We start from the raw sequence: 279,975 nt of genomic DNA on the forward strand, positions 1-279,975 counted from the left end.
GGTCATAGAAACAGGGCTTGAAATTTTCCTGACATGGCAGGGGGCAAGCAGTGCCAAGAGCAGTAAGAGCTCCACATGGAGACCCCAGAGCTGGACCTATGCCTCTGGGTGTCTCTGAGCCTCAGCTTACACACCTGTTAAATAGGAACACATCCAGCCCCCAGAGTGAGTGCTTAGATCCTGCACGTGAAATGCTGAACATGGTGGCTGAGGATGGAACGTGGTGGCTCTTAGTACAAGCCGAAGGGACTCCAGGAGGAGGAGCCAGGGTGGGCAGAAGCTCAGACACATGAGAGGACCACTCCCCCACTCAGCTCTGGAGGGCAGGATCCAGGGGTCTGCACACCCCAGATCTGAGCGCCTGATACAGGGCTAGGCTGGGCTTGGGAAGGTGGCAGGGGCTGGGAGAAGGTCTGCTTAAAGGATGAATGAGAGGGTGAGTGAATGAACGAGTGTTCGCACACCAGCCCACCCGCCCTTCGGCGCTGCAGCCCCGTCCTCTCCTCTGCGCGTCACGGGGGAGCAGATGGCGAGATCGCAGGGTGCGAATTGTGTCTGTCGCTCCCCCACCTGGGGAAGGTGCCACTGCCATCACACCGCACTCTGTGGGGTGCTACCCGGAGACTCGTGGGCCTTCCAGAGAGGAGTCTCCAGGGACTTCCCCCGCTAGTCCTTGGCTCAGCGTCCTGGAGACCCTGGCAGAGGTGACCCTGCCCCCACCCCCCAAGACTCTGGAAGGATCCACCAGGCAGGGAGGCAAGATGAGAGAACTGGGGACGTCCCCGTGCAAAAGCTGGAGGCTTCCCCTGCCAACCCGGAGACTGGAGCCCTCTCCTCTCAAAAGCCGGCATGCTCTCCGGCATCCTGTCTCCACCCACATTCAGCACCAGGGAGAGCTCCACCACACGGGGTGGAGTTGTGCAGGGATCTGGGAGGCCCTGACGAGACATGAACCCATTGTCCAGGGCAGGATATCAAAGTGGACAGAGGGCAAGCATCGCGTGCAGGGTTTTGCCTGGACCACTGACCACAGCCCTGCCCAAACTCGGGACCTGCTGGGGATGCTGGTCAGGGAGGGGCGCTCCAGGGAGGGCAGAGGCTCTGGCCTTTGCTCCTTGGCTAGGGAACAATATTGTTCCAAGAATCCGCTGGGGACAGTGTGTAGAGGTGAATAAAATATTCATCGTCCGGGCAAACTCACATGGTCACTTGATGAATAATGGAATTTATAGACCTGCAGAGGCACACCCGGCCACGCGGGGCACGCAGGCCTGGACACCCTCTTTGAGCCCCCAGAGGCCAGCTCCTGCAGGCGACAAAGGTGTGCAGGACAGAGCAGGAGGCATAGTCCATGAGAGGGGAACGGGGTGGAAGGGAGGTCTTTAAAACTGTTACTTCTGGAGAATCAACTCGATGATGGGAAAAAGAGGACTGAACTTGGAGTCCAGCGTGGCTGGGGTGCAACCTGGCTGCTGTTCTGTGCCCGGGGCGTGACACCTGGTCACCAGGTGACAGTGCCTGGCGCCTCGGTCCTGGCACACACAGTGCTGGGTCAGGCTGACAGGCTGGACCCTGAGAGCCCCCCTTTCCAGCTGTCACACCCCTCTGAGCCCAGGAGAAGTCTGAGAGGCAGAGGAAGGCATGGCCACAGGAGCAGAGAAGCTTCTAGTCCTCGGGACTGGGTTTGATGTCAAAAACATGCAAAAAACCTGGCTGGGGAGAGACGGACACAGGCACTTCCTAGCCCCATGCCCCCCACCTCACTCTCTCCCAGAGAGTCTGCTTGGCTGCGCCCTGGGTGAGGGTACTTTATTTAGTTTTTTAAATATTTCTTTCTTTATTTGACTGTGCTGGGTCTTAGTTGCAGCATGTGGAATCTAGTTCCATGACCAGGGATTGAACCCGGGCTTTCTGCACTGGGAGAGGGGAGTCTTAGCCACTGAGGAGACCACCAGGGAAATCCAAGGGAACACTCTTAAAAAGCTTCCCAGGAGCTTCCAAGAGTGAGCACTCTAACTCTTAGAGCTCTCAGAGCTCCACAGAGGAAGGTCTGGTCTGGGAAACTGAGTTTGGGCCGGGGCCAGAGGAATTGGATGATATCCCTGCCCAGGGTGGGAGAGTGCTCCCTGCCCCTGGTCCCCTTGGGCTGTGGTCTCCCCCTTGGGGCAAGCTGCTGGCTGGCTGGGGCATCAGGGGCCCCGCCCCCACTCCAGGCCCGCTTCCTGAGTGACAGCTGTGGCAGCTGGCGGGAGACAGGCACGAGGCCCGCTCCTAATTGCTCTGGGCTCCCGGATCCCTGCCTCAGTCTGCTGCCTCTGATGAGACGCTCGACCAATCTGCCCAGGGCGGCCGCTCCTCTGGAAGAGACCTCACGTCTGGCCGGCCTGGGCACCAGCCTGGGGGTGGGAGAAAGGAGGGAGGGGGAGGCTGCCCCTCCTTGCAGGGTATGGCCACCTCTGGACAGGGCAAGGTCCTTTCCGCTTTTCTCATTGTGACATAAAAGAGCTTGTGTGTCAACTTCCATTTGGACGAGGGTCTGTTCAAACAGTGTGAAATGGCAGACATCGTGGGTGGGCTCTGTGGCCTCACTTGGCATACCCTGCCCCTGCCAGGGGACCATAACCTGTCCTCTGGGATCAGATGCGAGAGAGAGAGAGAGAGAGATGAAGTGACCTTGCTCCAGCTGTTGGAAATAAGGGCAGCTGCATCCCAGAACGAACCCCGAAGGAGGATGGCGTGGACGGCACTGAGCTGGGGCCTGGGGCCGAGCGCACGGTTCGCTCTTACCTCTCCGCTGGTGTCTCAGAGCGGTCCTTGTGATGCTGGGGACCAGCAGCGTTTAGCATAGCCCCCGGCTGAGTTCTCAGGCTGGCGCCTGCCTCCCTACCTCCAGCTACCCAGGCCCTTTCACCGCCGCCCCACCCCAGCTCCTGCCCCTTCCTGTTGCCGAAACAGTTCCAGAGCAACGGCTGGACATCAGAAGACTGAGGCCTCTGGTCCCTCCACGGGCGTTCTCAGATCTTGACATCTCAAATCTTTCTCAGGAGAACCAGAATCATTCCCCGACTTCAGTCATCCAGCCCAGCGTTTACGCTTCTCCATGTGTGAGCTGGCGGCTTCCCCAGTGGCTCAGCTGGTAAAGAAGCCGCCTGCCAATGCTGGAGAGGCAAGAGACAAGGGTTCGATTCCTGGGTCGGGAAGATATCCTGGTGGAGGGCATGGCAACCCACTCCAGGATTCTTGCCTGGGAAATCCCATGGACAGAGGAGCCTTGTGGGCTACAGTCTATGGAGTCGCAAAGAATCGGACACGACTAAGCTCACATGCCACGCCATGCATGTGTGAGCTGCTGCCTCCACCTGCCACCACGCGGCCTGGGTGCAGTCTGTGCTTGCATACCTCCAGGGACGGGGAGCTCACTCCACCCCTACCCCCAGGCAGGGCCAACACTTGCCTGTTCCGTGGGCTCTGACTTTGTGCTCCAACATCTCCCCTGTGCTGAGACAAGACACTGAGGCCCCCGCCAAAAGGAGCACCTGCTTGTCACTTGGGAGATGGGCTGTCCTGATCTGTGAGCAGCTCATCAGATAGCACGGACATGGTGTAAGGACGGTACCTCAAGGCTGGGGGCAGAGGGCACTGTGGAAGCAGAGAGAGGGAGCCGGGGTTGTGGGCCCAGGTTTCATAGGAGTGCTTCTAACCCTTCGTCCTAGGACTCAGCTGTGCAGGCTGGCCTGGCCCTGAGATGCTGGGCTGTGAAACAGTGAGTTTCACGAGGGGAACGTGGGGGAATGCCCAGGCCGGAGGCGCTGCCCAGAAAGAGGCTGGTTTTGCCGAAGTCCCGCCTCCCCTGGCCTCTTCCAGTTCCGTCGGGAACTGGGCTGCGATCTTTTTGGAGTCCCCAGTGTTGGGGGACAGGACTGGGGCAGTCACGAGGATGCTGGGGGCAGTGGGTGGCAGGACTTCCTTCTGAGCTGCTGAGTTAGGCCTGCAGCCCTGGCCCCGGCCAGCACCCTGCTCGAGGGCCCGCTAATGGGCCTCTGTGGCCCGAAGTGCCCCGGTCGTGTCGAGCCTAAGTGATGATAAAATCGACAGCAGTTTAATTGGTAATTTTAATCCTGGACAGAGGAGTAATGGCGTTACTAATTGGATCGTTAGAGATTTGTGCTTTATGGCTATGTAATTAGAGGAGCTATGGGGGGTCGAGGTGAACTGGGGTGCCATGCAGGGCCAGGGGCAGGGAGCAGCCGGCAGGGCTCCGTCCCTGGCTGGGGCTCGGTCACCACTGATACCTCTTGCTCTTCTTTGGCTCGTCCTGAGCAGGGCTCCTGGGGCAGCTGAGTGGGGTTGGGGGTGCCACTCAAGGTCTGTGCGTGCCCCTCCCAGACCTGGGGTTCCACAGAGTCTAGTGGAGAGGAGGACCCTCTGAGCTCAAAGCTCAGTTCCCTGTAGATGGGGTGGAGCGACTCCATCAAGCCCAGGCCGTCCCTGGGCTCCCAGGGCTCTGGGCTGGGGAGAGAATCACAAAGTGTCTGCAATTTAGACTAGAAAGAGGTTGTCGGTCCGCTGGCCCTGCTTAGTTCACAGGTGGGGAAACTGAGGCCCAGGGAGGGGAGGAGACAGCCTCGTGTGTGCATCTGAGACTCACCGGCCCTGGACACCAGCACTCGGTGGCTTTTGTCACCCTGCATCTGTGTGAAGAGACAGGTGGGCTGACAACTGGAGCATGGAGGGGGGCCGAGGGGGGGTCCAGCCCCACCCCAGGCACTCGGGGCAGACACTGTGAGGTGCCTTCTGATGGGTGTGGGCAGAGGGGAGTGTCCTTTGGATTGAGTTAATGAGAGGCTCCATCTATTTCTGGCCTGCAAAAAATATTTGCTGGATTAATTAATGAAGGAAAGAAAAAGGAAAAAAGAAAAAGGAGGGAAGGAGGACAGGTAGACCACAGACAGAGGGCCTCTGCCGGATGCCCCTCCCGCTGGTCCCCTAAGCAAGCCCGGGCCACCCTCCTGACCTAGGCGTGGTTCCCTGCCAGCCTTCCAGCGGCGTCCACCAACTCCCAAAGGAGCCTAGTGGACCTCTCTGCACCCCTCTGCCCTCCACTCTCCCCCTTGCTCACCTGCTTCTGCTGCCTCAGGGCCTTTGCGCTTGCTCTGTTGTCTGCCTGAAAGGCTCTCTCCCTAGACACCTTCACTGCTCACTCCTTCAGGTCTTTACTCAAAGGTCACCTCCCTGATGGGCTTTCCTTGGCCACATCCTTGCTTAAAAGGAAGACACACAAAGACAAGCCACACCTGTTCTCCCACCGTCCTGCTTTGCCGTCCTGGCCTGCCCCTGAACCACAGCCCAACACGCCGTGGACTTGCTGTCCGTGCCTGTTGCAGGATTTGTCGGCAGCCGCGTCCCAGTGCTGTGACACAGAGCAGATGCTCCTACAGGGCTGTTGAACGAATGAATCTGTGAATGAATGAGGGCCTGAATGAATGCAGAACTGGAGGCTCCCTGCAGAGGTAGCCCTGGGAGGTGAGGGCAGGTGTGGGCGTGTGTGGGTTGAGGCGGGCAGGAGGCGGACGTGGGGTTGGGTGGTAACTGAGGACCCCTCCCCCCGGCCAGTGTGAGCCTTCCGCCTGCCCTGCTCCAGCACTGCTCCATCAGGAGCCGCGACCTACACCAGCCAATGACTCGGCAGGTGGGGCCGGGGAGGCAAGAATCTTTCTCCTCGTGCCAAGTGCCCTCCGCCTGCGGGCTGTCAGCCGACCCGCACTCCCCTTCGGGTCACCCCATGGCCCACAGCTGCCTCTTGTGTCTGGCCCCACACAGGGAGTGGCTATCTCCTGGGGTGGGCTTTGGGACTCCAAGGAGACCCCTCCTCTGCTGGCCCCAGCTCCCTGTTCACAGGCAGGAGTCCGTGCCTGAAATCCCACCTTCAGCCCCAGGGTGGGTCCCGCCGGGGAGGGCGCCGGCCCACCCGCCTGGCCGGGCTGCCTCAGGCTTCATTGTCGTTGTTGGGTGATGTATGGCCCGCTGGCCCTGCCAGGAAGTGACAGCGGATGGATGGGCAGTGCCGGGGGGTGGGCTTGGAGCCAGGAGCGGGAGCGGGAGTGGGGAGGAGCCTGGCGCTGGAGAAAGCTGTTCCCGGAACACCGCCCTCCCTGACCGCTGGCAGGGCAGGGAGCAGTCTCCCGCCCCGCTCCCACACTGTGGCCCTCGGGGAGGCCAAGAGCAGGGACCCGGGGTGGGGGCTCTAGGCTCCCTGTGGCGTCTCTCCAGGCCTCAGTTTCCCCATCTGTGAAAGGGCAATGAAGCGCCCACTGGGAGGGGGCCGGATGGCTTGAGAGAATGCGTACCACACACATACCCCGGTGTGTTCCAGCCCCGAAGTGTCTTGGGCCTGGTGCTGGGCCAGGGAGGGCCGTCCCCACCATTATCTGCTTCCTCTTCCCTGTTTCTCCCCTAACCACCCCTCTCCCACCCTTTGGGAGACTCGCCCAGCCAGAGCCGGGCAACACCTTGGGAGATTTCTAGTCCAACCTCCCTCTCAATTTTCCAGATGGGAAAACGGAGGTCTTGAGGGAGGCAGGACTGGCCCAAGGTCAGGTGGGAAGGCTTGGGAGACCCCTCGTGGTGATTCCTGAAAGAAGCCACCTCTCCACCCCAGGAGGGTGGGGTATGAGGGCATTGGCACGGCTGCCCTGCAGGTGGGGGAGGACGGCAGGACAGCGCTGGACACGGGGAAGGGGCCTGTCGGCCAGCGTGGTGGCTGCGGCCGAGTCAGGATGCGCCAGACGCCTCCGTGGGATCTGTCTGCGTCCAAGGAGACCAGGACAGCGGGCGGGCGGACGGCGTGTCCTTGCTGGCTGGGCCTGGAGGAGGGCTGCGGAGTGGGGGGGTCATTCTGGGAATCAGGCTGCCTGTGGGGCCGGGCGGCCTCTCCCAGCATCTGTTCACCTGCCCTGCTCCCCAGAGGAGCCCAGACTCCACGTGGGGCTCCTGATGGCTGTGGGCGCGGGACACAGATGTACGTGGACGGGGCTGGTGGGCGCCTGAGGGGTGGGCGAGGGCGTGTGCAGCCGTGGCCAAGTGTGTGCACATGTGTGTGGGGGGGTGGATAGGTCTGAGCACCTGGGACCCCAGAGCCCAGGGCTGGGCCCATATCCCATCCGTCTGGGTGTGCAGTGCGCTTGGCCCATGTGGGGAGGCGTGGATGAGACGTGGGCATGCACAGGTGGGCGTGGGGAGAGACAGGCGCTCAGTCAGTACCCACCAGGCCCCACGTGGCGCGGCCTCAGCTTTGGTCCAGAGGACCTGCTGTCAAATGGGGAAACCAAGGGCAGCAGCCTGCCTCAGCCTGTCCCCCCACCCTGGGGGGCTCCTGCCTGTAAATCCAGGAGAACCAGCCCTGCCCCATCCTTCTCACAACATGGGTCTCAAACAAGTGCCCCCCCGCCCCCCCAAGGAGAGAGACAAGGGTGGGCCCTGGGGAAAGGTGCTGTGACAGACCACGGCAGCGTTCTGGAATAGAGTCTTAGAGCCTTGCTGTGGCCTTGTTCTTCTGAGCACGGGCAGGGCACAGCCGTGGAATTCTGCAGTCGGATGTGGGCTTCGAGATCACCCAGGGAGCCCCGGCCACTAGGTTGGGGTAGGGGCCCTTGCAGAGGAGGGAGCCCCAACTGGAGGGTCTCGTCCCCTCTCCAAGCCTCTGTTTCCTTCCCTGTAGCACAGAGAGGCCCCCCTTCTCCCCGGGCCCCGCTGGAGGGCTGGAGACCCAAGGTCATCTCAGGGACGAGGCAGTGGTCCCACCACACTCTCCTGGCGGACTGGGAGAGCGTGGATGCGCCGGGGGCTGGGGAGGAGGGGGCTGAGTGATCTGAGGCAGGGAGGCAGGCCTTCCAGTTCAGTTAGCGAAGGGATTTGTCATTTTAATGACGTGATATTTCTTGCCCGGCTCCTGTCCGCGGCAGCACCAAGGGGCCAGCTGCCTCCCTGAGTGGAGTGGCAGCAGAGGCTGCTCTCGGACTCCCTCGCCCGGCCAGGCTGGGGCCGGGGTCAAGGTCACCAGGGCTGGCAGGGAGGGGGTCCAGCGGCTCCCATGCAACATTGCGCCGCACCCAGCCCTGCCCTGCCGCTCCATCTGTGTGACCTGGGCTAGCGCTGCCTGGTCTGCAAGGCTTGGTTTCCTCATCTATAAAGCGGGGCTCAGACCCTCGCCCCCTGCCCCCGGCTTCTGCCGCTGACCCACTGTCGGCTCTAAGAATCTTTCACTCCCTCCCCCTCGTGGCCCCCTCCAGTCCCACCGGCCAGGGCCATGTCTGCACCCCTCATTTTTGCAGACCCTGGGCAGGCCGCCCTCCCCCTGGCAGCAGTGGGGTCTTTTTATTTTTCAGCTGGAAGATAATCGCGTTACAATGTTGTGTGGGTTTCTGCTGCACGACAACGTGAATCAGCCCTCAGTATATACCTATCCGCTCCCTCTTAGGCCTTCCCCCTGCACCCCGCCCACCCAGGTCATCACAGAGCCCTGGGCTGAGGTCCCTGTGCTGCTCAGCAGCTTCCCGTTAGCTTCTGCTTCACACATGGGCGTCTATATATATATACGTCAACGCCAGTCTCTCGATTCATCCCGCTCTTGCAGCGGGGTCTTTTGGAAGCGCCGACCTAGCTTTTACCCCCCTCCACCCAGAGGTGAGCCCGAGCTGGCCTCGCCCCACTCCCCAGCCTGCCTGGGCCCCCACCCCATGCTTTCCCCACGCCTCGGTCATCCTGAATATATCACAGCCATGTGACCACCCCTCGCCTTCCTCACTTCTGACCCGTCCCACCAGCTGCTCCCTCTACCATCATCAGATCCATCAGCCTGGTCCCTCGGGTCGAGGCCCCCTCGACTCCCACAACCACCCCGTGACCACGCCTGTCACACGGAAGAGTGACAGCTGCTTTCCTAACCTGCCTTGTCTGCTCCGAGTTCCAGCACACGGTGGGCCCCCCTGCTAAGCCTGTGTTTGTTGAATGACTGAATGAGGGGCCCCAGAGCCTGCCCTGCTGACCCTGGAGCACAGCCATGAGGGTGCGGGTGGCCGGGCGGGCGGCCCACCCATCAGCCTGGCACGGCGCCTGACCAGATGGAGCCGCGCCCCCGAGGAGGAGCTTCATCACCCTGGGGTCGGTCCGCAGGAGTGTGGGCGTGTCGCTTCTGCCCCCCATGGGACCCGCATCCATCACGCTGTCCCTGGGATGCTGGGGTGGGGTGAGCAGGCAGCGGCCCCTCCGCCGGGCTCTGGCGGCGGGGGGCTTGGAGGGAATCTGCGGTTCTCTTAGCACAGGGGAGACCGAGGCCGGGACAAGGGCGACAAAAATAAAGAGTGTGGACTCCGCAGCCAGACCAATCTGTGTTTGAGTGACAGCTCTGGGCCTCACTCGTGTGACCCTGGGCAGGTCTCTGGCCTCTGGGAGCCAAGGTCCTTGTCTGTAAAATGGGGACACGGCGGTGCCCCAGAAGAGGGGATTCGCGCTGTGCCTGCCTTGTGCCCCTACCCCCCTCCCTACCCCCTGGCCTGGCCCCCGGCGGAGGAGGGGGAAGCAAAGTTGGTGGCTGCGAGGGGCAGGGCCATCGGATTCAGGCGGGACTGACTAATTGTCTGGGCTGTCAGGGGGAAGGAGACATTGATGGATGCTCCTCTGGGTCAGAAGGGCTGCGGGAGAGGGTGGCTGAGTGATGACCAGGCCCCGTGGTAAGTACAGCTCGGCTGATCCAACCTGCGGGGCCAGGGGGACATCGTGGCCTGGAATCTCTCCCAGCCCCACCCGGTTTGCTGAGAAGTCACCGCCTCCCTCCTCCTTCGCATTTCAATTATCAAAACAAATGCTTTCTGAGCCATCATTTCACCCGAATTGCACAATGGCCCCAGGGAGTCGGATTGAAGAGCCTCACCCCACAGGTGGGGGCCCCCACTCCACGAATGGGGGGGACTCATTCACTCAGCTGTTGAGTACTGAGTACCCACGGGACTGAGCATCGGACAAGAAGGCTTCAGCCGCCTGCCAGCCTGCCCTGGGCACCCTGGACGGTATGGGACTGGGTTTTGCATCCATCACGCTCGGTACTGGGAGTGTGGCGGGCAGACAGCATCCTGCCTGGCGCGTGCTCCCTGGCAGTGATGGCGGCCTCGGTGCCAGGCACACTCTGCACTTAAAGTGCGTTCTCGTTTAGTCATCCAAGGTGGATGTTGGTGACCCCGTTTTCCAGCTTTGAAAACTGGAGCTCAAAGCAGGGGTGATCTGAGTTGCTTGGGGTCCCCCAGCTGGGAGGTGATGAGAGGTGCCTACATGCCCACCCCAGACCTTCGCTTGCTCCCTGGGGCCAGAGCCATACCTTTGCCCGGGGGGGCTCATATATGAACCCCACACACTCCAAGAGCACCGTGCTCAGCCTAGCCTCCCCAATGCCTCCCTGCTATGGGGGTGAAGGCCAGGATGGGATCTCACCTCCCAGCATCTGACGGCACCCTGGAGGGCCCCTCCCACATATCCTGCCCCCCACCCCAGCTTGAACTCACTAGGAGCCCCCTTAGGGGGCCGATGGCCACACCCAGCTCATTTGAGGGCAGAACAGCCCAGGCAGAGGTAGGATGGGGCTCGCACCCCAGCTTCAAGGAGTCAGGTGGCCTCTCTGAGCCTCACTCTGCCCCCCTCTCCTGTCCCACAGAGGTGACAGCACAGGGTCCCCCAGGGGCCTTAAGATGCAGCCAGGCCCGAAGTGGGAGCCACCGCCACGAGCTGGGCCCGTGTGCAGCGTGACGAGCATGGTCCTGCTGGGACCAGCGTGCTGAGGCGCACACGATCGCTCTTGTTCTCTCCCCCTCGGGCCCGGAGCAGGTACTCAGGGGACCCTGGGTCGGTGCTGGGGTGGGGGCGCAGGGCCTGCTCCCCTGAGGCAGGCAGCGGGGCTTGGACAGCTGGAGGAGCTCCGGGGCTGGGCGTGTAGAGGGGTGCCAGGCCTGGCCTGTGCTGACCTACCCAGCGAAGCAGAGCCGGGTCTAATGAAGTGGGCTAGCCCCAGGCCGGCACTGATTTCACGATTCGGTGGCCACTTCCCAGCCAGTAAATGTCACCGAGAGAGGAGCTGGGGGCCCTGGCACGGACCCAGTCTCTGGAGGGGTGGGTGTGGGCCGTCTGCTGGGGGTGTCCAGGGATCCCTGTGGAATGCTGCTACCAGCGCCAGGCTCCTGGACCCTTGGGGCTCCTCTCCAAGTCCCGGGGGCTGAGCCCAGGTTGCTCCAGGGTCACCTACTCAGAGACATACATGACACAGCCCCACTCCTGTGTCAACCCAGGGGGCCCGAGCTCGGGGGCCCCAAAGGCCATATCCTGCCACCCTCTCTTCATGGGGACGCATTTTGGGGTGGTCTGCCCAGGGCACGGGAACAAAGCCAAGGAAGAATCACCTCCCTCCCCCGCCCTCGCAGCTCCTGCCGCCCTGTGCTGTCTCCTCCAACACCTGAGCCAGGACGAGCTAACAGTGAACAGCCATAACCACACAGCGGCAGGCCCCGCTTAATAAAGCCTCGCTGTGGCAGGTGTTGGCTCAGACCTGGGATCCATGATGACCCTGCAGCTGGCTGGGAACTGACTCTGTCCCACGGAAGACGGGTGCGGGGCTCCAGAGGCCGAGCCCTCTCCTCTGAGCAGCGCTGCCCCCCACCCAGCCCTGCGGTGCCACCCCTAGTCCTCATGGGACCCTTCTCTGCCTGGCCAGAGGAGATGGTGCCCGGCCCCCCTGTCTGCCCTGCGTCTTCCTCCCATCATCTGGGATCAGCAGGAGGCGGGAGGTGGGGCGGGGCGCCCTGACAGGCATTGCTTTTCCACTGCTCCTAGTGAACACTCCGCGCCACCCCCCAACCTGCCACTCCAGCTTCCTGGCCCACGGGAGCCGGAGTGGGGGAGAAGGGAGGCTCACCCTTTCCAGGTTTGAACTTGAGGAGGAACTGGGCTTCCTGGAGGACGGAAGCAAGAGGAGCAGGGGGCAGGGAAGGGGCGTCCCTGTGCACCCTTCCTTCCCCGTCGTCTGTCTCCTTCGGGAGCCTCCATCTCCTGGTCTGAGACCTGACAGCCAAGCGCTGCTCACCCTCGACCCCACACTTCCTGCAAATACTCTTGACGTTGCATCGGTGACGGATGGGACATCGGTGACGGATGGCTGATGCGGGCTCTGCAGGCAGAAGGTCAGACCCACCTGTCATGCCGTGACTTGCGTGTCACCGTTGCAGCCGGGGTCCCTGGGCCCAGTGGGAGCCATCCCTGGGTCTTCTACATCTCCTGACCACCTTCCCCACCTAAGGAGCCCCTCCAGGTCGGGCCCTGGCTCCCTGATTACTGCCTTGCTGGGCCTCTCCACCTGACACCCAGTATAGATTGGTCACAGCAGAGCTTGGCAGATGGGGATGCTGGGGCTGGGGCTGCCCCTGGAGCCCGGAGGGCCTCCTGGAGCGGGGAGTGGGGTGAGGATGTGGCCCAGGGATGCCCCTGGTGGAGACATACATGCCCGCTCCTTCTGAGAGCAGCTCCCTGCCCTCCCTTCTCGGCGTTTCCGGGGACCTTCCTACGTGGGGCAGGGAGCCCTGGTATCCCCAGCTGCTCCCCCTCTATTCCATGGGGAAAGCAGGGAGGAGAGAAAAGCCATATTAATAAAAGAATGGGACGCTGAGACGGCCGCCCAGCGTGTGCAGCTCAGAATAGCAATGTGCTTTCTCAAGGCAAACAGAACTCCCCAGGTGTTAATGCAAATTCACTCCAGTTAAGATGAAAGAGGGTTGTTTCCCCTTTGCTGGCTAATATGAAGGACTTAATAGATTCTGCTTGAGGAACTCGGCTGGGAGCGGAAGGCTGGGGGAGGGACCCGGGCGTGGGCAAAGAAGCTGGGGGTGGGGGGGTCCCCAAGGGTCTTAGGGCAGAGCACCCGTCGCAGCAGGCCTGGCTGACAGCGCCGCCCCGGCCGCTACTTGGGCTCTCAGGAGCTGGACACGTGGCCGGAGACAAGGCGGTGCCAGGCCTCCTGCCCTGTTGCCCACTGCCCTTCATGCCAGCGCAGGAGCTGGCACCAGAACTGCCCGCTCCCCAGTTGTTTGTTCCAGAGGAGGGTGGAGCTGGGAGAGAGGGTCAGGTGAGGCAGGCTGACCCTGCAGGGTGCCTGGTTCAAGACCGTGGCCCACCCCCCACGCCCTCCCACCCCTCTCCCCAGCCCCACCCCATGGGGACCCTGGGTCTGTCTTTACTCTGCTCCCTGGAGGCAAAAGGGAGGTAAAAGAGACCAGCTGTGGAATTCTTTTAGAAACACCTGCATTCATAGATGCCTGCAACAGGAAGCTTCGCCCCTGGTTCCTCTCATCCAACTTTGGACCTGGGCTCCAGGACAAGGGAGCCTGGAGAGTTGGGGAAGGGACCTTCTGGGCCACACGGCTGCAAGCAGAGAGCTGTTCTCCGGAGGCACAGGCTGGACCCCGACAGGCCAGGGCAGGACCGTCCGTCTGAGTTGCTCTGCCAGTCACGGGCGCCTCCAGCCCAGACCACCCCAGATCACTCTGCATACTTGTCTCCCTGAGTCACCCTCCCCTGGGAACCATGCAGGGCCAGGCTGGGCCACTGCTGGGGAGGTTGGGGCCTCAGAGGCCCGGCTGCCTGGTGGCCCAGGAAAAGTGGCTCTGGAGGAAGGGAGACTTCAGGGAGGTCGGCAGGGGGGAGGGTGGGCAGGAGAGAGGCTGTCCACAGTTCTGGGTTTAACTCCATCTCCTGGGTAAATGGCACAGCAGGTGCCTACAAGGAGACACCTCCGCAGCCTTCTTGCCTTTTGTTTACTGACTTAATTCCTCCAGATCAAAGGCCCCTTCCTCCCTGAGCAGGCAGGCGGGGGAATTACATTATTTATATTGAAAATGGGCAAGAACTCCATGGGGACTTCTTCCTCATGGCTGATAGGAGAAAATGAGGTCGCTGCATGCCCGTCGCCGCCCCACCCCACCCCCAACCCCGGCGTCTGCAGTGGGTGCCCACGGGCTCAGGATGGGCTACTCCAGGTGCCGGGCAGGCCGAGGGCTGCCCACCCACCCGCGCTCACCTTGAGCTTCCAGTAAATTATTGACCGGAGCAGCAGGTATTAATGTGACGAAGCCAGAACATCCTCTCCAGGCAGCCCCCAGCCTGGGTGATCTATCATCTCCCTGGGCTTTGCAGCTGGCACTGGGCAAACACAGCAAGGACAGAGAGGCCAGATGCAGGTCATTAAGCTCTGGGTGCAGGTGGAGTGAGGGGGCCGGGGCGGGGGCCACAGGTGGGTCTGGTCGTTCTTGGGCTGGGGTTTCCTCTGGGTCACCTACTGCTCTTTCCTCTGCTTCCTCCTGCACCGCCCCCCCCAACCCCCCCGCCACCCCATCCTCAAAGGAAGCCTCCAGAGAAAGAGTCACTGGGCTTAGGGCTTCCCTGGGCATGATCAACTCCCACAAACCCCGGCAAAACTCCCTTCTCGATGAGGAAACTGCTGTGCCCAAAAGTTAGGCAACTTGTCTGGACCACATGGCTGCTAAGTGGCTGAAACCCAGGTCTTCTCTGAGTTCCAGGTCAGGGGCTTTGAGCCCGTGTGATGTCCTTTGGCCCTCCCCATGGTTATGTGAAAGGAAAAGATGCCACGTTTCTTCGTGTGTATAGCTAGCTCTTGGTACTTGTAAGGAAATGGTGGTACCACTACATACCCGCAATCCCCTTTCCCTTAGAAATCTCAGTATTTTTTGGGGGGCTGTCTCATCTTCGTGCTAGCCTGACAGCATCTCAGAGGCGCCCAGAGGCATCACTCCCAGCCCTCTTTGCAGAGGGGGAGCCAGGAGGCAGGGAGTGGGTATGCAGCAAGCGACCTCACCGGGAGGTGTCTTGATTTCTTCGGCTCAGAGGCAACGTACCAGGTGCTATTCTGGGGCTACTACTCCAGCGGGGAATAGGCATCACGTGGGAACCGGGAGGGGACGAGGTGGGGGTTCCTCTGTGAAGGCTCAGGTCCTGGCGACGCTCAGTGGCCCCGAGCCGGCTCCGGCCTCCGTAGCAGTGCCGGGATTGCGGCCGCGGCATGCTGCCGTAATGCAGTAATGACAGGCTGCCAGGGAGCCCCGCGCGGCCCGGGAGGGGAGAGAAGCCCTTGACCTCCCTCTCAGCTGCCTGGGCTGTCCAAGAGGGAGATGACGGAGAACACGGGGATGGCTCGACTGTCTCTTCCCCAGACGAGCAAGAGAAATTGGATTAGACACGGCTGCAGCAACCATCTCACCAATACCTTTCCCCCTGGAGTCCTGCTGCCAACTTGCCGTTACATCCGTGGGTGGCTCCCGACCCACTCCTCCAAAGCGAAGGCTTCTGGGGTGGCCAGCCCTGGGGACGGCTGGAAGGCACTCAGCTCAGGCGAGGACCACAACGGAGGACGAAGTGCTGGCACGGATGCCAGAAGGGGCCACTCAGGGCCCCTCGTGGGGCCGGGCTGCAAATGCCACAGTGAAACACCCAGATCCTGTGGCAGATTTGGGTTTATAGCGTGGTCAAAGCAAACGAAAAACGACACACACAAAAAAGCAGAGGAGAATTCAGCCTGTCTCCCCGGTTAATTCCAACCCCACTGAATGGTGATCTTGACATCTGTGAGAGCACATTGTTATCTTTTGGGGGTCAGGGTTGGCTTAAAAAAAAAGGTAAAAAATTGCCTGGACGACTTCAGACAACTGGTATTTATAAGGTTCTTTCTCTAGCTTGGGACTAGGTAGGAAATCAGACTATTTCCAATCACTGCAAATGAAATGTGGCAGTTTCTGGATACCCGAAACTAACACAACGTTGTAAATCAATTATACGTCAATTAAAAAAACAAACAGCAATTTATTATCTATTGAACAAAAATAGTTGAATTAGTTACTAACTCTATACATTTAAAATGAACAAAATAGTGAAGTGTTTAAAAACTTCCTAATTCTCTAGCTTTACAACTTCATACATATCTTTCCAATATATATATATGAAGCTGGTTTTATATATATATATATATGTATGGCTTCCCTGGTAGCTCAGCTGGTAAAAAGTCCACCTGTAATGCAGGAGATCCTGGTTCAATTCCTGCATCGGGAAGATCCTCTGGAGAAGGGATAGGCTACCCACTCCAGTATCCTTAGACTTCCCTGGTGGCTCAGATAGTAAGGAATCTGCCTGCAATGCAGGAGACTTGGGTTCAGTCCCTGGGTTGGAAAGATTCCCTGGAGAAGGGAACAGCTACCGACTCCAGTAATCTGGCCTGGAGAATTCCACAGACTGTATAGTCCATGGGGTTGCAAAGAGTCCAAAAACATGACTGAGTGACTTTAAACAAAATCCCCTAAGCTCAGAAGGGTAGTTCTCAACCCCAAGGGTGAATGGCACGCAGCCCTGTGACCACACGGGGCCCCCTCTGTCCTGTAGGCAGCACCTGGGCTCCTGGGGATTCCACATGCTGCCCACCACCCCCCTTCCAGAGCTGGAAACAGGGACCCCGGAAGCAGAAGTGCCTGGAGTGACCATCCGGTATGGCACCCTAGTTTCCAGGTCTGGAATTGAGGGCAGGCGAGGGGTGTGGGAAGGTCACTGGGCGATGGAGACCCAGTACACAGCCTGCTTCATGGGAAGCACGAGGGGGGTGCCCAGATGAAGGTGCAGGCAGGGGTGCTGCCATCAGCCCGGAAAAGGGGGGTCCTTTCCCCACCGACACAGGGATAGGGCTGAGGTCCTAGACATCAGTGGGGGCAGAGGCCCGTTTCCTCCTGGGGCTCCCAACGCCCACCACTGCAGGGGCTGGAGCGACGAGCAAACTGAGGAGGCCCAAGACCAACTTTTTACCGTTTAGAATTTTTATTAAAACAATCATTTAAATTACAACAGTCCGCCAGAATAGAAAACAGCCTTCCCTGGTCCGGCTCTGACAGGAGGCCCCATGGGAGGGGGAGGGTGGTTTGATGTCTTTGAAAACCAAGGGAGGTTCCCTGGAAGCCCAGAGGGGCTGGCCTGGCCCTGGGGCAGCGGCCATCTCCCCACCAAGGGCCGCCGGGTCTCAGCCCTGTCAGCGGGCGATGCTCAGTCACTGTGGCTGGTTGTCAGCCTCAGGACATGCTGTTTGGATTCGAAAGAGAAAAGAGAGGGAGAGAGAGAAGCCTGTCCCCAAGACTCAGAAGGCAGTCACTCAGGAAGCGTTATGTAAGGCTGCGGGGGCTGTCCAGCAGGGACCGCACACTGCAGAGGCCCCGGGGCCCAGGAGGGGCGGCGAGCACGTCAGTGAGGTGGTCTGCGTGCGCCCACCAAGAGCCGCTGGTGCAGCCCCACCGAGGGCCACTAGCCCGGTGCTTCCACCCAGTGACCGTCAGGGGCGCTTCTAACCCAACAATCCCAGGCAGGGCCCTGCTCTCGGTGGAGGTCAGGGGCTTCCTTAACTGGACAAGCCCTCAGCTCGCCCACTGACACATCACAGTTGCCTCTGCTGTGGGCATGCGCCCTGAGAACGAAGCTCCTCTTTCAAAGTCCTTCTTCCACTCGGGCTCAGGACCCTTCGGAGGGTCCCGTCCTCTCCGCCTGTCCATCTCCGGGAGGTACCCGCCCGCTCTCGTCCCCGAGGAAAACTGCAGTGTTCCAGCCGGCCCCCTCCCACCCAGAGGCAGCTCCCCTACACGGCTCAGATGCCAGCCCGCTCCCCTGTGGTCACAGACTTCAGACACACAAGCAGCAGTTAAATAATAATAATAATAATAATAAAAATAAAACCCCCACAAAGCCCGACAACGTTTTCATAAATGACCACCATGCTCTGGGCCCACAGTCACTGTTACAGACTAAATCTACAGGTCAGGGAAGGGTGGTGAGCCTGAGGAGACAGCCGGGCAGACGCTAGAGGACCCCCACCGGGAACCTTGTCTCAGGGTTAGAGGCCGTGGAGGGTCAGGGGAGACGGAGGGGAACCTCCCAGCCACAGCCGTTCATGCCTAGTGTTCAGAGTCCCACCCTGCACGTCCCAAGGGGCTGGCGGCTGCGGGCAGGGCAGCCCAAGGCGGTGGCGGCCAGCCCAGGACAACCGCTAGGGCAGCTTGACCGTGGAATCTGGCAGGATCTCTGTGAGCGTCTCAGTCTCTCAAAACCACTTAGGATGGCCGGAGACCACCTCTGCCCCCGGGAAATCTCCGGGCCCTCACAGGTCTTCACGTAGGAAGCGTCTTCTCACTGGATGAGACTTCCCTCCTGCCACTCTGCGCAAGAGCCCCGTGGGAAGGACGTAAACAGGCTGGTGGGTCCAGCAGGCCATGGAGGAAGAAGGGCGGGAGAGTGGCCCCAGACTGAGGAGCGAGTGTGGGCCCTGGGGTGGGCGCACGGCGGGGGGGCGTCACGTGCCAGCAGGCGCCGAGCACTGACTATGCCTCCCCATCCCCACCCGGCCCGGGGGTCACCTGCACCCCTCCCCCCACGGCCCAGGGAGAATGTAAAGTGAAGGCTCTGGGGAGAAAGGAGGCCCGGGCACCGTCACAGGTAGGGGGTTGTGTCGGCACGTGGCCAGGAGGAAGGATGCTTCAGATCAACAAGACAGACCGCGGCCAGTGAGACATCCCTGTGGGGCCTCAAGAGCCCTGCAGAGACCCTGGTCGTGGCTGGGCTGACTAGAGCGACGGGGAACCCCCTCGCGGCCCTGCCACGTGCAGGAGAGCATCCAGCTGGAGAGGCCCACCCCGCCTACCTCTCAGACCTGGGTCTGAGTGGGCAGAAGAGAGGCAGTGAGTGTTTTGTAGGGTGCAAGTTCCAGGTGCAGGCCTGGCTGGCCTCCCAGGCCCTCTGCCAGCAGCCAGTCCTTCACCACAGCTTGGGCTGGGTTTTCCCCGGGCGCAGCTGCGTTCCCACTCCCCACCATGGGCAGCCAGAGCACTGCCCCCGGGGGGTGCCTGGGCCGACCACCCATCTCCGGGCTCGTCATGGCCGAGCTCTCTGATGACGTGGAGTAGGCGGGCCACTCTGAGCCACCTTCTCTCCATGCCAGCTCCTTACTAGGGAAGGAGATGAATGTTCTGGAACCCTGGGGGCAGGGGTGGGGGATGGCACCAGCCTCTGGGTCTCCAGGGGGCTTGTGTACTCCCCTCCCTACAGCCACTTCCCAGCTGGGGGACCAGGGCGGTGAGCCGGGGCGGGGGAGGTGAGGACAGTAAGACACACACTCCAGGGTACTTTGGAGGAAGGAAGCATAGGATCCCACATCAGACAAGGAGAGACAAATACTCCTTAAAAAAGACCTAAAGACTCAGGTCAGGAGAACTAGAACCCCACGAGAGAACCCTCTGCAGGGTCATAGTTCAAGGCAATTGCACACGAAAGGCCTGGGCTCTCCGCTCGGCCTGCCTTCGGGCGGCTCCCGTGGTGTCGGGCCCATCCCGTCGATGCCAGGGGCAGACGGGCAGAAGCAGCCGATCCTGGGGTGGCCGGGTCACTTGCTAGAGCTCTTCAAAGAAGGCCACTCGGGACTTGGCGCTCTGCAGGGTGAGCTGTAAGGAAGCAGAGAAGATGGTGAAGGCAGGGCTGGCTTCTTGCCCTTTCACAACAAGACATCCTCCTGCCTTGGGGACTAAGCTTGAAGCGGGTTTGGAATGAAAGGGAAGACGGCTCGAGAAGCCGGTGGTCAGCCCCAAGCAAGTTTCCAGAGTCGTCCAAGGACTCGGATTGGGAGGTGACCTGTGAGGACACTCAGGAGGGAGGGATGGCTGGCGGGTGGAAGATCCCAGGGCATTTGAAGAGACTCCTCCATCCCCGTCTACAAGGCGTGCTATCCACGCCAGGGCTCGAGGGTCAGCTCGGCAGTGCCGACGTCTCAGTCCTCAGGCCCTGGGCGTGCTGCTCGGGCAAGGTGACGGGCCTCAGGCGGGGCAGGCCCGCGTCACATGAGGACCAGCTCATCTCTTCTGCTCCCGGTTCCCCAGGGGACCCCAGAGCCGACTTGCCTGTGACCTGGCAGCTGAGAGGGCGTTTCCATCCACAAACTGGGATGGAGGGCCCAGGCTTTCTAGGTGGGGCTGGTTCAGGCAGGGAGGGGGCAGCACGTGGTGGTGGTGGGGATGCTCTGGGCCCGAGGCCTTTCCTGACAGGCAGGAGCCCGGCGAAGAGGTGGAAGGGAAGGGGAGGGCCGGGGGAGGAGCTCCTGGCTGGCAGATAAGGCCTGAACTTGGGTTTGTGACCTCTCGGGGCTGCCAAACCTTGATTCCCCAACCCCGCAGGCCCCTTGCCAGGAGCTCCCCAAGCTGAAGCATCAGGCGTGGGCACCCTCCCAGCGCCCGGCTCTGCTCCTGAAATCAACCACGCCGGTGAGACTGTGCGCGCCACGTCCAGCTCTGGGACTTTGCTAAGGAGAGTTTCTGGGGATGGGGACACAGAGCACGCACAGTCCATCCACCTTCATACCCTCGAGCCTCTCGGCTTAGTGCTGTGCACACAGTGGGAGCTCGGCTTGTCGAGTGAGCAAAATACAGGTGTAACTGCAACAAATGGTGAGATGCAGGGGAAATTCTAGAGTTCCCCACTGGGCTGGAGAGGCCCAGGTGCTAACTCTCCATCACCAGCTCGCGGTGCGGCCTCAAGAGACACGCCTGACCTCTCTGGGCCCCTTTTCTCTGGAGTTCAACCACAGGGGCAGGCTAGATGGCCTGGCCTATTCCCTCATTCAGAGACCTCTGGCAGCCTCTGAATCCAAAGAGCTTGGCTCTGTGAAGGGCGGGGGAGGAAGGCTCCAACCCAACCACTTCACCATCAAAGATGCACAGCATCAGTGCACTCGAAATGAGACAGCTTGAGAGCCGGCTCTTTAAATCCTGCCAAATCTTTTGGCCTTGAAGTTCCCGACTAACAAGCTAAATGCAGGGAGGCATCTGAGCTGTTTCCTTCAGTGGAACCAATTTCTGAAGCCCTTTGGAAAGCCCAGCTCTAACGGGAATGCAGAGAGCTTTCATTTCTTTGCTGAGATGGAACTCCCTCTAGAAGGATGGGCTTCTCCCTAAACATAACAGCTGAGAAGGACCAGGAAGGACACGCTCAGTGATAATGGGAACCAGGATGCGGAAGAGAGAGCCGGAGAGCCGCTGGGACAAAAATCGTCCTGGGAGAGAACGAGCTGAAAGGGGTGGAAGCCTGTGTACCACTCAGGTTCCTCCAACATGCCCGGGGAGCTTCAGGTCAGCTCCTCTGGGGACAGGAGACCCGCAGGAGACACACTTTGCCCACACCCAGTCAGTCACAGGCCCAGCCAGACCGCCTGACCCAAAGCCCAGCCGGGCTGCTGAGCCGCGGGGTGGTCCTGATGGTCCCTTCCTCACAGGGTGATCAGAAGCGCCCGATGACACGCTACGGCTGGTGGTCTACGGGGGCACTAAGAGGAGATCACGTCTCTCCTCCCCCAGCTCTGGCTCCTGGCCTTCCAGGGATCAGGGAGCAGGGCAGAGCGCAGGTTAGAAGGGGTGCAGGCGAAGGGGAAAGGCTCATGGCCGCTGAGATGGGGCAAGCAGATGCCCCCGAGGAGGGGGGCCTGGCCACTTTCGCAGGCGGGGAGCCCGGCCTGTGCAGGCCTCCGAGAGCCTGCTGCCCGTTTGTACGACGGTGGCGCCAAGAATTCCTGGATTGTCTACACAAGCTGCGTGCCGGCTGTCCCCTCGAGGTGCCAGCACCAGACTCCAGCTACTCACTCCAGCATGAGCTTGTCAGTAGGTGAAGCCCTCTTTGGGTGGGCAGCACGCATCCCTGGACCCCAGCCCACACTAACCTCTTATCTCGCAAGAGCGGCAATTGAGCTGCAGTCCAAGGAGAGGTGTGGGGACAGACCCAACGCCCCAGCCATGCGGAAGCAGGGAGGCGCCCCGGACACACGGCCTCGGCAAGAAGACAGTACTGTGGCCTCTGGGCTGCTGGACGGACGGGTGGGGCCGCCAGACAGAGGTGGCCGACGTGGCCGCTGACACCAAGGGCCCTGGGATTCCAGCCCTGGCCCAGTCAGACCTGCCCCCATCGCTCCCCCTTTCTGCACAGCTCGTGTAAACGTAAATCCTGTGTGAGTCGCTCAGTCACTCCTCTGTCCGTGGGATTTCCCAGGCAAGAACCCTGGAGTGGTTTGCCATTTCCTTCACCAGGATCTTCCCCAACCAGGGATGGAACCCGGGTCTCCCACATTGCAGGGAAGATTCTTTACTGTCTGAGCCACAGGGAAGCCATGGTGGCTCCAATTCCCACAGGAAGCCCGTCATCAGAGGAAAATCCCGCACGAGCCGACTGGCGCCGCTGGAACCCTCCCAGTGGCCACGGCGGCCTCCGCCTGCCCCAACTCAGCAGCATCCTTCATCTCAGGCATCATGCCATGATCGTGGTCATGCTGGAGAGCAAGCTGGGGAGGCAGGCGGCAGGAAGGTCTGCAGGGAGAAGCCTGGGCTTCTTTCCTCCATGTGGGGACTCAAGCCCAGGGGCTGGGAGACACGCCCTTGGGGTCTGCCAGCCACGCTCCCAGCCCCTGGGCTTGAGATTACTCCCCTCACCTGTGGGATCCCTGACCGCCAGCTCTTTCTAGAAAGCTCCCTGACTGTCACACTGACCGTGCAGCCTCAGGCAGGATGCGTTCCTAACCAAGGAAGGGAAGCCCTAGTGGAAACGGCACACAGCCGGCCCTTTGTAGCATGAACTGCCCCTGTGGTCGTCTCCGTAGACTCCGGCAGACGGGCTCACAGAGGCCGGGATCCCAGCCACCGTCTCACCCCCCAAGGTGTACAAGCCACTCAGTGTTCCGCCCACCTTCCTGGCTCTCCGCCTAGCAGGCAAGGGACCACACAGGCGATGATCCGACCGAGGCCTTGCGTCCTGCCATGTCGCACAGGAGAGCTGAAGATCATCCCGTGAGCCTACCCCCAACCCTGCAGTCCCTTGGTGATCCAGCAACATGCATCATCACCCCCAGAGGGACTGCTCGGGGTGGGGGTGGGCAGCGCCTCCAGGACTGGGGCTAGAGGAGGACCCCCCCCATTTCAGTAGACAGAGGAGCAGAACGCCCTGGGGACGTGGACGGACACGGGCGGCCTCGAGCACACAGGCTGCCCCGTCCAGGACCGCGGGGTCCACTCCACCTTCTCTGAAGCCTTCTGAGGACGCGTGGCCTCAGCAGGTCCGCTCGCCGGCGCCCCGAGGATGACGGCTCCTCACCGGGCTCAGGGCTGACCGCGCCTCTCTTCCCGCTGTCTCCTGACACCTGATTCGGATCAGCCGTGTGAATAACGCAGGAGTTAAGTTCTCTCTCTCGACTGAGCCGGCTGTTCAAGCCTGTCACTAACCCAAGCTCCATTCTGAGCAGACAACTTCCTTTTCTCTGCCGGCTGCAGAGCGTGTTTTTCACTTTCAGGGGGCGCGTGTGTGTGCGTGTGTGCGTGCGTGTGCGCATGCGCATGTATGCGTGCGTGCGTGCGTGCGTGTGTTGCGGGGGGCGGGCGTCTGGTCCACCTGTGGCCTGGCCCCTTCTTCCTGCTCAGCCTTAACACACACAAGCCTGGCAGAGTCGCCTTCCTGCTCCTGCCCACCTCCCCATGGCACTGCCCGTTGTCTGTGACTGCCACTGGGATGGGCAAGGGCAGGACAGGGTGGGGGGGGTCACCTGGGTGGGGTCACCTGGCAGGGCCGAGACCTCTGCACACCACCCAAGCTGTGTGCAGTGTGACCGAACAGACACCTCCAACCAGTTAATAAATGAGTTCAGATCCGGGAGCCACATCTGTGCCCTTAAAAAGATGGGAGGTTGGCTCCCCTGGCCCTGGGAAGGACCTGGTAGCCAGCCACCTCTCCTGGACTCAGGCACGGGTAGAAAAGATAGGCTCAGGGGCCTCCAGCTCAATGGGCGAGGACTTCAGGCAGCCCTCTGCCACTGCCCGCTCCTGAGAGAGAGCCCCCCGAGGTCTAGAGACAGAAGCCCGGAGGCCTTGAGACAAGCACCAGGCTCAGAGGGGGCCGTCCCGCCCTGCAGGGAAGGCTTCCAGCTCTCAGCCTCCTCCAGCCTCATTCATTCCCAGGAGTGCCCCCTGCTGGAGGAACACAGCCCCCCAGCCTGGTGGCTGCCAGCGCCCTCCTCCCTGGCTCTCCTCTAAAAGTCCTTTTGGGGTGGGGGGGGGCATGGCGGGCACTGCTTCCCAAAGTGAAGGGAGAAGAACTAGATGTATTCCGGCACGGGGCCTGCAGCGGCGAGGCTGCCTGATTAAGGGTGAATTACACTTTCATCAGCGCATAGAGAAAACTGATTCACAAGGCCGCATTGTGATAATCCGGCTCCTAAAGAAAAGGGGGTGGCGTCGGGGGTGGGGGTGGGCAGGACACAGAGCCACTGGGGCGATCAGTGACAAGACAGCGAGAAGACGCTCTACAATTAAGCTGGGAGAGCAAAGCTAATCAGAGAGCCAGGGGCCCTCCAACTAGTCTCCGGGGCCTGGCCTCAATCCACTCATCCCTGCGGGTAAGAGAGAAAGGCGGTGGGGGTGGGTAGTGGGGGAGTCTTATTCATTTTAGACAAGGAGACCCACAAGGCTGAACCCGTTTCAGACACTAACCTAAGAACTCCAGGGGGCCAAGACCCTGCTCTTCCCATAAAAATGCAGGGGAATCGAAATGCAAGCCCTAAAATCATGTTACACTTTCTGTCCGTCACTACATATTGAGAACAGAGGAGCTGGGGGGCGGGGCAGGGACAGCACAGATGCAAAAGGACGAGCGGCTTCTCCACCACTGGGAGCAGGAAGGTGAACGGCAAGTCCAGAAGCAGCAGCGAATTCCCACATAATCTCTGGTTTGGGGTGTGATCAACATTCCCCTTCCGGAGAGAAGCTGAGGGGGCAGGGCCGGCGGAGGGGGATGGTGGCTGGGAACTGGCTGCATTAAGGGATTCTGTCATCTTGCTAGCTGACAGCTTGCACCCGAATGCCATCTGGTGATGTGTACAGGGGCAGAGAACTTGTCCACATGCTTATCCCGAAATGCAGGTGGGACGAGGGGCCAAGTCCACCACCATGAACAAATCCTGTTTGGCATCAGCTACTTTATCTGCTTCTGGGAGAAATCTGCCTGGGAAAACCCAGAGGGTGCCTTTGGTTTATGCATCCTTTAGGCTGAAAGGCGCCTGGAAACGCGCCTGCCGGCATCTCCGGCTGTCCGGGTGATGCTTGGCTTCTCCACCTGGAAAATGGACTAATCAGCCCGCTTCACCTCGCTGGGCACAGGGAGGCTGACATACGGGCACGGAGCGCTCGGCATGGGCACCTGGGGAAAACGGTGCAGACAGACCCATGTCTTTTCAAATCGCCAACATCAGAAGGGAAATCACGGCAGGGATCATCAGAAGAGAACCTCGCACCCGCAGAATGAGTTTACAGGCAGATTTGTCCCTCCTGTGGCTGTGGTGATGGATCAGGTGCTGGAGGGAAGTGGCATGGACGCGTAGGGTCCGTGCGGAGGGACCAGGTGAGATGTTTGACTCAAACATCAAATAAGGCCCACTGGTGCCCTCGGGCACTTCCAAACGGGGGCAAGATATCCTTGGAGGGCAAGGCAGGCTTTGTAGGCTCCTCGACACCTCCCACAGGGAATGGGCTCACCCAGGTAAAGCCTACCCGCCCAAGGGAGGGGCTGGATCGTGGTCTTTTGGCAAAGAGGCTGAGCCAAGTGGGTCCCTAGAGATGGGTCTGGGGGCACTGAGCGTGTCAACCACACCAGCAGCACAGCCTGTGAAGCGTCCCGCGTCCTGGCAGGCAATGCAGAGAGGCTGGCCGGTGGCTTTAGCCAGGAGGGATGCCTCTCACGCGAGTCCACCCTCGCCCTGGGGTTGATCATGCCCCTGGTATTTTAACTGCTGCACTTGACTCCCAGCCCTGCAGCTCCAGAGGGAGTCCCCGCAAATTGAAGATGTCACTGGTCTTTTATGTCTTCCTGATCTGAGAGCGGCAGCTGGGCTTCAGAGACGTGTTGAGGCTCCTCACTGCCACCTCCCCACCAGCAGAAACCACAGCAGGGCCTCGGTGGTTCGCACCACTTACGAAGGAAATAAGCTTTCTAAGCTCTCTGACCTCCAGGATTTCTCATCTGTCGACTGCCTTTGAGATCCTGTGCTTCTTCAGAGGGTACAAGACACGAGGACAAGCTTGCTGGCGCTCAGACCAGCCCAGAATGACGCCGTCCCTCGAGAAGGGGTGGGGTGAGGGGTGCGACCGCGGTGCCACCTCCACAGTGTGCTATGCAGCTAAATCGCACCCGGCCATCGCGCACCTCATCGGCCCGGTGGCTCTGAAGGCAAGAGGCTCAAGCCCCGGACACCGTTTCCCCCTCCCCCAGCCTCACTGCCGGACCCCACGCCCTCGTTCAGAAGACCCAGAGGCCAGGAACACGTGCCTCTGTTGCTCTCCTCTCCCATCCCCGCCACCCCGAGAACGCCATGGGTCTACGTTCCCAAGGGCAGCCTTTGATCGCTAGTGCCGCTCAGACTCGGATGCAAACGCCAAACCAGTTGTGCTGACTATCGATCGGGAGAAGATGCAAAGTGCAGCCAAGACCAGTGGGAGCAGAAAAATGCAGGTCGCACAGCACCATCGGCGTGGTTCGTTCTGGCTTTTTAAAAGCTTTCACCTCCCAACACGTGGAAGCTAAAGCACCACTGGATGCGCACGTCTCGCGCTGTCACGCAAGCGTGGCGCCTCCCAGCCCAGGCTCCCCGGCAGGTTTGCTTCTTTACGTAAGTTCAAGCCCTCGCTGAGTTTTTACACGGAACTGCGTGCCATGCTGTGCTCAGTCGTGTCCGACTCTTTGTGGCCCTGTGGACTGCAGCCGCCAGGCTCCTCTGTCCATGGGATTTCCCAGGCAAGAGTACTGGAGTGGGGTGCCATTTCCTTCTCCAGGGGATCTTCCCGACTCAGGGATGGAACCCGTGTCTCCTGTGCGAGTGCGTCTCCTGCGTCAGCAGATGGATTCTTTACCACTGCACCACTTAGGAAGCCCACAGGGAACTCACTGAATCCTCAAAAACGTCCTGAGGGGCATGAACTGGTTTATCCCCCTTTTATAGGTGGACACTGACTTCAGCAAAAGCTAAGTATTATAGAGGAAGGAAGTGGCAGCGCAGCTGGCCCCGGCGAGGCAGACTGGACTGCCTCTCTGCATTGCCACAGGAACATGGTAACCCCTGCCCCGGGCAAACCCTGGGAATTTAGCCTAAGTGTCACCAGCCCCAGAGGGTTCTGCTGAGACGGGTCAGACACAGGCCTTGAGGGGGAGGCGGAGAGCAAAGGGGGAGGAATACGGCCAAAGGGAGGGGAACCAGTCTTTCCTCGAAGGAATCTGTGATCAGAAGACACGGAAAATGAAACAAAACAAAATCAGTGCAGGCTGGTTTGAACCAAGATTAATGACGAGCTCCAGGACAGTGGAAACTCTTTGGTTAACTCCCGATCTGCGTTTCTCACCCTAGACTTTCTAGATGGAGCTGTGCCCTTGACAGGCTGGGTGCCCACATCTCAGAGCCTGCGGTGTTTCTCATCATCTAGGCTCACTCTCAGGGAAGGCGATGGCACCCCACTCCAGTACGCGTGCCTGGAAAATCCCATGGATGGAGGAGCCCGGGGGGCTGTAGTCCATGGGGTTGCGAAGAGTCGGACATGACTGAACGACTTTACTCTCACTTTTCACTTTCATGTATTGGAGAAGGAAATGGCAACCACTCCAGTGTTGTTGCCTGGAGAATCCCAGGGACGGGGGAGCCTGGTGGGCTGCCGTCTCTGAGGTCGCACAGAGTCAGACACGACTGCAGCGACTCAGCAGCAGCACCAGCAGGCTCACTCTGGCCCAGACCACGGCCCACGCACAAGGCCAGAGCCACCCCGGCGTAGCACGGGGCTGGCTGGCAGGCTTGGTCACTGGCTGCTGGAACCACCAAAGTCCAGAATGTGCCTCCCCTCCAACTTCATATGTAGCAAAAGCTACCACTGCTTGATCTGTCATGCTGAGATTAAGTCCAGCTGTGTTGAGAGCCAACTCCATTTTATTAACCCTCGATTAATCTGAATTCTGGGTTAACCGGAGCTTGCAGCCAGCCTACTTTGAAAACAAGTTCATATCAAGACATTAAAAAAAAAAAAAAAGGCATCTGTGCCTGTCCTAGGAGCAGTACACGTTTGACTACAAATCAAACCTCATTTGTCTGTAATCACAGCTCAGTGAGGACTGACGGTCAGAACCAGGCCCCTGAAGAACTGAAACGTTCTGAATCATTACAGAAAGAAGAGACGAAATCATCCCAAGGTAGAAGAGTACAGTCACAGAGAATATCTGACAGCCCAGACTGAAACAAAAAATGGGCTTTCCGTGGGCCCCTGTGCTCGCCACGGGGCCCAGGAAGCTACCGTGGGCCCACCCTGGGTGCTGTGCCACCTGGCCCACTCATTTCATGGTTCTCACTCCTGCCCAGCACAGAGCATGCACCGCTTGGAGACGGGGTGTTCCATGCCAGCACGTGGCGTGAAAGCTCGAGAAACAGGAGCCCGCTAAATAAAAGTGTCACACACAAATTGTGGTTCACGCCAGGGGTTCCTGGAACCACTGACAGATCGAATCCATCTTATAATGAGATCCATCTGGGACTTTAATAGCTAACCTCTCCCGCTTGGATGGCAACCACAAATAGGATCTCTCCTGTGCCAGATCGCACTTTTTGATACAAAGCTTCCAATGGGCTTGTTTTATTCTGGGAGCAGAAACCATGGTGAGGATAGCAAAGAACATGTCCACATGTGACCGCGGGTGTCGGCGGGCTCCCTGGCGTGGGTGATGCCGGGGTTCGGGCGAGGAGCAGGGGGAGAGTGCCATTTTACTATTGTATGCAATGAATTCTCTCCACTGCCTAGGCCTGTGGGGAGAATAATGAACTGTCACAGAAGGAAAGCAGCAATCATTCAATTAATTCACTTGGCGAGCGCTGACTGCCCATCGGCCAGGACTGCGCCGTCCCGACGGGAGTTCCTGCCGAGGCGGCCGTCAGCGCGCTCGCTGGTGGACAGACAGTCCGCTGAGCCTGACCGCGGCTCAGCCCCCTGTGCTGGCGGTTTGCTTTACTTGAAAAGAGAATAGATGTGGACAGAAACTGGGGGCTGGGAGGCGGCTCTAGAGGAAGGCAAAGTTGCACGGGCAGCTCTCCCCGCCCCACCCCGGTCCCCCGACCAGGAGCTGCAGGTGTGACCGCGGACGGGTTTTCAGAGGCTGTCCCCACATGAAAGGTCACGATCTCGAGTTAAAAAGACACCCAAACAGACCCCGTTCCCATGCCAGGGTTATTTATCGGAGGGGGACGCCACCAAGACGAAGGACTTGAGACACACCTGACCGGACAAGAAGCCATGACCTTCCCCAGCCCAACAACGACACACGTGAAGGAAGGACGGCCGGGCCGGCAGCCCCGGGACATGCTCTTCCGAACGAGGCGGCTCCCAGGGGCCTGGAGGTCGGCCTGGCCCCACGGGGGGGCACCTGCTTTCAGACTCAAGCATGCTGCGGCCAGGCCCCAGGTGCCGCCTGCCCCCCCCGGGAGGGCTGGGCGCGGCCCCGGGGACACAGACAGGCAAGCTCATGCAGGGGTTAGTACCACAGAGGGCGGTCCCATCACCACATACAGAGTACCTGGGCATAACCTACTGTGAGGGCTCAAATGCAGATAGGTCTTCTGCCTTGGGCTTGAGGCTAAACCAGCAAGATAAAAACGAAGAAAAACAGAAAACACACCCTGTGATATCGACAATGTCACGCGCCATTTGCAAAACGCTTTCAGCCCGGGTCTGAGGCTGCGACCGGTGACTCCACGCGTCTGTTTCTTACGGCTTGGAAACGGGGATCTCTACAGCGTTCAGCACCCCGGGGGCCGCGGGGCAGCTACATAAAGCCTGCGCCCGGGGCGGCGGGGGAGAGAGAGTGGAGTAGGGAGGGGTCCGAGTCAGCTCCTTGGAGGCCCCGCCGGCTCCCTGGCCAGCTGGTCCTTCCTCCTCTCTGCCCACAGGCTGAGGCCTCGCTCTAGCTCTAGTTTCAGACGTGGGTCCAGGAGGGAAAGCCGTTAAGTTACAGAAGCTGGGGGAAAGAGGAGCTTGGATGGTGGGGAGGTCTCTTCTTCCCAGCCATGCTATTAAAAGGAACTCTCTACTTGGTGCCAATGCTAACTGGAGTCAGGAGGAAGGATTCGGGACTCCCGATTGTCCCCCTGTGTGATGGCAGGTACACAGGGGGTTTTCAGATACAGCTTAACCACTGGAAATAGTCCTCCAACTGAGAGACGAATTTTAAAGGCTTGGGTAAAGGGTACAAAATTAAACACGTCTATCACCATCTAAGCTCACTGAAGAGCCTTGTCGTACTGACCCCCGTGTGACAGGTGTTCCTGGCTCTAGGGGAAAGTGTCAGGAGCTGATGTCACCTGGAGGGAGAGGACCTTTCTGCTCTGCCCAGCAGAAGACAAGTATACTCTTGGGCTGACAGTGTGGGAATCAGCTTCCTCCCAAGGGCTGAAAGCCCGAAACATCATGGAGAAAAAGACACGAAACTTGTTAGCAACATAAATGGGAGTCTCATCTTTTAAAACATTAAGGTTCTTCCAGACATTTCTTTTCAAGTCTGGACGAAAGCTTAACATTCAGAATTTGGTTCTGAATCAAGAACGGAATTTTACAGTCCTATGCCGCTTAGACACACAAAAAGCTGAGAGGGAGAGGCCAGTCTCGACAGCCTCCCTTTCATTTTGCTTTCTCATTAAGTAAGGTAGCTCCCTGGGCAGAACTCCCCTTGGCTTGAAAGACAGAATTGCTTTACTGCTAAATGATGGATCAAAACCTGTCCTGTAACCATGAGATTCATTTCATCAGAGCTCTTAACACAAGCTCCCCTTCCATCAGGCCAATGGGTTCACAGTCATCAGCAGAGTAACTTCCCTTCCTGGCGTGAGTCAAAAAAAAAAATTCCCTCAACTAAGTACATGTTAAAAAAAAACCACGACACCGGTGTGACGTCTCGGCTGCCGAGGGAGCCAGATGCCGAGCCCACCCTTGGTGATGGCCATCCTGAGCGCAGAAGTCGGGCGGCCCGGTACCTTTTTGATGGTGCTGTGCTTGCTGCCGCCGCCACCCCGGTCGGAGCTCTCGCTGTGCAGCATGTCCAAGGCCGTCTCCCGCTCCTTGAGTCTCAAGGCCTCGATCTCGGTCTTGAGCTCGTTGAGCTGCTCCTGCAGGTGCTTGCTCTTCTCCATGTATTCCACCCTGCCGGCGAGAGGACAAGCGTGTCACGGGGCTGGCAGAGGGCGAGACCCGCTGTGGCTCGGAGGCCACAGACCCACGAGCTGCTCGCCCGGGGACCCGGAGCCTGAGCGAGGGGGTTCAGGTCCCTGCTCAGCCCTCCACGGGCCGGTCCCTTAACTGCTCTGCATCTGTTTCTCGTCCATGAAGCAGGGATGATGATCACAGAGCCGAGGTCAGGATTAAGCAGAAGGGGGCGGAGGATAGCCTCAGTAAGCTGTCCTACTGGTGGTAACGGCTAACAGAGAGCTTCTAAGTTCTGTCCAAGAAACAACACGAGAAGCCAGCCTCCCAGAATCAAGAACAATGTCCTCGTCTCAAAACGGAAGTTGCCCAGTCACGTCCGACTCTTTGTGACCCCATGGACAGTATAACCTACCAGGTTCCTCTTTCCATGGGATTTTCCAGGCAAGAACACTGGAGTGGGTTGCCTTCTCCTTCTCCAGGGGATCTCCCAGACCCAGGGATCCAACCTGGGTCTCCTGCATTGCAGGCAGACGCTTTACTGTCTGAGCCACCAGGGAAGCCAAGCTCTTCTTGGAGAAGTGACTCCATTCTGGTGGACCTCTCGGACAGGCTGTGGCCCCATCCCTACTTGCTCTGGGCCATCATCTCCTAACGACAACAGATGCTCACACAGCCAACACCGGAAAGAGAAAGACGCCCGCCACCATCTGCAGGCAGACACGCTGTGAGGGAGGCCACTCTCGGGGTGTCTGACCGTCTGGGCGTGGCCAGGCAGACTGGGCCCTCCCAGACCCAAGGGGACATTCTGCAGGGGTTCCCAAGGCTGGTTATGGACTCTGCCCAGATGCTCATGGGGACTGAGTAAGGAAACATAAACTGTAAAAGAGCAGGGCACGGACAGGACACAGCTCACCCCCATCGCGACCAGGTAACGCTGAACATGCCTAGGATGCGGAGAAGGGGGAGGGGAACTCACGCCGCGGGTGCCACAGTCAGACACTGGGGCCGTCTGTCCTCAGGACACACTGCCCGGCCTGGGGCTGCCCGTGCTGGGCACCAAGCCGGTTACCTGAGGACACCGAGCAAGGTGAAGGTGCTTGCCCTGCAGAGTCAGGTGGGCGAGGGGCTGAACCACTGATTTGTCCCTCATCTACAGTGAGGGGCTGGGTGACCTCCTAGGCACTCTAAGTCTGGGCTCCTGTTGATAACAGGAACACTAGGCCTGCCTCTAAAGTCAGTTGGTAGCGATGAAATGAAATGAATGCTAAAGAACTGTGTCACCAGGCGCCCCACGCCAGGTAGCTGCTGTGACAGTCCCCTGGCCGGGGTGGCACGGCTGGCTGATTTACCTACGGCTCAGAGCAGGGGACCCTGGTTAGATGTCCTTTGTAGGGGGGAGGTTCCCTTCCATCTCAGGGCCATGGCCCCCGACCATAAAGTAAACAAGGAGGTCCGCTCAGGGCGGGCTGAGCTTGGCCTCCAGAGAACACAGCTAGGAAACATGTTCCACCGCCAGGTCAGAGCACGACCACCACTTGAACAGGGTCTGACTGGCTGGGAGACCCCCAACAACCAGTCCTAGACTGTGGGTGAGCTCGGAAGCCACTGTAAACTCCGGGTCACCCATCAGGTGTCATTTTCATCCTGGAAGACTGCATGCTGGTCTATCGCCCTTCATTTCCAATCAGGAAGCTCCTCTTCCAGTGGGCAACTGCGAACGTATTAGTCGCTCAGTCGTGTCCAAGTCTTTGTGACCCTGTGGACTGTAGCCCGTCGGGCTCCTCTGTCCACGGGATTCTCCAGGCCGGAATACTGGAGTGGGTAGCCATGCCCTTCTCCAGGGGGTCTTCCCGACCCAGGGATCGAACCCAGGTCTCCTGTGCTGCAGGTGGATTCTTTACTGTCTGAGCCACGAGGGAAGCCCACAAAGAGGGGAGCAGCCGGGAGAGACAGGCAAGAGTGCTGCCAGTGTCCGGTGGGCAAGGACAGAGCAAACCTTCCTGGGGTCAGGGACAGGCTGCCCACGTGGGGCCCCAGGGAGGCCAGGGACTCCGTACTTCTCTTTCTCTATCTCCATGGAAAGCCGCTTCATGTCGGTGTCCTTGAAGTCGAAAGACAGGCTGTCGCCGACGAGGTTGAAGCTTGCCATGTCGGGAGGCAGTGGCGCTGGCAGTGGGTTCATGGGCTGTGAAGGAGAAACCTGATCATCAGAAGGGTTGGTTCCCCAAGAACGGAGGGCACCGCTGTGTCACCCGCTGACCCTCCAGAGGGCACAGAGGCCCTGGGCCCAGCGCGCCCACCCCTAAAGCGGATGGAGGTGAGGCAGCGAGACTGGACGACTTTATCCTCCCAGATCAGAGGGTCACCTGAAATGCAGCCCCAACAGACCTCTCCCACTGCCTGCCCCACAAGGCTGCAAGCGGTACTGTTTACTACTCTTTGGGGCCACTCTTTTGTACTTCCTGCTCTGTCCCTCTGCTTAAACCATGTTGCTTCCCTACACACCACGCTTTCGAGGCCCTAGAATGTTCTCCACTGCTCACTCTGCCGTGCATTTGCTTAACAGTCGCCCCGGGGGCCCCGCCAGGGAACCTGAGGGCTGGGAGGCTGGGGAACCGATGAGGCTGGAAGCAGGGTGGCTGGCAGCCCAGGCTCACCGGGTACGTGGGCTTGGTGGTGATTTCCAGCAGCTTCTGCTTGGCCCTTCGCTCTGCCTCCCGGGCTTCCTGCAGGTCCTGCTTCAGCTGATCGGCCTCCTTGGCCCTGCAAGGAGAGGAGGGGCCGTCAGCTCCACAGAAGACACAGGAGGAGCTGGAGGTACGTGAAAGTGGAACCCCTCTAGGAAGTTCAGACTAGGAATGAGCCAGTGTTCATCTGATGGCCGTGGGACAAGGACAACCCAGAGCCTTGAATCGTCTTTGCAAATCACAGACCACGGTTCTATCCTTGGACCTGGCCGTGAGCCAGGGTGGCCTGTCCAGCCCCACTCCCGCCTATAGAGCATGGTGAATGCTGCTGTCTCCCCAAGCGCCTCTCGAAAAAAAAAAGGAGAAGCAGCATATTGTGTAAGAAAAGTCTCATGTCTCCTCAGCTAAAAGCAGCCTGTGAATAAGCTTGGCAGTTTTCCTGCAAACACAACCGTCCAAGGGACAGGGGCTTGGTGCAAAGGCACGTCTGGACTGCGGTCCACAGATCCAGAGAACAGCATCTCTGCGCCCGCCTGGCTCCAGCCCCTCTGGCCGTGCGGGAAGGGGCCTCTGGCTGGCCTAGGAGATGGACTGGCGGTGGGGGCACCCGCTCACCTCCTCTCTGACTCCTCGGCCATCTTCAGCGCCAGCACCTCGGCCTCCAGCACCTTCTGCTCCATCAGGCGCTTCTCCTCCTCCGTCCGGATAGCCGTGGCCTTGATGCGCTGCATCTCCTGCTCGGCCTCTGCCGCCTTCTGGGCCAGGAGCTTTGCCTCCTCCTCTGTGATCTGGGCCTTTTCGGCCAACAGGTCAGCTGTCTCCTCGGACCGCATCTGCAGAGAGGAGCGCAGTTCAGCGGAAAAATGGGGGGGTCCCATTCCTGTCCTCCCACCCTGCTCAGGTCTCAGACACCCAGGTCAGCAAGAATCAGTGTCTTGGACATCCTGGGGCCCTGCTGGTCCCCAAGCCACACCCTTCAACTGCTGAGAAGGTCCTTCAGGGGGTCCATCTTTGGGGGCCCGTTTGAGCTGAGGCTACACTTTATGAGGGAGAAAACCAGCTTAACTCTGTCCTTCTCTCTCTTTAAATAAGGGGTTCGAAAGCGGGGCGACTGTGCCCTCATGGGACACATCACAGTGTCTAGAAATGAATTTGTTTGTCACAAATGGGGAATCCAGCAGATAGAGGCCAGGGACATGGCCAACCAGCCCTCAGTGGACAGGACAGCCCCCATGAGGGGACCACCTGGCCAGATGAGCGGGGGGCCGAGGCTGAGATACCCCGGGGAAAGGTGACCCACGGTAAGTGAAGTTTGCCTGTCCTGGGAGGCTGAACTCAGCCTAAGTCTGCTCCTGCAAACATAGGTGGAAAGAAAGCAATGTTTGTTTTAAGCCGAAACGTGAAAGCAAGTGGCTACTCCATGGTCTTTGGGGCTTGACCCCGAGCCCGAGGGAGGCCTCCTGGGACCCGGCCCCGCGGGCGTCACCAGGGCTTTTTAAGCCGAGACGTCACAGCGCGTGGCACGCCGTGGTCTTTGGACCCCGACCCCGAGGGGGGCCTCCCGGGATTCGGCCCGCGGGTGTCACCAGGGCTTCGTTGGCCATCGTCGCCTCTTCCTTCATCTGCAGCAGCCGCCTCTCCAGCTCGTCCCGCGTGCGCTCAGCCTCCTCTCGCATCTGCTTCTCCCGAGCGAGGCGCTGCCGTTCCATCTGCGGGGGAGGTGTGGCCACTGGTCACAGGGGCCCACGACCTGCGGACACCCAGTGCCAGGGTCTCCCTCTGAGGACCCTTTTCCTCCCTGCAGTTTAGGGACCCAGCGTGACTCCCCTCGCCCACCAGCCTCCGTCCTTCTGAACCAGCTTGTCGAGTGCCAAGCCATGCTCCTTGAAAAATCACCAAGTGGTAAATGAACAAGCAGCGGAATGCCGAGCCAGCCTCCCCTGGGATGGACGGGCGCGTTCGTGCATGGTGGGTGTGGAAGCAGCTACTTGGCCAAAGCAGCCCTTGTGCAGGGAGGCCCTGGTGGCCCTGCTCTGTGGCTCAAAGGATGCGATACAGGCTCCTCCCAAGGGGCAGCGGCAGAGACAGACTGCGTTCTCCCCTGCACCCACAGACCCCTCCCACACCCCTAGTCTCATCAGCAACGGCTCCACTCTCGCCTCTGACCCTCGGCGGTGACGTCGTCCGTGTGATGCATCAACAGCTCGCACATTATACTTTACAGGGGAGGCGGCAGCAGCCGAGGTACAGACCCCACAGCCTCATGCAGAGGCAATTCCCCAGCCAGGCCTGCGACAGGAAGGAGCCAGGAGGGGACGGGCCCGCTCCTCGCGGCACCAGCACTAAGCCACCACTGCCGCCTCCCTGGCCTTCTGGATCGCTGAATTAATTAGGCCACATGCCGAGCTTAATAAGGGGAACAAGAAGAGGACAAGTGCTATTCTCTGTGATCTTAGGGCCCTAGCTGAGTTCAGAAAGCAGGAGCCAGAAGTGACCACTGCACTATTTTCTTCCTTAAATAATTAAAGCACATCTAATGACTTATTTCTTGCTTTAACCTTTTCCTCAACTCAAGATTTCTAAGACTGCTGCTTTTTCTAAATACTAAGCAAAAAAAAAAAAAAAAAGGCATTGGGCATCGAAGGAATAATGCAAAGACAAGCAATAAAATCCTATAAATTCTTCTCCAATTTTCCTCTTCCAGGTCAATGAAAAGCTTGGCCAATTTGTTCTCGATTTCTACCATGTGAGAATTTCCATTATGTGGATGACTAGACCCCCATTATCATCTGCTTGAAAAATGCCTCCAATCCCTTCTGCTCCCAGCACTGCACCTTCCCTGAGACCTCCACCTCAATCATAAGGAATGTCCCCGTTTGCAAAGTGGTTTCAGCCACAAAGACCCGCAGGTACAGTGTGTCCTTTGATCTGAGACACGGAAGACAGATCCTCAGCTCCACTTGACAGATGAGAAAATGGAGGCCTGGCAGGTTAAGTCATTCATTGGGGTCTCAGACTAAGTCCCATGTGTGGCACCAAGGTCAACGTCTGTCCTGCTGGGCCACGGAGCCCCTGACCTGCGGCTGCCAGATGTCAGGAACGTGCGTCTGCCGTCCTCCCAGCAGTGTGGGTCAGGGGTGTGTTCAGTTACTCTCTGCACAGCCTGGAGGCTTACACGCTTCCTTGCCCTGTTCAGATCTCTCGCTTCTAAGCTCTGCTCTGCCCATAAGGAGGGTAGAGAGGGATCTTTTTGAAGTTGCCTCTATGACCCTGCGCTGGCCCACAAGCATTTCTTGTCCAACAAAACCCATTCCACTGCCCTCCCCCACCCCACCTTGCACACACACACTCAAAGCATCCCAGTGAGTATGTCTATGGCCTGACGTCTCAAGAGAGCAAAGAGATGGAGAGCTGGGAGCACAACGGATCCAACTGGGCGTTTTGTCCTAAATCCCAGGGCTGGGAGCCAGCCTCTTTGGAGGATCCGAAGTTGAGAGCTACACACAGACTAATCATCACCCTCCGAGCCTGCAAGTCCGAGGGCAGCTGATTGCAGCTGCCGTTCCTCTGTCTGGTGGTTCATCCACAACCACGACTGACATTTGCAGCAGCGAGGCTGACATAAGCCGTGTGGGTTTCGGTGAGTCAGAAAGGTCTATGAGCGGAAAACAATGGTGCGGATGGTCCAGGCTGATGATAACGGATGCTAATGGAGGCTCCCGGCACCTCCCACTGTGGCCGCTGCGCTGCCCGGCCTGACCTGCAGCGGGGAAGTGCGGCCGGGGTCTAATTAGCATTCTATCAGCGGGCTGCTGGGTGCACCCTGTATTCCATCACCAGCTAATTAGAAAAGAAAAAGTCTGGGCACAGGAGACGGGCAGGCAGAAAGAACGAAAGCTTAGCTGCACGGACCAGAGACGGATGGATGGGTAGATGGATGGATAGAGAGATAGACGGATAGATGCGTGTGGGCTTGGCTATCTCTGCCCGAACTTGTGCTGACCACGCTTCACGCACTCCACTGGAGAAGTAACCAGGGACGTGTCTTTGAGATACCCTGTTACAGTTTACTCCTCATTTCCAGAGCTGACGTCCCACCATCATTTCATCGGCCAGAAAGATCCAACAGGGGCAACATGAGAGCAGGCACTTTCATGATCAGAGCTCGGCCACCCCTGACCTCCGGGCCGAGGCCCCCACGGGGCGACAGCAGCAGCGCCAACACGCGCTCACCTGCTTCCTAGCCTTCTCCTCCCTGGCCTGGGCTTTCATCTGCTGGACTTCCAAAGAATCGGCCTTCCTTCTCCTCATAAACAGGTCGTGATTCCCAATACACAGCTGCAGAATCTGCGGCCAGGAAAGCAGGGGACGTGTGAATACCCGTGGACAAGGGCTGCGTGCAGGGCTACACGGAGACGTGCTCTGAACTCCTGGGCAGCGACTGGCCGTGCACACCAGTGGGCAGGCACAGACGCAGAAAGCACTTGACTGCCTACTAACAGGAGCGTGGAGGGAAAAAACATACATCACACAATATACGATGGAGTACTGTACAGCAGTGAAGTATGCGGTCAGTTACTCAGGACCATATTTTTAAGCATCAACATGGATAAATCTCAAAAAAAAAAAAAAGGTAAAAAAAGGCAAGTAACAGAGGAATACAGTTGACAGCACATATATACATTTCAAGAACATATAAAATTTGCTAGTATCCTTGTTTTGCCATACGTGAAATAAAAGTTCTTGAATATCGGGGGGGTGGTACTTAGCACACAGCTGAGAACATTGGTCACCCTTGGGGAGCAGAGGGCTGGTGGGGTGCCAGTGTGGGAGGGGGTTCCCACAGTGATGGGAGTGTGCTGTTTTTCTTTTTTGTTCTGCCAGACTGCATGGTGGGTGGAACTTCGCCAACCAGAGACTGAACCCATGTCTCCTGCAGTGAAAGCACAGAGCCTCAGTCAACCACTGGGTCACCAGGGAAGTCTGGGAGCGTGGCACTTCTTAAAGCTGGGTGGTGGCTAAGTAGTTGTTTATTCCTGTCATTCTTTATTTCTCATAGATACATTATACTTATCCTTTCATATGTATGAAGTACTTTAATAAAAATAACTTAAAAAAAGTTCCTCATCACAAAATGTAGATTTGACTTTTTGCTGGTGGTGGTTTAGTGACCAAGTCATGTCCAACTCTTGGGACCCCATGGACTGTAGCCCATCAGCTCTTCTGTCCATGGGATTTTCCAGGCAAGAATACTTAGGTGGGTATTTGCCATTTCCTTCTCCATGGGATCTTTCCAACCCATGGATAGAATCCAAGTCTTCTGCGTTACAGGCAGATTCTTTACCAGCTGAGCCACCGGGGAAACCTGTAAGTGTGACCTTCTGGTGAAGCTGGAGAAAAGTCTTTCAAGGCTGATCAGGAAAGCACATACCAAGCGGGTTATCATTTTACACCTCACAACATGTCGCTCTGATACTGGTTCAAAAAAGGCTTTCAGTTTCGCAGAAAAACTACAGTCCATAATAAACCCAGGATCTTAACTTACCAGCTTATTGACACGAAGCTTTGAGGAGTTAAATTTGAAGACATCGATTTTCTTATCCAAAGGCTTAATGGTAAACTGAAAGGAAAATGCAGAAAACAGCTTCAGTTTCCGACAGCCTAGAGCGCTACCACCAACCGGGCAATTCCACAAAGGTGGCGACCCCCTGGCAAAGATCCTTGTCCCAGGACGTTCAGGATCCTGGAAGCTGGGTTCTTAGCACCACCTTGGGCTTGGAAACTTGAAGTTAAACTCTAGGTGGGCCCGACCTTGAGGCCAATGCTGGACGGGCCACCCCGGAGTCTAAGGCAGCCTTCAGGAGGCTCTCAGCCTGGCCAGAACTAAACCAACCACAGTCAACGGCTCGACAGGTCACATCAATCATCACTGCCTCACTGGGTGGCACAGATCTCAAATCCTCAGAGTAGGAGGGACATGCTGCTCTTAGACAAAGAACATGACAGAGAAGCTAAAAGGTAGGAGGGAGGGGCATTCTGGACAGGGCGAGTAATAGAAATAAAGCAGAGATGGGGAAATGAGCTCCGTGTGGGAATGTGTGTGCATGTGTGTGTATGTGGTGTGTGCGTGTGAGAGAGAGAGACACAGCATTAGCTCTTCGATGACCAAGAGAAAACCATGGGAGGGGCTTCCCTAGTGGCTCAGTGGTAGAGAACCCGCCTGCCAATGCAGGAGACACGGGTTCGATCCCTGATCTGGGAAGATTGCACACGCCCTGAAGTGACTAAACCCGCGCGTCACAACCATTGAATCTGTGTTCTAGAGCCTGGGAGCCGTAAGTCCTGAGCCCACACGGCACAGCTACTGAAGCCGGCGTGCCCTAAAGCCCGCGCTCCCCAACAAGAAAGAAACGCCGCTGCAATGAGAAGCCTGCGCACCTCAACCAGAGAGCAGCACCTGCTCCAGAAACGGAGGAAAGCCTGTGCTGCGATGAGACCCAGCACAGCCAAACAGATAAATGAAGTTATAGGTATACATATATAAGAGAAAACCCATATGCAGAGTACATCATGAGACACGCTGGGCTGGAGGAAGCACAGCTGGAGTCAAGACTGCCGGGAGAAATATCAATAACTTCAGATATGCAGATGACACCACCCTTATGGCAGAAAGTGAAAAGGAACTAAAAAGCCTCTTGATGACAGTCAAAGAGAGTGAAAAAGTTGGCTTAATGCTCAACATTCAGAAAACGAAGATCATGGCATCTGGTCCCATCACTTCATGGCAAATAGATGGGGAAACAGTGGCAGACTTTATATTTTGGGGCTCTAAAATCACTGCAGATGGTGACTGCAGTCATGAAATTAAAAGACGCTCACTCCTTGGAAGGAAAGTTATGACCAACCTAGACAGCATATTCAAAAGCAGAGACATTACTTTGCCAACAAAGATCTGTCTAGTCAAGGCTATGGTTTTTCCAGTAGTCATGTATGGATGTGAGAGTTGGACTGTGAAGAAAGCTGAGCGCCAAAGAATTGATGCTTTTGAACTGTGGTGTTGGAGACGACTCTTCAGAGTCCCTTGGACTGCAAGGAGATCCAACCAGTTCATCCTAAAGGAGATCAATCCTGGGTGTCTTTTGGAAGGAATGATGCTAAAGCTGAAGCTCCAGTACTTTGGCCACCTCATGCGAAGAGTTGACTCATTGGAAAAGACCCTGATACTGGGAGGGATTGGGGGCAGGAGGAGAAGGGGACGACAGAGGATGAGATGGCTGGATGGCATCACCAACTCGATGGACTTGAGTTTGAGTGAACTCTGGGAGTTGGTGATGGACAGGGAGGCCTGGCGTGCTGTGATTCATGGTGTCGCAAAGAGTTGAATACGACTGAGCAACTAAACTGAACTGACTGAAACTGGGAGGAAGGCAGGAGCTGGGGGTGGTGAGGTGGGCTGGGGATGGACAATCAGCAAGGCTTAGATTTGATGTGATAGCAGTCAGGGAGTCACCCCAGATTTCCCAACACGGGGATGGCTTGATAACACAGCCATGAGCGATGAAGAATACACTGGAGTAGAGAAGGAAGACATAACCCTCACAATCAAAGGGGAGAGGAAGATGAATAAGGATGGGGATGGGGGAGAAATCAGGAGGAGACCCGAGGGCCAGACTGGGGACTGCGCCACAAAAAAAGAAAAGAGCTGGTGCTCTCACCTCTTCCTGATGAGATCGGACAGAGCCCAGATTCCAAAGCTGCACTTTGGACGTGAAAAGCCCACTCCCACGAAAGACTTGCTAAGCAGACAAAGGCACTGGGGAAGCTCTATTCTTAGATACTTCCTTCCCATGCTATGCTGTCCAACAAAGGGGGAGCACACGGAGGACAGAGGAACGGTGCTGTGTGTGGCTTTTGGTCAGGTGAGCTGAGAAGCAGTGCTGCTCTTGTGCAGGCTGCCATTTATGAATTTCGAGAGCTGATTTTTGGCCTGGCTGCCAAACCCCAGGGCTGCCAGTGGGAGACCTGAAGGAACGGGGACTCCACAGGCTCTGTGCCACTCTGGGGCACGTGTGCGGTGTCCACGGGTCATCTGGAATAAATCGGACTTGCGTTGTCACAGCACGGGGGAGAATGCCCCAGGCTCCTTCCCATCACGTCCCACCCGGGCTGCGTGAGTTCCTGACATGATGGCAGGCGATGGTGCCCGGCCCCGGGAGAGGGAACATTAGAGTTTCGTGTCGGGCTGTATGAGGGGAGCCTTTGCTGCCTGGCTTCTGTGAAGGACGAGCATCTCGGGACCTTTTAGCACGCCAAGTGTGCGGACGTGCTGTAAACAGACTTTTATGAAATTAGAGATGAAAAACTACCGGCGTACCCTACTGCTGCTTCGAGTCACATGGAACTTTCCATTTCAGGGCCTTAAAAAAAAAAATACCTTAAATGCTCATCTCCTGGGCTACATGCAAAAAATCTGAAAGCCAGAATGTTTTGAGTTAAGAGGCTCAATCTGTCTCGTCAAGCGTGGCCGAGGGGAGCTCAGCCACGTATTGGCAATTGGGGGCCTGGTGTTCCTATCCTCAGAGCTGCTACATGAGGGAAGGGCAAAAACAGGAAACCGGCTTGGAGGTGGGGGCCTGCAGGAGACCATGTGAGCCATCTCTTACTCACTCCCTCCGCGCTCGGGCCTGGCTGAGCGGGTACCAGCCCGCCGCGGGGCACTGCCCGGGCCTGCATTGCTGGGCCCCGTGTCCTGAGTCTCGGGGCTCGTCCTCTGTGTCTCCCCGGGAACCGCCGGGGGCGTGGCTTCTGCTGGTGTGCCCCCCTGCCTGACACAGCTCCCCTGCTCCCTCTGGGTCCCCGCTTCCTGAGGGGGCGCAGAGTTGCCAGAACACACCCCTCCTCCCGCGGCGGTGTTCCTGTGAGGGCTGAATCAGAGCCGGGGCGAAGCTGCTGGCTGGCAGAGAAGCGCCGGATCGTCGCCCTCTTTGTCACCGGCCTTTCGCGCTGCAGTTATGTGTCACGGCAGCTGAGTCACCGCTTGACTAGAACTTCCTTGAGGGCTGAGACTGCACTCGCTCCACCTCTGTTTCCCTCACGAAGCCTGACACCAAGCAGATGCTCGAAAATCCCTTGAAAATTAACCAGGGAGGGGGACTTCCAGTGGTTAGAATCCGCCTGCCAAGGCAGGGGACACGAGTTTGATCCCTGGTCCAGGAACTAAAATTCCTCATGTCTTGGGGCAATTAAGCCCGAGCGCTATTGAGCCCGAGCTCTAGAGCCTGGGAGTCGCAACTACTGAGGCCTGAGCGCCCTAAAGCCTGTGCTCCCCAACAAGAGAAGCCACTGCAATGAGAAGCCCTCCCTCTGCTGCTAGAGAAAGCCCACACACTGCAACGAAGACCCAGCACTGCCAAAAATAAATCAGTTATTAAATAAAGCGATTTGTAAAACTTAACCATGAACGCATGAGTGAGGGAATGGACACAGCATTACAGCATTTGGGAAAAGTCCATTCTGTGTCAGTCAGCTCAGCCACTCACTTTTGCAACCCCATGGACCCCTTATCACTATATAGGACCATCCTATACAGTAATGCTTGAATTCTGCGTTAGGGTGTTCATCCAAGTTATCTGAAGTTCCTTATTCTTGAATTCTTATAAGCAAGTTAGTCTGATATCCTTGTTTATATCATTGCTGGTATGTATATGTTATTTGTATAGTATATATAATACATACAATTCATGTATGTATCATGGAGATTTGAGTGAGTGAGTACAAGTGTCTCCCAGTCGTGTCTGACTCTTTGCGAGGCCATGGACTATATAATCCATGGAATTCTCCAGGCCAGAATACTGGAGTGGGTAGCCTTTCCCTTTTCCAGGCGTTCTTCCCAACCCAGGGGTCGAACCCAGGCCTCCCGCATTGCAGGTGGATTCTTTACCAGCTGAGCCACAAGGGAAGCCCTATGAAGATTTATGTATATATAAATGCCTGCATCACATTGAATCAAGCTCTGGACGCAGAGAGAGTTTAATAAACACCACATTTAAGAGACAAAGAGAATTCTCACCAGAAATAGAAAGCCAAGGAATAAGAAAGGGTTACTTTCTGGTTTGTTTACAGTTCTCTGGGGCTTAGTCCTGACAAGTTGATCTTCCCGGTCTCTTGTTAGTCAGTAGGGAGGGTTTAGTGATACTATTTGAAAACAGGATGCCAATATTGTTCTGTAAATGCTATAAAAATCAACAAGCAAAAACCCAAAGCCTGGGAATTAAAGGATCTTGCTGCTAACAAGGAGCAGGCTGGCCTGGGCTGCTCCGGAAGGAGGAGAGACAGAGAAGGTTCAGCTGGGCTGCTGGGGTGTCTGCTGTGCAGACTCGACCTACCTCCTTGTCGCTATAGGAGATGTTCCGGATTTCGTTCCACGGGAAGGAGATCTTGGGGGTCAGCCTGTTCTCAGGGTCATAAATGTGAAGCCCCAAAGCATCCACTCCGAGCAGCAGCTCTGTGCCCTTTTTATTCTGTAGATTCGACAGAGAACAGCCACCGTCAGCTCCAGCTGAGGCTCGAGGTCTTGCTCAGCTTCCAAAAGAATTGACATAGACTATTACGTGTGACACGTTTCAACAGCTCCTGACAGAAATCACCACTGTCCTCGATCCTGGGGGGGCCTCCAGCCTCCTGCACTGGGGCAGGGGGAGGCAACATGAGACGGTTCTGACGACTGGGGTGTCCCATGGAGGGGGCACTGGGGGCACCCATCACCGCCCCAGGCACCCTGCACCTCTGCCAGCAAGAGACAACGTGTGAGTGTGCGTGCTCAGTCCTAAGTTGCGTCCAGCTCTTTGCAACCCCATGGATAGGAGCCCGCCAGGCTCCTTTGTCCATGGTATTTTCCAGGCACGAACATTCAGGTGGGTTGCCATTTCCTTCTCCAGGGGATCTTTCAACCCAGGGATCAAATCCTGCGCTGGTGGGCGAGTCTATATCACTGAGCCACCCGGGAAGTGTCAGCGGCTAAGATAGCAGTAATGGAAATGTTGTTACTGCTAATTACATAGCCGGCTTATCACAGATGTAGAATAAAGACCTGTAGGGTTAAACACCCCTCATGTTAAAAGAAGAGGTGGTTGTACTACCAGAAAGAAAATTCTAAGAGCTGTGATCAGGTGGCTTTATTTTACTTTAAAATGCAGTTTCAATGTGATAAAGCACGTGTTCTGTAGTAAACTGTTAACTGTGGAATCCAGGCAGCGGGTGTACAGAGGTCCTCACTCAAAAGTCTTCTGACTTCCCTGTATGTTGGAAATTTTTTATTGTAAGATATTGGGGAGAAAAAAATATCAAAATGACTTGAAAGTAAATTATACTCCAATAAAGCTGTTTGAAAACTTAACTGACAGGTTGCATGCAGGCTATGCCTCTAATGGTAGTCCAGCCAGCACCCAGCACACTGGAGGGCGATGCCCTGGGCCCTCACGTTGCAGACCAGTGCGCACCTCTTCGGGTGTGGGCCCCTGCCCTGTGCAGTCTGGCCCTCGAACAGCAGTGGTAGCCAGCTCCCTGTGTCTGACTCCCTTGCTGACAACAAGGAAAAGGAACCAAGACTCCAGGGCAGGAAAACAGGTCGGCAAGCGAAGGACGTGCCCCGACTGTGAGGAGAAGCACCAAGCTAACAGCAGGTGCAGGAGAAAATCTTTTTACTCCATCTAACACCCTGGAGTCAGGTGCGATCACCAAAGCGTGAGGGAGAGTCGTGAGCTCTTCTGCAGGGCTCTTAAAACCACTGCATTAACACAAGTGAGGCTTTGTGCTTTGAAAATCTACATTTTGGAAAACAAGATATTTCATTATGTTTCTAACTTAAATTTTTAGAGGAAAAAAAAATGGATCCCACCCTCTCGTCTCCTATCACGATGACTCCAAGACTTCTATAGAATAAACAGAGAGAGGCGAGGACTGAAGAAGCCCCTTTTAAATTGTTTCAAGCACACAGCTTCCTCAGATGATGGCAAAATTTCAGGAACGTTAACCCTAAGACACTAAAATATTCCTTACCCTCATGTGTCATGCAATGTGAGACATATACCCACAGAATAGTATAATGTAGTCTGACTGCTGCTGTAGAATTAGTGCCCCCAAAGAAACTGGTTTTTCTTTTTTTTTTAAGAATTATAAAGATCTAGTTTTCTACAATGTAGGTGGTGGGGCAAGAGACGTTGTATGGACAAAACTAGAGAAATGCGTCAAATGAGTCTGCCCTTAAAGAAACCAAATGTTTGGCAAATATAAATCGATAACATTTCACAAAACAACCTTCGGCGTTATCATGGAAAACCTTTTAGGCATTTGTACACGGTACAAAAAGACAGGACTTGTCAGTGAGCCTTATTTTATGCAAATAACCCATTAAAGATATGTATTTAGAAAACAAAGTAGAAAGCTATCCCGAGGGTATTTGAAATGTGTTTCAATTTACCTAAATGTAATACAGAATTTTGGAGAAGGAAATGGCAACCCACTCCAGTATTCTTGCCTGGGAAATTCCATGCACAGAGGAGCCTGGCAGGCTCCAGTCCATGGGGTCTCAGAGAGTAGGACATGACTTAGTTATTAAACAACAATAAATACAAAATTTATGGACACTCCAAACAGGAAAGCAAGCCTTAACTGTAATGACTAAGGTGGCCCAGTGCGGATGGTTTTTTTTTTTTTAACTGTCTGCTCATCTACAGTTTGGAACCGGCTATGAAATAGGTCAGCAAATTGTATGAATCCTCTGGAAGGCACTGCATCCAGCAACAGAACCTTGGGAGAAAGATGCTCAGGGTGCTAAAAAAAAATAAAAAAAGATGCTCTCAGGGATGGACGGGGGGCTGAAAACAAATGCTTCTCCAGTGTACACGGGTTCCCAGAGGACAGTGGAATACTAATGGTCTGAGTAGAAAACCAATTAGCCTGCCAGGGAGAGTTCCCACCCAAACAAATCAGTAATCTGTAAAAGCAGCTTTACTCTCCTCGTGTCCTGAGGGGAGAAAGTATTTACAGGTGATCCCCGTGGGCCCAGATCTCACAGAGCCAGAAATAATCAAATGTTCCATCAGAGCATTCAGACGGCCCCCCCGAGGCTCCACCGACACTTCATTACCTAGCATCTAATTGAAGGCCCAGAATAGAAACTGAGGCTCTCAGACCCTCTCCCCTGCCTCTTCCCTTGTTGGCCATTGAACCGGCCAAGTATCTGCCACCTTGGGACCAGGAAGGACCCATTTTAGCAGTCTGCCCCTGATTCCGCCTCCATCTACGCCCCAGGAACTCTCAGGGGCTTCCACACACCCGGATTGTGAAGTAGTTCACACCATACATCTCCAGGTCCTGAGCTATCTTTAAATACTCCATCTCCGCTTCATCCCTGCGAAGAGAAGGAAAGACTCTGTCACTGGAGGGTAGCGGGTGCCAAGCTGAGCCTCGAACCTGCGTGAAGACGTGAGCCCGGCAGCTCCCAGCCCAGCTCTGCCCAACCCTGAGTCTATTAACCACACTGAGGTCAGGCAGAACTTCCCATCCCCGTGAAAACAAGAGAACAGATTCATTAGCGTGTCTCTTGGCTTCAATTTCACGCTTTGCCCTTGGTAAACAGTGACACCCGTCTCAAGTAATTCGAGATGAGCACGTGGTATACCTGCTCCCTCAAATGGATCTGGATGTTCACAATTTTATTTCAGCTGTTGCTTTATCCAACTGCGTGATTTCTTCACCTAGAAGGTTTTGGTAACAAAGCATCTCTGTCTGCAAGCTACCTGAGAGCTCCCTTCCTGATCTGATTCCTTTGGGTGTTGCTGGAAGTTGGGGTGAGAGCAATCCAGCCTGTAGAACCCCAGCCAGGACGCCCACTTCTAAGTTATAAGTCAGACTTAAAGGCAGCTCTTGAAGTAGTGATGACTTGCAAAGAACTCTCAGACAGGTAGAGTGTTGAAACATCTTAAGTCTATGACCTTGCCTTCTTCTCTTCTCCAATCTCAAAATGGCCTCAAATGAATTTTAAAAATTCAACCCCGAGGGGACACCGTGGTGGCAAGCTGAAGCAACTTGAAATCACACATGTATTGTTGACGTACCATTGTTTGGAAGATTGTTTGATGTTATTCGTCACAACAAAAACCAGGAAACAACCCGGCAATCTACATGACTGTCGGCAGTGGGGTGGATAAATGGTGCGTGGGCTATTAACACGTTGGAATAGTACATAGCAAAGAGAAACAAAGGGGGAGCCACCGCCACAGGCCACAGGCCCACATCGCACAATATGACCCTGAGTGAAAGAAGTGAGGCCCAGATAACAGAAACTGATCACACTCAAATCACCTTTAAGATTGACCACACCAACCCGTGAGTTGTGTGTAGGAGAGTGGTCAGCTCTGGGGAGGAATGAGGGGGGTCACCTGGTGTTTTCACTTGGTAAGAGTCCATCAGGTGTTACATTTATGACTTGCCCACTTTCTGGTATACTTTTTTTTAGAGTTAAAAAGAATGTCATAGGAAGTTGGTTTGAAAAACAGAAAAAAAATATACGTTAAAGGCTAATGAGAAGATGATTAATTCCCAAAGTGATTAGGGAAAAGCTAATGATACTTGAGATACAAAATTTCACCTTTGAGATCACAAAAGTTAGATTGGTAATTGTTGGGGATTGGATGGGGGAGGGAGGTGGGGCCCTTTCATACTCTGCCCACGGGCATGAGAAGGGGTACAGCCTTTTTGCAGGATGATCTGGGAGGCACCTTCAAGACACAAAACGCTCACCTCCTTTGACTCAGCAACTCTTTTTCTTCTGAAGGATCTCTCCTCAGAACGACTCATACAAGTACATCATGATGTAAGATTGTACACTGCAGAACGTTCCGTGAAACTGAGAAACCTACAGCTACTCCAGACGCCATCAGCCAAGGGATGGACGCAAAAGCTACGGGGCACGCGCACAATAGGAATCTTACAATGGACCTAAATGAGCAGTGAACGTGGCAGGTCTGTACATCCTGACAGGCGGGAAGTACCCACGCCTCCACGCGCTAGCAGAGGGACACACGCAGTACCGGAGCCCGGAGTGGCTGCCAGCGCTCCCTTTTTCTTTTGTGTACTCCGGTACTGCATTTTGTTCAACAAGCACGTCCCAGTTTTGCAGTTCCTTAAAAAAGAAAAAAGAGGCCCACGGGGAAACGTCCACCAGCAAGGAGCAGCCTCACCTGGCTCGGCCTCGGTGCTCCGCGTACCAGGCTGTGATCCTCTCCTCCCACATTTCTGGAGTCATCTGATACAGATTTATTACCTGGTGCAGAAGAGAGCAAAACAAAAAACCCACACACAAAGGAAGTTTGAGTACTGTGCGCCTTTTTGATAATTATACATCATTTTTACAAAATAGCAAGGCATGTGTGTGTATGTGTGTGTGAGTGTGTGTTAGCCGCTCAGTTGTGTCTGACCCCTTGCGACCCCATGGACTGTAGCCCTCCAGGCTCCTCTGTCCATGGAGTTCTCCAGGCAAGGATACTGGAGTGGGAGCTATTCCCTTCTCCTGGGGATCTTCCCCACTCAGAGACTGAACCTGAGTTTCCCACATCGCAGGCAGATTCTTTACCATCTGGGCCACCAGGGGGGCCCCAAAAGCCGTACACAGGGGGCCAATCACAGGCAGAGGTGGGTGAGTAAATGAGCATCGTCCGATCTGAGTCACAACTCAGAAGGCTGCACCATTTCTCGGGCTGGCACTGGCCCCTCTCTCCTGGGCCATGCAGCCCAGAGGCAGGACCTTGCTCAGAAGCAGGACTCCCTGGCCTGAGAGCTGCCTTTGACTCTTACAGAAGCCCTCAGGGGCGCAGGTCAAACCAGGGGAAAGGGGGGAGCAGGCCTTTATCACACATGACAGGTGAGTGGAGCTAGAGAATCAAAAGTGGCTATAGAGAGGGCAGGCCTGCTTCTGTGGATAATCAACCAGACCAAAGACACCAGGGATTAAAAGCTACAGCGCCCACCCATCTACCTGCCCCCTGCAGCTACAAACAGCTCACTCTGCTGGGCTGAACGCAGGTGGCTCCATGCCCCTCCCTGGGAACCAGTGCTGCTCACCTACCTTTAAAAAAAGGACCAACTACAGGCCACGCCTGTTCTAATAACCCCAAAGGAATTCCACAAATCTTTACTCAAGACTGATGACAAAACATTTATGAAAACGTTCTCAATACGGCCATCCTGTATTCCTGCAGGTCCTTCGGTTATGTCTTCCCAAACGGGAATTTTAACGTCTTACCCTTTTAGGAAGCAATTCCTCTTGGGCCAGAAACCCCCGCTTGTGAACAGAGGGGTCGTAGTCGCCGTACTGGAAGAAGAGAAGGTGAACGAGGGATTGAGATTCTAGAGACAACTGCGTTTCTGAACAGGTCGACTCGGCCTCCGTCCCTCCCAGCTCCCGGGAAGCAACGCAATTCTGATGACAAGTCAAGATTTCAGCCTCGCTAGTTTGTTATCCTCGGATGAAGATACAAAGCTGATTGTATCTGTGAACAGAGTTGCATAATCCCATACGGGATGGATGGGTGACGTGCTAATAAGAATGTGACATTTGTAGAGAAATGGGGCTACACTTTCTAACTCCTGAAGGAAGCCACTGCTACCAAAACATTAGGTTTTGAAAAGAGACAACGAAACACAACTGGGTGTGAGATGTGATTAGCATCGGGTGATAAGAGTCTTACCTACACATACTTCTAAGTGGCTGGGAATTGGAGCCAAGTGCTAGATGGGAGCTAGGGACAGTGCTGGCAATATTTTTAATAGCTTTCACTCAAGGCTCTGAAAAATGCTTTGGAAAAATCTGATGCCAACACTGTCATCCTTACCGTACAGACAATAAAAAAATAAATAAATAAAAGGTTAACTGATTTTCCTAAATTTGCAGAAAGAATCACTTAGGAGGGCCAGAAATCGGCCCTGCATTTTCATGTACCCACAGGGGACAATAACTTGGAACTTCCTGATTTCAAAACAATTATCTCTTTCTTTCCTAGAAAGTTAGTCTGACCAGGAAATAACCAGAAATGAAGGAGTTATTTTTAATAAGAAACTAACCACAAAATATATAGAACATCAAACCCTGTCTCTTGTCAATTAGCATTCAGTGGTTTTCCTCTTGATCCAAAATGACAGCGCTCAGTATTTTAGTATAATCTTCTATAAACATTTATGCTTTTCACTACCAACACTGGCAAAAAAAAAAAAGGTTTGGCAGTTGGCTCTACATCCCACCACAATGGATCCGGACATGGCCCACCCCTCTCATTCCCAAGAATCTCAAGTTTAGATTTCTGGTGTGTTTTTCAATCGACACTCATGGGATTGAAAAGAGATGTTTATCATCCACTGGAAATCACGTCTTCATCCCATATCACTCTTTTGTAAAAGCCCCAAGGATCAATATCTCTTAGGAATTTCATAATTACCTTGCAAATAGAAGAATTGTACTACATTGTTTTTTCAGTTTAAAAAAAATTCAATCTCAGCCCCTTCACTTCTTAGCAGTGACCTTGGACATTTTGTGCCCCAGTTTTCTCATCTGTAAAATGGGGATAATAACAGTACATATCTCACAGGACTCCCCTGGGGCATCAAATGGAATACCCATAAATTTTTTTTTAAACTATGACTAACACAGCATTCAACACAACCTGATGTCAAAAGATAAAAACTCAGGTCATGCCACCTCTCCAAGCCCGCTTCCAAATTGTCAAAGGAGAGCGTTGGTCTTGGAAGGTTCTGAAGGGGCACTCTGGACTGTCCCCAGGCCTCGAGTGGGGAACCTTCTCTCTAAAGCTCAGCTTCCCTGTCTGGAGTCAGAATAGTGCCTGCCTCCTGGGGCGTGCGTGTGCGTGTGTGTGCGACAAGGATGAAGAGTCAGGGAAGCATTCTGCACGGTGCCCGGCTCATAAGGCATCAGGTGTCACTGCCGTGCCCCGTGCTATTTATGAAGACGCTGGTCACTCTCGGCTTCTCTGATTTTTGGAGGGACAGAGTGATAAAGCCCTCGCTGCACTTGCAAACCTCTCTGAGTGCTTCTGCAAGCAGATATGCAAAGTGAGAGCTATAAATTCAGGTTCCAAAGGCTTGCGAGAGTAATGACCCACATTATCATACTGAGCTCCCAGCTCCGGCACTGATCAAATAATCAAACGTTACATCTGAGCACCGGGGAGGTGGCAGGGACGCTGCTGAAGGAACTTCTCCCCTGGACTAATTCCACTTCGGACATTAAAGCCACCTTGAGGTATGGGTCTGCTCTTAAATGTCTTTAAAACAAAACGAAAGAAGAAGATCCTCAAGTTGTGGCAGCTGGTGAATATAAAGGAGAGTCACACCACCCCATGGATGCAGACGGCTGTTCCCCCGTCTTTCATGTGCAGAGGCTCCCTGGTAAAACAAGCAGGAGTGAATCTGCTGGGAAGCTATAATGAGGCTTGGGATTCAGGCCTCTGCACCTGCATGGGCCTTGACCTAATTTTATATTCATAATTGGTGTTCTTGCATTAAAAGAACCCCCTAAATTATAGAAGCTCCTGGCCCCACAAAACCTGGGTCCAGCCCTGATACAAACCAGTGGAATTTAAATTCAAGAAGGGAGTTCACCAGCCTCCTGGGAGGAAAAGAGAATAGAGCAGCAGAGATGTTCTAGGCTCGCAAGGGGAAAGGACGGGGCGGCTGGCTGCTTAATGAAGTTTAAGGGCATGTCAAGAGATGGTGTCAAGTGGGCGTAAAAACCCAAGCACAGAGTAGATAGCACACGCAGGGAAGACCCAGGACGCTCGGGGTGATGTTGTCCACGCTTAGGGAAGGGAGAGAGGAATCGGTTCACGTTGAGACCAAATTAAATTTTAAGAAACCAATTTGCCAGTGAATGATGAGGGAAGTCAAGAGTTTAATGATATGTGGATCGTTGCATCTTAAACTTCTCTCCCAGAAGCTTTTCGTTTTCATTAGTTTCATTTTACCACCTCTGGCCACTTGTGAGAAGTTTAGAGCTTTGAGGTAGCCTTCTGGCCCCCCATCCCTGACTTCAGAGTTTAAAAAGAAAATGTTTCTGTTGCTATAAATAGCATGTTTCCATCCCTAATGTATGGTTTAAAGAGAGTCTGAAGGTATCCGCTTTTCACTGGGGTAAATTGCGACAGGTTTATTCACAACAAAAGAAATGAGAAAAAAAGAAAGGAGTCCACCTTTTAAAAGACTCTCAGAGTCACTTCTTAAACAGAAACCCATACTTTCCTCTGCTTATATATATGAAAAATGAGACCAAACGATCTGAATAGGATTTCACAAAACACAAAGGTCTAATCAATGCATATATAGAATAAGTAGTCAGATCCCTACCACACACCAGTCACTAAATTCCAGATGGATTAAAGACTTAATCTTATAAACAGAAATCCATAAAAACATCAGGATAAAATATTGAAGAACATATTAAGGTTGATGAAATCATTTGAAATCAAAAGTCACTGAAAACATGAAAAGGACGGACAAGACTGACATGTAAAAAAAGATAAAAGATTAATATTCATAATATATGGAGCTCCTGTAAATCAATTGCTGTTCAGTTGCTCAGTAGTGTCTGACTCTTTGCAACCCCATAGACTGCAGCATACCGGGCTTCCCTGTTCTTCACTGTCTCCTGGAGTTTGCTCAAAGTCATGTCCATTGAGTTGATGACTTAGGGACCAAACAACAAGCCCCAGTGCTATGCAGTACAAACCTGTTGTTTCAGCTCAGTCCAGTCGCTCAGTCGAGTCTGACTCTGAGACCCCATGGACTGCAGCACGCCAGGCTTCCCTATCCATCACCAGCTCCTGGACCTTGCTCAAACTCATCTCCATCGAGTCAGTGATGACATCCAACCATCTCATTCTCTGTCATCCCCTTCTCCTGCTTTCAATCTTTCCCAGCATCAGGGTCTTTTGCAATGAGTCAGCTCTTCACATCAGGTGGCCAAAGTATTGGAGCTTCAACATCAGTCCTTCCAATGAATATTCAGGACTGATTTCCTTTAGGATTGACTGACTTGATATCCTTGCAGTCCAAGGGACTCTCAAGAGTCTTCTCCAACATCACAGTTCAAAAGCATCAATTCTTTGGCAATTTCATGGGTTTGAAATATTTCCATGTGTGTGCGTGTGCTAAGTCACTTTGGTCATGTCTGACTCTTTGCAACCCTATGGATCATGGCCCGCCAGGCTCCTCTGTTCATGGGATTCAGTTCAGTTCAGTTCAGTTCAGTTCAGTCGCTCAATCATGTCCAGCTCTTTGCGACCCCGTGAACTGCAGCATGCCAGGCCTCCCTGTCCATCACCAACTCCTGGCATTCACCCAAACTAATGTCCATCAAGTTGGCGATGCCATCCAGTCATCTCATCCTTTGTTGTCCCCTTCTCTTCCTGCCCCCAATCCCCCCCAGTATCAGGGTCTTTTCCAGTGAGTCAACTCTTCACATGAGGTGGCCAAAGTATTGGAGTTTCAGCTTCAGCATCAGTCCTTCCAATGAACACCCAGGACTGATCTCCTTTAGAATGGACTGGTTGGATCTCCTTCCAGTCCAAGGGACTCTCAAGTGTCTTCTCCAACACCACAGTTCAAAAGCATCAATTCTTTGGCACTCAGCTTTCTTCACAGTCCAACTCTCACATCCACACATGACTACTGGAAAAACCATAGCCTTGACTAGACGGACCTTTGTTGGCAAAGTAATGTCTCTGCTTTTGAATATACTATCTAGGTTGGTCATAACTTCCCTTCCAAGGACTAAGCGTCTTTTAATTTCATGGCTGCAATCACCATCTGCAGTGATTGGAGCCCCCCACAATAAAGTCAGCCACTGTTTCCACTGTTTCCCCATCTACTTGCCATGAAGTGACGGGACCAGATGCCATGATCTTCGTTTTCTGAATGTTGAGCTTTAAGCCTGAAGTGGGTTGCCATGCCCTGCTCCAGGGGATCTTCCTGACCCGGAGGTCAAACCCTCGGTTTTTAGGTCTCCTGCTTTTCCGGGAGTGCAGTAGTCTCACCCGAGTTACTGGTGAGACTGAGCGCTTTTCGTATTTACAGGTTCTTCTCCTGGTCTATAAACTGCCGGCTGTTCATACCCTGTGCTCCCATTGTCCTGCTGTCTTTTTTCTTAGAAACTTATGAGTTCTTTATATTCAAGGATGTGCCTGGAATTCTACTTCTAGAGATGTACCTTAAGGGGAAAAAGCTTTAGCACATGTACACAAGGAAGCATAAAAAGAGTTTTCAGTAAAACACTACTATAATAGGGAAACTGCAGAAACTAAACCTGCCTCATCCTCAGGAGGATGGAAAAATAAATTAGGTTTATTCATCAATGGCTACCATACAGCAGTTAGAATCACTGAACTACATCTACAACGTCCAACATGACATATCTCAAAATCAACACTGAGAGAGAGAAAATACCCATTTGTAAAATGATAAGTCCCTTCAAAAGGGAGATATGCAGAGGACAGCACCACTTATATCAAGTTTTCCCTTCTGAATTTTTTTTTCCCTAGATATTATATTTCTTTCCTGGATATTTTTCATTTTTAAAAACTTTACTGTTATTTCGGCTGTGCTGGGTCTTCATTGCTGCCCACAGGCTTTCTCTAGTTGCAGCAAACGGGGGCTACTCTCCAGCTGCGACGCACGGGCATGCGTCTCTTGTTGAGAAGCACAGGGGCTAGGCGAAAGGGCTTCATTAGTTGGGGCCCGAAGGGCTCGAGAGCTCAGGCTCAGCAGCTGTGGCACACCGGCCCGACTGCTCCTTGGCACGGGGAATCCTGCCGGACCACGGACTGCACCTGTGCCCCCTGCACTGGCAGGCGGGGTCCCCGCCACCGGGCCACCAAGGAAGTCCTTTCTACCTGGACATCTTAAAGTCAGCCTCCTCCCACCCAGCTGAGCACTGCCCAAGGTGTGAAGCCCACAGTCTTGTCTGGATGGCTACTGCAGCCTTCTACCAGGTCTCCTTGCTTCCAGACTGGTATTCCTCCATTCTGTCCTGCACACAGCCACCAAAGAAAGGATCTGTCTAAATATAAACCCTTCCCTGGCTCTGCATCACCCACAGGGTGAAGTTAAGACTCTTTCTGCTCTGATCCCAGCAGACCTCTCCAGCCTCAACTCTTACACTCGCTCTACCTACACTTTACAGATACCCAACTTCTGAGTCGCCTTTTGCTCTGCCCCTGATTGACATCAGAGCGCACTGAGAAACAACAAGCCTCCTCTCCCTCCCACCAGCCCTTCCTCTCTCCGAGCACTAGGAATCTGCTGGCCAGCCCTGCAAGTCTGGGGAATTATATACCATTCCCTCTCCAAGTCATTTTTAATAAGAACACATTTTCAAACTGTCAATATGAAATCCAACAGGTGGCTTAAAACATTGCAAGATGGTTTGGTACATCACATGACTAGGCCAAAAAAAAAAAACCAAAACAAAACCAGCCCATATTTTTAATTGAAATATAACCTAAACTCCAACTATGAAATATGGTTCTTGTTAACTGAACCATGTGATTAATTTTCGTATTTATGCTTTAAGGGTAATTGTTTCTTTATGCTTTAGAATGAACTGTGTCTATATCAGCTGAACAGCTGAAACACTGTAATGAATATGTTAGTGCATAATTACATCCCATGTGTTAATGCACTCAAATTCACTTTCCCCACCACACTTTTACAGTTCCTGTCTGTCTCAGAAAGGTTGTGGGAAAGAAGAAATGGAAGGAGCAGGTACAATTTATTGAAAAGTTTGGAGGGGTGTGACCAGATAAATGAACCTGGGATTTAGTGAAAGGGGTGGGACCAGTGTGGGACCCAGAGACTCCTCTCATGGTATGAGCAAAAGCTAAGTGAGGCAATCAGACTCTAGGGTTCTCATCCTGGCTCCATTCTCTAGCTCCCTTTTCCTTCAAATCCTGTCCATTAGGAAGTGGGCTATAGGGGGACTTCCCTGGTGGACCAGTGGTAAGACTTTGCCTTCCGATGCAGGGGGCACGGGTTTGATCCCTGGTCGGCAAGCTAAGTAAGATACCACATGCTTCTCGGGCAAAAAAATAAAAAATAAAAAATAGAACATAAACAACAGAAGCAGTACTGTAACAAATTCAATAAAGACTTTAAAAATGGTATAAACATTTAAAAAAAAACTCAAAAAAATAGTGGGCTATAAATTCCAATTAAAACAGAATTAACATCAAGTATTGTGAGACAAATTATTAACCTTTCCTGATCCTTAGCTTCCGGAAAAGACTCCTCTGAGGAATCTCAAGAAATATTCATGTTATAACACTGTGTAAAACGGTAAAATGCTACAGACGTATAAGATCGGATCAACATGACAACCAGAGGCACCCTACTCACAGCAACAGCTGTCCTAGAAACTGGAAGTATGGTCCAATAATCCTTAGCTTCCCAAATGCAGACTCGAAACCATAGATCACCTTTGTTTGTACGACTGTGACAATTTACTCCGGGAAAAACAGCTCAAACACGCTTCTCCATGTGAACCACACCTGATGTCTGTGCATCACTTTCATCTCTAAATTAGGAGGATCCAAATCAGGAGGGCTTTCCTATAGCGAAACCTGTTTAAGCAAACATCTGCTGGTTCCCTGAAAAGTTATTTTTTTTCCACAAGTAGCCTTTGAATTTGCCCCCTGCCCCAGTTTGTGCAAAGACAGTGTGGCCTTTGAGAACTGAAGTCCTTCAGAGGGAGGTGGTATCCTTGGGAGCCTGGGCCTCCTCTCGGCTGGGGAGAAAGCGGGCGGGAGAGGAGCTCGGTTCCAGGCCAGGAAGTGCTCGGATTTAATGAAAGTGACAACAACTGCTTCATCACTGTCAGGGCGCTACTGATTGAAAGGACATGTTTTTTTCCCCTGTTATTAATATTCTTAATCAAAGCAGAAAAGGAAGCATATGTTTTAGTTGAATCCAGGCCCATTCTGTTTTCTCAATTACTCATTTGTCAGGGCAGCGGGACGGGCAAGGCACAAGATGCAACCCCAAGGCCGCGGGCTCTGCCCTGAGCTTTACCCAAGGTTGCCCGAACGACCTTGAACAAACCGTGAGGGCAGAGATGCTCGCTTCGTGTCTGTATCCATGACAGAGTCAACAGCCTCCTCTCCGGCCAGCAAATACTCAGCAAATATTAGACAAGTCATCCAGCGACCCAGATGCTTCTGTTGGTGTGACGAACAGGTACAGACCCTTTTCTCCTTCAAACAGTGGGCCAGTTTTTTTGCTTCCGGGCTTTGATCTGAAATTATCTTAAGCTCCCCTTAAAAAGTGGGCTAAGAAGTTGAGGGTCTTATTAATTTCCAGAAATTAGTTTCAGGGAAATGGCTTTATGGAGACCTCTAATTAAAAAAGAAAAATGATAACCGAAAAGATTGTGCAAAATCACAAAGCTAACGAAAGTGACCCAGTTCTGAGGTCACCTTCCCATGCTGTAGTGAAAGGGGGTAGTGAAGGGACCAAGCGCAAAAGGCACGCAGGGGGGAAACGATGAGGGGAAGGGATAGCTAGGGAGTTTGGGATGGACATGTACACACATCTGTATTTTAAATGGATGACCAATAAGGCCCTGGTGTGCACAGCAAGGAGCTCTACTCAATGTCAACAGGCAGCCTCGATGGAAGGGAGTTTGGGGGAGAATGGATACACGTGTATGTAGGCCTGAGTCCCTCTGCATTTCAGGGATTCATCTGAAACTATCACAACATTGTTAATTAGCTATACTCCAGGTAAGCTAAAAAGCTGGAAAAAAAAAAAAAGAGCAAGTGGCATGTGACTAAAGCAGGAAACCTGAGGGGCATGAAGCATCCTGGGTAGACCCTACGTTCATCTTATAAAAACAGAGCGGATAGGAACACGGCTCCCTGCCCCACCAGTCCCAAACTGCAGCCATTTCTCTGAAAGACTCTCAGGTCACCAGACAGCTCAGCTGGGCTCAGTGGGCCCGAGGGCCTGCAGTGCCCACCATAAGCAGAGCCAGCATGCCCGTCGGGGGGGCATGAAACAGAACATTCTCTAGGGTGTGGTCCCGACACACAGGGTTGCTGGTCCTCAGAAGAAGAGTTTGCAGTGAGGACCTGGGCCTTGCTGACCTCACGGCCACGTCTGGCCAAAACTGGAGATGATAAACTCATTTTTCCCGGTTAATGAAAAGAGAGGTTGGCGCGGCGAATATAATTAACCACATGTTCAAACAGGATTACACAGAAAATTCATCAAGCTGTACACTTATCATTGGTAGGCACACACACACACACACACACACACACACACACTCTCACAAGACGGTACAGAAGTGGGACAGGGAGAGTGGTCCCCAAGCCCACACGTCCCAGAGAATCCCGCTTTCCAGGGGAAGTCTCTCTGAAGCCCAGAGAGTCCAGAGAAGTGGATGTCTGGCACGATCCCGTGACATGCATTAACGCTCAGAAAGAATGCTTGCGTCTTCTCTGAGCCTACCTTGGCCTGGACGGCGTAAGAAGCCAGGAGCACAGACGCCTCGGGAGGGCAGTAGATTTTTTCATCCAAGATCTGCTTCTTCACCTGCAGGGGCGACAGGGGAGGCGTGACAACGTGCGTGCGGAGGGGAGCTGTGAGGGCGGCTCACAGCCGGTGCCGCTGGGTGTTCTAACGAGTCCTGCCACACCTGCCTGTAATGATTTTCTGACAAAGGGTATGATTTAAAAAAAATTTTTTAATGCTGCTGACAAGTTGGGAGTTCAGCCCTGAGAAGTTACTGGGAAGATAGCTAGGCATTAAAAAAAAAAAAAAAAACTGTATCTTATCTCTTCTGTTCATGATCAAATGCTGAAGAAGAAAACAGTCTTTGTGGTGGTTAAGAAAGAGACTGACTGGGCTGTGACGGAGGAGACCTGTGAACTTGAGGGGGTGTCAGGAACAGGCCAAGACTGCAGCCTTGGCCCCTGCTGAGCACACGCACAACCAGACCAAATGGAGTCTGCTTTTTGAAGTCTTAACACGAGCCCAAAGTCAGCAAGGCCACTGAGTTATGACTGCAGGGAGAAAACCATCGCTTTCAATATGCCTGCTCTAAGGAAAAAGGAAGCAATAAAAGCTTGATCGATTAAACCTTTAAGTCCACGTGAGGTCCAGGAAATATAATTCTTAAGCCATAATGTTGAATTAACATATCTCATGGCATTTAATTTCTTAGCCTGGTGGGGTGGGGGGATGTTCCAGACAGAGAGGCAGGAGGGCCTCCTCAAGTGGGGGCAGGTTGAAATAAACACAACAGGAAAGCCAACTCTCCTTCACAGACGTCAACAGTCACCAGATTCATAAAAGTAGTAAATTTTGCCTTGCTCAGCCATGAGAGCACTCCTGCATTTCAGTGGGAGGGTAAATTGAGCCAAAGTCAAATGGAGAGTAGGCACTGCTTCCAAGAAAGCCATCTCTATAAGGCCGGGACGTTCTGGGGCCCAGAAGGTCATTGTGTGGCTTCATTTAAAGCAGGGCAACTCTAACTCTTGGGTTTTTAAGCCACACTACAGAAAAGCTGAGAGGGCTTCCCTTTGACATGAGAATGTTGTAGCGCGAATATATATACATATGCATATATATATATATATATATACACACTTTTTTGGGGGGTAAACTTGGTTGTTTTATTGTTCGGTTGCTAAACCATGTCTGACTCTTTGCAACCACATGGACTGTAGCCTGCCAGGCTCCTCTGTCCGTGGGATTTCCCAGGCAAGAATACTGGAGTGGGTTGCCATTTCCTTCTCCAGGGGATCTTCCCCACCCAGGGATCGAACCAGCATCTCCTCTACTGGCAGGTGTATTCTTTACCATTGAGACACCCGGAAAGCCCTGTAGGAGGACTGGGTGATAGCCTATATGCCTGCTTCTGGGAAAAGTGAAAGTGAAGTCGCTTAGCCGTGTCCAACTCTTTACGACCCCATGGACTGTAGTCTACCAGGGTCCTCTGTCCATGGGATTTTCCAGGCAACACTGGAGTGGGCTGCCATTTCCCTCTCCAGATCTCCCCGACCCAGGGACTGAACCTGGTCTCCCGCACTGCAGGCAGACACTTCACCGTCTGAGCCCCCAGGGACTCACACAGCTAATGCCCCTGCAGGGCTTTTTCCGTCACTGATCTCCCAGCGCCCGGCACCGACCACAAGGGACTTCCCTGGTGGTCTAGCAGTTAAGACTCTGAGGTTCCACTGCAGGGGGTATGAGTTCGACTCCTGGTTGAGGAACTAAGATGCCAAATACCTCAAAATACAGCAAAAAACAAACAAATAAAAACTAACCCTGAAACTGGGGAAACTCTGACCAAGCAGTAGGAACACAAACAAAACTGGCAGCGTTCCCGCCCTCACTCCAGTCCCCTGCTGCCCCTCCAGAAGGCCAACTCCAGCGGTCTCTGCACCTCTAATTATGGAGTAACTTATGGGATGGCCACCGTGTACTCAGTGAGCCTTGCCTTAAAGAGGCTCACAATCTAAAGGGGGAGAAAGTGGGAAATAAGACAACCTAGACTAACAGTGGCTTGAAGCCTGATGAATCTCAAGTGTTAGTGGAATGCTGAAGCCCCACCTTCATGAGAGTGAATTTTGAACTTTTTGAAGAACTGCTGTTTGCAGGACTCTCTGTTCAGACTTCCGGGGCAACTACCTAGTACTTTCAAGTTAGTGGGGAAGAAAATGGGATCCCTCTCCAAAGAGATGGATCTAGTGAGGGAGCCGCTACCAGCATGGGTTCTTTCGCCATCACACTTCTGCAGTTTCATCTGATACCAATTCTCATCGCTCAAGCACAGTTCTGTCCTGAAGCTTGTTTTTTCATTACAGAACCAGAGGGACTGGCTTTCCAGAGAAAGAGTTTTCAGGATGTGGAGGCATGTGTGGTCGACACAGAGGGGTCAGTCCAGATTGCCTCTCTGGCCACGCCTCTGAGGGGGAGGGTACTTTTAGGATCGGGGGGTAGCATGGAAAGGGGTACCTGCAGGAAGAATAAGTGTTGCGTGATCTCCTGAACCAGCTCTTCCTCGGCATTCTCGGGATAAAATTTGGCCAGGAAGTGAAAGGTGACCGGCTCTTCCTTTGAGACATCGTGATCCAGCACCTGTGGGATCACGGAGCGAAAAGAAAACAAGCTGGGTTGGCCCCTCTCCCTCCCGGGGCCACCATCAAAGAACCTTCTGCAGGGAGTGTATAAACATCCTTCTCCCTTCTAAATTCGTCACATTCCCCAAGGGTTGTGATTCTACAGTTTGAAGCATTCACAGAGCCACCTATAACAGGAGGTGATGTTCACTCACATGGCATCTCTGAACCAAATGAATCGATTCCCCCAAGTGGTGAGTGGAGCTAAGAATATTAAGGCACCAATGTTTTCAAGGCTGCAGAGATAGCTAACAACTAGAAACTTATAACCTGAGGGTCTTGGACACCATCCTTTACGGTCGGCCAAAGGTTCTTTAATTTTCTCAAGTCATGGAAGCTTCCTTTACTGTTTGGTCTGGCTGCCTACCTCCAGCATTTAAGTCCACGGTGGAATGGAGCTTAGAGATGACAAACTAGATCTCTGTCGAATCATCTCATCATTAACTGAGCAACGAGAGGTGAAACCTGTCCATCGGGGCAACCCTGTGTTTCAAGGAACCTCTAGAGGGGCCCCCATGAACTACTTGAGCACGGCCAGTAAACCATGCGGCCTTTAATCTTCTAACAATTCCATCCACCCACTGGAAAGTTTGAGCCATCTGCTCTCCAGAATGAATTTCATCTCAGGACATAAACATGCCATGTGACAGGCTACAAGGCTCCATTAACATGTGTCATGATTTATTTCTTTTGAGCAGCAGGCTCCACGGCTCCTGAGGCCCCCCAATCTAATATCCATTTGGCCGACACTCAGGTACGACTGCAAATTTACTTTGCCGAGAGCCATAAAATGATACCGGCGGTTCTGCTGCCTTTGATGGGTAACCTTCCAGGCTCCTGCCCAAATTCCTGGCCTCGGTGCCTGAGAAATTAGAAATAAACCTGATTGGGGACGTTCATGATCGTTGGGAATTTCCACGTGAAATTTATAACCGGCAGCCATCCCAATGTGAAGAGCCGGATTTACGTACATAAACACAATTTGAACACTTGGGTTCAGCGTCAAGCTGGTGAAAGACAGAAGGCCGGCACTGCTTATCATGCCAAGTAGTAGATAATAAGATGGGGTAGGCAATTGAAGGGGGGTAATCTGCGGTAAGAATTCGACACTGACTCACTCTGAGATTCGGGGGTCTTTTAGGAGTTACTGACAAATACGTATGGCCCTGCTCTCAGCATCTCCGCAGTTAGGTAGGCAGGTAAGTAGGTGACAGTGTCTCTGTGCACATATAAGAACCCACGCAGAGGGCAGTTCCCCGAGGCAATATCCATTTCTGAGCCACATTAGAACTGCTGGGAGCCCAGACTCCTCCACCAGGCCTCAGATGCCCCAGGAAACATGAGAACAAAAGAGACATTCTTCTCTCACCGTGGGGACCAGGCACTCTTTATGCCTTAGATCATGGTAATGAGTAAATTGAGTTGGGCCATGGTGTTTCTCAAAAAGACTCGAAAAAAATTCCCTAAAGAACATGAGCCCTGAGAAAATCTTTCAAAGACATAAACTGTGGGGAAAAAAATAAAAGATAATACAATAGTAATTTTTATTCACAAAGCCTGACTCCTGGCTCAGGCTACTGAACGGCATAAAGCCTGGAGCAACCAGGTGACATCCGATGACAAACGAAGAAGCCAGGAATGGTGGCAGGTCAGTCCTGGGGGATTCTTCGGGCCTGGAGAGCAGAGGAGGGGCCTCCCCAGACCCACGTCCCACGTGACTTCCTCTGCGACCCGCCCCCCCTCTCTACTGTGCACCCGTAATGTTCCATGATGAGCAACAAGCTAGACACACACCCAGGGGAAATTTGGGGTCCACGCCAGCCCCACTAGTGTCATCGGGGTCCAGGCCCACCTTCTTGTCCATCTTGAGCCAAGCCACGGTGTCCTTGATTGTGTACTGCAGGCCGAAGAACCAGGTTTCGCGAAGCCCCAGGGTCCGGCACACCAAGTCAAACAGGTCCTTCCCCTTCCACTTCATCTGCAAGGGAAGAAACCCACAGGGGAAGCTGGCTGAGCCTGAGTTGCAGTCCACTCACAGGAAAAACTCTTTCCTCTGTGCCCCCACTCTCAGGTTCCGAAAGGTGGGGAACAACGCTGAGATGGCTGATGAGCAAAGAATTCCTAAATAATTGTGAAGCTTCCTACACAAAACCATGAGTGGGAAAATACCAATTAGAGCTTAATGGCTTAATCGCTGCAAAGCATACACAATACCTCCCTTGGACAGTTCCTTTCAGATCTTAATATCCCCAAAGCTGCTAATTTTGGAAAGCTGGTAAATAGCATCCACATTTAGGAGAGTCGAGCTTCTCCAGTTAACCCGGGGTGAGCTCCCAGGGACATCCATTTCCTCGAGATTTTACTGTCGATCTTTTTAATAACGTCTCTGCCCTTTGATAGAAGGCTAGCTTTTTAAAATGTAAAGACAAGTTTTACTAGCTATTTTTAAAAGCAATATAGGGGAGGAAGTTATAATCAAAGTCACAAATCAGGAGGAAAAGGCACCATCAGAGACCAGCCAGCAAAACCACAGTCTCCCCCCGTAACGATGTGTAACGGAGGCTGGAGGGGAAGGGGTCCCACCTATAGTCACACAGCAATTTCACAGGAAACCCAGGGGACAAACAGACAGGAATACACTGCCGTGTGCTAATTCTACAGCGTCCCCTTCAGAAGGACCTGAAGCAATGGCTGCTAAACCCTTTTTCTCTGCTCTTCAATTTTATGGCTGGAAAAGCAGGTTCAATATCATAATAGGGGAAGAGAAGGCCCAGCAGCTTAGTAAATGTTGCCACCTTGTGGCTCTCCAGTTATATCACCCAGGATGCTCCCACATTACTCCTTAGCAGCCCATCGCCCAGACCCCAGCGGCCCCCAAGTATCAGGTGAACATTCGAATGGACACCCGGTACACGGATGAGCGTAAGCCATACCACAGAGACCACGGTCACAGACGGTGGATTCAAATACTACGAGGTCACCAAACATCAGAAGAGCAAGGACACCAGCCTTCAGAGGGGCATCTGTTCTTCTCCTGCCCTCATGAGAGAAATCTCCACCCAAGGTCCCGGCACATTCCAGATGTATGATGAAAAAGCACTGGGGAAAATTTCGGGTTCAGAGACTTCTTATAAAAGAAGGAAAAAAAGGAAAAAAAAAGCAAGACCTCTAAGATTCGATTCGTTTCTGCTAAGACCTGACTCTACAGAGGGCTTTTCAAGAAGGATTTTTCTATTTTTAATGTGTGTGAGCGGACAGTGTGTTCCCTACGAGGAACTCAACGGGGAAGCCCATCCTGGCCTGTTCCGTCAACATCAACAGAGCAAAGGAGCAGCCTACATGGAAGGACACCAAAGGCTGCAGCACAGGGCCTTTCCTGGTGGTCCAATGGCTAAGAATCCACCTTGAAATGCAGGGGATGTGGGTTCGAGCCCTGGTCCAGGAACTAAGATCCCACACGCCACAGAGCGACTGAGCCCGTCGCCATAACAAAAGATCCCACTTGCCGCAACTACAAGCTGATACAGCCAGATCAATAAATACTCAGCAGACAAGGGGTGGAGATTCGGGTTGGCTTCTGTCCCTCACGGGGGCCGTTTCTCCAAATGTCCCTCTAGCTCTGCCCCTGTCCCGCCTCTGGGACCTCAGTGGGGCCCCAGCGCCACCCCAGAGGTGGAGGTCTTTACTAGTAATGCTTGTTGGCACATCTGTGTCCCAGCCTGACTCCAGGACAAAGGGCTTTTTAATTCACGGCAGGTTTTTCTAATTCCTACCGGCAGACTTCACCGAAGAAATGTTATTTTGGAAAACTAGGAGCTTCAGAACGCCGCTGATCCTCTTGTCTCTATTTTAAGCCGGCATATAGTATATAAATTATAAATGACTACCTTGCTACCAGATAATGTAACGCTTAAGAGCAGACATTAACTTGGAGAAGTGAAACACCCAGCAGCCCAGAAGATCAAGGTAAAGGCTCCCCATCCGCCATAACTCACGGCCGCGGCAGGGAGGGCTCTGGCAGGCAGGGGCTGTCTGCTGGGAGGTGTGCGGTGCGTCCTAACTCCTGAGAGGATGCTGACTGGATTTCCTGACTTGGGTGCTTAAATTCTCAAACACAATCTCCTATCAAGGCAGTTTTCCTGTATTCCTTTCTACCTCTTTGTTTCCCAAACGCAAAACTATCTCTGTTGAAGGCAGAGACTGCCTTTGTTCCCATGGGGCTTGCAATGAAGTGTGTGTGTGTGGGGAGGGGTGATTCTCACACCGACTCAATGCCTGCCTTGGATTTTCAACTTCGACTCTAAGAACTGTAGGATGTCAAATGGAAACGAGTCTGAGTCATTAATTACCTACTGCAGACCTGTCCCCTTCTTGTATAAATAAGGAGACCTTCCTTGGCAGCCTGCTACAGCAGACACTGGCCGTTTTCTTGATGGTCTAAGGTAGGCAACCCCCCCCCCCCCCACCCCGCCCCATCACCTCTTTTTCTTCTCTGTGGGGTTTCCTTTTGGCTATCAACACTCCCCAGCCATCTTTTCCAGTAAGTGACTGGGGTCTTAACACTCTTCTCCCACCTTAAAAATAAAACCAGTTCTTGGAAGGGCCCGATATTATTCTTTTATAGCTCAAGGTAAATTAAAGTCTCTGCTTCCTCTTATCTAATTTTTTTTTTTTTGGTTGCACCACGCGGCTCATGGTTTCTCAGCTCTTGGACCTGGGATTGAACCTAGGCCATGGCAGCGAAAGCCCAGAATCCTAACCTAACTAGGCCACCAGCGAACCCCCTGTCCTCTGAGCTGATCTTTCAGCAGGCACCACAGAGCACATTCTATGCGTCCAACAACATTAGACACGCAAAAGGCTGGAGGCATGTTCCCCGCCAGAGACTCAAGCAGGGACCCACGTGGGGAAAAGCTTTAAAGAACAGAGGAGAATTAGTTAAAGGAGAAAAGGAGATACATCTTAAAACAAACAAATGTCCTGATCTCTACAAAGAAAAGCAGGTCATCTGGCAGAAGTGAGACAAGACAGCCTGAACTTGCAGGGGTGTGGAGGGGACCACCCAAAGACCTTCAGGCAGACGGATAATAGGATCGGACCTGCATTCTAGAACGCACACTGACAACATGGTGGAGAACGGGTTGGAGCAAGTGTGAGTCTCTCAGTCGTGTCTGACTCTTTTCAGACCCCACAGACTATAGCCCAGCAGGCTCCTCTGTCCATGGGATTCTCCAAGCAAGAACATTGGAGCGGATCGCCATTCCCTTCTCTGGGGGATCTTCCCGAACCAGGGATCGAACCTGGGTTTCCTGCATTGCAGGCAGAGTCTCTACTGTCTGAGCCACCAGGGAAGCCCAGAGGAGACTGGAATCAAGAAAGCCAGAAGGGAGGACAACTCCCACCTAGAGGAAGGCAAGTGGGAAGGAGAGGAAGGCTGAGAACTGGAGAAGCATTGAGAGAAACACCTGAATTTCTGGGTTTGAGCATCAGGTGGTTCCAGGAAAGGAGGGCTGGAAGATGGGAGAAGCAGGAGCAGCCAATTTTGAGCGAAACAGATGAGTAATTAAGTTCTAGACAAAGTAAGCTCAACTAAGGTGCCCGAGGAAACCAGGTAGAGGTGTCCTAAATACATCTGATTTTGTCTCTGCTCTATTTATAAAATAAAGTGTTCTATTCTTAAGTCATTAAGAGTCTCTCTTGGGTTACACCTAACCTCCAGTGTGCTGTTACCTACATGAGGTTGCACTTTTCAACCTGCCTTCCCCCAAAGTTGGCGGGCGGCCTGCTCAGTCCTCCTAATGTGGGTTTCTACTTCTTCACAGACAAGAATCATTGCTCCCAGTTGCTCCCAGAGGTTCTCAGGACACCCTGCAGAAGGGAGGTCTTGGGTTGTGATGGGGCGTCCTTGGACTCGCCAGCACGTGGCCACACCTGCCCCTAGTTCTGTCGCCAGTCCACAGAGCCGGTGGGTCAGGAGCCTCGGAATAGGAGCGACCAGGTCACCTCTCCACTCCCCACGGCGCCCGCCGAGTGTGTACACAAGACGTGGCAAATGATGGCTATGCAACAGAACACACTCGGCCACTTAAAAAACCCTTGGCTCCAAAAAAAAAGGAAAAGCCCTTGACTTTGCACTTCTCTGGTGGTTAAGACACCATGCTCCTAAGGCAGTGGACATGGGTTTGATCCCTGGTTGGGGAACTAAGATCCCACATGCCCTATGGCGTGGCCAAAAAAACCCTTGAGGCTCAAAAGTGTAAAGCAAAAATGAACTCCTGTTCATCCACTCCTTCAACAAACATTTAGAGAACACACGTTGTGTCCAAGCACCAGATGAGGTACAGGAGGTTAACGGGGAACAGAAGACAGTCTCCGCTCTCAGAGAACAGGCCCGGAGCGGGAACCTGGCAGGAACGGGTGATCACTCCTCTCACCCCACACACAGGTCAGCTTCCGGTGTGGCTGTCAGTGCTACCGCACCGTGAGGGCCTATGACAGCGCCATCGGGGGCAGGAAGGGACCCTCCACCTGGGAGAGCCGAGGAACTGCATCTGAGCAGGTGGAAAAGGGAAGCCAAGGGAGGACCGGACTTGGGGAAGGAGGAGTGAGCAGGGACGTGTGTGACAGGCAGAGGGAAGAGCATATGCGAAGGTCTAGGGGCCAAACAGCTTAGATGGTCCTTGCAGGAAATGAGAGTATTGTAGTTCAGCGTGGCTGGGGAACACTTGCGATGCCATACTTTCAACTACCGTCTCCGTCTAAAACCAGTTCTTCAGGGACTTCCCTGGTAGGCCAGTGGTGAAGACTTCCCCTTCCAGTGCAGAGGGTATGGGTTTGATCCCTGGTTGGGAGGGTAAGATCCCACATGGCTCGAGGCCAAAAAATTGGAACATGATGTTGTAACATAAGTAATATTGTCACAAATTCGATGAAGACTTTAATAAATAAACAAACCAATTCTTTGTCACCTAACCCTGCCTGTCTCGTGAACCACAGAAAGTTATCCGAGGGGCTGTTATCTGCTTTCTCCCTGAATGGGAACCTGACTCGTACCCATTCTTCATGCACAGGAGAGAAATTAAACCATTACATAAGATGGATGCCTCTGGAGATTCGAGCTTAATTCCTTCCAGGAACCAGCCTCCAAGGCAGAGAGAAACCATGGTTATCTGACCTCGGTATGAATCTCTTCGCTGCCACTGTGTGACCTTCGGCAAGTTATTGGGCTTCCTTGTGCTCTGCAATGGGGATAATGAACAGAACCTGTCTTAGCAGATTGATCTCAGGAGTAAGTGCACTGATACATTTTAAAAGCCTGAGAAGGCGCCGCAGTAAATACTCAATCAAAGGGGGTGATTACTCATTCTAACCCCGCCTCTTCTCCTTACATTCGCAAGTGGCATCGTTTAAATCCTCCCAGTCATGTTCCACTCCACGGGTGATGGATGGCGGATCAGGAAGGGCACCATCAATTCTCATCTCGCTAACCACGCCATCACTCACTTGACAAACATTTATTGAGCACCCACGATGTCCTCATCACTGCGCTGGGCCCCAGGGATGAATGAGGGATCCGGGACAAGACACTGTCCCTGCTCAAGGCTGACGGGGAAGACAGGTGAATGGAGGAAAGTGCACCCTGGCAAATGCTCATAGAACAGGGGACTGGGGGGCACACAGCTCAGGCCTGGGGGTCTGATGGGGAGAGAGGGGCCTCCCGGGGGAGATGCTGGGTCTGAGCTGGGTCTCCAAAGCCAGGTGGTAGTTGGTCCTCTGATACAGGAATGGGGCGGGGGGTCATGCCAGCCGGAGGGAACAGCACGTCTGCGGCTCGGGTCCAAGCTGCTGCAAAAGGAAGGAATGTTCTCTGCGCTCTTCTGGTGTCTGAGAGGCAGCATGGCTGTCCTGTCTGCAGTACTGAATGTTCAGTGCAGTACTGAGCACGCGGCTGCAGCCCCGCCCACCTGTGACGGCTCACACCCTCCTCGGCCCACCAGGGCCTGGGTCGTTCGTCACTGTTTCCCAGCCTCTCCCCAGCAAGACCTGCCAGGTGTCTAAGGAGCCACGACCAGTTGGATGAGTCTCTTGTTTGTTCATTTATTTTAATATTTATTTGGCTGTAGCATGCAGACTCTTAGTTATGGCATGTAGGGTCTAGTTCTCCAACCAGGGATCAAACCCAGGCCCCCTGCCTTGGGAGTGCCAAGTCTTAGCCACTGGGCCATCAGGGAAGTCCCTTACTATTTTTTTTTTATTAAAACATTTCCTCTTCTGACACCTGCTAGAACATAAGTCATTCAGGCTTTGCACTTACAGACCCTTCTTTTGGGAGGGTTTGCCATTTTTCCCAAACAGATTGCCAGAAAGAGAACAGCTCCTTGGGCTGACGGATGGATTTGCTTGAATCCATCTCTTCCTCCGGAAGGGACGTGTCCCACTGCCTCCCCTCAGCCCAGGGAAGAGGAGTCAGGGGCTCAGTTGCAGAAAGAAGAGGGGTGGTGGAGGGAATGAGAAAGGCCATTTGTGGGAAGGAGCAGGGCTCTGGACTCCACGGCGTGTGGGCTCCAGCCTCATCCTTCAGGTGCCCGTGGTGCGCAGGGCAGCTGGCAGGGAGCCAGGGCGCCCGGTGCGTCATGCTGCGTCCTGGCTGCGTGCTCACATTACTTTAACGGACTGCAGTGCTATTTCCCAGATCCACCCTGCACCTCCATGAGAGATGGATGTGTATGAACTTTATAAACAGGACTAAGTGCTGTCAGCTTGTTATTTTTGGTAGGGGCTGAATTTATGAGCTCTACCCAGAGTGAAGTGCTTGTCATTTATCAACCTCGAATGGTTTAAGGAAATAGCGCTAAGCACTTACGGCTCCGTGGCGGAGGACGTAGGGAGTGCGGCACTTCTCCTGCTCTGGGAAGCAACTGGCACCAATAACCTACGGGGCTGATCCGGGTCTGTTAACTGGGGAAAAGTTAATACAAATCCACGACCTCTTCTTACAACGGGCCAGGTTTAGACTCACAGTCCTGAAACGATCACTTGGTTTCTGGGCTTTGGTAGACATGGAGCCGTCTTTCTCCCACTGTGCTCTTTAATCCCTTGTGCTTGCTGGAGACAACCACGCAGGGTGCGTGTAAAGCCAGGCACGACACAGGAAGAGGCCACAGACAGAAAAGGGCAAACTTTCCCGAAGAAACAGAACTGAGTCTGACTGCCGTGGGCGAGATGTCTGAGAATTAGAAGACACTTAAGCTTTATAGAAAAGACTCAAGCCTGGAGAAGCTGGCAGAGAGGTCTCATAGATGTCAGGGGACAGGGTGATCAGCCACCCAAGGGAGGCTATTTGACTGGCTGTCTACTCCACAGAAGATGACAGAGAACCAAGGGACCTGGCATTCACTTATCAGGGTTTCTCCTAATTAGCTCACAAGCTGCCCCGGCATTTGCTGTAAAAACTGTCAAAAGGTCGGATCCTTTACAGACAGAGCAACAGAAGGAAGGGCACCTCCCAGGGCTCAGGACACGTGTGGCATGTCTGCCACAGTTTCGGGAACACAGAGCCAGAAGGGCTGTGACCTCTCGCAATGCTCATCCCTAACTGACCTCTGCAGCCACGGCTGCCCTACAAGAACTGATTCAGGGAATAGTTGACAATTTAAGGTGTTGCCGTACCAGATCCAAACCTAAGTACGACTTTTATTTGACTGTTTTGAAAAAAAAAAAAAAAACAAACAAACAGATGCCAGGGACTTCCCTGCTGGTCTAGTGGTTAAGAGTCTGAGCTCCCAGTGCAGAGGGCTTGGGTTCGATCCCTGGTCAGGGAACTAGGTCCCACACGCTGCAACCAAGAGTTCGCATAAATAAATATGAAAAAAGCCCAACACCTCCATTTAGCAGATGTACACAGTGGGAAGAGTTATAAAGATGGTTTTGCTGCACAGTAGTGAATAATGAATTCCATTAAAATCTATTCTGGTTTGCAGACTTCCCTGGTGGTCTAGTGGTTAAGACTCCATGCTCTCAATGCAGAGGGCATAGGTTTAATCTCTGGTCAGGGAACCAAGACCCCACATGCCATATGGTCTGGCAAAACAAACAAACAAAAACAAACCACCAGGCTTATGTCTCATGTCTGTGTTCCCTATCGTGGTGAAGACACATCACTCCCCCTTTTTTCTGAGATGTCTCAAAAAACACTTGATTTTTAAAGAGATATTTTGACCAACTGTAGGCTAATGTGTTTTGAGCAGATCTAAGCTGGGCTTCCCTAGTGGCTCAGTGGTAAAGAATCCACATGCCAAGTGCAGGAGACTCAAGAGACCTGGGTTCAGTCCCTGGGTCAGGAAGATCCCCTGGAGGAAGAAATAGCAACCCACTCCAGTATTCTTGCCTGGGAAATCCCATGGACAGAGGAGCCTGGCAGGCTATAGTACACAGTGTCACAAAAGAGTCAGACCTGACTTAGTGACTAAACAACAATGACAAGGCTAGGCTAGGCTAAGCTATGATTCCCTAGGCTACGTTAATTAAATGCATCCTCAACTATGATATTTTCCACTTGTTGTTCAGTCACTGAGTCACGTCTGACTCTTTGCAACTCCATGGACTATAGCATGCCAAATTCCTCTGTCCTCCACTACCTCCTAGAGTTTGCTGAAATTCATGTCCTTTGAGTTAGAGATGCTATCTAACCATCTCATCCTCTGCTATCCCCTTCTCCTTCTGCATTCCATCTTTCTAAGCAGCAGGGTCTTTTCCAATGAGTTGGCTAGGACATACCACTCCTACTCAGCCATTATTTCTGAGGGAAAAGGGGAAACAGGATTTTAGCCAAAAAAGAATCGTATCTCTCTGCTCCATACCAATCATGACTCCCAAATCCCTTATCTTGATCTGAGCAAAATTACACAAACCTGAAACCGCCCTGATGCAAAACAAACATTTCAGCTGTAATCTTGCCCTGTCAGTTTCTGCCATAATCAACCACAGCAAGTAATCTTCCTCTCCCGGTCCTCCGATCATTGCTGTTAATATGCCCAATCTATCTAAATTATTGGTTTCAAGGCCCTCCACCAATTACCTCCTCTCTCTTCCAACCAACTGCCCCGCCTTGTGACAAGGCAGCCCGTGTCCTCCCAGCTCAGCACAACCATATGCTTCCATTTTCTCACAGTCAGACCTTTCTCAGGTCCCTTCCTTATCTCATCAGTCTCCTTCCCCAGCATATAACACCAGACACGTGGGTTAATATGCACTTTTGTTGTTTTAGTCTCGAAGTTGTGTCTGACTCTTTTGAGAACGTGTGGACTATAGCCCGCCATGCTCCTCTGTCCATGGTGTGAAAAAAAAAAAGAATACCAGGATGGGTTGCCATTTCCTTCTCCAGGGTATCTTCCTGGATCAGGGATGGAACCTGTGTCTCCCACATTGCAGGTGGATTCTTTACCACTAAGCCACTTGGGAAACCCTGGTGGCTCAGAGGTTAAAGCGTCTGCCTGGAATGCGGGAGACCCGGGTTCGATTCCTGGATCAGGAAGATCCCCTGGAGAAGGAAATGGCAAACCCACTCCAGTACTCTTGCCTGGAGAATCGCCTGGAGAATCCCATGGAGGGAAGAGCCTGGTAGACTACAGTCCATGGGGTCACAAAGAGTCAGACATGACTGAGCGACTTCAAGCCGCTTGGGGAATCCAATATGCACTTACATACATGGAAAAATTGGGTTATCTGTCTTTTCCCAAGATTCCTGTCTTTCCTGTAGATCATAAACTCCTTGAAGGCAACAGCTAACACATACACTCTCTCACACAATCTCTAAATCTCCTGGGACCCAAGCAAGCACTGCATAATCAATTTGTGGCCACTTCACAAACACTTGTGGTTGGTTGATGATGTTGATATAATGATGATGACATCTGGATCAGGCTTCTGAGCAGAACAATCTTCTAGGTAATGACTGCAATGAAGCAAGAATTTATGATGCTCCTTATTAAAATTCTAATTGCATAATTGGGCCTGAAGGTATGTGTCCCTCCGCCTGCCTTTGGTGACACATACTGATTTCCTCTCTCTAAAAATACCTTGCCAAGGAAATCCAAATCTCAAAGAGCCAACCAAGAAAAATTTCCTCAGAATAAGAGATCAGTAGGAAACAGATCACATCACCTTGCTGCTGCTGCTGCTAAGTCGCTTCAGTCGTGCCCAACTCTGTGCGACCCCATAGAGCCCACCAGGCTACCCCGTCCCTGGGATTCTCCAGGCAACAACACTGGAGTGGGATGCCATTTCCTTCTCCAATGCATGAAAGTGAAAAGTGAAAGTGAAGTCGCTCAGTCGTGTCCGACACTGTGTGACCCCATGGACTGCAGCCCACCAGGCTCCTCTGTCCATGGGATTTTCCAGGCAAGAGTACTGGAGTGGGGTGCCATTGCCTTCTCCGCACATCACCTTAGGGAGCCACAAAGAGGAGGTTTTAAACTCTAAGGACTCTTTCAAAACAAAACAAATTATAGTTGTTGTTTTTTTTTGTTGGGGGGGGGCAGGGTGCAGGGAGAACAGTCCTTAAGTTTGCAGCTTCCGGCATGTTTCCTGCTTTAGTGGAAACAGGTTCTGGCAGCAACCGTGAGCCCAGAAAGGGAAACCAAGTCCTAAACTGCCCTCTCTGGGAGACCTCCTAGCGGTCCAGTGGTTAAGACTCTGAGCTGCTAATGCAGGGGGTACAGGTTCGATCCCTGGTCAGGGAACTAGGATCTCACATGCTGTGCAGCCCAGCCAAAAGATATTTAAAACAAAAACAAACCAAAACTCCACCCTCAACCACCCACAACTGTGGGTGAGCCACGTGGCTCAACTGGGCCTTGATTTCTTCATCTGTCAATCTCTCATGGCCCCCATGCAAGGCTTAGATTTCATGATGCCATGAAAAAAGAGGGCTTGAAGCTTTGAAAGCCGGCTGACAGATGACAAAGCAAAAAGTATCCATAGTTTATATGCTATAAAAGCAGTACCGTCCTCCCAAAGCAAAGAAGACTGTCTCTGTCTTTGGAATTTAGCTCACAACATGAGGGCAATCACAGCCTTGTCAAACAACTATAAAACACCCAAACCTGCTGTGCTAGGAAAGTCACTTAACCTCTGTGGGTCTCGGCTTCCACAATCATCAAGTGGGCTTTCAGGATTAACACCCCCCGAGTCTATGAGATTCAGACGGTTTTGTATAAACCGTGGAGTACTTTTTTAGCTACTATAATAAATTTTCTTTTAATCCTTTAACATTCCATTCTGTATCTTAAAATCATTTTCGGGGATGTTAATTTCTGTGCTCTCGCTACATTCTTTTCCCTTACTCAGGTTCTGTCATTGCGATCATGTTCTTTACTCCTGATAATCAGGAGTTGTCTTATAATAATGAACTCGCTAGTGTAACAAAAATTGTGATTTATCATGCTAATGAAAAATAGAAGCTTTTTTAGCACCAAGCTTGCTGTTGATATTCAGCAATTATCAATGAGTACAAACGTTTCCAACAACCGAGAATAAGAACTCTATGGGGAGCTACGGAGAAGGCGATGGCACCCCACTCCAGTACTCTTGCCTGGAAAATCCCATGGATGGAGGAGCCTGGTAGGCTGCAGCCTATGGAGTCGCAAAGAGTCGGACACGGCAAGCGACTTAGCAGCAGCATGGAGAGCTATGAATAGGAAACAATAGTAAATCCAATGCCAGTGGTACAAAGCTCAATTTCAAACATGAAATGAGATGAACAGACTCTGAAACATCGCCCATGACCAAGTGTTACTCAACTCATGCCCTGGTCTCTACGAGAACTCTAGTTTATGTTTAAAAGTGTGCTTCTTCAAAAAAGAAAAGCTATCAGCACAAGAGAGCTAAAACATTATGTGTTTATGCAAACCATCTCATGTAGAACCCAGACCCTAGCCTGGAAAGAACGTTTAAACATTCTGTTTCTGGCTTGACCTTTTGATTAAGGTTCACAGTCGTCAATCCTGGAGAAGGAAATGGCAACCCACTCCAGTATTCTTGCCTGGAGAATTCCATGGACAGAGGAGCCTGGAGGGCTACAGTCCATGTGGTTGCAAAGAGTCGGACATGACTGAAGCGACTTACATGCACGCACAGTCATCAATGAGAAGGACACTGATTTTAACAAGGGTGGGAGGCACAGGTGCAAGTGAGTAGGACTGTTTAAAAAAAAAAGCCTGCAGGTAGATGAGAACTACTGTAGGCTGAAGTCTTTTAAAACTTATTTATGAGACTGATTTAATCACAGATCAATAGGAGTAGGATACTAGATAGATACACAATTGGTGAATTTAAAACCACAGATCAGCTCAGATAAGTTTAGCAATGATTCCAGGCTTCAGTTTTAAATTTTACCTGAAAGTCAAATTTCGAACTGTGGTGCTGGAGAAGCCTCTGGAGAGTCTCTCGGACAGCAAGGAGATCAAACCAGTCAGTCCTAAAGAGTCAACTCTGAATAGTCATTGGAAGGACTGATGCTGAAGCTCTAATATTTTGGCCACCTGATGGGAAGAACTGACTCACTGGAAAAGACCCTGATGCTGGGAAAGACTGAAGGCAGGAGAAGGGGACAGAGGATGAGATGGTTGGATGTCATCACCGACTCAACGGACATGAGTTTGAGCAAACTCCGAGAGATGGTGGAGGACAGGGAAACTGGTATGCTGCAGTCCATAGGGTTGCAAAGAGTCAGACATGCCTTAGCGACTGAACAAAACAACAACAAATTATCAAAACTACTAAAACCAGGAGACTAAAGCTGGCAAAGTGGATGGGAAAGCCAAAAGTAATGTAACTCACTAACGGAAAGTTGTGAATTTTCCAAGCGCGGCTCAAATTTGGCAAAGCAGCAGAAAAGAACAGTAGGGAGACTCGGGAAGAGGAAAAAGGCCCCATTCCTTTGGAAATGATGTGCTCTGACTCCACCTAGTGGGGCCCAAGGATTCCTGAACTAGACTCCTAAGCACCTCAATGCGGCACAGGTGACTGAAGATCTGATTAAAAGCTTTTTTTCCCCTTTGGTTAGCACTAAATTGGTAATAAATTTTTGCTTGCTAAAAATATACTAAAACATGTGGACTCGGAGTCTAAATCAGACAAGGCACAGACAGGAGGATGGAACACATCATCCTGTAACAAACCAGAGAAACCTGGTCACCAGCTGGCTAAAAAAATGATTAGCAGCTCGCAGAAAACTCAATTCCGGGTTTTTAAGACAGCAAATACGTTAACTTTGAAATTAGGAATAAACAAGTACCAAAAATGTTCTTGGATAAGAATGCAAAACTAGCAGGAATAACTGGAGAAAAACAAAAGAGAAAAATTCCGAGATGACACAAGGGAACAAAGGAATGGAGGATAATTAAGCATTGCAGAAAAGGGTCCTGCTGTCATCGCGGACATCAAGCTACATAGAGACCAATCATAGAGTGCATTACAAAAAAAGATCCTTAAATATATGGCATAAAGCTCACTATATTTAGACTAACTGTAGAGTCTAGAAGGTCTACAATTACCAAGGCATGGATAACCTGAAGAAGATTCAGAGAAAATGAAGGAGGTGATTCAAAGAGAAAATTCACAGTGCCTCTCGCATGAGACCTTTCCTCTTTATTCCCACACTCCTGACTCGGGATAACAGAAAAAGCTAATGTTTGGGCTTCCCTGGTGGCTCGGTGGTAAAGAATCCGCCAGCCAATGCAGGAGACGCGGGTTTGATCCCTGATGCAGGAAGACCCCACATGCCTCAGAGCAACTTGGTGCCAGGCACCACTACTGAGCCTGCGCTCCAGAGCTGCAACTGCTGAAACCCGTGCACCCAGAGCCCATCTCTGCAACAAGAGGAGTCACCCCAACTAGAGATGCAGCCAGAGAGCAGGCCCTGTTCACCACAACTGGAGACAAGCCAGCGCTGCACCGACGACCCAGCACAGCCACAGATACACAGAATCAAAACTATATAGATGTATGAAAGTCATATTTAAAAAAAAAGCAGAAGAAGCTAATGTTTACCAAGTAGTTACTACGGTCAGTGCCTGGGCTAAATGCCTGTGAAGGTCTGCCTTATTCAGGCCTTAAAACAATCCTATAAGAAAATACTATTAATCTCATCTTACAACTGAGGTTTAGAGAGGTAAATCCAAGATCACTCAGGGAGCAGGGGGCAGTGGCAGGGCTTCCTTCCACCCGAGCCAACTTGCCACTTCTACCAGGATGCTGGCTCTTTTCCCTGAGCAGTATCTGTCGGGCCCTCTAGCAGATTTTTCTCATACCTGCATGCTCAAATCCTGACATGACTTCCTACCTAAGAAGGAAATATGAAACAGAGAGCTGTGTGATAAGCTTCTTCTAACCACATCACCTAAAATGGGATGTGCAGCTGAGGGCCTTGGAAATTGAGCTCCTCCCTGTTTTACAGCTGAAGAATTGAAGCCTGGGAGAAAAAAAGAGAGAGATGTACCCAAGGTCACAGAAGAGCTCCGCAGAGAAGCCAGGGTTCAGACACCAGTTTGAACTCCCTCCTGGAAGACAGTCACTGGCCTCAATCTTGGGGTGTCTAGGATTTAGCATCTTACTGGAATCACCAGAGCTGCTCTTCCTGCTTTCCCCTTTTGAAAGTCCCACCTGTCAGGTGTATGTCCACTTGTATGCTGGGATGATCTGTAATGCTGGTTATCTAACCCAATTGTAATTCCACGTGGGTATGTGAAAATGTTTGAGAAGCCAACCAACAGGAGAAGGAGGCTTTGTTTTCGATATAAGATGAAGGTATTAGGCTCTCTCACAACTCAATTTCGAGAAATTTTTCATATTTGACTCTTCTTACTGATAGATTGAATTACTAGAGTAGAATTCCAGTCTAGATAAGAAATAACAGAACCGTTTAGCCTCCTGGCAAACTACGTTCAGCACCCACTTTCTCAAAATGACAAATATCAAGTCTTTCAAGTGGAAAAATTCTCCAAAGCATCAAGCCAATTGTGCAATGCAGCAAGTGGCACAAGAAAGAGATTTTTGCCCCCCATCTCTGCAGCAAAAAAGTCTGAACTGATTAGCATAAGGCATCGCAGTTCATATGTTAACTCCCAACTGGTTGTGACCTTGAATCCTTCTTAGAAAGCCACCTACATCTGACCTCAGTGAAGCCAAGAACTCAAGTACCATCTCTCCTTTGTTTCAAAAAGCATCTACAGGCTCCCTGCATTAGCATAAAAATAGAGTAGGAACGTAAGACCAGACACTTCTGAGTTCTCACTATCACCATAAATCAAACAATTCTTACTTTCAACAGAATATTGCTTTTTTTTTTTTTTTTTTTTAGCATTTAAAAGAAATGTTTCTGGCTGCACCAAGTCTTCCTTGCAGCACGCAGGATCTTTAGCTGCAGCCTGTGAACTCTTAGTTGTGGCCAAGTAAGGATCTAGTTCCCTGAAAAGGGATCGAACCCCGGGCCCCCTGCATCAGGAGTCACAGCAGTCAGTGCTCACGGTGACCCAAGCCTCCTGTTTTAGGCTGACCAGAGTCCTGTCCTTCCTGCCCAACACTAAGCATTTCACGAGTCCTTATAACACTCTCGCGGCGTCAGTAATATTAGTTCCATTGTACCGATGTGCAAAATGATGGTTAGGAGAACTTGAGTCTCTCATCCAAGCTATGAGTAGTTTAGCTGGAATTAAAGTCCGCGTGCGTCTTATTTCAAAGTCCGCGCACCTTCTACTGCTGCTTTGTTCATTTAGTGCGGCTTCTCCGGTGGCTCAGACAGTAAAGAATCTGCCTGCAATACGGAAGCCCAGGTTTGATCCCGGGGTCGGGAAGATCCCCTGGAGAAGGAAATGGCAATTTACTCCAGTATTCTTGCCCGAAGAATTCCCTAGACAGAGGAGCCTGGCAGGCTATACAGTCCATGGGGTCACAAAGAGTCGGACATGACTGAGCAACTAACACTATTTGGACCAGTAGCGTTGGCATCACTTGACAGTTTGTTAAAAATAATTCTCAGGACTTCCCCGGTGGTCCAATGGCTAAAACTCTGCAGGCTCCTCATCACCGTTGCTTCTCTTGTTGTACAGCACGGGTTCTAGGGCTCACAGGCCCAGTAACTGTGGCGCTCGGGCTTAGTTACCCGGTGCCATGTGGGATCTTAGTTCCAGGGCCAGGGATCGAACCTGTGTCCCCTGTACTGGAAGGCGGATTCTTAACCACTGGACCTCCAGGAAGCCCCTGAAGATTTTATGTTGGCACGACTGGGGCAAGGCAGGTGTGCTACCGTCATCTGGTGGGTGGAAGCCAGAGATGCCATCTATACGCCTCGCAGTACAGGGGCAGGCCCCACCACAAAGAACTCTCTAGCCAAAATGCCAGTAGCGCCAAGGTTGAGAAACTCTGATACTGCTGATAATATTGTCCATCCTCTTTGGGCCTGGGGTCTGTTTAAAGAAGAAAAACTAACAGCTTTTCACTGCAAAATTATGGCTGAAGGAATGTCACTAAAAGCTTCTGTCCCTGTGGGTCAGTCTCATATAACAGGTACCAAATAGTAACTTCAATCCAGGGGTCAGTAAACTATGGCTCATATGATAAGTCCAACTCGCTGCCTGTTTCTATGCAGTCTGAGAGCTAAGAATGAGTTTTATATTTTTATGTGACTGAAAAAAGAATGTAATAACATTTCCTCACTTGTGAAAATTATATGAAATGAAAATCTCAACATCCATAAAGAAAATTTTACTGGAAAAAAGCCATATCCATTATTTTTCATTTCAAGAAAGGCTGCTTTTTTTCTTTTATTCTCCCCCCACCACGCTGCTCAGCATGGCACACAGGATCTTAGTTCCCCAACCAGGGATCAAACCTGTGTCCCCTGCAGCAGAAGCTGGGAGTCTTAAGCACTGGACCACCAGGGAAGTCCCAGAGTATCAGTTTTACACTTCTTTTGTTATATTTATTCCTAAATATTTCATACTTAAAAATATATTTATTTATTTGGCTGTACCTAGTCTTTGCTTTGGCATGTGGGATCTAGTTCCCTCACCATGGATCGAACCCAGGCCCCCTACACTGGGAGCATGATGTCTTAGCCACTGGACCACCAGGGAAGTCCCTATTTTATAATTTTTGATGCTATTATAAATAGCATTTCTTAATTTCATTTTCAGATTGTTCATTGCAGACATACAGAATTACATTTAATTTTTCAAATGCAGACTTTCCATATCATTTTTACTTTTATTTTTCAATTAATTAACTAATTTGGCTACACTGAGTCTTAGTTGCAGCCTGTGGGATCTTTGTTGTGTCATGCGTTTCTGTGTTACAGGTCCAACAGTACATTATATACAAATAGCATTGTATATTATATACAAAATTACTTTATGCAATTGCATCTTACGTCACTTAAAAGTAGAAACGAGAAAAATATATTTATACTGTCTTTTATAATTCTTTAATTACCTTTACGGGTGCTCCTTGATTTCTTTCATTTGGATTTGAATTACTATCTGGGGTCACTTGCTTTCAGCCTGAAAAACTTCTTTTAATATTTCTTGTAAGGTGGGTCTCAAAACAACAAATTCTGGTTTTGTTTATCTAGAAAAGTCTTTAACTTTATTTTTGAAAGGTCCGTTTCATTTATAGCCAGCTATGTTGGAAATAGAATTCCTGGTTTACAAGCTATTCTCTTTGAGTGCTTGGAACGTTACACCACTGCCTCTGGCCTCCCTAGCCTCTGCTGAGAAGTTAGCTGTTAATCTTACTGGGGTTCCCTGAAAAGTGCCAAGTCGTTTTTCTCTTGCTGCTTTCAGGATCTTCTCCTTGTCAGACTTTCAGCATTTTTACCATGAAGTGTCTGTGAATCTCTGTGTTTGTCCTCCTTGGAGGTCACTGAGCTTACTGAATATACTGGTTATTCTTTTTCAATTAATTTAGGAAGTTTCAGCCAATTTGGGGGGAATATTTTTTTCTCACTCCTCTCCTTCTGGTAGTTGCATTACATATATGTTGATTCACTGAATGATCCTCACGTTTCTCTGAGGCTCAGAACATTTTTCTTCATTCTTTTTCTCTTTACTCTTCAGCTTCCATAATCTCCATCAATCAATCTTCAAGTATACTAATTATTTCCTCTGCCAGCTGGAATGTACTTTGAGCCCATCTAATTAATTTATTTCAGTCATTACATTTCCCAACTCCAGAATTTTAATTTGGCTCTTTTCATAATTCCTGTCTCTTTTATTGGGCTTCCCTGGTGGCTCAGTGGTAAAGAATCTGCCTGTCAATGCAGGAGACCTGGGTTTGATCCCTGGGGGGGGAAGATCCCCTGGAGAAGGAAACGGCAACCCACTCCAGTATTCTTGCCTGGGAAATCCCATGGACAGAGGAGCCTGGTAGGCTACAGTCCATGGGTTCGCAAAGAGTCAGTCACAAATGAGCCACTAAACAACAGCAATCTATTAATATTCTCTAGTTGATGCAAAAATATCATTATACCTTTAATCATGTTTTCCTTTAGTTCCGAGAACATATTTATAGCAACTCTAGGGAGTGGTTCTCCACCCTCACCCTGGGCATGCTGTTATTTGCCTGCTGTTGAGTAACAGTCTGGACTGTTCTAGTGAAATCTATTTCCCTCTCATGGTGTTAGGGCCTATGTTGTTGCTCCTCAGGGAGCCATATCTTTGGGTTTGCCCAAAGTCACCAAAAACAAGACCAGGAGCTGACTGTGGCTCAGATCATGAACTCCTTATTGCCAAATTCAGACTTAAATTGAAGAAAGTAGGGAAAACCACTAGACCATTTAGGTATGACCTAAATCACATCCCTTATGATTATACAGTGGAAGTGAGAAATAGATTTAAGGGACTAGATCTGATAGAGTGCCTGATGAACTATGGATGGAGGTTTGTGACATTGTACAGGAGACAGGGATCAAGACCATCCCCAAGAAAAAGAAATTTAAAAAAAAGCAAAATGGCTGTTTGAGGAGCCTTACAAATAGCTGTGAAAAGAAGAGATGCGAAAAGCAAAGGAGAAAAGGAAAAGATATAAGCATCTGAATGCAGAGTTCCAAAGAAAAGCAAGGAGAGATAAGAGAGCTTTCCTCAGTGATCAATGCAAAGAAATAGAGGAAAACAACAGAATGGGAAAGACTAGAGATCTCGTCAAGAAAATTAGAGATACCAAGGGAACATTTCATGCAAAGATGGGCTCGATAAAGGACAGAAATGATATGGACCTAACAGAAGCAGAAGATATTAAGAAGAGGTGGCAAGAATGCACAGAAGAACTGTACAAAACAGATCTTCATGACCAAGATAATCACGATGGTGTGATCACTCACCTAGAGCTAGACATCCTGGAATGTGAAGTCAAGTGGGCCTTAGAAAGCATCACTACGAACAAAGCTAGTGGAGGTGATGAAATTCCAGTTGAGCTATTTCACATCCCGAAAGATGATGCTGTGAAAGTGCTGCACTCAATATGCCAGCAAATTTGGAAAACTCAGCAGTGGCCACAGGACTGGAAAAGGTCAGTTTTCATTCCAATCCCAAAGAAAAGCAATGCCAAAGAATGCTAAAACTATCGCACAATTTCACTCATCTCACACACTAGTAAAGTAATGCTCAAAATTCTCCAAGCTAGGCTTCAGCAATACGTGAACCGTGAACTTCCAGATGTTCCAGCTGGTTTTAGAAAAGGCAGAGGAACCAGAGATCAAATTGCCAACATCCGCTGGATCATCGAAAAAGCAAGAGAGTGCTAGAAAAACATCTATTTCTGCTTTATATGCCAAAGCCTTTGACTGTGTGGATCACAATAAACTGTGGAAAATTCTGAAAGAGATGGGAATACCAGACCACCTGACTTGCCTCTTGAGAAACCTATATGCAGGTCAGGAAGCAACAGTTAGAACTGGACATGGAACAGACTGGTTCTGAACAGGAAAAGGAATACGTCAAGGCTGTATATTGTCACCCTGCTTATTTAACTTATATGCAGAGTACATCATGAGAAACGCTGGGCTGGAAGAAGCACAAGCTGGAGTCAAGACTGCTGGGAGAAATGTCAAAAACCTCAGATATGCAGATGACACCACCCTTATGGCAGAAAGGGAAGAGGAGCTAAAAAGCCTCTTGATGAAAGTGAAAGAGGAGAGTGAAAAAGTTGGCTTAATGCTCAACATTCAGAAAACGAAGATCATGGCATCTGGTCCCATCACGTCATGGGAAATAGATGGGGAAACAGTGTCAGACTATTTTTTTGGGCTCCAAAATCACTGCAGATGGTGACTGCAGCCATGAAATTAAAAGACGCTTACTCCTTGGAAGGAAAGTTATGACCAACCTAGATAGCATATTGAAAGGCAGAGACAGTACTTTGCCAACAAAGGTCCCTCTAGGCAAGGCTATGGTTTTTCCAGTGGTCATGTATGGATGTGAGAGTTGGACTGTGAAGAAAGCTGAACACTGAAGAATTGATGCGTTTGAACTGTGGTGTTGGAGAAGACTCTTGAGAGTCCCTTGGACTGTAAGGAAATCCAACCAGTCCAATCTAAAGGAGATCAGTCCTGGGTGTTCATTGGAAGGACTGATGGTGAAGCTGAAACTCCAATACTTTGGCCACCTCATGCGAAGAGCTGACTCATTGGAAAAGACCCTGATGCTGGGAGGGATTGGGGGCAGGAGGAGAAGGGGCCGACAGAGGATGAGATGGCTGGATGGCATCACCGACTCAATGGACATGAGTTTGGGTAAACTCCGAGAGTTGGTGATGGACAGGGAGGCCTGGCGTGCTGTGATTCACGGGGTCACAAAGAGTCGGACACAACTGAGCGACTGAACTGAACTGAACCGAACTGAAAGTCACCCGAGATGACAGTGGTCTTAGTAGGACACTCTTCCTCCCTTTCCCTGATCACACCCAACTGTTGACAGTGAAAGTGTTAGTGGCTCAGTCATGTCCCACTCTTTATGACCCCTAGGACCGCCAGGGTCCTCTGTCCATGGGATTCTCCAGGCAAGAATACTGGACTGGGTAGCCATTCCCTTCTCTAGGATATCTTCCCAATGCCGGGATCAAATCCAGGTCTCCCTCACTGCAAGCAGATTCTTTACTATCTGAGTCACCAGGGAAACACCCAACTGTTACACTCCACTATTGTGATATATTGCTCTATTATTTCCAACAATACCCTAGAGCATAACTTGTTCTACAAAGTAATCCAATCAAAAGGTGGCTCTTCTGAAAGAACCATTTCTGAGATCAGTGTCTGACATTTTTTTCTGACCAGGAGGGCTCTTCCCAGCTGTCTTACTCTCCTGCAAACTAGCTGCCTACAGTAGTATCTTCATTAAATCCACAGATCTCCTTCCAGTTGCCTTTCACCAAAACCTTCACAGTTCTGGAGAGCACCCTTAGGCATAAATTTCTCCAGTCTCTACTGCAAATAGGACTTCCCTGATGGCTCAGAGGGTAAATAAAGAATCTGTCTGCAATGCAGGAGACCCAGGTTCGATCCCTGGGTCGGGAGGATCCTGTGGAGAAGGAAATGGCAACCCACTCCAATAACTATTGCCTGGAAAGTCCCAAGGACGGAGGAGCCTGGTAGACTACAGTCCACGGAGCCGCAGACTGAGCGACTTCACTTTCACTACAGCAAATGAAGTTGATGCTTTTGGGAAGAGATTAGAAGCTAAGGGTTTTTAAGCCTACTTCTCCCTCCAGGCAAAATCTCTTAGAAGTTGCGTGTGGGGGGGGGTGGGGGTGGGGGTGGGGCGGGGCCAGTTTGAAGTCCTCTCAGTTTGTCTCTCTTGGTTGGTACCACCCATCTCACAAAGTGAGGGTGGGGACAGAACCACTGGGAATCCAGTATTCTTGGTGAGCAACGCCCAGAGTACAAAGGACTGAGCCTCAGTATCAAGCAGCCTTGGGCAGGAGAAGCCCTAAAGTAATGCTCCTTCTGGGAAGAAAGCTGTCGGACTGGGAGCTAGGGAGGGGAGAGAGCCCAGTATCCTGGGGTGGCAGTGGTCTTGGTTCAAATATTAATACCGCAAATCCTGAGATTTTCCCTGTGGTCCAATGGTTAAGACTCTGCTCTTTCACTGCAGGGGGCGTGGATTCCCGGTTGGGGAACTAAGATAAGGCATGCCTTGCGGCCAAAACAAAAACAAATACCACAAACTCTTGCCTTTCTTACCGAATTTTCATAGATTTTCTTGAGTAGATGTTTTTTCACTTGTTGCTTGCTTGCCCTTAGGACAATTTCCAGAGGGGTTAAACTGAGTTGTTTGGAGTGAATGAATGTCAGACACTTAAGTATTCAATAAATGATACCAGTTACAGGACAGAAACTATGTGCAAAGTTTAAGATACCATCACTTTCCTCAAAGAATTTTCTCTAGAAAAGTTAGTCTGTGAAAAAGGGAAACAATATAGACTTTGCCAACGAGATGCAACTTTTAACACCTATGATTATATCATCTTATAAAGCTGAAACTCTAAAGAGCCGGAGCTAAAGCGTGACACTGAGAACTAGAATTCACTACCACTGATGCTTTCAGACTTATGCAGTAACAATGAATGAAAACCTTCAGGAAGTGCTTCCAAACCCGAAAGCCCCATTGAAAAAAAGCAGTAATTATCTTTAACGTGAGGATTTGGGCCTAGATGGCCCCTTCCGGATCTGGCCGACTCTATCTTTGCCCAGAGATGATATAAACAGAATCCCGAAGCTTCCACCTTGACTGTCACCGCGGCAAGGGCGCCCGGGTCGGTGCCGGACCCAAACCAGGGCCAGATCCCAAAGGGCTGCCCTTCGCCGCAGCCCGTCGGGGCTGCAGGCCAGTTACCTCGCAATTGAACTCCATCTCCGCGTCCATGGTGACGATCCGCACGGTGAATGTCTTAGGCTGTTTCCTCTTGAGCGAGCTGAAGCTCATTCGGGAAGCGATAGCCCCGGCCATGGCGCGGGGCTCAGGCGCAGGACCCTCGCGCCCCGAGGCCTGCGCTCGGGACCTTTTAGCCTCCCTGGAGGAGGCGCACAGGCCTCAGGGCCACCATGGTGGCCGGCCGGCCGGCCCGAGAGCTGTCTGAGCGGCGCGGGCCCCCAGCGGCCAGCATGGGCCGCGAGGACCCTGCCCAGGGACGGAAAGGGGAGTCCCGGGGGCGGACCCTGACGGCCCTGGGCAAGGATCGCGATCGGGGACCGACGGGGAGGGCACGGCCCCGCTCTCCGGGACTCGGGCCGGGGACGCTGGGAACGCCCGCGGACGGGGCCCTTAGACGGCGGCTGCCCAGAGCCCGCGCGCCTCTCAGCGGCCGACGGAGGTCTCAGGGCCGCGCTGCAGCCGGGCGCGCACGTGCGCGCGTGGCTGTCACCGTCCTCGCTCCGCGCGCCCGCGGGAAGCGTCCCCTCCCCGCAGCCCCCGGCCTGCTCCCCGCCCCGCCCTCGGGCCCCCAAGAATCACTACACACGACGCAACCAAACACGGCTGCTGCCGCCCGGATGCCGCGGTTGGCTGAGCGCGCCGAAGGAGACGGGACTTTCCCGCTGTGTCCCACCCTCTTCGGCATCACTTCACCAATCGGAAGTTCAGATCTGACTGGAGGCGCGGGCCTGGGCTCGCCGTTGAGTGGCTGCGGTGACAGTCACTCCGAACGCTTTTGTTTTCTAAGAGGTACGCCTACTCTAGCAAGACTGGTTGAGGTGCCCGAGCCCCGCCCACCCTTTCCCGGGGAAACACGTAGAGGCTGGTACCCGGGCGCGGGAGACGCGTCACCCCCTGTTCCCGTGAGGGACTGCACTTCGTACCAAGTCGGCGCCAGGTGTGGCGCCCCATGGGGATCGTGTTTTGGACACCGGATGGATAAGCCTGTTGAGCACTTAAAATTAGTTACGTGTGCTGACCTCTGTGTTTCTCAAACTCTCAAATCACTTGTGGAGGCCGTTTAGGTAGGCAGCACTTACCGCCCTCCACCCCCCCACCCCCACCCCCCACCCCCCGGAATCCTTCTGCTTCTTTTTAGGGAGAAATTCTAATTATTACCGAGGGTTATCAGTCGCTAAGTCGTTCAGTCGCTAAGTCGTGTCGGAGTCTTTGAGACCCCATGGAGGTAGGTGGATAATAATTGTACCTACCCCACGGGATTGTTGAGGCGTATAAAGCTTTAGAACGTGGCTGGTCATTTTAGGTCGAATCCTATGAAATTGCTCTTTTTTGTAGATACTTCCCCTCCTCCCCCAATGAAAGTATTCTGGGGGGATTCTCTGGCAGTCTAGTGGTTAGGATTATGGGCTTTCACCGTGGGAATTCAGTACCTGGTCAGGGAACTAATATCCTGCAGGCTGCTGGGGCGTAGCCAAACAAAAGGAAAGAAGAAAGCATTTTTCATTTTTCACTCTGTGATTTCCAGTTTTGGATCATAAACATATGTTTTACTGTCATCAAGGGTTATATGGATGTGTGTGTGTGTGAGAGAGAGAGATAGGGGAATACAATTTTCTTTATTTAAAAAAATGTTCAATTTTAAATGAGACTTAATGGTTGAATACCTGAATGGCTGAACGAAACACATTCCACAAATGTTAGCCGTTAGCATCACCCCCCCTACAGGTGAAGAAACAGAAAGTCAGCCCGACAGAGTTACTTGCTGGCTATTATACACATTCAGTTCAGTTCAGTTCAGTTCAGTCGCTCAGTCGTGTCCGACTCTTCGCAACCCCTTGAATCGCAGCACGCCAGGCCTCCCTGTCCTTCACCAACTCCCGGAGTTCACTCAGACTCCCGTCCATCGAGTCAGTGATGCCATCCAGCCATCTCATCCTCTGTTGTCCCCTTCTCCTCCTGCCCCCAATCCCTCCCAGCATCAGAGTCTTTTCCAGTGAGTCAACTCTTCACATGAGGTGGCCAAAGTACTGGAGTTTCAGCTTTAGCATCATTCCTTCCAGAGAAATCCCAGGGCTGATCTCCTTCAGAATGGACTGGTTGGATCTCCTTGCAGTCCAAGGGACTCTCAAGAGTCTTCTCCAACATCACAGTTCAAAAGCATCAATTCTTCGGCGCTCATCCTTCTTCACAGTCCAACTCTCACATCCATACATGACCACTGGAAAAACCATAGCCTTGACTAGACAGACCTTAGTCGGCAAAGTAATGTCTCTGCTTTTGAATATGCTATCTAGGTTGGTCATAACTTTTCTTCTAAGGAGTAAGCGTCTTTTAATTTCATGGCCGCAATCACCATCTGCAGTGATTTTGGAGCCCCCCCAAATAAAGTCTGACACTGTTTCCACTGTTTCCCCATCTATTTTCCATGAAGTGATGGGACCGGATGCCACGATCTTCGTTTTTTGAATGTTGAGCTTTAGACCAACTTTTTCACTCTCCACTTTCACTTTCATCAAGAGGCAAAGCTGGGACTCAAACCCAAGCCTGTCCCACCAGAGGCTGCTGGTCTTTTACTCTGCTCTCCTCCCCTGGTTGGTGGTGTTCAGGCACTAAGTCGTGTCCAACTCTGCGACCCCACGGACTGCAGCACACCAGGCTTCCCTGTCCTTCACCATGTTCTGGAGTTTGCTCAAATTCACATCCCTTGAGTCAGTGATGCCATCCAAGCATCTCATCCTCTGCTGCCTCCTTCTTCTCCTGCCCTCAACCTTTCCCAGCATCGGGGTCTTTTCCAGTGAGTTGGCTGTTCGCATCAGGTGGCCAAAGTATTGGTGCTTCAGCATCAGTTTTTCCAGTGACTATTCAGGGTCAGTTTCCTTTAGGATGGACTGGTTTGATCTCCTTGCTGTCCAAGGGACTCTCGAGAGTCTTCTCCAGCACCACAGTTTAAAGCATCAATTCTTTGGCACTCAGCTCTCTTTATGGTCCAACTCTGACATCTGTGCATGACTACTGGAAAAACCATTGGTGGCTTCTAAATTGCCTGTTTCAGCCCTGAGATGGTGAACTCCAGTTCGAGAGCACTTAGCAGAGGCTGTTGCTATAACTATACTAATAGCATAAATTTGCTCTTCCCTGTGGGCCCCTGCGGTGCCTGTGAAGTACCCACCAGGCCCCAGGAATCATTGGCTGGCACACCGGGCAAGGATGCCAGGCTACTTTAGGGGAACTTTATGTCCTGTGCCTGCCAACTGCTAGCAAATTTTCCCCACCAAACTGATTGTTTAGGGCACTGTGGGCTTAGCGTGGGAGTGTCTTTATTTTCATTGCTTTGGTTCATCCCTGCAGGTGGGAAAACCAGGCTGGATTCTCCTATAGGATCCCCATAGGGATGACTAATCAGGGCTTTAACCCAGGGCCAATATTGCTGGCAGAAAATAAGTGACTTTGGGAACCCACTGAGGAGTAGCATGAGGAGGTGGATCAGAGAGCAGGGGCTAAAGATGACAGCAATGGCCAGTAATAGCTTGTTTTATGGAAGGCTTACTAGGTGCTAAGCGCTGGGCTAATTGGCCAAACCTACCGTTGAAATTCCTGGGGAACCTCCAGGCAGATGTGTGGGTCTGGACCTCAGAAGGGAGGCCAGGGCCATCAGTCAAAATAGATGTGGTAGAATATTATGCTGGCATTAAAAGTGCTGTTCACAAAGAATAAATAGAGACAGTAATACCAGGTAGCAGATAAGGTTTTGAGAAGGAAAAATTTAGGTAGGGCTCGCTAAGAAAGACCTGACATACAGATACCAGTTACTAAATATCTGTTGCATAAATAAGGGAAGGACATGAGGAAATACTTAGTCTCAAACTGTGGGAACAATGTTAACAGCTGCCATATATTTAAGTGCTTACATAAGGTACTTTGCAAAGTGCAATGAATTCTTTACTTCTGATCTTTATCAAAACCCAACTTGGTAGGTATATATCCCTTGTTTATATGTGGGGAAACTGGATAAGGGTGAAATGAAGTAATTTACCCCAAAGCATGATTGGTAGATTTGCAATGTGCATATCAGTTCAGTTCAGTTCAGTCGCTCAGTCGTGTCTGACTCTTTGCAACCCCATGAGCTGCAGCCTGCCAGGCCTCCCTGTCCATCACCAACTCCCGGATTTCACCCAAACCCATCTCCATCGAGTCGGTGATGCCATCCAGCCATCTCATCCTCTGTCATCCCCTTCTCCTCCTGCCCCCAATCCCTCGCAGCATCAGTCTTTTCCAATGAGTCAGCTCTTCGCATGAGGTGGCCAAAGTATTGGAGTTTCAGCTTCAGCATCAGTCCTTCCAATGAACACCCAGGGCTGATCTCCTTTAGGGTGCACTGGTTGGATCTCCTTGTGCATACAGGGCTGTTTTAACCCAGATCTCACCTGGCTTACATTTTCTTCCTTCATTCTTTTAGAAGATCAGTGATGTTCCAGGTGACATCTTTTCCCTTCAAGAGGGCATTTGGCAGTGTCTGGAGATTATTTTTTTGGTTGTGACAACCAGGAAGTGCCGAATGTGCCCCATATGGGAAGGTCAAGGTTGTGCGACCTGGGACCTCTAAGGCTTCTGAGGTCATAGCTGGGATGTTCCAACGTGCCTCCTTGAAGCCCTGAGCCTGGATGAAAGCATCTGCAGATAACAGCTCCTCCCTGAATAAGGGTGAGTAAGAGCCTATGAGGCCTCAGGAAACCTTGTAGAGAGCCTCCTCAGTGGTGCTCTCTCTCTTCATTTCTGGCCTGGGGTCAAAGATCCTTGAATTTGCCCAGGCTGTCACCTGCAGTGTTGGAAGCAGGCAGACCTGAGTAGGAATTTCTACCTTACCTTGCCCTTGGGCATAATGTAGCTTCTCTGAGCCTCAGTTACCTCATCTGTAAAAGTGGGCATAATAATAATATGACATGTTTAAAGGCCTCTCTTAAATGCAAATTAATATTTATTGAGTGCCCTCTGTGTCTAACGTGCTGTGCAACCTTGAAAAGGTCTTTACCATTTCTGGGTTTTATCCACACTTAAAATGGGGAGAATAAGGGGACTTAGCAGTGGTTCAGTGGTTAAGAATCTACCTTGCAATGCAGGGGAAGTGGGTTCAATCCCTGCCTGGGCAACTAAGATCCCACAGGCAACTGAGCCCACATGCCACAGCTATTGAGCCTGTGTGCCCTGGAGCCTACATCAGCTAAGACCCAACATAGACAAATAAATAATTTTTTTTAATGAGGAGAATAGGAAATGGGATTGCAAATAGCAAAGCCTCACAGCACACATAAGTGGAACTTTAACTGGGGTTCATTTTCATAGGCATGCATTTGATTTAATTCTCATCATTATGTAGGTTATTATGCCCATTTGACTGTTAAGAAAACAGAGGGACCTAAATCTGAGTGATTGGCCAAAGACTACACAACCAAATAGAGAAACAACCTGGATCCCAAACCCAGGTGTTTAGCCTGGGCCCATGTACTTCCAAGGACAGCGTGCTGCAGGTTACAAGGGGTCCTGTCTACAGCAGGCACTGAAAAGCAACTGCCTAAAATTCATGCTTATGCCTATTCATACTTATGCATGTGAATGTGTTCACCAACCTGGAAGCTCCCTAAACCCCACCCATACTTTTGGGATTTTTGTGGAGGCTTCCTCATGTAGGCATGACCCATTATCAGCTCAGTTTCCAGCTTTCTTCCCCTTCCAGGAGGATGTGGGCTGGAAAAGCTAAAAGCTTCATACTTCTAATGACGGCTTAATCTCTCTAGTCTAGCCCCTGTTCAGGGGGCTTCCTTGGTGGCTCAGTGGTAAAGAATCTGCCTGCAATGCAGGAGACCCAGGTTCGATTCCTGAGTGAGGAAGATCCCCTGGAGAAGGAAATAACAACCCACTCCAGTATTCTTGCCTGGAAAACCCCATGGACAGAGGAGCCTGGTGGGCTGCAGTCCACAGGGTTGCAAAGAGTCGGACACGACTGAGCAACTAAACGACAGCAACCACCCCATGCAGGAGCCCACAAAGCATTACCTCATTAGAGCAAACGATGTTCCCATCACCCAGGCAGTTCCCAGTGATTTAGAGGCTCTGTGTCAGGAACCAGGGTCCAAGACCAAATATCTGAACAGGAAGGGCTCCTGGTGATTTTATCACTTAGGAAATTACAAGAGCTTTAGGAGCTCAGTGCTGGGAACTGGAGGCAGAGACTAAAGGTTTTCTGTTATTTCACAGGATACAATTCAACCCATAACATTTCCCTTCTGGGGTGGGCTCCAGGAGCTGTATTTATGCCAGGATATCTGAGGAGGTCCAGGGAAGTCACATTTTTCAGGAAGGATGGCTTCTATAAGCTTCACATGATTCAAAATGTTGTATTAAAAACTCATGTTTCCCCGTAGGAATGAATGTGAAGGAGCAATAAGATGCGCACACACACAGCTCGTGAATCAACAGCCCATCTTACCATACTTTTGCTTTTATAAAAAAATTTATTGTTTATTTGGCTGCACCAGGTCTTAGTTGATGCTAAAGCTGAAATTCCAGTACTTTGGCCACCTCATGCGAAGAGTTGACTCATTGGAAAAGACTCTGATGCTGGGAGGGATTGGGGGCAGGAGGAGAAGGGGACGACAGAGGATGAGATGGCTGGATGGCATCACTAACTCGATGGATGTGAGTCTGAGTGAACTCTGGGAGTTGGTGATGGACAGAGAGGCCTGGCGTGCTGCGACTCATGGGGTCGCAAAGAGTCGGACATGACTGAGCGACTGAACTGAACTGAACTAACTGAGGTCTTAGTTGTGGCACGTGGGATCTTTAGTTACAGCTTGTGAATTCTTAGTTGTGGCGTGTAGTATCCAGTTCCCTGACCAGGGATTGAGCACGGGGCCCCTGCATTGGGAGCTCAGAGTCCTAGCCACTGGACCACTGGGGAAGTCCTCCATATTTTTGCTCTGTATCTTTGCAGTATTATCTCTACCTGTGGACACTGTCCTACATTTACAGCAGCACCTGTCCCAGAGCTGGTTCAGTCTTCTCTGAGGGTGTTTTATCACATCCAATAGCTGCTCCAAAGTATTGATTTGGGGGCGTGATTTTCAGCATTGGCATACCTACTTTGTGAGTGATGTTGTCGAACAACATTTGTATAGCTTTTTAAAGTGGGTTTATAATGACAGTGAACAGCAAAATAACAGCTCAGCACACAAAAAGCAGTTGCTGGAGTCCAAAGCACACTAACAACGATGTGCTTTGCTCTGAATTGACACAGAATGTGGTTGTTTCTCAGCTGCAGCGGCGCGGCCCGGTGGCAGCAGAGTGAACGCAGTTTATCATTCATTCCACGCTGACAGCCTTGAAGTGATTGGGTATTTAACAAGGGAAAATGTTTTCTTTCTCTGGCGTTTGTATGATTTCCAATATGTATACATGGAGTGGCACTTTGATCATGTTTTTATGTGGTACTATGTCAAAGTCCCATAATTCATGTCTGCATATGACTTATCCTGCAGAAAGGCTGGGACTTGGCAGTGTGGCTCATGCCCGAGCTGAGACATAAAAGCTTTCTTGTCCTGTCGCTCCCGTTTGGGGGTCTCCTGGCTGGAGGATGCAATTCTAGAGAGCAGTCGGGCCCGGGCATGAAAGCCCATCAATAAGGAGCTGGTGGCACTGCCACGGCTGGCTGCTTTGTCTCTCTGCTCTTCTGCAGCTCACTCCGTGATGATCTATTTGTCCCAGGGAATAGACGATGGCAGGTGTGTCCATATTTTACACTTACGAACCTGCCTGCTCCTTTTTGCTCCATCTGTCTTTGTCCCCAGTTCCTGTCTTTTCATTTCATAGACTGGGCAGCAGGGCTTGGCAACGAGTTATGAAGGTAAATTCCATGAGGACGGCTTTGGGAAAAGAGGGACGGAGGGAGAAAAAAATGGGTCAGCTCCCTGTCAAGAGGGGAGGATGAACAGGTTCAGGAGAAAGAGAAGTCACAGACTCTAGTGGGTGGGTGGGGACCTCGGAGAGGTAGGGGAGGGAGAGACCCTAGGACAGAAAAACAGTGATGCTGGGGAGACATGCTCATAGAAGGTGGCTTGGACATCTGAGTCCAATCCCAGTAATTAAGCTGGGCCCAGGGCACAACCTAACTGTAGGAGCCAGCCGCCAAGAATCTTTTTTTTTTTTTTTTTTTAGATTTCTGGATGCCCTGGGTCTTCGTTGCTACGTGTGGGCTTTCTCTGCTTGTGGTGAGTGGGTGCTGGCCTTTAGTAGCAGAGCGCGGGTTTCTCATTTCGGTGGCTTCTCTTGTTACGGCACACAGGCCCTAGAGCACATGGGATTCAGTAGTTGTAGTACACGGGCTTAGTTGCTTCTCAGCCTGTGGGATCTTCCTGGACCAGGAAGGGATCAAACCTCTCCATGTCCCCTGCATTGCAAGACAGATTCTTAACGACTGGACCCTCAGGGAAGATTCCTCCTAGGAATCTTACATGTTGGTATTGACATCCTTGTAAGACCCCCTCCCACACTGAGCAGGGCTGACCTGTGTCACCAAAGAGATATTCAGAAATGATAGGGTATGATTTCCAAGGTCGGTTCACAAAGTCCTTGAAGGTTCCCACTTACTCTCTCCTGGATCACTCGCTCTGGGGGAAGTCACCTGCCATGTGGTGAAGACACGCACGCAGCACTTGGGGAGGCCCACGTGGCAAAGAACTGAGGTCGCTGGCCAGGAGCCCCCAACAACCAGTGCTGACTTGCTAGGTGTGTGAGCGGCCCACCTTGGAAGCAGATCCCGCAGCCTCCATCAGGCCTTCAGATGACCATAGCCCAAGCCAACATCTTGGCTGCAATGAGGTGAAAGACCCTGAGCCAGAAGTAGCCCAGCCAGCCACTCATTCGTGAATTCCTGACCCATTTGGAACCGTGTGAGCTCATAAATGTTCATTGTTTCAAGCTGCTAAATTTTGGGATAATTTATTCCACAGTAATTGGAAATGGTCTAATTATATTACTCCTTACTTGCAGAATTGTCTTCCAACATCCATCTGGTTTACTGCCCAGAATGCACGGTCCATGGGGCAGGGACCCATTCCCACCAGGTGCCGAGTTAACAGGCATTGCATGTCACTGAGTGCCACGCACTCAGCCTCCCTGCCCTGCTCCTTCCAGCAGAGTCAATGGGGTTAGTTAAATGAGGAAAAGATTCTGGGGGTGGAGTGGATGTGTGAGCAAGGGAGAGGGAAAGAACCACGGTTAAGATGATCGTACATCCCAGTTTGCCCAGGATAGAGGGGTTTCCTGGGATAGGGGACATTTAGTGTCCAAACGGGGACAGTCTGGGGTAAACTGGAGTGAGCTGGTCTCCCTGGCTGGGGTGGGAATGGAGGTCTCAAAGCTGCACTTCCAGTGAGCTGGCTAGACTGGTTCCCTTGGCCTGGATATGGAGACTCATCCATCTAATCTGGTCAGGGGTGAGAACGTGGAGAACGTGCTCGTGGAGGGCCTAGTTTGATCTTCCTATCCCACTCAAACAGCGGGAGATGGGAAGATGGTCTTAGTTCAGTCGCTCAGTCGTGTCCGACTCTTTGTGACCCCAGGAATCGCGGCACACCAGGCCTCTCTGTCCATCACCATCTCCCAGAGTTCACTCAGACTCCCGTCCATCAAGTCCATGATGCCATCCAGCCATCTCATCCTCTCATCCCCTTCTCTTCCTGCCCTCAATCCCTCCCAGCATCAGAGTCTTTTCCAATGAGTCAACTCTTCACATGAGGTGGCCAAAGTACTGGAGTTTCAGCTTTAGCATCATTCCTTCCAAAGAAATTCCAGGGCTGATCTCCTTCAGAATGGACTGGTTGGATCTCCTTGCAGTCCAAGGAACTCTCAAGAGTCTTCTCCAACACCACAGTTCAAAAGCATCAATTCTTTGGTGCTCAGCCTTCTTCACAGTCCAACTCTCACATCCATACATGACCACTGGAAAAACCATAGCCATGACTAGATGGACCTTAGTTGGCAAAGTAATGTCTCTGCTTTTGAATATACTATCTAGGTTGGTCATAACTTTTCTTCCAAGGAGTAAGTGTCTTTTAATTTCATGGCTGCAGTCACCATCTGCAGTGATTTTGGAGCCCCCAAAAATAAAGTCTGACACTGTTTCCACTGTTTCCCCATCTATTTCCCATGAAGTGATGGGACCAGATGCCATGATCTTTGTTTTCTGAATGTTGAGCTTTAGGCCAACTTTTTCGCTCTCCTCTTTCACTTTCATCAAGAGGCTTTTTAGCTCCTCTTCACTTTCTGCCATAAGGGTGGTGTCATCTGCATATCTGAGGTTATTGATATTTCTCCCGGCAATCTTGATTCCAGCTTGTGTTTCTTCCAGTCCAGCATTTCTCATGATGTACTCTGTATATAAGTTAAACAAGCAGGGTGACAATATATAGTCTTGACATACCCCTTTTCCTATTTGGAACCAATCTGTTGTTCCATGTCCAGTTCTAACTGTTGCCTCCTGACCTGCATACAGACTTCTCAAGAGGCAGGTTAGGTGGTCTGGTATTCCCATCTCTTTCAGAATTTTCCACAGTTTATTGTGATCCACACAGTCAAAGGCTTTAGCATAGTCAATAAAGCAGATGGTCTTACAAATGCCTAGACTAGGACTTCCCTGGTGGTCTGATGGTTAAGACTCTGTATGCCAGTGCAGAGGATAAGCCTTCGATCCGTGGTCTGGGAGGATTCCACCTACTCTGGGGAAACTGAGCCCTCTCCCCCTGGAGCCTGTGCTCTGAATCAAGAGATGCGCCGGCAGTGAGAAGCCCGTGCACCCAACTAGAGAGTAGCGCCCGCTCACTGCAGCTCGAGAAAGCCTGAGTGCAGCAACAAAGACCCAGTGAGGTCAAAACTGAATACATTTTAAAAAAATGCCTAGACCAGCAGGAGGAGGCTTTGGGCCAACCCTTCCTCATTTTCCCCAGCAGAGATGGCCAGGAAGACCAAGAGTTTGGTGAGGAGTCTCACACTAGACCTGGAGGATGAGTCCTTCCCTGTCCAGGGGTCCTGGCTCCCCACGGCTTGATAACCAAATGACCAGTTAGTTGCTGTGCAGCCTCTGTGGTCACAGTCCAGTGACGGGTCACCAAGGCCATCCACTCCATTGTTAGAAAAGTGCTCCTTGTACGGAGCGAGGAGATGCCTCCACGTCATTCCCACCCTCTGATGACATCCGATGATGCTGAACAGTCCGAACCCATTCCTTCCTGGAGGCCCTTTCACATACCGTGCACACACTGCTTCCTCTGCCCAAGGCTCTCCTTGCCCTGCTCGCTGCTGGCAGACTCTCTCTGCTGAAAAGAGTGTCTGTCATGAAAAGAGTCATGTCTGACTCTTTGCGACCCCATGGGCTATAGCCCGCCCAGCTCCTCTGTCCATGGGGTTCTCCAGCAAGAATACTGGAACGGGTTGCCATTCCCTTCTCCAGGGGGTCTTCCCGACCCAGGGATCGAACCTGGTCTCCTGCATTGCAGGCAGAGCCTTTAATGTCTGAGCCACCAGGGAAGCCCAGCCTGGGTCTAACATCAGGCCACCCAGTGAGCTGTCATGCCCACCTCTCCACACCTGCCACACTTGGTTCCTCCACCGCAGGACACCAGTGACATGTTACTTGCTGCACTTTTATCTCCCCATCTGAGCTTTTCCTGAGTGACTGTGTCTGGAAACACGTCAGTCATGGTCCCTTTTGGTTCTTCTGATAACCCAAGGAGCAACTGGGCTCAGCTGTGTGTTAACATAGAGTAACCTTCGGCCTTAGCTATAAAGCACCAGGGATACAGTATCTTCATTGCATTTATTCTGATGGTTCTGCCTGTGTATCACAGTTGATTTAGGTTTTTTGTTTATCATGATGCTATACAGTATCCTTTTAAAATAAATCTTGCAAAGAATACATATTCATTGTAGCAGCTTCAGAAAATACAAGGGAAAAAAAATAGTATAGGCCTCACTTCCTTATAGAAATTATCATTGACCCTCAAAGTCTATGTAGAACCTCACATTTTCTCTTTCCCCCTCCCCAATATAAGTCCTCATAGCTCTCCCTATTTTTTCATAGCCTGTATCACAATTGGCAAAAAATATTTTTGTGTATATTTTTCACTTTTTCAGCCAATATTTTTAGCATGTCAGGCAAGAGAGGGGAGAAGGGTTAGGTCTAAGGTCTCTGCCCCAGGGGGGTCAATACCAGTTTGAATTTGTCTCCCCAGTCAGGCCAGGCCTTAAATTCCAAGAGGGCTGGGGGCTGGTCGTTCTGGCCACGTTTGGCGTCTCAGGGCTCGGCACATGGTCTAGCCACATGGACTCAACATTTGCTGAAGGAATCACAAAATTAAAGCCTGCCAGGGCACTCCTCCACCCCAAGCGTAGCAGGAGGGAACTACCATCAGCCTCAGCCTCAGTAGGTGGACAGTCTTTTGGGGGGTGTGTATGCACATATTCTCTGGAAGTTATTAGGCTCCTGCTGCCCCCTCTATAGGGTCTGCAGGCCCTCTGCTCCCACTGAGGTCTGTGACCTGGGGGACCATGGGCTGGGAGAGGACTAGTTTGGAAGTTAGGCACAAGACCGGGGCAGAGCAGAAGGGCATGGAGCTCCAGGAGGCCCAGGCAGAGATGGTAGAGGGGAATGGGAAGGGAAAAGGAGATGATGGAGAGAAAGTGTCCCTGCAACCCAGAGCCTTGTCCATCTGTCTTAAGTTGTTAGGGGGCTTGTTCCTTTCAGACTATGATAAACGGTACCTGTGCCCCACCCCCGCAGGAATGCACAGGCGCACAGAACTGTATACCATTTCAAGTGGGGTTGCTGACCCTCTGCCACTCACCCTGGAGGGCCCCTTTAAGAACCTTTGGTGTTATTGTTCAATGCTCCCATTTTACGGAGTGGAAACTGAGGCGCAGACTGGGCGAAGGGTTTGCTCCAGGCCACAGAGCAAGTCTGTAGCAGAGCTGCAGAGGCTCAGGGACAAGAAACCGGACCTCTGCCCTGCATCTGCGTAGCGGGAAGAGAGGGGACAACGCCCACCTGCCCGGCTGGCGAGGGAGGCGGGCGAGCCGGTGGGGCGGTGCTTACCCGAGTCCCGCCTCCGCTGCCGGGTTCGGGGGCGGGGCCTCCCTCCAACCTGCACCGCTCCAACATGGCTCCGCGTCTGTGCAGCATCTCTGCGGCGGCGCGGCGGCTGCTGGGGGGCCCGGGGTCGGGCCCCAGGGACGTTGCGGCTGTGGCTGCGGCGCGGTAAGAACCGGGCTGGGCCTGGGGCGGAGCGGTGCGCCTGGAGGCTGCAAGAGTGAGAGCCAGGGTCTGGGCCTGGGGGATGGGCAGAGACTCGGGCTTGCAGTCTAATGGTTAGAGGCCGAGGGCGAATCTCTAAGCCTGAGGAGGAGGTCTGGGCAAAGAATGGGGGAGGTGGGAAAGGTGGGCGCAGGGTCTTTGTTCTGCTGGGTACTTGGCTCTGGGCAGAGACCGAAGGACAGGGTGAATGGGAGGGGCAGGCCCTGGGCGGTGGGGAGTGGGAGCTGGCTGAGGGCGGGAGCAGTGGCCTTTTCCTTTGCCTTTGCGGTGACTGTGAGATGGGCACCCCGGGGACTTCTACGACAGGCAGCTCCTCCCTCGGTTGGTTCTGGGGGTCAGAGGTTTGGGGAGCAATGGAGATTGCTAAGGGCCGTGGCTGCACAGACCCTTGGCTTCCCAACCATAAACAGCGCAAGGGGAGCAAAGGAAGCCTGAGAAAGGGTGGGAGTTCCCAAGGTCACTCCCCCTGCCGTCCTGTGGCAGCACCGAGTCTGGACCCAGGCCTCCTGACACCCTGTGGTCCTTGCGCCACAGCTGGTGGCCTTCTGGGGGAGGGAGGCTGGTTGGACCCGGCCCAGAGCCTGGTCTTTTGTTTGGTCCCTCCTCTGGGCCTCCCTGCCTGGCCCTGGGCGCCCCGCCCTCCTCCCTCTGGCGCCCTCTTCCCTCTGGCGCCCTCTTCTTCCCCCATCTCTGCTCTTCCCACCCTCTACACAGTTACCTGTCCCTCCCACTGGACCATCCCCTCATCTTTCTGTTTCCCCAGCCCTTGGCGCAGGGCTCAGGACAGTGTGTGCCCAGGAACATTTGCCAAAGAAGTGAGGACACCTGTCCCCCGACCTGTGGAAAGGAGGCAGGAGTCTGTCCTGTGCAGCAGCCTGGGTGTGAAGCTGTGAGTTCTGTTAGACTTTGTTGTGAGATGCTACAGAATGTTGTGAAGTGGGGTCAGGAGGCTGGAGAAGAGGAGCCAGGCGCGTGCCCTCACCCCGTTGTTCAGTTGCTAAGTTGTGTCCAACTCTGTTGCGACCCCTTGGTTTATAGCCCGCCAGGCTCCTCTGGTCATGGGGTTATCCAGGCAAGAATACTGGAGTGGGTCGCCATTTCCTTCTCCAGCTTCCCCACCCACCCTGTTGTTATTGTTCAGTCGCTAAGTTGTGCAGGACTCTGAGACCCCATGGACTGCGGGACGCCAGGCCTCCCTGTCCTACACTATCTCCCAGAGTTTGCTCAAACTCATATTCATTGAGTAAGTGATGCCATCCAGCCATCTCATTCTCTGTCACCCCCTTCTCCTCCGGCCCTCAATTCTTCCCAGCATCAGGGTCTTTTCCAATGAGTCAGCTCTTCACATCAGGCAGCCAAAGTATTGAAGCTTCAGCTTTAGCATCAATCCTTCCAATGAATATTCAGGGTTGATTTCCTTTAGGATTGACTAGTTTGACGGCTCAGTAACTGGGGAGAAAGCTCATGACATGGAGAGAACCTAGAGTTTGCCTGGCACCTACACACCCAAACTCAGCCTTTTTCAGTGAGGTGACCTTGCATGAATTATTTGGCCTCTTGAAGTCTCAGATTCCTCATCTGTAAAATGGGGGTGAGAAAGTAGAATGATTTCACAGAGTTGTTGAGGATTAGCAGTCCTGTGTAAGGTACCCAGCGCTTGGTGAACTTGCAACAAATGTTGCCCCTTGCCCAAGCCTATGTCTCAAGCAATGTCTTCATGAGTCCCTTATAATGTCAGGGCTGAAGGGGCTTTGGGAAGGTCATGTTCTATGATCCCCTCATTTTCCAGATGAGGAAATCCAAGCTGGGGGCAGGACCTCACTTCTCTAGCCTTACAGAACTGGTTGGTGGTAGAGCCAGAACATCAAGAGACCACGGGAGGAACATAGGCCGTGTAGGCAGCCTGCTGCTCTGTAATCTTGGACGAGGTGCTAAGCCTCTAGGGCCCTTGGTTTCCTTCTCTCTGAAGTAGAATTGGAGGTCCCTGCCAGGTGTGTTTTGCAGGATTGCTGTGAATGTGCTTGGATTCATACTTATCAAGTCTCTCAAGGACTGCTGCAAAGTTACCTGTGCCCTGGTTCCCACCTTGGATACCTGGGAACATCCCCTCCTGCCAATCTCTGTCTGCCCTCATCTCTCTGTAGTCCCTTAGGGGGCCCCTCTGGCCTCTTGAGCTCAGAGTGGGGCTCCTGGAGTTCAATCACAGTGTGGGCTTTGAAGTCAGATGGACCTGGATTGGAATCCTCTTGGCCATTGGTTAATTGTCCTTGAATAAGGCCTGGTACATCTCTGGGCCTCATTTTTCTCTATTTTGTTTTTGGTTTTGTTTGTTTTTGAGCCTCATTTTTCTCAAAAACATACTGTGAAGATCAGTTCTCAGCACATAGTAAGCGCTCAATACGCAGCAGTTGTTACTGCTACATAGTAGTCCTGTTGTTAAAAGGACTTAAGTTCTTCCTGTATGTCTTCTAAAGACATTATTGTGCATGTGCGTGTGTGTGTGTGTGTGTGTGTGTGTGTGTGTGTGTGTGTGAGTCACTCAGTCATGTCCAACTCTTTGTGACCCCATGGACTGTAGCCCACCAGGCTCCTCTGTCCATGGAATTTCCAGGCAAGAATACTGGAATGGGTAGTCATTCCCTTCTCAGGGATCTTCCCAACCAAGGGATCGAACCCAGGTCTCCTGCATTGCAGGCAGACTCTGTACTGTCTGAGCCCCCAGGGAAGCCTGACAACATACTTGTGGAGCAGTAAACAGAAACATGGGCCCTTTCTAAAGCCAGCCAACTCCGGACAGAAGAGTGTTTCAGAAGATGCTTAGCGCCGAGCTTCCTAGCGTGTCAACCCAGGACACTCCGGGGCGGTTTCACGCGGGGTGGCACCAGACCGCTGATCCCTGTTGAGAGTGCCAGTGTGTCTCTAAAGTTCTCATCTGGGGCAGACATTTGTTGAACAACTCCCAGGCTAAAAGTGTTGTGCTGGGTACCCTAGCGGATGGAGAATCTCTGCTCCAGGCTGAGGGGGAAATAGGAGAGGTGGGCTTTTTGTTTGTTTTTTGGCCACGCAGCGTGTGGGAACTTAATTACCCACCAGGGATCTGACGCGCACCCCCTGCACTGCTGGAAGTCCCAGGAGAGGTGTCTTTATGGAAGGGGTTGAACTGGTTTTTCTAGGCCTAAGGGGCATTCTTAATATAGTTTAGATAGCAGAATCTTTGGTGTTTCTGGGATAATTTACTGAGATTACATGAAAAAAGAAAGAAATTGGGACTACCTTAGAGCAGTGATCCTTAAGCCTGAGCGTGCGTCAGAATCCCCTGGCAGACTTGTTGAAACCCAGATTGCTATACCCGCCCCCGGAAGTTTCTGTTGCAGTGGTTCTGGGTGGAGCTGGAAAAGCTTTAACAAGTTCTTGCTGCTGCTGCTAAGTCGCTTCAGTCGTGTCCGACTCTGTGCAACCCCATAGACGGCTAACAGGTTCTTAGGTGATGCTAATGATAGGGAATCTTGGATTGGTGGTCACCAAATTTAGAAGGGAAGTGGGGACTTCCTGGCGGTCTGGTGGTGAAGACTCCGCACATCCACTGCTGGAGGCTTGGGTTCAGTCCTTGGCTGGGGAACTAAGAACCCACAAGCTGAGTGGGGCAGCCAAAAACAAATAAAAAAGAAAAATGTTTTTAAAAGAAGGAAATTGACTTGAAAGCTTGGCAGAATAGATTAGAGCCAGTGGCGACATCTAGCCTTGGTTTACAGGCAGTAGGGAGCAATAGAAGATTTTCAGGCGGACAGGTAGCATCACAACCATGGTACTTCACAAGACTGATGGGCAGGTTAGGAAAAAAGAGGACAAGTGGGAGCCAGGAGATCAGTTAGGTGGGAACAGTGATACTAGCTGCACTGCTGTGGCTGCCCTTTTCCCTGCAAGGCACATCCTGTTGCCCTTATAGATGAGGAAAGTGAGGCTCAGAGAGGTGATGCTGAGCTGGGACTAGTCCTGGATTTGTCCAGAACCTGTGCTCTTAAGCAGTAACTGTGCTGGTGGTTGGGGGGAATACAAAGGGGCCCTGCATCCTGAGTCCACACACGGGGTCCAGGTCCACCCTCTCTCTGCTTTCCTACCTCCCGATGTCATCATTTTCATGTAGCTCTGTCTCAACTCCCCCGCACTCCTTCACTCTCCCCCGGCGTGGGCTGAGCGTGTGCCGCGTGCCCAGCACTCTTCCAGGCCCTGGGGAGACAGTGGGGGTGCACAGGGAGAGAGCGTCGCAGGCTACACGGGGCTGCTGCCAGTGGGAGACGGCAAACGGCGCATACCAAACCCCCAGATTCTACAGTGTGTTAGAAGGAGCAGTGGAAAAAATAGGGAGCAGGGTGAGAAGGGTTGGGGAGCTCAGGGACAGGAGAATGTTGTGATTTCATTGAAAAAGTGAAATTTGAACTCTTGAAATGTGAACCTACAGATGATAGCTTCAAGTTCAGACCCTTCTCTGGGATCTTCTTGGGACCTGCAGAAAAGTTCTTTGGAGATAGGCTGCGCCGCCCTGCTCTTTTGGCACGTGGGGAAACCGAGATGTGGAGGCAGGAAAGAGGAGGTGGGAAGAGTTGGGAGCTCCCGGACACTCCCCGGCACCCAGGTTCCAGGCTCTCTCCAGGGCTGGCCACTTGGCTGTTTATCTTGGTCAATGCTGATGTTAATAAATTACTCAAGGCCCAGTCCTGGAGCAAAGGTCTTGGTTGACAAAGAGTAGGAGTTGCTGTCCTCTCGGTCACCACCCCTTCCGGGGGACACAGCCTCTCTACATTCAAACCAAAGGTCAGGTCCTTCCACCAGTGGCTTTGCTAAAAAACACCTGCTTCTTTAGAGTATCTCCCTGATGCTAGTTCCCCGGTTGGTACCTGACCTGAGGGGGGAGCTGGCTTTAGAGGAGAGAGCTCTAGGCTCTTTCCAGAGCTCTCTGCCCCAGTTTGCTGTGCGACCTCAGACAAGTTTCTTAACCCTCCCACCCATGACCTTCTATTTTCTTGTCTCGAAAATGGAGATATGAATAGTATTAATGTTATATTCTCGTTGCGTAGATTCAGCGGGATCCTGGTACTGACAAGCTGATCACAGGTCCCTGGCAGAGGCTATCCTCAGCCAGTGTTAGCCATAGTGAGGCTCTGGTCCCCAGTTTCCACATACCGCATTGGCCATCTGATGACAACTGCCTTTTTTTTTTAATTAAAATTTTTAAAACACTGAAGTGTAGTGTTTGCCTGGTGGCTCAGATGGTAAAGAATCTGCTTGCAATGCATGAGACCCAGGTTCAATCGCTGTGTCAGGAAGATCCCCTGGGAAAAGGAATGGCTTTATATATATATGGCTTTATATATATATATACACTTTTAATGGCTTTTTATATATAATGACTTTTTATATATATATTCTTTTTCAGATTTTTTTTTTTTTGACTGCATGGTATGCGGGATCTTAGTTCCCTGACCAGGGATCAAACTATAGCCCCCTGAAGTGGAAGTTCAGAGTCTTAACCACTGGACCACCAGGGAAGTTTGTGCCTTTTCGTTTTTAATGAAGCAGTACACACACAACCGTAGAAAGCCTATGAATTCAGAAATATTTAAAAGTTCTTTTTTTTTAGCTTTACAAAAAATTTTCATGAATAACGAAAAGTTTAACCATCTTCCTCTTCCCTCTCCCAGGTAAGCAGTATTAACAGTGTGGGGCTGAGAGTTCCCCAGTGGCCTAGTTAGGACTCGATGCTTTCACTGCTGTGACCCGGGCTCATTCCCTGGTCAAGGAACTAGGGTCCTAGAGGTCGCCTGGTGTGGCCAAAACCAAACAAACTAACAAAAAAAGTTCGGAACAAATCCTTACTTACCTTTCCTCTGTGCTCATACAAATATATCATCATTTTTAGGGTGCTGTTATCAGTCCCAGTGCTCAATCCAGATTTTGGAGAAAAGCAATACTTTGATTTGCAAGACATTTATTCTAGCCATAGGAAAGGCTTGAAAAAGAAGAGAACTTGCTAATGGGGCCCCCACAGCCAGGCTCCTGGGCTGGAACTCATCTAGTAGGAAGCTGGCATTTCAGGCCTGGCTACAAGCCTCACCGCTGCTGCTAATTAAAATGATTTACCACCTCTGGCAGCCCAAACATAACCCCAGCCGGCTGGGATGTTGTGTGGGGGAATGCAGTTATGATCTGGCAGGACCTGGTGCTTGGTCCCCCTGCTCTGAACAAGGCATGTCATTTATTCATTCAGCCACGTGCACAGGGCAGGTATTTGTCAATTAAGTGTTGGCTGAATGAATGAATGAATCTTGCCTTCTGATGCCTTTGACCCCCTCTATCTGCCTTTATCTGCCCAATCAGCCCTGGAGATTTGGAAACTGGCCAGATCACCTCCATCGGAGAGCTCACCCAGACTTCCAGGGGCCAAGATCAGGCTTGGGCTCTCCCAGAGACCTCTGGCTGTAACTGTGTTCCAAGGTCCACTTCTTTCAGCGGACTGAGACCTCCTCAAGGACAGAGCGTGCGTGTCTCAGGCGCTCCATTTGTGGGGGCTGCATCAGGCACGGGCCAGGTGTCGTGTGAGCACTGGGGAGGACCGTGGGTGCAGGCTTCTCGTCAGAGGGGACAGAAATTGCAAAGAAAGCGCAGAGTGAAAGAATCTGGTGTGTTCAAGGAGAGGCGCACCTGGAGAGCAGGATGTACAGGTCGGGGGTGGACCGGAGGGGAGGCTGCCAGCGTAGGTTGGGCTGTCACAGGTTTTAGACACCAGGCCAGATGTGTTTGGGGTTCACCCTTTTGGCAAGGGATACAGTTGCAGGGTCCAAGTGTTGGACCTCTTGGAAGGGGGTGAAGGGGAGGCAAGGAGGCTGGAGAGAGAGGCGGGAGGTGGGGCTGCCTCTCGTGGCCTCCTGAGGCTCTGCAGAGTTTCAAGAAGCGAACTGGGCAGCCAGGATCCCTGTGGCTGGCTCCAATGACATGAAATCCGCTGGAGCTGCCATGGGATTCCGTGGCCCCATTCCCAGAAAAGTGGGTCACCAGCCTCGGGAAGCACGGCGTCTGGGCAGATGGAAGCGGGTCCCCCTTGAACTCTTCTGTCCCGCAGCTTCTATTCCAAGGACAATGAAGGCAGCTGGTTTCGGTCCCTCTTCGTACACAAGGTGGACCCCCGGAAGGACGCCCACTCCACGCTGCTGTCCAAGAAGGAGACCAGCAACCTCTATAAGATCCAGTGTGAGTGGCTGCTGAGTCAGCCGACCTGCCTTCCCGGGGACCTGCGAGGCTCCTGCTGGGGACTTGAAGAGGGTCTGGGATATCTGAGCTGTGTTGGGAGCCCAGGCCCTGTGGGGCTACCCCATCCCAGCTTCCCACACCCCCTCCCCTCGCTTCACCTCCCGTTCTCTGTCCTCTGTCACAGTTCACAATGTGAAGCCCGAGTGTCTGGACGCCTACAACAGCCTGACGTGAGTGAGCCTAACCCTCCTGTCCCCGCCCCGCCTGGATGGGGGACTCTGTCCCGGCCCTGTTCTCCGTGCACAAATCCGGGGGCTCTAGGTTTCAGAGCCACACGTCCTGTGTGGCCTCTGCATGTTAGCGTCCTGAGGGCCTGAGTCGGAAGCCTTATCCCAGGAGCTCTGGGGGCTGGTGTGAGCCCTCCCCCTTCTCTGTGATGCCCCCCCCACGCACAGGGAGGCCGTGCTGCCCAAGCTGCACCTGGATGAGGACTACCCCTGCTCGCTCGTGGGCAACTGGAACACGTGGTACGGGGAGCAGGACCAGGCAGGTGAGCTGCCCCCCCCCAGCACAGATGGCTGCCCTCCATGCCCCTGCACAGCAGTGCCCAGAGGGGTCCTTCTCTACGCAGTGCTCATGGGCTTCCTCCCCTGCTCACATCTGTGATGGCTCCCTCGGCCCTTGGGGTGGCCCACGAGGCTCTTGAGCCCTTCCCTGCCCTGCCTCGGGTCTCCTCTCGCCACGTCTAACTGCTCACCGCACCATCCCACCCCAGACTCCTTTCCGTTCTTCAAGTGGACAGGTTTTCCCTCTAGTTCCAGGCTGTTGTTCCCCCTGTTTCATTTCATCAGCCTGAAGCTCTTTCTCCCCAGCCTCGTTTTCTTGGCTCACTCCTCTGCTCACCTTTTATTTCGGTGTAGACATCACCTCCTCCTGGAGGCCTCCCCTGATTCCCTCCACCCGAGCTGGGTGAGGCAGCTCTCCTGTCTCCCCAGCCCCCAGGACTTGCCGCTCCACAGCCTAGACCATGTGCCCTGTTGTGTCTGCCTCCCAGTGGGCAGGGCCCCTGCCTGTCTTTCTTCACCACAGAATCCCCAGGAGGCCGTACATATTTATAGAATGAACAGGGCCTCTTGTCTGAGCTGGTTCCGTGCAGCTTCAGGAATACCCCCAGCAGGCCCCATCCCATGTCGATTGGCACCAGCTGTGAGGACCCGCATATGAATTTGGTTCACTCACAGCGTCCCAGCCACTCCGAGGGGCCTTGGCGTTTAGATCTGTGCTGTCCCGGGAGGTAACCACTAACCACATGCAGCTATTTAAATTTAAATTGGGTAAAGTTAAATAAAAAGAAAAATTAAGTTCCCCAGTCAACAGAAGCCACATTTCAAGTGCCCATTGATAGAAATATGTGACTCATGGCTACCATCTTGGTGGGCACAGCTGTAGAACTTTTCCATCAGAGTAGAGAGCCCTTTCAGACAGTACTGATTAGACTGCAGATAGCACAGGGGGCTCCTCTGGCCCTGATAGAAGGTCCTCTATGCTTCCCTTAAACACTCCCAGCAATGGGGAGCTCACTATCTCACAAGCCAACCTATCTCATCCTTCAGTTGCCCTGATGATAGTATTTTTTTTTAAATCTGTGATCTGCAGTTAGGTAGATTCTCTTAATCGTTTATTCTGTTTCAGCAATCATCAGCACATTGATAGTGGGGTAAGAAAAAGCCAGCTGTCTTCCATTGCACCCCTTACAGTTTTCCCATTTTAAGGTACAACTTAATCAGTTTCTGCAGTACTTCTTAGGTTCTCCTAAGTATTTGCTAATTGAGAAATGAACTTTGAGTAATGGGAACTTGAATTTTAAAGCATGTCTATATTTTGGGTGTCTTGAAGGGTTGTGCATCTTGTAGAATCAGGTGGGGAGCAGACTTCCTGAGGAATCCACATTTTAATGAGTTTGTAAGAACCCAGTACAGAGGCTGTGATTTTAAAAAAATGCAAATGGTGCAAAGAATTTTCATTGGAAAGTAAGCCTTCCTCCTGCTCGAGATCCCGAAGCCTCAGTTCTCTGGCCCCAGGGCAGCTCCTGTCACAGTCTCTCGGGTCTCCGTTGAGAGACGGCGCACAGCCCAGCATCTCTGGATATGTCCCTCCCTGCCAAAACACACGTGGTAGCATACCGCACGTGCTGTTCTGTTCCTTGGCTTCATTTTCAATTCACTGTCTTGGAGTAATCCATCTCAGCCTACCCACCCCTTCCTTTGACCCAGCCTACCCCACACAGACCTGCTATGAGGTCAGCTTTACACATGCCGCAGCTCCTAGGGTACAAGTTCACTCTGATCCTCTTGTTGCTCTTTAAGGAAGATTGGGTGGGTGCATTATTCTCAAAATGGGGACATTGAGGCCTAGAGGGGTCAAAGGCCACTTGGCAAAGCTGCAGCTCAAACCCTAGTCTCCTAGGCTTGTGTCTGGGGTTTCCCCTGCCCAGCACTGCCCCTGGCAAGGCAGAGGAACTCAGAGAGTCTTGATGCTACAGAGAACTGGCTGGAGGCTCCTCCCATTACATACACATGGAGCTTGGTGGGGGCAGAGCAGGGCAGGGTCCCCTCAGCCCCCTGACCTGTGCCTTCCTCCCTGTCCCCACAAACAGTACACCTATGGCGATTCTCAGGGGGCTACCCAGCCCTCATGGACTGCATGAACAAGCTCAAGAACAATCAGGTACGTGGGCATCCACTCGGCACACCTCCCCGGATGCTGGTTCTGACTCAGCCCTCTGTTGGGGGCTGCCTCCACCACTCCCTGGGGCACACCGCTAGGGGGTGGGGCACTTCCTGGCTGCTGTGCCCAGCTCGCCTAGCCCCATCCCGCCCGCAGGAGTACCTGGAATTCCGAAAGGAGCGGAGCCAGATGCTGCTGTCCAGGAGAAACCAGCTGCTCCTCGAGTTCAGCTTCTGGAACGAGCCACAGCCTAGAGCCGGCCCCAACATCTACGAGCTGAGGACATACAAGCTCAAGGTGCCTCCCCCCCTTCCCTGCAGCAGTGTGCTGTCCAGGGACCCTGAGAGGTGGGGGGTGGGCCCAGTGCCCCAGCGCCTGGACTGGGGCTTCTGGCCTCAGAAGAGGTGTGTATGCACGTGTGCATACATGCACGCTCAGGTGTGAGTCAGGGCCCCTGAAGGAGGCCAGGCGGCCCCTGGAGCTGGAGAGACAGTTTCCCAGCTCCACCCAACAGTGAGGCTTGAAATCCCAGGTAGGGGCTCCTTCCTACCCTCTGCTCTGGTTCTCTTCCAGCCAGGAACCATGATCGAGTGGGGGAACAACTGGTGAGTGGTCGTGCCAGGGAGGTGGGGGCCCCTGAACACCTGGTGGGCCTCCTTTTCCGGGTGCTGTGGCAGAGAACACGGCATCCTCTGTGCCTCGTGGCTCCAGGAGCAGGCGATGATCCAACCAAGGGGGTGAGGATCCTCCAGACGATTGGGGTGGAACACACAGCCAGCAGCCGCACCTCTGTCACCCAAGTCCCCAATCGGCTCTGAGAGCCGAGGGCTCTACCCTGGGCTCCTCCCTCGATGCGTGACTGAGAAACCAGCCTGGGGTCCACGAGGAGGGCCCTTTGCACCCGCCCGGGCCCTGGCCCCACACTCTTCTGCTGTCCCCAGGGCTCGGGCCATCAAGTACCGGCAGGAGAACCAGGAGGCAGTGGGCGGCTTCTTCTCACAGATAGGAGAGCTCTACGTCGTGCACCATCTCTGGGGTAGGCTGGGGACCCGCCACGAGCCCTCTGTGGCCCCCTCCTCTCTCCACTGTCACTCTGCATCGACACTGCGAATACATTAGTGTCCCTGTGGAGCTGACGTTCTAGCAGAGGGAGACACCACCTCAGACAGAAACTAACAAAAAGGATAATTGCGGATTTTTACAAATCATCAAGGGACAGGGAGAAATAATGAAGACAGACATGGAAAGCTTCATTGGCTTGAATAGACCAGAACATCTTTCTAAGGAGGTGAAATGTAAGCTTAGCTACAGAATGACGAGTCTTCCAAGTAGAACAACACGTGCAAAGGCCCTGTGGCAGGGAAAGGCCTTCAGGGTTTTGAGGCATGCATAGGACCCCAGGGTGGAGGGAGTGGGGAAGAGAGTGGGAAGATGGGGATTGGCCAGATTGCACTGGGTCTTGCAGGCCATGAAGATGAGCTGGGACATATTCTAAATGCAACGGGAGACTGCTGCAGCGTTTTAAGCAGTGTGATATGACCTAGTTTGCGTTCTGATGATTGCTCTGGCTGCCATGTGCTATGTTAAGAGCACTTTGTAGGGGAGCAAAAGAGGATGTGGGGCATCAGGAGATGGTTACACTAGCTTGGGTGGGGAGAGGATGCCAGCCTGCGCAGTGAAGATGCTGAGGGGCCCACAGATTCACTGGTCTTGAGGTGGAGCCAGTGGGACTGGTGGATGAATTCTCTGTGTGGGGCGGGGAAAGACAGGAGACTCTAGGACCCCCAGACTCCTCCTTGAGCAGGTGTGTGTTGCTTAGTGAAACCCCTGGAGGAGCAGGGTGGAGGGGTCAGGAGTGTGCATTTGGTCCTTGGAAGTGTTACCTTTCAATCACTGACACATCTAAGTGGACAGCGGGTATACTGTCAAGTGGATACGTCAGGTGGACACTGGATATTTGAGTCTAGAACCTGAGGGAGAGTTCTGGGCTGGAGATACACATTTGGGAGTTGTCAGCAAATGTACTGACTGTCAAAGCAGACAGCAAAAGCATCCAGGGAGGAAGAGATAGCAGGGCAGGGTTTGGGGCAATGGGAGGAGGGCCTCGTGCTGGGTATAGGCTCAGGTCCTCTGTGCCCCAGAAACGAGCCCAAGCCTTATCCCACAGCCTATAAAGACCTGCAGTCTCGGGAGGAGACCAGAAACGCTGCCTGGAGGAAGAGGGGCTGGGACGAAAATGTCTACTACACAGGTGAGCACCTCTTCGGAAGTCATCTGCCAAGAGCTCCATCTGAGAATGGAATCCCCTCTGTAAGGAGATCTAGCCTCACTTGATTACCTCTCCTGATGGGGAACTCACTTTCAGGACAGTGAGTTCATAGGTTCCTGTCCTGGTGGCATGCTCTACAGATTGCAGGCTGTCCTAGGTGAGTTCTCGGAGGGGCAGTAACCCAGCCAGGTGGTCTCTGCCTCAGAGAAGTGTTGTGGTTGACCACACAGTGCACCCTTGGGCCTGGTTTTTCACCTCACTGATACTTTTTCTGCCTGTAAGATGGCGATGGTGATGGTGCCTCCCTCGAAGGACTGGAGGGAGGGTTCCAGGAGCTAATTTATAAAATTGTAGCCCAGACTCCAGCACAGAGGAAGCACAGTTTTTCTCAAGCAAGTTTTTTGCTTATGGCATTTGCCCCTTTGCTGGGCCTCTTGAGAACCACCTGGAATCAGTACATGCTGATTGAACGCTCACTGTGTGCGGACTTCTGGTGGGAGGGGGTCAGGAAGTGCAGAAAGAACATGGGCCTGTTTTCTCCTGAAGGCACTTACAGTTGAGCTTGCACACTTAGCAGCTGGTAAATGCATCTCCTGATGAGTTAGCTGGAGCCTCATTCTTCTCAGTGTGGTCCCGGATGACAGTGTCATCCTCCCCTGAAAGCTTATTAGAAATGCCCAATCTCAACCCGCCCCCCCCCCGCCCCGCCCCACACACGCACACACTGAATCAGGATCTGCACTTGAACGAGAACTGTAGGAAATTTGGAAGCATGGTCAAGTTTAACAGTGCTGAGCAGGGAGAGTCTGACCATCTGGGTTACTTTGGCTGACTGACCCTCTCTGGACTACAGTGTCCCCACCTGTAACATGAGTCAGTTGAACTAAGTCAGTGTTTTGCAAACCTCAGCCCCTTGGGGGACACCCTCACAGCTTGGGTCCTGCCAGTTCCCTTCTGGTGCAATTATTTTCTTGATCTCTTCCTTTGAATCCCCCTACCCTGTTCTTTGCCTAGCTTTGTCCTAAGCAATAATATCTGTGAAGTCGCTTTTACTAATAAAAATGCTCGTTTTTTTTTTTTTTCTTCAAATTTTGAAAGCTGCATTTTGTCATAACTTCAGTCCCCTCATATCCTGTAACTTGGGAGATGTGGCTCTCTCCATAGGCCACTCCAGGAGCGTGGGGGGCTTTAGCTATCTCAGCATCCCAGGCTTCCTCCTCCTCCTTCAACGGACAGTTTGCAGGGGTTGGCTCACCTCCAGCCCCTTCATGATCTCTGCCTCTCTCTCTGCAGTCCCCCTCGTGCGACACATGGAGTCTCGGATCATGATCCCTTTGAAGATCTCACCTCTCCAGTGATGCTGCCGCTGCCTCCATCTCCTCCCCCCTCTCCTTCAGGGTAGCCATGGACAGAGGAGCTCCCAGTTCTGCTGTCTTGGTTTTCTCTCCTACCCTGTGGACTCTAGGGGGTTAGTGCTCAGGTCAGACAAGGGGGAGCTGAAGGATGATGGGGTTATGAAGACTTGCAGCCCTGCCCAGACCCTTCCCACCTTCCCTGCCCACTCTTTCCCCTGTGCAGGAAGCAGATTTTAATTTCTCTGAATGGAACAGCAACCTTTTATGTCTTCTCACATTTCCTCCTCAGTTCATTTCAGTTCAGTCACTCAGTCGTGTCCGACTCTTTGCAACCCAGGCCTCCCTGTCCATCACCAACTCGCGGAGTTTACCCAAATTCATGTCTATTGAGTGAGTGATGCCATCCAACCATCTCATCCTCTGTTGTCCCCTTGTCCTCCTGCCCTCAATCTTTCCCAGCATCAGGGTCTTTTCAAATGAGTCAGCCCTTCACATCAGGTGGCCAAAATACTGGAGTTTCAGCTTCATCAGTCCTTCCAATGAATACCCAGGACTGATCTCCTTTAGGATGGACTGGTTGGATCTCCTTGCAGTCCAAGGGACTCTCAAGTGTCTTCTCCAACACCACAGTTCAAAAGCATCAATTCTTCGGCGCTCAGCTTTCTTTATAGTCCAACTCTCAGATCCATACATGACTACTGGAAAAACCATAGCCTTGACTAGACAGACTTCTGTTAGTAAAGTAATGTCTCTGCATTTTAATATGCTGCCTAGGTTCCTCCTAAGATTCCCCATCTCAAGGTCACCAGTTCATAATCATCACCCTGGAAACCCTCAGTTTAGCTTAAGTTGCACAAAAGGTAGTGTGTCCAGTGATTAAAGGTGGTCTGGGAGGAGGTTAGGCCAGGCCAGGCTCTCAGGAATTCCCTGTACTCCACTGGGCCACCCACTTGCTGGACAGTCTGAGCCAAGACCCTCCTGCTGGAAAAAAGCCTAGAACTGCCTCAAGAAGCAAAAGGGAAAGCCCTCAAATTAGCTAAGTTGGCAGGATGTCCACATATTCCACCCAGAAAGGCTGAGAAAAGGAATGGGAGCTGAGAAGAATCTGCGGGAGGGAAACATAATGGAACAGGAACCCAGAAGGTAGAACTTAGAACTTGGATTTGAACTGAAGAATTTGGAATACAGAATGGGGAAGACAGAGGTGACGCAAGACCACCTGGGGAGGGGCTTCTAATACAGGACTGCTGAAGAGAGATGCACCTCATTCTCCCCACACAGAAAGGTTGAGATCTGAATGAGCTGTTCAGCCCTTCTGTGTAGAGGGGCTTCTGCTCTCCCAACTGCTCTCCTGCTGGCAGAGCTACGGGCTAGGTCTTATATTTCCCTCACCCCGAATTCCTTTTCCTCCTCTTCACAGTCTATCAGCCCTACCCTCATTCTCCTGGGCCATCGGGGGTGTGGAGTGGGGTCAGTGACTTTGGAGGCCTTCTCAGTGATCCTCACACCTCACAAACCTCTGGGTAGCTTGATTTCTGCCTCCCTTTCAGGAAAACTTGTGCTGGAGTTGCTGATGGAACCAATTAAATATTTACTATAAACCATGATGTCTTTTCTTCATCTACAAGGAAATTTGGCAGGTGACCCCTCAGGCAGGGCCAGCTTCTCAGGTCCACCTGGCTCATCTGCCCCACCGGTGGGTATTGTGTTCTCTGAGATTCTGTTGGGGAGGGCCTCCCACTAGGGCAGAACTACACAGCATACCCAGGGATTCGGTTTCTACCTTCAGATAAGTAGAACGTACTGAACCCCATCTGTGCGATTCATACCAGGAGAAAATACTTGAAGCTGTCAAATGCTGCATTAGATTAGCCTTGGTCAAATCGAGCCAAAAATGGGGGGAAAGGGCAGGTTAAGATGGGGTTAATGCCCTCCCCAACTTGCTGTCCTCGCTATTGTGGGATGTTCTACCGTAACTATGACAGTAGTTAAGAATCCAGGTTAGGGAAGCAAATTCACAAATGTCCAGATCATGGCACTACTACATTCTTGTGTTATCTTGGGCACACGACAAATTCATTTGACAAATACTTGGCAGAGCGCCTACTAGTTGCTGGGCATTGCTTTAGGCGCTGGGGACAGAATGAACGAGCCCTTATTTGAACTTAAAAAGTTCAAAATGCAAGTCTGCCCTTAGAGCCTCGGTTTCCTGGTTTCAGTGGATAACGTGAGGCGGATGGCCGGCTGGGACCCGCCTAGACAACCCAGTTGCCGCCACCACCTTGTCCCCTTACAGCCCAGCAGCCGTCTGCACCGCCCGCCGGCTGCGTAGGGATCCTTCGCGCTCCACTTCCGGCCTCCACAAAAGACTTCCGGTCGGCCGCTCCTTCTTTCTGCTTCTCTATGGTGCGCAAGCCACAGAGTCCCCGACGCCGGAAGTGGCACGCTCTCCGGGACGCGTCGGGGCGCCGTGTGGTGAGGAGGGGGCCGGGGCGGGGTGGGGCCGGGCGCGCTGGAACCGGGGAGTGGGCCGCGCGAGGACGTGCCCGGGCTCGGGTCTAACCCTGGTGCTCCGCCGTCATTCCCAAGGGACCCGGGCCGCTCGGCGCCGCGGCCTCAGTTTCCTCCCGTGGAGAATGTCTGCCGCAGCATCGTCAGGCCCCACAGTGCAGCCTCTAGAAAACGACCCTGAAGGTGGTGGTGCTCGCAGCTCACTTGTATTATGCGCGTGTCTGTGCCAGGCACTCTTGACTGTGCTGTCGAAGTCAGAATTTCCCACACTTAACGCCTTTCGGGCCCCTTCTCTGTGGAAAATTAACTTACTAATTTTTAACTGAGTCATTTTTTAAATTTAAATTTACTTTGAAAGAAGAATTTTAATCTCTACCACAAATAGAACACTTCTTTCACTGTCCTATGCAGGATGTAATGATAAAAAAAAAAGATGAATGTATTGAACATGAAAAATTAGTGACCGTGACTGGATTTCAGGTGTCTAAGGATCTGAGATAGAGTCCTTTCATTAACAAAGGGATGTTGGCATTTGTAGATGTTAAAGGCCAACCAAAGAAATGAGACGTTCTCCGTGAGGCAGTTAGAAGTTTCTAAAGAGAACTGACAGGACTTAACTTTCTCCATAGGTATTCAGCATTATTAACCACTCGGGCACCATCTGAAGCCCAGCTCCCAGATTGTCTTCATTGCCTTCCCCAGTGCAACGCCTCCAGCTTTAATGTCCACCACCACCCTGGAGGTAGGGACTGCTGTTCTCATTTGATCTGTGAGGAAACAGATGCAGAGAAAAAGGAAGTGACTTGTCCCAGAACTCATAGTCGTGAGACAGAGGAGTTGAGACTCCAACTTATGGCTTCTGTGACTGGACTCTCGGGAGATCTTGGCTCCCTCGTTAAGTGTTGGTGACAGATTTACTGGGATTGGGAGGATAGGGCTTCCCACCTCAGGGGTCTCTGGTGACAGTCAGTAGAGGTAGCAGAGTGAGGATGCTTTGTGATGCTAGAGCCCCGTGAAATGTCCGTTCTGTTCTTTTAAATTTTCGGGCCAACCAGGGAGTTGAGGGCATCACCAGATGACCTGGTAGGAAGACAACAAGACACAATAATGTATCAAGAGCACTGCTGTGGCATGGGGTGGATCCAAGCTTTAGCAGGACTAGCTGTGTGATCTTGGGCAAGTCATTCACCTTCCTGACCCTCAGTGTTCTCACCTGTAAGTTAGATGCTTGTTCGTATCTGAGAGAATCCTTGTTTTAAGAACCAAATGAGAACGTACCCTTAAAGTGCTTAGCTGAAGGTCCAGAACACAATAATCAGTCAGTAGTACTGGAAATAGGCTTATGTGCCTGGCTGAGGAGTTTGGTTAGTGGAGATGAGGAAGACGAGTTCATTTTGAACAGACTGAGGGATGATTCCCCTTTTTACAGAACTTTGGAGGATTGATGACTTTTCTTGATTTACTGAGAGTATAAGCGGCCAGAACTGCTAGACAGACTTCAGTATTCTGACTCCAGGAAAATCTCCGATTACAACTCCAGATAAGCTTGAAAGCTTTCTCTTAACAGGTCTCTGCTATTCCCTCCTGACTTTACCAAACAACCATGTCATCAGAATCAAGCAAAAAACGAAAGCCCAAAGTGATCCGAAGTGATGGAGCTCCAGCTGAAGGGAAGCGTACTCGTTCTGACACTGAGCAGGTAAGATCAGCCGGGGCTGCTGTGCTGCTGAGAAATTTGCAACTTGGGGCCAAGCACCTGGCTGTGGGTTTGCAGCAGCTGAGGGTCATGGGCACAACCTCCCAGGTGACCTCTGCTTGACCATGTTCCTGGAATTCCCTTGGCTCTTCAAGACTTAAGTATCCATGTCAAATTTGGCTGCAGTATCCCAAGAACCAACAAGCCTATATTAGACATGGTTAGTGGTTGGACAGAGAACGAATATTCTAGTATACTGTGCGTCTCCAGCTTTCTAGATGGTCAGATGAAGACAGTCCATCCTCACCGTGCCCCTGAGTCTTTGGAGATGTGCAGTCCTCATCTGCTCCTGAGATGGTACCAGAACCGTGTCCCCAAAGAACCTCTTTTATGGCCTAAGTGCTCTCGTGGTCAGCAAGGTTCTTCTTTTGCTGTTTCTCTATCCTTGAATCTGTCAAGCTGATTTATGACTTAACTAATTTTTTCTTTTCCATTATGATTTATTACAGGATGTTAAATATAGTTTCCTGTGCTATACAGTAGCACCTTGTTATTTTATCCATTCTATGTATAATAGTTTGTATCTGCTAATCCCAATCCATCTTTCGCCGTGGCAACACAAATCTGTTCTCTGTGTCTGTGAATTGTAAGTTCTTTTGTGTCGTAGTTTAGATTCCATACATAAGTGATATCATATGGTATTTGTCTTTTTCTGACCTACTTCATTGGGCATGACAATCTCTAGGTCCATCCTGATTGCTGCCGATCTACATTCTTTCTTAAGTTAGGTACTCTTCCATTGTGTGTGAATATATGTATGTGTGTATATGTGTGCATGCGTGCTCGCTTAGTCGTGGCCAACTCTTTGCAACCATAGATTATATCCCACCAGGCTCCTCTGTCCATGGGATTCTCCAGGCAAAAATACTGGAGTGGGTAGCCATTCCCTCTCCAGATCTTCCCAGGTCTCCTGAATTCCAGGGAGATTCTTTACTGTCTGAGCCAGAAGCGCGCGCGCGCGCGCGCGTGTATGTGTGTGTGTCTGTGTCTGTGTCTGTGTCTGTGTGTGTGTGTGTGTGTGTGTGTGTGTGTAAACACACACCACATCTTCTTTATCCGTTCATCTGTTGATGGACTCTTAGGTTGCCTCCATGTCTTAACATAGTAAATAGTGCTGCCGTGAACACTGAAGTGCATGTATCTTTTCTAGTTAAGAGTTTTGTCCCGATACATGCCCAGAAGTAGGGTTGCTGGATCATATGACAACCCTATTTTTAGTGTTTTGAGGACCCTCCATACTGTTTTCCATAGTGGCTGCACTAGATTACATTCCATCAACAGTATAGGAGGAGTCCCTTTTTTCCATACTCTGGCATTTCTTACTTGTAGACCTCTTAAGGATGTCTGTTACAACCCGTGTGAGGTCATACTTCACCGTAGTTTTCATATGCATTTTCTCTAATAATTAGCAGCATTGAGCATCTTTTCACATGCCTGTTGACCATCTGTATGTCTTCTTTGGAGAAATATCTGTGCAAGTCTTCTGCCCATTTTTTGACTGGGTCTTTTGTTGTTGTTACTGAGTTGTATGAGCCAATATATATTTTGGAAATTAAGTCTTTGTTGAGCGCACTGTTTGCAAATATTTCCTCCCAGTCCATAGGTTGTGTGACTTAACTATGTTGATTGGTTGTGGGTTATTTTTTTAAACCAGAGTAAAACATACCAGCTTCAGTTCAAATAGAAGATGATGCTTTCTTTAGATTTAGGAAATTAAAATTAATTAAGAACTTTATCCTTTGGGAGGCATTGATTCTGATTCACTCTTCTTTTTTTAATAATTAAATTGAAGTATAATTGATCTTCCCTGGATCGGGAAGATCCCCTGGGGAAGGAAATGGCAACCCACTCCAGTATTCTTGCCTGGAGAATCCCACGGATGAAGGAGGCTGGTAGGTTACAGTCTGCGGGGTCGCAAAGAGTCGGACACGACTGAGCGACTTCACTCACTATAATTGACATATAACATCAATTTCAAATGTACAACATAATGATATTTGTATATTTTGTGAAATGATCACCAAAATGTCTAGGTAATATCCATCATGCTACATAGTTACAAATTTTTTTTTTCTTGTGATGAGAACTTTTAAGATCTACTCGCAGCAACTTTCAGACACACAGATGCAATATTTTTAACTGTTGAAAGAGAGGTGTTTGTTTATTCCAAAGGCTGGGAGACCAATTAGGATATTTTAGTTTCTGCTAAAGCTTGATTCAACCATCCAAACACCCATCAGAAGGAATTTGGTTAAATGAATTCTGGTTCATCTGTGTGTAGCCATTTTAATGGAGATCTGTATTTATTGTGATGGGAAATTGCACTAAACAGCATGAACAGTATGATCCCATTTTATTTTATTTTGATGCATTTATCCACAGTATTAACAATGAGTTATTTCAGGCTGGGAGGTGAGATTATAGGCAGTTATTCATTTTGGTTTTGATACTCTTCACTGTGTTCTCAATCTCTCAACACCAAGCATGTGTTGCTTTACAATCAGAAAGAGGAAAAGAAGAAAGAAAAGCATTTGATTTGAGGACCAGATTCTTTAGAGACCTGATTTGGGGGGCTTCATAATCACTGATCTCAGCTAATTGTCCCTTGTTCCACTGGAGAGACTTCCCACACCACAAGGCCTGATCCTTGCCTCCACAGGAAGGTAAATACTACAGTGAGGAGGCTGAGGTGGACCTACGGGACCCTGGCAGAGACTATGAGCTGTACAAGTACACGTGCCAGGAGCTGCAGAGGCTCATGGCCGAGATTCAGGACCTGAAGAGCAGGGGCGGCAAGGACGCGGTAAGGAGCGGCCGTGGGCGGCCGTGGGTCTGCGTGGATGGGTCTGGTTTGCACCTGTCACAGCCCGTCCTGATTTTGGTCTTGTGTCCTGCCATCAGGGGATTAGACCCTGAGGGCTCTAGAGATCTGCCTGTTTATTGTAACATCACTGCACGGTCACCAACAACAGTCATGAAAGTATAGGATTAATCATTTTTTTTCCGTAACTGTAATTTGATAGTCCATTGAAATGGTATTTATTAAGTGCTGGGCATTTTGCTAGGTGTGGAGAAAATGAATAATGCCGTCAGTTACCCTTGTAGATATAAGACCGATATATACAAGTAAGTCATAGAGACCAAAAACTGTTAATATTAAATTAAAAAAAAAAAACAGGTTTCAGGCCAGAGAAACAAAACAGTGTGACTGAAAACTCTATGGGTAAGAAATTCAAAACAATCCATATTTTTTCAGGAATCTCACTTATTTGTGCTTATCCTGGCCAATATTGTTAAGATTATTACAGCCTATCTGTTTGACTGTAGTCAAGTTTTACAGCTAGAGTTCTACTATTTTTGCTCAAATTAATTCTGTAGTCAAGTTATACGGCGTGCAGTGGCGCTGTTTGGATCTCTGTGCACGTTATATAGAGACAGCTTTGGTTTGTGCGTTGCCTACATTTGCTCCATCTTTGATTCCTGTTACTTTGGTCCAAGCAGAATTTTTTTTTTTTTTGGCCTGGGAACTGTAAGCGTTTCCCTTATACAGTCATTCTTCCATTTCCCCTGACACTTCTCATGGTTCTGAGCTCCTTCCAGTGTCTGGTCTTAACTCTAGATGAGGTTGGGTCAGCAGTGAGGGGCTGAAGGAAGCTGAGCCAGCTCCATTTGTCGAGGTCTTTATCAGTTTTCTCGGCCAGCAGGCAGTTGAGATAGAAGATCGGAGGATCCAAAGCTGTGTGCATTTCATGACTCTAAAGAAGCTTAATCGATTAGCCCACATCAGGTTGAAGAAAGGAAGAGATCAGACCCATGAGGTAGGAGCTGAGAGACTTAACTCTGCTCTTCCTCCCTCTCACCCCCTCCCTAATCCCCTTTCCCTTTTTCTGAGTTTGCGGCTGGCTGTGCTTTGCCCTGCCCCACCTCGCCTTGTCCCACTCCCCTCTGACCTTGTCTTCCTTGCAGGCCAAGCAGAAAGTGGATGCCTATCACCTGCAGCTCCAGAACCTGTTGTATGAGGTGATGCACCTGCAGAAGGAGATCACCAAGTGTCTGGAGTTTAAGTGAGTTTTGGAGCACAGGGCTTTGGCACGGCGATCTGCTGGTAAACTGCCTTTCCCTCCATAGCTCAGTGTGAACCAGTTTCTTTAAAAAGGAGTCAGATGCACTTGGAGACTGCAGGATCTGGGGAAAGGATGAATAAATCACTTTTGAATGGGAAAAATCAGAAGCAGCAGTTCCAGGCTGCACAAAGAACCTCAGAAGCCTGTCTGACCCTTCGGAGTTTTTAGCTCTGACCCTGGCGAAAAGCAGTTGTCTCCCCAGCAGGGAGAGTCTTCGCATTATCAGTTTGATTCCTGAGCACCTGTATGTGAGCAGCTCACTTCCAGTTACATCTTTTTAACCTTTTGGCCCAGTTTTTCCCTTTGAAGTTCCAGCAGTTCATTTTTGCAAATGGATTTCATTCTTTGGAACCTGAACCCCTTGTTGCCTAGCTGCCTCTAGGTGAACAAACCACAGTTTGTCAGTATCCTTCTTAAACTGTGATGCCTCTTGGCAAGTCCAAGGTGAAAGATCAGAAAGAGGGAGGAATAGACAGAATAAGAGAGGGGAGCATGTTCATGCTTGATCAGACCTATTTGTGTAAACTGAAAGGAGTCAGGTTTTATTTGTAATAAACTTGAGATGAAGGAGACCGCGTTAGACGTTGTTGTTGTTCAGTCGCTAAGTTGTGTCTGATTCTCTGCAAACCTTTGGACTGCAGCACACCAGGCTTCCCTGTTTGCTCAGACTCATGTCCATTGAGTCAGTGATGTCATCCAGCCATTTCATGTTAGACATTGGGTCTGGTGTGTGCTGATTTTTGAGAGGCATCTTTCTCTGCTCCACAAATTCATCACATAATTATGCTGAAATACAGAAGTAAAATCCACATCAGGTAACTGAGTTAACAGTGTTGTAAAGTTGTCAGTTTCCTGGTTTTGACTATCATCCTTAGATAAGTTATTACCATTGAGGGAACCTGGGAGAAGGGTACATGGAGGAAATAAACTCTTAGTTTAAGATTCACAAGAAGTTTTAAAAATACTACTATTTCAAAATAAGAAAGGTATAACAACACCAAGGGTATGATGCACCACCTGTTACTGTTGTTCAGATGAAAGCCAACAAATGCAGAACGCAGCCGGATGTAGTCTTGTGGCGGAGCAGTGGCCGTGTGGAAGGGCCAGGGACCCTGGGCAGCATGGCTTCAGCCCCCAGCTCCACCACTCCTTGGTCGTGTGGCCTTAGGCAAGCTGCTTCCTGATGGCAGCCTCCGTTTCATTTGAAAAGTGGAAGTAACGATCCCTGTCTCAGTTATTGTAAGGATTAAGTGAGATAAGGATGGTATTTCCATTAGTCGTGCATGGATGTGAGAGTTGGACTATAAAGAAACCTGAGCACCGAAGAATTGATGTCTTTGAACTATAGTGTTGGAGAAAAGTCTTGAGAGTCCCTGGAACTGCAAGGAGATCAAACCAGTACATCTTAAAGGAAATCAGTCCTGAATATTCATTGGAAGGATGCTGAAGCTGAAATTTCAATACTTTGGCCACCGGATGCGAAGAACTGACTCCTTGGGAAAAATACTGATGCTGGGAAAGGTTGAAGGCAGGAAGAGAAGGGGATGACAGGATAAGATAGTTGGATGGCATCACTGACTCAATGGACATGAGTTTGAACAAGCTCCGAGAGTTGGTGATGGACAGGGAAGCCTGGCATGCTGCAGTCCATGGGGTCGCAAAGAGTTGGACACGACTGAGCAGTTGAACTGAACTGAAGGATGGTATACAGTGGGTACGTAATACGTGGCAGCTCCTGTTATTACTGCTGTACAACCTGAGCACTACTGTGTTCATGTAGCAAAAAGGATTGGGTTTTTTTTTATACACATGTGCCCCTATACATGTAATAGTTAAAGCCCCTAGGTCTTTCCATATCAGTTCTACCATGTTGAATCTTCCTCATGTTAAGCTTAGATAGTTAATAATTTAAACTTAAATGTAGACTTTTATGTTTATTCCTGCTAAATTGCATTTCTTGGTTTGAGCCTGACATTCTAGGCCTAGACCATGATGGGTTTTGTTTTTTTTTAATTCATTTTCCTTATGACCATGAATACATTGTTTGATAAGTAATTTTCTTCTTATTTATATAATTGTGATTGTGCTGGGTCTTTGTTGCTGTGCAGGCTTTTCTCTGGTTGCAGCAGGTAGGGGCTACTCTGTAATTGCAGTAGGCGGGCTTCTCATTGTGGTGGTTCTGTTATTGCTGAGCATGGGTTCTGGGGTGCCCAGGCTCAGTAATTCTAGCTCGCTGGCTCTAGAGAGCATGGGCTTGGTTGCCCCACAGCCTGTGGGATCTTCCCAAATCAGGGATTGCACCCATGTCTCCTACATTGCCAGGCGGATTCTTTACCACTGAGCCACCAGGGAAGCCCAACTATGATGTTTTTATTTGATTCTTTAATCTCTTAGCTCTCCTGCAGAGCTTGGAGAGGTCTGTACGTTTCATAAGCCTCTTTTCTAGGTCTTTAGTTAAATCACGGGTATAAAGCTTGGGCACCGTGGGTAAGGATCATGTGGCATGTCACCAACTACCTCTCTTCACACTGAAATACCTACTAATGATCATTTGCTGAGAAGCCTGGATTCCAGGCTCCTGAGTGGCTATAGACCAGGCCAGAGTACACATACCTGGGGGAAACTGGGGGCCCGCTTGAGCCAGTGTTTCTGAGAACAGCAGCTTGACATTGAGTTTTTGACTATAGGTCAAAGCACGAAGAAATTGATCTGGTTAGCTTAGAGGAGTTTTATAAGGAGGCTCCTCCAGATATCAGCAAGGCAGAAGTCACCATGGGAGACCCTCACCAGCAAACCCTTGCACGTCTGGACTGGGAGCTGGAGCAGCGGAAAAGGTAGCATTTCCTCCTTCCTGACCTATTTACCTGTACAGACACGAACCTGTATTCACCAGGGCCAGTGCTTTGTCCTGTCCCAGGGTCAATAGCAAAGCACAGTGGGACAGCAGAATGGCCTCTAAGACCAGATCGCGTTTTTTTATTAAGTCACACTTCGCATTTCACACTTGACTGGCTGTACGTAAGTGGGGTTGGAGTTGCTTAAGGCTGTTACAAGAAAGTTGAGGTAACCTTTCCTTGAAACTTTTAATGCCTAAGACTTAAATACCTTTTGTACTATAAATTTAATTTTTTTTTGCCTTTTCTTCCACCCATAAGCATATTCATATGGTATTGCAAAGCTTTGCAAACGTCATTTCAGAAGGCTATACAGCATTCCATTGTAAATTGTCACATAATTGTTTTCATAGTGGATTGGACTTTTAAGTTGTTTGCATTTTTTTGCTATTGTAAATAATGCATTGAGGCACCCCTTTACATATAAAACTTTTTGTACTAGTAAAGAGTTTTTCTTTATTAAGTATAAATAGAATGTCTGTACTTTGTAATTTAATCAAGATTTTTCTTAGGATATGGTATGTATATACGTTTTTCACCCTAGACGTTTTATGGTTGTATCCCTTCCACCACGGTGACTTTTTCCATGTGTACAGGAATTCTGGTGCTTTTGGGTGGCACATTTGCTTTGTTTTCTGTCAGAAAAGGTGGTATTTTTAATCCCTTGTATTTTTCTGTTGTTGAGTATATTTTGTGCCTTTGGTCTATATTATGAATTTATTAAATACAGAGTCTGGATCTTAGGGAATTGGTTTCAGCTTTTTAGCACATGGGACAGGCCCATCACACCCCTTTCCAGTACGTAGCCTGCCCTTGGCTAAGCCACGAAAGTTCCATTCCTGTGGCTCTGACCTGGAATCCATCCCCACTCAGGCCAGTCTGTGGGCCTCCTTCAGGTTCTGTAGCTGCTGGGTCCGTATGTTTGTGAAAGTTTTGGGTCTAGCCTCTGAGGCAAAATATGGAGCAGGAGGTGACATGGGAGTATTCCCTAGTGGTTATGAGCATGGCCTCCGGAGCAGACAGGCCTGAATTCAGAGCCCAGCTCTGTGCTTGCTCTTAGCTGGACTACCTTGGACAAGTTACCCACCTGCCTGAGCCTCGGTTTCCTCCTTCAGGGATTAGGAAGGTCCCCATCTTCCAGTGATTTTATAAAGGATTAAATGCCATAATGTTTATAAAAAGGTCTCCAAAGTGCCTGGCACGTAGTAAATGCTAGGTAAAGGTTAGCAGTTCATCATGACTGTGGTCATTAGGTAGAGTCTGGCGGTGAACAGGTGTGTTGGTGTGTCCCTGGGGAGCATCCCAGGACAGTGCCCTGTCCTCCCTCAACAGGCTGGCGGAGAAGTACCGAGAGTGCCTGTCCAACAAGGAGAAGATCCTCAAGGAGATTGAGGTGAAGAAGGAGTACCTGAGCAGCCTCCAGCCTCGTCTCAACAGTATCATGCAGGTGAGAGTCTCCCCACAGCCCGCCACCTCCTTGGCTTTTACTTGGCCTTCACCACCCAGTGACCTCGGGCCACCAGCAGCCACATTGCCCTGTGGGTTTTGTCGGGTCTGTGAGCCTAGAGCACAGTGCAAGGATGGCCCCATCTGCAGGCGCACAGCTGGCCTAGTAAGGTTGTGTCCTTTGTGGAGGAAGTGCAGGCAGGATGGGGTCAGGAAGGCATATACACATTTACCTGGGTGTTTTCACCCAGCGCCTCTTCCAGGTAAAACACTGTCACAGACTGTAAGCAGAGTTTACTGTCGCATGACCTCCACCAGCCTGCAGTCTGCGAGGACCTACGCTTGTGGGTGCTAGGTCCCCTGACTGCACTTCAGGGGCCAACTGCTTCATAGAGCTCTTACTCTGAAAAGAACTTCACTAGTATTGAAAGCCATCAGGTGCCTCGGGAGGGAAAGTCCCCACTTTTTACCTGTAAAGTGCAATGTCTTTCTTTGTGGGTGACCTTATTTTTATTTGTGAAGTCAGATTTGATTTAAATCTTTATAGTTTTATAAAGCAGGGTATATGGCTAATATGGAGGAACTTTGTAAAAGGACAATGGAGAAATTAAAAATTCACTTTTGTAGGATTTGGCAAGATCTGTGTTTCCTCTCTTCAACTCTAGGTATAGAATTAACAGATACTTATATAGGACAAAAGTCAGAAACTTAAAGTTTTGGTTGTACTTAAATTTTTCCTGTTAACTGGAAACACTCCAAATGTTCCTAAGTAGGGTGTAGGGTAAATAAATTCTTGTATGGTTCAGTCCTAACAGTTGTGATGGAAGTGTGGAAGAGCCTATTACTGACAGAGTAACTAGACATAAAGATCTGTTAAATTATGAAACAAAAAAATGCAGGTTGTAGGACATGTAGTATAATCTCATGTGTACACGCGCCTTCATTTACAGAGTATTGAATGGATGCGTAGTGTGCTAAGTCATCTGTGTGCTTAGAAAAGTGTGTTTTCACACCAGACCATTAATGGTTACCTTTGGTGGCTAGGAACTGGGAACTTTTGCCTTATAAACTTGAATACAACCTTTTAAAAAAGAAGTACTCATATTACTTTAAAAAATTAATTTTACATAAAACCATACAGCTTGTAAATGTACATGCAGGTCAATAAATTTTCAGCGTGTGCACATTTGTAAACACATCTGTGTAATCAACACTCAGAATTGAGAAGAACATTACCAGTTTTCCACAAATTACTTTATTCCCCTCACAGTCTGGGGAGACAGTGGCTGCCACTGTGTACACATGGCATATAGCTCCATTCATTTAGAGCTTTTATTCCTCAGGTGTTTGTGTAGAAGTTTACACACTTGACATTTAGGTACTTGATGTTTTCCTGAAGTTAGGGGAAATGGTGTTTTTTTTTTTTCTTTTAAAAAAAATTGGAATATAATTGTTTTATAATATTGTGTCAGTTTCTGCTGTACAATGTGAATCGGCTATACATATACATATATCCCCTCCCTCACGAGTCTCCCTCCCACCCATCCCCCCATTCCACCCTGTGGAGGATCTGGAAGGCTTTAAGCAAATACTGAAAATGTATTTGCTCCACTCATGACGAAGGTTGGAAGCTAGGACGAGCATAACAAAGGTTATGAGCTTTCACCGAGTGCCCAAGGCTGGGAACTGATGACCAAGGGTCATACGCCCGGCCTTGAGGCGTTCGGAGGCTTCCTTCTGACCACCTGTTTGTGGGAGCAAGGACTGTTGTTTCATGATAAGACTCCCTTTAGAGTTTCGCCAAAGTTATGTTATGGCTTGGGCGGTGGGAACTGTATTTTATGCTTAAATGCTTTGATGTTTTATCGAGAAAGCCTACGTGCAAGTCTGCTTTATGCTCTGCTCCCTGAGACCATATATCTGCGAAGTGAAGTGAGTGAAGTTGCTCAGTTGTGTCCGACTCTTGGTGACCCCGTGGACTGTAGCCCACCAGGCTCCTCTGTCCATGGGATTCTCCAGGCAAGAATACTGGAGTGGGTTGCCATTTCCTTCTCCAGGGGAGTCTTCCCAACCCAGGGACCGAACCCGGGTCTCCCACATTGCAGGCAGACGCTTTAACCTCTGAGCTACCAGCGAAGCTGGGTAATAAAATTTGTCAGTCCGCTAGAGGCTGTACCTGAGTGTTCCTTTCAGAGTGCAGCCCTCCGAGCCTTACACCACCCCTTTCGGTCATCACAGAGCGCTGAGCTGAGCTCCTTTGGTATCTTTTTTTAAAGTTCATTTTCTTATTGTTTGTCATTGCTGTCAACTTGATAAGGTTCCTGTATGAACTGCCTACCAAAGAGAAACAAAATCCCTTCTTCCGTTGCTTGCAGGCTTCCCTCCCGGTGCAGGAGTACCTGTTCATGCCCTTCGACCAGGCTCACAAGCAGTACGAGACAGCCAGACACTTGCCGCCTCCCCTCTATGTGCTCTTTGTCCAAGCCACTGCGTACGGGCAGGCCTGTGGTGAGTGTGGGGCGGGCAGGGGAGAGGGGCTGTGGGAGCAGCGGCCGAGGCCAGGGAGGCATCTGGAAGCACCGCCTGCTGAGGAAAGCTCCCGGGCCCTGCCCAGAAGCCCTCAGGTGACAGATGCTGCCTCCCCTCTGCACCGCCCAGCATGGCTGCTTTGACCAGCTGGCCTGAGGCTGGACTAACCTGATGGGCACTCCAGGATGGATGGCTTTGAATCTCTGATAAGCCCGGCTGGTCGGCTGTTGGGTTCAGTGCCGAGGCAGCCTCTCCAGGCTCCCAAGCGCTTCCCCCATCAAGGCACGCTTGGCAGGTGGATCGGTGCCTTCCGCTCGCTTGAGGGAGAAGCTCAGTGAACACAGGTCCCAGCCAGCTCTCCCAGGCTTTCACCGCCATGCCCTGGAACAGGCCGCATGTCATCACAGTGAATTACCGGGGGAGAGGAGGTGTCCTTATTAAGCTTGAAGGCAGCCCCTGACTCCAGTAGGATTGGGGGATGTTTCTGGAGATCTACCTCTTGCCTTCCTGCAGCTTTCCCCTGGCACCTAAACTTTTCTCCCCTCCCCCAGCCCACCGCCTCAGACACGCTGCATCGGTGCATGCCTGTCCTCCCAGCCGCGGCATCCGCACGTTACTGTCTCTCTTCTTATGTCTTCCCGGTCCCTTTGATCCTCTCCTTCCCCTCTGTTCTCCCTCCTGTTTTCATCATCAGCTCATAGGAAATCTTCCCAGCCCCCTAGACAGGGTGAGTAATTTTCTTTTATTTTGTGTTTGAAATCCAGCCTGTTTTCATTCCCATTTTACTGTGGAATTCCAGGAGTAAACCAGTCAAAAGAACAGTCTGGCATTTGCCTGTGTTTGGTGGGGGCAGCCAGTTTCTTTGGGACGAGCTGTGGTGGTTCTTGCAGCGTTGTCGGTGATAAGCAGTGGTCAGCCACCTGGGAATACGTCAGTGGCCTGCCCCTTGGGGGAAGTCTGTCATCCTTCTTTATACTCTTGGGCAAACTCTTTTAGGCCCCCATGACTATGTTGCATCTCTGTACACCCCTTTGAATGGAGCAAGAAGGGCTCTAGCCTCTCTGACCTCCCAGCACCAGACTCAGAGTTCCACAAAGGCAGGTCCAGGCATTGCTCGGTGAGCTGTCAGGCCTGGTACAGGGATCAGGATGCTTAGCTCTGTGGTAGACGGACCAAGCTTAGGCTGAATAGACTTGAATCCTAGTTTGTCTACTTGGCTATTGTATCTAACATCCCTGAGCCTTAATTTTCTCATCTGTAAATGGCTAGAGTAATAGTATTTCTCCTGTAGGGTTGTTGTGAGGATTCAAAGTGAATTTTTTTCAGTAATTTCAAAATTAAAGTTATAGGTATTAGCTCTTTCAGTCCTCATCAGCCAGCTGGGCAGCTCCCATCTGTCAAATCCCCGTTTCACAGATGCCGAAACTGAGGCTCCGAGCAGTGACATAACTTCCCCGGTTGTGGGTTTGGGAGTTGGTTGGGTAGAGACTGAGGCCCGAGAGTAGACTGCAGGTTCCATCTTCCTCCCTACTGTCCTTCTTCCAGTTAAATGTGACAGGCAGGTGCTGGGTGTTTGGTGTAGCACAGAAGAATAACTGAGGGGAGAGCCGTCGTTCCTAGGACGTGGACAGTTACAGGGTCCAGATGAGAGCTTTTCTGATGGTTGGCAGAATTGTGCCATGTGGCTCTGGGCCATTGGCTTGGATTTCTGTGCCTTGGTGTAAACCTGAGGAGAGGATTCACACCTAGTCTCAGGTGATACTTGGCCAGGAATCCACACTTGGAGTCCTTGTTTTCGGTAAATGATGGAAAAAAGACCTAGGTTTCCTGCCTAGCCGCTCTGCAGCGGGAGAAAGGGCTTTTTGCCTTCCAGCCCCTGTCAGTAAGGAACTGTGACAGGTGCAGGCAGTGCGACCCCAGGGTGGGCCTGCTGTGCGGCTGAGCTCCTTCCCTCAGCAGCTGTCACAGGCTGTTCTTTCTTGCTCCCAGATAAGATGTTGTCTGTGGCGATTGAAGGCAGCGTGGATGAGGCCAAGGCTCTGTTCAAGCCTCCTGAGGACTCCCAGGGTAAGTGGTACTCAGGATCCTCTTCCATGTCCTCCTCTGCTGATTCCAGGGGCACCAGGTCTCCACCCAGGGCCGTCTCTGGTCTTGTGGAAATGAGCCGTACTGGTTCTGAGTGGCAGGGAGCTTGGCTTCAGTGTCTCAGTGCTCAGGGTAAACAGGGAAAAGCCCTGACTTTGGATTTCAGCCCTGCTTCTCACTAGCTCACGGTGCTGGGGAAACTCTTCAACGTTTGGAGCCTCAGTTCACTCAACTGTCAAAGCAAGATAGTGATAGCTCGTGTATCTAGGATTGTGATGTGGGTTAAAGGAGGTCGGGCATGTAGATCCCTCAGCATCACCCTCAGCACATGGCTTGTAATCCCCAGATGTATGAGCTGCTGCTGTTGTTCATGTTACTGTTATTGCTTCCACCACCAGTGGAGGACCTTAGGATGTCCCTAGGATGGCATTAAAAAGCACTGGAAGAACTCAGGAGCGATGGGATTATAGGTCATTATCCTTTTCCTTGCATCGCTGTACTGTACTAAGTGAGAATCAGCAGATTTATTATTTGTTCTAAGGAAATTCATTGACAAAAGCCTGAGCCCTTTAACACGCCCCGACCGAGGTGCTCTGGGGAGAATTGGGGGAGTCCCCTCATCCCCCAGCTGCCTTCCCTCTGTCACTGCAGACGATGAGAGTGACTCGGACGCCGAGGAGGAGCAGACCACGGTGAGAGCATGGGGCCTGCTAGCTGCCAGGTGCCATCCTCCCTGGAAGCAGAAGAGAGATGTGGAAGAGAGGGCGGCTGGGGTCCTGGCAGCCTGAGAGCTGAAGCACAGGTCCCAGTGCTAAAGCCCTGGGTGGCCGGGAGAGGGAAGGGGGGATTCCTGTGACGTGTGCTTAACCTGCTCAACTCCCTCCTTTGTCCAGAAACGCCGGCGACCCACACTGGGAGTTCAGCTAGACGACAAGCGTAAGGAGATGCTGAAGAGGCACCCGCTGTCTGTTCTGCTGGACCTGAAGTGCAAAGGTCTGGCTCTCCATAGTCCAGGGCATCTCATAACACCTAGGAGTACAGCCAGCTGCAGCCACCTGGGGTCTGGCAAGCCGATGCCCCGTTGCCTATGGAAAGATTCTGGTTTCATATTTCTGTTTTCCTTTATTGTTCTTCATGGAGTTTGACTTTATTTTCCCTTCCTGAATCATAACCCTAAGAATATAGCAAAACCATTAGACACATCAGGGACACTTGATGAAGCTACCATCTTTCTGAATTTGACAGGTCAGGTACACAGAGCAAGTTGCCAAGAGTATGCCGCTTTTGACTAGCATAATCAACTTGCTTAATTTAATACATACAAATAGAACTTTGTATTCTGCAGAGAATGTGGGTTTTGAAACTGGCTTCATATGGATACTGGAGCACATGATAAAACATCCCAGCGTGATAAGAGTTAATGGTCAGACATAAGCTTCCCTCTCACCCCAGCCTCCCAGACCCTGGGCCTAGGTCTGAGTTCCAAGGGCGGCCACCGTGTTGGTTCTCTGTGTATTTTCAAGAAATAGTCTATGCAATAGTCAGTTCTTGACATCAGATGGCCAGAGTATTGGAGCTTCAGCTTTAGCATCAGTCCTTCCAATGAATATTCAGGATTGATTTCCTTTAGGATTGAGTGGTTTGATCTCCTTGCTGTCCAAGGGACTCTCAAGAGTCTTCTCCAGCACCACAGTTTGAAAACATCAGTTCTTCAGTGCTCAGCCTTCTTTATGACCCAACTCTCATATCTGTACATGATTACTTCACCGGAGTGCAGTTTTCAAAATCAGAGTTAGTTTCATTGGTACTATACCATTAACTATAGAACTTACTCAGATGCCCCTGGTTTTTCCCCTAATGCCCTTTTCCTGTTCTCAGATTCAATCCAGGATCTCATGTGCATCTAGTCATTGTGCCCCTTAGTCTCCTCAAGTCTTTGCTTGTTTTTTATGACCTTGACACTTTGGAAGATGAGGTTTATGTATCATGTAGAAAGACTCTCAGTTTGGCCTTGTCTGATGTTTTCTGATTAGACTGAGTTTGTGGGTTTTGGAGAAAGCACACCACAGATAGAGTGTTCACCATCCTGTATTACCAGGGATCCATGGTGTCACTGCATCTTGGTACTAGTGATGTTAACCCAGATCACTTGCTGACCTGGTGATCACTTGATCGCTTCTTTTCCTTGTTGTTTTAGTTGGAAGCAGAGTCTCTCTGTCCAATCCACTCTCGAGGAAAATGAAGCTCCACTTCTTGGAGGGAGGAGGAGTAAAGAGTTTGTAGAGACTTTAAGTCAATATTAAGTTGCCATTGTTTTTGTGTGAAAGACCTTAAACGTCGTTGATTTTCTATGACTCTGTCGACTCCCTTCTAATGTCGGCTCATAAAGGGCGTCTCTCTTCCTCCTCGCCTCCAGATGGCAGTGCGCTGCACCTGACTTTCTACTACCTCATGAACCTCAACATCATGACGGTGAAAGCCAAAGTGACCACCGCCGCAGAGCTGACCACCCCCATCAGCGCAGGGTACCTCTGGGGCTGGCATGTGGGCGGGGGTGTGGCGGGTGCCTGCCTGCTGTGCTCTTCCCGGATCCTCTCTCACCTGACTCGGAGGGGTTCACAGCCGCACTGGCGTCTGCTGTCGCGTCCACACAGCCAGAAGTCCTGGCGCACTAAGGGTATATTTAGAAAGCGCTCACTGGCTGGAATCCGTGCCGTCTTCTTACTACACAGCCGATGACAGAAACGACTGCAGCCTGTTGTAAACTGAGTGGGTGGGCTCCAGCTTTTACACCAGTGAAAAGAGTGTAAACGTGAGACTTGGCAGACTTTACCAGGCTGACAGATTTAGGCCTCTCTTTCTCTTGTCTTTTTCTGCCCCAAGGGCCTGGGATTTTACTCTGCAGCTCAGCTCAATCCCAGGTTGTCCTTACCTGGTAGCAGCAGTGGGAAGAAGACTGGTGGGTGGGTTTTGAGAAGGGTGAGCAGAGGCACATAGAGGCAGCCACAGGGGGAGCGTCCCCAGAAAGGCCCTGACCATGGCCGCTGGTCGTGGGAGGAAGGGAAGAGGACCAAGAGGGCCTGGGGGTGAAGGAGGCTCGCCTGGCCTGGCTCGCCACCCAGCCCTGCCCCACTGAGTCCTCACGTCAGGTGTAGATAGCCTGGGAGGCACAGGGCTCTTCCCAGGGCTGCCCGAGGGTGGCTGCCGTCCACCCTGAGCTTAGTGTCCGTGCCCCCTCCTGGCTGCATCCTTGTCCCTGTGCTTGAGAGTGATGCTGGGCCATCCTGAGCACTGTGGGTGCTGTCGTCCCTGTTCCCACCTCACGCCAGCAGGGGGAGCCTGGGGCTGGCTTCTCCAGACCACCCAGTTGCACTGCTCAGCCAGAGGGCCCCTGTGGAGCTCCTTGGGTAAGCATCCTGCCTGCTCCCTTCTCAGACGCCCACCTGCTAAGCCCTGGGGCTGCAGGCTGGCACCACTGGACCCTGAAGACCTCTCCTCACCAGCCTCTGCACGTGCAGTCGCCTGCTCTTTAATGTCCATTGTTTTTACCAAATTCAGTTGTCCTGAGCCACATGTTGTGGGTGGAAATTTGTCAGAATTTGACCATTCCATCAGGTTTTGTCAATTTCAAGTCCCACTTTTATGCAGTTTAACTGTTTTGTTTTGGTTGATTGAGTATATTAGTATCCGCCACTAAATATTGGCTAAAAGAATGACAGTTACTGACTTTATAGCTACTTCTCTGTAGCAGTGAAGGGGACAGAGACCCTTGGGGGTGGGGGTGATGCAGGGAAACTCTGGCAGGACAGAGCAGTGCAGAGCAGTTTAGCCACAAACTGCCACTCTCCTGGGCCGAGTTCCCAGAGGCCTGCCGGGCTCAGGGCAGCAGGATCGGCCGTCTGCCTGAGTCTCTCCTGATGCTGTCCCTAGAAGGTGAAGGGGAGCTCCCACGGATGAAGGGAAAGATTGGGCCCTGTTGTCCTTTGTGACCAGATTACTCCATTCTGCGCCTGTGCTGTCTCTTCTCTGATCGTCACTCTCAATTACATGTTTAACCGTTGTGAGGAGTGGCATTGGCATCACTGTGTCTTTCTGCTTACAGCACTAGGTCACCTTGTGTCCAGTCTGTGTGATGTATCTTTTCTGGGAATATTCAAGGGGAGCTCTTTCTGTGTCCGCATGAGATGAGGTGCAGTGTGAGATAGGCAGAGCATCAGAGCTGCACACTGGGTCTCTTTGGGGTAGAAGAAATCTGTTCTGCTCCTATGAAAGTTCTGAGTGTTCTATTTCTGGTGTCACAGGGTTTTGCTCCCTTGAGGAAAGGCTCTGGTCACTGTATACTTCTTGAAGGGATAGGTTTCTTTGGAAATTGGTGGTTAAAGGACTACCTTGGTGGTCCAGTGGTTAAGACTCCATGCTTTCAAGGCAGGGGCCGGAGTTCCTCAACCAGAGATGGGATCTGCACCAGAAACAAACAAAAAAACCTGCAATTAAGAGTATTACTGTCTTTGATGGAACAGTGTAAAGCCTGGCTCCAGCGCTTACTAGCAGTGTCAGCTTGGGCTTGCTATATCTTTCAAAGCCTCGAGTTTCTCCTCCATAGAATGGAAATGCTAATCCTTCCTACTTCATAGGGTTGTGAGGATCTGATGACCTCAGGCATATACAGGGTCTAGACTGCAAGAAGCATTCAGTAAATGGTGGCTTTTCTCATCAGTGGGAGAGGGCGTTACCACCCCCAGATGGCCACGTCTGCATCGAGCCAAGGGCTTGGCCAGTGTTCTCATTGCAGTCTTTTCCCTCCTCCAGTGACTTGCTGTCTCCTGACTCAGTCCTGAGCTGCTTGTACCCGGGGGATCATGGAAAGAAGACTCCCAATCCAGCCAATCAGTATCAATTTGATAAAGTTGGGTGAGTCAGCAACATTTCCTCCTCTTCCAGCCTGTCCACTTCAGAGTTTCTCTGGTGACTCAAAGCAGGAGACCTGTTAGGACCAGAGGCCTTCAGGGGGTGGGGGTGGGGGATGGAGAAATGGTGGGGCGAGAGGGAGTGCTCCATCCAGAGAAGGGGACACCTGTCCTTTCTTGCTTATGAGGCCCTGGAGAAGGATGGGGAAGGGTGGAAGGGTCAAAGCTCTGAGTGTGGTAAGAGATGTGTTTAACATTTTAGTTCTCTTGATGATTAAAATTTAGAAAATACTTTATAAATTGCTGGACTAATGAAAAGTACACTGCCTTTTTATTGAGATTTGCTAATGAGTTGAAGGCTGCCAGGGAAAAAGAGAAAGTTGGCTCTAGGAGAGAGAAAATTCACAGCAGGGAACTGATGAACTTGAGAGACCTTGCTGGCAGCCCGGCCATGAGTGCGCTGAGCCTGCAGGACCGTTCTGTTAGGGGAGATGGAAGGGTGGGATGAGGCATATACCCTGGGACCACTGCAAAAGTGACTTCTAAACTCATTCCGTTCTGTGTTCTTTTCTGCAGCATCCTGACTTTGAGGGACTACGTACTTGACCTCGGTCACCCCTACTTGTGGGTGCAGAAGCTGGGTGGTCTTCACTTCCCCAAAGAGCAGCCTCAGGTGTGTCCACTGATTGAGTCCCCTTGGCTGAGGAGCCCTGTTCCTCTCCTCTGCAGACTCCAGAAGGGCTTCTGATGGCCTCTGGGACTTTAAACTAGCAGAATGCCAGCCCTCTGGGCTGTGACCTGTCCTCCCTTCACTCTAAAGTGTCCAAGGCCTCCAAGTGTTCAGGTGTCTTTTGCTTTCACCCTGAGCCTATTACCCCCCCAGGTCAAAGTAACTTGGATCCTTGCCCTGCGTATCCCATGGCTCCCGGTGCTGCTACCCCTTGGTCTTATGTACGAAGGTGCCAGAAATGAACCCCAGGGCAACGGGCACCTCAGCAGAAGCCTTCCTTTCCCCCAGCCTCTCCAGATCCCGTCAGCTTGAATCATTCCCGCTGGGACTCGGTTTCTGGCCCCACTTCAGGGAGACCCTGCTACCCCAGAAGACATCTACGCCAGGACGTGGGTGCTCCTGGCCGCCACGGGCAGGCAGGCCCTGGGAGAGGGGTGGCAGGAGGAGGGCACAGAGAGCACTCACGCGTGTGCTGTGCTCTGCCACCCACAGCACACTGTGATCACAGACCACTCACTGAGCGCCAGTCACATGGAGACCACCATGAAACTGCTGAAGACCAGGGTGCAGTCCCGCCTCGCCCTCCACAAGCAGTTTGCCTCCCTGGGTAAGTGGTGTTAGTCGGAGTTGTGGCCTGAGCCGCTCAGCACAAGCACAAAGAGCACGGAGCCCTGCGCTCAGACGTCTGGAATCCTGATGACAAAGTCAGCTGGGCCACTGGGGAGAGCTCTAGGCCGCCAAGCAGAGGTGTGAGCTCCCCACAGGGCTACAAGGCTGTCTCGGCCCGCCCAAAGCCTTTTGGGGCCCCAACTTACTAGATTGGTTGGGAGCACTTGTGCTAGGTCAGCGCGTGGCAGATTTTACTGTACATTTTAACAGGAACCTCATTCACTCGGGGTCTCCAGTATAGTGCTGGGGAAGGAGCCACGAGCACAAGACAGAGCCCTGCTTCTATGGAGCTTGCGCTCAGCTTGCTTGAATACAGTGGTCCAGTAACCCACGCCTCCTCCCTCCCCTGACCCCTGAGCTGACATCCTCCAGGCCGGGGCTGAGCCCGGGGTTCACCGTAAGCTCCCAAGTGGTTCTGATGAGCCCTTGACCAAGATGGTGGCCATGTAGGGGCTTCTCTTTTATTCGTTCTGTGAACACCTGTCACAGCCTGTCGGGTGCAAGGCACCAGTGGGGGAGGGTTAAGATCTTTCCAGCCTGAAAAAGGCCACTGTCAGGGCTTCCCTGGTGGTCCAGTGGTTAAGACTTCGCCTTCCATCGCAGAGGCTGCAGGTTCTGTCTCTGACCAGGGAGCTAAGATCCCGCATGCCTTGCAGCCAAAAATCCAAAACAAAACAGAAGCCATATTATAACAAACTCAATAAGGACCTTAAAAGTGATCCACATCAAAAATAAATAAAAGAGCCACTGTCAGGAAAGGCTTTGCGTTCCCAGCACCCATCTGGAGGCCCCACGTGGACTCTGGTTTCTCCAGGCTCCCCATCAGCACTGTGGAGTTTGTTTTGTCCCGGGGTTGGGTGATTGTCACCCTGGATAGCGTGTACCATGTTGGCATATTTGCTTATTGAAACACCAGCAGGAATTCGCCCTGGAGCAGCCCTGCTGCTCTTCTCCCTTAGAGGAACTGGCACGGAAGACTAGTCCTTCCTCCTACAAGGTCAGCTGCGAGAACGGCCCTCTTGGCCATTTGATCTAATTAACAGTCACTGCCACAGAGGCCTCCTCGTCGGTTCTGGCGGCAGGGGGTTTTTCGTTTGCATTAAGGATGAAGCGCTGTGAATGCTGGGGCTGGGTCCTGCCACGTGCACGAGCGCTGGGCGAAGGTCAGGTTGACGTGCCTCCATTCCTGGCGCGTGTTGACCTGAGTACCGAGTGTACCTGGACAGGTGGCAGGGCCATCTGAGCCTTTCAGAGGGTGCCGGTTACCCAGCTGTGGTGGACGATTTCCGCCTGTGATGCCCTCTGTCCTGCTCTCTTAGAGCACGGCATTGTCCCGGTCACCAGCGACTGCCACTACCTCTTCCCTGCGAAGGTCGTCTCTCGCCTGGTGAAGTGGGTGACGATTGCCCATGAGGACTACACGGTAGGTGTGTGTGGGGGGCGGGGGGGCAGGGACAGGCCACTGTTGCTGTCCTGGGGACTGCAGACCCGAGTCTCCTTTCTGCTGCTCCTCCTCCTGAAAGGTGGGGCAGTCTGACAAGAGGCGCCAACAGCTCACCCTCCCCCTTCTTGGTGACTTCCAGGAGCTGCATTTCACCAAAGACATTGTGGAGGCGGGACTGGCCGGGGACACCAATCTCTACTACATGGCACTTGTGGAGAGGGGCACAGGTAACCACTCTGCCGACAGTGGTTCTAGGTGAGGGGAGCCACTGAGAATCAAACCTTCCTGGGAGCTGGCCCAAGGAAGCTAAAGATCTGGACTCCTGCCTCGGGGACTCAGCAGTCTCAGCTGAGAGGCAGCATTCAGCCAGGACTTGTACTGCAACAGTCCCGTCCTCCGCTAATCGTCACCACGGTGCGGCGCTGGTGACGTACCCGCTCTGTAGATGATGCTCAGTCACACACCCAGTCAGATCTCTGAGCCTGAATTCTTAGCCCTTTTGCTTCATCACCCTTTAGAATCAGAGAACTGCTCATCCTCTCTTCAAGGTAGGGCTGTCACTCTAAAGCTGTGAAGTGCAGGACTCTCCTCCCTCTTTGCAGTCCCTGCGCTCACTTGGGGAGGCATTGAGAGCTCTGATTCCTCACCTCTGTCCTGGCATCTGATCGGCCAGGGCTTCCAGCTGGACCCACCCCTTTGGCGCCTGTGGGGCTGTCGTCCAGCCCCAGCCTCTGTGGGTCTGGCCCACCCCAGAGGCTCAGTGCCAAGGCTGCAGGGCAGAGGGAGTTGTCTGTAGTTCCAAGATAGTGTGAGAAATGAAAGGTTACACTCTTTGATGTTCATGATTCTTTACCCGTGTCTTCACTTTTCATGTTTTTAGAAATATTCTGAGGAAATTAGATAACTTCAGATACAGTGGAGGCTCCTTGATCCCACTTCATTCTCACCCTTGTGATGGGTGACTGCTGTTTGGAATTTTGCGTTCACTTTCTGTCTTCTCTCCTTTTAAAAAATACTCAAACCTCATCCCTAAACAACACAGAGTGCTGTTTTCAAAGGGCACAGAAAACTATGCATCCAAGAAATTTCCAAAGCCCCAAGGGTGGGAAATCATTGGAAGACATCACTTTTGCTTCCTGGATGAGGGGAACAGAGCTTGGAAAAATAACAGATATCCTGTATTCATACAAAGGATGAATGTGATCATTTAAATTTTTATTAGATGTGTTGTAATAGCATTTGAAAATTTAAGAGTGAACTTTAAATGAATAAGTGGACAACAATTTCATAGTATGGATTAAAAACAAAAAAATTGGTGGACAAGAGATCAACCCAGAAATACATTCAAAACTATTATGACAGAAACAACAGTAAAATGTCACTTTTCAATAAATGTTGCGACTGTCAGGGTAGAGTTATCTTATTCTATACTCTCTTGTTCTCTATTAATTTATTTGAATTACTAGTGGGTGAGCGTTCATTCCCTCCGTCCCCATAAATAATGAAAAAAGGGTGGCTAAGCACTTAACTCATTGATGGAGAGGGTATCGTATTGAAAAAGACAAAGGCTGTCACCAGAGAAAAAATAAGTATGTTAAAAAATACAAATTTCTCATTTAATGATTATGAACACAGCTTTGGCACCAGGTAGCTCTGGTTAAACTCAGCACTGCTGTTTTGCGGCTGTTTAATGATTTTTAGGAAGTTTCTGTCAGAGCCTCAGTTTCTTTAACTGTGAAATGGGATGAGACTCGTTATCAGAATGAAATAAAATGTGGGTGAAAAGGGCTCAGCACTGTGCGCGGAAAACAGTAGGTGCTCAGTAAATGCTGGTTATCAAAAAGCTTCACGTAACAAAATAGATAAAAATAAAGAACAGAGTAGAGAAAATATATTTGACTATAATGTGATGTCTAGTACATAATACTGTTGAAAAGAAAAACAGATAGGGCACCTTCACTGGGAAAATCCTTATCCTGCTGGCAAATAAATGCCAGGTAAAACAGACTTCTGTCAAAGTAGTAAATAGAACTGGGCTAACCAGACTCAGGACTCCTCACATCTCTGTGTCCTGAGGCCTAGTCACAGGACCTCACCTTCTGCAGCCTGACAGTACCACTTTGGAGTTTCTAGGCGGAAAGTAAAAGTTGGTAGCAGAATGTGCTCTGAGCACCTGGACTAATGTGAGACACAGAGCTGGCCTCAGGGTTCCAGCGAGGAGGTGGTCGTGGCTGGCAAGCCAGCTCTCAACTGCGTTTTCCTCCTCTCCCCACCTTTCCCAGCTAAGCTCCAGGCTGCTGTGGTGCTGAACCCTGGCTACTCATCCATCCCACCCATTTTCCAGCTCTGTCTGAACTGGAAAGGGGAGAAAACCAACAACAACGATGACAATATTCGGGTAAGGTCCTCGGAGGGTGATGGGAGGAGCAGGGAGAGCCTCCTTGGGCCGGGGTGGGGGGCGAGGGGGGCACAACCGGTGGTAGCTGGGGGCTTGGGCATTGATGAAGTTCCAGGGCAGATGCTGCTGGGATTGTAGAATGTGCTAGAGACTGCAAGGTGTAGTGAAGGGCTCAGACCCCCCTTACTAGCCTGGGGTCCACAGGTTCACCCTGCTTATAAAACAGGGCTAATACAAAGACCAGCCTTGAAAGGTCGTTTCAGGCTTATGCGGAAATGTAAAATGCACAGGAACGAGACGGTGTGAAATCGTTGCCCGTGTTAATTGCTGTTATGCCCATGGATCTGACTCCATAGCCGAGGAGCACACTTTGAACCCTAATACTTTCCCATTTGGATCTGATCTTGAGATTCTTCCTCTGTCCATCTTGCTCTTTTTGGCTGTGGACATGCAAGGCAGGAAATGTTCCAGGTCAGGATCAGGAAGACTCCATTGTCTTGAGGAGCGGGTGCCTCAGGACAAGCCAGCCTGGCTTGATCTGCAGGGGCCCAGGCTCGGTTCACATGAAACCATGAGACCCAGCTGGCCTACAAGTGGTGCTGAGTTTCTGGCTTCTGCCGCACCTCCCCCCCCAACCCCCCCGCCCCGTAGGCCATGGAGAGCGAGGTCAACGTGTGCTACAAGGAGCTGTGCGGCCCGCGGCCTGGCCACCAGCTTCTGACCAACCAGCTGCAGCGCCTGTGCGTGCTGCTGGACGTCTACCTGGAGACGGAGAGCCATGACGACAGCGTGGAGGGTCCCAAGGAATTTCCCCAGGAGAAGATGTGTCTGCGGCTTTTCAGGTGAGGGACAGGGCCCCGGGACCTCCAGCCCTGCCTCTCACAGGGACGCGGGGCAGAGAGAGCCTGGCACAGAGGGCACACATGTCCTCGGGTGCTCTGGTCTCCTTTCACTGTGGAAATTAACACCCTGCTGCCAGATTTCCGGAGAGAGCTCACTTCCTCCTTCCTAAAACTTGCCCTGGGGCCCCTGCCCTATCAGCCCAGCCCAGGCCAGTTAGTTGTTCATCACACATACACCCCAGAGGTGGGCCTCATGCTGCGCGAGCAAGAGGACTTGACTAAACTTCCCTTTCTCTGCTTTCTGTGGGAGCCAGTAGGTTTGTTTTTTGTGATTCAAATGAAGTTTGTAAACTACAGAGAACACAGGGATGTCCTCAATAGATGCAGGCTATAGGCCTGTATACAGACTAGACATGTCTCCCACCATCCCCAGAGTCTGCTGTACTCCCTACAGTGCTCCCACGTCCAGGAGGATCACAGCTGTAGGCAGTCGGGCGTCAAAGAGGAGCCAGCTGTGAAATAACACACACGGTGCAGACCTCCGCTGTCCCGCTCATCATCTGGGTGACTCAGAGAGCCACTTCAGCTCAGCTCTGAGCCTTTCCCAAAGGCTGAAATGGAAGCATTACCTTCTAACTCATGACGAAGCAGAGGTAGTTCACGTAGGCCTTCCAAAATGGATCTCGGCAGACGGAGCCTCAGAAAATGCCCACAGGCGCTGGCGGCTTGGTATTCAGTGTATCTGCACGCCCCGCATTTCTGGCTGCTTTTCCTTCCGCTTTGGTGTCGGGTCTTTTCCTTCCCTTTCATCCCTTAACTCATGGTCTTGTTCTTTGAGTCAGTTTCAGAATCCCAGAGCCCACACTCCTCAGGCATCCCTTCCCTTTGGGGCAGGGGGCTGGGGAGGAATGGTGTCACAAAGGGCTATAGTGTGTATCCAGGGAGGACATGCTGTGTTCTCTGACAGTCTGGAAGGTGCCTTGCCTGCCTTCACCTTCTCACACAGCCAGCCTCCGCCCCTGGAGGCTGTCCCACATCCTCCCGCCTCCGTCTGGCACCTCCACCTGGCCTGGCTTCTTGTGCAGCCCCACGGTGGCTGCGAGGCGGCGCTGACGGCTAGGTGCCGGTGTGTTCTGGGACTTGCTGTCCCTGGTCTGTCTGTGTGAGACCTCAGCTCTTCCCCGCGCCCCGCCTGCTGTAGCACATTTCCAGGGTGGGAATTCTCACCCAGCCACTGTCTGTTCTTTGCTGTCTAGTGGTTCCCACAGGACCCGTTTCCTGAACTGCTTTGTTCCCCAGGCTGTGCTCGTCTGTCATTTTGTTCTGGGAAGGTGCTCCTTTGGCTGCCCAGATCCAGTTAATTCCATGACTGATGAGATGTGGGATGTGAGATTCTTGGTGTGGAGTCCTCCTGACCACTGGGATCAGGTCAAGGGCCTGGGCTGCAAAGGGCTGGCCTGGGCCGCAGGAGACTCGAGGTCTGGCTCTGCCCGGGGCTGGCTGCCTTCAGGCTGTGGGGTCTCCATCAGCTGTACGCCTCAATTTACCTGACTCGACTCTGTACCCTTCTGGTGTTGGGAAGGTTCATGACATCATTTTAAGAAAAGACTTTGGGGCCAGAACAGCCTGGGTTCAAATTGCAGCTGCTGCCTGTGTGATCAGGGTCTGAAGCTCTTGAGCTTCAGATTCCTCATCAGTAAAACTGTATCCAGTCAGGTGGTGTTGGGAGCATGAAATTAAACCAGGGGAGCCTGTCAAGTGCCAAGCACGGTGCAGGCAGAGGAAGCCCTCCTTTAAGTCCATTCTGTGCAGTGTGGCAAAAAAAAAAAAAAAGATACACAAATCTCCTCCCTCTGGCAAACACCTACACTGCCTCTCACCCTCCCTCCCTCAGACCAAGATCCAAGGTGTCACCTTCTGGTTACCACTGAATGTCAGTCACAGGCAGAAGAATGAAAGAGGCCCTTTAGCTGGACATTGTTCACCATGGAGTTGTGTGGAAAAGGACCCTGCGTGAAGTTTTTGCCCAGGGGCCCAAGATGAGCTGAAGCACCTAAATGTCACAAGGTCCAGGCTTTGGCTATGGTTGTTAGCCTCTTGTGCCAGCAGGCTTTAGCATCAGACCTGGTTTTGAATTTGGTCTGTGAGACTTTCTGACTGTCTAATATCAGGTAGGTCACATCCCTAAGCCTGCATCTTCATTTAAAATCTTTGAAATGATAGAAATAGCATCTCTGAAGTAGCAAGTATAAACGCAAGGCCCTTGGCAGGCACTTAGTACAGATTCTTTTCCCACATAAACTCCTACCTGCATGGGAATCTCCCTACAAAAGAGGATTTTCAAGTTATATTTTTTTAATCATAGACATGAATAAATCATGTTTGTTGTTAAACATAAAAACAGCAACAAACTGTTGCATAAAAACAATGTAGACAGTGAGGGTGCCCAAGCCCCCTGTCCCCTAAAGTGCCCGTCGTCAGTGGGCACTTCCGGGCTTGTGTGGGCACATCATGCCTTCGGGGGCACATGAAGACGTTTTTTCAGAACCGCTGTCACACCTGTCATACTGTTCTGCAGTGTGCTTTCCTTACACCAGTCTCGTATTCTCTCTTAACAGCTTCGTAGTAGTCCCTTGTGTGGATGCATTCATTATATCAGCCCAGAGTTATGGTGTTAACTGGCCTCCCTTCTCCTGTTTCTCTAGGGGTCCCAGCAGGATAAAGCCCTTTAAATATAACCACCCTCAAGGATTCTTCAGCCATCGTTGACGTCGCTCTCGGCCTGCTTCCCCGCAGACCCTAAGTGCTGCGCCTCTGCTTCCGGTTCCGGCGCACACGTGGCTCTTATAGTCTCCCAGGACAGGTTTTCTATTTGTAGCCTATTAAAATGTCACCTGACCAAGTGGCCTTTGTCTGCGGCTCCCTGGGGAGAGGGGGTGGCTTTGGTCTGAGGGCAGGTGGGAGCGAGGCATGGCGTGAACACGCACGTGTGGATGGCTCTCTCTGGCTGGCCGGGAACGGCAGAGTGAGAACGACTCCGGCTCTGCAGCAGACCCTCACTGCCTTCACGTTTGTCATCCAAGTCCCTGCTCTTAGCAGGTGGCAGGGGAAGCCAAAGGCAGTCTAGTAGAAAAAGCAAAAGCTCTTCTTCCCGCGGCCCCTCACCCCTTCAGTGTCTCCAGCGGCCAGATTCCCCTGGCTGGTGGATGTTACAAACATCTGACAGCGCAACGAAAACAGACAAATACGTCCCAGAGAATAATTGTGAATCTTGTGGGGTGTCGTGGAGTTGATGAGAGTGATATCAGGATCTCAGGCAGAGCTGCTGTCCAGTGATGCTCTGGCAGCGTGAGAGCAGGTGTCTCCAGAGGAGAGGCTTCACGGTGATGGCACGATAGGAACCTCAGGAAATAATGGTTTGATTCTCAGAGGATTAAGAGAAGTCCTGAGGAAATAGGCAACGCTCTCCATTAAAATTTTAAGAAGATACAAAGATGTAAAAAATATTGAAGCATTATTATAGAGTTGCAGGTATAAAGTTCACTAATTAGAAAATGAAATAAAGTTTTATTTTTCCAGCTTTATTGAGATATAATTGACATATAACTGTGTAAGTTTAAGTTGTACAGAGGGATCATGATACATTGAGAAATGATTATTGCAATAAGGTTAACACATCCATCACCTTACATAGATGGGGCAGGGAGGAGATGGGTGTGGGGCTAAGAACTTTGGAGATCTATTCTCTTAGCAGTTTTCAATATACATAAATCTAACAACAATAAAAAAAATCGATATACTTAAATCTTATTTGCCATGATAGTCCCAATCACATGGATTTTTTCCTTCCCATAACACACTTTGAAGTTTGGTTTCCACTATAAATGGAATTTTTTTAGATTATTTTCAATATGGACCATTTTTAAAGTCTTTGTTGATTTTATTACAATCTTAACTTCTATTTTGTTCTGGCTTTTGGGCCACAAGGCATATGGGATCTTCGCTCTCAAACCAGGGGTTGAACCCGCACCCCCTGCGTTGGAAAGTGAAATCTTAACCACTGGACCACCAGGAAGGGCGCCTCTAAATGGAATTTTACCGGTTACCCTTGGATACTGTGGACCTCTGGTATAAGAGCTGTTTCCTCTTGTCTTCTCAGCTGATCTCTGAGCATCCCTGTGACAAGGATTTTCTGAGGCAGAACCTAGGAGGTTCTTGGCCTCCCCAGGGCCCTGCTTTTTACTGACAGAAGCCTGAGCCCAGTGAAGAGAGAAGGCTCCTCCGGGGCTTCTCCCTCCCCTCGGCCTGGATCATTCCTTTAAATTCCAGAGGTAGATGCTTTCCAGCCCACGGGTCCTCAAACTGTATTGTGTGCGAGAATCACCCACCCTGGGAACAATTAGAAATACGTTCCCACGCCCCACTCTAATATTTGGACTCAGTTGACCTCAGATGGGCCAGGGAAGTGTATTTTTAACGAGCTCCCCAGGTACGCTTTGTCCTAGTCTCTTTTTGGAAGTCACTGCACTTTCCGCATTTTTCCTCATGACTCCTCTAGTAATGCAGGAATGATTCCCTGTAAGAAGCAACCCTCTTGTGCCTCTTGCCTCTTGGACAGCGGCATGAACCTCTGGGCACTTCTTTCTCTCCTGTACTGAGATTTCTTTGTCTTTTCCCCGACCTACTTGCCTGAGACAATCTCCGCCGACATCCCCCTCGGTCTGGCCACCTTCAAGCCTTGCATCTCACCGCCTGTGCTGAATAAGATTGAAATGGGGCCTAAAAATAGTTCCTCTGATGGCCCCTGCATTGCAGCCTCCACTCTGTTCTCGACTGGAAGGCGGCCAGACTGACTCAGCACACAAGCTCGGCTCTTGAGAGCTGGGACAAGGTTGCAGAGACAGCCTGTGAAGGCTGGGAGGAGGCTCTCTCTGCTTCCTGGGCAGAAGATGTCAGAGCCAGTCACCCTCTAGAAGAGGTTTTCCCCTCTTCAAGGGAGCAAACTGAACAAAAGAATCCTTTGGCCTTAAGAATTAGGGTTTCAAAACTAGTGAGAAGCCCAAGACAATCCAGCCCCTTTGAGCTGCTGAACCGAGCCATCTGTCTCCTGTGGGCAGATTAGCGGGAAGGGGCCTGGCTTGGGAGGACCTCAAAGCTTCCCTCTTGGCCTGGAGCTTCGCTGGACCACATCCCACACAGCAGCCCCTTTCTGTCATCCTCCTACACCTCGGACTCGGCCCAGCGTCCTTGCCTTTTTAAAGCTGCTACCCATATTCTTGGTTTCTCAGTATCTCCTACCAGTCTCTCCTGTCCCTTTTTCCAAGCTTGTCCCCTGCCAATTGTTTTCTCTGCAAATACTCCAAAGACCCCTTTTGTTTTAAGAGCATTCCTGCTGATCACAAAGCTAAAAACCTTACCCATAGAATGAAGCAGAGCTGCCTAGGCTTCCAAAGGAACTTTCCTCCCTGTCTGCATAGCCCCAGCTCTGGCCTTTCCATGGTATTCAGCAGCTTCTCTGTTGAGATCAAAGAGGTGTCAGGCATCTACTTTGAGTCAAGCCCTGTGCTAATCATGATTTTACATTCACTGTCCTGTTTAATTACAACACATGGCCAAGCGTACATGTTCCCTACATGTTTACAAATGAGGAAACAGGCTCAGAGGGTTAAATGACTTGTCCATTGCTCACAGGGTTCTTTACCCACCCAAGGTGTGAGCCCAGCAAGGTTTGTCTGCTTCCAAGGCTTCCCTTTCCGCAAGAATAGCTTCAGGCTATCATAGCTTCAAGCCAGCACTCTTGCTGGGCCATTTATTCATTTCAGCAACACAAGTACGCCAGGAGTACTGTGGTGGTCAAGAGGTATAGCTTGGTGTCAGACTGACCAGCTGGGTCCTTTTTTGCCCACAAATATACTATGTGCATCCTTTTTTTATTTCATTTCCTTCATTTTGTTAAGGGGGTATATTAATTGATTTTCTTACGTAGAATCATGTCACTTGATCATTGTGTATAATTTTTTTAGTATGTTATTGAATTTGCCTTTTTTGCATTTGCTGAGGATTTTTATGTCTATATTTTGCAAGGGATATTAGTTTGTGGTTTTGCTGTGGTTCTTTGACTTTGACATTAGGGTAACGCAGACCTCCAAAGATGAGTTAGAAAGTGTCCCCTCCTATTTTACTTTTTGGACGTGTGAGAAGGGTTGGTGTTAATTCTTCTCGAAATGTTTGGTAAATTCATCAGTGAAGCCATCAGCTTTAACCTTTCCTTGTGGGTAGTTTTCAAAGTACTGCTGCTGCTGAGTTGCTTCAGTCGTGTCCAACTCTGTGCAACCCCATGGACAGCAGCCCACCAGGCTCCTCTGTCCCTGGCATTCTCCAGGCAAGAATACTAGAGTGGGTTGCCATTTCCTTCTTTAATGCATGCATGCATGCTAAGTCGCTTCAGGCGTGTCCAAATCTGTGTGACCCCATGTATGGCAGCCCAGCAGGCTCCTCTGTCCACGGAATTCTCCAGGCAAGAATACTGGAGTGGGTTGCCGTTTCCCTCTCCCTTTCAAAGTGCTAATTTGTAATTCATTACGTGATGCCTTGCTCTACTTGTAAGCGTGTCTATTCAGATTTTCTGTTTCCTCTTCAATCAGTTTTCAGGAGTTATGTCTTTTTTAGGAATTTGTTCACTTACTCTAAATTGTCTAATGAGCAGACATACAGTTGCTCACAGCATTCCCTAATAATCCTTGTTGTGAAGACAGTGTTGATGTTCTGTCTTTCAATACTGCCTTTAATAATTGAGTCTTTTCTCTTTTTTTCTTCATCAGTCTAGCTACAGGTTTGTCAGTATGGTTGATCTTCAGAGAACAAATATTTGGCTTCATTGATTATTTTTCTTATTTTTCAATTCTGTTTCATTCGTTTCTACTCAAATCCTGCATTCGGTTTAGTTTGATCTTCTTTTTCCATTGTCTTAAGGTAGAAAATTAGATTATTGACTTGAGATCTTTCTTCTCTTTAAATGGAGGCATTTACAACTAGTAAGTTTCACTCTAAGCATTGCTTTAGCTCTGTCCAATATATTTCCATATGTTTTATCTTCATTTTCATTCATCTCAGAGCTTTTTCTAATTTCCCTGGCAGTTTCTTCTTTGATCTTTTGGCTTTTTAGGAGTGTTTTATTTAGTTTTCACATATTTGTGACTTCCCCAAATTTCTTTCTCTTACTAATTGCTAATTTTACTCTGTTGTGATAGGAAGCATACTTTGTCCATTTTCAGTCCTTTTAACTTTACTGAGGCTTGTTTATGGCCTAAGATACATGGTCTGTCCTGGAGAATGCTCCATGTGTACTGGAGAAGGAGTGTGTACTCTGCTGTTGCATGGCGTGTTCTGTAGGTAACCTGTTCAGTCATTGATGTAAATCACTTTTTACATCTTTTTTTTATTATGTGGGTCTTTGCTGCTGCTCGGGCTCACCTCTAGTTGCACAGAGCAGGGACTGCTGTCTAGTTGCAGGCTTTTGGGGATGACTTCTCTCGCTGAGGAGCACCGGCTCTAGGGCGCAGGTCTCAGTGGTGGTGGCTCCCGGGTTCTAGAGCACAGCCTCGGTAGTTGCGGTGCGCTTCTTTACTCCTCAGCTTGTGAGATCTTTCCTGGACCAGGGATCAAAACCCTGTCTCCTGTACTGGCAGGCGGATTCTTTACCACTGAGCCACCAGGGAAGCCCGATGCAAATTACTGTTAAAATTTAAAACTTATTTTCTTTTTTTCTGCCGCACATTTACTAACATAGACGTAACTTATTTAGCTGACCTCCTATTATTTGTATAATCAAATATTTTTCATTTTTCTAAAACATAAAGTGAATTTATTTTGTATTTTTAGGATTTCTGTACCTGCTTATTTAGGATACCCTCCTGAAAGTGGCATGCTTTCGTTATAGTATCTAACCTTTTAAGATTTTTGATACATCTCATTAGGTTGCCTTCCCGGAAAGTTTTTTCAATTTCTTTTCCAACCGTTAGTTCCAGAAAGTTCAGGATCCTCTGCACACCCACGGATGACTGGGTATTACTGCTTGTTTGGATCTTCTGCCACAAGCGCTCAAGCCACTGTGGACGTTTATCATTGCTGCTGCCCAACATCCACCCCTTTTCCTTCTGGTGAAGTGGAAAAGTGGAAGGGTCAGTCTAGCTGTGCCCCACTCTTGGGACCCCATGACTGTAGCCCGCCGGGCTCCTCTGTCCATCCGATTTCCCAGGCAAGAAGACAAGTGGGTAGCCGTTCCCTTCTCCATAGGATGTTGCCCACCCAGGTTTCTCCTGTTAACAGTCCTCTAATTTCCTTTCAGAACACACCTCCCAAACTCTTAAGTTTCAGTTTGAGGGACCCAATAAGAACAAACCCTGGACTTTTCCTGGAATGTTGAAAAGGAGTTTTTCCCACCCCCAACCCTGACCTCCAGAGTTTACTAAGCAGATGGGATATAAGCCTGAAGCTTCTAGAGATCACTTGGAGAAGTCCTGCCTGAGAATGAAGCCTCTGTAGAGGAAGACAGCTGAGAGATGGAGAACAAGTATCAGCATCCTGGGGACATCACTTGAGAATCCCCCGTGGATCTAGCTGTATGTGAAACAAGTCAGCCTTCTTGAACTGCTTGGTTATGTAAGCTAACATTATATGAATCATTATTAAATATCAGTAGCAAGTATTTTGCTTAAACTAGTTTGTTTTCCCCTAAAAGAATTCCCACTGTCCTCCTCCACACTCGGTAGGACGACTCTTCCCACCCACTCTGATGTTGGATAAAAGCACGTGGATTGCTTTAGCCCATGAAATGTTGCCAGATGAGACCTGTATCACTTATGGGTACAAGCTTGAAGAGTGAGCCTGTGCCTGGTTTGCCACATCCACTCACCCCTGCCTCAGTGAACTTGGAAGCCTGGGTCTAGATGGATCCCCTGTTACCTGGGTCCGTGAGCGACCTACCATGGACAGAGACCTGTGCCAGCCCACCCAGGGGTGCATAGCGTGAGTGAGTAAGATGCTTTCTTTTGTGTTAAGCCAGTGAGATGTAGTTGTTTATCGTTACAGACAGAACCTAACCTCTCCTTTCTGAAACAATCTCCCTAGGGGAAAATGAAGGATGTTTTTCATCAACCCAGCTGTGTCTGCAGAGCTAACAGCTAGCCAGCAAGGAGGGCACATCCTAAAGCAGTCGGCTCCGTCCACATTCCCCCCGTGTCCCCCAGGCCGCTAACGTCTGACAAGCAATTCCATAGCAAATTGACTCTCTCGGTTTTTCCTAAGGTTTGTTATCCTCCCGGAGGGAGGGTGATTTTGTTTGGCAGATGGTTAAAGTCTGTCTGGTTAGCATCTGACCTGTGACTCCTGCCTACAGCACTGGGAGCATGTCCGTGTCATTTCTGAGAGTAGATTAAAAAGACGCTGGCTTCTGTTTCGCTTGTTCTCCCTTGCTCTCACTGGTCATTCTGCTGGAAGCCAGCTGCCATGTGGTAAGCTGCTCTGAGGATAAGCCTTCAAAAGGCCAGGAGTGGAAAGAGGCCTCTGGCCAACAGCAGAAGAGAGAGGGCATCATGGTCAGGTCCTTCTGCTCTGCCTGTGCCACTTGGGGCCACCATGAGAAGGAGACCATCTAAATACCTCCAGCACCTGGTTTAGGGGTGGCCATGTAGCCCGTCCCCAGAGAGGACGGCGGCCGGACCGCTGAGTAAGGATGAGCCTGGGTTCTGTGCTCAGACAGGCCCGAATTTAAATCCATGCACCACCTCTTCCTGGTTCTGGACTTTGGGCAAGGTCTGCTTCTCTAAGCCTCAGATTCCTCGACTGAGAAATGCAAGTTCAACAGCGCTTGCTCCACTGGGCTCTTTTATTAGACAGTGGACATAAAATGTGTAGTCCAGAGCCCAGTCCTGGGGGATGCCCAGTAAGTGGTGACCGAAACTGATGACCTGGATTCTAGTCTGGACCAGTCCCTTTGTGTCTTCTGTAGACATTGGCTGAGACAATGATTCATGAGAGCCATTGTAACTCTAATACGTATCATGTTTCCCTGTGATGTCAAAGCCGTATTATCTATGTAACATATTGCTCCAAAGCTTAGTGGCTTAAAGCAGCAGACATCTATCATCCAGGTGCAGTTGAGCTGGGCACTTCTTCCTTAAGGCCTCTCCGAAAGCTACAATCAGGGTGTCGTCTGGGGCTCAGCAGGGGAGGATCTTTGTTCACGTTCAACATCGTGGTTGTTGGCAGGATTCGGTTTCTTGTTGTTCTGAGGACCGTTGTTCTTCACTGGCTATTGGCTCTTTCCGCTCCTGGCTTTCTGAAGCCTTATCCCCAGAGCATCTTACCACATGGCAGCTGGCTTCCAGCAGAATGACCAGGTAAGAGAGCAATGGAGAACAAGCAAAACAGAAGCCAGAATCTGTTTGTAATCTACTCTCAGAAATGACATCCTATCACTTTGCCATATTCTAGTTATTAGAAGTAAGTCACGAGGTCAAATTTTTACACTGAAGACCCCACATAAATCCACATGAGCACTGCAGGTTTCAAAAGCATGTCCAGAGAAGCATGTTGGAGTGCAATTAGGCAACTGTTAACAAATTGTTCACAATAGTGGTGACTGTAGTCTTCAGTACAGGTGAATTAGCTACATACAGCCCCTCATTCAGAAAGCTCATCCCTCCTTACAAAACAAGGACATATGCAGAGCTCTTAAATAGATGGCTCCACGTCCCCAGGACCTCACCTGTCCCCAGACTTCAGTGTGCATTAGAACCAAGTGGGAGTCGGTGAAGCCTGCAGTGTCCCAGGCCAACCCCTCAGATTCTAATTCAGAGGTCAGTGGAATGAAAGAGTCTGAGTGTTTATAAGATACCCAGATGCTTATGTAGGTGGTACATGGATCTTGTGGAGAAACCCCACAGCAGGCCACCTGTTTATAAGATTTCAAAGCACTGAGCACAGTGCCTGGGTGTGTACCCAGGAAATAGCCTGAGAGCAGCCTCGTAACCAGTCCTGGATGTGCACAAGATTTCCTGTTCCCTCCCAGTCCCGTGCATTCTCAGGTGTAAAATTAAGACCTCCCTTGCCCATCCCCCAGCCCGTCCAGGGGAGAAGAAGAAATGACAACAGTCACATTTCTATTTTATAAGCACTTGGTTTTATTGCACAGAAGCAATTGAAAGAGGACTCCAGTGGAAAAGTGCTCCCTGGCGTGGTACAGTGGTCAGCGCCCAGCCCCACCTGCTGCAGCTCTTCCGGGACAGAGAGCTTTAGGCAAGGACTCAACCACCCCTTTGGAAAATAGAAGGCATTCAGGAATAGGTTAAGACATCTCAAGCATAATGTGTTTCTAACTGCTCATTCATTATTGCGGTCATCTGTCAGTTGCACATACAGGAAATAAATGCACTTATTTGAGAGGAGGGGGCAGTCTGTATAGTCAAGTGTTTACGTGTGGCATTCGGCATATATCACATTCGGCTACATAAGCTATCATAACATAATTGCCCATCGCCTAGGGAGGGTTTGGGCCATGGGGCTGGGAGTTGGGAGGACCCTCTCTTGCTAACATATTGCTAATAGAAATTCCTGTTTGGTGAAGGAGGGCCTGTTGTCTAAGCAGAGTTTCTTCTTAAAGAAAAGAGAGAAAAAAGTGAAAATTTGTGATGCTGACCCTTGAGCTCCCAGACCCCCCTGAGTTTCTTTGGCTGCTCTGAACGATCCCTTCTCCCTGCCTTACTTCTCCCCCTTGGTGGCCTTATCTTCTGCAGCCTTCTCTGCAGGTCTGCTGTCTTTCTGGTCTGTGCTGGAGGATTTCTCAGCCTTGGCTTTCCCAGGTGTGGAGGCCTCCTTGCCAGGTTCCTTGGCTTGGGCCTCTGTTTTGGGTTTCTCCTCAGGCTTCTTGGCTTCTGCGGCCTTCCCCTCCTTGGCGTCTTTTTTCTCTGGTGCTGCTGGCGTCTCTTCTTTCTTTGGCTTTTCTGCTGCTTTGCTGGGTTCTTTGGCCTTGGCATCATCTGGTTCCTTCTTGGCCACCTCAGTCTTCTCTTTAGGTTTGGCCTCTTCCTTCCCCTTGGCAGGGGCCTCCTTCTCTGGGGTGGTTGCCTTTTTCTTATCTTCAGCCTCTTCCTTCTTGGCTTCAGCTTTGGGTTCTTTGGGCTTTTCTACCGCAGGCTCCTTCTTCTCCTCAGGCTTTGGAGCCTCCTTCTTGGGCACCTCATCTTTCTTGCTATCCTTCTTCTCCTCAGCTTTGGGTATGGCTGGAGCTTTCTCTTCCTCTGCCTTCTTTGGGGGCTCTTTGGCTCTCACCTCCTGGGGTTTTTCTTCCTCCTTCACAGGGGACTTGGCCTCCTCCTTCTTTGGGACCTCCTTCCCAGGAGCCTTGGCCTCATCCTTCACAGGAGACTTGGCCTTCTCTGGGGATTTGGCCTCCTCCTTCACAGGGCTTTTGGGCTTCTCTGGGGACTTGGCCTCCACTGGGGACTTGGCCTTCTCTGGGGACTTGGCCTCCTCCTTCACAGGAGACTTGGCCTTCTCTGGGGACTTGGCCTCCTCCTTCACAGGAGACTTGGCCTTCTCTGGGGACTTGGCCTCCTCCTTCGTAGGAGACTTGGCCTTCTCTGGGGACTTGGCCTCCTCTTTCACAGGAGACTTGGCCTTCTCTGGGGACTTGGCCTCCTCCTTCGCAGGAGACTTGGCCTTCTCTGGGGACTTGGCCTCCTTCGTAGGAGACTTGGCCTTCTCTGGGGACTTGGCCTCCTCTTTCACAGGAGACTTGGCCTTCTCTGGGGACTTGGCCTCCACTGGAGACTTGGCCTTCTCTGGGGACTTGGCCTCCTCTTTCACAGGAGACTTGGCCTTCTCTGGGGACTTGGCCTCCACTGGAGACTTGGCCTTCTCTGGGGACTTGGCCTCCTCCTTCACAGGGGACTTAGCCTCCACTGGGGACTTGGCCTTCTCTGGGGACTTGGCCTCTTCCTTCACAGGGGACTTGGCCTTCTCCGGGGACTTGGCCTCCACTGGGGACTTGGCCTTCTCTGGGGACTTGGCCTCCTCCTTCACAGGGGACTTAGCCTCCATTGGGGACTTGGCCTTCTCTGGGGACTTGGCCTCCTCCTTCTCTGGGGACTTGGCCTCCACTGGAGATTTGACCTTCTCTGGGGACTTGGCCTCTTCCTTCATGGGGGACTTGGCCTTTTCTGGAGACTTGGCCTCCACTGGGGACTTGGCTTTCTCTGGGGATTTGGCTTCCACGGGGGACTTGGCTTTCTCTGGGGACTTGGCCTCCACGGGGGACTTGGCCTTCTCAGGGGACTTCACCTCAGCTGGTGACTTGGCCTCCTCCTTCTCTGGGGACTTGGCCTCCTCCTTCGCAGGGGACTTGGCCTCGGCTGGGGACTTGGCCTCCTCCTTCTCTGGGGATGCGGCCTCTTCTGCTGGGGGAGCCCGTGTTGCTTCTTCTCCTCCCTCCTCTTTGGCCTCTTTCTCCTCCTCTTCAGTCACTTCCTCCGTCACCTGGACCTCCTCTGTCTGTTCCTCCACAATCACAGTTTCCTTCTCTGACTTTTCCACCATCTTGATCTTCTCTTCACTTTTGACTTTGATGTGAGTGGACACGGAGGGGATCTTGGGGAGTCCTTCTGGAAGGAGGAAAGGACTCGGGCCAAAGCCGATCCGACACTCCTCGCCCTCCAGGAGTTTTCTGCAGAATGGATAATGAAACATGTTACTGTGAACTCAAGGTCGGTCACTGAGGCAGGGGGCTTCCTGAGTTACTCCGAAGACCCCTGTGTGTAGTGAGACATAGGTTGGTGGAAGAAGGGATGTGAATGGTGGGCACTTAGACTGGAGGAGGTCACTAGCAGATCATCCCGAGGACTCCCAGAATCTGTACCCCAATGGCATTGCTCTTGTTTTAATTCAGCTAAGGCTACCACTTATAAAACTTTTTTTCCTCTGAAAAATGGCCCTCAAGAGAGAACGCCTATATTAACAAAATTTACATGTATTGTCCCTCAAAATGTTGTTTAAGGGAAAGGGGGGAGTATGAGCAAGAAATTCCACATTTATAAACCTGGGCTTTAAAGGTATTAGAATGTTCCCATTTGAATTTCAAGGGTCTGTTGTTATATTCTCATCCTTTGAATTTTAGGAAGAGAGTAGGGGCAGAGTTTCTGCTCTTTCCTACCCACTAGAACTGTGACCTTATTAGCAAAGCCATTCAAACTCTTCAAGCCTCAGTCTCCTCATTGGTAAAAACAGGGTCATTAAGAGTTTCTACCTCAGAGGGTGGTTTCCATGAAATAATGACTGAAAAGAATCTCTTTAAGAGGTAGAGTTGTAAAGGTCCTTGACAACTCAAGGCCCTCCTTTCTCTCCCAAGACAGGCCTCTGGCTGGCTGAATCTGAGAAGAGGGTGGGGAGCTTTAACCCTCTAAATAACTGTCAGACCCTCTAAGTCACTCTCAAGATATTTGCCTCTCAGAAGGCAGAACAGTGGTGGCCAGGACTCGGGGGAAGGAAGGGAAGGGATCAGGGAGTTATTGTTTAATGAGCACCGAATTTCAGTGTGGGAAGACGAAAAGTGTTCTGGAGGTAGATGATGGTGATGACTGGACAGCAATGTAAATAGTTTTAATGCCACTGAACCGTATACTTTAAAATGGCTAAAAGGTAAATTTTATGCTGTATACATTTCATGATAGTAAGAAAAAAAATTTTTTTTTTTTTTTGGTCTCTAACACAGCAGGCTACCTCATTGTGGAGCTTAAAATCCAAGGCTTCTCCTTCTGAGAACACAAGGGCTCCCACCACCCAAAGGCCCCTGGCCCCCTCACCTGTAAGCAGCGATCTCAATGTCCAGAGCCATCTTGACATTGAGTAGGTCCTGGTACTCTCGGAGCTGGGCCGCCATCTCCCACTTGGTGTTCCTCAGCTCTGCATCCAGCTGCTGGATGGCCTCCTGGGGAGGAGAAGTCACACATGCGTCACCGTCAGTCACCATGGGGCCCTTGGCACTAGCGAGGCTGGAGCGGGCTCCGCAAACCCAGTGCGGTCCGGGCCAGCCCCAACCTTGTGAAAGCTTCGGGACCTCATTCATGGACCTGGAACAAACATCCCGCTGTGTGTATAACCTCAGCCTGGGGAGCGTTCTGGAATGAAACACGCCAGACACCGACTGTGGCTATCACAGGTCAGTGGGATGACGGGTGAATTTTTACAGATCTTAAGCTTAGAAAGGGCTCAGTGGGAACTTATCTGCTTTGGCTCCCTATTGTCTGCCCAGTGCTCCAAAGCACCTGCATATTGAAGGCTCGGGAGGCAACTGCCGTTGATGACTGAGACAATACCCAGAAGCGTGCTAAACACGAGCTGAAGCTTCTCCCCGACCCTGAGCCCACTGAGCCACTGCTTAAAGTAAACCATCATGGCCGAGTAAAAAGCAACCTCTTTTTCTACAATAACCACATACTGCTTGTATAATAAGTTCTCTAAAAGAATTTTTAGACACTTTCTTTCAATCATTATCTTTAGCGGGAGGTATATACTGAGGCCTTCCCAAGCAGTCCTCACTCAGACACTGGTTACTGTTTACTGAACACCCAGCATGACCAAGACTCTGCCATCTCTCACTCATCTCATGAGAAGTTCATCTCTCTAATCTTCATAGCTCTGCAAAGGAGGCTTTTTTTTTTAAAAAATTGCACTGAGAGAATTCAGTCACAGAGAGAGGCAGATAACTTTCTTAGGGTCACACAGCTAGAAAGACATACAGGTACCCCTGGCCTGTCTGACTCTAAGGCCCATGCTCTCCACTCAAAGAGGGACAGTGACTTGTCCAGGGTCACCAAGCCAGGTAAGGTGGTCTGGCTTTCTGCCCCACCCCTGCCCACCTGGTAGGATGCGATGTCAGCCTGGTGACGGTCCTCCAGCTCAGAGCGCTGCCTCTCCAGCGAGTCCTTGGTGCTTTTGAGCGTCTCCAGCTCTGTGGTCCTGGCCTGCAGCTGGCGCCGGTACTCAGATATCTCCTCCTGTGCTGAGCGCATGGCGTCTGTGTTCACCTTGGCTGCCTCAGACAGTCGGTCCAGCCTCACTGGGGGAGAGAGGGGCAGGGCACCGGGTTAGACACAGCTGGGTTTGGAAGGGGCCACACACGGTGAAGGGCCTCCTGAGTGCCAGGGGCTACTGTGGGTGCTTCACTCGTCCTGTCCTTTGTGGCAGGCCAATGACACTGCCCCAGGCCAGCAGGCCAGCTTGAGCAGCAGGACTGGGGTTCAAAGATCACGCCCTGACTCCCCAGATGCAGGCCTCAGGTCCTGCACAGCAATAGAAGGCCCTATTTCTTCTGGCCCTCCTGGTTCAGCTCCCCAGTGCTGGGGGTTATGAAACCTGGCCCGTGGAGCTTAACCTCTAGCTTGGGGTTGAACAAATCAATGAGCCTATGACCTTTAGAGGCACTAGGGCTCTGGGATTCATGCAGCCCCAGCAGAGCCCAGATCCCTGTGGAGTCTGGGGCCCATGTGCCAGCTCCTCTGCCCCTTCCTCCCCCTGGCTGCGCGTTCTCTAGCACAGGAGCCCCTGTGCCTATGGCAGCCACACCCTGGCTCCTGTGAGCAACAGGCTGCAGGTTCCCAGAAGGCTTCAGGGGCCAGAGTGGGTCTGGAGATCTAGTGTGAACCTCCTGACTGAGCATCCTGAATCCTGAGTTAATGATACTCAGGACCTGAGTCTTAGGAGTTGGGGAGGAAGAAGAGTGATCCAGAAGTCCTGGGATGGAAGTCCAAGAGGGCAGGGAGGTTTGCTCTGGGAGGAGCCTTGCTGCTGCAGAGATGGGGGAGGGGTAGTTCTGCTACCGCAGAGGAGAGGCAGGAACTGGAAAAGCCATGCGCCCAAACCCCAGCTTTTCTGGTTTTCTCTCCTAGCGCTTCCAGAGACTTAGAGACCATCCAGATGGGTGAGGATTCTTACCCACTGTGGGTCACAGGCTTCTCTGAACATCACTGAAGCCTCTGTGCCCTCTCCCAAGAACAGTGCAGAAGTTTTAAGGAGTGTGGAACTCCCCAGGGTAAGAAGCCCAGTTGGTCCATCCCCCTTCTAACACCAAAAGGAATGAAAACCAGAGAGGGCAAGTGTGGGTCAAAGTCACCCTGCGGGTGTTGGACATAGCTTCAGAGCTGCAGCAGCTGCACCCTAGCTGACTCAGGGTGGCGTGGAGGTGGGGGAGGGAGATGGATTTGGGAGGCTCCCAGCTTTTAGGAAGGGGAGAGAGGACCTTTAGGGGCCCCCTGGCCCCTTCAGCCTCACACACCAATTGGTTGTAACGATGGCCTTCCTGGGGAGAGAGAATGTGAGAATGACTCACCCTCTCCAACTGTAGCGGGGAGGGGCCTGATAGGTGTCAGGAGAATGGGGTCCCCTGCAGTGTGCAGAAGAGGGGGATGGGCACCATTCGACAGGGAAGGGATGTTACTTTGAAGGGCAATGAGGGACCTCCCCGGCCCCAACGACTAGAAGCCGGCACCGCTTTGGAGCGGTAGAGGGAACCTGTTGGAAGGGAGACTCACAGTAGGGGGGGTTACCCTGACTTGGGAGAAAGAGCAGAGAGGACGAAGAATTGAAGGACAGATACAAGGACCCTGGAGAAGGCCAAAGGAAAACCTAGAGTGGGGAGGAAGAGGCGGGGAGTGTCCCACAAGAGACCCAGAGTAAAACTGTTTTTTAGCTAAGGGGCGTGCCCTTTGCTCGGGGAACCTGAGCAACCGCACCATCCAACCTAGCCCTCTAGGACGACTCCACCGACCCCCTAGGTCACACCACCCTGCCTCTCGATGTCCGACCACCAGGGGGCGCCCCTCCTCCCTGCCCCCCGCGCCTGCAAACCTCGGAACCACTCCTCGGACTGGAGCGTGCTCTGCACCGTGTGGCCTTCAAGCTGCGCGCGGATCTCGCGCAGGGCCGACGTCACGTCGCACTTCAGGGCATCGCGCGCCTCGGCCTGCGTCTGCGCGGCGCTGCTGCTCTGAATCTGACCGAGCAGCTCGCCCACCTCCTCCTGGTGGTGACGCCGCAGGTAGCCGCACTCTTCCTGCAGGGCTTGCGCCTTTTTCTGCAGCTCGACGCGCGCTGCCTCGGCCTCCTGCGCAAAGCGGGCCAGTGCGCGCGTCGCTGCCTCGGTCTCCTCGCGCTGCCGGGCCTCGTCGTCCAGGCGCTGGCGCACGTGCGCGATGTCCTCCAGCAGGTGCTCCTGCTCCAGGCGCAGCTGGCCGCGAGCCGCGCCCAAGCGCAGCACCGCGCCGCGCATCTCGCGCACCTCGCGCTCGTACAGCTCGCCCATGGCGGCGCGGCCCGCCTGCTGCTGCCGCAGCGCCGCCGCCTCGCCCTCCAGGCTGCGGTTATGCGCCTCGAGCTGCCGCACCTTGTCGATGTAGCCCGCGAAGCGGTCGTTCAGCGCCTGCAGCTGCTCCTTCTCGCTGCGCGCCACCACCATGCAGCCCTCCGGTCCGTTGCTCAGGGTGTCTAGCGAGTCGGTGCTGGAGGCAGTCCCGGCGCCTCGGAAGCGGCTTGGGGAGGCCGACACGGAGCTCACGGAGGTCCGCGCCCAGGAGTGGAATCCGCTGGAGGAGCCGGTTGCAGAGCGCGCTCCGGCCGCGCCGCCTTTGCGAGCCAGCGCATAGTGCAAGCTGCCGCCTCCGTGAAGCGGCGCGAAGGCGCCCAGCAGCGCGTCGGCGCCGCTGAAGCTCATCGTGGCCGGAGCGGGTGCGGCCACCGGCGGAGAAGGAGCCCTGAGGCTGGGAAGAGGCGGGCGACACTGCGGCACCTCCGAGCCGGCCGGCCCTTTTATAGCAGCCCGGCGGGGTCCAGCCCCTCAGCAGTCCGGGGCGGGGGGGAGGGGGGAGGAGGGCCCCGCCCTCTCCGCCTCCTCCCCCAGCGGCCCGGGGCCGGCCGGCTCGCCGCAGTGAGAGGGGCGGGGCAGGGGAACCTGAGAGTGAAGGGGAATCGACAACGCAGCGTCAGAGGAGACCCGCGCCCCCACCCCGCCGAGGGCGTCAGACGGTAGAGGACTCCCGGAGTGGACCGCCGGGGACCCCCACCCCCCGGGTGCGGGTGGCGAGACCCTACTACTATGTTCGAAAAGAGAGAAGGCGCCCGAAATGGGGGAGCGAGGGCAAGAAGACCAGATGGGAATGGGGCAGGATGCCCTCGGGATGGGGTGGTGGAAGACGCAGTAGGATGAGGACCCCGAGTGATAGGGCGCACAGGATTTTCCTGATAGTTAGACCCTCAGGAGAGGGAGCTCACAGTGTCTGCAGCCCGCCCGGAATAGGGGAGGAGAAAAGTATTTCTGAATGGAGGCCTGGTGGGCGCTACAGAGAGTAGAGATAGAAGACCCCTGAATGGAGGTAACTGTTCGCCTAGCTGCTAGAGAGGCCACCAGGAGAGGGCTCAAGAACTCGGCAACCGGCCCGAAAAGGGGGAGGGCGACCTGGAGTTGGGGAGGGGTGGCAAGTCTGCCCTGAATTGGGGGTGTGGGAGACACTGCAGAGGCTAGAGAAGGGAAGCCCGGATTGGGGGTGGGCGCAGTGTTCTCCTCAGGATAGGAGGCAGGAGACCCTGAAACCGGCCCCAGCAAGAAGGACCCTCAGTGAAGTGGGCAAAGGGTTCCCTGTGAAGGCAGAGTGTGCAAGGGTCAAAGAACCAAGAGTGGGGGTACTGCAGGGAACGAGGCGTGGAGTTGGGAGAGCTGGTGTGAGTTGGTTGTGAGGTTGGGGGAGGTAGCAGGGGTGCCAGGAGTCCCTCGGGCCAGGGTCTGCACACCGAGGACAGCTCCACAGTTGCTGGCAAATGACCTTGAACACGTTGCCCCCACCCCCACTCGGTTTGCCCATCGGTACAAAGAACAGACCTTGCTCTAGGTCAGGCTGCAACTTGAGACCCCTGGAGACTTGGGAAGTCTCCAGCGACAGTAGAGGAGACGAACTCTACTGCCCGTGGACATAGCAGCCACTTCCCCACAACTCGGAAGTCCTTTCTTCCTCTCCCCTCTCCATCTCCTCGGCTTCAACTTGTCGTTTCTCCCCACACCCACAAGAGACAAGTGGGTGTCATGACTGGGCTCCCTTCTCACACCCAGAGAAGCGGTGAGAAGCTTTCAGCGTACCAGAGCTGCTCACCCTCACAAGCCTTAATTCGGGTAGAAAAGAGGGCCTTTGTATTTGGGGGACCTGCACTGCTGTTGATATTTAGCTTTATCTTGGGTTTGACTCCAGTCAAGAGCCTTGGGAGTGGGGGTGGTGCTGCAGCTGATGCTTCAGCACCAAGGACAGGGCCTACTCTCTGTTGGGGACAAAGGGGTTAATTAACCTCTGCCTTCCCCTTGAGGGATGGGAGGGAGGAATTCTATCTCCCTGATGTCTGATCCCTGTGCTATGCAGATGGGAGACTGAGGAGGGGTGGATGGGTAATCCAGTGGGGTCACCCTGCCAGCCAGAGACCCAGCCCCTTGACCTTCTATTGGGGGTCCAGTTCCCTCCATTCTGTGACATTCTCCCACATACACACCTGTCTTGCCCTTCCATTGGAGCTGAAGGGACCTACATGCCAGGTGCGGTGAGGCAGGGAGACTTGAGACCCCCTAGGGAGTCACTGAAGGCTTCCATCCCAGACCTGAGCTTCCCTCAGGCAGTTAATTCAACCCCCACTACATTTCCAGTCTGCATGGTTTTCCTTCTGTAGGCTCCCCACGATGGGACAGACAAATGCCCTAGGGAAGACCTCTATCTGGTCTTTTCTCTCTGCACTCCACCTCACTCCCAGACCCCTGGTTCTAAGCAGGCCCTCAGAGATGGGGATGTGATTGTACTGTCCCTTTAACCAGGTTTTACTGGGAGGAGAGTGCGCTGGGGAGGAGGAGGGAGGGGGAAGGGAGTTTCTGGTTTTGCATGGAGAAGCAGAACATGATGAAGCATTTTTCCCCTGTTTAAAGATCCAGCCATGCTCCAGTTTGCAGGGGGCAGAAGGGCAGGTGTGCAGTTGGTGCTGGGAGGATGGAGGTGAGTGTCTGGCCTGAGGCTTCTGAGAATGGCATTTGGGGGGCTTGCAGAGGGCTCCCCATTGACTTGTCATCCTGCTTGGAAGCTTGCCATTAGTTCTGGCCCTTTGGGTCTCCCCAGTCATCTGCGTAGTGCAGATCCGTCCTCTGGGTGTGGGGAGGCTGACAAGCAGCTGGCAGCAGGGGGAGTGGCAGCAGGGGCTGGGTAAAAGAGAGGAGGGGGCCAGGGTGCATTCTGTCGAGGCTGGGGGCCCACAACCGTGGGATTCTAAGCAAGTCCCTCGTGTGATTCATGTGGCTGGAAAATGACATGAGGGTGGGAATCCTGAGGTCAGTCCCCTCAAAGGGCCCTTCAGGCTCACCTCCTGGAATTCATTCCCTTTTCCCCCCACATGTGGTCAGTTATCCCCTCCATGGTCCCCAGTGCTAATCCACCACATCACACTTACCACTCTGAATTGTCATTGGGTGAATGAATGGATGGATGAATAAATTCCAGCAGTTCTTCAGCCAAACTTGTAGTCTAAAGGGGACTAAAAATGATTCTGCCCTGAGTCCTTGAGTCTCAAATCCCTTTGCTCTTGCTGCCCTCAGTTTTTGCCGTTTGAAACTGAGTAGAACAACAGTGTCATGTATCCATTCATTCATCCATTCTTCACATGTTTACTGAGTGCCTTCTATGTGATGGGCGTACAAAAAACACTGAGGTTCGGAACCCCAGAAACTTCTAAAATTGTCTCCCTGGGACAAGGATTCTCAAGTCCTTCCCAAATCCCAGTGCAGCATTTCTCACGGGAACTTCTTGAGGATTATGATAAGCATTCCTCCAAAAAGGAGGGGAAACAGGAGCTTAACAGCTGAAGAAAGTTAACAGGACTCTTGGTGCAACTCTTTCAGCCTGGACGTGGTGATGAGCATTGGGAATCTCCCAGAGGTGCCAAGCTCCCCAAAACTTCTTTGACCTCAGTAGTTTCTGACCCCCCAAGTGTCACCCAAAGTGATCCAGACTGCAGGACCCACTCAGGCATGGGCTTCAGGCCCTGTTCCCTCTGGGCTCTCCTTCAGGGTTAGTGCTCTTCAGGAACAGGGCTGCAGAGTGAAGGGTGAGGGTGAAACATGGCTTTAAGTGAACACTGGCCAAGCATTGCTGCCACTCCATTCATTCAGTGTCTACAGGGTTAGACCCTGTGGTAAGCCCTGGGGACTCTTAAGTATGATACCCCAGTGAGGGGGAATACCTCATGTGCACAGCAGACAGAACTCAGCCACCACTTTCTCCTTGGTACCTCCTCAAACATGGCAAGAATCACTAGGCAAGGATCATTATCCCTTTTGTAGATGAGTAAACAAAGGCCAGAGTAAGGAAGTGACTTGCCCAAGTTGACCCAGTGACAGGGTCTCAAATCATCCAACCTTAAGCTGGTGCTGTATACAGAAGGTGGAAACCCATTTCTCTGGCACTGAGGGGCCCAGGTGGCCTGAGGTTGGAGGAATGAGAGGCCCCCAGAGAGGGAACAAGCAGCTGGCTGGAACTGGAGTCTGGCCCCTGACAGGTCATCCAACTGAGAGTCCCTGTGACCTGTGACCCAGCGTCAGCACATCCTTTACGTAGGGGCTCACTCCCAGCCCTGGCATCCTACAGCACTGTGTCACCTCACTGTGACCTCTGTTTGGGAATGTATTTGCTAAGCTCATTCTCTTCCTACTTTATGTCTCTCCATAGAACTTGACCTTTTCTAACATGGACAATTGTACTATCTTACCTTATCTCCTCCCATAGGGTGTAAGCTTCATAACATCAAGGACTTTTGCCTGTCTTATTCAGTGGTGCTTTCCTCAGCCCTTGGAACAGTGGTTGGCATACAGCAGAGCTTAACAAATAGTCGAATGGCTGAGCAAGTCCTCTTTGAGAAGCTGGTGAGTACCTGGGCGTTTCAGCACCAGGCATCTGGACAGCTCCCGGCTGGCTGAGCCCTTGGAGGGCAGCCACTGCCGGCTAAGAGCCTTCCAGCCAGCCTGAGCTGCGCGAGGTCACCTTCGCTAGGGCTCAGACCCTGCCTGCTACATTGCTTGCAAACTCCCCTCAGTAATACCTTTTTATTTTTGAATTCAGCAGTTATTTTGTGTGTCTGTGAAGCGCAGAGCATTTCTCTTTCTCCTTATCTCTCTTTGGCGTTCATGCCTCATATACTCTCTCTCCTTCCCTTCCTCTCTCTATTCCTTCCATCTCTCCTCCACCCCAGTTTCTCTGTCCTCCTTATCCTTTTCTTCCTCCCCTCTTCCTCCCCCCCGCTCCTTAGAGGTGTCCTATTTTTGCAGGCCTTGACTTATAGTAAAGGGGAGGTGGCCTCCCTCCCCCTACTCCCTTTATGAAGCAGACAGCAAAAAACTGAACTGCGTACAGTTTTGCATAAGCCTCCCCCTCCTAGTATCCACCGCGGTTGTAACCACAGGGGACTGGCCCAAAACTGATGAAAGCCTGCAGTAGGTCTGCCTGCCCGCCCACCCGTCTGCCACCCTGGGAGGACACTGGGTGGGAGGCTGAATTCTGCAGAAAAGGTCAACAGCTGGTGGGTGGATTTACAGATCCGCCCCATCTCCCCCGCTCTTCCAGTTCCCTTTGCGAGCAATTACAGATGAATGATTCTCTGGCTGTGGTTCCTGAGCCTGAGAGTGAGACGGTTCATTGGTCTTTCCTAAGGAACCAGTTCTAGCAATTGGGTGAGGCTTGTGGACTCACACATGCTCTAGGAATGTTATATTCTTGTTACCCAGTGCAAGAGGCTAAGCAACAAGAGGACTCAAGGCTCTGCTAAGAAGAGGAAGAGGTACCTTTGCTTTCACACCTAGCCTCTCTCATTCTAGCAACTGTATGAGATTAAATACTCTGACTATTTCCATTTCATGGTTCAGGAAATGGAGGCTCAGAGGAGGTTGGGTAACTTGCCCCAGGTCACAGCTAGTAAATGGCGGAGCTGGGATCCAAATCCAGGTCTGCTGGCCTCTACAGCAGGTACGCTCAACTGTAAGACTGTGCTACCACCTTTCATGTTCATGGGAAGGCTCAGCTGGGTCCCCATAGGACCACTGCTTTAGAACTGGACCCAGCACTTTCCTGGTCCCATCACACTGTCTGGAGCTTTGCTCTGGGAGTTCCCTCCAGCATCTGGTGGAAGCTAGGGAGGTGGAGAACCAGCATTGTCTTGGGGAAGGTGGCATCCCAGGCCACCTTACAGTCAGGAAGTTGAAATGATGGCCAACGGCGCTCCAGATGGCCTAGCCTGAGGCAACAGATAAGAAGATGGTAGTCATGGAACCATGCTTGATGTTCACAGTATAGATCTTGGGTCATCAAGAAAACAATTCTGGCAACCTCTGTGTGGTGCTCACTATGTGCAGGCCACCTAAGTATGTGGTGTCCAGAGCAGTTGCCCTAGGTCTGCAGGGTCATCTCCCAATATGGACTAGGCTGTCTAGGTCAGAGAGAGAAAGTGATCTGCCAAGGTCGCAGAGCAAGGTGGCCGAGGGGCTGTGGCTCACAGCAGGGCCTCCTGCACTTCTCAAGATGCACAGTCACTTTCAGAAAAATATATTTAAGCAATGCTTCCTCTCTTTATCCTGGATGCGAAGGCTGTCCATAGTACATTTGAGAAAGATTCTATACCAATGAGTTTAAATTGGAGTATTGAGGCTTGGGGGAAGAACTATCAGTTGGATAAAAGTTCATTTCTGTTGGCAGGTAAATGCAGCGTTACTGGGCATTAAAAGAGGCCCTGGCAAACGTTCTCAGAGGCTGTGAAGTTTGCTTCACTGAGGGGCAGCTGCATCCTAGCCCCCGTCCCTCTAAGGTCAGGCTGCATGAGGACACACAGGGCCTGGAAGCACGCTGGCACCAACCAGAAACAAACGCCAGCAGATGGGAGATGTGCCAGGAAAGTTTCTGAAACCTCTTCCCCGGCCCTGAGCTAGGCGCCTGCCCTGGACAGAAGACTGTGGGAGCCCAGAGCAGACCTGAGTCAGGAACTCGGTCACACATGCAGGTAAAAAACTCTGCTGGGCACCTGAACTGCCTTCTGGCTTCCGGAGAGGTTAGCGGTGAAGAAAGGAGACAGAGCTGACCTTGAGGTCTTTATGGTCTTGGAGGGAGTTAGTGGAGAATATGTGCTTTTCATTAAAATTTTAAAAATCGCGCCTCAATGCTTGTCACCAAAGTGAATCCCTGTGCCCTCCCAGATCCTCTGAGTCAGAATCTCTCGTGGAGGGGCCTGAGGATGTACATTCTGAGCCAGTGTCCCTGCAGCAGAACAGCCTGTATTGATCTGGCCTTGACCAACCTTCTGAGTTCGCTGATTAAGCCCCTGCTGTTGTCTTTTGCATACATTTTCTCATTTAGGCATCACGTCCTCTCTAAAAAGCTTTGGTGAAGAAATTGAGGCCTGGAAAGGTTAAATCACTTGCCAAGCTCCAGAACACACCCACCCGGCCCCACCCCTGTGGTTGCTCAGGACATCCCTCTCTCCCAGAATCTCTTCTGCTTCCGACCCACCTCTGAGAAATTCTTGATTCTGCAATATTTTCTTGTACCCATACCCAGAACTTCTTGGCTGAAATCCTTTTCCCCTGCCCCCATTTTCACGTAACTTCTCTTTACCCTTCACCTTCAAGGAGCCTTCCCTAATCCCCAAGGTGTGGGCTCTTATGACCCCCTGCCTTGCCCTTATTGTAGCCTAACCCTGTATGCTAAAGGGCTGTTTGTCACCTAACTCAACTTTGGGCAAGGCAAGCAGAGACATTACTTTGCCAACAAAGGTCCATCTAGTCAAGGCTATGGTTTTTCCAGTGGTCATGTATGGATGCGAGAGTTGGACTGTGAAGAAAGCTGAGCGCTGAAGAATTGATGCTTTTGAACTGTGGTGCTGGAGAAGACTCTTGAGAGTCCCTTGAACTGCAAGGAGATCCAACCAGTCCATTCTAAAGGAGATCAGCCCTAGGTGTTCTTTGGAAGGAATGATGCTAAAGCTGAAACTCCAGTACTTTGGCCACCTCATGCAAAGAGTTGACTCATTGGAAAAGACTCTGATGCTGGGATGGATTGGGGGCAGGAGGAGAAGGGGATGACAGAGGATGAGATGGCTGGATGGCATCATTGACTCAATGGACGTGAGTCTGAGTGAACTCCGGGAGTTGGTGATGGACAAAGAGGCCTGGCGTGCTGAGATTCATGGGATCGCAAAGAGTCGGACATGACTGAGCGACTGAACTGAACTGAACTGAACTGAACTGAAGAGGCATCTCTTACTTAAAGTTGCCTCCCTAGGACCCGGTACCAGGATGTTAGCTCAGTGAAGTTTGTGGAAAGAGTAAATGTCCATGGGGACTCCCTATAGGCCCTCGTCCACCTTATCCATCTATAAGTAGAAGCTGTCTTGGACTGCATTTCACAACTCAGAGTTCAAGGAAGCAGGGCTAAAGGGCCTTCAGGGCCATCAGTTACACAGATGCGGGAACTGAAGCCCACGTGGTCAGCGGCAGGTCTGACCCTCAGCCAGTGGTTTCAGTACATCTGGCACCTGCCTTGTCTCTGGCTCTGCAGCTGAAGGGGAAGCAGGGACTTTATTTCCTGTCTTGGGGGAGCTCTTTGCCCATTATCACAATCATTACCTTTTACTGGGTGCTTACAAGGTGCCAGGCTCTTTATTTTTTTATTTAATCTTATTTATTTGGCTGAGCCAGGTCTTAGGTGCAGCATGTGGAATCAAGTTCCCTGACCAGGGATCGAACCCTGGTCCCTTGCATTGGAACTCGGAGTCTCAGCCACTGGACCACCAAGGAGGTCCCCCAGGCCCTTTCTATGAGTCTTACCCACAGTTTTCAATTCTCACAATTTACACAGGGATGGAAGGTACAATGACCCCTAATTACAGATGAACAAACTGAGGCAAGTAGCATGCATTCACTTTCATGCATTGGAAAAGGAAATGGCAACCCACTCCAGTGTTCTTGCCTGGAGAATCCCAGGGACGGGGGAGCCTGGTGGGCTGCCGTCTATGGGGTCGCACAGAGTCGGACACGACTGAAGCGACTTTAGCAGCGCAGCAGCAGCAGCATACATATCTATCAATGTGTCTTCCATTTCCTCTCACAAACTTATTTGGGTCCCACTGGCGTCTCACAAGATTTGTCATCAAGCCTATTTTCCAAAGGAAAAAACCGAGGCTCCAAGGTTACGGAATCTGTTTCTGCGCCTCCTAATACGGTGGCCGGCTCTCCGGCTTGACCGGCTCGCGCTGGCGGAGACGCCGGCATTACGGTCAGCCCCGCCCCTCGGCACCGGAAATGCCCGAGCTTTCCCTCCGGCTGCCGAAGATTGTCGAGCGCTCCTCCGAGCGCTCGGGCTCGGACAGGCGGACAGCGAGCGCTACTGCTGCTGGAACCCAGCTTTCCGGCAGCCCTGGTCGCCGCAGCTTCGGGTCAGAGGCATCCCTGGAGACTGCAGAAAGGTGGCAGCGGCCTCGGTTGCTATCGCTTCCTTTGTCGTAACGCCAGGGCAGACGCCGAGATGCCACCGGGAGGACTGACCACACAGCCTTGAACCGAGGAGGCGGAACTCTGGTATGGCGGGGGCTCCTGGGGAAGGGGACCGTCCCTGGGCTACCGTGCCACAAGCGAGGACACCTGTGCATCAAACCCTGAGCCTGAGACCGGGCGTCTGTGAGTCTGTGGACAGCAACGTTCCTTTCCCAGACCTCAGTTTCTGCACCTGAAAGGGGGGCTCCTCCGGGACACTTCCGCTTGCAAAAACCGGACTTTTGTCCAGCATTTTCCGAATCCCCGCCTCCAGGCAGGCGCTGAGAAAGCAGAGCCGCGTCCTTGTGCCTCCAGACAATCAACGATAACTAATGGTTCAGAATCCACCCCGAAGTCAGACCAACACTCCCTCTGGGGCATCTCGGACAAGTGACCTCTGCTTTCTGGGGCTCAGTTTCCACATCTGTAGAATGGTGTGTAACAGGACCAGCTTCTTTTGAGGTTTGGTGGGAAAACATATGCAAAAAGCCTAACACTATTTCTGGCTTAGAAAACCCTTAATAAACACAGCTTAATAAACAGTTATTAAATAAAACCCTTAATAAACGGTTGTCACATTTCTGGGCCCTGGGAGGGTTCCTGAGCCTTGGACCCTGCCCATCTTCTGCCCTCTGTGACCAAGATGGTGTTAGGGGCAGGGGAAGAGAGGCAGAGTCTTGCTGAGTCATCTAGGGACCCAGATGTGGGGTGCAGGCAGTCCCTGCCCTGGAGACAGGAGGCACAGAGCTCCTAGATCGCCTTGCCTTGCTGCATTGCTCCTAACACTCGGCCAGGCGCCCTGCAGCCTGGGATGGGACAGACATGCAACATGGTAGTGAGTGGTAGCTCAGATCCACTGAGCACTTCATATAGGTCTGGCTTTGCGTGGAGCCTATCACATGTGTTATATCCATCCCCCCAAAGTCCTGTCTAGTAGGTCCCTTCCTGCCATCCCATCTTCTCATGAGACATTTGAAGCCCAGAGTCACAAACTAGTAACCAGTCCGAGGTCACCCAGCTACCAAGTGACTGAAGCAGCACTCCACAGTCTTACCCACTGTTCTGTACCCAGAAACATCTGGCCTGGAAGGCAGGTGGTGGAGGGGAAATGACAAGGGCCTCCCAGTGTTAATAATATACACTACAGTGGAGCCCTTAGTGAGTGCTGGGTGCTGGCCTAAGGGCCAGCATCATTTATATTCCTGAGCGTGAGCCTACACTATAGGTTCTGTTATTGCCACTTTATCAATGAAAGGTTATCTCATCTGTCCGGTCACACTGCTAGTACAAAACTCGGTCTTTGGGGACCATCAGTGTTACACTTGGCTTTAGGAAGACCCCGCTCTTCTCTGAGGCTGTTTCCTCTTTTGAAAAATGAGAGGCTTGCACCAGAAGGCCCTGAGTGTTACTTCCTGAGCTCACATTGTTTGATCTTAGGGAGCATTGACATGATGTCTGGAGTCCCGGATTTCTTCCTAATTGTCTGTGACTTGGGGATGCCTGGGTCGAGACCATTGCACCTCTGGGCCTCAGTTTCCGCTTTCATAAAATGTGGAGACTAGACAATGCCAATGACCAGGGCAGCTTCCAGCTTTAATATTTTATGAGTGCAAATGAATAGACAAGCTGAAGTTCAGCAAACTCTGCATCCTCTGAGAAATTCTAATAAGTGTGAATCTGCCACGTCACTCAGAACATTCATTCCTAGGGCTGGGCTTCCAAGGACAGACACCTGCACAGCTGAAGGCGAACTGCCACCTCCAGACAATCACCAGTAACTAATGGTTCAGAATCCACCACCCCTGAAGTCAGACCAAGAATGAATGCCTACACTCTTTCTGGGGCTTCTCAGACAAGTGACCTCTGCTTTATGGGGCTCAGTTTCCACATCTGTAGAATGGGGTGAAACAGGACCAGCTTCATTTGAGCTTTGATGGGAAAAAACATATGCAAAAAGCTTAACGCTATTTCTGGCTTAGAAAACCCTTAATAAACACAACTGTGACCAGGTGTGTCTGCAGCGCTGTTCTGGGCACTGGGAGGGCTCCTGAGCCCTGGACCCTGCCCATCCTCTGCCCTCTGTGACCAAGATGGTGTTAGGGGCGGGGGAAGAGAGGCAGGGTCCTGCTGAGTCAACCGGGGACCCAGAAATGGGGTGCAGGCAGTCCCTGCCCTGGAGGCTGCGGGCACAGGCTGCCAGGCCTGATGGCGGCCGAAGTAGCATTAACGAGCATTCCAGCACGTCCCTGGCCAGCAGCAGCCCCTGGGGAGGGGCAGCAGGTCATGCAAGGACGGAGGAGGCAGAGGATCGGTGTCAGAACTGCCGTGTCGGGTGCCAGGGGCTGCAGCTCAGTGCAGGATCCCGCTTGAGACAGCTGAAGTGTGTGCTGGGCTTCAGGCTCTGGTGAAGCGCATTCACGCCTGTCGTGTCCTCGGGACAGGGCTGTGTGACCTGTATGGGGTTCTCAACCTGCAGTACAGAGACTTGACTCCTGGGGAGCTTGTAGGTGAGCTGCAGGGGGCCAGGAGCCCTCCAAACTGGGTGCAGGATTGTGTGGGTGACTCCCCAAGAGGCATAAGACCCCCTAAAGGTCAAAAGAATTCTAGGAGTCAGAAGAGTTGGTGTAAGACCCCGTAATTCTGGCAAATGGCATCCTGTGATTCTGAGCAGGTGGTTCAACTGCCCTCACCACCCCCACCCACCCATTCCTCCCTTTTCTTGTTTCATCATTCATTCAACAAATGTTTCCTGAGACCTGGGCTTCCTTGTTGGCTCAGACAGTAAAGAATCTGTCCGCAATGCAGGAGACCAGGTTTGATCCCTGGGTTGAGAAGAGCCCCTGGAGAAGGCAATGGCAACCCACTCCGGTATTCTTGCCTGGAGAATTCCATGGACAGAGGAGCCTGGCGGGCTACAGTCCATGGGGTCGCAGGGTCAGATGTGACTGAGAGACTAACACTTTCTGTTTTCCTGAGACCTGTTCCAGGCCAGGGTCTACACCGGGGATACACACAGCCACGAAGAAGACAGGGATCCCAGCTCCCCTGGTCACAAGTAAGGAGCCCATTTCATGAGGGCGGATAGAGGGGCAAATTGCGGAGCCATGGGAACCACAAACTGGGGCTCCTGACCCAGCGCATCAGGTGGGGGAGGCTGGGAATCAGCAGGTGAGTCCTGGCTCAGCGCCTGTGGCCTTGGGCAGATTGCTGGCTTTGCTGAGCCTCGGTTTCCATCTCTTTCCTGAGGGCCTGAAGACAATGTCAGGATGGGATAGGAGTGGAGGAGATGAGGGCTTCCTGTCTGGAAATGGCCAGGAGGAAGAGCATTGGTATGGGAGTTGGGGACCCGGCCCAGGTCCCCATTCTCCCTGGTCCCACTGGGTGACCCCAGACATCTCCCCACAGCCTCAGTTTCCCAACCACAGAGAGGGAGCCAGGCTGCCCCCTCTTCCACACGCAGTGGAAGTGCCGAGAAAGGGGAGCAGTCAGGAGGAGCTTTCCAGAGGGGTGGCAGAGCTGAGGCTGGTAGCACTGAGAACAGGGGTCACGAGAGAACTGGGTGCGGTCCCAGGGCCTGGTGCCTCCTGGCAGAAGCCCTGGGTGTGATGGAGGAACTCAGGGGTGAAGTCCCGTCCCGGGTCCAGATAGAAGGGAGGGGAGGAGTGGGTGGCTCAGTGAGCCCCAGGCTTCCTCACCGGGGGCGTGGATTCTGCAGAGCAGGCCTCTGGGATCAGGTGGCCTGGGTGCCGACCCTGCTCGTTTCTGCTTCACTGAGGGCCCTTGGTAAAGTTTCCTCCTGTCCAAGCCTCAGTCACTTTCATCTGGGAAATGGGAGCAATATTAACACCCCATTCGAAAGGCTGGTGAGTGTTATATGATTCCATCTATATGAAATATCCACAATAGGTGTATCTATAGGAAGGAAGTAGACTGGTGGTTGCCTGGGGCTGAAGGGATGAGGGGACTGAGGGATGACAGGTAAAAGAATACAGGGCTGCTTTGGGGGGCATGGATTTTAGTGTGGTGATGGTTGCATAGCTCTGAATATGCTACAAACCATTGACTCGTACACTTTAAATGGGTGAATCGTATGGTATGTGAATTCTATCTTAATAAACTGTCACCAAAACCTCAAAATGTTTTTGAGAGAATTAGATGAGATGCTAGATACCAGGCCCATTTTAAGCTGGCATCATTTACCCTTGGCAGCAAGCTCACCCTCCTTCAGAGAGAGCTGACAGGCTCCAGGAGAAGGGAGAGGGGCTTGCCCATCGCTGCCGGCTCGGCCAGGGACCTGAGCCAGGCACACAGCCTCCCTGAGGCTCTCGTCAGTGAGTTGGAGGGGGTTTTCCAGGCCTTGGCCACCTCTTGAGTTAGCGTGAGGCTCAGCTCAGACCATGGGTTTTGCCAAACATAGATGCAGGGTTGGACGTATGTCCACTTACATGGAGAAAGTGGGGAGAGGGTGTGCCTCCACCCCCCACGGATCTGCGTCCACTCGTCTTGTGTCCTGGTGCAGAGTGGGTTGAAGGGTCAGCAGGGGCCACGCAGACAGAGCCTCGGCCGCCTGCAGCTCAGAGCCCAGAAGGAGGGGCCCACGAGAGTCTGTGGGGCCAGGATGGAGTGAGCCAGCTGTGTAGGCATCCTGCTGGCATTCTGGGCCTCAGTTACCTCATCTGTAAAAGGGGGGAAAGTACTGTCTCCCTCACAGGGCTGTGCTCAGCCTCACGGTGACTGGTCCAGCATCTGCGTTTAATATTCAGGAGGCATTGTTGCTTCCCTGGTGGCTCAGACTGTAAAGAATCCGGCTGCAGTGCTGGAGACTTGGGTTCGATCCCTGGGTTGGGAAGATCCCCGGAGGAGGGCATGGCAACCCAGTCCAGTATTCTTGCCTGGAGAATCCCCAGGGACAGAGGAGCCTGGTGGGCTACAGTCCATGGGGTCGCAGAGAGTCAGACACGGCTGAGCGACTGAGCACAGCCCAGCATATTGCTATGGTTAATGTCGCCATCATCCACCAAATGCCTTTTTTCATCCCGCCTCGGCTATCTCATCACACAGTGAACTGTCTCAGCGTTCCATCTCACCTGTCCTGGCCCCAGACCATCACTCAACTCCCCAGGGCAGGGCCTGGCTGTCCCCGACCCTGGCCCTGCTCTTTTAGGACCCAGCCCACCCTGGGGCCTGGAGAGGCTTCTCTGCACAGTCTCGGGCCCCCTTCCTGCCACCTCTCCTCAGACCCGGCCGCTAAAGGCAGGACCCCCTGAGACTGCAGGCCTGACCAGGCAGGGAAAGGAAGCCCCTCTCCTGGCCCTCCTTCTGCACAGCTGCAGGGTAGGGTCTCCAGGCCACCCCCCAGGGGGCCTTTCCGGATACTCTTGCTTTCATTGCTTCTGGAGCTGGAGCGCCCGAGCCTGCTCTGCGTCTCCTCCCACATCCCTGCCTCTGCAGAGCTGCAGGCCAGTCCCTGAGCCAGGACTGCGGCAGCCCCGTTGCGGTGGTGGCAGAGGGCCCAGGTTCTTGGGGGGGCGGTGCTTGCTCTGCTGGGTGCTAGTCCCACTCTGGACCAGCAGCTGCCCCTCCAGTTTTAGGGATCCCCCAAGGCTCTGTGCAACAAAACTGCCCGCAAACCACTACCTCTCGCCCCTTCTTTTCTGGTTCCCATTTGCAGACACTTAGGTTGTTTCAGGCCACTGCCTGCCGGGCCTCCCTGGGCACCTGGGACCAGGCGGCAGGTCCCGTTCCAGCCCTGTGTGGATGGGCTGTCAGCAGACGTGGCTTATGGACTTTCTCTGGCCCTCTGTTTCCCCTTTTGTACAGTGTGAGTGATCCTGAAGGTGCCTTCACTGGCATCCTGCTTCTTATTTTCCCTTACCTCCCCCGACACTGAACCTCTCACCTTGGAACCGAGTCTCCTCTGTGTCTGAGCGGGGACCTCGCCAGGCCAACCAGACTGGAGAGAGAAAGGACGGGGTGAGTGACCGGGTAGTGGGAACGCCCAGCTCTGGGCAGGGCTCACCCTCCCTCCAGCTGAGTGCTTGTCACCCCCCACCCCCACTCCCGGAGCCTCAGTCTTCCTCATACACAGCACTGGGAGGGTCAGACCTGGAGGTGGGTCCCTGTACCAGACGTGGTACTAGCAGGTGACGATAAACAAGGGCCTCCTTCCCCTTTAAGGCCCAGCCCAGCCCCCTCAGCCTGGGGTGGTCAAGTCCAGGCCCCTGTAATCGGTGGAGATGGGGGATGGGCTGGCAGTGGGTAAGTTCTTGCCAAGGTGGTTTATGGAGGGACGAAGGGGCATCAGTGAGCCTCCAGGTGATCTGTGATCCTGCTCAGTGATCAGGAAGTGGGGAGGCCAGAGCAGGCCCCCAACTACGGGTGTGGGCAAGGGGGCCATGGGACTGCCCAACACTTTGGCAACCTGTTTGCTCACTTGTTCGTCCACTCGGCAGATATTTAGGCACCATCCTATCCTTGAGGCCGCTGCACAACTGGGCCTGCAGAAGACACGGCAGAACGGGGTTGTGTGCCAGCCCCTGTCCTAAGCACCTTACATGAATTAACTCACTTTTATCCTCGCAACAACAGTGAGGGGTAAACACCGTTCCTCTAATTTGGCACAGAGAAGTTGAGGAACTTGCCCAAGGTCATACAGCTGACAGTGGTAGAGCTGGGCTCTGAAACCAGGTAGCCCTTGAAGTTCAGTGACGAAAGCCTTTCCTCTGCTTCCCCCTGCCCTCAGCACCAAGCCTTCTTCTTGCTTGTTCGGGAGTCATCATCCCCGCTGGGTCATCTACCCCCAGCCCTGTTCTTTCTGCTTCTTCTGCCTGCAGTGCCTTTTCTGACTCCCTTTCTCCTTGAGCTGACTGGCCAACCCTGGTCATCCCTCAGGGCTCAGCAGCGACAGTCACTCCTCCAGGAAGGCTTCCTTGTGGTCCGTGTTCCTCCCTGGCTCCCGGCTGGGTTAGGCCCCCGGCAGGCCTCCCTTAGCTCTGTTTCCCTCATCCACCACTTCTCTGTCTTGTGAGCATCTCTTAATGTGTCTGCCTTCCACCCCACCAGGCTGTGAGCCCCTCCCGCTCGCCTTCACCCTGGTGCCCTGTGCCGGGCACCATGTGATGCAGCGGCCCCTGGGAAATGTGAAATTGATGGCTGGCGGTCTTGTGGAGAGTGGGCGAGTTCTAGCGTCTCTGCTTCACAGAGGAGGGAACCAGAGTACAGGGCGGCGAGATGATCTACTCAAGTCACAGAGCTCGCGGTAACAGAGCTGGTATTTGCTAGACTGAGCTCCATACTGAGGGTGAGATCCTGGGAGGCGACAGAGGACTGGAGCAGGAAGCCCTTGCCTGGGGTCTCTTGGGCAAATAGCTAATAATAATACTTTAGCAATCACATTCTAGGAGCTCTTATTTTGTGTTAGGTGTCATGTCAAACCCTGCATACTTTTATTTATGCTTTACCCTTCCTTTATGGAGGCTTCCCTGGTGGCTTAGGCAGTAAAGATTCTGCTTGCAATGCAGGAGACTCAGGTTCAATCCCTGGGTCAGGAAGATCTTCTGGAGAAGGGAGTGTCCACCCACCCCAGTATTCCTGGCTGGAGAATCTCATGGACTGAGGAGCCTGGCGGTCTACAGTCCAGGGGGTCTCAAAGAGTCAGACATGACTGAGTGGCTAACAGTTTCTCTTACCCTATGGAGTAAGCTGGATGGATGGATGGATGGCATGCATGCCCAATCTTGTCATTTCCTACTCCAGGGGATCTTCCCGACCCAGGGATCGAACCTGTGTCTCATGCATTTACAGGTGGATTCCACAGGCTGCAACAAAGAGTTCGCATGCTGTAACTAACGATACTGTGTGCTGCAAACTAAGGCTGAGTGTAGCCAAATAAATAAATGAAATTTTTTTAAATAAAATAAATGATTGACATCCTGGATTGGTAAGTCACTGTGTGACCCCAAGTAAGTCACCTGACCTCTCTGAGCCTTTATTTCCCCAACTGTAAAATAGCATTAATTAATAGAGTAAGCGCCTTAGTTAACACTGTTTTACATTTGGGGAAGTAGAGGCTCACAGAGGTTAGGTGGCTTACTCAGGGTCAGGGTCAGGCCAACCCAGGATTTAAATTACTTACTTATGTGGTGGCACCTGGTCTTAGCTACAGCACATGGGATCTTCAGCTGTGCCAGGCGAAACTCTTGGTCGCAGCATATGGGATCTAGTTCCCAACCAGGGACTGAACCTGGGCCACGTGCACTGGGAGCATGGTCAGCCACTGGGTCGCCAGGGAAGTCCCTATAATCTTAAAAGTATTTACCAATGGTTCGAAAGTCCAAGGGCCCAAAGGGTGGACAGTGGAAAGTCTGCCCTCCGCCCCGCACCTCTGCCCACAGTCTCCCAGGTCCTCCCCTGGAGGCCGTGAGGGTGATTCTCAGGGGTCCTTCAGGGCAGGAGTGTGTGTTCACAGACAAACCTGAAGTGTGCTATTCAGAGCCAGGTTTAGACCCAGGCTGGTGAGTGACTCGGCGCTTGACACAGAATGCCCACCACGCCCTGGTGGAGATGTGGGGCCCCTGGAGCCCTCTGCCCCTCGACCTGGCCCTTCTCACCATGGTCACTGTGCGCCTGTCCTTCCCCGCCCCCCAGCAGTTGGCAGGGCCTCCTACCTGGCTCTCCTCCTCTGGCTGCAGCAACGCCTACCCGGCTAGTCACTGGGAAGGCCGCAGCAGGCCTGGGGAGGCCCCTTCACCCCAGTGGGACCCCTCATGGAGGTGGCCCAGTGTTGGGGAGCTGCCGGTGCAAAGAAGGGGAGGCCAAGTGAGCACAGGGAGCATGTCAGGACAGCCTCTTATGGGTCTTTGGGGACCAAACTGACTTGGGTGTGGGTCCCGGCTACACCCCTTCCTGCTGTGGAACCGGGGGGGCCTGCCTCCCTAAGGAACCTCTGGATTCTCAATCCTGAGGATTAAGAGACAAAGGACCTCAGACCCTGGGGAATGTAGTAGGCTCTTGATGAGGAGTAGTCGGTTTGTTTTTTTTTTTTCAATTTTTAAATTATGAAAATATGGTAAAAAAGAAGAAAACATTTTAAATTTATTTTTAATTGGAGGATAATCGGGTAGTTTTAATTACGGAAGCTTCTGCTCTGGGCTTTTCCACCACCCCGTGCTTCTGTCTGACCCCTGAGAAACAGATGCGAGACCCTCTGAACTTTTACTTCCTGTCCACTTGCAGAAGGAATTGAGTGTGAATAAATATTCGGTCATTATTGTTGTTATTACTTACTCTTATTTGGTGCCCAGTTTTGCAGTGTCCTTGGGTAGGCAGACCCCAAGGTCCCCCACGTCCACCCAACTCTGGGATGAGACTTCAAGGGGGAAGCTCAGTGGCAGGAATTTACACCGTGTGGCGGGGAGCGGGGTGTGTGCACACAGGTTTGGAGAGTGGGGGGCGGGGCGCTAACAGGAAGCGGGGGTTGGGGGTGGGTGGGTACGGGACGGAGCATAGGGCTTGGAATCTGGGATCTTGGTCAGGAGCCTTGACCTGCCCGAGCCCCAGTTAGTCTGTCTGTGAAATGCGGGTCATCTACCCTCCCCAGTTAACCCCAGGGACTTTGGGATGCTCAGGTGCAAATATTCACCAGAGGGTTTTTGCCGCCTGCAAAGTGAAGGTCATACTGGCTGATGTAGGCTGCAAACCAGCTTGGTTCAGCCCTCAGGGTATTAAAAAACTTTAATTTGGAAATGGATAATCAGCATGGTTGTCCAACTTTGTGAATGTAATTAAGGCCACTGAACTGTACGCTTAAAAATGATTAAAATGGTAAATTTTATGTCATTTTTTTTATCACATTTTTGTTAAAGTGGGGGAAGGAAAGAGGGTTTGAATTACTGTATCAGTCTGGAAAACACAGCCCAGTTTGGAGGTTCCATAGGACCAATTTTGAAAAGTTAATCAGGACATGGGGTGAGTATGGCCTGGAATCATGGAGAATGGGTTGCCAGATGGGGGTGGGGTGGGACAGGGGAGCTTCCGAGGAGACCCCGCAACTGCAGAGAGAGGGGGAGATGGCCTGGCCTCGTCCCACCCCACCAGTCCCCCTTTAGTGCATCCCACTGGCTGAACCCAGTGAGGGCCAGTTGGCAAAGCGACTTGGAAAACGTAGTTCACAGGGGTCTGCCCCTGGGATCCCAAGCAGAGCTGGGGAAGGGCAGGTTTGAGATCACATAGCAAAGGACCAGTCCTGTTGTCTACATTTAACAAGCGGGTGATAAAAATCTGAATTCATAGCTTCTGAGACACCCTTGCTTGGGCCCACTTTCCCAGTAATCACCCCAAAGAAAGTGGGTGAGGAAAGGAAGATGGGCTGGGGGATGGTGAGGCCCACGTCTGCCTAGTCAGGCTCAGGCACTGGCCTTGGGGGGCCCTGCTGAGGAGTCCCGAGAGGCCTGTGGGGCCCCAGTGTTCTGATTTGCACCCGATGAGCCCTGAGGGGACCCCAGGTCCTCTAGAGTGGAGTAGAAGCAGGGAGAGCCTGAGGACCCTGAGCCAGGTGGACTAAGCGGACAGCTGGGGACAGGGGTGAGGGCGGTGGGGCAGGACTGGCCCTAGGAAGGGCGCATCAGGTATCTTCCTGTCTCTGTTCTTGGAGACTCTCTGGGCCGTGAGGATTCCTTTTTTTTGATCTAGTTGCTATTTATCTTTCTGAGGCTGTGAGGCTGTGTTCAGATCAAATCTTCCAGCAAAGACCAACATGTAAATTCATGGCAGAGCTAACCTGGAGGAAGAGGTTGGGTGGCCTGGGGTTTTCCTCTGAATATCCAGAGGATTTGGGGGGTGGTTACAGAAGCACCCAGGCCTGGAGAATCCCATGGACAGAGGAGCCTGGCGGGCTACGGTCCATGGGGTTGCAAAAGAGTCAGACTCAACTGAACCGACTTAGCAGGGCCTCGTGGCTAAGGGCCTCGTGGCTCCCAGGAAGAAGAGCCCATTGGCTTGGGAGTCAGTCAGACTCAGGGCAAACCCGGGGTGTAGCTCAGTGACTTCAGACAAGCCCCTTCACCTCTTATTTATAGTAGAGGCCCCCAGTTCCTCTTTCACATGGTGTAGGGAGGGTTAGAGGGGCTTATGCTTGTCTGGTGCCCACACGATACCCAGGGACAGGGTTGTCATGGTTACCAAGGGACCAGTCCCAGTGTGGCCCCCTGACACCTCCCCCACCCCCCAGTTGGGGAGATCCCTTTCTCCATTCTTCCTGCTCCCTCCCGGGTTGCTCAGCTGGCAGGAATTTATGCTCTGCGGGGATGTACAGGGAGAAAGTCTCCTTTTTTGATGAAACAGCGATGAGGTGATGTCTGGGTTTTTTATATCCCCATTCTGAATGGCTGCCAGACACGAGTCCAGGTCAGATTCCGTTAGCCACATTTGTCCTCTGGGCTCCTGGGACCTTTTGGGGGGTCTAGCCTGAGACCCAACACCCGGGAAGGAGTTGAGGAGGGGACAATGAAAGTGGTAGCAAGAGCTAGTACCTCCCTTGGGGACCCAGGCAAAGTCTAACAACCTGCCTCGATCAAGAATATTTTATTTAAAATATATTATTTTAAAATTATATGTATATAATGTATTATATTATATATATTATGTGTTATATATATTATGTATTAATATTATATATTAATCATGTCTGACCCTTTGTGACCCGATGGGTTATGGCCCACCAGGCTCCCCTGTCCATGGGATTCTCCAGGCAAGAATAATGGAGTGGGTAGCCATTTCCTTCTCCAGGGGATCTTCTCTATCCAGGGATCGAACCCAGGTCTCCTGCATTGCAGGTGAATTCCTTACCATCTGAGCCACCAGGGAAACCCATATATAATTTTTAAAATGTATATATTACTTTTCCTCCTTAGAAAAGTGAGAAACCCTTTGAGACATAAACTGAGGGTAAACCCTGTTTTGGAAGGTAAACTGGGGCCTGGGTAGGTTAATTACCTTGCCCATTGATTCTTAGTAGGAACCCAGTATTAGGTATCTAGTCATGGTCCTAATCCTATCGATCCCTTGCCCATCACACTTGAGAAGCCTCATTACCATCTCTGGTTGATGCAATGAGCTCGACAAAAGAATCGATGGTCTGGTGAACTTGAGGCTGTGTGTAATACTATTGTATTATAGGATCATATTTTAGGTATTAATAAAAGAAATCTCTACAAATGGCACACACTTGTTACCAAAATATTCAGTGCCAAAAATGTATGAGCCCCTGAACCCCCACCCGCTAGAGACAAGCTCTGGAACCAACCATTTCTCATTTTTTTTTTTTTTGGAACTATTCCTTATATATATTCCTCTGGATTTTCTGGTGCATTTACAAGTAAATGTTAATATTTGTGTTTTTATAATTTTATTTATTCATTTACTCTTCTCTTTTTGGCTGCGCTGGGCCTTTGTTGCTGCACACAGGCTTTCCCTGGTTGCAGTGCCTGGGGTCTCCTCTGTGCTTGTCCTTCGTGGGCTTCCTTGCAGCGACTTCTCTTGTCGGTCATGGGCTCTAGAGTGAGGGCTTTGGTGGTTGCGGCGCATGGGCGATCTTGCATCAGGGATCGAACCCATGTCTCTGGCATTGGCAGGCGGATTCTTTACCACTGAGCCACTCAGGGAAACCCAGTATTTGTGCTTTTAAAAGATGACACGATACATTCTGTTTTGCAACTTGCTTGTTGGAAGTTGCAGCTCTGGAGACAAAGAGGTTCCTAAGCAGGCAGCGTCATGGCTGATCTGGTGGGGGAGGCGGCTGCAAAGTCTGATGCGAAATTGTGTGTCATGTGCACGAGCACTTTTTAGAGACAGTGATTAGGACTCTCACCGGGATCTTGAAAAAGATAAAAAGATTCAGACCCGAGCCTCTTGTTTTTCTTATGGAGAAAGTGAGGCCGAGGGGGCCAGATGAGGTGAGTGGGGAGCCCAGCCACCGCCCCCCTCCCCCACCCTGGGGATACCTGGAAGGATGCAGGCAAGAGAGCCGCAGTTGCCTGGCTCTGGGCATCGTGCCCGGGCCCTGCAGAGTGGGGAGGAGTGGGGCGAGGAGTCAGTCCTGCCCCAGTGCCAGGAGGGAGGCGCCTCTGCAGTCCTTGCAGGGAGGAGATTTACAGCCCCCAGGAGCTGGGAGGTTACAGAGAAAAAGTGGTGCCGCACTTCCCAAGGATGCTGCCTGCAGCACCCGAGGTGGGCTGGCTTCTGGGTGGGCCCGGCTCCTCGGTGGGCCTGGCTCCCCCAGGCTAATTATTCAGCCCCTTCAAGGGGCAGCTGTGGGGGCGGGTGAGGGGCAGGGGTCAGAGGGTGCTGTTGAGATCGGAAACACGCCCTCTCCCCGCAACACGCACACAGAGCTGGTGCTGGGACCCAGGCCCTGGGGAGGGCTCATTACTGCCCTGTGTTGTCCGCGAGCTTGGGCTGCTCAGGACTTGCCGAGCAGCCCCCCAGGGGTCTGATGTCACCAGTAGAGGTGGCCACCATCCACTGAGCATGGCTCCTTTGTGGGCCCGTGTACGGCAGGCTTCAGCACCCCCAGTGACCCCCGCCCAGGGCAGAGTCCTGTTATTCCCCCTTACTTCACAGTAGCTCGGGGAGGCCATGGGGTCAGTGGTGGCAGATCTGAGCCTTGTCTGTCTAAATCAGTGCCCGAATGCCTGCCTTCCGCCAGAGCCACTTTCTCCCTGTGCGACTTGGGTTGGTTACTCAGCCTCTCTGAGCTACCGTTTCTTAGCCCTTGTCACTGTCTGGGGTCACGTGCCTTGTTTCAACTCCTTCCCTTGCCATGTTTCAATCTTAGCCTCCCCACCAGATGTCAGCACCACCGCTATGATGAGCACAGCACCAGGGCCAGCCCCAGGCCTGTGAGGGCCTGTAGGCCATCCCTACCGCCCATGTGTCTGCTGGGCCCAGGTTGGACCCAGACTGCCCTGGCCTCTTGTTCCCACCCTCACCCCACCAAGATCAGGAGCAGCAAGAGGTGTGCTAGGCAGACCCCCAAGGAACGTTTCCAGGGAGGCCTCCTCACATTCTCTCGCTCAGTAGGCAAGCCTGGGTTCTCTAGAATGATCTGCATGGTGCCAGAGGGACTGGAGAACCAGACGGACATGGCGCTTGTACCCAGACGAGTGCCCGTCCCGAGGGTGAGATGGACATTTACACATAGCAGAGCAATGCTGAGAACGAGGTCCCCTAAGCGTGTCCAACGACGGAGCCCTGCTCAGACTCAAGGCTCAGGGTGGAGGCCCTGGGGGCCCCCGGAGGACAGGCCTGGAGCACAGGAACACGCTCGAGCCAGCCTATCACCCAGGGCCCCTTGTCACCCTGTGAGCAGGTCCTGCCTCTTCACTGCTGTGTGGCCCTCAGTCCCCTCTCTGAGCCTCAGTTTCCCCTCTCTAAAATGGGGGGAAATCATGGCACCCACTCTGTAAGTTTGTTGAGGACATCGGAAGAGGCAGTGTTTGCAAAGAGCTGAGCTCAGTGCCGGGCACACGCGGAGCCTCAGTGGCTGGTAGACGTTAAAGGCGCAGAGCAGTGGGGGAGCCCGGGGGAGCCCAGTGGTGCGGCGGGGGAGCAACGTTCCTGGAAGAGACACAGATGAGCTGAGTATAGGGACTCAGGAGGTGTTATCAAGGAGCAGGCTGGCCGAGGACCAAGGGACCTGCTCAGGTGGAAGGGCACGAGGGGTTCCACAGGTGGGCTCAGGGCAGGAGGGGGCAGGGCAGAGCCACAGAGGTCACAGGGGCAGGTGCCAGGTAGTGAGCTGGGCCAGGGAAGGTTCTGAGAGGGGCTCAGGCAGGGGCAGTATTTGCAGGCTCCTTCTGACCGGAGGCTGGATCGGGGAGAGCTGGGCATGGGAAGGTGGGGAGAGGCGCTGCTGGTGGCGATGTGCCGCCCCTGATGGGATGAAGACAGGGCGGTGCCGCAGGACGGGCTGAGGGGCTCACCCCTTTGGGGCCCGCCATGGGTCCTGAAGCCTCATCAATGAAGCCTTTTCGCTGAGGCTTCATGTCTGTATCCTGGAGAACAGTTCAGCAACCCCCTTTCACCCGGTGGTGTTGCCCAGGTGGCCCCAGAAGGTGGGTGTTGGCTGGGTGGGTAATCACGATGGTCCCAGGCTCTGTCCACTTCTCTCTAGTGGCCCCAGGAGGTCAGGACTGTTACTTCACCCACCCCACCCCCCCATTTATGGAAAGCAAACTGAACCTCGCAGAGGTCGCGAACCTTGGTGGAGGTCCCTCAGCCGTCAAACGGGGGCAGGCACAGCCGGGACCCAAACCCAGGGTCCCGTTCCTAACCCCGAAGGCCAAAGGCAGCCCTGCCTCACTGCTTGGGCCTTCATTCACTCACCCTGGCTGAGAGAGGCTGCAGGGAGCAACACGGGCGGTGCACTCCCAGGGGTTATCCTGACTCCGTGTGCAAAGGACGGCAGCTCCGGCAGCAGCCAGGTGGTGGGGGTGGGGGGGTCCAGGGACAGCACCAGCCCTGCCCCTTGGAGGCATCCATCGCTCGATCCTGCCAAGGGAGCCGCCGAGGACGCCTGCAGGGTCCTCTTTACGAGCAGTGTCTGCTTGGTACCCAGGCAGGCAGGCCAGGTTGGGGCAAGAGTGGTGCTGGGTGAGGAGTCAGGCAGGAGGCCAGGGCTGCAGGACAGTAAGGCAGTGTCTCCCGAAGGGCCGCTCCTGAGACGTTATGAGGGGCTTCCATTGTCTGTGGGCTTGGGGAACTGGAACCTGAGGCTCTAGCAGACAAATGCCTTCGCACATTAGACCCGCAACAAAGAAGTGGTGCCGTGGGCATAACCTTGCTGTCCCGAGAGCAAGGCACTCGGCCACCCTGGCGAGGCCTGGGGGGCACTCTCCCGCCCTGCTGTGCAGGCCTCTGGAGCATCCGAGGCGAGTACCCCATGCTGCAGGTCCACGTGCCGCCCCCCAGCAGAACCCATCGGGCTGGAGCTCTGCCAGCAGAACCAGTGCCTGAGGGTGGAGCCCAGGGAGGCTGAGACCGGGCAGGTGCAGGAGCAGGGGCGTGTGGGGCAGGGGCTGGGCTTGGCAAACAGGACCCTTCAGCACGACTTTGCGCCTTCAGAGCTACTGTCAGTGTAGACGTCTATGCAGCACGCAGCTGCCTCACACCTGGGTTTCTGTCCTCATCTTCTGCAGCAGGTGGGGCGGGCCCTGTGACCATCTCCACTGTGCAGCTGAGGAAACAGACTCAGAGAAGGCAAGGGACTTGCCCCAAATCACACAGGTGGGCCGAGTCGTCTGGCCCCTGACATCCTGCTGCGCAGCGAGTGGCCCAGGAAAGCGCCCTCTTTCTGGCCGCCCCGCTGTGGCTTGGCAGGGGGACGTCAACCTGGCGCTCCACCTGCGCCGCAGCAGCTGCGTCCGTTCCTGGGGGCCCGCAAAGCGAGGCCCTGGGCTGAGGTGCCACATTTGTTACCAGGCAAATCCTCTCAGCGGCTTCCAAGGGGAAACAGTTTGCCCTGATTTTACAGGGGGCGGAAAGGAGGCGCCCACCAGCAGGCTGACATTCACCCAAGGCCACAGGGCTGGAGCCAGCACTACAGCCCAGGTCCTATTTCTCTTCTTACAAAATTGAGATACAGTTCACATACCAGTTACCATTTTTTTTTTAAAGTATGAAAGAAGCAATTTTATTAAATGAACTCATTTACCTGGCACGTTGAATTGGGCAAAGAAAAATATATGCACTACATGGAAAGAATCACATCCTCCGACTTCCCTGGTGGCTCGGGGGTTAAGAATCTGCCTGCCAACGCAAGGGACGCGGGTTTGATCCCCGGGCCGGGAAGATCGCACACGCCCCGGGGCAGCTGAACCCGTGAGCCACAACCACTGAGCGCGAGAGCTCTAGAGCCCGTGCTCCTCAACGAGAGGAACCACTGCACAGCTTCAGGTCCCAACTTGTCGATCCAGCGGCACTAAACATCCTCCGTATGTCCCCCAGACTTCTTCCAGGTCTTTTTCACTCTCTAAAAACTGCAGAAGATTGACGGGTGCCACTCCCAACCCGCGCTGGCAATCCGGGAGCAGCATCTCTGGGTGGGGGGGCTCTGCTCACAGGGCTCTCCCAGGACCTGGTGGGGAAGTCGGGTGCGAGCTGGGCCTGGCAGAGGGACTGAGAGAGGCAGGTGAGCTCCTGGGGGCGGAGGCTGGCTAGGAGCCTGTCAGGGAGGGGTGGCCCAGGCTGCTGCCCAGGTAAGGCAATGAACTTCAACCCCAAGCACGGATGACCAGGCATTCCGTCTGGAACGAGGATTGATGTCCGCCGGGTGCTCCCTGGACGCCAGGCATTGAACGTGTCCTCCCTTGGTCCTCCTGGCTGCCCTGTGGAGAGGGTGTCAGAAGAGACAGGCCCCGAGAGGGCTAGGGATTCACTCAGGGTCACACAGGCAGAAACGGCAGGACCTGTGTCCAAGCCCAGGTCCATGCGATTCTGGGCTATGACGGCAATTGATTGATTGGCTATGTGATACTTGTGAAATGAACACTGGTTTTTCTTAGGAAACAAACGTATGATCACCAAAGGGGAACGGTGGGTAAAGGGGATAAATTACGAGAAAGGGATTAATTTGTAATTACAAATACATGAAAAATGAACAATCAGTAAGGACCTACTTTAGCAAGGGTGGTGTACTAAACACTCTGTAATAACCGATATGTGAAAAAAAAAAGAAAAAAAAACAAAGATGAATAGATATATGTATGGGGATAACTGAATAAGATTCTGTACACCAAACATAACAAACACAACATTGTAAGTCAGCTTATCTCCTTAAAAGATAAACGTTGGAGCTTCCCCGGTGGCTCAGGGGTGAAGAATCTGCCTGCCAGGGCAGGAAACGGGTTCAATCCCTGGTCCTGGAAGATCCCACAGGCTGTGGAGCAGTTAAGCCTGCACCACAGCTACGGAGCCCGTGCTCTAGGTCCGGAAGCCGCAGCTACTGAGCCACGAGCTGCAACTGCTGAAACCCGAGCGCCCTAGAGCCCGTGCTCCGCCACAGAACTGCAGAATGAGAATCCCTAGACCCATCGCTAGAGAGCAGCTCCTGCTTGCCGGAAGTGGAGAAAAGCGCGGGCAGCAGCAACTCAGCACAACCGAATAAATACGTTAAAAAAAACACACATTAATTCCAAAAAAGGAAAACCAAGAAGTAACGAGACATCTTCCAAATTTCCACTCTTCATTTTACAACCAGGGAACTAGGAGGACTAAGCCTAAGGGGCCAGTTACCATGAGTTAGACATGAGGATATCCTGCCATCTTGTGGCCATTTTCTGCAATGGCACCCTCAAAAATATTGCCAAAGAGCACCTCACATTCGCAAGGGCAGCTGGGGTGTAAATGATACCTGCCCTCAGAAAATTTACGTAAGTAACTAATCACCAGATGGTCAACACCGAAATCAGATTGATTATATTCTTTGCAGCCAAAGATGGAGAAGCTCTATACAGTCAACAAAAACAAGACCAGAAGCTGACTGTGGCTCAGATCATGAACTCCTTATTGCCAAACTCAGACTTAAATTGAAGAAAGTAGGGAAAACCACTAGACCATTCAGGCATGACCTAAATCAAATCCCTTATGATTATACAGTGGAAGTGAGAAATAGATTTAAGGGACTAGATCTGATAGATAGAGTGCCTGATGAACTATGGACTGAGGTTCGTGACATTGTACAGGAGACAGGGATCAAGACCATCCTCATGGAAAAGAAACGCAAAAAAGCAAAATGACTGTCTGAAGAGGCCTTACAAATAGCTGTGAAAAGAAGAGAAGCGAAAACCAAAGGAGAAAAGGAAAGATATAAGCATCTGAATGCAGAGTTCCAAAGAATAGCAAGGAGAGATAAGAAAGCCTTCCTCAGTGATCAATGCAAAGAAATAGAGGAAAACAACAGAATGGGAAAGACTAGAGATCTCTTCAAGAAAATCAGAGATACCAAGGGAACATTTCATGCAAAGATGGGCTCGATAAAGGACAGAAATGATATGGACCTAACAGAAGCAGAAGATATTAAGAAGAGGTAGCAAGAATACACAGAAGAACTGTACAAAATAGATCTTCACCACCAAGATAATCACGATGGTGCGATCACTCACCTAGGGCCACACATCCTGGAATGTGAAGTCAAGTGGGCCTTAGAAAGCATCACTACGAACAAAGCTAGTGGAGGTGATGGAATTCCACTTGAGCTATCTCACATCCTGAAAGATGATGCTGTGAAAGTGCTGCACTCAATATGCCAGCAAATTTGGAAAACTCAGCAGTGGCCACAGGACTGGAAAAGGTCAGTTTTCATTCCAATCCCAAAGAAAGGCAATGCCAAAGAATGCTCAAACTACTGCACAATTGCACTTATCTCACATGCTAGTAATGCTCAAAATTCTCCAAGCCAGACTTCAGCAATACATGAACTGTGAACTTCCAGATGTTCCAGCTGGTTTTAGAAAAGGCAGAGGAACCAAAGATCAAATTGCCAACATCTGCTGGATCATCAAAAAAGCAAGAGAGTGCCAGAAAAACATCTATTTCTGTTTTATTGACTATGCCAAAGCCTTTGACTGTGTGGATCACAATAAATTGTGGAAAATTCTGAAAGAGATGGGAATACCCAGACCACCTAACCTGCCTCTTGAGAAACCTATATGCAGGTCAGGAAGCAACAGTTAGAACTGGACATGGAACAACAGACTGGTTCCATATAGGAAAAGGAGTACATCAAGGCTGTATATTGTCACCCTGCTTATTTAACTTCTATGCAAGTACATCATGAGAAACACTGGGCTGGAAGAAGCACAGGCTGGAATCAAGATTGCCAGGAGAAACATCAATAACCTCAGATATGCAGATGATACCATCCTTATGGCAGAAAGTGAAGAGGAACTAAAAAGCCTTTTGATGAAAGTGAAAGTGGAAAGTGAAAAAGTTGGCTTAAAGCTCAACATTCAGAAAATGAAGATCATGGCATCTGGTCCCATCACTTCATGGGAAATAGATGGGGAAACAGTGGAAACAGTGTCAGACTTTATTTTTGGGGGCTCCAAAATCACTGCAGATGGTGACTGCAGCCATGAAATTAAAAGATGCTTACTCCTTGGAAGAAAAGTTATGACCAACCTAGATAGCATATTGAAAAGCAAAGACATTACTTTGTCAACAAAGGTCCATCTCGTCAAGGCTATAGTTTTTCCTGTGGTCACTTATGGATGTGAGAGTTGGACTGTGAAGAAAGCTGAGCGCCAAAGAATTGACGCTTTTGAACTGTGGTGTTGGAGAAGACTCTTGAGAGTCCTTTGGACTGCATGGAAATCCAACTGGTCCATTCTAAAGGACATCAGCCCTGGGATTTCTTTGGAAGGAATGATGCTAAAGCTGAAACTCCAGTACTTTGGCCACCTCATGTGAAGAGTTAACTCATTGGAAAAGACTCTGATGCTGGGAGGGATTGGGGGCAGGAGGAGAAGGGGACGACAGAGGATGAGATGGCTGGATGGCATCATGGACTCAATGGACATGAGTCTGAGTGAACTCTGGGAGTTGGTGAAGGACAGGGAGGCCTGGCGTGCTGCGATTCCTGGGGTCGCAAAGAGTCGGACACGACTGAGCGACTGAGCTGAACTGAAGTAACTAATCACAAATAATTAGAAACTGGACAAACTATCAGGAACAAAATTTCAACAGTAAATTCTACTCACACTGTTTACAAAAAGGGCATGGAAAAATCACGAATTATCATAGATAAGCATATCAGAACCACAGTGAGGGGTCAACTCTGAATCAGTGCAAAAGGCATCATCAAAAATCTACAAGCGATGAGTGGTGGAAAAGGCATGAAGAGAAGGGAACCCTTTTATGATGCTAGCAGCATGTGCACGGTAAGGTCAGTATAGAGAGGAGTATGGAGCTGTCTTTAAGGGATAAAAAGAGCCAAGTGTTCACTGGACTAGAATTCACAATAGCCAGCAAATAGAAGCCGACAAAATGTTTATAGAGAGATGAATGGATAGAGAAGAGACATGCGTACACAATACAGTGCGACTCGGGTAGGAAAAACAGGTTTTAAAATGTGATTTTCAGGAATACAGATAAAACTACCAATAATCAAACTAAGTGAAGAAAGTCAGAATTTAAAAAAGACAAATATCATATCACTTATAAGTAGAATCTAAAAATACACACCAGTGAATTAACTGAGAAACTGTAAGCAGACTCAGAGCCTTAAAAAACAAACTTCCGGTTACTACAGGAGAATGAAGGGGGCAAGGATAAATTGAAAAGTTTAGATTTAACGTGTATCATTCCATATAAAAGAGATAGTCAACAAGAACCTAGGTATACCAAGGGAGTTCAACACTCCTGTAATAACCTATATGGGGAAAAAATTCGAATGTGAGTAGATATATGTATATGTAAAATTGAAAACATATTTTGTACAACTACAACCACCACCATCTTATATATAGATGTTACTACAATAAGGAATAAAAGTTAATTTAATAAAAAAAAGAAGGATGCAGACACAAGCTTTTGGGTGTTTATTGTGGTACATGCCACTCTAATTTTACAATCCCGAATCAGGACTTTAACTAAGGCTCGCAATGCTGACTGCAGTAACCATAGTTGGGCACGAGGAAATTCTGCCACCTTGTGGCCATTCATTGAAACAGCAACCTGAAAATAAATGCTTATGGACACTGAGTAGTCCCACTGTGTGGTGAGGGGGAAGACTCTTGAGGGTCCCTAGGACTGCAAGGAGATCCAACCAGTCCATCCTAAAGGAAATCAGTTCTGAATAATCATTGGAAGGACTGATCCTGAAGCTGAAACTCCAATGCTTTGGCCACCTGATGCGAAGAACTGACTCATTTGAAAAGACCCTGAGGCCGGGAAAGATTGAAGGCAGGAGGAGAAGGGGATGACAGAGGATGAGATGGTTGGATGCCATCACGGACCCAATGGGAGTCTGAGCAAGCTCAAAGTGTTGGTGATGGACAGGGAAGCCTGATGTGCTACAGTCCATGGGGTCTCAAAGAGTTGGACACGACTGACCGACTGAATTGAACTGAATATTCACAAAAACTGCTGGGCTCCAAATTATACCTGCCTTCAAAGAATTTCTAGGGTTAAGTAATAAAAAATAAAATACTGAAAATCAGCAAAACTGTCAAGAATAAGATATCCATAGGTAAATACAATTCGTAATGTTTTTTAAAAGCACATACAAAGTTGCTCAATATAGACAATTAGTAGAGATGTGAAAATCAAAAGTATAATGAGATATCACTTTCAAGAAGTCAAAAATGCCATTATCAAGATATCTATACACAAGAAAAGCCAGAGTGGGCTTAAGAAAAGGAACCGTTTCATGGTGCTGGTCGGATGTAATTGGCAACAGGTATAAGCGGCAAGAGACTCAGGTTCGATTCCTGGGTGGAGAAGTTCCCCTGGAGATGGAAATGGAAACCCACTCCAGTATTCTTGCTGGGAAATCTCATGGACAGAGAAGTCTGGCAGGCTGCAGTTCATGGGGTCGCAAAGAGTCAGACACGACTTGGCGACTGAACAACAACAACTAATCAAAAAAATACTGAAAAACAGTGTGAGCTACTAAGAATAAGGTATCAACAACTAAATACAATTCATAATGTATTTTTAAAAGCCCATGAAAAGTCACTCAAAATGGACATTTATCAGAGATGTGAAAATCACAAGTATAACAAGATATTACCTTCGAGAAGTCAAAAAGGCCATTATCAAAATACCTACACACAAGAAAAGCTACAGTGAGCTTAAGAAAAAAGGAACCGTTTTATGGTGCTGGTGGATGCTACGATTAGGTCTGGACTCCCAGCTTAGCATATTGTTCCCCTGTGAAGTTGGGAAAGTTTTCCTCAGCCTCTCAGGGTCTCAGTGGGCTCATCTGTAGAGTGGGGGTTATCGTAGTGACCACCTCTTGACAGCATGCATGCTAAGTCACTTCAGTTATATTGGACTCTTTGTGACCCAATGGACTGTAGCCCACCAGGCTCCTCTGTCCATAGGATTTCCCAGGCAAGAATACTGGAGTGGGTTGCCATTTCCTTCTGCAGGGGATCCTCCCGACCCAGGGACTGAACTCCTGCCTTCTGCATTGGCAGGGGGATTCTTTATCACTGAGCCACCAGGGAAGCCCCGCCTCCTCTTATCAGTAGCATATTTTTGGCTCTCCTGCCAGGCTTAGCTGCAGGAGAGAAGGCCTAGGGCTCCAGGAAAGTGGGGAGAAATCCGCTCTGTCTAGTGCTCTAGGTTTTCTCATCTTTCCTCGGGAACAGTCTTGGGATTGAACTGTTAGGAGAGTCCAGTGGGTTAATATGTGAAAAAGCCTAGCACAGTGACTGGTCCCTGGTAACTGTTATTAGCAGGAATATCATCCTTCACAGTTCAGGCTGGACATCACCTCCTCCAGGAAGCCATCCTGGTGTTATAATTGTCTCTGTGTCTCTCCCATGCTCCACTGCAGCCCTAGGAAGGGATCGTCCTGCCTCTTGCTCACCGTTGTAGCCCCAGTATGGCTGGCTTCGTGTCAGATTTATTTTAGGCGAAAGAGTGGGACTTCTGAGAACACCTATCCTGGGGCTCTGAGGCTGGTCCCTCAGCGCCTGCCGCTCACAAACTGGCTTGAACTGTCGGAGCTGCAACAACCCACCCTCCGGAGAAAGCGGGGCTGATGTAAGGAGGAAACGAGACCCTCTGCATGCCACCCGGCCCAGCACACGTGCTCCGTACGCAGGCACTGCTCTGCACTTTCTGCTCCAGCTACCCAGCCCCCAGCACAGCGCCCGTCATGCTGCATCTGCGGCTCTGCCACCTCGCCCGACAAAGCCTTAGAGTTAGCAAGCGCACAGCCTTTGCCTCGGCCCTGTGACGGCCCCACACCCAGCCCAGGGCACGCTGCAGAGCAGAGGCTTGGGAAAGGCTTGCCGAGGACTCAGACGTCCGGCAGCTTTGCCATCCTGCTTCTCTGTTGGCCCTGAATTACCTTTTCCTTCTGTCTCGGCCTGTGCAACTGTGTTCTTATTGGGCAAAACCTAGCATAAATGTCACCTTCCCTGGGGATGTCTTTCCCGAGCAAACTGACCCTGTGACTTCTGTCTCCTTGGAAATCTGCAAGCTCTGACTGCTTCTACTGAGAACCCGTCACTTTCACAGAAGCCGTCCATCTTGGTACCGTTAGGTTTCTCTGTTTGTGTCGTTGGCTAATTCTTCTCTTTCGCTGGCACATACCCAGTGAAATTTTGTTTTCCAAAGAGACTGATGGCATTTGCTAACATTTATCATCTGGGAAAGGTCTGATGGTTCCTCCAGACAGTCGTGCACAGAATATGGCACATACATGTATAATTCTATTTGTTTCCTCTCTTCTTCAGAAAATTATTTAAAAATGGAATAAGCTCTGTAATATAGTTAATGGTATTATTTCAAGGCCAATTTCCTGGGTTTTAGAAAATATTTATTTATTTATTTGGTTTGGCAAGGGGGATCTTTCACTGGGGCATGTATAGTTGCTCCAGGACATGTGGGATCTTAGTTTTCTGACCAAGGATGGAACCTGCATCCCCTGCATAGGAAGGCAAAATCTTAACCATTGGACCATTAGGGAAGCCCCCAATTTCCTGGTTTTGATGTTGTACCACCAACACGTAAAATGTCACCATGGAGGGAAGGTGGGTGGAGCGGACATGATACACTTCATGTACTGTTTTTGCAATTACCTGAAAGTCTACAATTACTTTAAAAATATCATTTTATAAAAATATTTGAGGCTGATTAAACATATAAAACTATGTTAAATATTAAAATAATAATATCTGGATTAGATGGGACACACAGACTTGGCTGTGTGTGATTATTTATTATACATTTTATAATATTACATTACACTTATACATACTGTATAATATATATCCTATATTATATATAGTATATAATACATATCACAATTGCACTCATCTCACACGCTAGTAAAGTAATGCTCAAAATTCTCTGAGCCAGGCTTCAGCAATACGTGAACCGTGAACTTCCAGATGTTCCAGCTGGTTTTAGAAAAGGCAGAAGAACAAAGTGAAGTGAACTGAAGATGCTTAGTTGCGTCCGACTCTTTGCGACCCCAGGGACTGTAGCCTACCACGCTCCTCTGTCCATAGGATTTTCCAGGCAAGAGTACTGGAGTGGGTTGCCATTTTCTTCTCCAGAGGATCTTCCCAAACAGAGGAACAAAGGCAGAGATCAAATTGCCAACATCCGCTGGATCATGGAAAAAGCAAGAGAGTGCCAGAAAAACATCTATTTCTGCTTTACTGACTATGCCAAAGCCTTTGACTGTGTGGATCACAATAAACTGTGGGGAATTCTGAAAGAGATGGGAATACCAGACCACCTGACCTGCCTCTTGAGAAACCTATATGCAGGTCAGGAAGCAACAGTCAGAACTGGACATGGAACAACAGACTGGTTCCAAATAGGAAAAGGAGTGCGTCAAGGCTATATATTGCCACCCTGCTTATTTAACTTATATGCAGAGTACATCATGAGAAATGCTGGTCTGGAAGAAGCACAAGCTAGAATCAAGATTGCCAGGAGAAAATCAATAACCTCAGATATGCAGACGACACCATCTTTATGGCAGAAAGTGAAGAGGAACTAAAAGCCTCTTGATGAAAGTGAAAGAGGAGAGTGAAAAAGTTGGCTTAAAGCTCAACATTCAGAAAACGAAGATCATGGCATCTAGTCCCATCACTTCATGGGAAATAGATGGAGAAACAGTGGAAACAGTGGCAGACTTTATTTTTTTGGGCTCCCAAATCACTGCAGATGGTGACTGCAGCCATGAAATTAAAAGACGCTTACTCCTTGGAAGGAAAGTTATGACCAACCTAGATAACATATTAAAAAGCAAAGATATTACTTTGCCAACAAAGGTCCATCTCGTCAAGGCTATGGTTTTTCCAGTAGTCATGTATGGATGTGAGAGTTGGACTGTGAAGAAAGCTGAGCGCCGAAGAATTGATGCTTTTGAACTGTGGTGTTGGAGAAGACTCTTGAGAGTCCCTTGGACTGCAAGGAGATCCAACCAGTCCATTCTGAAGATCAACCCTGGAATTTCTTTGGAAGAAATGATGCTAAAGCTGAAACTCCAGTACTTTGGCCACCTCATGCGAAGAGTTGACTCATTGGAAAAGACCGTGATGCTGGGAGGGATTGGGGGCAGGAGGAGAAGGGGACGGCAGAGGATGAGATGGCTGGATGACATCACTGACTTGATGAACATGAGTCTGAGTGAACTCCGGGAGTGGTGATGGACAGGGAGGCCTAGCGTGCTGTGATTCATGGGATCGCAAAGAGTTGGACACGACTGAGTGACTGAACTGAACTGATGATATGTATTATATTATATATAACATATAATACAATTTTAAATATATAAATTAATATTATATATGCATATATAGATACATACATACATATATATGCATATAAAATACATGTTATATTAATATATTATATTATATATAATGTTATATACTTTATATATTATATTATAATATATGATTATTATATATAAATACATACATACATATATATGCATCAGTTCAGTGTTTCTATATAACACATATTATATTATATATTATATTTCTAATATATTATTTATATATTATATATAATATAATTTATAATACATAATATATATTGTACATAATGTAGAATAAATAAATGTATTATGTATTATAATTATATATAATATATAAATAAATATAATATATTTATATATACATAAATATATAAAATGTATAATATAATATTATACATTTTATAATATTAAAAGACTAGTGATAAAGTGCACAACTGTAGGGGACTGTTTCGGAGAACAGTGGTGCCATTCATACTGTGGAATTCCATGCAGATATTGTAAAACACCAAGTAGAAATGTATTTATTGTTTTGGGAAACTTTTACCAATATCTTGGTGAATTAAAAATACTGAATGGATATATCGAGTCTGGAAGGATATTCACCAAAATGTTAAAAATTATTGTCTCAGGGTGGCAGGATTGCAGGATTTTTTACATTTCCTTTTGCTTACTCGTATATTTCCATAATGCAAATATTATTTTAAATGTTTTTAAGAAGATGATCAGAAATTATCTAGGAGGAGGAGAAAGTTAATAATACCAGAGTTGGGAGTGAGATACCTATAGCAACCCTGGCCTGGCCGACCCAGCAAAACGGGAAATTGAACTTTAAGTTCTCCTTGGAGGTGTGAGGTTTACGCGGAATTCCCGGAAGGGCTGCTTCAAGCGGTAGGTTAGACTTACAGCCCTAGTTTAACTCTTCTCTTCACAGGTAAGTGATCTTGAGCAACACTGGCGCCTCTCAGAGACTGAGTTTTCCTGTTTGTAACACAGAAGCGAAGCCGACCTCAAAACAAAGAAAAATAGACCTCAAAGTCTCTGATCTTCTCCATCTCCGTCATGTTATATAGGCCCAGTTCAGCTCAGTTCAGTCGCTCAGGCGTGTTCGACTCTTTGCGACCCCATGGACTGCAGCACGCCAGGCCTCCCTGTCCATCACCAACTCCCGGAGTTTACTCAAACTCATGTCCATTGAGTCGGTGATGCCATCTAACCATCTCGTAGTTTTTGCTTGGCGGAGCAGCAACGTGTCGAGGGCGGAGTTAACTCCGACGCCCCGCCCCCTGGCCCCGCCTCGCTGCCACCGCCCCCGCCCGGGTTGTACCCTTGACCCCGCCCCCAGCCTGTGCGTCCACCGGAAGTGCCCGCGCGCGGGCAGCTCACTTCCGCCTGGCAGGTGACAGCCGCGGGGCTCCCAGCGTCCGGCGGCGCGGGCGCACCGGGAGAGCGGGAGGACAAGGCCGCGGACATTTTCCTGTCGCGTCGAGCCGCGCCGTGGCGTCAGGAGCCTTTCGGACCTGCGGGTGAGGAAGCGGGGAGCCTGGCGAGGCCAGAGAAGAAGTGGGGCGGGGAGTCGGGAGTCTGAGGTGAGGGATTTCTGGGGTCAAAGGTCACGGAGAGGACAGGGCGCTGGAGGGTCTAGGGTGGCTTCCCAGGACGGGAGGAGGCAGAAGGGCTGCGGGTTCATTCATTCGCGCCCCCTTGGCCGCCGGCGTGCACGCCAGCCGTCCCAGGTCCGCAGTCCCTGCCGGGGCGCCCTCCCGTAGAGACTCCTAGACTTAGGCCCAGGGGAGCTTGCGCCTGGCCTGACAGGAAACTTCTCTTCGGGTCTTGGTTCCCCCTGCACACTCAGCGCCGTGGCTGTCCTGAGGCCTCCTTGTCGTTAAGGGCCTTATCTCTTTGCCAAGGTTCAAAAACAGAAAAAAAAATATGAAACGGCCTGGCGCCACCGCCTCTAGGGTGGGGTTAAACAGAGGATTGGTCTGTCCGTAGGCGCCTCACAGACGAGGTAACTGGGGACCCCTGTAATAACGCCAGAACTACTGATGGGAATGCTAGCTGCTGGTTATTGAGCTGTGTGCAGGCACCGTGCTTAGAATGCCGCATTTAAACTTCCCAGCAGTCTTGGTGAGGTAGCTACTATTATTATCCCCATTTTATCCACGAGGAAACTGAGGCACAGAAAAGTTAAATCACACCTGTAAGGTCAATCGAGTAGTATGGATGACTGCCAGGGTTCCTACCTGGGCTCGCAGGGACCTGCAGCGTGCTGAGACTGAAGCAAGGTTGGCATTTAGGGGCTGTTTAATATCTTTAGCCGCCATTAAATTTATTTGCATCTATATAAAGATATATTTCCCTGGAGAAGGAAATGGCAACCCACTCCAGTATTCTTGCCTGGAGAATCCCATGGACAGCGGAGCCTGGTGGGCTGCAGTCCATGGGGTCGCAGAGTTGGACATGACTGAGCGACTGAACAATAGCATTTAGAGATGTAGCTTGCTTTCTTCTCATCTACCTTCCTAAGGAGCATTTGATTCCCTTTCTTTAGGATGAAATGGTCTTGCAGGCCATTGCTATAACTGATTTCTGTTCAGGGCGAGAAGGGACGTTTTTCCCAACTGTTGAGAACTGCGAGACATAAAACAGTCTAGCCATGCAATGAATTTAAGAATATGCTGCACCTCTCTTGAGAGTGGTCAAGCTGCATTCTTTTTCAAGTAAGGGGAGGAACCACATGACCCCTACGGTATCTTTTGGCCCTAGGTTCTTGAAGAGCATTCCCAAGGCAAGGACCTGAGTCTGAGAAAAGTGCAGGTCCCATGCCTTCTTGACTGGAGAACACACATCTTGCCTGGGAGACAGTGAGGTGGTTTCATCGCCAGAGGATTAGGTCTTGTGAGTCTGAGCTTTACTCGGTTGCAGACATTCACTTGCTGCAGTTCTGCTTCAGTTTCCCTGATAGCAGCACAGACCTGCTGACTTCCTACACACTCCTGGGTTTTACAAGCCTTAATGAACCTGTGAGGATTTCCACGCACTTATAAAGAAAGCTGAGGTATAAATATTACTGTGCAGTACCTGTTTTTAAACTCCACTGTCTGTTTTCCTAGTTCCACTGAATTCACAGAAACTTAATATTGTCACCTGATCCCCATCCTTCCAAGGGAGGATTTGAGATGAAGTGACTCGTCACAGATGGGAGCAGCGCTCAGAGTGTCTGGCTCCCTGTCCTGAGTTGAGCCCACCAGGCTCCTTCAACCCCTCAGGGCAGCTTCATGAAGAGTGGCTTCACTAGTGTTCAAAGACTCAGGTCCCTCAGACTTTGTATAAAGTTTAACTGTTGAGTGTAGTTTGAGTAGAGGCTTCACCTGAGTGACTTGAAGAGCTCAGTGGTGTGGTGGAAAGAGCCTTCCTTGTCCCCCCATCTGTCAGCCGTTGATTCTCCCCCCAGATCAGCAGCTTCTTGGTAGTGTGACCCAGAGCCACCTATACCTCAGCTCTACAATAATACCACCACCTTCACCTCCCCCTCAGCAGTGACTCGTGTGGAAGCTGGACAAGGACTTTGTGCAGAGTCTGTTGTGGTGAGTGCCTTGACCCTAGGCAGTTGATGTTTCCTGGGAGCCTGGTTTTGGGGGTGTTACTTCTCTCTGCAGAGACCTTTGTGTACACAGGACTTCTCCCATCCTTCTTGTTTCACTTCCTTAAAGTGTTTCAGAACAAGTTCAGTCTGTTGATCCTGCTAGCTCTGGGCTTGGACTTTCATCTTTCTCTAGTTATCCTTGAAGCTGTTGCATGACTTGCTTGCTTACTTCCCGAAAACCCCCATTCTTGGCACCAAAGTGTAATGGTGAGCCAGCATGCCTTGGTTATGAGTTTTGAGCTCCAATGTGTTTCCAGAAATCAAAGGGGCTTCTGTTACTTGTAGGTATTTCTTTTTCTGAATAGGTCTTTTTGCCTAAGATAGATCACTGATAAATTTTGACAGCCCAGGAATGGTTTTTGTGTTCTTTTTCTCTCCACACAGAGAGGGATGAACAGCTCCAGAGAAAAAATATTAATTAGGCAAGTGGGGAATCTTTTAAAAATAATTCTACTTGAAGGGACTTCCCTGGTTGCCTAGTGGTCACGAATTTGCCTTGCAATGCAGGGGACTTGGGTTCGATCCCTGGTCAGGGAACTAAGATCCCACATGCCGCAGAGCAACCAAGCCCACACTCCACAACTAGAGAGTCCGTGGGTCGCAACAAAGGATCCCATGTGCTGCAGCTGAGACCCAGTACGACTGAATAAATACATATTTTTTAAACAGTTCTACTTGAGTGTCCATCCGTGGACCCTCCTTGCTCTTGGCTGAAGCTCGCATTTCTTGGCCTGGCCTGCACGGCCTTCTGAGCTCTAGCCCCGCTGGGCTCTCCTGCCTCGTCTCTCCAGCTGCCCACTCCAGCCTCTCTCTGAGTGCAGGCAGAGGCAGCTGCTCTGGGCTCCCGCCAGGCCAGCTGCTGGCCTGTGTGTCTCTGCTCTGCGCTGGCCCCGCCTCCTGAGCGCAGGCTCCTGTGGCGCATGCGCCTTTTCCCAGACCACTGCTTGGTGCTCCCCCTCTGATCTGCTCCCCAACCCCAACCACCTGCAAGCCTGAGCTGGACGTCTTGAGGCCTTGGTCACAGTGTGTTGTCATTGTCTGTGTACTTGGCTGTCTTCCAAGTGAGCAGCTCTTAATCCTTGGATAGGACTTGTCTGTGTCTCCAGCACCTGGTGAAATATCTGGTGCATAGTAGGTGCTCAGTAAATGAGTGAGTAAGTGGATATTGCACTGAACTTTTAGGATTCCTGGGGAACTCAAAGCACTTCCCAGATGATCTCCCATCCTTCCTCATATCACCCCAGGAGGGTCGGGGGAAATCCGCCCTGTGGTGGGATCAACTGGTCTCCAACTGCTCCTGGCTACCAGAGTGCTCCAGGGCCTCCAGAGGCCTGGGGGCTGGGGAGCAGCAGGGAGGAGCCAGTGGTAAGGGCTCTCCCTGTGTAGGAATAAAAGTGGCTACTGTCCATCCAGCTCTTGGTGGGCTGGATGCCGTTGAGGGCTTTGTGCGTATGTACTTGCCTTCGCCTCACTTGCCCCTTAAGTGTGTGACATAGTAATTCTCATGAGCAGTGGTTTGGTTGTGCCTGTTAGGCTGTGCAGCCCTCTCGAGTGCCTGGGTTGTACCTGCTGGGGCCACCTTTCCTTTCCCAACCCCTTGTTCTTGAATCATCTCCTGCTTTTAATAGAGCTGAGGGAGGGCTTGCCTGTGGTTCTCCCAAGCCTCATGCTTTTTGGGTTCTTTAGCGTTGGGCTTGACCTCTGACCTCTACTAAGAGAGTCTCCCTAAGGTTGGGAGGCCTTCTCTAGTTAGAGTAACAGTGTGGCTGGTTGACTGCAGAGTCCCAGAGTTCATCAGCAGGACGTCTTGGTCGCTGATCCTCCGTCTCCTCTGTGGACTTGAGCCATAAGCTGGTAGATTTGGAAGTCAGGTCTTGAAAGCTTGAAAACCAAGCCTTCAGTATTGGTTTTCAGCACTGAAAACATTTGTTACAGCTGAGCTCTGTAGAGTACTCGACTTGGGTGGCACATACTTTTTATCACACCCTAATAGCTTTTAGGGTCCTAAGCTTATTCAGAGTAGAAAGACAAAATTTCGTTATAGCCAGGGATAAGAGGAGTCTGTCTCTGCAGTTTTCACTCTCTGATCTCTAAGGACTGGGTGGCTGGGTGTTGAGACAGAGGTCAGAGCCTTTGTATGTCTTCACATTCACTCATTCATTCAGTATTTGTTGAGCCCTGCTGTGTGCTTGGCACTGGGCTGAACGTGATGACAGGTAAACAAGCCACACGGTTTCTGCCCTTGGGTTGTTTACCACATTGCAATGGGGGAGAGACCAAGAAGAAATAGAGAACAGATGTAATAATTACAATGGGCAATTCACGAGGGAAACAGGCCCAGCTGCTTGCTCTGGTTAAAGCATAAGCCAGACCTCAGGACTCTTGTGTAAAACCCTCTAGGGACTCGGCTCATTCAGAGTAAGAGTCCGAGTTCTGACCTTGACCTGTAAGGCCCCATCCATCCTCCCCTGAGCTCATGACCCGCTGCTCCCTCATAGCCCACTGTTCAGGCTGTACTGCCTCCCTGCCATTCCTCAAACAGGCCGGGCACACTCCCACCTTTGCATTATTTTCTGTGCCTGGAAGGCTCTTCCCCAGGCAGTATCACCTGTCACCTTCTCGAGGAGGCCTTTTGTGGCCACCCTGGTTAAATCTCAACCTCGCACTCCCCCTCCCCGACACCGCCTGACCCCGTTTTCCTTTTCTCCACAGCATTTTTCACTGTCTGAGATCCTATATGTATATTAGTCATTTATCTTGCCTATTGCTCCAGTCTGCTGTTAGGATGTAATCTCTATGAGGGGAAGGGTTTTTGTCTGTTTAATTCACTGCTTCATCCCCAGCATTTAGACCTGTGTGTGTCTCAGTGCATGTGTGAACAGGAGCACTGGGCTACGAGGACAGAAAAACACCTGCTTAGTGCGCGCAGGGGTGGCGTCTTTGAAGTGACGTCACCTAAGCTGAGATTTGAAGGATGAGTCTAATCCAGGAGAAGGATCAGCAAGTAGAAGGCAGTGAAGAGCTTGGCAACTAGAGGAACCAGGAAGAAGGCCCGTGGGCCAGGAGGGTTTCAGGTGGAGGGGAGGGCCTCCCTGAGCTCTCATCATAGCATGTGTCAGGGCCCCCTCCGCCCACGTGCCCCAGTGTTTGTACCCCCGCTTCCTGCAGCTCTGGTCACGCTCTGAGCTGGTGCCCAGGGCAGGGGATGGTGATCTGAGAGACGTGGCCTGAGGATTTCTCCCGTTGGAGATGCTGCGACCTGGTCTTCTATCCTTTGCCCTTTCTTCTCTCTCTTATTGTATATTTATTTACCTTCCATCTAGTGGCTGAAAATGAACCAGGGTGTTTAGCAGTCTCAATTTCAATTTTGTCCAAATAGCTTGACACCCAGAACAGATGGAGCTCCGACCGTGGCATACCCCATGAAACGAACACTGGGAGGGTGTTCTTTAGCTGAGGTGGCTTACGTGAAATTTCCGCAAGAGAAGTGAGCCCTAGTCATTTGCACTGACTGAGCACCTCCTGCTTGTCCCGCGCCCGTCCAGGGGCTAGGGACATAGCAGGGACCAGAGTGGACACAGTCCTTGTCCTTACGGAATTTCATTATGGGGGGAGAAAGAGATAATATACATATGTTTCTATAACAAAGGCTAGACTGAGGTAGGAGGGAGAGCAGAGAGCATGGCATCCTCGAACCCAGAGAAGAGAGTGTTTCATGGAGGAGGGTATGCTCGGTGGCGCCCAGTGCCTGTGAGCATGGGACCTGGCATTTGATGAGATCACCACATCTGCTGGCAGGCCCAGCTCACCCTGGCATCCAAGGCTACTATCTTTGAACCTCGTCCTTTCCTGCCCAGCCTCATCTGCTCCTTTCCCTGCCGAGACCTGGCCTTCAGCCTCCTAAGCACGTGCACTTGTTTTGGCCCTGGATATGTCACTCCTCTGTCAGCATCTCTGCTCCTCCTGTTTAAATGGGCCACTGGAGAATTAAATGACAGGGGCCAAAAATTAGCATAGAGCCCCTGTCCCAGCCAGTGTTTGTGTTAGTTTCAAGTCGCTCAGTCGTGTCTGACTCTTTGCGACCCCATGAATCGCAGCACACCAGGCCTCCCTGTCCATTACCAACTCCCGGAGTTCACTCAGACTCACGTCCATCAAGTCAATGATGCCAGCCAGCCATCTCATCCTCTGTCGTCCCCTTCTCCTCCTGCCCTCAGTCCCTCCCAGCATCAGAGTCTTTTCCAATGAGTCAACTCTTCACATGAGGTGGCCAAAGTACTGGAGTTTCAGCTTTAGCATCATTCCTTCCAAAGAAATCCCAGGGCTGATCTCCTTCAGAATGGACTGGTTGGATCTCCTTGCAGTCCAAGGGACTCTCAAGAGTCTTTTCCAACACCACAGTTCAAATGCATCAATTCTTCGGCGCTCAGCTTTCTTTACTGTCCAACTCTCACATCCATACATGACCACTGGAAAAACCATAGCCTTGACTAGACGGACCTTAGTCGGCAAAGTAATATCTCTGCTTTTCAGTATGCTGTCTAGGTTGGTCATAACTTTTCTTCCAAGGAGTAAGCGTCTTTTAATTTCATGGCTGCAGTCACCATCTGCAGTGATTTTGGAGCCCCCAAAAATAAAGTCTGCCACTGTTTCCACTGTTTCTCCATCTATTTCCCATGAAGTGATGGAACTAGATGCCATGCTCTTCGTTTTCTGAATGTTGAGCTTTAAGCCAACTTTTTCACTTACCAATTTCACTTTCATCAAGAGGCTTTTTAGTTCCTCTTCACTTTCTGCCATAAGGGTGGTGTCATCTGCATATCTGAGGTTAATGATATTTCTCCCAGCAATCTTGATTCTAGGTTGTGCTTCTTCCAGCCCAGCGTTTCTCATGATGTACTCTGCATGTAAGTTAAATAAGCAGGGTGACAATATACAGCCTTGACGCACTCCTTTTCCTATTTGGAACCAGTCTGTTGTTCCATGTTCAGTTCTAACTGTTGCTTTCTGACCTGCATACAGATTTCTCAAGAGGCAGGTCAGGTGGTCTGGTATTCCCAACTCTGTCAGAATTTTCCACAGTGTATTGTGATCCACACAGTCAAAGGCTTTGGCATAGTCGATAAAGCAGAAATAGATGTTTTCCTGGAACTCTCTTGCTTTTACCATAATCCAGCGGATGTTGGCAATTTGATCTCTGGTTCATCTGCCTTTTCTAAAACCAGCTTGAACATCAGGGAGTTCACGGTTCACGTATTGCTGAAGTCTGGCTTGGAGAATTTTGAGCGTTACTTTACTAGTATGTGAGATGAGTGCAATTGTGCGGTAGTTTGAGCATTCTTTGGCATTGCCTTTCTTTGGAATTGGAATGAAAACTGACCTTTTCGAGTCCTGTGGCCACTGCTGAGTTTTCCAAATTTGCTGGCATATTGGGTGCAGCACTTTCACAGCATCATCTTTCAGGATTTGAAACAGCTCAACTGGAATTCCATCACCTCCACTAGCTTTGTTCGTAGTGATAATTTCTAAGGCCCACTTGACTTCACATTCCAATATGTCTGGCTCTAGGTGAGTGATCACACCATCATGATTATCTTGGTCATGAAGATCTTTTTTGTACAGTTCTTCTGTGCATTCTTGCCATCTCTTCTTAATATCTTCTGCTTCTGTTAGGACCATACCATTTCTGTCCTTTATCAAGCCCATCTTTGCATGAAATGTTCCCTTGGTATCTCTAATTTTCTTGAAGAGATCTCTAGTCTTTCCCATTCTGTTGTTTTCCTCTATTTCTTTGCACTGATCTCTGAGGAAGGCTTTCTTATCTCTCCTTGCTATTCTTTGGAACTCTGCTTTCAAATGGGTATATCTTTCCTTTTCTCCTTTACTTTTCACTTCTCTTCTTTTCACAGCTATTTTTAAGGCCTCCCCAGACAGCCATTTTGCTTTTTTGCTTTTATTTTCCATGGGGATGGTCTTGATCCCTATCTCCTGTACAGTGTCACGAACCTCTGCCCATAGTTCATCAGGCACTCTATCTATCAGATCTAGTCCCTTAAATCTATTTCAACTTCCACTGTATAATCATAAGGGATTTGATTTAGGTCATACCTGAATGGTCTAGTGGTTTTCCCTACTTTCTTCAATTTCAGTCTGAATTTGGTAATAAGGAGTTCATGATCTGAGCCACAGTCAGCTTCTGGTCTTGTTTTTGCTGACTGTATAGAGCTTCTCCATCTTTGGCTGCAAAGAATATAATCTATCTGATTTCGGTGTTGACCATCTGGTGATGTCCATGTGCAGAGTCTTCTCTTGTGTTGTTGGAAGAGGGTATTTGCTATGACCAGTGCATTTTCTTGGCCAAACTCTTATTAGTCTTTGCCCTGCTTCATTCCGTATTCCAAGGCCAAATTTGCCTGTTACTCCAGGTGTTTCTTGACTTCCTACTTTTGCATCCAGTCCCCTATAATGAAAAGGACATCTTTTTTGGGTGTTAGTTCTAAAAGGTCTTGTAGGTCTTCATAGAACTGTTCAACTTCAGCTTCTTCAGCGTTACTGGTTGGGGCATAGACTTGGATAACTGTGATATTGAATGGTTTGCCTTGGAAACGAACAGAGATCATTCTGTCGTCTTTGAGACTGCATCCAAGTACTGCATTTTGGACTCTTTTGTTGACCATGATGGCTACTCCATTTCTTCTGAGGGATTCCTGCCCGCAGTAGTAGATATAATGGTCATCTGAGTTAAATTCACCCATTCCAGTCCATTTTAGTTCGCTGATTCCTAGAATGTCAGCGTTCACTCTTACCATCTCCTGTTTGACCACTTCTAATTTGCCTTGATTCATGGACCTAACATTCCAGGTTCCTCTGCAATATTGCTCTTTACAGCATCGGACCTTGCTTCTATCACCAGTCACATCGACAGCTGGGTATTGTTTTTGCTTTGGCTCCATCCCTTCATTCTTTCTGGAGTTATTTCTCCACTGATCTCCAGTAGCATATTGGGCACCTACCGACCTGGCGAGTTCCTCTTTCAGTATCCTATCATTTTGCCTTTTCATACTGTTCATGGGGTTCTAAAGGCAAGAATACTGAAGTGGTTTGCCATTCCCTTCTCCAGTGGACCACATTCTGTCAGACCTCTCCACCATGACCTGCCCGTCTTGGGTGGCCCCACACAGCATGGCTTAGTTTCATTGAGTTAGACAAGGCTGTGGTCCTAGTGTGATTAGACTGACTAGTTTTCTGTGATTATGGTTTGTGTGTCTGCCCCTCTGATGCCCTCTCGCAACACTACCATCTTACTTGGGTTTCTCTTACCTTGGACGTGGGGTATCTGTTCACGGCTGCGCTAGCAAAGCGTAGCCGCTGCTCCTTAGCTTGGACGAGGGGTGTCTCCTCATGGCCACCCCTCCTGACCTTGAACGTGGAGTAGCTCCTCTCAACCCTCCTCTGCGCCCCGTAGCTGCCACTCCTTGGACGTGGGGTTGCCCCTCTTGGCCGCCGCCCCTGACCTTGTGCGTGGGGTTGCTCCTCTCGGCCGCTCCTGCGCCATCCTGTTAGTTTAGTGATTCTCAGTCACTCTTTGTATCACTGGCATCTTGTGGGTCTTCTCCATATCACCTTCATCCCTCCCTTTCCAAATCTGATACATCTTTTCAAGTCCCGCCAAGCCCCTGTCAATCCAAGAGGACTTCCTTTGAGGCCCCACCCATTTCAAAGTCTGAGCCTTGGTGGGTGTTATCTGGAGGGCATGGTTTCTTGGCTGTTCCCCTGAAGTCTGTCCGCTGCCCTTGGAACCTGAAAGAGCCGGAAGGGGAAGACGGCTTTGTCTGCTGTGTGTGTGTGTGTGTGTGTGTGTGTGTGTGTGTGTGTGCACGCGCGCTCACTCCTCTGTGGGGCACAGCCCCAGGCCGTATCCAAAATGAGACAGATTTTCGGAAAGTGTTCCCAATGTACAGGCCAGAAAACCAAGGTCTTGGGAGCCTAGTTCTGTAGTCTCTGATCCTGTCTTCTCATCCTCATTAATTTAAAGACTGTTTAGAAGAAACCCCTATTATTTTGTGTTTAAGGAACTTTTCTTTTACTTGGTAGCAGATTTTTCCGTGCATTGCTATTTGCTTGGAGGTTCGTTGAGAACCAGCCCTTGTTGCTAGAATTCAGTCCTGGAGACTCAGCTGATAGCACCGCTGCGTATGCCATTTGCCAGCCTGCAGTTCCTTTTCATTTTGAGACTACAGTTGCTAGTGGGTCTCAGAAGATTGACTTTGACTAATCAGTTTTCATCCAGATCCCAGGAGGCCCGTAACTCAGTGAGCTCACCCAGACGGGCTTTTGCTGGGCACATTACCAAACTCGACGTTTAGGGCCAGCTGGATGGGCTGGCCCTAAAACAACCTGTAATTCAACCTTCGAGGGACTCGGCAGGGATGTGTGGCAACATACTTCACGTACCATTTAGCCTGGAGTGTGTGTGTTTCTGCCAGGGCTTCGTCAGAGAGGAGGCCTCGCCTCTCTGGACACGGTGGGACACACGTGGCCTCATTATGGGGCTTGGGCAGAGAGTGTCGGTGCTGCCATTTTCCAGCTGTGTGACTCCAGACAAATGCCTTGACCCCTCTGGGCTGTGGTTTCCCATCTGTAAACTTGGGATATTATCGGTACCTTCTCCACAGGTCACTGTGAGGATTACACGTAAAACTGTGTCATTTCTGGCCCACGCCACATGACAGATGGCTGTCATTGCCGCAGCCACTGCCACCTGTGTTTCAAATCTTGTTCCAAACCCGAAGGAGAGTACAGCTTACTTTCTCGTAGCAATCGAGCCGGCTCGAAAGAGCCGATCTGAGCTTGGTAACCACATCGTCTCAGAGAGAGAGTCTGAAATCTGGTTTCTCTACTGCTGACTCACCTTTTAATCTTCGAGGTAGCCATCCCTGCCTCCCTGTCAGCAATGTGAACTTTAGTACTCACCTGTGAGGGTCTTTTCCTTCTGCAAAGGGGACTGTCAGACGGGCGAGGAGTGATGAGTAGAATTACCGGGTGGTGAGTAGAATCGTTGTCTCTGGTACACATCACCTGTATACAAACATTACCCCACTTAATACAGACGATGTTTACCAAACCTTTGTTGTTTGTGTCCAGACTTGACGTGGCATGGCAGGAGTGGGGGGATATCATGAAATGAATCAACTTCTGCCCTTGAGACAGAACTGAAACAGCAAAATGTGGTTTAGTTTAAGTTTGGCTTTTGTGTTCCAAGAGATGGTGGCACTCCCCTAGCCCCTTCTGTCCACTCCCCTAGCTGAGTCTTGACTGTCCTTCAGCCGACACTTGCCTCAGAGCAGGCTTCTGAAAGCCATTCCTCAGGCAAGGTAACAGTGACAGTTTCGGCACTGAAGCTGGAAGCCAGCAGCCCAGACTTCTGGGGATCGGTTTTCCCTGCCCAGATATCCTTGAACTCAGAGGTGGGTCTTGCAGCCAGCTCAGGCCTCGTCAGGTGCTCTTTCCCGTCTCCTTCCCTGAACTTCTCTGCCGCGCGCACTGGCCAACTCTGCCTCCCGGCTCCGTCCCTGGGCGCCGACGGTGTGTTGCGCGGCACTGCCGGCTTCACGCTTCTCGGCTGACTGCAGAGCGGGAGTTGCTCAGACATGAATCATTGCCCGGAACTAGGACAGCCCTCTCCCTGGCTGTTGGCCGGCCATCTGGGGAGCTGCTTGGCCTGTTGGCGCTCTCCCTCCTACTGAAGACCGAACAGGGCCTGCTGGCCCTGGTGCCTTCTGAGGTGGTTTTCTTTTTGTCGCCTTGGAAACGTTTTCTATCATGTTCTATGAATGATTGTGCTCCGTTTCTCTTGTTTGATGCCCAGGAAGACTGGTGAGGAAGTGGGTTTCTCCTCTAGCAGGGGATCCTAGAGCATGAGATGCCGGAGGGACTTGGTCATTTAAACTTTGTTTTCAAACTTTTCTGTGCAACGGTGGGGTATCTGAAGGGCCCCTGGTGAGGAGGGAAAGAAGTGGGCATAGTGGGTCGAGCCAGGCTCTGGGCCCTCTTCAGCCAGAGCAGGTCCACTTTTATTTTAAACAATTTCAAATGGGATGGTGGGGGGTGGGGTGGGATGCAGCTTGAAAGGCCGGGGATCTGGTTGAACTCTCCCTTGACAGCTGGAGAAAGTGAGGCCGGAGGTGGGGGATCTGCCCAGGCTCGCTCAGCTGCTGGCAGTAAGGCTGGAGTTCCTGGCCAGCCGTCCCAGCTTTGGATCGGTCTTGCTGTGTTTGCAGAAAGTTGACTGCAAAGCCTAATGTTCCCGGTTCACCCAGTCGTCACTGTCTGGCGCTCATCAAGGGGTCCTGTTGTTTTGATCTGTTATGACCCCTTGGTTTTCTAGCTGCTCTGGGAACCCGTCTTTTCATTTTGCCTGCAGACATTTGGTGAACTCCTGGAATGTGCCAGACATCATGCTGGTCACTGGGTTGACAGCATCAGACAGGACAGATCCTGAATAGAGCCACGAGGAGGGCTATGGAGAAGTGCGCAGGGTGATTGAGCGAGCTGCCGAGCAGGCTTCTGCCATCAGGCTCTGGAGGGGCTCATCTGGGGCAGACTGAAGGGGGAGCCTGGCGGGGGGTGGGGGCGGGGAGCGCTTTGGATTAGACGCAGTTCTCTAAACTGCATTATATTGAAAAGAGACGATCCATGCACAGGACATAAACTCCCAAGGTAGACAAGATAAGCAGTGAAAGGTCCGTCTCTTGCTCATCCAGCTTTCTTTCTTGAGGAAACCTCTGTCAACTTTTGTTTTTTATTTGTAATTGATGGTCCTAGTCCCTTAAACATTCTGTTTATGTATTATTTTGGCCGTCCTGGGTCCTCATTGCCGTGCAGGCTTTTCTCTAGTTATAGTGAGCGGGGGCTGCTCTCTAGTTGTGACGCGTGAACTTCTCATCGTAGTGTCTTCTGTTGTGGAGCATGGATTCTGGAATACTCAGGCTTCAGTAGTTGAGACACTGGGGCTCAGTGGTTGCAGCTCGTGGGCCCTGGAGCGCAGGTTCAATAGTTGCCGCACATGGACTTACTTGCTTCTCAGCATATGGGGTCTTCCTGGAGCAGGGATGAAACCCGTGCCCGCTGCATTTGCAGGTGGATTCTTCATGACCAAGCCACCAGGGAAGCCCTCAACTTTTCTTATTTACCCTCAAGGATTGTCCATGCATTTGCAAACACTTGCGTATTTCTGTTTTATTAATATTTTAATTTTTAATAGAAATTGTAGTACACTACATATAGTCTTTCATCTTGCTCTTTTGCGCTTACTGGCTTAGAGATTATTGTGCACAGGTGTATGCAGCACTGCCTCATACTTTTTCATGATTGCACAGTATTCCCCGATTCTGTACCCAGTGTTGTAATTTTTTAAACTGGCCACTTTCAACTAAAGTTAACCTCAGCTCAGTTAATTCTAGTGTGCAGTCACTCAGTCGTGTCCGACTCTTTGTGACCCCATGACAGTAGCCCACCCGGCTCCTCTGTCCATGGGATATTTTAGGCAAGAGTCCTGGAGTGGGTTGCCATTTCCTTCTCCAGGGGGTCTTTCCAACCCAGGGATTGAACCTGGGTCTCCTGTGTTGTAAAGGCAGAGGAAGGCAGATGCTTTACCATCTGAGCCGCCATGGAAGCCCCAGTTAACAGCTCAGTTAATTACTCTTAGTAAATTTGAGACCTTGGGGAAAAGTTGAAATACATTCAACATTTTCTTAAAAAATTTTTTTTTGGCCATAGTAGTGGGATCTCAGTTCCCCGACTAGGGATCGAATCCATGCCCACTGCATTGGGAACTTGAAGTCTTAACCGCTGGACTACCAGGGAATTCCCATAATGCGGTCCACTGAAGTCCCTTAATGTACTAACTTAAAATACAGAAAGATATTTTTAATCCTCTGTTCATAAAATTACATTTAGATTTGTGATGATGATTCAAAAATTTGAAAGGTGTTGAGGACTTTTTTTTCTTAAACCCAGCCCTAACTCCACTGGTTAAAATTCAAAGTCTTAGGTAGTCTTTCCTTTTTCCACTCTTAAATTATATTACGTCTTTGTTCCTGGCCAGCGGGTCAGTGAGTCTCACCAAGAGCTGCTTTATAGTTTAGAAAATGTAAGAGGAAGCCACTGTGTTTGCGGCTTTCTTACTCCTTCCCTTTCGTTAAGCGCAGTGGCAGGAGAAGCAGCCCTGTCAGTAGAATTTTAAAAAAAGAAGTGAAATGAGCAGGACCCGGCCCCGGGATTGTGGCGTCAAAGTCAGCTTCTGAGGGCTGTGGGAGGGAGGACAGAGGTGGGGGCGAGCAGTCCTCCCAGGCGCGCCCTGCTTTGAGTTTGGACCGCGCCGTCCCCCTGAGGCATCCCGTGGCCTGTAAACGCTGAGATTGAGGGCTATCCCGGCCTAGAACGCTGCATCCTTAGCAGAAGTGACTCATCACACTGGCCGTAGCAGCCTCTGAAACAGAAAGTCCCTCCAGTTGCTGCTTGTTCTAATGCGCCTTGCCACTTCCAAAGATGGAATCCAGACCCTCAGCATTTTCTTGCCTAAATTGGCTGCTTGTGTTCAGTCGTGGCTCACGTGCACGGTCAGAGCCTTGGCCCCTGTGGCCTGCATTCGTTAGGGATGCGGTGCCTGGCGACGGCTGAGCGGGGCCAAGAAAAGCACCAACCTTCCCTGAGCTCAGAGTCTGACTGAACCGTGGGGTTGTTTTCCAGGCCTGCAGAGAGGATGAAAAATCTCTCTTGTGCCAACATCCTAGAGGCACCTGCGGTGAGAGGACACAAGCTGGTCGCCACCCTCAGTAGAGCTGCGGAGGGCGCAGGGGTCCTACCCGGTGAGGGGAGGGGTTTTAATCGGAGCTCTGGGACGGCTTTGCAACAGCATTTTCATTTCTCCCCGTCTTCCCCTTCCTCCTCCACTTCAATTTCCTGTATGTGGAATGACTTCAGAGGGATACGGTTTCTGCATCCCCCGTCCCACCGGGCCCTCTGCAGACGGATAGGCGAAGTAGATCCTGCGGAGGGAAGAGGCGGCCAGCGCCAGCCGATGTGCGGGGAGGCGGTTTAAGTTTGTGAGGAGTTGCTTAGCACCTGTGAGAGGACTCGTATCTTCGAGAGCTTCACTGGCCGACCTTTCGGCCTTCTTTAATTCCTCCAAAGAGAAGCTCTCCCACCCTTCCCTCCTCCTGGGTGCTCGCGTCCACCACAGACCTGTCAGGGATTCCAGGGCCCTGGATGTTGTGTGGCGCCTGCGGATGAGGGGCCGGCCCCGACAGCCGCCTCTGCCTGAGAAGCACGTTTCTGGGCTGCGCCGAAGTGAGGCGCCTCAGGTAGATTTTGCTTTGTTCACTCTGACTTCCTTCTCGGTTTGATACTGGAGGCGTTTGTGCCTTGGTTTCTGAGATCCTCCTGGCCTGTGACTTTTAACCCCTCTTGCCTTCATTGTTCCCTCTTCTTAGACTGACGTGAACCTTGGGAAACAAGGTGGACTCCTGTTCTGGATGCTTCTGCTGATGTTCTCATCGCCTGTGACTTTGGAAGCCAGGCAGCTTTTCTTGCGTGACAGACACGCCATTGGCTCCTTTACCTGCACATTCTTAACACTCCAGAAAGAGCCTCTAGATTGGGGAGGTTTCTCTGAGAAAATGGCTCTCTGTATACTCAGAAGGGAATTATTTTTAATGTACGTCAACTCCTGTAGGAAACGGACGCTTAAACAGTTACCCAATAGTTGTTGGAGCGAGGCTCCCTGGGCTATCCCACTGAACAGCAGTCGCCTGAGCACTGGCCGTGCTCGCTCAGAGGACGGACGCGGCCGCGTTCCAGGCCAGCTGGGGTCCTGCGCGCGTGGGCCTGTCTGTAGCCCCAGCTCCTGCTGCCAGGACTGCAGGCACCAGCTGTGTTGTCTGCTCTTTCCCGCAGCTCCCTCAGAAAAGTGCCGTCATCTCTTTCAACTTGACAAAGCAAAAGGAATGTGGAATTCAGTCTTTTTCTTTATACTTTTATCAGCAAAGCCTTTATTCCTTTATCCTAACAGGATCCACAAAGGCTCTAAGGCAGCCCCGAGACAGCATGTATTGGTTCCCCGTTGGTTACTGAAACAAAACCTTCGGGCATTTCAGTTGGGGTATAGCCCCATGGCCATCCTGCCATAAGTAGAAGCTTAAACTGGAAAAGTACAGCTGGGCTGGAGGGGAGCTATTGTTGGCTTTGCTTACAGGGACTTTTGATATGATCCTTGACTCTCACAGCCATCTCAACAGTAACCTTCTTCTCACCCACATGGAGAATGAATTGAAAGAAGGTGTTAATGGTTTACATGTTTGAGCAATAGAAGGGACACAGTGAGTGAGTTTTCCCCATTCACATGTCTGTTTTTTGGGTTGTGTGGTTTTCTGTACCATGTGAAACTGTAGGTTGGCCTGGAGGTTGAAAGTCTCATGGATTTTTGGACCAAGCCCCTAAGCCACTGTCAGGGTTTGTCCTTGCTCTCATCTGGGGGAAGGAGAATTCTACATCCATAAAGCACAGGTGCTGAGCTCAAAGGGCCCTGAAATGGCCTCCCAGTCCAGCCACTTACAAGCCACGTGACCTTGGGCAAGTTACCTGACATCTCTGAGCCTTGGCTTCCTCATCTGTAAAAGGGGGTAAAAGCAGTTACCTTATTGGTAGGATTAAATGAGATAATGGGTATAAAGCCCTTGGCTTTAATAGGAGTTCAGTAAATGATAGCTTTTTATTTTTTATTTTTTGTTGCATAACACATCTTATGGGATGTTAGTCCCCCAACCAGGGATCAGACTCATGCCCCCTGCTTGGATCTGCAGAGCCTTAACCACTGGACCACCAGGGAAGTCCCCAGTGATAGCTTCTTAATAAATGTTAGAACAACCCCAGAAGCCTCTGTCCTGTACCCGGGGCACTTGGCTCCTTTGTGGCTTCTTTTGTCTCTCACATATTGACCAAGAAGAACTGTCGAGGTTCCGTGGTAGGTGCTCAGTAAATGCTGAATGAGCGAGAGGGCCTGGTGCTCTCTTGCCTGTTGCCATAGACCAGCACTTCATACCATGAGTTTTATGCTAGGAGGTGTCCTGCCGGGGTCCAGCCTCAGTGGATCCAGGGTAATTCGAAGTGGGGATGGCGTGGCGAGAGAGATATATAGATTTAGAGAGAGATAAGGAAAGAGTTTGCAGTTAAGAGAATAGAGGAGAGAAAGAGGCTGTATTCCTTGGTTTACATAGAAAGCCAATAAAGCCCCGAGATAAGTGACTTGAACAGTCTACGTAGGGCCACAGGCACCCGCTTGAATAGCGGAGGGTGCCCCGCCTTGGGCTCCCTCTCGCTTGGGTCTTAGAAGCCCGGGCAAATAAGTAGATACGGCTAGCCTCTATGCCCCAGATGGGAATCAGCTAGAAAACAGAGTAAGAAAGAAAAGAAGACACGGGGGAACCAGTCTTTCCAGGAACTGGCCCATCCTTTATTGTCCAGAAAAGCTTTTTATACTTTTGGTTGTACATAGAAATCAATGGATAATACAAAATTATGCAGTGTCAGCAGCCCTGACTCTTATCGAGACCAGGCTTTCTCTCTGCATACCTAGCTGTATACACAAGTCTTAGGTGATTTACATCATCTTCTGGCCAGGAGGCCTATTAGCATTTTATGGCCCTTTTCTGATAAGGGTCTGTCAACCAGAAAACTTATTTGCCTTAAAAGTGTTGCTCTTACTAAAGTCTGGTGCCACTCTCCAAAAGCACTAATTAAGGTTACATTCTTATATAGCAAGGACACAACAATTTATAACAAGGAAAGAGGAGTACAGTGATTTATAACAAAGAGAAATTCACTAACTCAAAAGTCTAGTGTTGCTAACATCAAAACTACTATATTCCTTTTTCTATATCCCAATTACATTGATTAATATCCTCCAGGTGCCTAAAAGATAAAAAATATGGAGGCCCGGCAACAGTCATTGACTCAACAGTGAAACCCATCACCAATATAATTTTTTGCTTTTTAGAAAAGGCTCTATATCTTTAAGATGTTTTAAGCTGCGTACCTCTCGTGGTTGAGGGGCTGTAAACAATCACAAGTTGTAAAAGTCTCTAACTGTCAGGCAAGTTAGAGAGCCGTCAGAGGGGTTTGAGCTGAGACATTCCTTTTATATGCAGGAGACTGTTAACTGGAGCTCTAAGTTAACTCTTTCCAGAGAAAGGTGGTCGGGTATAGCCCCCTGATATGTCAGTTCAGTTCAGTTCAGTTCAGTCGCTCAGTTGTGTCCAACTCTTTGCGACCCCATGAATCGCAGCACGCCAGGCCTCCCTGTCCATCACCATCTCCCAGAGTTCACTCAGACTCACGTCCATCGAGTCCGTGACGCCATCCAGCCATCTCATCCTCTGTCATCCCCTTCTCCTCCTGCCCCCAATCCCTCCAGCATCAGAGTCTTTTCCAATGAGTCAACCCTTTGCATGAGGTATCCAGTGTACTGGAGTTTCAGCCTTAGCATCATTCCTTCCAAAGAAATCCCAGGGCTGATCTTCAGAATGGACTGGTTGGATCTCCTTAGACCTTAGTTGGCAAAGTAATGTCCTGCTTTTCAATATACTATCTAGGTTGGTCATAACTTTTCTTCCAAGGAGTAAGCGTCTTTTTAATTTCATGGCTGCAGTCACCATCTGCAGTGATTTGGGAGCCCCCAAAAATAAAGTCTGCCACTGTTTCTACTATTTCCCCATCTATTTCCCATGAAGTGATGGGACTAGGTGCCATGATCTTCGTTTTCTGAATGTTGAGCTTTAAGCCAACTTTTTCACTCTCCTCTTTCACTTTCATCAAGAGGCTTTTTAGCTCCTCTTCACTTTCTGCCATAAGGGTGGTGTCATCTACATATCTGAGATTATTGATATTTCTCCCAGCAATCTTGATTCCAGCCTGTGCTTCTTCCAGCCCAGCATTTCTCATGATGTACTCTGCATATAAGTTAAATAAACGGGGTGACAATATACAGCCTTGATGTACTCCTTTTCCTATTTGGAACCAGTCTGTTGTTCCATGTCCAGTTCTAACTGTTGCTTTCTGACCTGCATACAGATTTCTCAAGAGGCAGGTCAGGTGGTCTGGTATTCCCAACTCTGTCAGAATTTTCCACAGTGTACTGTGATCCACACAGTCAAAGGCTTTGGCATAGTTGATAACGCAGAAATAGATGTTTTCCTGGAACTCTCTTGCTTTTACCATAATCCAGCAGATGTTGGCAATTTGATCTCTGGTTCATCTGCCTTTTCTAAAACCAACTTGAACATCAGGGAGTTCACGGTTCACGTATTGCTGAAGTCTGGCTTGGAGAATTTTGAGCATTACTTTACTAGTATGTGAGATGAGTGCAATTGTGCGGTAGTTTGAGCATTCTTTGGCATTGCCTTTCTTTGGAATTGGAATGAAAACTGACCTTTTCGAGTCCTGTGGCCACTGCTGAGTTTTCCAAATTTGCTGGCATATTGGGTACAGCACTTTCACAGCATCATCTTTCAGGATTTGAAACAGCTCAACTGGAATTCCATCACCTCCACTAGCTTTGTTCGTAGTGATAATTTCTTTTTTTTTTTTTTTTTTTCGTAGTGATAATTTCTAAGGCCCACTTGACTTCACATTCCAAGATGTCTGGCTCTAGATTAGTGATCACATCATCATGATTATCTTGGTCATGAAGATCTTTTTTGTACAGTTCTTCTGTGTATTCTTGTCACCTCTTCTTAATATCTTCTGCTTCTGTTAGGTCCAGACCATTTCTGTCCTTTATCGAGCCCATCTTTGCATGAAATGTTCCCTTGGTATCTCTAATTTTCTTGAAGAGATCTCTAGTCTTTCCCATTCTGTTGTTTTCCTCTATTTCTTTGCACTGATCGCTGAAGAAGCCTTTCTTATCTCTTCTTGCTATTCTTTGGAACTCTGCATTCAGATGCTTATATCTTTCCTTTTCTCCTTTGCTTTTTGCCTCTCTTCTTTTCACAGCTATTTGTAAGGCCTCCTCAGACAGCCATTTTGCTTTTTTGCTTTTATTTTCCATGGGGATGGTCTTGATCCCTGTCTCCTGTACAGTGTCACAAACCTCAGTCCATAGTTCATCAGGCACTCTATCTATCAGATCTAGTCCCTTAAATCTGTTTCTCACTTCCACTGTATAATCATAAGGGATTTGATTTAGGTCATACCTGAATGGTCTAGTGGTTTTCCCTACTTTCTTCAATTTCAGTCTGAATTTGGTAATAAGGAGTTCATGATCTGAGCCACAGTCAGCTTCTGGTCTTGTTTTTGTTGACTGTATAGAGCTTCTCCGTCTTTGGCTGCAAAGAATATAATCCGTCTGATTTCGGTGTTGACCATCTGGTGATGTCCATGTGTAGAGTCCTCTCTTGTGTTGTTGGAAGAGGGTGTTTGCTATGACCAGTGCATTTTCTTGGCAAAACGCTATTAGTCTTTGCCCTGCTTCATTCCGTATTCCAAGGCCAAATTTGCCTGTTACTCCAGGTGTTTCTTGACTTCCTACTTTTGCAGAGTGGAAAGCACAGTACAATAAAGCAGGCAGACTCTGGTTTTGAGGGTGGATGCTCAGGAAAATCCAGGGGTACCCCTGAGGCCTGATCTAAGCCTTTGCTTTTTGCCAGGCCCCCTTCCTCATGACCTTTGCCATGGGCGAGATTCCCCTTGCTGGCTCCCAGCAGTGTCCTGAGAGATGCTTTGAGAAAACTAACCAGTTAGTTGGCAGAGTGCTGTGGAGCTTGCGGTTGTCGATTCCCACCCTCTCTAGAGAAGTTTAATGCCCGTCACTGTTAGAGAAGCCTGCAAACAGCTGGGGAGAGAAGTCCCCCCTAGCTTTTTAAACTCGGCGTTTTCCAAGCGCTTTTGACTCTGTAGGCAATGATAGTACCTTCCTGAGGCTGTGATGAGCTCACCTGTGCAGAGCGCTTAACATAGTGCTAGACAGAGTGAGCACCACGTAGGAGTTGCTGTAACCATGATCGTTAAGTGCTTTTTCATCCTTGGACTGTTACAAAGTATTGAGCCATTCCCTTATTCATGGGCATTTACTTCCAATGGCATGTTGTTACGGACAGTAGTGTGCAGGTATTTCCATGGGAGAGATTCCTGGGAGTAAAACAGCTGGGCCAAAGGATATGCACATTCAAACTTGTGATAGATCCCTCAGAGTTACTTTCCAGAACCCAGTCAGCTATTATCCATCAGTTCATTTGCCCAGTGAAGAGCTGAGAAGCTCTCTTCCCTTGCCAGACCCACACTGGATCATCCTCCCCTCTTGTGAAATCAGAATGGAATGGAACACAGGGCAAGTCACCTTTTCTTCTGTCTTGCAGAGTCTGGCCACAGATAAGGGACCAAAATGACGGACTCCAAGTACTTCACCACGACTAAGAAAGGTACTGTTTGTTTCATCGTGGGGTCTTCTCCTTTTTCTCTGCCCTACATTTCTCCTTGCTCCCTGTAGCAGGTGGGGGTGAGGGTGGGTGGAGGCCTGGAAATGAGTGGCAAGAATCACACAGAGCATTTTTAACCTTGTGGATCCAGAAACTTGAAGTGCTGATGGTGTAAGGAGCTGACCACTTCCTTCAGAATTCCAGAAGGAAAAGGCATTAGCTCCAAGTATAGGAAAAAAAAAAGTCCTCTTTTGTTCCCCATGGCTTTGAGTTGTCTACAGTGAGGGGCTTTTTTCCATGCCCTAGAGGACAGAAAGCACACAACCATGTCAGCAGTTCTTCAGTGAGCACTGTGCTTATCTGGGCCTCACTCACCCCTGGGCACGTGTTTTACGTGCTTGAAGTCAGAGTTTATATCCTGTTTTTCGTCTGAGATTATCATAATCACTTCCCCACAGTTCTGAAGACTCAGTCTGTTGAGTTGCTGCATTGAAATTTGCTGAGCTAGACTTGTGTTGTTGGGTGTTGGAGTTGTTTCTGCTTTTCAGGAAGTGGAGTTTGCTGTAGTGGCTGACAAGTGTGCTTTAACCCTGTAAGCATCTTTCTGTCTGGCCCTTCCTTCCTCCTTCCTTCCGTCCAAGTGAGATTAGCACTCGCTTGCCGAACAGATGAGGACAGTCTGTCCTTGGGTCAGCGGAGCCAGGGCCTGCACATCAGGCCTTCATTTCTCCAGCCACTTTCCCCGAGTGTCTGCCGTGTGCAGTGAAGGAGACAAATGGAGTCTCTGGCCTGGCTTTGCTTGCTGTTGGGCAGAGAGGACAATTTATTAAGTAGTGTTCACTCTAAATGGCTGTGGGTGCTGTAATATTGGTGGGGGGGGGGCGCTGTGTGGAGCTAGCCAGGTAAAGAGGTGGAGGGGAGGGGTAGATGCTGGGCCCAGGGTCCATCTAGGGAAAGGGAAGCCTGGCCCAAGCTACTGAAGAGTGTGATAGAAGGAGAGGTGGAGAGGTTTACAGGGCCTGGTGAACCAGGCCAGAGATGGGGAACAGTGCTGAGCATATTGGGGTGTCAGTGTGGGGGTTTTGTGGGTTTCTTTTGAGGAGAAAGTCTAGGGAAATGTCTGGGACCAAACTTGACGTCAGTGATGGTTTTAGGCAAAAAGAGGTCTGGGTCAGATTCTAATCAAGGATCAAAGTAGGTGAGGCTTGGGGAGGCAGAACCACAGCTCACATGGGAGATGGTGTTTCCTGAGTTGGGGAGGAAGGCCAGGGTGCTGCTGGGGGTGGAGCGGGTGCCTGGTGTGGGACTGAGAAGATGGGCTTGGTGACTGACTGGATTCGGGCCCATGATAGGAAGGAGACGTTTCAGAAGCAGTCTGATTCCGGGTTCACTGCACTGGCCTTCTTGGGGCCTCGGAGACCTGGGCCTCGGCCCGTCAGTTGACTCCCAGCTGTACTGAAGCTGGCCAGTCATCTCAAACAAAGCAGGGCAGCAGGGCTCAGGGTGGGTCATGGGTCTGTTGGATCCCATGTCAGGGACATGCAGTCCCCGGTCTCCTGGAGGAGAAGGGCATATGCCCCCTCAGTGCTCCAGAGCCTTGGGTTTGAACTGCGAGCTCTGCGGATTCCTCCTGGCTCTGTCGAGCAGTTTCTTCAGTGTGGCCTTGCCCAGGCTGCGCTGCCTGATCATTCTCAATTAACCTGTTTACTGCCTCTCATCGCAGGTACTTTGCTGAACGCCATATTGTTCAGTCATTTAAAAAAAAAAAAAAAGGACAATGGAAAAAATACCTGTTCTTTTTTATCCCATGTAAATCCATCCAGAACTTCCTCTAGCACTTCCCCTGCTCCTGATAGTTTTTGCTTCACCCCAACCCCAGGCAACTTGAGAGAGTAGTTGGGGACACTCCTACAAAAAAGGGAGCCCAGACAAAGAGGGTCACGTAGCAGTTAGTAATAATCATGGCCACCTTTCCCACGGGCCACTGAGCAGCAGGCACTGAGCTGAGCGTTTCGCCACGGTTACAGGAGAGACTGCAAGGCCCCAGGCGAGGTCGAGAGTGCAGACGAGGAAGTGCGTTCAGAGAAGCGGAGCGAATGTCCTGGGTCGGCCAGAGCACGCAGGCTCTGGAGCTGGCAAACCTGGTTTTGAATCTTGGTCTTCCTTCTCGTGGCTGTATTCCCTTGTCTGGTTCCTGAACCTCTCCTATTCTCCTTTTGCTCATCTGCAAAATGGGGAAGTATGGCGCCGTCGGGAGGGTGAGGTGAGGAAAGGCATGGGAAGAAGTTACGGAGGCTCCTGGCTCAGAAGAAGGCTCAGGGAGGCAGGCTGCAGCTGTCCTGAGGGCAGGAGGCCTGTCTCACTCCGCCAGCAACCCTTACCCTGTCCCTGGGGCTGTCAGGGGCCTGCCTTCCTGCCTACGACGGGGCCCTGAACCAGCTTGCTTCCTCGTCTGCTTTTTTCTGATCCTCAAGGTCTTAAGAACAGTTTATCAAGCCCCAGAGGCCCAGCTGAATTCCCGTTTTCAGATCTGAGCCACCACTTGTGGCTCAGGAAGTGAAACCCTGAGTGAGCTCTTTTAACTCAAGGCTCTAGGAAAACAGGAAAAGCCATGTGTGGGAACTGAGCAGATCCTGCCCTCCCCCCTCAAACCTCGCGTCCCCAGGTTCCATCTGCGCCGGGTGCGGTGGCTGAGGAGAGCCCTGCCTCCCTCCGTGTGTTTTTTAGCTGTCTAGCTGAACAGGACCTGTCTGCACTGTTCTTGTATCCCCAGCTTCCATGGTTCCTCTCCCCTCAGTTGAGCGTGACCTCCAGGCTTCCGTCCTCTGCTGCCTGCCCCACCGGGCCCAGAATCTAAAACTGCCCTCAGTGGGCAGCACAGAGTGTCTTCCCTGCCTTCTTTCTGTTCTTTTGGAGGTTGGGGACGGCATCGCCACCTGGCAGGTGGAGATGGATCCCTCACACTGCCTCCTTTTTTAGGGGAGATCTTTGAGTTGAAGGCAGAGCTGAACAGTGACAAGAAGGAGAAGAAGAAGGAGGCGGTGAAGAAAGTGATCGCGTCCATGACCGTGGGCAAAGACGTCAGGTGTGCAGGGGCGGGCTGGCTGTGCCTGGGGGTGCTGAAAGAGGGAGGCTGTCGAGCCTGGGTCCAGTTCAGATCCCCCCTTTAAAGCATCCCTAGGAACCCATGTCTGCCCTCGTGTCTTTCCCTTCACAAACCTCCTTTCCAAACAGAAGGTTTTGTTCGCAGAGGGGTCACGTGCTCAGATGCTGACGGGGTCAGGCAGTCATGGAGCAAGTGAAGTGGGCTGGGTTGAGGAGGCAGCGGCCAGCGAAGTGAACGTGGTGCGCCCCCGTCAGGAGCCCCAGAGGACATTGTTGCTGGTCATCTCCCCAGCAACGCCAGGTCTTTTAAAAAGAATGGGGAGTCTGGATTTTTCATTTTAAATCCCCCTGTTTTAGATTGCCAGATAAGGAGGTTCCCTGGCAGCCCCATGGTTAAGACTCAGGGCTTTCACTGCCACGGGTCCGGGTTCCACCCGTGGCCAGGGACCTCAGATCCTGCACTAAAGAGAGAAACATGGTGTAGGGAAAGCCCACCACAGGGCAGGCTTGTTCAGGTCTGCCCTGCGGTGTGCGTCTGCTGGCAGAGCAGGTCACATGTAGACTTGTGGCTGCGCCTCTGTTCACGCATCTTCCCAGCCTGGAATGTCCCTTCCTCTTTTCCATTTACCCTGCCACCGCCCTCATCACGCCAGCCCACTGCCCTGCATATACAGCACTTGCTGTGTTCCCGTCACTAATTCTAAATTCTAGACGTTCTTCCTTTTATTACTGGTTTTTTGGCCTCATTGCCTGGTTTCTGGGATCTTGGTTCCCTCACCAGGGATTGAACCCAGGGCCCTGGCAGTGAGAGCACAAAGTCCTGACTCCTGGACCTTGGTGGCGTTCGCTAGACTGCCCTCGCCTTACGTGCACTTGTGTCCCTTCGTGCCCTGCTGTCAGGTCCCCAGGGGCAGGGCGAGGCTTTATGACACTTAGCACTGGAGAGTGTCTGAGAGTCGGAGAACACGCTCAGGTGTCGTCCTGGCAGTCCCTTGTATTCTGTAGGTAAGGGAGGTATTCCTGCCAAAGAAACCAGAAACAATGACTGCCCAGTGGTCACGTGGGCAGCCTAGGTAATGGTGGAAGCAGACTCATGTCCAGCCCTTCTGAAATCCAGACCCAGGGCGCTTTCCTCCATTTCCTCTCTGCTGTGCACTTGTGGTCTCCTACCCGTGCCTGGTAGGCCTGGGTGCCAGCAGGGAGCGGCTCCCCATCCGAATCCCTCAGCAGGACCCCACTGCTCCAGGCTTCTCCGGGATTGCCCTGTCCCATTGCCACACTTAGCAAGGGACCTCCTAACAGTGTCTCAGGAGAGACAGTTCTGCAGAAAAACCTGTGGAGGACAGAGCAGCAGAGGGAACCAGCATCTGCGGAACCCGGGCTTCCTTCCGAGGCACATTCCTTCCAGGACCACGTCTCTCCTTCAGTTAGAGCCCCTGCCTGCCACAGAGGGGGTACCTTTGTCCTCTGTCTCTGATGAGCCTCTGCTGAGGTGACAGCTCAGGAGAGCGAGGCGGGCTCTCAGCTCCCCCCTTCCCGGCCTGGCATCTTCCAGGGTGACGCATCAGTCCAGGCTCAGGAAACTCACTGTCCCCTCTTACATCTCTATTCCCATGTCTTTGCCCATAAAGTCACGAAAATTGAGAAGAGGAGGTGATAATTTCAGAGGCAGAAAACTGACCACTAACTGTATTTCACATCTCAAGGAGCCTGTGACCCCAGGACTGTGGGTACCATGTTGGGAAGGGTTCTGCCCAGTATATCAGCACTCATGAGCACAGGCTTTGGACTCAGACCTGGCACCTTAGGCAGTTATTTGTCATTTGTGAGCCTCAGCTTTGTCTTCTGTACAATGGGGATAATCTACAGGCTTCTCAGGGCCCTTAAATGAGACCATATGAAAAGCCCTGAGCACCAAGCCTGGATTGTGGTGTGAGCCCTGTGTGTGTGGGCTGGTTCTTAGTGAGTGCCTTGTAGTGTCCATGGTCCAGCCCAGCCCTGCTCCCCTAAGCCCTCTGCAACCAGCAGCCTGATATGAGTGGTCACGTCAAGTATCAGGGAAGGAAAAAGGATCGTTTTCATTTCTGTAGCGCCTCCTTAGTGTCGAGGACTAGACGCCCTTAAGTATGTTGTCTCTCTCAGTTATAACAAGGGCCCTGCGAAATAGGGTTTGTTATTTCTCTTTCTTGCAAATGAGAAAATCAAAATGGGGTTACAGAAATTTTCCCAGCTTGATACAGCCGGCAAGAGGCAGAGCTGGCTTTGAGCCAAGTCTGATGGACTCCAGAGCTCATATATGAGTCTTGTGCAAAGAACAGAGGACTTTTTGGCTTTTAAAATCGCCCTTTGGAATTCCATTTCTACCAACAGATGCCCAGGGTGACGGAGCTGGTGCCTGGCCTTTACTGGGAAGTCCTGTTAACATTTCTTGCCCGCTTTGCGTGCCCCCTCCTCCCCAGCCCCGATCAGCTGCCCGAAGAGTCCTCCTCCTCTTTTCTTTGGGCTTCCCCACACTGACGTGGCTTTGACCTTCCAGTGCCCTCTTCCCTGACGTGGTGAACTGTATGCAGACGGACAACCTGGAGCTGAAGAAGCTGGTGTACCTGTACTTGATGAACTATGCCAAGAGTCAGCCCGACATGGCCATCATGGCTGTCAACACCTTTGTGAAGGTGTGGAGGAGCTGGGCGGGGCTGGGAGGGCTGCTCACCGCTCAGTCTCCCAGGGTGCGGCGCCGCTGCCCCGGGGAGAAACATAGAGGCTCCTTTCCACCCATCTGACTCCCCACCTGGGGGCTCTTCCTCCAGTGGAGGGCTCCCACTGTCTCCAGAAAATCAGATGCCTTAGAGCCTGCTAACTCATTCCTGTGAGGCTGCCCCAGGCCTGTGGGTCCCCGTGGACCTGTGTCGTGTGCAGGCTCAGAGTGCAGCATCTGTCTGAGGGCGTCTTGCTGCCCTTCTAGGCTTCGCACCTTCCTGCGTGTTCTGTCCTCCAAGTGGAGGATAAGCAGGGACTCACATTGTTAGCTCTGTGCACCTTTAAAACCTCGGCTCCCCAGCCCTGTTGACATCCACACGTGGGTGAATGGGGTTCTGTGTCCCAGGGCTGGGTGGATGCAGCTCAGATTATGGCTCTGCTCTGTGACCGGCTGAGCTCCTGACCCTCCTGAGAGCCTCAGTCCCCTCACCTGTGAAATGGGAACAGTATTGCCTGTCTGCTCCGAGTATCAGAGGGAGCTCTGCAAAGCCTGGCATCTGGCAGATGCGAGGCACCTCTGCGTGTGGGTGTGTTCCGTCACTTCAGTTGTGGCCAACTCTTTGTGACCCCGTAGACTGCAGCCTGCCCGCCTCCTCTGTCCATGGGGTTTCCCAGGCAAGAATACTCGAGTGGGTTGCTGCTTCCCTCTCCAGGGGATTTTCCTGACCCAGGGATTGAACTGGTATCTCTTGTGTCTCCTGCACTGTCAGGTGGATTCTTTACCTTAGCCGCCGGGGGAAGCCCCAGTGCCCACACACACCCTTCGTTTCGGTGCTGTTGACCACAGTCGGGGGGAGACCCCACAGCAGCCATCTGGTATTGCTCAACCCGCCCCTGCCCCTGGCCAATGGCCGCTTCCCCTCAGGACTGTGAGGACCCCAACCCCCTGATCCGGGCCCTGGCGGTACGGACCATGGGCTGCATCCGCGTTGACAAGATCACAGAGTACCTGTGTGAACCCCTCCGGAAGTGCCTGAAGGACGAGGACCCCTACGTGCGCAAGACGGCGGCCGTGTGCGTGGCCAAGCTCCACGACATCAACGCCCAGCTAGTGGAGGACCAGGGCTTCCTGGACACCCTCAAAGACCTCATCTCTGACTCTAACCCCATGGTGAGTCTCTGCCACCTGCTGTGCCACCTCTGCCACCCTCAGGGTCGCTTTGGGCCTCCCATCAGGCAGCCCCGGTTCTGGGCAGGCAAAGCCCTGGCGGTGGGCTAGCTGCTTTCCTGCCCGCAGTGGTTTGGGCGCCATCTTTGGAGTGAGCTTCTCTGCGCAGCCTCTCTAAGGAGCTGTGTGGCCGCGGGCCAGCCGCCTGACCTTCCCGAGCCCTTTTCTTTCTCAGTAAGCCAGATCTAATTCTGCATGGCTGCCGGGAGTGTGGAAGGTGGTGTGCCTGGCATTAGCCCAGCACGCAGCGGCTGTGCCCTCCTCCCCCTTCCAGTCACCGTCGCCATCACTGTCCTCCCACCAAGACATCAGAGTGCTCTGACCGGGAGGGGCGCCCCCTTCCCCACTTCTCGCAGGGCTGTAGAGGCTCACTCTGGAAGTAGCGTAGCCTGGTGTACTGGGCACTGGGCACGTCTGGGAGGGGAGCTGGCTCCTCATGGCGGCGACAGCAGCAGTTTGGAGAACAATGGGGCCATGTCTAAAATGAAACATATGACCTGCCCCCCCAGACATCTCGTTCTGTGTCCCTCTGAGATGCCCATCGCAGGTGGGCACCCGGGGCCACTACAGGGATGCCGTGGAGTGCTGCGTGGTCAGGGGAGAGTTGAAAACCGCATAGCCCCCTGTGGGAACAGCTGCCCTCGTGGAGGAAAGGGTTGCAGGCCCGGAGCTTCTCCTGGACCCCGCCGTGCTCCAGGCCCAGCTGCACCCACCACCCCGAGGGGTTCCGCAGGAAGCTTCTGGCTCTGAGAGGCACGATTGTCAAGCTCCCAACGAGCTGCTGTGGCTGGTAGAGGGTGACAGTGTGTTAGGTAGCTTTCTCTCGCCAGGAGCTCGGAGCCGATCTCTCTCGTTGTGGTTTTCTTTAATGGCGGGCACGCTTAGTTTCAGCTCACAGAGGAGTCAGTGGAGCGGGTGCCTGCAGTGGGCCTCAGTGCTCCAGACCCTGCCCTTCGGGTCATACCCCTTACAGGGTGTTTGCGCTCTGACCAGCCACCGTCATGAGCTGCCTGCTGCCCTGGCCTGTGGGCAGCGCCCCAGCCTCTGCCTCCTCCACCCTCCCAACAGGTGGTGGCGAACGCGGTGGCTGCCCTCTCGGAGATCGCCGAGTCTCACCCCAGCAGCAACCTGCTCGACCTGAACCCGCAGTCCATCAACAAGCTGCTCACAGCCCTGAACGAGTGCACCGAGTGGGGCCAGATCTTCATCCTGGACTGTCTGGCCAACTACACGCCCAAAGACGACCGGGAGGCCCAGAGGTGAGGGGACCCGGGGCTGGGAGGCCTCGCCAGGCCATATCCCTGAGGCGGGGGCTCCCAGAAGCCGGGCCACAGGCCTCCGGTGGGCCTCTCTCCAGGGCCTCGCCCCACAGACCGTCCTCAGACACAGAGCCAGGCTGGAAGTGGTGTTGCTTCAGGCAGGCAGCTTGCTGCCCACTGGGCACAGAATAGAACCCAGGGCCTGCTCGGGCCACTGACGAGACTTCGGTCACTGCAGGCCGAGGTGGGAGGTGGGTAGCGTGAGAGCCACCGTTCACTGACTCCCACTGGGAGCCTGGGATTCTGCTGGGTGCTTCCCCCGTGCAGGATCATTTTTAAAGCAGCTTCATCATTGTCTGTGGTTCACAGGGAGGTGGAGGAGGTCACAGGTCTCCCAGCTCATGAGAGTCCCAGCTCATGAGTCAGGTCCCCCTGACTCTTGGTGCTAACCAGCATGGTGCCCTTCCCGCTTTGAGCGCCCTCACAGCAGATGGCAGGGAGTTGACATTTCTCCAGTATTTGCTGACAGCCAGGCACTGTGCTCAGTGCTGGACATGCATTGTCTCAGTTAGGCTCCCAGCAGCCATGTGCAGCTGGCATCGTCCTCTCCCATGTTTTAGATGAGGAAACTGAGGCTCTGAGTGATTTTGACCTACAGGAAAGAGGACTGGCATCTAGATCTCCCTCCTACAGAAGACGTGTTATCTTGATAACTAAAAACAGGGTGTTTCCTCCGTTTGTCTCTCCTGTTCGCCCCCCTTGGAACGGACCGCAGCATCTGTGAGCGGGTCACCCCCAGGCTGTCCCACGCCAACTCTGCCGTGGTGCTGTCGGCCGTGAAGGTGCTGATGAAGTTCATGGAGATGCTGTCAAAGGACCTAGACTACTACGGCACGCTGCTCAAGAAGCTGGCGCCGCCCCTGGTCACACTGCTGTCGGCCGAGCCCGAGCTGCAGTACGTGGCCCTGCGAAACATCAACCTCATCGTGCAGAAAAGGTAGCGGTGCTGCTGCGTGCGGGCCCTGCGTGCCCCAGGGCTGGGAGGGGCGGCCTCTGCTGAGAAGGGGCTCCGAAGGGAGACCGACCTGCCGTCGGATAGGGCCTCTCAACGGCTTAAGCCAGGGATTCTTAGCCACTGGTATCTTTGTCTCACAGGGGACATTTGGCAGCGTCTGGAGACATTCTTGGTTGTCATCGTGGGGCCTGTTGCTGCTGGCATCTAGGGGTGGAAGCGGGGAGGCTGCCCCACAGCCTATGGTGCACAGGAGCACCCCCGCGCCACCCTCAGAACGCCAGCAGTGAGAGGCTGAGAAGCCTTGGCTTAGCCTAGGCAGGTAGAGGCTAGCGTGCACTTGTTAACCATGGACAGTGGCTGGTCCGAGTCCCCACAGCCCTCCTGAAGCAGGGTGTTGGGTGGTGTGTGTGCGTGCGTTCTTCCTGGGGAAGGAGTCCAAGCTCTGGAGGCTGGAGGACGACATAGACTCTACATCAGCCTCGGGGCTGCTCAGAGTGCAGAGCACCTGTTTCTCTCCACCCCGCAGGAATGACCACAGCAATGAGCCGCTGCTCCCAAGGGAAGGCACTGGGGTGGCTGGGGCGAACAAGCCGTGAACCATCCTGGGAGGGGCCCGGCAGCTCCGTGCTGGGGGTGGGGCAGGGCAGGCTCTGCAGTTCAGCTTCCAGCCTCTCTGGTCAAACAGCTCCATCAGCAGCTAATTCACAGGCAGAACAAGCACCTCTCGTAAACATTCTCTCTCAGAAGGCTGCACAGGCTCCCTGTCCTTGTATCCTCAGTCTGGTTCTGAGCACATGCCTCAGGTCCCAGAAGCGTCAGGGGAGTTGGGACGTTTGTAGAGGTTTGGGAGGTAAATTCAGGAAAGCTGTCTGAGTGTCTGAGCAGAGGACGAGACGAGAGTCGTCGTTGCAGTGTGGGGCGAGTGAGGTGTCGTGGCTCACGCAGCCCGATCAGCAGAAGGGGCTTCCTGTGCGGGATTTATTCAACAAGCCAGCCTCCCAAGGGGCTGAGCCTGATGCCGAGGCACCGCCAGGCCCAGGCCCCATGTGCGCTGGGCAGCTAGTGCCGAGTCCTGGTGGCGGAAACCACCTCTCCAGCCGTGCAGTGCAGGACCCCACCGCCCCCCCACCCCCCAGCACAACCGAGGCCCTGCTTCTCCAGGAGCCCTCCTGCCCCACCGCAGCCTGCCCAACTCTCCCGCTGTGTCTTCTCCCCTCTTCACCGTTCTCTTCCTCCTCTCTGTTGTGGAAAGGCCGTGGGAGTGGGAGCCAGGGAGGGATGGTGACTCCCATCTCGCTCCCGCCCCGATTAGCACTAGGGGTGTGACCCAGGACAGGCCGCTCCCCTTCAGGTTTCCTCAGCTGGGAAAAGGAGGCGGGGGGGCGGGGTGGTTGCCGGTTGAGGGAGGGGCATGGACACTGCTGACAGTGAGTGCCTTCTCTGAGGCAGGCATGCATCATGCCAGGTGCTTGGCATCTACCTCTCGTGTAGGTGTCCAGGTCGGGGTCCGCAGGACCCCCACACATGCATTCAGAGATTCACTAGAAGGACTCATAGGAGGTGGCATATCGGCCCCATAGCTGTGGTTTATCGGCCTGGTGGGGCTCTACAGCTGGACCGTAGGGAGAAGGCCAGGTGGCGTCTGGAGGAGTCCTCACGCTGACCTCCTGAGTTCCCTCCCCTGTCAGTCAAGGCACAGTCAACCCCTGTGTCCTACTCAGGAAGAGTGGGAGCACTCTCGAGAGCCAGGTTCCCGGATGCCAGGCCTCTCTAGGACTGGCAGTGCAGCCCTGCGATGGTGACGTTTCTGACAGAACGCGTCCCGTCTCATGAGTGAGAAGATGGGCCTGAGGTCACCAGATAGAACTGACCAAGCCCATCGCCTGGTGCCTGTGACCTCCTGAATGTGAAGTGTTTCTTGCTTCCCTTCCTGGGATGTGGTTGGACACGCAGGAGCTGGTCAGAACCTTGGTCACAGGTCCCCTGCCCAGGAGCGTGTGGCCACGGGAGTCACTGCCTTCACGGATGTCAGGCCCCATGTCCGACCCCAGAGATGCCCCAGCAGATGTGAGAGGCCTCTGACCTGCTCTTTGCTCTTTGGGCGCCCTCGCCTACCCCCAGGCCTGAAGTCCTGAAGCACGAGATGAAGGTGTTCTTCGTGAAGTACAACGACCCCATCTACGTGAAGCTGGAGAAGCTGGACATCATGATCCGCCTGGCCTCCCAGGCCAACATCGCCCAGGTCGGCAGGGGGTGGTGTCTGGGCCCTGGGCTTTGTAGGCAAGCTCTCCACGAATGTTATTGGGTACTTTTGTGATTAAGGGGCCTATTCTCTCTGTTGTCACTTATCATCCGCCCATCAGAGCTGATGCGTTAGCTAGATCACCCTAAACAAGGCTTGTCCAGCCCTGACAGGTCGTCCTTCCTGGTTTCCTCTCGGGGCACCTGAGAGCTCCCTCCCTCCCTCAGGACTCGCACCTTGAACGGGAGGCAGGATCCCATCGGGCTTGTGTCTGTGCGCACTCCCAGCCCAGGGGTGTTCGGGAGGGCGCCCTGCCAGATCCCCCTAACTCCATCTCGTCTGTCTGGGCCCCAGGTGTTGGCGGAGCTGAAAGAGTATGCGACCGAGGTGGACGTGGACTTTGTACGGAAGGCTGTGCGAGCCATTGGCCGTTGTGCCATCAAGGTGGAGGTGAGCCTCTGAGACTGTCCTGGGTGGGAGGAAGGAGGAAGGACAAGGAGTCCAAAACCGGGAGACCAGTCTGACTCAAACAGCATCTTTCAGCTGCTCACGACCCAGCAGGGCCTGAGGGTCACGGCTGGAGCCCTACAGGCTCCCGTGGTACAGATTTGGCTCCTCCTCATCTGTAATCTTCCTTGGGCCTCTGAGTTGCTGCAGATGAAATCAGCCCGTCATCATCATGGGATCTCCTGCAGCGTTAGCGCAGATGGTGGGGCAGCCCAAGCTGATGGTGGCCCCAGTAGACTTAGCTTTCACTTCATGGACTTTGGGGCAGGGGGCTCTGCCTGCTGAATGTTTTGGCACGTTTCACAATTCAACTGTCTGTGTGCCCTTTTTTCCATATTTTCAAGGGTCACTGAGACCCCTGTGTCCTGGCCCTTCATCCTTCATGTTCTCTGCCTCTGGAGATGTTCTTGGGCCACTGACCTGACTCTCCTTAAATGGGTCCCTGGATGCCAAGGGGTCCCTTGAGCCCAGCCTCTCAAGACTTTTCCCCTTTGACGCCTCTGATGGCAGTGAGGAGTCGCTCCCACAGTCTGACACAGTATGTTGGAATTAGGGGGTGTGGGGAGGCCTGGCCCACGCTCTCCTCTCCCCACACAGCAATCCGCCGAGCGCTGCGTGAGCACACTGCTCGACCTCATCCAGACCAAGGTCAACTACGTGGTTCAGGAGGCCATCGTGGTCATCAAGGACATCTTCCGCAAGTACCCCAACAAGTGCGTGGCCACTGCTCCTGCCTGTCAGGGCGCTGCAGTTCTGGGGCCAGGTGGGGCGGAGGAGCACGGGGAGCACTCCCTCTTCCTCTCTTCCCTGCTGCTCTGCGCCCCAGGCCTAAACAGGAACCAAGGTGGAAAGGACAAAGCTCATATCCTCTTCCCCACCAGCCTCTTTGGCTCTTGTAAAGTAGCTGCCCGTGTCTCTGGGCGCCCTCAGCGCTCACATGTCGCCGCACCCTGTTGTCCAGGTATGAGAGCGTGATCGCCACGCTGTGTGAGAACCTAGACTCCCTGGATGAGCCCGAGGCGCGAGCCGCCATGATCTGGATCGTGGGCGAGTATGCCGAGCGGATAGACAATGCGGACGAGCTGCTGGAGAGCTTCCTGGAGGGCTTCCACGATGAGAGCGCCCAGGTGAGGTGCACCTCCGGGACTCAGGGCCCTGCCCCTCCTGACACCACCCTCGCCGCGGGGGCATTCATGTGAGAGGTGAACGGGGGACAGGCGTGGTCCCTTTCGTCCCTCACGGTGGTGCCTAAGGGGCGCTCCTGAGGACAGTCTGTGGCGGAGGACTCTGAAGGCTGCAGATGTTTCTGGTTATGTTGTTGTTTTTAATTATTTTGGCCCTGCTGGATCTTCATGGCCCCATGTGGGTTTCTCTAGTGCAGTAGTCGGGGCCACCCTCCAGCTGCGGCGTGCGGGCTCCCCATTGCGCTGGCTTCTCTTGTGGGGCGCGGGCTTGGTTGCCCCGGGGCCTGTGGGGTCTTCCTGGAGCAGGGATCGAACCTTTGTCTCCTGCGTCGGCAGGTGGGTTCTCATCCACTGTACCACCACAGAAGTCCTGACTTTGTTTTAGTTTTGTATTTATGGTTGGATAGGAATTACACTGACTTAGTTCAAAACCTAAAAGACACGAAAGGATCTGTAGTGAAAATTCTGCTTCCTGCCCCTCTCCCGGCCTTGAGTTCTCCTCCCGGAAAGCACCATGTTACTCATTGGTTTCTGTGGGGAGGGTGGGTGGGTTTGCTTCCAGAGAGAGCGAGTTTAGGAACATACCAGCCAGTTCCTCTACAGAGACAAAAAATAGTCAATTTTCATCACTTGTGATACTTAACATTCCATAAAGTCAAATTCTGATTTAGTAAGCTAAACCCTTGCTCCCAGGAGAAATAGAGTCTTGTTTCTGTACACCTTCGGTCACTGCATGTTTGTCTGCTGGTCAAGATAAACATCGTTTTACATGTGTTTTGTTTAAAGACACCTTGCTTAATACACTCCGTTGATTCATTAGCATTAACTCAAGGCCAGCAGCTGTAACTCACACCTGAACAAAGCTCATCTGACACATGTATTTTCTCCAAAGGCATATCTCAGCCTTCCTGCCCTTAGGAGCCCCAGACAGCTCTGCAGCTCTATATTAGGGTGAGGTGGGCCCCTTGTAAACAGCAAAATCACCAACAAAAGGCCCCAAGCTGTGGACAGCGTGGCACGTTTACGATGAGAACTGAGCACCACCTCACTTCACCTCAGCCAGGAGCTTGTACGTCAGGCAGCGCACACATTCGCTGCTCTGCACACCTGTGAATGACTGTGAAGGTGCCGTAAGCATGGGTTTCTGGGTCATGAGTAAATGTTAGCAAGCAGATTTGCAGGTGTGTCCTGTGTGAATCATGAGGACCAACTGTTTATGTATTTCCTTCTCACTTATTTTTAATTATTATAGCAAACCATGCAAATTCAAACTGATCAGCAAGTTGTATTTTTCCCTTAAAAATACGTCTGAAAGCCATGACATTGTGAGAGCTTTTTACAGCTTCCTAGCTTCACGCAGAAGGACCCTGTTTAAGCAGGGTCCCTGACTGGTATTTAGGTGTCCAGCCTTCTGCTCTTTTAAACAGCTCTGCTGGGAGCAAACTGTGGCAAGCTCGTCTGCAGGTACAGCTGGAGAACGGGTTCTTAGGAGTGTGGTGCTGGTAGGAGGGCCTGTGCGTTGCCGGTCTGGGTTGCTGTGTCCAGACTGCCCTGGCGCAGAGGTGGTTCTGGTTTACACTCCCATCATGGAGGCCGGGGGGGCCCATCTCCTTGTCTCCTGGCCAGCCTAGGGCGTCCTCAGACTTGGTGTGTGTAAATTGCCCGCTTCCTGTGCCTCATGGGAGGCAAGTTCAGAGCTTTTATAAGAATACTTAGTGCTTTGCGATTTGGGGACTTACTTTAGATTGTCTTTTTGAGTCCCCTCATCCTGGCTGCTGAGCCTCTCCAGCCGTGGGCAGGGGAGGGGCTGAGATCAAAATGCCAACATCTGTTGGATCATGGAGAAAACAAGGGACTCCAGAAAAACATCTAATTCTGCTTCATTGACTATACTAAAGCCTTTGTGTGGATCACAACGAACTGTGGTAAATTCTTAAAGAGAAGGAAATACCAGACCACCTTAGCTGTCTCCTGAGAAACCTGTATGCAAGTCAAGAAGCAACAGTTAGAACTAGATGTGGAACAGCTGACTGGTTCAAAATTGGGAAAGGAGTATGACAAGGCTGTGTACTGTCACCCTGTTTATTTAACTTATATGCAGAGTACATCATGCGAAATGCTAGTCTAGATGAATCACAGGCTGGAATCAAGACTGCCAGGAGAAATCAACAACCTCAGATATGCAGATGACACCACCCTAATGGCAGAAAGTGAAGAGGAGCTAAAGAGCCTCTTGGTGAGGGTGAAAAAGGAGAGTAAAAAAGCTGGCTTGAAACTCAGCATTCAAAAAACTAAGATCATGGCATCTAGTCCCATCACTTCATGGCAAATAGAAGGGGAAAAAGTGGAAACAGTGACAGATTTTATTTTCTTAGGCTCCAAAATCACTGTAGATGGTGACTGTAGCCATAAATTCAAAGACACTTGCTCCTTGGAACAATAGCTATGACAAACCTAGACAGCATATCAAAAAGCAAAGATATTACTTTGCCAACAAAGGTCCGTATAGTCAAAGCTACGGTTTTTCCAGTAGTCACATACCAGTGTGAGAGTTGGACCATCAAGAAGACTGAACGCCAAGGAATTGATGCTTTTGAAGTGTGGTGTTGGAGAAGACTCTTGAGAGTCCCTTGGACAGCAAAGAGATCAAACTAGTCAATCCTAAAGGAAATCAGCCCTGAATATTCATTGGAAAGACTGATGCTGAAGCTCCAATACTTCGGCTACCTGATGCAAAGAGTCGACTCATTGGAAAAGACCCTGATGCTAGGAAAAATTGAGGGCAAATGAAGGGGACAACAGAGGATGAAATGGTTAGGTAGCATCACTGACTCAAAGGATAGTAATTTGAGCAAACTCCAGGAGATAGTGAAGGATGGAGGAGCCTGGTATGCTGCAGTCCATGAGGTCACAGAGTGTCAGCCATGACTTAGCAGCTGAGCAACAAGCCCTGAGCTGCAGGCTGACTCAGGCCTCAGTGTGTTGGCGGGGGAGGGGGAGCTAGGCAGGGAGCTGACTCAGCCTTGGTCCAGGCAGCACAGCAGACGGATAGGGGTGAATGAGTGCCAGCAGCCAGCAGCCCGGGGCTGGGGAGAACTTGGTGAAGAGTCCCTGTGTGGTGGTGTTACCAACAGCCATGACCGCTGTTGTGCCTTGGGCAGAGGACACGGTTTTTTCCATGTGTTGTCTCGTTAACTTCCCATCAACCCTGTGAGGCATTGCATCCATTTTATAGAGGAGGAAGCAGCCTCAGCCGTTAAGTGACTTGTCCAGGGTCACCGGCTGGGAAGTGATGAAGTCAGCATTCAGAGGAAGTGCTGTCTCGCTCTGGCTCCAAGTCTGCCTCCACGGCTTGTGTCTTCTGGACCCCCAGAACCCCTGAAGTAGGCCGCGCTCTCCCTCACCAGCTGAGGGCGAGTGGCCTTCTGCCGGCTACAGGGCCAGGGACTTGAGCCAGGTCTGGAAGCCAGTCCCCAGCCGCCTCTGGCCTTGGAGACAGCCAGCCTGCTCCTCCGCCGTTGGCCCCTGTGTCCCCAGATCGCAGGGACTCTGGAGGGATTCCTCCCAGCGTCAGCCTGTCCTTCGCAGCAGCAGCTCCGCCGCTTGTTTCCAGAAGTGCCAGCCTTTGGACGGGCCCAGAAGCTGCTGCCAGCCCCGCCACCGCCCTTCTGCCGCAGGCCCATCCCTGGCACCATCTGGGGAGCCTCTGGTTGTCTTCCTGTGCCAGGGCTGACAAAATGGGATGGGGCTAAGGAAGGGCTGCGTGCGGAGAACTGTTCTTTCAGAGGTGTGCTTTTAGTCAGCAAGTTTTGTGTTTTTTTCTGGCAAATTTCTCTCAAGTGCCTGTTTTTTGCCAGGCTCTGGAGTGAGCAATAGCCGGGGATGCAGCAGGGACAGACTCGAACCCCGCCCTCAGGGGCTTCTCCGCAGGGCGGCCAGGTGGCTGCAAAGCGTTGCCAGCACTGTGGGGTGGCACCAGTGAGCAGGGCTGGAGCTGCAGAAGTGGGGAGGGGTGCAGGAGGCATGCTCAGGAGTAGACAGGGCGGGCGGGAGCTGGGGCTGCTGGGGGCTGGGCAGGGCTCCACCTTTGGAGGAAGGCTCCGTGGGCCCAGTTGCCCCCGTCTGCTCGGCATCCCTGGCACTCGGTCCCCTTGTTGGTGGGTGGTCTCTGGTAAGCACACGAGGCACATGTGTTGCCCCCATGAGCTGAGTTCCTGAAGGCTGTGGACCTGGATCCCTGATGGGTTTCTGGGGCCCTAGCACTGGGCAGCAGTCCCCAGGCGGCCTGGGGCTCCGCACAGCTCTGCGGCCAGCTCCTCCTGACCATTCGGGCCAAGGTCCAGACTACTCAGCACGGCCACCCCGCTGCTGGCTTGGCCTGTTTGCGTGGCCAGCCCAGGAGAGCCGCTCTCAGCCTTTGAACACCCCTTCAGTCTCTGAGGTCCTCCTCTGGTTCCCTGCGGTCCCCACCCGGAGCTCCCCCTCCACCCTTGCCTCCTCTCCGTCCTCCTCAGGTGCAGCTGCAGCTACTGACGGCTATCGTGAAGCTCTTTCTGAAGAAGCCGACAGAGACCCAGGAGCTGGTGCAGCAGGTCCTCAGCTTGGCCACGCAGGTGGGTGCGGCCTCCCTTGGTCCACCCAGGGAGCCAGATTGGGAGTCCCGCCCCTAATCCCCAGCTCAGGGAGCTCAGTCAGACAGATAGGGTGGGTGGGGGTGGGGGCGATGCTGAGCCAGCCTGTAAATCAAGAGGAGAGGGAAGTCCCGCAGTTGGCAGGGAGCGGGGACAGGGGCAGGCTGGCCTGAGGGGAAACCAGGGGGCTGGGCTGTGTCTGCTCTGCGCCTAAAGGAGCAGGCTCCCACCAGCACTCAAGCAGTCAAGTTAGCAACCCTGTGACCCCCAGTTGTGGGCTCCCCCTCCCCATCTCCCACGTGCGTGGCGTTTCACGCCCTTCTTGTCATCTCCCAGGACTCAGACAACCCGGACCTGCGGGACCGTGGCTACATCTACTGGCGCCTGCTCTCCACGGACCCCGTGGCTGCCAAGGAGGTGGTGCTGGCCGAGAAGCCGCTCATCTCCGAGGAGACAGACCTCATCGAGCCCACGCTGCTGGACGAGCTCATCTGCTGTATCGGCACGCTGGCCTCCGTCTACCACAAGCCGCCCAGCGCCTTTGTGGAGGGGGGCCGGGGCGTCGTGCACAAGAGCCTGCCACCCCGCACCGCCTCGTGAGTCTGGGGGCCAGTCGCCGGCCCACCTCCCTGGTTCAGTAGCACAGCGCTCGCACCTGAGTCAGAGCAGAATTACGATTCTAGCGACCCTAGTGAATGCTCACTGCACACCAGGTGTGGACGAGGTGACCACAGCTCTGAGAGACGTCCTCCCTGAAGAGACAGGGACCAGAGGCAGAGAGCGCTTGAGAGCCTGGTGAAGAGCACAGGCAGCAGAGCTGGGCTCAACCCGATTCTGCCCGCCTCCAGAGCCTGTTCCGCTCAGGTGCTCCCCTGCAGCTCCCACAGCTTTCTGGCCTGGGTGTCCTGTCCTCCAGGACTTTAAAGTGGACTGAGCTGGGGGAATACAGACGGCCCTCCCTCCCCTCAGCCCAGAACAAGATGGATCAGGTGTGGGAAGGGAAGGAAGTGGGGTGTAGACAGGCTCCCGGGACAGTGAGGTGGCCCCGTGCCTCTGCGGGGGGCGGATCCTGGAGACGGGGTCTGGCCTCCCCAAGATGGCACTGCTCCCCGCCCTGCTGAGCCTTTCCCCACATCCCGGCAGGAGCGAGAGCACAGAGAGCCCAGAGACAGCCCCCGCTGGAGCGCCCCCCGGAGAGCAGCTGGACACTGTCCCCACGCAGGGCGACCTGCTGGGCGACCTCCTCAACCTGGACCTCGGGCCTCCAGTCAGCGGCCCACCCCTGGCCACCTCCGCGGTGCAGATGGGCGCCGTGGACCTGCTTGGAGGCGGCCTCGACAGCCTGGTATGTCCTAGGCCCCTGGACGAGGTTGAGGGTGGTCTTCAGGGAGGGATCAGGATCTGCCAGATGCCATCCAAGGATCAAGTAACTCCGTATTGGTGAGAAGCTGAGGCATAAAGCGGTCAGGTGGCCGTCCTGCCTAGCACACATAGCTGTTAAGTGGCAGACACGGGATTTAGCCGCTTGCCAGGCTGCTGAACCCCAAGAGTCCTGGGGGCTCTTCTCCCTTGCCCTCTGAGTCTGGCCCTGTGGGCACCTTGGCCCTGTAAGGCAGGGGGAGCCACCCCTGCACCCATTCCCCCACACGTGGCACCGACTGGGGTAGCCGCCTGGCAGGCCTGAGAGAGGCCCACGAGAGGGTGGGACAGCCCCACCCTGTGAAGGCGGTGGCAAGAAGGCCTGCTGTCTCCTTGGGATTCTTCAGGCAGCTGAGAGCCAGGTGGAGGTGGCACCTGGGCCCTTATCACTTGGCCATGCCCAGCTCAGGTCCCCAAGGCCACAGCACAGGGAAGGGTCAGAAGGACGAGGGTGGTCGAGTGGGACCGGGGGTGCAGAGGGGCTGCCCATCATAGAGACCTGGGCCCCTCCTAGGCCGCTGCAGTCTCGCACAGGCCCCGTAGGGTTGGGTGGGACAGCCATGACTAACCTTCCGCCTCTTTCCTCCCTGTCTTGTCTCTGTGTGTCTTCTTCCTGGCTTTCCCTCTGCATGTGGCTGCCTGTTCTCTTCACCCTGCCTGCTTCTGCTGGGAGATGGGGGATGAGCCTGAAGGGGTATGGTTCAACCCTGTGCCACCAAGCCTTCATCCTGCTGCTCCTCAATCACCTGCCCGGCGACCCGGGGTGGGGGGTGGCAGGGCCGTCGGCCCACCCTCACCACCCTCCAGTGAAGTTACCTTGCCATCTGGAGGCCCCCGCAAGCCCTCTCTGACCCCCTGGGATGTGCTCCAGTCTCTGAGCACGGCCCCCTCATAGCACTGTGTTAGGCACCCCTTTTATCCATGGGCTGTCAGTTTGTGAGCGTGCCCAGCTCTTCCCCTCGGGGCTTGTAGGGCATGGGAGGGCTCGGCCTCTCCTCTCCACCCACCTCACTCTGTCTTGTTTCTGCAACTTAGAGGTGACCTGAAGGCAGCCCTGCAGGACGCCCTCTTGCCCTCCCCCGTCTTCTAAAGGGCTGGGCGGCCGTACTTGCCCTGGCGTGCCTGCCTCTGACCCCTTTCCCCTCCCTCTAGATCGGGGCCCCCAGCTTTGTGGCACCCCCAGCAGCAGCAGTACCAGCCAACCTAGGAGCGCCCATGGGCAGTGGCCTGAGTGACCTCTTTGATCTGACCAGTGGCGTGGGCACCTTGTCGGGATCCTATGTGGCTCCCAAAGCAGTAAGTGCCGTGGCCCCGTGGGAGGTGGGAGGTGGACTTGTGGGCTCCTTCAGTGGCCAGCTGGGTGGGGTTGGCTCAGGCCAGCCAGGTTGCCCGGAGCAGCAGGAGCACGGGGAAGGGGCGCTGGGTCTGGTCTGGAGGCCTCAGGAAGCCTTCTCAGAGGGGGCGTTGCTGGAGCTCAGTCCTCCGGATCAAGTCAGAATTGGCAAGGCGACAGTGGGGAGCTGAGGGGGCGTGCTTGCCTTCCAGAGAATGGCAGAAGCCCTGTGCAGCGACTGGTCAGTGGTTCTCAGTGTGGCTCAACCCAGGGCCCCAGACTGATGACAGGCGCTTCATAGCACCCCTCCTTTTCTAATGAATGAGATCTACCTACTCATAAAATTTCTGAAATGTTAAGATGCTGTCATCACATACGGAGACTTAAAAGGAGAAGAACAGAATGCTTCATTTCACCGTGGTGAAGGCTTGGGCACACCCGCCTCACCAGATCTCATGGCGTTGCCAGGGGTTGGCAGCAGTGCAGAGTCATTGTGGCACCACAGCTCGGGTGCCATGAGTGATGGGCCAGAGGCGCCTTTCGTTTCTAATACAGCGACTGACTCCCAGTAAAGTTCCAGATGAAACAAAGAACAGGCTTCCGTTGATTTCACCATCCTTAAGTTCCTGGGAATTTTAAGGCATGCTGAAACCCTGCAGAAAATACTCAAGGTCTGCAGGACAGTGGCTCCTGGTGAAGCCTGCCATCTCCACACTGCCTTCCTGACCCCAATCAGCCTGGAGGTGCCCCAGATACCCCTGTGCCACCCAGGTAGTCCCAGCCTACTCCAGACACTGGCTGGACTAGCGCTGAGGAGGAAGGGAGCTGGCAAGGTCACGGCCCCAGCTCTGAGGCTTTGCTCTCCATCCTGGCACAGTGGGTTTTAAGCAGAAACGAAGCCTAAAGAGCGATCACTTTGGCCACTGTGTGGAGGCCAAACTTAAGGACTAGAGCAGAAGCCAGGAGCCCATGAGGAGCTGTCGACTGCTGATGGCGGCCGGACAGGAGGGCTTTGTAGGGGTGGAGACAGGCTGGGCTGGAAGGAGGCCTGGGAGGATGTGGGGGCGGCGGGGAGAAGGGTTCTGGCTGGCAGTGGCGAGGGCTGGCGAGGGAAGGAGAGCTGAGGACAGCGTGGTGTGGGCTGGGCCCTTGGCCCCAAGGAAGCTGCCAGAGGGGACGGACGTGGCCTGAGCCTCACAACTCTCAGCCAGTGCCCCTCTCTCTTCCAAGGTCCCCTCCCCAGAGCAGGATCCAGCAGGGCTTCTGGGGCCCAAGGACATGTCCCTTATGATGAGGGGAGCTGCCAGCCAGCACCTGCGCTGCCCCAGCCTCCCTGGGTGTGCCTGCCAAACTACAGTGGCGGTGGCCAGTAGAAGGGGTGGGAGGATCTGGGCCTGGGGGCCCCCAGTAGGCGGCAAGTCTAGCACCAGCGGCCTCCCACTTCTGTGGAGGGGTGCACGAATGTGGCACAGCCCCCAGCCCGCAGAGTCCTCCCAGCAGCCATGTGGCGCTGGCATTCCTGTGTTCTAGTTGAGAAATCTGAGTGCTTTAAGGTCCTATAGCTGATGAGTGACAAGAGTCTGGAAGTGAATATAGGGCTGTGGCACCAAATCCCCTGCCCGCGATCCTTAGGTGATCCTAAAGTGTTTGAGAACCTCAGCGCCATGGTTGTCAGAATCAGCTTGCTTTCTGCATGTGGATTCGTTTTAACATGTATTAGCGCTGTTTTGTTTTAGTGGAGGACCAGGTGACTGTATCAGCTGGAGGGAGAGGTGAAGGGATCGCCAGGATAGGAGTAATCAGGGCAGGCTGCCTGGAGGAGGAGTCCTTTTCCACACGGGCAGGACTTTCCCCTGCCACCTTAGTCACAGGGATGTGGGTGTGCTCTCCATCCAGAAGTAGTGACTGTGTAGGCTGCCTTTTTCTCACAGCACTGTGACCACCTCAAATTGTTTGTTGTGCCTGCAGTCCCAGCCCCTCCTGGTCAAGGAGGGTGAGGCTGTCATATGTACAAGAACTTGAAGTTCCTCAAATATTGTAGTCAGCAGGAGCTGACAGTTCTGGACTCCATGAGCCTACAGTGACCAGGAGACACAATATCCCACCCCTAACAGTGAGGACGGTAATGGTGCCAGTTCTGAAGAACCTGGGAAGGAAGCCTGGTGGAGGGGTGAGGCAGGGCAGTCACCCTGGGGTCCTGAGTGCTCTCTGTGCTCCCAGTCATAGCTCACAACTAAAACCCCGAGATTCTGCCCACAGATTTGTTTGGTGGAGCAAAGGATGAGCAGGTTAGCAAGTAGGATGGGATGGGGGTGGAGAGTGCTGTCTAAGCAGAGGAGACTGTGTGTGTGTTTGTGTGTGTGTGTGGACTGTGTGTGTGTGTGTGTGTGTGTGTGTGTGTGTGTATGGACTGTGTGTGGTGTGTGTGTGTGTGGACTGTGTGTGTGTGTGGACTGTGTGTGTGTGTGTGTGTGGACTGTGTGTGTGTGTGTGTGGACTGTGTGTGTGTGTGGACTGTGTGTGTGTGTGGACTGTGTGTGTGTGTGTGGACTGTGTGTGTGTGTGTGTGTGTGACTGTGTGTGTGTGTGTGTGGACTGTGTGTGTGTGTGTGTGTGTGTGTGGACTGTGTGTGTGTGTGGACTGTGTGTGTGTGTGGACTGTGTGTGTGTGTGGACTGTGTGTGTGTGTGGACTGTGTGTGTGTGGACTGTGTGTGTGTGTGGACTGTGTGTGTGTGTGGACTGTGTGTGTGTGTGGACTGTGTGTGTGTGTGTGTGGACTGTGTGTGTGTGTGGACTGTGTGTGTGTGACTGTGTGTGTGGACTGTGTGTGTGTGTGTGGACTGTGTGTGTGTGTGGACTGTGTGTGTGTGTGGACTGTGTGTGTGTGTGTGGACTGTGTGTGAGTGTGAGGCCCGAGGAGCCATGCACACTGACCCAGGGAGGGCACCCTGCTGGGGAGGCCGTGGGCAGTGGAGGCATTGCACCACTGAGGGGGCTTTGGGGTGCCGTGACGAGATCTGCCTTCCTAAAGATGGCTCTGGCTGCTCTGGAAACTGGGGCTAGAAGACTTGGGCAGACATGTATACACCTATGGCTGATTCATGTTGATGTTGGACAGAAAACAAAATTCTGTAAAGCAATTAACCTTCAATTAAAAAAATAAATTAATTAAAAAAAGAAAAAAGACTTGGGCAGCTACCCGGGTGGCTGCCATCTTACCTGGGGGCTCTGATGGTGGCTTACCCCCGGGTGGTGCCTGTGGATAGGGGAAAGTGGAGGACGTGGTGTCGGGGGAGGAGGTGACCTTGACGGGACTTGGGCTGGGTGACTCTGGCCATGTTCACTGACAGGGCCCCTGGTGAGGCTGGCCTCGGGTGGGGCTGAGCCGGCCTGGTAGGAATGGCAGCCAGAGAGGTGTCTGTATATCCGTAGGATAGCATCCGTGTCCCTCCTGGGCAGGGCTTTGATCCATGCCATTCACTCAGCAAATGTTCCCTGAATACCAGTCTTACACCAAGCTCCGAGCCAAGGATGCAAGACAGAAAAGCAGAGCCTTCACCCTCAAAGTGCTGTCCGGGCGCAGAGGAGACAGTTTATCTGCAAGAACGTCATTGCCGCAGAGCCCAGACAAGGACCCTGGGGAACGGTTTCCCGGAGGAGCTGGCTCTGGAGCTGAGCGTTGGAGGACAAGGGCAGCCAAGCAGTCAGGAAAGGCCTGCCAGGCGAGAGGTCCTCCTGGGTCCTGTCGCTGCTCAGGCCTGTTGGTGCAGTTAAAGGCCAGCCCTGCCATCTGTGAGGAGATCAGGCTGTGACCACCTGGGGTCCTCTGGCTCTGGCCAGGCCCCAGGCACCCGTGGGCTCTCAGTCTCCTGGGCTTATCTGGAGGCTGGTGGGGCCTGCCGGTCTCTCCAGCTTCCTCTGAGTGTTCTTGCTTTGACCTCTGGAGACTTGGGTCAGGTTTGGGGCACACCGAGGCCTCCCTGTCCCATGCTGCTCCAGCAGGTGGCCACCCTGAGGCGGGGCCCCCGGGCAGGCTGTGCAGGGTCCTTCCTCTCATCCTGAGGCTCACGCGGTCATCTCTTGGCAGTCCAGGCAGGTGTGGTTCATCTGAGAGGCCCCTTCAGGTGTGAGAGAAGGGAGCAGGGGAAGGACCCTCAGGTGGGCTGTGGCGTGGGGGCTGTGGCAGCGCCCTCCCCATCGTCTTCCCTGCAGGTCTGGCTGCCGGCCATGAAGGCCAAAGGGTTGGAGATCTCGGGCACCTTCACCCGCCAGGCAGGCTCCATCTCCATGGACCTGCAGCTGACCAACAAGGCCCTGCAGGTCATGACCGACTTCGCAATCCAGTTCAACCGCAACAGGTGAGCCCCCGAGGCCGGCCTGCCGATGGCCCGCGCTGGGGCCTGCGGGCCCGGCCCCGCTTTCTGCTGGAGGAGGGTCTTCCTCACAACTGCAGCTCTGGTCAGCTCTCTCTGATGCAGTGATTTTCCTCACTGTGACCTCTCTTTGTGGGCACCAAAGTCTGAGGTCAGTGGTGGGGAGCTGGGAGGGTAAGGCACCTCCCTTTAGTATGACCTTTCCCCAGCGCCCAGGGGGGTGTTTCCCTGACAAAATCTCCGGACCTGAGCAGCTCCCCTCTCAGGGCGTGTCTCGAAGAAGGTGGACAGGGAGCGAGCGGTGCCTCTGGGAGTGGTGTCCGCTCCCAGCACCTCACCCCCAGGGTCCCCTGCACTGGGGGTCAGTCGGGAAGGCCTCCTTGGACCCAGCCAGCTAGGCCAGGGCTCTCTGGGAAATGCAGGCAGCCTCTCCTGATGATCCTTCTTCCTGAGTGGCTCTGGTGATGAGCAAACTGAGCCTCTAAGAAGTTGACTGAAGGGGTTGCTCCTCAAGGAGAGCCTGTGCGCCAGTGTGTTCTGGCCACCTGTCCGACGAGGGAGGTGGGCCCTCTGCTCCTCTGCCTCATGGAGCCTTGCAGGCCCCCAGGAGTGCTCCTGGTCATCGCTCACAGTGAACTTACGGTGTGTGGACAACTCCCTGGGCACCAGGCCTTGTGTCGAGAACTTTAGGAGTCTTTGTCTCTCTTGAGCCCCTTCACAGCCCAGTGAAGTTGATGCCATTAAGTCCCGTTTAGTAGAAAAGGAAGTGGCGGGAGAATGGCGTTGAGACATGTATACTATCATGTAAGAAACGATTCGCCAGCCTATGTTCAATACAGGATGCTTGGGGCTGGTGCATGGGGATAATCCAGAGAGATGATATGGGGTGGGAGGTGGGAGGGGGATTCAGGATTGGGAGCTTGTATACATCCGAGGTGGATTCATGTCAATGTATGGCAAAACCAATACAGTATTGTAAAGTAAAATAAAGTAAAAATTAAAAAAAGAGGAAAAAAAGAAAAGGAAGTGGCAGCCCACTCCAGTATTCTTGCCTGGAGAATCCCATGGACAGAGGAGCCTGGCAGGCTATAGTCCATGGGGTCGCAAGAGTTGGACAGGACTTAGTGATTAAACCACCAAAGTAGGTAATGATACCTGAGCTCAGAGAGGGTGAATGCCTCACCCAAGGTCACAGTCGGCAGAGGTCAGGCTCCCAGGAGAGCCGGGAGTGCTGAGGCACCATGATGGCATTGGCGTCCCCACGTCATCCCCTGCTGTGTCCCGGGTGGATCTGAGACCACCATGGGCGGAGCACAGGCTGAGGTCAGGCAGCTCAAGCTCTGGGCTTCAGCAGTGCCACGCACCCAGGCCTGGGCCCGCCTCTCCCTGAGTCCCTGTGTCCTGGAAGACGGGAGGGTATGTGCCTGTCGCTGTGTTTACAAGGCCAGGACTTCAGATGCCTCGCCTGGGCACGGGGAGTACTCAGTCCGTGCTCCCGGTCGGTACCGTGGTGACTTACCTTCGCAGAGCCCGTGGCCAGCATCTCTCACGTTCTTGGTGCCCTCTGATTTGCCCACATGCCACTTTACCAAGAGGCAGGGCTTTCCTGAAGCTCTGTGGCCGTTGTGTGATCCAGCCAGTTCTAGCCCAGACAGTAAACCCAGTGTCTCCCCTGGGATGGTCACGTCCCTTCCTGGGAGGTTGGGGTTGGTTACTGAGATGTGGGCAGTCACAGTTTTCAGGTTAGAAGAAGCTTTTAGGCCCCTGGTATGACATGGGGCTCCTGGAGGGCAGGGCAGGACGCACTGACCTGGGCCTGCCTGGTGCCTCACCCAGAGGAGAAAGGCGAGCAGAGATAGGTTTTGGCTAGCCCCGGTTCTCTTCCCGTCCGCGGGGCCACTGAAGGCTGGAGTGGGGTCAGGAGCTTGTCCTTCCAGTCTGGGTCTGGCCTGGAGTGAGGCCGGCTCGCTGGAGAGCCTTCTCCCCAGCTGCTGCCAGGCCCCGGGTCCCCAGGAGCCTGCCTGCCCTGTATCAGCGCCTGCTCCCCACCATCCCCGCGGGGGCTTCTCTCTCCCCAGCTTTGGCCTGGCCCCCGCCGCCCCACTCCAGGTCCACGCGCCGCTCAGCCCCACCCAGACCGTGGAGATCTCCCTGCCTCTCAGCACGGCGGGCTCTGTCATGAAGACAGAGCCGCTGAACAGCCTGCAGGTGCGTCCCAGGGAGGACAGGCACCCCAGTCATTGCCCACGTGTCCCGGGAGGACTGGGGAAGCCCTCAGGGCCTGGCTGGCTCTGTCACAGGGCTGTGTCTGTGGAGTCTTGTTCTTGGGCACAGAAGGGTGGGGATGGAAGACCGGGGGCCAGCTAGGGGATGGACATAGCTTCTGGGGAAGTGGGAACCTGCTTAGCTGTGCTCACAGGAGCAGAGGCTTCCTGGGGCCTCAGTGGGCATCAGGCAAAAGGGACGACCTGGGGCCCCCCTTGTTTCCAGGTGGCCGTAAAGAACAACATAGACGTCTTCTACTTCAGCACCTTGTACCCGCTTCACATCCTCTTTGTGGAGGACGGGAAGATGGGTGAGTCCTGAGGGTGCCCTGGGGTCCCTGGCACGGATGCGTGGAGCCCGTGTCATTGGCTCCCCTGGAGAGCCTGGAGAGAGGGTCACACTTTCCCAGGGCCCGAGGGTCTTGCCTGGCCAGCTCTGCTCTCAGCCTGACCTGCCGCCTCTAGACAGTTATCCCACAGGCCCCCGGAGGCAGGGGCCCTAGGTCATGCGTCACACCTGATGCCCACCCCTGGGCCCCAGCAGGAACCTTCGGGAAGGCACGTCCCGTGCCCAGAGGGCGTAGGCCCCCCTCAGCTGTCACCACAGGAGCCCGTGACGTCACCGGGACCGATGAACGGGCTGCTCGGTGCCAGGGCCGGAGGCCGGATGTGGGCAGGAGCGGGGAGGGCACAAAGGCCCAGAGGCGGGAGCAGCGCAGGTGGCCCTCACAGAACACAAGCTCGGAGTTTGCCGAGGGAAGCAGGAGGGGCTGTGACGGAGCCACTCTGGTCTTGGGTGCAGGGCCTAACCGCCCCGCTTCCCGATGAGGGTGCTGAGTGGGGTCCCACCTGTGCCCCTGCAGACCGGCAGATGTTCCTGGCCACGTGGAAGGACATTCCCAATGAGAACGAGGCCCAGTTCCAGATCAGAGACTGCCCCCTCAACGCAGGTAGGGCTCCCGAGCCCTGTGCCTGTCCATGCTGCCCTGTGCCCTGCCCCCAGCCCTGAGCGCCAGACCCCCCATCTCTGACTTTGTGACCCCCAGAGGCTGTGAGCAGCCGGCTGCAGAGCAGCAGCATCTTCACTGTGGCCAGGAGGAACGTGGAGGGCCAGGACATGCTCTACCAGTCTCTCAAGCTGACCAACGGCATCTGGGTGCTGGCCGAGCTGCGCATCCAGCCCGGCAACCCCAGCTTCACGGTGAGGCGCCGGCTCCCACCTAAAGCCCCGGGGCCTCTGCCTTCCTGCCCGTCGGCCCTGGTGGGGTGGGGTGGGGCATCCAGTCAGGCTGAGCCTGGTGTGAAGAAGCACCAGGACTCTGATCTTAGAAAGCTTCAGCTCAGTCCCATCAAGTGTCCCAGATAAGGCACCAAGTCAGGTCTCCGAACAGTGAAGTGGACTAGAATCGGGCCCTGTGAGGCCCACCTGGTACTGGGAAGGGGCTCCGCTGGACTCAGGGAGCCCTGGCCCCTGGGCTCCCCACTCCCCGAGAAAGGACAAGGCTTCCCAGAGGCTGTGCCGCTGTCCCGGCCCCCGAGAGCCCAGGCTTGGCTTCTCCCCGCACTCGAGCGGGCAGGCATGACCGCCCGACGCTGCTCTCCGGGCCCTCGGCGGCGTGGGCGCTGCGGCTGGTGGTGGTGATTTCTGTCTCCCTGTGTCTGGTCGCTGCATGTCCACCTCCCTGCCGGTGCCGGCGGTGCAGGGCCTGGAGGTTAGCGGACTGCTTTTCTCTTCCTCTTCCCCCGTCCTCCCAGGCACGCCCGGCACAACCCACCTCCTGGCCTGGCCTCGCCCCCCTGCTCCCCAAAGCCAGGCAGACGCATGCAGGCTGCAGGCCAGGGGACAGGCCGCCCCCGCTGCCACACCCTGTGCTCTCCAGCCTGGCGCCACACTCCCCACAGGCCTTGCGCGCAGAGCTCTCGGAGGAGACTGGGGCCCCTCCGAGCAGCAGCGTTGGCAGGAGGGGCAGCGAGCCTGTCTCTGCTCCTGGGCTTGCCAGCTCTCCTCGCGGGTAGAGCTGAGCCAGATTTGACACAACTGCTTCCTGTGCAAGAAACCAGAAAGATACCCCCCCCAGGACCCCCACAGCTTCCCTCCTGGTCCCCAGAACGTCTTCAGGGACCCCCACCCTCCACAGGCTCTGACTCACGCTGCAGCGGCTCCGGGGGCCGGGACAGCAGGTCTGTGGGCTGCAGTCTGTTTGGTCCCCGCCCAGCTGGCTGCGGGGCCGCCCCCTCGCCGGCACCACACAGCTGCTCCAGCCGCTGCTGCCACCCCCCCAGGTCCCATGTGCGCCCCACCCTCTGCCATCTGCTCTCCGCCCCCGGCCTGGAGAGGAGCCCTGGGAATAAGGGGTCCCTGCCTCCCACCCTTGTCTCCCTACAGCTGTCCCTGAAGTGCCGAGCTCCGGAGGTGTCCCAGCACGTGTACCAGGCCTACGAGACCATCCTGAAGAACTGAGGCCGTCCAGCACCCACCCCAGCTTCCTCGGAGCCCCCTGCGAGGTGGCAGCACCTCCCTCGCGAGGGGCCAGCGAGGCTCCTGGCACCCCCCAGCTTCCCAGGCCTCGGGGTGCTCCTGTGCCCAGGACTTTCCTGTTTCCATCGTGCTGACGTTTGGGGTCAGGTGAGGAGGGCACCAGAGGAGCCAGAGTGGCAGCAGGGCTGCATGGAGCGGCCAGGGCTCCTCTCCGGCTCTTCCTGGCACCAGAGGGCGAGCCCGCAGTGCCTCCTCAGGCTCCCAGCCCGGGGTCCCTCTGCCCCGTCTCCCTTGGCTGGTGGCGAGGCCCTGCCAACTGCCCCCTCCTGGGACAGGCCCTGGCAGGCATCCTGGTGTGTGTGGAGAGTCCCCTCGGTGCCAGGAGAGCTGCTCTGTCAGGGCCGGGGCTCCCGGGGCCTGCCCGCCCCCCCAGGCGCTGAGCCGCTCAGGGAAGACCAGGCAGAAGCTCCCAAGCCCCTTGCGGCTCCAGCCCCCCGGCAGGTGTCCATCCCGCCCCCTGCCTGCGAGGACAGTCACTGCCTGTGATACATTCCTGGTGTGCCCGGGGCTTCTGGAGTGAACGGGGCTGAGGGGTGGGGTGCCTGAGCGAGCGGGGTGCTTCCTCTCTGGGGTTCTTAGCTGCCCCCTCCTGGCCTCCCAAGGTCAGTGTGTCTCACGGAGCATTAGGTTTTCCTGTTACTGCTGTTTAATAATAAAGATTCTGCTTTTGGCAATCATGGACACTTCTTTCCCCTCCACCAAGTGTCAGAATTAAAAACTGCCTCCAAGTGGTCAAGGTTGGTTTTCTTGAGCCCTGCGGTAAGGATGCCTAGTATATATAAATAGAAATTATATATTGTATGTTTACTCTTATTTTCAGAAACAGAAAGTGAATAAAAATGATGACATCAAGTGTGTCCCCGGCCGGTGTGTCAGGGCCCGAGGCTGTTCTGGGCAGGGTCCTGGGTCTCCTGGATCAAGGGTCCAGGGCTCAAGCTGTCAGCACCCCCCAGGCCCTGTGGACAGCACCTTCCCTGTCCCTCTCCTGTCCTTGGACACTGCTTGCTGGTCTCCCAGCACCTCTGCCACCCTTGGCCCCAGCTCCACCCCAGCCCACACCATCTTGCCTTTAGATGCTCGAAGGCTGAGTCTGTGTTGGTTTTCCTTGGCTCCCAGGGTCGGCAGGAAGGCCCAGCACCAGGCCTGTCCAGGCCGGCTGCAGCGGCTGCCCCAGCCACCCCCGGGGATACCCCATATGTCCCCTGTCCTGGCAGTGGCCTGGCTACCGAGGGTGTTGGGGGGGACCCAGGGTAGGACTCCCTGGGCAGAGCCCCCAGTGGGTTCTCAGTGCCGTGTGGCTGCTGGGCCTTCGGCTCTCAGCAGCTCCCTGCCCACACCAGACACACTGCTGTCCCAGCTGCTGGGGCATCAGCAGGGGTGCCTGGCCCTCCACTGCCCCACTTCTGACCCCTGGGGTGTCACCATAATGCCCAGGGACCCCAGAGTCTAGAACCAGCCACAACCCTTGACCGGACAACCCCAGTTCTCTCACCCTACCCAAAAGTCCCCGGCTCAATAGGCGCCACAGGCACCCCGTCATGCCCTGTCACCCACCACCCCTGACCCACTGAGGCCCAGCTCGCACCAAGCTTGGGAGCACACCGCTGTCCCTGGGGCAGGCAAAGATGAGGCCCAGGACCCAGCCCGAGGTGAGAAGTGCTGCTGAGACCTGGCTGGCCTGGCCAGACAGAGGCCCGTGGACCGTCTTCGGACACCTGAGGCTTGTGTGCTCGGGCCTCGGGCAGTTATGGGAGGAAACTCCCCGTGATCTTGGCCCCCTCCTCCTTCCCTGTCCTTCCCTCACCCCAGTGATACCCCTCACATGCACCCCTGGTCTGCATGTGCTAAGGCCTCCGTATTCCCAGGTCTCGATGTTCCTTGGGGCTGAGGGAGAGGGGAATGTGGCATCTTGCAGAAGACTCTCCAGGGCGCTGAGCCTTCGTGACCAGCTGGGGAATTCAGCACAGCAACCAGTTATTCAGGAGGGTCTAGCAAGCACCCCGGGGGCTGACAGGTTCTCTGAGTGCCTGATACCCTGTGCAGGCATGCGACGTGACCTCATGTACTTTTTTTTTTTTTTTTAATCTTCACAAGTGTTTTGTTTCATAGAGAGTGATTCTGGACCAAGGTAAGTTCAGTCACACAGAGGATAAAGTTCTCCCTTCCACACTTCCTCTGTTCTTTTCCTCCCTAGAGGCAAAGTTCATTGCCACATTTTGGTCTTCCAGGAATAATTCTGTGCCTTTATAAAGCAAATCCTGGGAGGTATTGACTAATAGCACACCCTGGACACTACCAGCACTTGGCTCTATTTACCTGTCAGTACAAACAGCCACCTTGGAATTCCTTGTGCAGAGGAGGGCTGTTCTCTGGCTGTTTCCATCTTCTGCGAGGCCAAGCAAAGGTGCAGTGAATATCTTCCTACAGACATCCTTGCCCCTGGACCCAAGTGCAGCTGTTGGATCTAGCCCCAGAATGGCTGGACCAGAGGGTATAAACATTTCACATCTAAATTTTAGTTCTTGTTTTGAAAAGGTAATGTATTCACATGGTTCAAAATCCAAAAGGCAGACAGATCCGAGTGATACAGTATATATATCAGATATAGTCCTCCTCCTCATACCCTTCCCTGAAAGGACTAGTGTTACCCTCCAGAGAGACTCAGTGACACATAATACGATTTTCCCCCTTTTTATATGTGAAGGGTAGCGTGGAGTACGCACATCCGACCGTACCGTACTTGTATCTTGCAGACTTCTCCACTGTTAGTTCCATTGTAGAGAGCAGCCTTGTGCCTTTTTATAGCAGCTGTGTGGTTTTGCATTGAACGGAGGCACCGTGATGAACCAGTCCTTGCTGTGAAGTCATCTGAGTTGTGTCTTTGGTGGTGTTAGCGCAAGTGATAACTGCAAAGAACATTCACTTTCATGTCGGTAAATTCCTCAGACCGAAATTGCTGGGTTGAAGGTAGGTGTGTTCATCATTTTGTTAGCTATTGCTAAAAGCGCTCTAGTTCACACCCCCGCCAACCAGGAAGGAGCCGCCTGTCCCCCATGCCCTCACGCGCTGGGCATACGGCAGTGTGTTCAGGTGTCAGGTGAGAAACGGCGTCCAACTGTCTCAAGCAGGCCTCCATGCCTGTGTTTTTGAGCCTTTGCACGTCCTTTTCTGTGAGCTGGTCCGTCTCCTTTGCCCTCTTTGGTCCGATTATTGGTGTGTCTCCTCCTGGTCTGCCCTTGGCCCTCCCCGTTCTGCTTCTGGTCTTGCTGCTGTCTTGACTTCTCCATGCTGGAATTGCTTTGGGGCGTCATCCTCCTTGCATCTTTTTTCCCGGTCCCTGTCTCGTCTTAGCTTTTGCATTCTGAGCCTGTTCCTTCTGGGCTTTATGTGAGGAATGAGGTAGGGATCCAACTTTCTCTTTTCCCAGATGGTTACCTAGTTTTTTCCACACCATTTCCTGAATAATTTGTCTTTTCCACACAGATCTGAAATGCCATTTCTGTCATGCACTAAATTTCCACATGTATATGAGTGCTTTTCTGGGCCCTGTTCCGTACCAGAGAATTTGTATGTTGGCCATTGTGGGTGTCTGTGTTTGTTTAGGGGTTTTTTGGGCCATGTTGTATGGCTTGTGGGATCTTCCCTGACCAGGGATTGAACCCAAGTCATGGCAATGAAAGCCCAGAATCCTAACCACTTGGCCACCAAGGAACTCTTGCCATTGTATTTTTTTAAGTATATTGTTCCTTTATATTTTTATAATTTATAGCACCCTCTTATTCACCCTTTGGGGCCCATCTGATCTTTAGAACGAATCTTTTAAAAATTTTAATGATGTATTGTTTTTATTTGGATCATATCAAATGTTTCTATTCACTTATGGAGAACTGACGTCTATAATGATGTCAATAATAATATTAATCTTTATATTCAAATGTAGGAGTAGATGCCTTTCCATTGGTTCATACTTTCTTTTCATCTCCATAACATTTTAAGTTTTCTTCATTTAAATGTTCTTGCATGGGGAGTTCCATGGTGGTCCAGTGGTTGGGACTCAGCACTTTCACTGGTAGAGCCCAGGTCTGATCCCTGGCTGGGGAACTAAGATCCTGCAAACCACACAGCATGCAAAAAAAAAAAAAGTTCTTGCATGTACATTATCCCTGCATAGATTCACGAGTACTTTCTATTTTTTGGTTCCTTTTGTGAATGGGATCTTTTCCATATGTATGTTTATGATGTAAATATATATTTGTTAATATATAAAGCAAAAGAATATCTATAGTGTAAATTGCAGATTATGTAACATATGCTCTAAAAACTGAACCCAGCCTTTATTCAGGTCTCTCTAGTTCTCCTACTCACGTCCTCGCTCTGTTCCTGGGCCCCACGTTCCACATGGTCGTCGCAGCCTCCGTGGGTCTGCGAGAGCTCCTCAGACTTTTCTGTCATGACTTTACCCGTCCGAGGAGTGCTGGTCGCCTATTTCATCGACTGTCCCTCAACTTGGGTTTGTCTGATGTTTTCCCCACGGTTAGCCTGGGGTCCTAGGCTTTCCAGACAAAGAGCAGGGAGGTGCCCTTCTGATCACATCATGTCAGGGGTGCTCGCTGTCATCACGGCTTAGCGCCACACGTCACCCTGCGTCACTTGGCCGAGGCAGCCATCTCCTCCACGAAGCTGCTTCCTCCCCTTTCCACACTGTTGGGAAGCAAGTCACGAAGGCAGCCTACACTGCATGGGGGCAGGGGACAGCTATAGAAAATACTTGGAATTCTTCTGTAGGAAAATGTGGTTCTTCTCCTGGATTTATATATTCACTCAATCATTTATACCAGTTTGGATTCATGGATATTTATTTCATAATTTGGGTTTAATCCAAAAGTGCATTATTTATTTTCTCACTTAAATTTTTTAAGCTGTGGCCATTGGGAGCTCTTTCAAGTAGGCTCTGTGTCCCTTTGACGCCCCTATCCCTCGGTTTCTTTCTTTCTTTGTTTTTTTTAGCTTGTGGGATCTTAGTCCCCTGACCAGGGATCAAACCCATGTCCCCTGCAGTGGACGCTCAGAGTCTAACTGCTAGACTGCCAGGGAGTTCCATCCTTCGGTCTCTCTCGAGCACTTCCTTCCTCTGATAGATGCTCCACCTCATCTTTTACTTGTCCTGCTCCAACCCCAGCACCATGTCTCCAGAGAGCCTGGAGAACAGAATCAGAAACCAAGATCTGGGTGCTGGGTGTGCTTGTTGCTCGTAGGGTCACCCGTCAAGGCCCTTAGAGCAGAGCCAGGAAACACCCGTCTACATACTTCGCTGTGCGCGCACATTAACCAGTGGGTGTGTGGGTGCATGCTAAGTCACTTCAGTCATGTCTGACTGTTTGTGACCCTATGGACTGTAGCCTGCCCATCTCCTCTGTCCATGGGATTCTCTAGGCAAGAACAATGAGTGGGTTTCCGTTTCTTTCTCTATAACCAGTGGTTATTTGCATATAAACTGATATCACTTTATATGTACAAACTTAGTCCCACTAGCCTTCCTAGATTGTCTTGTTTTCCTCTTTGTATCATCTCATTTCATCCCACAACTACATGAGCTCAAGACCATTATTGAAGCCCTGTGCTGCCTCCTTGTGTCCTAGTGGTTGTAAAGCCCCACAGCCTTCAGGTGGTTGACTGAATCAATGTGTGAGGTCTTACAATGGCCACCAAGGACCCAGGATGCATGAGGCATCGAAGGATAAGTGTTTCCCCAACTCAGGACTTGGGGAGGTGAGTTAAGCTGGAACAAGTGACAGACGGTGGGCAGGACAGACCGTGATTAATGGTCAGTGCACTGACCCAGATGGCTGGGCCGGAGGAGTCCACAGCAGACACCCCTGGAGCTGGACACGGTCCGTGGGGCTCAACCCCAGGGAGGGGCTGGAATCAGGCAGAATGGGGACAAGCTGGGGTCAGGCAGCAGCTGACATGCAGCCCAAGCTCTCTGGCTTGCTAGTCTTTGGGGAGCCTGGCCCTGGGCTGCCCGCTCCTGTCTTAGCTCAGCTTTGCTCCCACAGGGCCACAGGCACTGACTCACCTCCTCCTGAGGTGCTTCTGGGCCCTGACGTAGAAGGGCCTCTCAGAAGGTCAGCTTCAGTGGCTCAAGGTCCTGGGTTCTAGTCCCTGTACCACTCCTTTCCTGCTGGATCATTCTGAGCAAATCGTTTCATCCCTCTGGGCCTCAATGAGCACACAGCACAGGGCTGGGCACATCACAGGTCATCTTATTTATTTAGGCCACACTGCAGAGCTTTTGGGATCTTAGTTCCCTATCCAGGGATAGAACCTGGGCCCCCCTGAAGTGGAAGCGTGGAGTCCCAACCACTGGATGGCCAGGGAAGTGCCCACAGCTCCTTGATAAGTGGGAATGTGTCGCCCCTGTGGAGTCTGTATGACTTTGTGGGGACTTTTCCATACCATGTTCAGAGTTCCCCGGAAGAGGGCGCCCTGTAGGAGGTGAAGGGAAAAAGGTTTCCGAGGAAGACCATCAGAGTGGGCTCCCATGTGTGGGCAAGAGGGTGCTCGAGGCAGGTGTGGTCCCTGAGGAAGACTGTCCTCAGGTCAGCCCCACACCCTGCTGGCGATCGGCTGGGCATACGGGGCCTAGTTTATTTACTCCAAGGAACTGAGGCAGCTCACAAAACCCAGAGGCCTAAAAAGCGTCAGAGGGGGAGTCAGGTGAAGGGAAAAAACCCACAGTTGGAAAGGAAGATAAAGCCACTCACTGGGCCCAAAGAGCTGGCACACTGGGCAGATGTAGCCACAGCCCTGGCTCTGAGCTCCCTTAGTGGCCGAGAAGAGTGAGAGCTGACCCAGGCCCCTGAACCAGGTGCCATCGCCTGCTCCCCACGGCGAACCCCCTTCCCCACTTCAAGACCCAGCTCCTCGCCCCTTCCCCACGTCCCCCAGGCTGAGGTGAGCAAGTTGTCTGTGCTCTTTTTCTTTAAAAAAACCTGTCTCAGCATCTTGGGAAGCAGTTGAGATTGGGGCTGTTTGTTGCAGAAACAAACGAAATGCTTGGTCAGTGCAGAAACAGTGATGTCTGTGCATGTCACGCAGTACGTGGGCATCAGGGATGGTCAGAGACGTGGGAGACCCACCCCCACCACCACTGCAGGGGCAGGATGGGCAAGCAGAGGACGGGGCTGGTAAACCCAGACTTCTCAAGCCCTGATGGGGAAGGAAGGAGCGTCCTGCCGGCTCCAGGAGTGGGGATTTGGGCTCTGGGAACCTCACATGGAGGTTATGGGGTGTGAGGGAAAGCTACAGGTGGAGCCTTAAGCAGAAAACTTGGCCTTAACAGTGAGGGAGGTGGTATGGACCAATTTCTGCCTCTTTCAGCCTTGTTGGGACAGGGATCTGGGGCTGAGCTGCTGGGACCTGGTGCGCACCAGGTTCAGCACCCTCTGTCCCATGCCCGCCTCCCTGATGCCCTTATTTAGTGTTGGCCCCTGTGGGCAGGAGGGACAGGGGAGAGCTCCTCACAGGAGACCACAGGGGAAGGTTTGGGGACCACCTGCTGACCTGTAACCCTGGACAGCAGCCCCAAGGGAAACCTGGGGACCCTGCCACCGGACCAGCCCTCACCGATGAGGGCTGTTAGGTAAAATGACAGCCCTCCAGCCTCAGTTTTCTCCTCTCAGAGACACCATAGTTGAGGCTTCAAGGATCGTGTAGGTGATAGCTTAGTGTGGGGCCTGGCACATAGTAGGCGCTCAAGAAACGGTGTGTGCGGAGCAGAGCCGGCACAGTGCAGCGACTCGCCCAAGGTCACACAGCCGGGCCGGAGCCGACCCGGGCGGCCTGACTCCAGCGGGCGGGTTTGCGAGGAGCCAGCTTGGGGGAGCGGTGTTCGGAGGAGCGGGCGCGGACGTGGGCGGGAAGGGAGTTCTATTTTGGAGCGGGTGACAACGCAGAACGCAGCGGGGGCTGGGTCCCTCCCTGGGCTCCCCGAGTCCCAGTCACCTTCCCGCGACCCTTCCCGGGAGGGGCGTCCCGGGCGGGTAGGGGGGAGCGGGAGGGGCGGGCAGGCGGTTACCTCATCGCCGCCTCCGGGAGGCTCCACTCGCTGCTCGCTGCTCGCTCGCGCGGCCGGCTGGGGCGGCGACTCCGGGCGCCGGAGCGAGAAAAGGACGGAGGGACCGAGGCGCCGAGGCAGCGCCGCCCCCTGCATCCTGTTCTGCCGTGGGGCCCGCGAGGCGAGGAGGTCCGACCTCGGTGCCCCGTGCTGTCGCCGGCGCCTCCAGTGGCGCTGCGGGGCCGAGGCCGTGTCTGCGCGCGGCGCGCTCGGTCAGTTCTCTCCTGAGCTTGGCACTCACCCGAGCTGCTCGTGCGTCCGCCGTCCGCCTGCTCGGCTGTCTGTCTGCCCTCTAACACCAGCTCCGACCTCCAGCCTGGCCTCCCCGGGCCCCCGGTGCTCCAAGGGGCGATGAGGAGCGCGGCGGGGCTGGGGCGCACGGGGCAGGGCGCGCTGGGCGCACAGAGCGGCGCCGGCCCATGAGGCTTCCCAGAGCGGGGTGCAGCAGCACGCGCGGGCCATGGGGGGCAGCCTGCGGGTGGCGGTGCTGGGCGCTCCGGGCGTGGGCAAGACGGCCATCATCCGCCAGTTCCTGTTCGGTGACTACCCCGAGCGCCACAGGCCCACGGACGGGCCGCGCCTCTACCGGCCCGCGGTGCTGCTCGACGGCGCCGTCTACGACCTGAGCATTCGCGATGGCGACGGTGCTGGCCCCGGTCAGAGCCCCGGGGGGCAAGAGGTAGTGGACTGAGGGGTGGGCAGGGGCGTGTGGCAGCATGTGGGTGGATGCTCGGTACACACGTGCGTGTCCGCGTGGACGGCCCAGGGGTACCCGACTGTGTTCATGGACTGAAGGATGGATGTGTGTCCTGGCATTTGTGCTTTTCACCTCTTCTGCCGGCATGCAGTTGCCCCAACTTAGGCCTAAGACCCGGCGACTTTGCAGAGTGGCTTTTTCTCTCTTGCTTAAATTGCTATTTCTCTGCCTTCGCTGGTGGGTGGGGATTAGTGCACGGGGGAGCATGGTCCTGCCTCCCTAAGAGTGAGTGTTCCGTGTCTGAAGCCACGAGCAGAGCCGCAGTGGGAGAGGTTGAAGCCAGACACCGGGGTGTCCGTTCTGAGGGCATCATTCTCTGCTCCCTCATTCCTATGACCTGCAGCCAAGACTTGTTTAATAATTTTGCAAAGTCCAGGGCAGACTTTGAATCCTTGGGAGCTGATGCCTTCAAGAAGTGAAGAGGAAAGAGCAAGCAAGATTAAGGAGGGCTTCCTGGTGAGGGTGGCATTTGGGCTGAACCGGGACGGATGAGTGAAATTCTGATTAGAGGAAGCGGCGGAAGCATTTTCAGGTGGAAAGAGCAGCGTGTGCTGCGGCCAGAAGCCTAGGTATGTAGAGCTGCCGTTAATCGGTGGTCTCCGCAGGCTCAGGAACACGCGCCCAGGCTCGGAGGCAGGAACTGCTCCTGAGGGTGTCCGGGGAGGGGCGGGACCTGGCCCGAAAGAAGGGAACCATGGGAAACAGAGGAAGGGGCGAGGAAGGAGACAGGCCTCGGGGGAGAGGAGACCCAGAGAGAAGGGCTGGACGCTGGCTGGCTTCAGGCACGGTTTTAAAAGGTATACCCCAGCGGTCATAAAGACAGTAAGGCCCGGGGAGCTTGCGGGAGAGGGCCACAGACTAGGAGGAGAAGGGCCGAGGCCTGAGCGTGAACTGTGTGGGTTTCGCGTCAAGGCTCATTGCAGAAGGTCTGGATGCGAGAGAGCAAGAGGGCTTCGGCAAACTCTGGCCTCCCGCCCCCCAGGAGTGGCCGGACTCTAAAGACTGGAGCTTGCAGGACACAGACGCCTTCGTGCTTGTCTACGATATCTGCAGCCCGGACAGCTTTGACTATGTGAAGGCGCTGCGGCAGCGCATCGCGGAGACCAGGTAAGGTGCCCCGCCCGGTTGCGTGTCAGACAGCGGGGAGTGTTTGTGGGTCTGGCTGGGCCATTTTTCCCCCGAGGTGTGTGGGTGGGCTCTTCCGCTGTCCTGGGCCAGGTCTCAGGCCTTCTCGGGCCTGGCCTCTAGCCCTAAGCGGTCTTTGGTCCTGGTTCTTTGTGGGTCTGGTGTTTGCTGGGGGTTCTCTGGCTGCAGGAAAGTATGCTCCTTCGTGTGTATATACTCACTGGAGGGATTCTCCGGCCATGGGGGTCCCAGGCACTGTGACCTTCATCCTCCTTTGGCCTCCAGGCCGGCGGGCGCACCTGAAGCACCCATTCTCGTGGTGGGCAACAAGCGGGACCGGCAGCGGCTGCGGTTCGGGCCTCGGCGTGCACTGGCTGCCCTAGTGCGCAGGGGCTGGCGCTGCGGATACCTCGAGTGCTCTGCCAAGTACAATTGGCACGTGCTGCGACTCTTCCGCGAGCTGCTGCGCTGTGCGCTCGTGCGCGCACGCCCTGCGCATCCGGCTCTGCGCCTGCAGGGGGCGCTGCACCCGGCGCGCTGCAGTCTCATGTGATCGAATTGGAAAAACGCCGTTTACGGGGGGGAGGGGCCTTCTAGTTAACTGGAACAACTAGGGGCCCGGATTGGACGAGATTGCCCAGCTTCTCTCGAATTGGACAGGACAGTCTCCTCCCTGATTGGCTGAGGAACGCTCCCGCCCAGTGTCCTGGGCGACAAGCTTTTCTTTGAACCTCATTGGGCCCACCAGGCCCCATTGGACAAATTAGTCCTTTCTGGGACCTCATTGGGTCACTGTCCCATTGGATGAAAAGGACTTGGCTATGAATCTGATTGGACACGCTCAGGTTGCTCTTGGAGTTTCATTGGACCAACTGTTAAGTCACACCTCTCTGGAGGAAACAGGGGAAGCAAGGTGCACCTGGCATTTCTGGGATAGCAAGATAATCTTGGGGAATGCCAAGCTTCCACTGCAGAGGGCATGAGTTCGATCCCTGGTTGGGGAACTAACATCTCTCATGCCTCACAAAGTGGCTAAAAAATAAATTTTGTGCTTCCCAGGTGGCGCTAGTGGTAAAGAACCTGTCTGCCCATGCAGAAGACATACACCTAAAGGTCAGGGCTGACAGGCATTGCCCCCTCGCAGTTGACTCCAGAATCCCAACCTGTAATGAGGGTTCTCAAATGGATGTGACGGCCCCAAGGCTGGGTCTCCAAGACGCAGACACAAGTAGCTGGAAGAAAACTTTACTGTCAGGCTCTGCGGGGCCGCGGGACCTCAGGAAGGGTCCTTACTGGGCTGGCCCAGCCTCCTCTAAGGCATTCAATAATATTAGTAATTAAATAGCAATGCTCATCCCCCAAGCGGAATGTACACCAGAAGTCCCATTGTGCCATGTGGTCCCGAGGGGTCTGGTCCCGTGAGGTCTGGTCCCCAAGAGGCAGGGGCATTCCCTGATGCAGAGGGGTTAAGGCCACAAAGGAAAAGGAGAAGGAACAGAGGACTGGGGGCAGCTGGGCTGGTCCGTCACATCCAGGAATCCGGCTCGGTCTTCGGGCTGACTGAGTGCAGGGCATGCCAGGTCCCAGACCCCGTGGGTCCAGGTGGGCGGCGGGGGCCCCTTGGTGTGGGTATGCGTGAGGGTTTCTGGTCTGGCTGTGTGTCCATCCGGCCTCGTGCCCAGGTCCTCAGGGGCTCTGGGCCGGCCAGAGGACTCCCGGGTGCATCTGGTGGGCCCCCTACACCAGGGCAGGGGCTGCCCTCATCGGAAGAGCTGGACAGGGCTGGGCCTCGGGGCCCGGGCAGCCCGTTGGCCATCCTGCCAGAGTCCCCGGGTTGGCCACACTTGCTACCCAGGACGCTGAGGGACGAAGACGAGGAGCTGGACGAACAGTAGGCTGAGTCAGGAGCTGGAGGGTCTGGGGCCCGAATTGGGTCAGGGGCTGGTCCACTGGGGGTCCCACCAGCAGCAGCAGCCTCAAGGGCTCGGGCGTTGGCTAGGAACTCCTCTTCCAGGCGCTGAAACAGTTGCTGTTCCTGCTTTGGGTCAAGCTGCAGGGGTGTGCGGAAGACACTGGCCGGGATTGTGCTCAACTCAGGACGGGGGCTGGGGACCCTGGGAGCTGCAGGGCTGTGGGCGCGGGGAGTGTGGGGGCTGCTTCTGCCGGAACCCCCACTGCCCCTGCCCCGCGGCACCCAGGAATGCTGCCCGTCTCGGCCCCGACGCACCAGCAGCACTGCCTGCTCTTCACGGCTCTGACTCCGGGCCCGCCGGACAGGGCTGGGCGCCGACAGCTGGCCTCCCCTGCCTCCTGGGGCCCCACGCGGCCACCCCCGATCCAGCCGGTCCCGGGACTGGCTTCGCGGGGCGGGAGGCCGTCTCGGGGAGGCCGGGGTGCCCGTGGTCACCCGCCGGCTGGGACGCTCCCGCCGGGGGCCAGTGCCTGATTCTTCACTGCGGGCACCAAGGGGGCCGCTCTGGGCCGAGGAGGCTGAGGAATCGCTGTCCCCAGAGTAACGGCGGGAGCGGGGATGGGGGGGCAGCTGGTCCCGGGCCCTGGGGCAGGGGAACAAGAGAGAGAGGTGGGCCAAGGCAGAGAGACCCGGTGCACAGAAAGGGTGGGGAGGGGAAGGAACAGGCAGACGCATGGCTGCGGGCGAGACACCTGTGGTGGTGGCGGGGGTGCCAAGGGTTTCTGTCCCTTCTGGGGACTTCCAGGGAGAAGTGAGAGATTCTGCCACAGCTTCCTGCAGCCAGGGCCACCCTCCACCACCCCACCCCAAGGCAGCGGAAGAAGCAAGGCCCCAAACTCCCCGCTTCTCAAGCCTCCAGCTTCCTGGGCAGGCCAGAGGGAAGCTGGGTTGGATTGGCGGCCACCCAGCCCCCAGGGCCCGCCCAGCTGTGTTGTTCGTTTGCTTGAGTTGCCATGGAGATGGGAAGCCAGGCCCACCCCCACCCACGGGAACTTTTCCCAGGGTGTGAGTCACTGGAAGCAGCGTCATCCAGGCCAGGGCGGGCGCCCCCCACCCCCACCCCCTGGACCCCGGTCCCATGTCCTCTCTCCTCTCACCTGAGTGGGGTCTCAGGCCCCTCCTTCGAGCTGCGTAGGCCAATGGGTGTCACCTCTGGGCGGGAGCCCCGGCGCTCCCCCCCTGGGGCTGGGCTACCAGCTCGGGGGCTGGGGCTGGGTGACACTCGCTGCGGGGAGAAGGTGCGGGTCCTGGGCTGGGGCGGGCGGTGGGCTGCAGGGAGAGGGCGGGTGCCGCGTGAGGGGCGGGGCCGCAGAGGTGCACGCCCCCGCGCCCCCGCCCCGCCCCGCCCCCGCCTGGACACTGACCCGCGGAGGAGCAGCGGCAGGGGTCGTGCTTGTCCAGGTAGTGCTCCAGCGTGTCCCAGCCGCCTCCCACACGTACCATCACGTGGCTCCTCAGCACCTGTGGGAGCCCGGCGAGCGCAGGTCACCCGCCGCGCGTCTCCCCCGCCTCCCGGGCTCTGCCTGCTCGGGGAGTCCCTTGCTCTCACCCGCACGAAGATGAGCAGACTGGAGTCTCCCACGCGGTACTTCCCCTCCGAGACCTTGATCATGGGAAACTGGTCTGGGCAGGTGCAGCGCCCTAAGATCTCCCTCACCTGAGAGGAGAGGCTGGAGGTCAGGGGTCAGGTCCCTCCTCCCTGGGCCTGATGTCAGCAGCTCCAGGGTCAGAAGGAAGTAAATCCTGTATAGCAGAGGTTCCGATTGTGTTGCCCTGGACTTGAGTGCCGCCTCTGTACTTGACCTTTCACCAGAGCTCCTTCCCTTCTGACTACCGAGGGGGCAGGGAGCCGACCAGGACGAGGTGAGGGACTGCTTCAAGTCCCTGAGCCCTTGGAGTCCTCACTCAGCCCCCTCACCCGTTTCAGAGAGGTGAATGTTGAGGCCCAGAGAGAGGCAGGTTCGGGGAGGAGGCAGGTCTGAGTACAGAGGAGCAACGCCCTACGGAGGCAGCAATGCCACAGACACACAGGGCACACGCAGACGCCGCCATGCACACCAGGCCACCGGCCCGGCCAGCACACATCTGCCCACGCCCCCAGGCCAGGAGCTGCCAGGCTGGCTATGCGGGCGGCCCCACCCGCCTCCTCACCCACAGCAGAGCTGCTGAGAAAATGAGCAGGTGGAGCCTCGGGTGACCCTGGCCCGGGGTGGGGTGGCAGCCTCTGCCCACAGCCATCCGGCTGCCCGCCTCCAGGATGGGCACATCCCGTCCTAACCTCCTGATAAGAAGGAAACTCTTGGCCAGGCTGTGGGGGTGTCAGGGACACCTAGGTCGCGGGAAGAGGAGGAGGGAGCTGGAGTCATGGTCTAGCACCTTCTATATGCTCAGCATAGAGCTCATCCCACAGCTCTTGACAGGATGTCAGCTCCCATTAGCATGGCTACTCTGGGCTGGGCTTCCCAGATAAGTCCTGGGGAAGGAACAGGGACCCGAAGAGCCTCTGGGAGCTTTCCTGGGCACTCACGTAGCTCCTACTGTGTGCCAGGCACCTTGCCCTGGACCATGGGCCCCATTAAACCTCCATCTCAGCGATGGCGTGAATGTGGCACTCTAGCAGCCGAGTGCAGGGAGGTGTGCCGGAGGGGCTTAAGTCCCCAGAATGTAGAACACCCAGCGCTTGCCTGGGGCACGGTTGGCACTGGGAGGAAGCAGGGGGATCGTGGTGCCATGGGGCAGTGGAGGCCCAGTTTTCTCCCAGGCCTTGCCAGGCCCTGTGACCTCACCCAGCACTCAGCCCTCTCTGCCCCTGCCTAACTCTTTGGGGCTGGGTATCCACTTGGTGCTCAACATATGCACCCTTTCCCCGGGGCAGGCTGTTCTGCAGCCACGAGGACAGGCCGCAGAAGGTTGCCGGCACCCCCTGCCTGCTGGTGCCTGGGTTGTGCTAGTATAAGCCCGGCCAGCGGGCATGCGCACTCGCAGACTCACCAGCTCATCGAGGTTGCGCAGGTCGCTGGGCGTCATGCGCGGGCCACGGGCTGGAGCTCCCGAGGCGGCGGGGGTCTCGGTGGTGTCCTCCCCGGCACTGGGGGCGTTGGAGGCCGAGGGCGCGGCGCGCAGCTCACGCTCAATCTCCTGTTCGAACTGCACGAGGCGAGGGGCCAGCAGGCCGAGGCGGGCCCCGCGCCGCGCCACCTCCAGCAGGCACAGCACCACGCTCTTCTCGTTCTTGCGCAGCACCAAGTCCTCCGTCTCGAACATGAGCACTTCGGGTACACCCAGCTCCGCGCGGCACCAGCCAATGAAGGTGGCCACGTTGTCTCGGGCCATGAAGGAGCCGGGCACCACACTGTGGGCCTGGAAGGCCACCCCGCGGGCCGGCCGCGCGGCGGCCATGGCACGGGCGGCGTCAGTGACGGCGTTGGCATGCTGGCACAGGGTGGTGCCCGTGGCCAGCCCCGTCAGGAAGCCATCGCCACCGCTGGGCAGACCCAGGCCGTACAAGGCGTTGAGCCACTCAGCCAGGTCCTCCTTCATGGCCTCCACGTAGGCCTCGCTCGAGCGGAACGGCCGCACACTCTTGGCCGCGGAGCTGGCAATGCCCGCCACGGGGTCTGCCATGCCCGGGCCAGCCGAGTCACTGTGGGCAGGGACACGGGTCAGGATGGTTGTGGACCCAGCAAGTGCTCAGCACAGGCTAAGCCGCTGACCACCTGCACCTGCTTGTCGGTTCAGGCCAAATGCCTCAGTTTACCCGTCTGTGAAATGGATACAATAATAGAACCTTCCTCATAGGAACTAATGGGATGGATTTTTATAAATGACTTCAGTGTCCATAAGTGTTGGCTGCTCTGTTCTTTCGGGAAGAGGGATTGAGAAGACCTGGCTGAGTCCTCCTTACTGCCCAGGCAGAGAGGCCCCCATCGTTACTGACCCTGTGAGAGGCGAAGAGCTATGCCCGAGAGAGAGTGATCTGCAGCCCTGGACTCAAGAGTAGGGACCCTGGACCCGACCTCAGAGAAGAGTTAGATCCGCTGCTCAGGCCTGGTGGCGATCCCACTTACTCCGGAAAGATCCCAGGTCCTCCCTCAACCCGTTTACCCTAAAGCCTGTGTCACTGTAACACCGACAGGACGGCAGCGGCAGTAAAGCAATGTGACCGTGGCCAGGGCTAAGCGCGCAATGATACTATCTCCATTTTACAGATGAGGAAACTGAGGCGCAGGGCTCGCTCAAGGTCGCGCAGCAGTGGGTAGCGGAGATCGGCCCTCCAGCCCCGCGTGGCGGCTCCGGCGGCCGGCCCGGGCCAGGCCCCTCCTCCAGGGAGCCTCCCTAGCCCCAGACTGGTGCCTGTGAGCCGGGACTCGGAATGGCTGTCGCCAGTCCTGGCCGTCGCCAGCCCTGGCCGTCCTCTGGGCTCCGGCCCAGAGAGGGTGCGGGGCTGCCCAAGGTCACACAGCCCCGGGAGACAGAGGCCCGCGGCTGCCGCCACTGGGCCTGCTTCCCTGAGTGCCGGGCAGGGGGTGCTGGGGGGGGAGGGGGTCCCTGCGCTCACCTGGCTCATCCCGCGGCCTCGGGGAGCATCGCCCCGGCTGGGCTGGAGCCGGGCGGGCCGCCGAAGGGAGGCGCCGCCCGAGCCACAGCCGATCCCGGTCCCACCGCCGCGTCCTCCGCGCCCGCCGTCTCCGCCCCGCCTCCCTGGAATTCGGATCCGGCCCGGAGGGGGTGGGCGGGGCCGCGCGCCCTTAAAGGGGACGCGCTGTTCCTGGGCGGAGACGGGGCGGGCCCGGGACCCGGCCCAGCCCTGAGCAGAGGCGGGACCGGGGACCCCGGCGACCCTGCCGGGCCGGAGGTCCCATCCCCAGACCGGGTCCCTTCCGCCTCCTTGGTCTCCCGGGAAGGGGTTTGGGCGCTTTTGGCGGCACCCCTTCCGCAGATGGTGGCCTCCCCTGCTGAGCCTCATGACCTATTCCTGAAAGGAACTCAGGAAGAGATAGGGGCCCGGGGCTGCGGAGTCACCTCCGGCCGGCGGGAGTGGACCTCCTTAGGTCCGATAAGTGAGGCCGTCCGGCCTTGGGTGGCGGCTTCCTGCCAGCCTCGCTGGCCTCGGGGATGGAGAGAATGGCTCTGCTTTACCCCCACTCAACCACTGGCCAGAGGAGCCCGGTAGGCTGCAGTCCATGGGGTCGCGAAGAGTCGGACACGACTGAGCGACTTCCCTTTCACTTTTCACTTTCATGCACTGGAGAAGGAAATGGCAACCCACTCCAGTGTTCTTGCCTGGAGAATCCCAGGGACAGGGGAGCGTGGTGGGTTGCCGTCTATGGAGTCACACAGAGTCGGACACGACTGAAGTGACTTAGCAGGAGCAGCAACCACTGGCTCCTTATCAAATATTCTTTGTTAAACCCTGAAGTTTCTCAGATAAGAACGCTGAGGGGAGGGCAGGGAGGGGACTGGCTGAAGCCCCTGTGTCTGAGGCTTCGGCCCCTGCCCTGCCCTGGACCATCTCTGGCCGCCCTGGTTGGGCACAGAATAAAGGCTGAAGGAAGGTAGGCAGCAGCCTGGCTCCTGAGGGTTAAGCCTGGCTGATTTCTTTTCAAACTGCAGAGGAGAGACCTGCCCGGACCAACAGGAAAAATCCTGCCCCCTGCTGTGGCTGGGTGGGGACGCCAGGCCTGGCTGGGCAGTAGCCTTGCTGGCCAGGCAGGGCTGCTGGGGGGAAGCACCACCAACGGCAGCCAGTGCCCAGAGCTTTATTTAATAAAACCCCACTGTGTGCCAGGCCTGCTGTGCTCTGTGGGGGACGCTCTTATGCCCAAACTTGGGCTCAAGTCTGGAGAGGCTGGTGGCACTGGGATTTGACTGATGGAATACCTTTTACAGGAATACCTTCTGTCAAGGATGGGGCATCCTTGGGGTACATACAGTGTGCTGGACCTCCCGGGGCCAGGCTGCTCACGGGCACCACCTCACCGCGTCCTCGCGACCTTTCAGAAAGGGGGGCTCTCACCTCAATACCCAGATGGTCCAGGTCCCACTCCACCTTCCCAGCACCCCTTCCTCCCCACCGCCTAGTGAGGAAGGCCCATGCCTAGACGTGATAAAGGCTGACAGTTGCTGAGTGCCTACTGAGTGTCTTAACGGCCCTGCAAACCAGGAGCAAAAGGCAGAGAATGAAACAGAGCCAGCTGTGAGGCTTACAGTCTGGAGAGGTGGCCCTTGTGCTGCGGTAGGGACAAGGAGCCAGGGAGAAGGGAGCCGAGGGCCGGCAGAGGTGGGACGGGCTTGTCCTTTTGGATCACAGGACTGGAAAGGTGAGGGAGGGGGCTGTGTGTGTGTCTGGAAGGGCCAGGGTGAAGGTCTAGGTGGGCCTGTGCCTGGTGGGTTGGAGAAAGGGGGAGGGGGCCTGTGAGGCTGGAGAGGAGCGAGGTTTGGGCGGGGCCTGGGATACAGCTGGGGACGGCTCTGTAGGGCTTTGTGGGCCAGGCAGCTTTGAAGAGACGGAGCAGGGGAGGGGTGTGACCTGACTTATCCCTGTGGCTACTGTGGTGGGCAGGGCAGGGGCCCAGGAGGGAACCAGGTGGTGCCAGTTGGTGAGAGGAGTTGAATTTTGAGGCTATATTTTGAGGGGAAAGCGGATAGAATGTGCTGGTGAATGAGGTAAGGGGGTGAAGGCAGAGTCCCAGGTTTGGGGCCGCTGATACCTGGGGAGGACAGGATCTCCTCAGACAGGGCCGGGTAAGATTAGGGTGTGGAAACGAATTCCCAAAGTATCCTGTGAGGTGTGACGCTGTTTGGTATTCTGCTTCTACAGTCTGGGGAGACGGAGGCGCAGAGAGCAGGGATGTGTGTGGTCAGCAGCTGTGCAGGATTTTGACCCCTGCTTCTATCTGCCTCATGACCTGCAGGGCCCTGGACGAGGGTGAGTTCAGACTGGACCCGGGCCCTGCTGTAGGTCACTGAGTTGTGAGAATACTGTCACTCAGCCCAGTGCCCTCAGGAGATTCATCCACTGCGCGGCTGAGGACCAGGGCCCGAGGGGCACTCTTCCTGTCTGCAGCCCCGACTCCAGTGTTCTGACTCTGGACACATGGCAGGTGTGGTGCCCACTGGTGTGGCCAGACCCATGGCCCGGGCTGTGGAGGGCTTTGGCTTTGACCCCCTCCGTCATAAGGTGACTTCTCCGAGGGATGCATGGATGCTGCTGGAGGGAGGAGAGGTTTGGGCTGAGGTTGTCCAGAGCCCATCCCTGCAGACTCCACAGGCCACCTCCAAGTACAGAGTGCTGCGTTCCCACGCAGCTCGGGGAGCGGGCATGTGGCTGGATCTCCGGTCTGGGCTGCTGGGTGCTAGGGCGCAGCCTGCTGGCCTTGGTTGCAGCTGGAGGTTGGATGATTGCCTCGAGGCACCCCCCCCCCAACCCTTGGCACTGGGGAGCTGGGGTCCTGGCAGGCTCTACCCGATACCTTCTGGGTTAGGCTGACGTGGGAGCGCGGTCTGGAGTGGGTGGGTGTGACCCACCAGGGGCTTGAGGCTGCCCTGTCCACATGGGTCCAGCCGTGACAACTGCTCCTGCCCTGGCTGCGGGGCGAGTGACCCCAAATCTCCTGAGCGGCCACCCTGCGCCCGTGAGAGAGCAGCAGGCCCACAAGGCCCGCTCTCACCCCAGCCTCCCTGTGCTCATGCTCATCCTGAGCCCGGCCTAGTCGGGCTGGGCAGCTCCAGGGCCTGAGCTGGCCCTGGGGGGCAGCGTCCAGCCGTCTCTGCCTTGGAGGTGAGCCCCTCCCTGCGAGCCTTTGTTCTCAACAACATTCGTCTCAACTGACCTTTCAACCTTCACCTGGACCTGCGGGGTGTGGCCTTGCGGGGCCACAAGCCTGTGCTGGAAAATTTGTGTGTGTGACTGACGGGGAGCTCCCGAGAGCAGGGAGTGGGGCTGCAGCCACGGGCTCCTGTGCGCAGCCTTGGGGTCAGGGCTGGGAAAGCGCGTCTGAGGGCAGTGCCACCCTAGGCCGAGGTGCGGCAGGCACCCGGGGCAGCTTCAGCCCCAAGACGGGTCACACTTGGTGGCTGTCCTGCAGCAGAGCTGGCTGTGGACTGGGGAGGCGGCCGATGGGCACCGGTGTTTAGCTCCAGGATGTGTGCGCATGCACGAGCGTGTGCACAGGCTCTAAGGCCCAGGATGTGTGTGCGTGAGCACAGGCTCTGAGGCCCAGGATGCGTGTGTGTTTGTGTGTGAGAGCACAGGCTCTGAGGCACCCCTTCAGCCCCCCAGGGCGCCGACCCACGGAGCTGGACGGGCTGGGGCAGCGCCTGGCACAGTCCAGGAGTCCGGCGGTATCTTGGGTGTGTTTGGGCCTCGGGGGGAGCATCCTGGCCTCCGGGAGGGACACGCTGGCCCGCGTGGGACCGCAGGGAGGCAGGCTGAGGGGGCAGCTCAGGTCCCAGGGGCCTCTCGTGGGGGGGGTCCGAGAACAGCAAAGGTGGCCTCGCTGGGTGAGGGGGGCAGCTTGAAGCCGGGACTGGGTCTTGGTGGAGATAGTCTGGGCTGAGGTCTGCGGGAACGGAGTCCATGAGGACAGGGGGACGCTTCCCCTCTGAGAATGGGGTGGGGGAGGGAGTCAGGTGAGACCCCCAGGGAGGGGCTGGCACCCAGGGAGGGGCTGGCACCTGGGGAGGGCGGTCAGGACACCTGAACAAGCAGAGACCCGGGCATCCCGGGTGTCAGGGGTCACGTCCAAGTAGGTATGTGGTGGATGTAGAACAGAGGCGGAGAAGGGTGACTGTTTATAAACATTTGTAATTTTATTTAAAAAAAAAAAATCACAACCATGAACATTGTTACAGTTAGAGGCCCTCTTGGTTCTCCACAAGATACTGAGCATGCTCACAAGGGGTTCCCATTGTTTAGTCTTAAACAACCATCTTTAAAATAAGAAAAAAAAACTCAGCACACTACCATTTAACTTGTTTTAATGTTTCTTCACAAATGGTGAAAAATACTAAAGTACAGACAAGGAATAATCATAATGTTGTGGCCAACATTATAAATATGGAATTATAAATTTAAAACATTTTCTGGTTTAAAAAATAAATCTGGTAGTCAATGCAGCTCTGCGGGTCTCTGCGTCTAGTAGGGCCGGTCTCTGCGCTCCTGACGGTGCTCGCCTCTGCCCAGCAGAAGGGAAGGTGGGTTAGGATGGGGCGAAGAGGGGAGGGGAAGGGGCGGGGGGTGACTCCGAGGGGTGGGAGAGGGGAAGGGGCGGCCACCCACCCTCGCCCGGGGCTGGTAAGACCTGTTCCGGAGGAAGGGGCCGACGGCCCAGGCCCCCCAGCGGGTTCACCCCCACGTACTTATCCATCTTTCCAGGTCCTCCTCGCCCGCCTCGTCGTCCTCCCATCTGTTCCATCAGTGGTCCAGGGGGTCCCCCAGGGCCACCTCGTCTTCCACCACCAAAGCCACCGCGGTCCATGCCCCGGCCGCCACGGAAGCCACCTCTGTCTCCACCACGGCCGCCTCTGAACATTCCACCGGGACCCCCGCGGTCCATGAGGCCACCTCTTCCTCCCCGCATGCCTCCAGGGCCACCTCTGCCGCGGTCACCGCCTGAGGGGAGAGTGCAGGAGAGGACACTCAGTGCCAGGACAGAACGCTGAGCGCAGAGGCCTCGCGCGGAGAGCCGGGCCAGCGCTTCCCTTGCTGCACACCGGGTCACAGTTCAGAACTGACGCTGGGACCACAGGTGACCCTTTGACAAAGGTTTGAAATGCTCAGGGGTCCACTTACACATTGATTTTCCCCCACCGCCAAATATGAAGTACAGTACTACCCAACCTGCAGTCTGTAGAATCCGAGGATGTGGAACCACAAACACGGCGGTGGAGGGCGGATGGTGAAATTTAAGGGGACTTTTTTTAACTGCACAGAGGGTCAGTGCCCCTGTGTTGTTCAAAGGTCAAGTGCAGAACTGACAGCACCCCAGGTCAGGGCTGCACCTGCTGAAACCAACCTGACCCTGGTTACCAAGCCCATGGAGCTAATTAGCAGTTCAGTGCCAAGAAGCTGCGGGTACCTACCCGGGGGCGGGAAAGGTGGTGGGAGGAAGCCTTCAGGCTTTGGGGCCTTACACTGGTTGCACTCTGTTCTCCAGGCAAAGTTCTGGTTTCCACAGCCCCTGCATAAATAAAATTATATCACAACGGAATCACTTACCAAACAAGCCAGGCCTGAGCAGAAACCACCACAAACACCGAGTCCAGGTCCAACTCCACTCAGAGGATCTGACTACAGAAAACGGCTTTGCAGCGACAGCCTCAGGCAGCACAGCACAGGACCAGGGTCTGATCCGGCTGAGTGTCTGGACAAGCACGTGCAGGTGGGCCTGAGTCCCGTGGACTGTGTGGCCGTCTCCCGAAGGCACCAGGGCAGCTGGTAAGGACTGACGGGGCCGCCCACCCCACAGCAGGGCCAGGGTCAAGCTGCTCTGGACAAAGGAAGCCCGCAGGCAGGCCTCTCCAGGATGGGAGCGGGGGTGAGTACATACGGGTTGGGGCACTGCCAGTCTCCGGCTCGGTGCTGGACGTTTCCTCCTCCAGACGGGTTCCCCCGGGAACCGCGGGGCCCTCTTGGTGGGAAGCCACCTCTGTCTCCTCCACGGCCTCCCATGCGCCCCATGGGTCCTCCAGGACCTCCTGGGCCCCCTGGACCTGTAGTAAAGAAACAGCAAACCACCTCTTTGGGCACAGCTCTGTGTCTCTGTGGTCTGTCCTTACAGCTGGAGGACAGGCCTCCTGACATGTGAGGGACCAAAGCAGGAGAAACGAAAGGCAGCCCGAGGGCCGACCCGCAGCAGCCTGGCTCCCAGCCTCCGCCCCATCAGCCCCTCCCCCTCTGCCGTCAGTGCTCAATGCTAGTGTTGAGTCTACACGCCTTGTCCGTGCTCCTAAGGGGTCTGCTCTCACTCTAGAGACCAAGCTCCTCACAGACAAGGGCACCGAGAACATTCACAGCGGCAGAGCAGAGCCCAGAGCGCGCCAGTAAATACCTCCTCGGAGCGGTGGCGGCATCCCCCTGCCCTCGCGCGGCGGCATCCCGCCCCGCATGCTGTTCATGGGCGGCTTCTTCCGAGCAAGAGACACTTTAAGTTTGCTCCCTTGGAAATCTTTGCCTAGAAAAAGAGATGAGAACACTCCTCACTCCCAGTGTCCAACTCCTGCTCCCCTTGAGGGGATCAGGTAAGGTTACACAACTCCTTTTTCACCAACTGCACCCCATTATCAAACTCAACCATTCCCACTGCATCAGTGTCTTCCCACAATCTTCCCCGAGATTTTTACAGGCGAGACCAGAAAAGCCTTAATAGGATGAGAAGGAGAGCAGGAAGTGGCTGAGAGGAGACAGAACTTGCTGACACTTTCAAGTTGGTTTTTTGAGAACTGAAACTCCAGGATCAACATCAAAGTCATTACACACACACACACACACACACACACACACGCTGCAAATGTGCACAGCTGAGAGGTCTGTGGGGCTTTCTGCACCTCTCGGCATCTGTTCTTAGAGAAGCAAGTGGATCTGAATGAGAACGACTGAAAATAAGGGACCTCTTAGCCCCAGGTCAGCGCCTGGCCCTCGTGTGGTGGAGGGGAGCAGGCAAGCTGCTTCCTGGACACCCCCAGCGCTCCTCCAGGAGCAGAGAGGGTCTCCTTGCTCCTCCGACTCTTGAGTCCTCCTTCCTGCACACCTGTGGCTGCACAGAGGGACAGTCTATCTGTCCTGGTCCCTAGAGCCACATTAAGAGAAAATCATTCTAACACAAGGACATACTCGAGCACAAGGCCTTTACCTACAAGGTGACCCTCGCCACACTTTCTCCCAGAGCCTCCGTGTGCCCCGAGGAGGCAGAGCCAGGAGGGCCGGGGCTCCTACCATCAAACCACTCGACGGCAGTTTTGGCAGTTGGTGGGTCTTCATAAGACACTGTAGCATCGCCTTTGGGCTTTCCTGTTTCCTTGTCCAAGTAAATATGGATCATGGGTTGTCCAGTCCTCTTGTTCATCTAGGCATAAAAGAGCATAATTAAGCTATGACCAGAAATACTAGTTTTCAGAGGAATGGTGGGACTATCGGTGACTTTTTCCAAAGTAGCTACCACAACTATGTACACTTAAATCACTTTGTTTTAACATAAAACCAAAATAGGCCCACAGTTTTAAATTGTGTCCCATTTGTTCCCCAGCCTCCTCTTCCTATGGCCTGTACCTGCCCCAACACCCTAAGGGCCGTATCACAGGCTCCCAGTGAGCAGCCACCTCTTAGGGTGCAGTCAGGCCACCCGTGAGACACACCACACACACAGCGGGACTGTCCTTCAATCGTTAAACACAACACCCAGGACTGTGAGTGTGCAGAGAGGACTCGACCACCTCAAGCTCAACCACAGCCAGTGTTCCCTCCAGAAACACAACAGAACTAGCTTCCCAGTTCAACACCAGATGCAGACAGGCTGAGTTCAGGAGCCATGCTACACAAGAATATGGCTTCATGTATTTTTTGCATTACATGTTCATATGCCCAAACTCTTTAGGATATACACATTTTGTATCTAGTGATACACGAAAATATGTATAGAGCTTAAAAGAAGTAACTTATAATAATACAGGTACTGATACCTATGTTTTTATAAAGGGCATATAAAGACAAAGGAAATGGGACAAGATAGTGGTATGAATGATGGGTTATATAATTTTAAAGTCTTTAATTTTACAAACTTGATAGTAAACACTACTTTCTTAACTAGGAATAAATCCTACATACCCAAATAGACAATATACTATGTAATCCACAAGTAGGAAGTTTATGATTTACCAACTTTTTATATAGATGGATCACAAAATCCATTCCAAAACAGCCCATTAATGAAAAAAATTAATAAAAATCTGCAAAACTTTTAAGGAGCTAGGCTTCACCAAAGGCCTAATAGACAAATACAGTGTTAATGGGGGATGGGAGGAAAGCCCTCAGTGTCATAAACATGTCAATTCTCCAATTCTTATAGATCCAGGAAACACCCTGTGTGTGTGTGTGTGGTCGCCGGCTGCACCACAAGGTACGCAGGATCTCAGTTCCTCGACCAGGGACGGTACCGCTTTCGCCTCTGCAGAGACCATGGAGTCCCTAACCACCCGACTACCAGGGAAGGCCCCCAACTGGGGTTTTTAAGGAACTTCGTAAATTGGTTCGAAAATGTATGGATAGGAGTGCAAGAAGTAAAAAGAATGAAACAAGAGTCTGCCTTACTAGAGGTCAAGATTTAGCACAGAGTAATTAGCAGAGCTGCTAGCACTGGATCACACAAATCAACAAAAAGTATATATGGAGCCAAGAAACAGATCCAGGAAGGGGGCTTCCTGAGTGACAGCACTATATACCACCAGGGAAAAGGCAGACCTTTCACAAAGATGTGGTGGAATAAAAGGCCTTGCAGATAAAAAACATAAAGACACAACCCAGTAAGGTAATGACTGAAGAAATTAAGAATTCCTATTCATCAAAAGAAAATGAGTAAAAAATGTGAGCCTCAGGAACTCCCTGGTGGTCCGGAGGTTAGGACTCTGCTCTCACTGCCACGGGCGTAGGTTCAGCCCCTGGCTGGGGAACGAAGACCCTGCAAACAGAGTGGTACGATCTCCCAGTCCGCCCTTTCAAAACTGAGCCACAAAGCAGAAGACTTGTATTCACAACAAAGACAAGAGATTAGCATTCAGACAATATAAAGAACCACATATAAACCAACAAGTGAGAGACAGCCCAGTGAAAAGTGTGTGTGAGACACAGACGGGCATTTCAAAGAAGACAGGATGCCACTGTAACATCATCAACCATCAAGGGAAAGCAAACTGCATTTCCATCTTCCTCTACCAGATTACTAAAAGTTTAAAAAAACCAAACACGTGCTTCCTGGTGAGGCTGTGGTGGATGTGCAGTGAAGAGTCTACACTGGTCGGCCAGATGGTACTTTGAGGTTAAATACCACACACACCTTAAGAACCAGCAGGTCTATACCTGGGTATAGTCAGTTCTCATTATTCGTGGATTCAAGTATTTGTCACTCCAAAATCAATACTCGTGGCACTTTCTTTGGTTATTTGTGGCAACGAACAGAAAGTGAAAAACGTGTGGCCGGATGCACATGTTCCCAGCAGAGGAAGACAATGCCCTTCCCTCCCGTTCCAGCTCGCCTAGAAGCGACCGGAGGCCGGAAGCTGGGAGGTCGGGGCAGCGTTCTGTAACGAATTCTAGCTCTGGGACTAGTGGGACAAATCGGAACACCAACTCAGGCAAGTCACACTTCCGAACCTTTTTCTTTGTAAAACGAGTAGGATTTATCAGGATGAACTGTGAATTTGTAATTACAATCTACGTGAGATGTGTGCACACCTCTGGGGCGGTGGCTCGGCATTCACTAATCCAGTTGTCTGTAGCAACTTTATAGAACTTACCACCACAAATAAATACAGGACGCCCAAACTTTGAGATTCTGACCTAGGGACCCTCCTCAAAATTCCAGTTTCTCTTAGTTTTCCTCATTTAATTGGTAACCATCACAGTAGCTCAGACCAAACTTTCTAGCCACTCCAGCTTCTTCAAGCTTGCCAGGCAAGTTCCTGTCTCACTATTCCTGCTGTTATTCTGAAATTATTCCGCACTTGGACTGGCTCTGTTCCTCATTTTATCCCTTTCCTATCTTGCTGTATTTATTTTCATCCTTAAGAATTATGATCACTGAACACAGAACAACTATATTCTTCTTTACAACATGTTCCACACTGCATAAACTTTAAGGGTTCGTATCTGTTTATTTATTCTTCAAAATTATGTGAAACAAAATATTATTGAGGTACATCTATAAAAAAGGGAATGATAAAATTCCACATTCAAGTGGGGAGAAGGGACAAAACTAGGAAAGGAAGACATATACCAGGCACCTCAAAGGTACTCATAGAGCCCTACTGCGGGATATGGACACATGTTATTTTAAAAACATTACAGTCTGTATTTCCTCCCCCCGAAAAGTTCATGTAAATAGTCTTACAATTAACTTTATAAAAGTGACCCTGAGTTATCAAATATGCTTAAACCGTGTTTAGGATTGCTTTTCTATAGAACAGTATTTTTCACTTTCTGCTTTTTGTATTTTAAGGAGTAAACCACGTATGGACAGTCCAGAAGGAAAAAATCAAGCCACTTCAGAAACTCTCCGAGTCAGTTCTCTCCAAAACGCCCTGTGGTTACAAGCTCTGCCAGCCCACGAGGTCTCGCTCTCACTCACCTTAACGCCTCCACACTGCTTAAAGAAGTCGACCAGATCATCGAGAGTCACACTGTCACTCAGTCCTTGCACGTAAATGGCACTGTTGTCAGAGTCTTCATCTGGATCTACAGGTGGGCCTTCCGGAGAAAAGGAGAGGCAGTTACTGTCATGTATCCATAGGGGCTGATTGACCAGCGCTCACTACTGCCTGCTAGCGTTCATCACAAAGCCAAGAGAACTACCAGCCTTACTAACAAGAGTGAGACGGAACTTTTGGTTTATTTTTGTTTACTCAAGATAAAGGAAGCCCCAAACTGCTCTTGACAGCGAGAGTATTCCACTCATCTACCTGGCTGCTGAACTCCAACACACACTTGCTTCTGGGCTATTCAATTACAAAGTACAACATAAGCTCCAGGAATTCAAAATTACCTAAATCAAGATCTGGTCCTTCATCCATGGGTCCTGCCAACCAGGAAAGATCATACAAAATATTATTAGTGCACGTCTTGCAAGCTACAAACCTTACAAACACACATAGCTATCTACTATACCACCATTTGATGGGGCTTCATTAAATTCAAAATGACCCGCACTGCTAAAATGGAGCAGTGCCCCTTTAACGTCTGTGGCAGGTTTGCTAGGGTTTGCTTCTCCTTTGCTCGAGTTTGCTTTTAAACCATTAACCAAATACACTCTCAGTGCTTACGTGCCAAATTAGTGTTAAATTTAAGTCAATTTTTTTTTCCTCCAAATAAACCAAATTTTAAAAATGTACTCTCCCCCATATTACAGAAGCAGTTGCTCAATACTCCAAGTCACCCTTTGTTTTGTAACCGTAGGTTAACCTTATTACCCCTAAGACAGTGCCGGCAGTACCCATTAGTCTCTTTTGTAGAGATCATTTTTAAACCGCTTATCGAACTAATAAAAAATTATAGTTTTCTAAAAACTGACTGTATTTTTTTTTAAACACTATCCATGGTAATACTCAAAAACTTACCACCAGGCTTATTGAAGCCACCTCGCTCTCCAGCGCTGCTGGGGGGATAAACGAAGAAATGAAGGCCTTTCCCTTTAAAAGCCAGTACCGCTCTGAGCCTTGGGGGGGCTCGTGGGGAAGAAGGGCACTGGCTAAACACATCTCCAAACAATGCATCTCTCTCATCTTGTCACTATGCCTTTCTTCAGGGCAGCTTGCTCAAACTTCCTTTATATACAACCTTGCTTGTCTGATTGTACACACCAGTGTGGTTGATTCCTTTCATTTCAGGGGCTGGTATTAATAGTGCAATACTTGGCAAACTGGGGGAAAAATACATCCCAAACACCCACCCCATCAGTTGAAAAACAGGGAGAGCTTGTGTGGAGAGGAGCAGCAGGCCAGGTAACTGCTGTGATGAACCTTTTCATGTTCATAAAGGTGCACCCTCAACCTCTCCCAGGGGAGAGCCAAGTGAGGCCCTGGGCTTCTTAACAATCACAGTTTATAAAAAGCAGGAGACACCACAGTGGAGGCCTATGACATACACCAGAGGACGCATCCAGCCGATCTTCAGCGTAAAGCCACACGCTTCAGGGCACTAGGGGGTTTAACAATCGCTGTGAAAGGAGAATTTACAACAAACACCAAGGCTCCACAGACTGGGGGTGCAACTTTATAAACGTATCAGTTGAGATCAATGACAACGGCAGCATAAATCACTGCCTTATGTGTTCTGAAAGGGGAAGAGTAAGAATTGGGCCTTTTAGGTTTTTCTCTTAAATAAAAGGCAGCTCCTCAGCGGGAGGCCCTGAGCTTTTCTAACCAGTATTGCACCTTTAATACCTGAATACACAATTTCAAGCTGTTGCATGCAGCTTTGCTTCCTTTTTAAAAGTACACACCATAAAATGTTCTCTCTCTTTAAACACAAAAGTTTACACTTTAATGTTACACAATTCTAGAGTATTATACCTCCTCTGGTTCATTACCAAACAACAAGTATGCAGTTACCAAAGTTACAGAAGGATTCCATTTATACAATGAATACATTTTGTTAAAAATATTCTATGTATATTTTTCCTCTCCATATGGACACCGTGTCTAGTCCCACTTTTCATTATGCTGCCGGCTGAGTACTGAGTACGGGTACTTTTTAAGTATTGAAGTGTATACAAGGCTCTCACTTTGTAACCTGTAGCATATAAATGCGACAAAGCATGTTAAAAAGTTTCCACGTTTAACAGCCAATGAAAATATCAAAATACTGAGGCAATGAGAAAGGGCATGTTAACAACATTGAGTGCCTTACCTGCAGAAGACACTGAAAACCATCACCACACCACAATAAAAAAAAAAGAGGGGGGGCTCTTGTGTTGTCCCCACAGGGTCCCGCGGACCGCGTCACAGTCTGCTGAGAAGCCTGTGGGGAGAGCCACGGTGTTTCCTATGGCTTCAGCAGAGACTTCTCAGAGAAAGAGGGAACACCCTCTACTAGCAAAATCTAGCAAAATTAGTAGAATGATTACTTCTGGAGAATTGAAATGAGTAAACTTAAAATTGGTTTTGCAATTGAAAAATACTAAGGAGTCTAAATGATTGGAGATGTGATGATAGTGATTTCAAGTGTCTACATCTATTTAAAACATCTGTAAAGAAGTGAAACCTTTATAATGGAATGATATTCTCCAAATCAGAAGATTGATTCTACTTTATACGAAATTACTCATAAATTTTTGCATCTTATAAAATGACTTTCTTCCAATAAAGATTTCACTAAAGACTTAAGTTATGCAGAATATGCAAAACAGTATTTTAAACCAGTATTTCAGCAGTAAACAGATTTGTTAATATAAAATTTAAAAATCAACTATATATTTAATCTTGAACTACACTTCTAAAGAAATTATATTCAGTTTTTCCTTGAACCAACAGTGGCACCAAATCCAATTTATACTTATACCAACATTCTGCATAACTTTTTTTCACTAGTTTATACAGGGACAGAACACACACAGAACTAAGCCTTCTGGATTATGTTAACCAACATTTCACCTCACCTTCATCAAAGTAGAGACACCAGAAAGGGAAAAGGATGTGGGAGGAGGGAGGGGAAGGGCGGGGTAGCAGGTTCATGTTACTCTAGA

At 52.4% G+C, this 279,975-nt stretch overlaps 8 protein-coding genes and 1 long non-coding RNA gene across 27 annotated transcripts in view; 5 read left to right on the forward strand and 4 right to left on the reverse strand.

Annotated features, from left to right (window-relative positions):
• NF2 (neurofibromin 2) lies at window positions 16,884-87,738 on the reverse strand. 4 transcript variants are annotated; one of them, XM_018061008.1, is made up of 17 exons: window positions 87,171-87,736; window positions 64,142-64,267; window positions 62,126-62,248; window positions 59,615-59,698; window positions 50,349-50,417; window positions 49,288-49,370; window positions 47,381-47,456; window positions 44,431-44,565; window positions 39,591-39,665; window positions 38,279-38,392; window positions 35,632-35,754; window positions 34,661-34,878; window positions 34,016-34,121; window positions 33,416-33,543; window positions 31,190-31,355; window positions 29,737-29,796; window positions 16,884-19,562 (listed from the first exon to the last, which is right to left on the reverse strand). In XM_018061008.1, the coding sequence occupies exons 1-16, from the start codon at window positions 87,282-87,284 to the stop codon at window positions 29,761-29,763; spliced, it is 1,776 nt and encodes a 591-aa protein (XP_017916497.1). In that variant the 5' UTR covers window positions 87,285-87,736; the 3' UTR covers window positions 16,884-19,562; window positions 29,737-29,760. The 4 variants fall into 4 exon arrangements, with proteins under 4 accessions (XP_017916497.1, XP_017916496.1, XP_017916499.1 ...); XM_018061009.1 differs by having other exon boundaries at window positions 19,461-19,562; window positions 29,752-29,796; XM_018061007.1 differs by lacking the exon at window positions 29,737-29,796.
• Window positions 100,378-115,767, forward strand: NIPSNAP1 (nipsnap homolog 1 (C. elegans)). 2 transcript variants are annotated; one of them, XM_005691716.3, is made up of 10 exons: window positions 100,378-100,512; window positions 107,687-107,814; window positions 107,999-108,044; window positions 108,270-108,364; window positions 110,471-110,541; window positions 110,698-110,838; window positions 111,115-111,146; window positions 111,483-111,577; window positions 112,709-112,792; window positions 114,104-115,767. In XM_005691716.3, exons 1-10 carry the CDS (start codon window positions 100,415-100,417, stop codon window positions 114,166-114,168), a joined length of 855 nt encoding a protein of 284 aa, XP_005691773.2. In that variant the 5' UTR covers window positions 100,378-100,414; the 3' UTR covers window positions 114,169-115,767. The 2 variants fall into 2 exon arrangements, with proteins under 2 accessions (XP_005691773.2, XP_017916508.1); XM_018061019.1 differs by lacking the exon at window positions 100,378-100,512 and adding an exon at window positions 100,908-101,458 and having other exon boundaries at window positions 114,104-115,766.
• THOC5 (THO complex 5) lies at window positions 116,534-145,405 on the forward strand. Of its 8 annotated transcripts, none has more exons than XM_018061011.1 (22): window positions 116,534-116,640; window positions 117,306-117,418; window positions 118,244-118,375; window positions 121,092-121,235; window positions 122,134-122,250; window positions 122,399-122,496; window positions 125,244-125,390; window positions 126,783-126,897; window positions 129,272-129,404; window positions 130,120-130,152; window positions 131,415-131,492; window positions 132,162-132,202; window positions 132,404-132,503; window positions 133,927-134,035; window positions 136,320-136,421; window positions 136,994-137,090; window positions 137,640-137,754; window positions 139,136-139,239; window positions 139,400-139,487; window positions 141,543-141,658; window positions 142,310-142,500; window positions 145,206-145,405. In XM_018061011.1, the coding sequence occupies exons 3-22, from the start codon at window positions 118,280-118,282 to the stop codon at window positions 145,267-145,269; spliced, it is 2,088 nt and encodes a 695-aa protein (XP_017916500.1). In that variant the 5' UTR covers window positions 116,534-116,640; window positions 117,306-117,418; window positions 118,244-118,279; the 3' UTR covers window positions 145,270-145,405. The 8 variants fall into 8 exon arrangements, with proteins under 8 accessions (XP_017916500.1, XP_017916504.1, XP_017916503.1 ...); XM_018061015.1 differs by having other exon boundaries at window positions 122,137-122,250; XM_018061014.1 differs by lacking the exon at window positions 145,206-145,405 and adding an exon at window positions 142,955-145,075.
• Window positions 153,660-161,345, reverse strand: NEFH (neurofilament heavy polypeptide). The gene is made up of 4 exons (XM_018061020.1): window positions 160,402-161,345; window positions 158,415-158,614; window positions 157,359-157,483; window positions 153,660-156,223 (listed from the first exon to the last, which is right to left on the reverse strand). Exons 1-4 carry the CDS (start codon window positions 161,261-161,263, stop codon window positions 154,261-154,263), a joined length of 3,150 nt encoding a protein of 1,049 aa, XP_017916509.1. The 5' UTR covers window positions 161,264-161,345; the 3' UTR covers window positions 153,660-154,260.
• Window positions 163,455-168,420, forward strand: LOC106503044. Its single transcript, XR_001296721.2, has 3 exons — window positions 163,455-163,571; window positions 165,351-165,487; window positions 167,310-168,420. It is a non-coding gene; the product is annotated as an uncharacterized LOC106503044 (long non-coding RNA).
• Window positions 198,007-250,408, forward strand: AP1B1 (adaptor related protein complex 1 beta 1 subunit). 4 transcript variants are annotated; one of them, XM_018061021.1, is made up of 23 exons: window positions 198,013-198,166; window positions 219,699-219,761; window positions 222,738-222,843; window positions 225,400-225,535; window positions 226,486-226,731; window positions 227,857-228,047; window positions 228,823-229,044; window positions 231,184-231,304; window positions 231,659-231,754; window positions 232,409-232,524; window positions 232,773-232,938; window positions 237,510-237,608; window positions 237,963-238,222; window positions 238,770-238,971; window positions 239,719-239,739; window positions 240,198-240,341; window positions 244,593-244,738; window positions 246,832-246,961; window positions 247,244-247,328; window positions 247,881-247,967; window positions 248,064-248,218; window positions 248,721-248,729; window positions 249,404-250,408. In XM_018061021.1, exons 2-23 carry the CDS (start codon window positions 219,725-219,727, stop codon window positions 249,476-249,478), a joined length of 2,850 nt encoding a protein of 949 aa, XP_017916510.1. In that variant the 5' UTR covers window positions 198,013-198,166; window positions 219,699-219,724; the 3' UTR covers window positions 249,479-250,408. The 4 variants fall into 4 exon arrangements, with proteins under 4 accessions (XP_017916513.1, XP_017916510.1, XP_017916511.1 ...); XM_018061022.1 differs by lacking the exon at window positions 248,721-248,729; XM_018061023.1 differs by lacking the exon at window positions 239,719-239,739.
• Window positions 257,641-260,612, forward strand: RASL10A (RAS like family 10 member A). The gene is made up of 3 exons (XM_005691714.3): window positions 257,641-258,351; window positions 259,412-259,536; window positions 259,840-260,612. Exons 1-3 carry the CDS (start codon window positions 258,133-258,135, stop codon window positions 260,105-260,107), a joined length of 612 nt encoding a protein of 203 aa, XP_005691771.2. The 5' UTR covers window positions 257,641-258,132; the 3' UTR covers window positions 260,108-260,612.
• GAS2L1 (growth arrest specific 2 like 1) lies at window positions 260,784-266,236 on the reverse strand. The gene is made up of 6 exons (XM_018061025.1): window positions 266,085-266,236; window positions 264,518-265,169; window positions 263,076-263,183; window positions 262,891-262,987; window positions 262,624-262,795; window positions 260,784-262,109 (listed from the first exon to the last, which is right to left on the reverse strand). Exons 2-6 carry the CDS (start codon window positions 265,148-265,150, stop codon window positions 261,080-261,082), a joined length of 2,040 nt encoding a protein of 679 aa, XP_017916514.1. The 5' UTR covers window positions 265,151-265,169; window positions 266,085-266,236; the 3' UTR covers window positions 260,784-261,079.
• Window positions 270,313-279,975, reverse strand: part of EWSR1 (EWS RNA binding protein 1) — a 26,761-nt gene continuing 17,098 nt past the window's right edge. For 2 of the 5 annotated variants that reach the window (XM_018061028.1, XM_018061026.1), the window contains 9 exons: window positions 277,850-277,887; window positions 277,279-277,311; window positions 276,865-276,983; window positions 273,462-273,591; window positions 272,578-272,700; window positions 272,077-272,239; window positions 271,610-271,707; window positions 270,887-271,139; window positions 270,320-270,702 (listed from right to left, as the gene is read on the reverse strand). In XM_018061028.1, coding sequence (XP_017916517.1) covers window positions 270,663-270,702; window positions 270,887-271,139; window positions 271,610-271,707; window positions 272,077-272,239; window positions 272,578-272,700; window positions 273,462-273,591; window positions 276,865-276,983; window positions 277,279-277,311; window positions 277,850-277,887 — 997 coding nt within the window. In that variant the 3' untranslated portion in view covers window positions 270,320-270,662. Of the gene's footprint in view, window positions 270,703-270,886; window positions 271,140-271,609; window positions 271,708-272,076; window positions 272,240-272,577; window positions 272,701-273,461; window positions 273,592-276,864; window positions 276,984-277,278; window positions 277,312-277,849; window positions 277,888-279,975 lie in introns of all 5 variants that reach the window. The other 3 variants (XM_018061027.1, XM_018061030.1, XM_018061029.1) reach the window with 3 other exon arrangements.

Source organism: Capra hircus, chromosome 17 (assembly GCF_001704415.2).
Source record: "Capra hircus breed San Clemente chromosome 17, ASM170441v1, whole genome shotgun sequence".
Lineage (NCBI taxonomy): Eukaryota > Metazoa > Chordata > Mammalia > Artiodactyla > Bovidae > Capra > Capra hircus.

Bases quoted from the DNA above. Each gene is read 5' to 3' on its own strand.
- NF2 (XM_018061007.1), bottom strand. From the start codon at position 87,284: ATGGCCGGGGCTATCGCTTCCCGAATGAGCTTCAGCTCGCTCAAGAGG. The intron at 47,457-49,287 runs GTGAGGCTGCTC...TTCTCTTCGCAG, and splicing joins GAGCACCGAGGCCGAGCCAG to GGATGAAGCGGAGATGGAGT. The intron at 35,755-38,278 runs GTGAGCGCGTGT...CCTCCCCCGCAG, and splicing joins AGGAGAAGGCTAGGAAGCAG to ATGGAACGGCAGCGCCTCGC.
- NIPSNAP1 (XM_018061019.1), top strand. From the start codon at position 100,923: ATGGAGATTGCTAAGGGCCGTGGCTGCACAGACCCTTGGCTTCCCAAC. The intron at 101,459-107,686 runs GTGAGTTCTGTT...TCTGTCCCGCAG, and splicing joins AGCAGCCTGGGTGTGAAGCT to CTTCTATTCCAAGGACAATG. The intron at 107,815-107,998 runs GTGAGTGGCTGC...CCTCTGTCACAG, and splicing joins CAACCTCTATAAGATCCAGT to TTCACAATGTGAAGCCCGAG.
- THOC5 (XM_018061011.1), top strand. From the start codon at position 118,280: ATGTCATCAGAATCAAGCAAAAAACGAAAGCCCAAAGTGATCCGAAGT. The intron at 122,251-122,398 runs GTAGGAGCTGAG...TCTTCCTTGCAG, and splicing joins GAAGAGATCAGACCCATGAG to GCCAAGCAGAAAGTGGATGC. The intron at 131,493-132,161 runs GTAAGTGGTACT...CTGTCACTGCAG, and splicing joins GCCTCCTGAGGACTCCCAGG to ACGATGAGAGTGACTCGGAC.
- NEFH (XM_018061020.1), bottom strand. From the start codon at position 161,263: ATGAGCTTCAGCGGCGCCGACGCGCTGCTGGGCGCCTTCGCGCCGCTT. The intron at 157,484-158,414 runs GTGGGCAGGGGT...TCTCCTCCCCAG, and splicing joins CTGACATCGCATCCTACCAG to GAGGCCATCCAGCAGCTGGA. The intron at 156,224-157,358 runs GTGAGGGGGCCA...TCCATTCTGCAG, and splicing joins ATTGAGATCGCTGCTTACAG to AAAACTCCTGGAGGGCGAGG.
- AP1B1 (XM_018061021.1), top strand. From the start codon at position 219,725: ATGACGGACTCCAAGTACTTCACCACGACTAAGAAAG. The intron at 225,536-226,485 runs GTGTGGAGGAGC...GCTTCCCCTCAG, and splicing joins CTGTCAACACCTTTGTGAAG to GACTGTGAGGACCCCAACCC. The intron at 247,329-247,880 runs GTGAGTCCTGAG...GTGCCCCTGCAG, and splicing joins TGTGGAGGACGGGAAGATGG to ACCGGCAGATGTTCCTGGCC.
- RASL10A (XM_005691714.3), top strand. From the start codon at position 258,133: ATGGGGGGCAGCCTGCGGGTGGCGGTGCTGGGCGCTCCGGGCGTGGGC. The intron at 258,352-259,411 runs GTAGTGGACTGA...CCCGCCCCCCAG, and splicing joins AGAGCCCCGGGGGGCAAGAG to GAGTGGCCGGACTCTAAAGA. The intron at 259,537-259,839 runs GTAAGGTGCCCC...TTTGGCCTCCAG, and splicing joins CAGCGCATCGCGGAGACCAG to GCCGGCGGGCGCACCTGAAG.
- GAS2L1 (XM_018061025.1), bottom strand. From the start codon at position 265,150: ATGGCAGACCCCGTGGCGGGCATTGCCAGCTCCGCGGCCAAGAGTGTG. The intron at 263,184-264,517 runs GTGAGTCTGCGA...CTCTCCTCTCAG, and splicing joins TGCGCAACCTCGATGAGCTG to GTGAGGGAGATCTTAGGGCG. The intron at 262,988-263,075 runs GTGAGAGCAAGG...GGGCTCCCACAG, and splicing joins GTCTGCTCATCTTCGTGCGG to GTGCTGAGGAGCCACGTGAT.